Here is a 241,784-nt window from a genome sequence, read left to right as displayed (position 1 = left end):
AATAGGCTCAGAGACATTGCCATCCGGCTGAGGACATACCCGCTCATTTTCTTTCTGGGTTCTGACGAGAAGGTAAGCAGGTTTGGACTTTTACCTATTTCATGTGGTTTTAGAACTTGGTGACGACTTGGATAGCTTAGAAGGGTAAAGCTAGTAAGTAGGGGAAAAACTCGTATGTGTGATTAATCAAAATGAGAATCATTAAAGGTGATATAATACTTGATTGAGCCCGTGAAGCTACTATTACAAACTATATGGGCTCAGACTTTAGGTAAAACTAAAATATTATAAAGGCACAATGTAGTAATTTATTATATGCAATAAGTTTTCATTAGGAAGTAAAAACTTGTTTGAAATTCTGAAGGTCTTACGAAGTTAGTTTTTAGAATACCTATCTTAAATCAGAGCAGTTAACTATCAGGATACGATCAAGGAGGCAAACAGATCATGTAGAGTGTTTGGTGCTTGACTGGTAGTTGCTGCTAGCAGTTGTCAGACGTAGTGGAATTAAGTGTCGTGTTTTTTCCCAGGATAGTATGTGAGATACTCAGGAGAGGCCACATGAAAAATAACCCACCTTTATGACAGTAGAGATGTAGATTTCATTTAACAACACTTTAAATTATCCAGGAATTGAGTGTCACAGTTTGTAACACATTCAAAAGCTGGCCAAGGGTAGCTTCCAAATTTACATGTCTGATTTTACTATGTGTTTCTGTGGGGCATTCGATATTTGTGCGTTTTTTCTTAATAGGTGTTTTTGTATTCCAAATTACTTGCTCTTCCAGTATAATTCCTTTGCTTCAGGATAAATCACTATATTAATTGACAATCTTGTTGCTTATCTGTTGCATATGTGTTTATTTCAAGTAACTTATGCTTAGGGAAACTCTTTAGATGCTTTGTAATTTCCCAAATTGAGTTATTAGTTATAGATAAAGGTCTGCCTTTAAACGATTTCAGTGATTAAACAAAATGCCAGAAACTGTATCCCAGAATATTGTGTTAGAGTCAAACCCACAATATTTTTTATTTTTTCTTAACTTTGGTTAGATGGATCACATTACACATATTAAAAAGGAGGTGGGGAGATCCTTTAATTGGAAATTTTACACCTGAAATGACTTTTCATCTAATAGACCACATTAATATTTTTAGGTATTGAAAAGTGCTTAAAGACCAACTGTGCCCAGTACCCAGTGCCATCTTCTAAGTGCAGAACAGAGGTGACATCTTTCCCAGCAGTAGGCATTGTTTCCCTCTTCTCCAGTCTCCTGTGCCCTTTTTCTATTCGCTGCAGTACAGCTCAGTACAACGTACCTATACACTCTAGCACTGGCCTAGAGGTACATATCATAGCTACAATCAAACAGACTTTCTAAGCAAGTGGGAATATGATATGTAGCGAGAACACAGCTTTATAGCATTAACCAGAACACACACCTGTCAAGTGTCATCCCCAGGGAGGCGCCCCTCCCATCCCAGTCTTCCATTTCTAGGATCATTTTTAGGCAAAGCTCAAGAACTTCTATGTAACTGGCTTTCCTACGTTTAGGGCTTGAACTGAGTGTTACAGAAGCCAAGGAGTTCAAGTCTAATTAGCAGAGAAGTCAGTCTCATGCCTACAATACTGCAACTACTCAAGTCTACTCAACAAAGCTGTTTCAGACTGTGTCTTTGAATTATTTATATATGTATAGTTTCAGACTAAAGTAAGTGTGCTAGTTGACTATTTGGCTATGCTGTGTCAGTAGGACATTGAGACTCCAGCTTTTACCCTTTGAGAGAATATTGAGCAAAGCACCATAAGCCATTGCAAGAAATGGTCTGGGGGCTGTACTGTCAAGGGTAGCTCATGGCTTGGAGGCGATACTTCTTCTTCTCCGCCCAACATAAACTTGGTCACCTGGAAGTCAGAAGATGAGTAAGAAGTTAAAAAATATCTGGCAGTCAAGTTAAAGAACAACTTGGGTGATTACAGCAACTGTGACTACTTGCAAAACTGGTTTGAAAGATAAACTTTTGTAAGTCTTACCAATTTATTTACATTATTTACCCTGTTTTCATTACCAGATTGGTTCTCTTTTCCCCTCTGCATTGGCATGCTCCTTCCTTTCTCCCTAGCTGTCTGGTTGTCATGCAAATTACACTGTAGGCAGAGTTTTCCTTTAGTAGCTGGCAGTTGCCTTCATTTCCCAGGCTTGCTATGGAACGACTCTCCGCCTCCCATTACTCCCGAGACTGTGGCAGCTGAGGCTTACCTTTGTCTCCTTTCTCCCCTTTGTACCCTCGAGGGCCTGGTGGCCCAGGCCGGCCAGGTGGCCCCATGGGGCCCCTCTCACCTAGGAGGGAGAGACAGATGCTAGGAAAGCACGACCGTGGGGCCTGGAGGAGCGACAGAGCCATTGCAGCATTGGCAAGGGCTGCTTTTCAGCATGAGGTTGTCACACAGGATCCTGGTGGCTTTTCCCCACCACTACTTACCCTTGGGTCCTGAGATGCCCACCTCTCCCTTCTGCCCAGGGGGTCCTGGAATGGCTCCATAAGCTGCAGAGGGGAAGAACTGGCCTTAGACTAGCAGTCACCCTGAAGCTGGGGAAATAAAGTGACTGTTGCAAGTAACACAGGTACGTAATGGTAGGATTTGGGCTTGTAAGGGGAAAACAAAATTGAGCATTTGTCGATTTTTAGCATCTCAGGTGTTGAGGTTTTCAGGAAACGGGTTTCTGTGGAGGAGGCTCCAGGTGAAGCTGTACAGCAGGTACCTATTGGGAAAGCAGTCTGGGGAGGCCCTTACTTCGGAAGAAGTCTATGAGGTCCTCAGTCACATTGCTGTAGGCAGAGAAGACCTTGCTGATGCCAGGGGGCCCCTGGGGCCCAGGCCGGCCTGGTGGACCCTGGACAGTGTAGGCCATCTCTTGCAGCAGGCCCTGACCTATAAAATGTGAAAGTGGATACAGTCTTCACAGTGGAGCAAGTACAGCACTCTCAGACTATCTAACTTCCAACATAGTTAGACCAGGTTAAATGACGGAATCCCCCCTCCCCCGTCTGCCCCTGCGAGGAGCACTGGTCTCTGCCACAGTAGGCTTTCATCCAGGGCTCTCTGCCTACATAACGGTGCTGATAAACTACTGGGAGAAAAAGCTTCTTGGCTAACAACCTTCTCGCAGCCCCAGCAGAAACTGTCATCATCATAAAGACTTCTGAAACCCTTAAAAGTTAGTGAGAAAGCAAAGTACAAAGACCCTAACATTCTCTCTTCTTGTAACAGAGGTTCCAGTTCTGACTGCAGCTCCTTGAATCAAGTTAGCTGAGAATTAGGCTGGGGCCTCCTGTCTTCAGCCTCTGGCCATCTGATTCCAGAGTTGCTGCCTCATAGCCTGGGTGCTCCGGAGATGAGAGGGCGAGTTTCTGGAGCCCAGATGTAGAGATGCTCACGTGCCCTCTCCCTCCCTCCACAGTGCTGAGGGCTAAGTGTCCCCACTTACGCTGCATGCTCTCGGACACCCGCACAGCCAGCTCGTTGTAATCCAGGCCTCCAGCAAAGCCGGCCCCAAGCAATCCACCGTCACCACCATATAGGCCACCTTGTGCTGCTGCCCCATAGCCTCGGCTCAGGCCAACGTCGCCCATCGAGCCTTCGCTGGTTCCTCCTGTGCTCATGGAAGAGCTATAGGAGGAGCCTCTGCTGACCGACGAGCTGCTTCGCCGACTGTAGGAGCCATCCATGGACTCCAGGCGGCTGTCTCCAGGCGGTCCCTGCGGTCCAGGGGGGCCTGGGGGACCCACGATGAAGCTGCGCACATCAGGACCTGTGGGGAGGAAGCCACATTGAAGAGTGGGAGCCCAGGTCTGGGTGGAGAGAAAGTGGGAGTCAGGGTTTCCCTCCGTGTCTCAACACTCCTACGCAGGACGTGAACCTCGACACACTTGCGCAGCAGGACTGTGTTTGCTGGAAAGAAACTGGGCTTTCCCCAACTAGTGGCTCATGGATTTGACCCCCCGGGTCCCTTCTCCTTCTCCCCTTTCAGGGAGAAGCAAGATCTGGAAAGAGGTCAGTAAGGGACAGCAGTGGTTGCACCTACTTGTCAGGTAGCTGATCAGTTCACTCCGGAAGCTGTCCGTGTTTTCAGCTGCATAGGTTGCCAGGGCTCCTGAGACACCCGGAGGCCCTCGAGGACCTGGGGGACCCGGAGGGCCTGGAGGGCCTGGGATGGATGACAAGCCAGCAGCTGAGGAGGCGGGAGAAAGAGATAAGAGAGCGCCCTGCAGAGAACATTGAATTCCCACACTCAGGGCCCCTGTGGGCCCCTCCTGCAAAGGCGGGGATGAAGACCAGACCAAAAGCAGATTCCAGAGCACCCCCAAGAGGTATTGGCCCTCCCACTCCAGTTCTGAGCTGCATTCAACCCAGATTTTAGCCCCTCTCTCAGCCCTTCTGCTACTGAGAATTGGGACTCCCGCCTTGGCTCCTGATCACCCTGATAACTCACTGGCTGGTGAGTTTTCTGGGCGCTGCACCTGGGAGCACTGTCTCCCCACTTTGCCCACAGTGGGCTCAGGGACACCTGCCAGTGCTGAAAGCACCTGAAATCTCCAGGATCCCAGGGCCCAGCCCTGCACGTGCTGCAGGAGGACTTGGTAAATGGTAAATGGATTTAACTCTCCACAGCTGCCCTTACTAAAACCCATGCAGCCCTCAAGGCCGCTGCAGCCCTCTGCCCTCCTCACCCCTGCTCTCCGCAACTTACTGTGCAAGTAAGATGAGAGGTCCTCCACACTGATGCTGGACCATGCATTGCCTGGGATCCCTGGTGGCCCAGGGGGACCTGGAGGCCCAACAATGCTTCTGAATTCGGATCCTGAGACACCAAGGAAAAGCAAGGAGTTGGTCATGGCCTGCGCCAAGGAGCTCTGCCTTCCATCCCAGGCCACTTGGACGGAGGTCCCCTGCTCAGCCTTACCTTGGAGCAAGGAGAGGAGCTCCTCATAGGATGTTCCCGGCAAGCCAGGGGGCCCCGGGGGGCCGGGAAGCCCAATGTGGATTCCAGAACCTGAGGAACAAAATCCCAAGTTGTGATGGATTCAGGTCAGATGGGGAAGGCAGATGGAAACACCTTGTAAGAGAGGAAGCCAGACAGAAGCAATGTGAACAGAAATGGGGGCAAGAAAGGGGGAAAAGGGGCAGCGGGAAGGGACAAGCAGAAAGAGGAGCACAGATGGAATTCTGGGTAATGACGCCGAGGAGGAGGAGCCCTGGTCCCGGGAAGGGCTTAGGTCACAGAGGGTCCACATCCCTCATCCTGCTGGGCATGTGGGAGTGTTTGTGTATAGAGAGCCATGTCTGTGCCTGTGTGTATGAAGAAGTATGTACAGCAAAGTGTGTATAACAGAGAAGTGTGTGTGTCAGTTGTGTGTGTATAGGAAAGTGTCTGTGTAATAGAGAAGTATGCCTGAGTCATGTGCAAATTCCACACAAGACGGTGCCTGACACTCTCATTTTGGTTTCCCTCGCCAGGCTCCTTGACCAGCTCTGACTGGGGCCATGGGTTTGAACAGCACTGAATGCTGCTCACTTCCTCTGGGTCTGGGGCAGATTAGCAGGTCAGTGGGCCATTTCAGTGAAGCCTGCATGTCCTCATCCCCCTCCTGACCACCCTTGTCTGCAAAGGACAGATACTCACTTGACATGTAAGTGAGAATGTGATTGCTCAGCTCTGCATAGTCTAGAGATTGGAGGGACCAATCTCCTCCACTGGCTCCTGGTGGCCCCGGGGGACCCGGAGGGCCCATCAAGTACTGACGTAGATACTGACGCACTTCATCTCCTGAAAGAGAGGATGTGCTAGCGCGGGCCCACACAGGACCTGAGACAGCCACAGCCTGGTCTCTCCGTGTGGACTAGCCACAGAGTGAGACATGTGTGAGTCTGGTCCTTAGGCCCACTGGGGTGGGGGTGGCAGATCAGCAAGCTCAGGGATGCCTGCCCAGTTGCCTGGCCCCGGGAGCAGGGAGATGTGCTGTCCCCTTCCCAGTCAGTGGTTGGGAGCAGTGAGGGAGTGGCATCTTGTCCTGAAGGGCCGCCTCCCCTTCACAGCCCTCATAAGGCTCAGAGGCACAAGATGTGCCTGACAAGGGCGGTCAGGAGGAGGCAGAGGGGCCCACTGCAGGCGACTCACGCTGTAGGGCAGCCAGGACGTCCTCAGAAGTGATGGAAGCAGATGAGCTGATGCTGTACCCCGAAGCTGCCGGGAAGGAAACCTGGGGTTACCTGTGTGTCTGTACTGAAGCAGTACCCCCTTACTCCAGAGCCACAGAGACCTGGTCAACTGGCTGTTTCCATTTGGGGAGATGAACTAAGGGGAGGCATTATGAGGCTAGTTTTGAAGCATGAAAAGGTCAAAAGTTGTTTTTGTTTGGTAAGAAATGCAGTTTGTTTTCCAGATGCTTTAAGCCCTGTGAAATCCCACCAGCCCGAAGGGTCCCATCTCAGTGTTCAGGGCTCGTCCACCCGCCGCAGAAGGCTCACTAGACCTGGCCCTGTAGTGCTCCATCTGAGTGGCCCTTTTGAAGCTAGCTCCCGTGGCCTGATTACCATGAGTTCAGATTTGAATGTCATGTTCAGAAGGGCAAAGCCAACAACAAATAAAGGGAAGAGGTTCCAAGAACAGAAGTGGACCGTGGGGGACAGGGTCCTTTCAGGGGTGGGAGAGACTTACTCCGTAAGTAGCTCACGACGAGACTTGCCAGCTCTGAGTAGTCAAAAGTCTCACCCGCGATGGTAGTGACAGGCCCGGGGGGACCAGGTGGGCCTGGGGGACCCTGAACTCCAGATAGATAAGATCTAATGCTGTCACCTGCCATCAAAGAAATAAAGCAAATTCAAGCCTGTTCCCTGGTGGGCATGTCCTCCCATGGAGGTGACCTGAAACACTTGATGAAATGTCTAACCCATCCCACACATGGGCCCAAGGCAGGGCCAGCAGGAAGCCCAGATGTCTCTTGTTACAGATGGAGAAACTGAGACAGAGGTCTGTGTTGGGTCCGGGGGTACTCGAGGACGGCAGACCCTCTAGTCAGCCGCCTGTGATAAAACTCTGGTGCCCACATTTGTGGAAATCCCACAAGGCCATGGGGAGCACAGGGGTGGGGTCAGGGGAGTGCACACATATGAAAGTGTGAGTGTGTAGCTGGGTGCGCATGTGGACAAGCGTGTGAGTGTGCGAGCCTCTACTGAGGCGAGGCTGAGGGCATGTCTGTGGGCAGCCAGAAGGCAGCAGCACATGGACCTGCTGTTTTGGCTCCAGGCGTGGAAGAGCTGGACCTGGCATACAGACTGCTGACCTCCAAAACAGATATGCATGCACACGCACACACACTGCCTGACGCTGACCTCTGACCCCAGCACTCACTCTGCATGTAATCAGAGATGTACTGCTGAATCTCGCGGCCAGAACTGCTGATGAAGCCTGGAGGCCCAGGGGGTCCGGGTGGGCCTGGCGGGCCTGGCATGAACATGGTGCCGGATGATGATCCCCCTGGAGGAAAGAAAGCCGTCTGAGCTGGTTTCTCTGCCCCAGGGTCAGCAAAGGAGCCCTGGCCCTGCTCCCATCATCTGAGTAAGGAATGTCTTCCTCAGTAGAAGGAAGAAGAAAATGACAAAGAGAAGGATCCCCCCCAAAAGAGGGAAGGAGTGGCCACAGCAGCCACTGTCTGCATGAGCACAGAGAAGGAAGCTCTCCATGCCAAACCCCGTCCCTTTGGCAGCCTGCTCACCACCCCACAGTCTCCCTCATCTCTGAACACCCCCAGCTCCCAGGGCCTGTTCTGCCTCCATCTTTCGCCATTGGCATTGTCAGTCGTTTTTACACGGAGGGCTGCTTCTCTTCTGCCCCCACTAACATGTAACCTCTGTAAGGCAGCTCAGAGACCCTAGCACTGGAGAAAGTACTGAATCAACATGGAATCGTGGGTGAATGAATGAATGAATGAATGAAGCCATGTCCTCACTGGCATGATCAGCCTTGCTTGAAGAAGGGAAGAGGAACTTGGGTCACCTTTGGTTCTTACCTTGAGAGGGGCCACCAAGAATGCCAGGAGCCCCTGGGACTCCAGGATCACCTAGAATCCAAAACAAGAAGCCCTGTTTGCATCACCTCCTCCTGGAAGTCTCTGGTTAAGCCTACCCTACATCAGCATGTGGCTCAATTGTTTCGTATCTCTGTTTCTGCAGTGACACCACCAGCTCCCTTTGGGCAGAGACTGTGTGTGCCCCCATCCCCATCGCTTTCTCCCTCCAGCCTCTTTTCTTCACCCTCTTCTTCCTCCTAAGGCTTTAGCACCAATAAGTACATGCTGCTCACTGTTCAGGCTCTGGGAGCCAGCCTCACTCCTACTCCTCACTACCTTCTTGGCTGTTCCCTCACTGACCTTTGTCACCTTTGGGTCCCTGAGGGCCGGGTGGGCCTGGTGGTCCCTGCAGGTTGAGTCCGAGAGAACTGGAATCTGGAAGCGAATACCACACAGTGCAGTTAGCCAGGGCTGGGAGCGGCTTTAGCTAGAGGTAGCAGTGGGGGTGGGGCTCAGCACTTACCTGAGATTGAGTACCCTGGGAGGCCTTGCTCGCATGAGGAACACAGAGAAAGGGACAGTCAGCTGTGCTTTCTTCCCTCTCCCCAGGTTCCAGCCCAAGACACTGCCTCCCCTCTGAGGCTGCACAAGACTCATGGTAGCTGGGGCTGCGCTGCCCTTTAGGCAGTAGTACCCAGAGCTGCCACACACACCCACGCCCACTCACAAGTAAATTCTCACTCTCTGTCAGAGACACACTCCGATCTACTGTTGCTCAACCCTCTTGGGAGGTCAGCTTTTGCCACCCTCCCCATTCATCCCCCCCCCAGGTGTTTGGTGCATGCTCTACTGTACCTTGGTGTCCTCGGGGGCCTGGGGCACCTGAGGGAGAGGCGCAGAGAATTGTGAGACACATGTGAACTAGACATTGTGAATTCGAGGGGCTCAGGGGTGGGGAGGGTCTCCAGGGCTGGAACAGACGTGGCTTGGGGCTCCTCACGCCTCTCCTTCCATCAGGCTAATGCAGAGGCAGGGATTCCTGAAGAGCCACTGAACACCATGCCTCCCCCCACCCCATGCTCCTGAGCACGGAGCTCCTAATGGATATGGCTAGGGAAGGAAGAAATGCCCCAGGTCATCGGGCCTCATCCAAACTCTCCTGGCCACCTGTGGGGTGTGCTGGGGTACATACAGGCTTCTGCAGTCCCTGAGTCACTGTCCTCACCTTGGTCTCCTTTGGGGCCTGGGGGACCAGGTGGGCCCGGACGGCCAGAGAAGGTCTCTGCAGGGGGAAGAAGTAGTTTTTGAGTATGGATGCAGTGATGTGAGGAAGAAGCATCTAACACAGTGTTTGTCATACTGAAGATTCTCAATCAGTATTTATCAAATGGATGGATGGATGGATGGATAGATGGATGGGTGGGTGAGTGGATGGATGGATAGATAAATAGATGGGTGGATGGATGATTAGATGAATGAATGCTTGGATGGATGGATGGATGGATGGATGGATGGATGGATGGGCAGGTTGATTTTCTACTAGGGAGAAGTTCTGGGCTATTTTCTTTCAAGTTATTTCCATGTGTTTCCATATTGTGCTGTCAGCATTTATCTCTTTTCATGTCCATGTGTGCTGCCTCCTTAATCAGACCCGGGCTCCCAAGGACAGGAATCAGGTTTCCATCAGTCCAGATCTCCCAAGGGCCAAACTGGCTCCCTCTCCTCAGGCAGGGTACCAGGGGCTATCAGAGTGGCTGGGTCAGCATCATTTACCCTCTCTACATGGAATTTATGTGAACACACTGCTGGTGGAAAGTCAAGAGGAAGCATGGTGATAGGTCAGAAAGACCAGATGCCTGTGACCACAGAGTGTACTGGAGGTAGGACCGAGGTGAGAACAGGTATGACTTGTCTCCACAACATTACCCGAGCTGGTCAGGAGAGATCCTGGTGGGCCTGGCGGGCCTGGCAAGCCTTCCCCTAGATAAGAGAACCCTCAAGATTAATTAATGCCAATAAGTGAGCCAGGAACCCTTTGTGCAGGAGAAGAAGTGCCAAGAAGCTCTTTCCTAAAAGCCAGCCCATAAGAAGCCTGGCCTCTGGGTACCCTTGTCTTGCCCCTCCCACCCGGGAGCTCAGCTCTCCCCTGTTTGGCCTAAGGGTCCTGGTGGGCCTAGAACAGAAGGCCCTGCAGGAGGGTGTGCTTCAGAAGAGGCGACAGTGTTGTACAGAGCTGATTCTGCCCCTGGGATCAGGGTCTGGCTTCCTCACTAAGTACCCTGAGTCCCCTGGGCCCCATGATTCCCCACCTTCCAAAGATCTCTGAGATGCTCACCTGGTGGCCCAGGTGGTCCAGGTGGGCCTGGGGGACCACGTAGATCAAGACCCTCTGTAGAGAGAAGTAAAGAGAAATGAGCAAAGCTGACATGGGCTGCTTTCCACCAGCTTCTCCCCTCAAAGGATCATCAGTGCCAGGCACCTGGGCTATACTCACACCCCACACCGCAGACCCCACACAGCACACGACCCTCCAGTGCCCCCTCTGCCGGGGTGCCCTTGCTCAGAGGCAGGGCAGGGCTGTAGCCAAACTCCCTGAGAGCTGGTATGGGTGTATGGAGTGATGGTAAGAGCATGGCTTCCGTGTCAGAGAGCCTGATTTCAAATCCCTGCTCTACCACGTTTATCTGGTGGCTTTGGGCATGTTCTCAGCCTTTTTCAGCAACAGCTTCCTCCTCTGCAAGCCAGAGGCATCTGACCTATGTCACAGGGGCCTTATGCAGATGCCATGGCACAATGTCTGGCGTGTGCAACTGCAGGACCAGGGTTGGCTGTAGTCTTTGCTGTTCAGATGCTCAGGTGCTGAGATGGAGGCCCAGCAGCAGCCCCACCTGCGCTCTTTAAGGACTCTGGGGACGGGAGGACCCAGGAGTTCTCCCTCCCAGCTCAGGCCTGAGGCTAAGAACCCACAGCCCCTTATCATTGCTCCCAGTGAGCGGGGCGCCATACTTCTGCCAGCGACACCAAGAGTGTCTGGCTCACTGGGAGGCCCTGCGGGATCCCGGACCCCTGGAGTCTGAGGACCTCTGTGACAGCTGCGCCATGCCCAGTGAACCTACCTCCGCAGCAGACAAAGCCACTGCTGTCCCTTTCTGGCTGGCACTGCATTCCAGAGGAACTGGTCATCCTCACCCACATCTGGGGCTCTGGATGACTCACCGTGCAGCTGCCACAGCCCCAGCGTACCAACCTCTCTCCCACTCCTGTCCCCACATCGCCTGCCCTGGAGAACATGGGGGCACTCACGAGCAGAGAGGACCTCAGAGATGGAGCTGCTGCTGCTAGTGAACGATTCCCCAGCAAGTCCCGGCTCGCCTCGTGGGCCTGCAGGGAGACACAGAGTTAGGGTGGAGGCCACCGGCAGCAATCCTTCTGGAGACGGGCCGCAGCGGCCCAGGGGCCTGGGCGTGGTGGGCCAGAGAATGGACTTCAAACTTTCCTATCAGCTGAGAAAGACCCAGGAGGAACTGAATCAGCTTTCCCTAGGCCTCACTGGGTTTTGGTATTTAGAGAAATCTCTGGACGGTGGCACAATGATCAGGGTCTGGTCACAAGAAAGCCAAGGCCTGTGCACATCGCTGAGCTTGGCCCTGACCAGGTGTGTACAGAGCTTCAGTCCCCTGTCTGGTGGACACCTGCCTTCTCAGAGACATGGAAGGGGCGAGAGGAGGTATCTCCCTTTGCAGCTGAGGCTTCACGAGGCCCTTGGTGAAGAATCATGTCACCCCTCATTTCTCTGCCCCAAATGCATGTCTCTTGCTCCATGTCCAGCCTGGAGAGGAAGCCCTCCCGACTGACCGAGGCCACAGTCCTGTGTTCTTTCAGGCCTGACCTACCTTGCTGTCCTGGGAGACCAGCTGGGCCAACGGGGCCTGGAAATGGAGTTGGGGAAGAAAAGACTTTGTCATACCTCTACGGTGACAGTTCTAGAAAGAGCTGAAAAAAAGTCAGGTCCTGGGTAAACACATAGCTTCCTCACAGGGCATAGAACGTAGCCAAAGAGATCAGTTTGCTTACTGGAGAGCAATAAGCAATTATGCCAGACCTGTGGTCCATCCACGTGAGAATTCCTCTGCCAGGCCCTGCGCCCCGGGGATGGGCAGAACTGCCCTCTCGGACACTGTCCTTCAATGATGAGGGACTTCTAAATACCCCCCGTGTCCCCTCTCCCACTGGAGCCTAACAGGAGGGAAGGCTCGTCCACACTTGCAGTGGTCATGTTGAATCATATATTTCATTTACATGCAAATATTTAAAAATAATTAGCAAATAGATGCAGTTGACTCTTGGACAACACAGGGGTTAGAGGTTCTAACACAGTTGAAAATTTGCATATATAGCTTTTAACTTTCCAAAAACTGTAACTACTAATAGCCGACTATTGACTGGAAGCCTTACAGTCAATTAACACATATTTTGTGTTATATGCATTATATACTACATTCTTATAATAAAGTAAGCTAGAGGAAAGAAAATGTTATTACGAAAATCATAAGGTTTGTTTGCAAGTTTTTTCAAGTTGTCACAAATCTCCAAAAAAATTCCAATATATTTATTGAAAAATATTTATATGTATACAAGCGAACCTGCACAGTTCAAACTCAACTATATCACAAAATAACAGGCATTTTGGAAAAATAGAAAAAAGTATCACCCATAATTAACTTGTAACTTTTTATTTCTTTCCAGCATTTTTTTTGCATCTTGGAAAAATATTGTTGCAACCACTGAGCATACTTTATCTTCTGCTCTTTTAAATAACACTATTATTTCCTAACAACTTTCTTTATAATCTTCATATTTTTGTAGCGACTTCATTATTGTTTGTCAGTTTGGGGATATTTTTTTCAAACAGATTCCTAGCATTTTTGTTGCCCTTGATGCATGTTATCAAACTGTTTTCCAGTTGGAAATAATTTGAGGACCAAGTGCTCCATCTGATCCAACATTGGCTCTGGAGGCAGAAGGACCTGGGCCAGATCCTGACTCTGCTACGTCTCAGCTGAACGACCCTGGGCAAGTCATTTCCAAGCTGGAGCCCCCGTGGTGCTGCGGGGTCTGACGCAGCAGGGTCTGTGCAGGGCTGGAGTACATGCTCGGCTGGTGAGGCTGGCGGGATGGGGCTTGCTCAGCTCCCCTTACTCTCATGCCTGCTTCCTCACCTGGGTTTCAGGATTTGAGCTACCACTGGTACAGTCAAATGCAACCTAGGCCTGCTGCTGATTAGGGAGAAAACAAGAAAATGGACTGACCTGGGGTGCCTGGAGGTCCTGGGGGTCCCATGGGTCCAGGAGGTCCCGGGGCACCTGGGACAGTGAGAGTCGATGATCCGTCTGAAAACAGAAGACACGGGGAACACTGAGCCTCACTCTCTGGCTCAGAGGTGCTGGGACCCAGGCAGGGCTATGGGTCGGCTAGGCCAGCACCTCTGGCTCTCATTACTTCCCAACTCCTCCCACCACCTCGCCGCAGACCCAACAGCCCAGCATTGCATCCTGCCCAAAGAACCACGTCCACAGACTGGCACTGCTTGGCATGTGTTAAGGCAGGGCCAGGGCAGATGCCTGGTATACAAGAACGCACAGAACAGGGCCTGCCTACCTGCAGTCACAATCCTGCCTGGCGCTCCTGGCTCACCTGGGAGGGGAGGAAAAGGAGAGTGGTTTTCCCCAGGGTCAATTAGTGGCACAATCAATCATTTCCAAAGCTTCTGACTGCATTTGAGACCCACTCCTGGGCCTCTAACCTACAGGCTAACGGCCTTTTAATGAACTAAGGGGAACGTACAGGAGGTATTAAGCACCAGTCTCTGCACCGGAGACTCTGGAGGCTGGAGCATCGATCTTCTCAGCCCATGTTCGCTTTTGGAGGAAGCAGGGATTCCCTGAAGCTGGCTTCATGGGTGAATGTCAAAGAGTTTGCCTCTCAGTGAGGCCAGAATGAGGCTGACTTGAGAGTCATTCCCGCTACCACACTCCCTTCTCCTACAGTGGGTGTCTCAGGATCCTACTGGGAATGAGCTTGGGTGGGAGAGGTACCGAGAGGTCCAAGGACAGAGGCAGGAGCCTCCCTGACAGAGCCTGGTCCCAGGGTGCCCCTCAGGATGCTGGTTTTCAGGGACAGCAGGAGGGGCTGTGCAGGGTTAGAAGGCAGTGTTGTGTCTGCTAAGTTGGAAATGTTACACAAAGGTTAACAAATCTCTTCTCTGCCTGGGTCTCAGAGGGTTGAGAATGCACAGGTGCACGGGGGATGTCAGATTCAACTCTCCCAAACACATCTACCACCAGATGTCGTCTCAGAGAAGCCTCTCGGGATCGGAAATCCACGCGGACATTGGGGAACCAAGCAACTGAAGCAGAAAACAGAAAAGCCCTCAGCTGGGGGCTTTCAGGAGCCTCTTCTGTCAATTCCCATGGCCTGTGAGCAATTCAGTCACCGGCCCGTGAGGCTACTGTTGATGCCCTCTTAGAGGAAGTGGAAGGCTGGTCTCCGCCAGCCCCTTGGGTCAAGGCCAAGAGAGGAGAAAGTACTTGAGTTTGTTTCATTGGCGCACAGCCCAGAATTCAGTAAAATGTCCACTTTTTGTGCACATTGTCCAGGGAGGATCTGAAGTCCCCCGTGGATGGAATTTGAGGGCCCTGAAAGGGCAGGTGGCTGGTGTCCTCAGGAACCCTTAAACTGACACGTCCTACTGAAAAGGCGCCATCAATTCATGGACATACCTGTGGACACAAGAGCTGTCTGGGACGTGTGAACTCAGTTGTTACCACTGTGAATTATATTTGTTCATTCTAAAATAACTCCTAGGCCTAACAGATCATTGGAAATAATTTCTGGCAAGTAGTTACTTCATTCCTCAGGTCCTTACAAGGTGACAGTGATTGTTCATGACAAGTACAGCTGCACAGAACATCAGGGCTCAGGGATGTGAGGTCACAGGGACAGAAGGAGGGAGACCAACTCTGAGCACTATTCATCCCCGGACTGGCTCAGGGTTGGGGGTCCCGTGGTGCAGAGCTGAGCAAGCACAGAAGGAAGGAACAGACAAGAGTTCCGCTCTGTGCACAGGGGTCACACTCCGAGGATGACTTCCTCTCCAGCAGCATCTCAGATGCTCCTCCCTGCCCACATTAAAGCCCATGTGTGGCCGATAAAGCCACAGTGGTTCCTAACCCCAGGAGAGTCATGTTACAGGGGACCAAGCCTAAGTGAGGAGGACTGAGCACCAGTGGAGACATTTTAGAGGCAAGGAAGGGGATGGGCTAGTTCTGGGGGTTAGGAGCAGCAGCCTCCGGATCCTCCTCCAACGGCCTGGAGACATCAGGCCGCCTGTGGGGTAGGGGGTGTGCAGAGCGGCGGGGCTCAGAGGATCAGAACATCCCGGGCTCCCTGGCCTCACAGCCTTCCGCTGAAGCCACTAGATGCCACTCTCGATCCAGGCTCTGCCCAGAGAGGGGCTTCCCTCCTGCCAATCTCTCACAAACATGACTAGTGGATAAAAAGAAAATCTGATTTGGAGCATCACTTACCTTTAACTCCTGGCCGGCCCGGGGTGCCAGGAAGTCCTGATGTGATGGAAAACAAGTCAGTCAGGATGATAAAGGTCCAGTAATTCCAGACACCCTGGCAGGGACCCGTGCTCTGTCTCTCAGCGCAGCCACAGGCTCTGCCCACAGCCTGGAGACCCACCTGGCTGTACCTTCCACTCTAGCCTAGGCGGCCCCTCGGGGGGCCTCCTGCTCTGAGCCCTTTTTCCTCTCTGGGAAATGGGGTAACAGCTGGACTTGAGGGAGGCAGAGGTCCATGGACCCAGCTTTGGGGGATCCCAGTCCCCTGGAGCCTGCAAAGCAGCTGCTGTCCCCGCAGAGTCAGTCAGGAAGCAGGGGCTAGGCCTCCCAAAGCTGATGTAACACATCCTCCTGGCTTTTGTCTGCTGAACTCCCCCAGGGAGCAGCTGGAGGGTGTCCCTGTGTGCCCAACTTTTGGGGGGACCTGCTATTTGCTTTCATTTTACATCTTTAATTTCCTTTAGGAGTTGGGCTGGGTGTGGTGACAGTACACACAGGTCCAACTACAGGACAGACTTTGACACCCAGGCTGTCCCAGAGAAACTGGGTCCCTCTGTGTGAGGTGAGCTCCCACTCCCAACCACACCAGTGGGATCTGGGCCTCTGCGGGGCCAGTGCAACTCCTGGGCCCTGACCCGGAGGGGAAGGGGAACAGGGCCCAGGCAGGCAGAACTGACACATGAGCTAACTTCATTTCTACCAGAGTGGTTCGCTAGATTGTTCTGTGCATAATTTTCCTTCCTAAGGTGCTTCTCAAGACTCACAGTAAAAGGACCTGACCCCATTTTCACTGGGAGGGGAAGGGGAGGGGGAGAGGAAACTCCAGGCGATGGAGGAGAGGCGTCTGCCAAAGGCTGGAAGGCTGCAGTGGGAGGCTGGGTGGTGGTGCCTGGAGGTGGGAGTGACCATGACTCACCCTGAGGTCCTTGGGGTCCTGTGAGACCTACAGAAAAGAAGACACATGAGAGGAGAGTGTTAGGGTTGAGGAGCCACACACTTGGCTGCAGAAGCAGGTGGGACTGGTGTGTCAGGAGGACAAACCCCGAGCGTGGAGCAGCAGTCCAGGGTCCTCCCAGCACTGGGAGCAGTTCTTGGAGTTTGCAGTGAAGTGACCCACTCCTCCATCAGGCGGTGGTTCTTAGCCCATTTGGGGTCACAAACCCTCTGGATCTGAGAGCCATACACCTAGAAAACTCATTGACTCATTGAGCCCTAATGCTGCCCTAGGTTCCCTCCTGTGCTCCCCATCTGTGTGCCCAACAGGGCAGCCAGGGGCCCCTCCTCCTCCCAGCCTGCCGATGAATGCCTCCCTAACGGCTTTCTTAAAGTGTTTTGATTTGTTTCCTGCAGCCCTGACAATCTTGCTCCTGTTGGGCTTTCAGTGGCAATGCTAACAGTGGCATCTCTTGTCAGACTGGTGGGTATTATGAGAATCCAGAGGGAGGTGAACCGGAGGGAAAGGCTCAGAGGAGCAAGGTACTGAGGCGCTGTTAACTCTGCCGGTTTCAGAAGACTCCTCGCCCCTTTCTACAGTGCCTTGCTTTCAACCGCTCATCTCTCTCTTCCCAGTTGCCAGCCTTGGAGGCTCAGAGGTATCAGGAATAACAGCCACTGCCCAGCACAAGCCAGCAGCTGTGGCAGTTCACTGCTGGGCTGCTGGAGGAGAATGGGTGAGACACACATGCACGTGCACACACATGCACACACTCACACACAGAGCGAGGTCGGGCTCCCTCTTCCCACTGTTACCTGGCTTTCCTGGGTCCCCAGAAGGTCCTGGTGGGCCTCGGATTCCAGGCATCCCTGTGAGACCTTGTTCACCTGGAGAGAGTATGACCAACGTGCAAATGTTTTCCTTCTGGGAAAGCTGAACCGGCCAGCATGTCTGAGCTGACACTTTCTTGGGGTTTCACTGAGTAACTTGCAGGCAGGTGTGGAGGAGGCTAGTAAGACCTGGCTTTGCATGTTTCTACATGACACCTTCCCCTCTGGCATTACGATTAGGGGACGTGGGCAAGGCAGGGAGTGATAGGCAGGGGAGGCCGTGAGAGTGAGGACAGCCAGTCAGTGACTCACCTCTGGGGCCTTGGTGTCCGTCGGGGCCAGCGGGTCCTGGAAAAGCAGAACCACAGCTCGTCAGTGACTCTGGGAGCCACTGTGAGACTCCCTCTCCCTACTGCACATCAGGCTCACATCAAGTTGTCTCCCAGGTGGGGAACCCTTGGGCCCTTCTTGTGGCCATCAAATGCAAAAAAAAAAAAAAACTCAGTCCCTGTCACACTCTCTGGGTGCAGCTTTCTCCCTGCCTGCTTCATCTCAACCAGTGACTGTCTTTTCTCCTCTTAAGAACGTTCAGTGACCCCTTATGGCATCTCCGGTGCCTTGGCAGGACTTGGCACACACCAGATGCTCAGTAAGGGCTGCCCTCATTTCTTCCGGGTCCTGGAAGTCAAGGTCCTCCAAGTTCTTGTCCCCTCTCCTCCAACCTCTCCGAGGTCCTTCTGGGACCATGCCTTGCTCTCCCCCCCCCTTTCTGTACTTCCTTACTTATGTTGTTATTTCTGCATGAATATTCAAGTTAATCATGATCAAGATCTTCCTTACTTTTTAGGAAAGTCTGAAATGCCACCTCCTTCACCTTTCTGCATGGAAGAAATCTCCCTCTCTACTCTATCCTCCTAGTACTCTGTTCCTTTCATGGCACTTGTCACCTCATACAGGCTTTGTCCCCCCATGAGGGAGGTGAAGCATCTCTCTTGCCCAGCAAGTTTTCCTGCATAGAGTCAGTGCTTCCTAACAGTTTGTTAAATGCATGAGAAAGTGAACAAATCACATCCCCCTTGGTGGGGCTAAAACCTTCCTGGGACTTGGTGCTAAATGCCTGGCCTTCTGAGGGTCCTTGGCCAGCTCCCCTGTCCTGGCTGGCAGACCCCTGGTATGGGTCAGCAAAAGGTTGAACCCTGGATCTGGCTGTGAGTCCAGCCCTGGGATTTCAGGGCTCTGTTTGGAATACCATAGGTTCCAAAGGACACCAACACTGCCTGCCCTCCTCAGGGGCCCAGGTGGCTTGGGGGCAGGAACCAAAGTGGATGCCTGGCCTTGCCAAGGTCACCCCGCCCCCTCCACTGAGCAGTGAGAACCCGCAGAGATGGATGCTGCTCTCTGAGCCCTAGGAGAGATGTGCAGGCCTAGCAGCGACCTTTAAGTAGATCCTCTACCAGGGGTGGGCAGGTCACAGAACAGAAGAGGTAGCTCTAAGAGGATTTCAACTCTAGAGCCACAGCGACAGCCGGAAGGGGGCAGACCAGCTGCCTGCACCCCCAGGACACTCACCCATTGCTCCTTTAGCTCCAGGCTCACCCACAGCGCCAGGCAGGCCTCTCGAGCCTGGCTCGCCTGCAAAGGAAACGGGCAAGCTAGTTGGAGGCTTTCAAACTTTGCATCCTTGATAGTGGTAAAATGTTGCACCCGCCATGCCCACCCTCAAGCCCACCACCTCCCTAACCAGACAAGCATGGGGTGCCCACCAGGGCTTGGGGACACAATGTCTTCTTAGATACAGTCAGGGCCACCCGGGCAGCAGTCGTGGACTGGCCCAGGGCCCCGCCTGGTCTGAAGCTGCCTATGTATGAGTGTTTTATTTCTTTGGCAACAGAGAGCTGCCCCTTGTAACCAAACTATCATTGCTATTAATTTCTTTCTAATCATGTAAGTTGGCAGGAGGTAAGTGGATGAGGGGGGACAGTTGTACCAACTCTCTGCTACTTTGGAAAGAGCTTAATTTTCTTGACTGCATTCCCCGGAAGAATCAGTGGCAATTGTAACTCCATTTGTGCCCCAAACATTTGCTGCGGGACTGTACGCCCTGATGCTGGCTTTCACTCCAGTCAGGGCTCCTTCTGTCTCGTTTTGTGTTTTGTTAGATTGTAAGTTCCCGGAAGCAGACAGAGATTCTGACTCAAACTTCTGTATGTTTTTTTTCCATCTCCAGTGCCTGATAACATTTACAAAAAATCTTTAAATGATCGAAGAGGATTCCCATGTAGGACTGACCTGTGAGGCCTCGGGGTCCTTTCTCACCCTGGTCACCTAAAACAAGCATGGGGGTGCAGGGGGTATCAGTCAGCAGGGAGGAAAACACTCTCACCCAGCTAGAGGGACCCCGGGCTGCAGAATAGTGCTCATCGTACCCGGAAGCTATGTCCGCGGAATATTGGTGAGACCTCGTCATTTACGAAGCCAAAGAGGCACATTTGGTCCCACCCATAAACCGACTGGCCCCTGCTGTCATACGATGGCTATCGTGGGCACAGGAGGCCACACACAGAGGACATCAAGGTGCATCCTTGCCACCCGAGGTCCACCCAACCTCAGTGCTGCAATGTTGGTGCTTCGTGGCCCCTCTTTGTGCCTGGGTTTCCGTATCTGAGAGGCTGGACTACAATGAGCTCCCATGTCCCTCCCAGCCCTGGGCTTCCAAAGCCAGAGTCATCTGTGTTCTTGGGTGCTGGGGCCCAGGTCATATTTGGGTTCTCCAGAGTCAGACAGGCTCTGGCGATGCCGGAACAGCGGTAGAGCACTATACCTTTGGGTCCTGGTGTTCCCGTAGGTCCTCTGTCACCTGACAAAGTAATGGACAACTTGGTATAACAAACCTTGTGAGGAAGACCAAGTAGGGCAGTGTCTATGTCTGAAGACAGGCACCCCAACCCGCCCTTCCTGGCTTCCCCTTGTCACGTATCAGCCTGCACAGGCTGTGGGTCATGCCTACCAGACACTCCCTGTGCCCTCTTCCCCCAGACCTTCCTCTTGAGTGATAAGCACTGACAGGGTGACATCTCCCCCCAACCGCATCCCCACCCCCTACTCTTCCCCACCAGCTTACCTTTGACACCAGGGAGTCCCACTTCACCTCGGAGTCCTTGGAGACCTACAGGGCCTACAAGCAGAGGTAGCCATGCAGGTGGGTGAGTGCCCGCAGCTTTGGAAGGGACAGACAGACACACACACACACACACACACACAGAGACTCACACATGTATACAGATAGGCACATATGTGTACACACACATGCATATGTGTACCCCCCGCCCTGGAGTAAAGATTGAGGGCTGCTCTCCACAGATTCCTCCCCACATCCCCTCTACATCATTCTGGTCCAGAGTCTTTGCCTCTGTGACCACCAGGTCCTGGTCATAGGACACCTCAGGGGACCCTGGCAGAGACATTGGCCTGCATTCCAATGTGGGCTGTCACTTGAGGTTTCCAAGGCAGCAGGAGGAGCTCTGGCCATAGGGATGAGGCAGAGGGGGGCCCCTGCTCAGACGAGGGGGCCCTGCTCAGACGAGGGCAGGGCAGGAGCTGCCTGCTGCTGAGGCTGCCTGAGGCCTCAGGCCCCAACCAGGGCAGAATGGCTCTCAGAGGGGCAATGGCACCCGACCTCAGCCACAGGGGACACTGTGGATGTGAGTTTTGTATCTTCAGATTCTCTTTAATAATTGCTTCCTTTACTTAAAACAATGTTACTTTGCACGTTTAGCACCCTTTCTTTGCCCCAGAAATAGCATCTATTATAAGAAGCAGCGCACTGACCTGGGGGACCCTGTGGCCCAGGAGAACCACTGGAACCTGAGGAGGATGACAAAACAGTTAGGGTCAAGCACAGGCCAGGGACACCTGAGCCCACGGTGAAGGTCAGGTGGGGGTGGGGCCCACTTCCAGGCGAGGGCTCTGTGTATGTGTGCAGCCCACACAGTATGGGTTCTTGCAAAGACCCCAGAGCCAGTGGGTCCAAGACAACCCAAGTCCAGTGCAAGGTCCCCCTCAGGGAGGAAGCTGAGCTGGTGGGATGAAGAGAACCCTGCTCCTTCCTAGTCAGAGGAAAATATTTGGGTTGGGGCAGAGGAGGGAGGAGAGGTGACCAGATGGGCATCAAATTGAGAAGGCCCATTCTCCCGGGTTGTCCAGAACGTATGAGCTGGGCACCAGTTAGGTGAGGAAATTTTCTGATCCACCCACCCACTTAGAGGCCACTGAAAACAGATGGTAATGCGGCCCCAAATCCACCATGCAGCCAAAACTTAACCCAATCCTGACACCCAGTGACTCCTTTGTGGGGACACTCTCTGAGCCATAGCCCATCACAGCTCTGGGACAGGGGGTTGGGGCTGTCTGGGACTTCAGTACCTGAACGCCTGTGATCCATCCTAGACGCTTGACTTACCTTTGGGACCCACAGAGCCTGGGACACCAGGTGGGCCCTGAACACCCGGTTCACCGGAGAGCCCTGGGGAGAAGTGAGCGCTCTGAGACAGTCCCCTCAGCCTGGTTGCCCAGCCAGCCTGGTCTTGTACTTTGGGGATGGTTCCAAGCCTGCAGCAGCCTCTGACCCACATGGTACCTCCCTGAGGCCATGAATCAGCAAACCACCTTCAGTTCCCACCCCTAGAGCCTTTCTGCTCCAGGAAGCCCGGCACCTGAGCTACTCAATAAACATTTGTTACCTTCTTGAGCACTATTTTTAAGAGAAAGGGAAGCTAAAAATGAAGCTTTTTGCTCATAATTTGTTGACACCAAGAGGATTTCTTGTGTCTGTGCTTGTTTTTTCTTGATAAAAACAGATTCATGATTAAGAATCTAACTGCAAAGTCTTTCCAGGCCCCTCCTGGGTTGAGCCTGTGTCAGGCTTTCCATGCCTCCTTCCCTGACTAGTTCCAGCCAAGAGAGGCTCGTGGGCCTGAACCCCACTGCCCCTTCCTTCTTCAGGTCCTGCCATGTGCTCTTCACATCAGCCCCGCCTCCTCCGCACCCCATGTGGGAAGCCCATATCCCTGTGACCATGTTCCCCATGCATTCTAAGCACTGCAGGGTTCTGAGCTTGAGGTCTACACCTGCAACTTGGCCTATGCCCTCCTTAGACCACTGCCTCCACCAGGCCTGGCACTGACCCTGCTCAAGGTGCCCAGCAAATGCTAGTAAAAGGAGCGAGGGAGGGAGAAAGATGGGAGAAGGAAGCGTGGGTATATACATAGCTAACTCTCCTGGTAAAGGAATCGCCTCTTACCTCTGTCACCTTTCTCTCCGAACCCAGCTGGCCCTGGTTCACCACGAGGTCCCATGGGACCTTCACGCCCTCTCTGGCCCACAGGTCCTTCCATTCCCGGCTCTCCTACAAACAGAAATGGCCGTGTCGGGGTGAGGACCCGAGCCACAGCAGAGGGCTCCGCAGGCAGCATGTCTCTGGCAGGATGCCTGCCTGGAGTCTCTGCACTGGTCCCCTGAGCCTCCCCTTGACCCCTGTTGCCCAGGCTAAACCCAGAAGCCAGAGTGACCCTTTGAAAATGCAAGATCACCCCTGCCCCAAATCTGCAAGTGGCTTCTCACCTTATGGAGAGGAAGGAAACAACATCTTTACAAGGACCTCCAGGGCCCCACGTGGTCAGCCTTGCTCACTGCCCTCCCTCTGGACTCTCTACCTCCCCGCTGGGTTCCAGCTGAGGCCTCCACATCTCCTCCTTCTCCTCACTGCTCCTTGACCAATGGGCACACCTTTGCTCCACGGCCTGTGGCTGCTCCTTCTGCCTGGAATGTTTCCCCCAACATCTCCTCATGCCAGGCTCCCTCACCTCCTTCAAATCTTTGCTCAAATGGCACCTTCTTGGTGAGGCCTTTTCTGACAGCCCCCTCAGGACCCCCAGTGTCCTGTCTCTCCCATTTCTGAGCCACCTTCTGCCCTGTCATGCACTTCACTTCTTTATCATGTCTACTGTCTTTCTCCCCCACCCAAACGTAAGCAGGGGTTTATCTGTTTTGTTCACTGATGTCTCCCCAGCACCTAAAATAGTCTGGCACACAGAAGCCACTTAATAAATGTTTATGGAAGGAAGGAAGGAAGGACGGAAGGAAGGAAGGAAGGAATAAAGGAAGGAAGGAAGGAAGGAAGGAAGGGAGGGAGGGAGGGAGGGAGGGAGGGAGGAAGAAAAGAAGGGATGGGGAGAAGGGAGAAGGGAGGGAGGGAGGAAAGGAAGGAGGAAGGGATAAAGTGGTTCTTACCCATGCTGCCTTTTTGTCCCTTTGGTCCTTCTGAACCTGGGTGTCCCACGAGCCCAGGGATACCTGTGGATACATGAAAATACCTTAGTCCTATTGTTCTCCCAGAACCTGGGAGCCAGGACTGAGCAGCCTGCAACACTAGCCACACCATCAGAGATTCCATACCTGGAGTCCCAGGGAGCCCTCGATCTCCTGTGGGAATAAAGATAAGAGAGAGAAGTCAGCAAGAAGACTTGGGTCACCAGGTGGGATTCAGGCAGGATTGCCAAATGTAGCGAATAAAAGCACAGGTTGCTCTGTGAAGTCTGAATTGCAGATAAACATTGGATACATTTTTAGTATAAGTATGTTTTATGTAATAGTTGGGACATACTTATAGTGGAAAATTATTTGTTGTTTATCTTTAATTCGCATTTAATTGGGCATTCTGAATTTTATGTTAACTGCAGGCTCAGGGGTCCAGGACCATTAGCATGGTTGGGGGGAGGGGTGGAGTGTGTGGGCTGTCTAGTCCTGGAGAAGGGGTGCTGTGGATGTGACGCAGTGTGGGTGCATGGGGGCAGGAATCCTGAAAAGAAGAGGACCATCAAGTGGAGAAACCCCATTCCTACACAGGGATCTCTTGGGAAGAGAGGCAATCCTGTCACCTTTAACAGCAATTCTCAGAGTAAACTACAACTCTGGACTCAGAACCACCTGGGTGGTCAAAACTGCAGACGCCTGGCCCCACCCATCTATACCTGCTGAATCAGAGGCTCTGGAAGTGGGGCCCAGATCTTCTGTCAATTCTCATACACACTGAAGTTTGGGGACCCCACTCAGCCAGCTCAAGGGGTGCTGCTGTGATCCCTGAGACTGGGAACCTCTTCCTCCCACCATGGGCCTGTCCTACTGATTGCCAAACTACTTTTCTGAGGAAATATATCAATTTCTTACAGCACATAAATGTGTGCCACTCAAGTTAGCACGAGATTGTTCCCCAGTTAACTAATACTGTGGGCACCTGTCCCTGTGACTATGTCCTGCACGCCCCCTGAAGGCCGGTGGCATTGCTGCGACTGGATTTCTCTCCAGGAGCTCAGTTCACTACAGCTGGGTTCTATCCCAGCCTTCCTGGACTGAGACCCCTGAGAGCAGTGGCTAACCTGGGATGGTGGTTCCTGACCTGATTCATCAGAATAAAAACCTACTACGGCCTGTGGGCCGCATGCGGCCCCCTGAGGCCATTTATCCGGCCCCGCTGCACTTCTGGAAGGGGCACCTCTTTCATTGGTGGTCAGTGAGAGGAGCACTGTATGTGGCAGCCCTCTAACGGTCTGAGGGACAGTGAACTGGCCCACTGTGTAAAAGTTTGGGGATCCCTGCCCTAGAGCATCTCCTTCAGGAATATCTGATTCATAACAGGGCCTAGGAGTCTGTATTTTTAGAAATCTCCAAGGGTGTGGGGGGTTGTGTAGTAGCAGGACCTCAGACTGCCCTTTGGAGCTGGGGGAGCTGCAGGCCCTTGGCACAGGCTGCCTGGGAACCCCTGGAGTCCTGAGAAGAGGAAAAGGACGGTGATGTAGAATCCTGCTCTGTCGTAAGGCCCCTGCCCCACCAAAGCCCAAGGGTCTGCAGGCTGCTCTGCCATCCATGGTCCTACTGTGGAGGGAGATGGCCAGAGAGTGTGAGGGGGGTTCTCTGAAACTCACTGATTGCTTTAAACCATCATCCCTCATTAATATTTAAGGTAAAAATTACCTTTAGGGCCTGGACTTCCTATGTCACCTAAAATAAGAAAGATAAGAAAAGTATGAATGGGGTGGGAATGCAAGGGCCTTTCTCTTGAGTATTGAAGACTAGCAGACAGTAGGTGAACCACATTTCAAGGTGAGCAGGCATGGGGTGTGAGTTCCTCTCAGTTTCTGTCTGTGCCACTTAGCACATCACTGGGCCTCTCAACAGAGGCCTTAGGTCCTTTCTCATTCTGAGATATTCTGACTGTAAAGCTAATCCTCAATCCTCCTAACAGACACTGTAAGATTTTCCCACTGGTCATCATTCAATTTGGAAAAAAGGCCCTGGCCTGTAGTGTTGGTCTGGCTTGTGGAAGTCCTTGGTTCCATTCCTGGTCAGGGCACACAGGAGGAGTGACTATCTGCTTCTCCACCCTTCCCCCTCTCCTTTCTCTCTCTCTCTCTTCTCTTCCTGCAGCCATGGCTTGGTTAGAGCAAAGTTGGCCCAGGGTGCTGAGGATGGCTCCATGGCCTCACCTCAGGCGCTAAAATAGTTTGGATGCTGAGCAATGGAGCAATGGCCCCAGATGGGCAGAGCATCGCCCTCTAGGGGCCTTGCCAGGTGCATGCAGGAATCTGTCTCTCTACTTCCCAGCTTCTCACTTAATAAAAAAAGAAATTTGGAAAAACTTTTCTAACCCACCCAGAAATACGGCTCCAAGTTCAAGAAATGAGAGGGAAAGGGCTCCATCAACCACAATACCTTTAGGGCCGGGGCTTCCTAGGAGATTGCCTACAAGAGAAAGTGAACCCCGAGTTAATAACACAACTTCTGTGTGACAGGATCATTGGATTATGAGAAGAACCGGAGGCTAGGACTAGCAAACAGATTCTAAAATGTGCTAGTTGTATGATCTTGGGCAATGCTCTCCAGACATCAGTTTTCCCAACAGTAAAATGGGTTCACAATACTGGTCCTCCCTCTCTCCCTCCCAGGACCATGGAGAGCACTCAGGTGGAGGGAGGGTGAGAGTCCCCTGAGGAGCACCGCTCCGCACACAGGCAGGAGCAGTGAGGGGGAGCAGGCTGGCCCTCTGCCCCGCGGCGTGCTCACCATTCTCTTGCTCCGTCCTAAGCTTGTCCCTCACGAAGAACCAGAGCGCCTCCTGACCGTAGCCGTCCAGCCCCAACTTGCCCAGGCCTGTGCCTGTGCCGGGCAGCACGCCCTGCAGCCGCTCCTTGTTGCTCCTCTCGATCTGCTCCGTCAGCTGTACCCCGCTCCTGACACGCTCCAGCTCGTCCACGCGTGCCTTCAGCTTCCTCACCTCCTCAGCTGGACCGGGACAGGCAGTGTCAGCCAGGGGCTGAGCCAGTGTATCCCCAGCCACACCCACTCCCCACGGGGAGCCTCAACTAGGGGCTCTGGGGTTCCTGGCAGTGTCATCCTGCTGCCGTGCGGGAGACATTTTGTTAGAATGCTACCAGCCAGATTAGCGACTCAAAACTATCACCGAGCCTTAAAGGAAACTGGACCAGGGGTCAGTGTTCTCATCTGAGATGGTGATAGTGCTGGCTGTCATTCTCCCTGGGAGCTGCTGGGAGCCCAACAGAGCACGGAGGGCAGAACTGCTAGGAGAAGGCACAGCCTGACCACTCAGGGCAGCTGGTGATGATGGCTGCAGGGACAGAGGCCTGAGAACCTGGAGCTGCATTAGAATCCCGGCTCTGTCACTGAGGTGGCCTTGGGCCTTGGCCAGGTGCCTCCTGGAGCCTAAGTTTCCTCATCTGCAGTAACAAGGGGTCTGCACTGAAGACCTCTGGCCCCTTTGCCCAAACACATGGGTCACTGGCTGATTCCTGCCCTTTGAATGAGCAGAGGGACCTGCTGCCCTGCCACTGTTGCCACATACCCAGAGCAATGAGGCCGAAGAGCAGCCCCAGGAGCAGCAGCCAGGTGAGCAGCAGGCCCAGCAGCCACTTCCACCAGCTGCAGCAGGAGCCGCAGGGGCACCAGGCTGGCGCTGCCCCCCACGGGCCTCCAGCCATGCTGCCACCACCGCCGACTTTGCCGGCGCCGCCTTTAACGCCTCCAAAACCGTTATGTCGGTCATAGCTGTGGATCTCTATGGAAGGCAGAGAAGGTAAGGTGCTTGCAGGTGGCTCTTGCTTTCTTCCCTCTAAATCCTTCATTTTTGGTGACTTCCTGTGGGCCTGAGTGAACGTAAGTGGCTCTTTCATGTTCCTGCGTCTGATAAAGGAAGAGGCTGGATCTTGGACCCAAACAGGGCCCTGGCTGGTGAAAAACAGAAGTCTGAAAATCTGGGCTTGACTCTGAGATGGTCACTTAACATCTGTTTCCTTTTTATTTATTTATTTTAAAATAAAATGAGGTTAAAAGATTACTTACTTCATAGGATAGGTGTTGAATGAAATGAGAGGCATGAAAGGTAATTAGCAGAGGATGTAGCCCAGAGTGCTAGGTTTAAGTTTTGATTATGAACTTTGACCGGCCACCACCTGCATTTTAGTAGGCCCACACCAAAGGCATTCTTGTCTCCTCGTCTCAGTATTTACAACTCTTTCTTTGTAATCCCCAAGTGCCTAGAATTAAGCTTATTTTTTTTTTTTTAAATACTTTATTGATTTTACAGAGACAGGAGAGAAAGGGGAGCATGGAATGGGAAGTAACAACTCATAGTTGTTTCAGGCTAGTTCATTGCTTGCTTGCGGTATGTGCCTTGACCAGGGAAGCCCAGGGTTTTGAACCGGCAACCTTGGCATTCCAGGCCGAAGGTTTATCCACTGCGCCACCACAGGCCAGGCGTGCCTAGAATTACATTCAGCACTTATAGGGTACCGAGTAAATGTTTTTGTCTTTTTATAAAACTGTTTTTGGTTTTTGGTATCTAAAATGGGGTGCTCACCCTTGCTCTGCCTCTTTACAGGGCTAGACGAGAGTGTATAGGGCTAGATGTGTGTGGGTTACAGTCACCTCGGAGCCTGTGTCAGTGTGAGGGGGTGAGACAACAGCAACCCTGCTGTGCTGATCCTGCCACGTGGGGGGACCCTGGACCCGAGGGCAGACAGTGGGTGCCTAGAGGTGATGGGGGAGCTATGAGCAACAGTCCCTGAGCTAAGCTTCTTCTGCAGCCTGCTCTAGCCCTGGCCTGCCCCCTCCACCACCTCCACCCTGCTCTGCTCCAGCCTTCAGGGACACTCTTTCAAGTTGGGTGGCTCAGGTGGGCACTGGGTCCAGGCCAGGGAGCCTTATCTGCTCCATTCACCATAACCACCCCCACTGGCTTCTGTCACTGCAGGCCCCACCGTCCTTTCCTACCTGCAGAGGCTGCCTTGCCCTTTGTGGACACGGTCTTCACATCTCCTGAAAGACAAACACCAAGAACACAGGTTTTGACCTGAGCTTTTAAGTGTGAGGAGCCCACAAGACAGCCTGTGTGTAGATTTCAGGCAGTGCTTTAGGTAGATATGCACCTTGAGTAATTATATGGATACAGACATGGCTTGGCAAACAGTTAATGGTGGAAACAAGCAGCATCGTAACCCTCTTGTGACCTGAAATCTTTAAAGCCCTAGACATTTTCAGAGGACTATATTAGGGGTGGCCTTTGCTTTCAAACAATAAATGTGCTTGTGAGAAATGACTCTTGATATTTTTGGTTAAGGAACTTTGAATGCAAGTTCCTAACCTGGGGTGTAAGGAACCCGACAGCAATTACGGGCTTGAGGGAGGGCTGCTCATGAGTTCCTGATGCTACATGACCACTGCATGTTTGTGGGCTTGTGTGGAGTTTCTGGGAAAGTTGTTTACAGCTTTCATCAGGTTCTGAAAGGGTCTTTTGGCTCCAGTGCCCCACTTCCATCCCTAAAATGTAAGGAACTATGGATTGAGACGACTTAGGAGAAGGCATTGTCAGGACTGTAATTGATTTCATTTACATATATCTAAAAATGTTCTCAATGTACTTTTCCTGTTCTTTGTGATCCCCCCTGAAATTAGTAATTTGGAGAGATTTGTTTAGGACCCAAAGCAGTGTAGCAACGTGTTTATCTGGGAGATGATCCAGATATTTGGGAAGGAAAAAATAAAGCTAGCAAGTGCTTTGCAAAGCATTTTTTTTATTAGTTCTGAACGTTAAGGGAGGATGAGTAAGGTGAGGGAAAACAATACCACTGTTGACCTCACACATGTCATAGGAAAGCTTTTGTTTCAATACTGTGCACGCACAGTTTGAGAGGAAGTGTGTTAAAGCACAGCCTCTGACACAGCAGGCCTGGGTTGGGGCCTGGGACCCTGTGACATGCTCCCCGTTGCTGCCACTGCTGCAGGTCCAGGGACCACACTTTGAGCAGGGAGGGCCCAGGAGACAAATAAATAAGGGAAATGTGTATGAGCTAAAGGCAAGGCGGTGGTGATCAGATTGGGTCTTACCGTTAGTTTCCGAGATGAGGTTGGTGTTAGCGGTGCACGCAGCTTGCTTTTCCTTTTTCAGGGTGTCCTCTGAAAAAGAAGCTGCACATACAGCCCATGAGCGCCTGGGCCACCTCTCCCTGCTCCCCAGCCCCAAGCTGGTCCTGTCCCCCTGGGAGGCAGAGGGCAGCCCAGCAGGGAGGAAGGAGACCCAGCTCCCCTGGGGTTCATCCCTCCATCTGTGTTTGTGGTTGGCAGTCTTGCTGTTGTTGTCTGAAGACCCGTCTGGGAGCTCTTCCCTAGAATTTTCCTGGCTTGTCTGCATTCAAAGCAGACTCTGGGAACACCCTATTTAGGCAGGTGGTTTTTTCATTTGAGTGGATGACTATGCTTTCACTATTAAAACATCTCAAACCACCTTGCTAGAACATTCGGCCCCCTACTCTGCCTGCCTCTCTTCTGAAACCCGAGGCACCTGGGCTCCCACGTACTTGCAGCAATGCTGGCGGGGGAGGCTGTGAAGACCTTCCCACTGTCCTTGGTCATGATCAGCAGCTCCATCTCCTTCTTAGCAGGCACGTTGTCTTTCTCCAGGATCAGGAATTTACAGTCCTTGTGCAAGAGGTCATCATTCTGGACACTTGTGGTATAGGCTAGAAAGGGAAGAAGTGGGCGAGGAGGGAGGAAAAGGTGCCAGGGGAAGGCAAAAATGACCAGAAGAGGAAGGAGAAGGAAGGGAAGAGGGAGAAGAAAAGAGAGATTAGTGGGCGTGTCCAAGGGTCTCGGTCTATCTGAGAGTGCCTGCTTAGAAGCATCTTGGGGACCAAAGACAACCTCCCCTGCTTGGCTGGGCCTGGTGCTGAGGGTGGGTCCATGTCAGAAGTACCGAGCGACTGGCCTCTGGGCTGCCTCCCACCTGGATGCTACAGGGTCATTAGTGAATGGACAACAGTCCCGTCATCAGACAGGTTCTTTTTTAACTCAGTGGGTTCAAGTGGGGGGTTTTCCTGACCACCCCATCTAATATACACACATTCTCTTTTCTACCACCTCACCTATTTCTTTACTTATTATCTTATGTACTGCCAACCTGTTTATCTGCCTCCACTGCAACTGCCAGCCTGGGAGAGCAGGAACCTAGCCTGCTGTGTTCATGTCTGTGAACTAGGCACTTAGGATGTCTGGAAGGTTATACACTTGGATCAGAGCAATGGGCCAGAAGCCCAACTGATAGATTCTACAAAAAGTAGGGAGAGTGTGGCAGCTTTGACAGGCTCCTTGGTTCTTGTGATGGTGACACATAACAGGAGCAGATCAGGGGCTTCCAGACAAGAATGGGAGCTGGGGTATAAGTGTCTGACCCTAGGCAAGTGTGGAGGGTGGAGCTTCCTGGCCCCCTGGGACAGAAAGTTCAAAGTAAGATCAGGGAGATGCTCATCTCTGCTCAGTTCTGGAAAAAACTGAGAGGCCCATTTGCGGACCTTAGACCACCAATGGCTTATATTCCCTCCTCCCATATGCCACGTGTCACCACAGAGCAGTTCTCCCTGTACTGCAGCACTCACCAGTAGAGGTGGACATGCCAGTGCTCACAACAGCAGGGCTCTGGGGTACGTTTTTCTTCACACCATATGCTGCAAGAGAGGCACCACTGAGTGAGTGAGACCAGTGTGGGAGGGACCAGCTCTATGTCTCTATGTCCGCCAGCCTGGCCAGCCCTGGCAGACAGACAGCCTCCCCACGTGGCGGAAGACAATAATAATGACTGAATAATGAAATAAAGAATAATGGAATCAACTCTTGAGTCATGGGGGCAGCAATGAGAGTGTAGATGGGACTCTTTTTGGTATAATTCTCAACCTTCATCTAGGATAGTTCTAAAGGTCACCTCCTCCATGAAGTCTTCCTAGACCTTCCCACATCACCTTCCCTGCAACCACACTCCTACAACCCTAACACCTACTCTGTACAGTTTGAGTCATGCTGTCTTATAGAATCGCCCAAATTGTTTCATGCCTATTATACTTTCCACTACAACTAAACAACAAGCAAGCTGAGGACCAGGGCTAAGGCTCAGGCCTTTTGTGTCCACCTTCCCCCAGATTTGCACAGGGGTAAACCATAAAATCAGCCAGATGCTTGATTCGCAGTGACAGAGGGCTGTCAGGGAATGCAGTATGTCACGGAGATATACATGTACAGGTGACATCCCACAGCAGTGCTCCCCTGTGGTTTCACATGTCTGAACCAACAGATGATCAAGGTTGTCATCTTTAAGTTGGGCATGGGGGCTGTTTCTTTAGTTGGAAAGGTTGGATGATTTTTAGGGACAGCTTGGTCCTCTGATTCAGTTGTTGAAAAGGAATCTTGTGAGTTATAGCTGCAAAGAGGTGTTACTGCCCAACCTCTAAGCTCCAAACTTTAGCTACTGACTTGCGGAGGTGGTGGCCGTGCCATGGGACAGGGCGGATGAGCTGGGAGCCAGATTGTTCTGCATGCCAAACACTGTGGAAGGAATCGAAGAGAGGTGAGTGTAGGTGCAGAAGGGAGGGGCCTCAGCTCAAGGCAGCTCCCCACAGCATCCCCAATACACTTTCAGAATAAATACATTTGCATATGACAGAGATTCCCAAACTTTCTCAGTTCTTACATTCTAAGCGACAGCAATTTCTTTTGTACCCCACCTCCCCACTCCAGGCCACCAGTTACTAAGTTTATTTGTTGAGTAGTTAGGTTCAAGTGGTAGTTGGTACAGGGTCTGAAAGATTTCACTGTATTTAAAAAGACCCTTGAAATTTAAAAATATCTCAGGGTTCCCTGTTCCCTATAGCACCCTCGGGTGCCTTGGTGTACAGTGTGGGAACTGTGGGCATAGAATACAGACACAAGGGGTTCAAAGGGCATAGACTTGGCAGAGCTCTCATTTTCCCCTGAACTCTTCCTTCTGACTCAATAACATCAAGCTCCTCCCCCCCCCCCCCACCATTTTGATCTCTAACTCTCTAAGGGTGGTTGTTTGTAACAATGTGTAGAAGCTCACTGTTCCCCAGTCAATGGTGTCTCTTTTCCATCCTATCTAGTGTTTTGGGTACAAGATGGCGGACCCAATGTCCTCAGTCAAGACTTTGCAAAGGAGAATAGCGACAGCAGAAGAAATGAGGCGTGAACCAGGTGTCCTCTGGGTTTGATGGGATGCTAGTTTGGAAGTGTTGAAGGCCAGAATGATAAGTTTGCACATGGAGACATGCCAAACAAGTAAATAAGGAGGCCCACATTATATTCATTAGTCATAATATTGTAGGGAGAAGGCACATTCCTTTAAAAAAAAAGACGTAGCTGGTGTCTTACATATAAGCTGCTGCAGTGTATGTGGAAATTAGGTGAATAAATTTGAGCTGTCAATGAACTATTATATTTATTTTAAAAATTCAGAGTGAGAGCCTTCTAACTTGACAATGTTTTTTACCTGAAATGTCCTGAGCCATACCTCACTTAGCTTCTTTATTTCCACCTGTCTACCTCTCAGAGAAAACATGTAGGTGTGGTCTCTGGCCCCTCCCCCCTAGGCCTCTACCTTGGGGACTGAGCTGTCTCTCAGATTGAGGGCTGCCTCTGTTCTTTCTAATGTAGCCCCCTGGCCACTGCCTCTGTGATGATGGAAACGCAGAAATGTCCTTGTGCTTCTGGGCAGAAAGGACATTTTCTCTAGAAACCATTAGATTTTCCTCACCAGGAAGGAACATCCCTATTTTTTCTGTTTTTAGAGCAAACCCTCTGGAAAAGGTGACTGATGCTGGCAAGCACTGACCTGAAGAGCAGGTGCTGATTCCAGGGTGCAGGGTTGGGGAGCAGGATGCCATGTTGTTTGGAACTCCAAAGACTGCAGGGGAGGAGGAAGGCTGGTGAGAGTGATGTCCAGCCCAGAATAGAGGGTACCATAGGTGCTCCAGAAGAAACTCCAGGATTGCATTTTTATATTTTGTTAACTTTGTTTTTAGAAAAATCTTAGGCTCTTGCCTTGTAGCAGAGAACCAACCATACATTAGTCTTAGGTCATAGCTAAGGGGTGGTCACAGGTTGGTCAGGTCTTGAGTGGACATTGGCTCTGGCCAAAGCCCCACTTGTTAGTGACTATTTTACAGAAAATGAACCTGACACCCAGAGAAGTTAAAGAACTTGCTCAAGGTCACACAGTTAATCCACGAGAGGTGAAACTAGGCTCTGTGCATCTGTTTTTGTTCCCTCCCACTGCAATTTTTTTAAAGGTCTTTAGTTTATTTATTTATTTTTTTTACAGAGACAGAGAGAGAGTCAGAGAGAGGGAAAGATAGGGACAGACAGACAGGAACGGAGAGATGAGAAGCATCAATCATCAGTTTTTCTTTGTGACACCTTAGTTGTTCATTGATTGCTTTCTCACATGTGCCTTGACTGTGGGGCTACAGCAGACCAAGTAACCCCTTGCTCAAGCCAGCGACCTTGGGTCCAAGTTGGTGAGCTTTTGCTCAAACCAGATGAGCCCATGCTCAAGCTGGCGACCTCGGGGTCTCGAACCTGGGTCCCCCGCATCCCAGTCTGACGCTCTATCCACTGCGCCACCACGTGGTCAGGCTGCATTTTTTTTTGATGCATTGTATAATATAGTTCTTTTTATAGAGGACACACCAAAAGAAACTCTTTAGAGACTGAACTGAACTCAAGATCTAGTGGAAAACCCTTGGGGCGTTTGGCCACAGAAAGCCCCTCTAGGAAGCCTTGGGAATGGTGAATGCCAGCAGAGTCATTCAGCTTCAAGAAAAGGTGTGGAGGGCTCAGGGGCAGGAGGGGATGTACACTGCATGTCACATACCCGATCCTGCAGAATAGGCATTGGTGTTGAGGAGGGACGAGCTGTGGGCTGTCATGTTGTTGTGATAGGTACCCATGGAGGACCCTGCTGGCAAGGTGGAGGACCACATGTGGGAGGGAAGGTTGGCATCCAGCATGGTTGCATCATAGGTGCCGGACACTGGAAACAGACAGACAGACTCACATGCACACACGCTCCAATGAGACAAACCAGGACTCTGTGCTGGGGTGACCCAGTTGGCTCGGTTTACTGGGACTTTCCTGGTTTAGCCCTGAAGGTCTCACTATTCCAGAACCTCCTAGTCCAGGGTACACCAGGGCTATTGGCCATCCCACTTCTGTCTGAAACTTGGAGCCGATGCAAACTCAATCTCTTGGGTTAGAAATTCTTATGGGCCCTTGATGAAATCTGAAGTGGATAACTTTTACTCTGGGGTTGCCCATTTCTCCTTCTAAGTCACCCTCCCTACCTTCTGGTGTGCTGTCCCCACAAACGTTCTCACTCTCTATTTGTTCCTGTCTCTACCTTCAAAGACACCAGGGGGCTGTGAATGAGGCCCCACAGCAAATGGCAACAGTAGAGTGCCAGGACCACAGCAAGCACAGGGAGGGAGCCCTCACTTCTGAGGCCACACCTCCAGAGGGTAGCCTTCTCTGGTTAAACTCTCCTTGCCAATGAGACCCAGGTGCACTCTGCCCCCAAGGGAAAGTTTTGATGCTTCTCCAACTCGGAAGCCAATTCTCCTGTTCCTTATTTGAGAGGGAACCAGTCAACCAGTCACACAGGCCATAAAGTGCTCTGAGGTTTTGGCTTTGTATTAAAAAAAAAAAAGATCACAATCTCAAAGTCCCCTGCCTCACCCCAGTAGCAAAAGTCAGGAAAGCTTCACATCCTAGCAGAACGGGCTTCTTTGCTCATCTCTCTCAAAGGAACTTCTCATTTCTCGTTCTGCCTCCCAAAGAGCCCACCTCTCACTTGATAGGCATGTGATATGAGTGTTGAACAACGCTTGTCTGGCCTGACTTCGATCTTTTGGTTATCTGTTTGACTGCCCCTATGGCCTCCCCTCCATGAGGGCAGTGGTAGTATCTACTGTGTTCACGGCCTTGCCCATTGCTTGGCGTGGAGGAGGCATATAGTAAACACTCACTGAATGAATGAATGAAAACATGACAACTTTTCCCAATATTCTTCATTAGGGGAACCTGGGCAACACATTCCCAGGAGATGTCTGGAGCCTCCTGGATAGAATTTTGGGATGCACAGCCTGACTACAGCATGCACCTGGGATGGCTGACCGGACGGGCGTGAGAAAGGCAGAGCCCACGCAGTCACGTTGCCTAAAGGGCAGTGCTTTGCTACAGTCTGGAAGGCCTGCCAGGGTATAGTTGGATTCTTGGGCCAGGTCCAATATGCCACCTTGTACCCTTCCCTCCATGGCAGCCCCGGGCTTTGGGCTTACCTGAGTGGGAGCTTGCTGTCACAGTTTTGGTCTCCACAGTGCCTTTTTTGGGGATGGGGAGTGTGCTGGAGGAATTCCGGGTGGGGCTCACGCTGGCTGATCGGCTCCCCTTGAGCAAACGTTTAACTTCATCCAGTTCCGTCCCTGTGAAAGAATCCCCACATTTTCCACGAGGCCCAGGATTCTTTCCCGAGTTCAACTGCAGTGGGAGTTACATTCATAGCATTCTGAATACTAGGGAGGAGGGCATCTGCTTTGCATGCTGGGCCATTTTTGTTAGCCTTCTGATCTTTGCATTTTGTCAATTTATAACACTTATTAACCTGGCACTTTGTAATATTAATGGCCTTATAAATATAGTGCCTCTACAAGGAGAGGTCAAAGTCGTCGGTGGATATTTCCCAATTATACCTCATACCACAGGGATGAGTTTGTGGCTGGAAGACACTGTCATCTTAGATCAAGGAAAATTTGCACCCAGGGCAGTTAGAGAAACAGACCCCTTGAAACAAGTGGTTCAATAGTGATTTCAACCTCTGCACAGGAACCCTCAGGTGTCGAGTTCCTGACCTTGAATGCTCTGTAGTGTCAAAGGAAATTTGTGGCCACCAACTCCTAAACATTATGCTGCTTTCATTTGAGTTAATTTCAAGTCTGTCTGGCTGATATTATTTGTAGTGAGGTTACCCAGTGGAGAAGGCTCCCTGTGCAAACAGGAGAGAAGGCAGGAAAGAGGAATGTATAGTGCAAGGGCAATGCATAAGAGAAGACAGAGATTTGTAGACAACATGTGCTGGAGGACTGCCCAAACCCCCTCCCATGAGACCACCATCCTTGGGACTCAGCACCTCTAAGCCTGAAAGGGCTCAGGTGAGCAGCATTAGGCCTAGACTCAGACCCTCAACCCAGGCACTGAGCTATCTGGGTGAGTACCGGCCCTGATTTCTGGGCCACCCACCAGCTCTTTCTCTTCCTATTCTTGTATTCGGATCCCATCATGCTCATTTCAAAATGTCAAATAACCTCTAACAAGAACAACAAAAGTCAGACACAATCAGCAGATAGAGATGGGGAATTCCTGACATTTGAGATCAAGTTCAAACCCTCACACTCTGCTTCTGACCTTCTCTAATCTTAACTATCCTACCAGGTCCCCTCCTACTGCTTTTCCTTCAGCCACACTGAGCCTTTCTTCGCGTTTCATCATGTTCCTCCAATGTCTCTGCTGACTCATCCATGGAGCCTAACCATCCACCCTTTAGTCTTCCTTCAACTGACACTAACCCAGGAAGGCTTCCCAGGACCCCTGCTCCCCCTGCTCCCTGAGCTCTCATGGTTAGTTATTGACTATCTCCCCATTATGGCTTACTCTGCTCCTTGCCCCTAGCACCTAGCCCCAGGTCCCCAGGTCCCTCTCACAGAAGGCCTTTAGAGACATTTATTGATTGAGTGACTGCATGCACACACACACACACACACACACACACACACACACACACACACACACACACACACAGCCCTAAATTCCTGGATCCTTTCTTTTTAGCAGGACAGTGACCACTTACACACTTACATCGGGTAGATGGGGACGCACTCTGCAGTCGAACTCGGATTTCACTCTCTGTATGAGGGAAGAGATGGAGAAAGCTGTGAATGAAGGAACATGGGTTACAGTGCCTGACACTGAGCTCTGAGCAATGGATAAATCTGGGCTGCTCCGATATCTGCATTCTCATAACAGTATACCTAGGTATACCCAGGACAAGTGCTGCTCAAAAGGAGATGTCCCCTCCCTACATCCCAACCTGCCCACTGCACATCTCTAGCCACCTGGAGATGTTCTGATGAAGCCCCGAGCTAAACAGGGTGGCTCCATCTCAGCCATCAATGACCAACCCTGTCCCATACCAATCACCCATTTCCCAGCTGCCAGAACCAGCCCGCTCTCCTGCCTCCAGGTTCTCTCAGGCAGTAGTGAGAGAATTCGAAAACCGATAGAGCAGGGATTGGGAACCTTTTTGGCTGAGAGAGCCATGAACGCCACATATTTTAAAATGTAATTCCATGAGAGCCATACAATGACCCGTGTACATTACGCATTATCCAATAAAAATTTGGTGTTGTCCTGGAGGACAGCTGTGATTGGCTCCAGCAACCCGCAACCATGAACATGAGTGGTAGGAAATGATTTGTAATACATGAGAATGTTTTATATTTTTAACGTTATTATTATTTTTATTAAAGATTTGTCTGCGAGCCAGATGCAGCCATCAAAAGAGCCACACCTGGCTCTCAAGCCATAGGTTCCTGACCCCTGCGATAGAGTGTAGCTATTTTGGCCCCTTCAGAAATGCAAAGGGCAGAAAGTGGATAGTTTAACATTAGTTTCAGGTAGAAGATTGGCATCTTTCAACTATCAGCCTAAAGTTGTGGGTGGTTGGTATGTTCCTAACTTTTCAAGTCATTGGTACAATAATGCCCATGAAGTGTAGGCTGGTCATCGAGAACTCCTGACGCCTGTGAATTCAGCCTTCTGCATGGTCCTGCTACCTGGTCCTCACCAGGTTCATCAGGGGTCACTTTCCCTCCTAGAGCCTTGCCCATGGGCAGATGTGGGGAATGCAAAACTGTCACAGAACCTTTTGTCCCTGAAATAATTGAAAGACAAGGCTTTTGCTCAGGTTTGATGCATAAGGGCAATTCCAACCCATCTTGTTAAAGTGAACCAGGGGATCAGAAAGGAGACAAGACACGCTGCCAGCATCTTCGGACAATCCACAGCAGAACCAACTCCTGCCCCAGTGGTCACCTGGGTTTTCATCCCCACCTCCAAGTACTCGTTAGATCACTCTCAAATCTACCCTTCCTGTCCTGGTACAGCTGGCAAATGATTGCCAGGATGCTGTAGGCTCCTTGAGGGCAGAACTGTGCCTTATTTATTCCTCTGCACTCCTCCTGTTTCCTGGCTCAAGGCTGGACACACGGTAGATGCTCAGAAAATACTTGTTGAATGAACTGAATTGAACCCAGAGATAGAGCTTACCTCGTGTTTGGCTCCGCCCTCTGGTTGAAGAAGATGCTGGGAAACAAAGAAATGTTCTCTTAGGCACATATAAGAGGTAGCATGCTAACTATTTTTTATGTGGCGGTATATTTGGGTGTGGAGGAGAAGAAGTTGTTTTCACAGTATGTTTTTTTCCAGATAGGATTCCTTATGGATAGTGATGCTTAATAAATGGATGACCATGTAGCCAAAAGGCAAAGAACGTTTTACAAGGCCCCAGTGCATTTAGGGTGCTAAGGTAGCTAAATAAATGTGAAGTTAGCTCACTCTTGGAGTGTTAAGTTAGCTGAGCTAATCCATTTGGGAGCCTGATTTGGACTGGCTGGCTATATTCTGATTAAGTATATCAAAGGACTGTCAGATCTTCACTTTTTTTGTTAGAGATTGACTTGGTTTCGTCACTGAAAGCAAATAAAATTATAATGACTGTAGATAAATGACCATATCATCAATTCACATGCACAGCAAGAATCCGAGGGCATGAACGAAAGACTTAAGTGAAGATTCTTGGGTTCCACTTGGCCTAACGCGTGCCCGTTGAGGCCTGCTATGGTGCAAGTGCTGGCATGTTTGGCATTTGTGTGTTCTAACCCCCACTCCTCTTTGCCAGAGGTCTCTGTGGAAGAGAAAATCCTGCAATTGTTGCTTGGTCCCTGGGCTTATCTGTCCACACCTGAACCTTGTATGAATGGCTTGCTATTTCAGCGTCTCACCATCAAAGGCTATGACCGCAAGTTAATGTGGTTGACAGTTCCTTCAACATTTTAGAATAAAAAGCAAGGAAAAAACAGGTCAGCAGAGGTTAAACTCTTTCAGAAGAATCCATTGAATTCATGAGCGCCCTCCCCCACCTCCCAGACACTTTCCCAGGGCCTCATTTGACCATTTCTTCAGAAAATAAGGAAGAGACGTACCAAATTCCTTCCGAGGGTACTCCGGGGAAGAGTTGCCGCTGGAGCTCCCTGGAGAGGAGAAGACACTCAGTGCAGTGAGGACACTTCGCTTTAGTGCACCTCACAGTCGCTGCATTTTTACAAATGGAAGGCAAGACCCTCCACCCATGAATAGATTAGGACTTGCTTTATTGCAGTGGTCTGAAACCAAACCTGCATTTTCTTTGAGGCCTGCCTGTACCAATGATCACTTGAGCCCAAAAAGCTTCTGAGAGGGTGGTGCTGGGTCCCTCCTTTCTGAGCCTCACAACCCACGTGTTCAGGAGGGTGACGGGTGCTCTTCAACAGGTGCCTGATTTAAACCCATGTTGCCTGTTGGATGTGGTTGTGTCACCTCAATCTGGTCCCTGACCTACTTCAGTGGGGCAAGATTAGAACAAAGGAAGGCAGGAGGTTTTTCTTTTTTCTTTTTTTGTTTTCACTTCCTTAGCTGCTGCTTGTCCTACATCAGGTATGGGGTGGCCTGTTTCTGGTCTTTTTGGTGTATGCACACCATACACTTTTAGTAATGACTATGTTAATGATTCACTGGTTTTACTTCTGTTATTTCTGAACTTTGATACTCTCCTTTTTCCAACATTTAATCAATTTTCAAAACTCTCCATTCCTTCTCTGCAACACCTCTCACTCCAGCTAGCTCTGCCTCTCCTCCTGCACTGCCACCACCCTAGTCCCAGCCAGTTTCCCCTTTCCTGGACGATTGACCTCGGTCTAACTTGTCACGGCGTTCAACTGCTTCCCTTCCTGTTGGTGCCAGTGTGTTTTCCCTGCGTGTGGTTTCCAGAGTGCTAGTTTTGGACCTCAAATATGACTGACTCTTTTGCTCAAAAATCTCTTTGGCTTCTCACTATATGCAGAACACAGTCCAAACACTGAGTCCCTGAAGCACTCTTACCTAAGCAGCACTGCCGCTTGTTGCTCAGGCCCCGGCCCGCCTGCCTGTCTTTGCTGTGCTGCTGTGCCCCATCTCTCCACCTCTGGGGATCAAAACCTCACCTGTCATGAAGGCCTACCCAGATGCCACCTCCCTCCTAGACTTTCCTGGGACTCAGTTGGAAATGATAATCCCCTTGTACTTTGCATTATATTTTTATCTGTCATCTTAACATGTCTTTGAGACTATAGGCTCCTTGAAGGCCAGATCCATGTCTGATTCATTTAAGCATCCATGAAGGCCTTCTGCATAGTGTCAAATGCATGTACATTTTTGACAAAATACCACATGAGAAAATGACTAAATAAATGAATAAAGGGGTGAGTAGATCAACTAAGTCTCCAAGTAGTGTGAGTCCTTAAAACACATGAAGGAAGGGTGGAGAGAAAGGTGAAGGGGAGACACAGGTGAATACAGGTGCCAATACTTCAGTCTTTAAAGGATGAGTGAAATTACTGGGGAAGAGAGTGGTTTTCTTCTAAGTCTGTGGGACTGATACCTTCGTATACTCCATGGTGGGCGATGTGAGTTTTCCTTTCAAAGGTTGAGCCTGGTGAGTTGGGCAGAGTGGAAGCAGGTGAGTGAGCTCTCCTATAACTGGAGGTGGAGGCATTGCCTCGGGCGGTTCCACCTGCAAGCAGAATAGTGTCAGTCCTCATAGCACGTCACCAAACTGCATCCAGTTATACTAACCACGTGAATCGGCTACTCATAATGTAAGAGGGACCTGTAGAGGGGCCAGAGGACGTAGTGCTGTAAAGGTCCATGGGGTGGCATTATCGTTCCTGCCCTTCCTCCCCAAGCTGATTGCGGGAGGGCAGGGGGTCTTTGATGCCCATGGCTACAGTGTATAGAAATAGATTGTTCTTGAGGACTGGGCATTTAATCGGAGATCACTGTTGGAGGGACCAGAACATAATTCAATGCAGAAGGTTCCTCAATAGATGAGGGCAGGCACTTCTATTGGTCAACCTGACCATGTGTCTGTCTTCTTTTTAGTGTCACATCAAGATTTTTAAAAAATGGCATCATGGGTTTTGCGCATGCTTGTATTTCCCCCCTTGTTTTGTGTTGTTCTGTTTCAGTTTGAAAGCTGCCACGGAACAGTGTTTTGTGGGGAACAATGGGCCTGCATTGAATGCTCACCCAGTGGAAAGTCTCACAGTGTGGGATCAGGTTCCCTTTGCAGTGAGTGACCCCATCTTTCAGTTTCTTCAGTTGTTCCTGTTAATTCAAACTGTAAACCTTCAGATGTGTACGCCCTTCTTGAAAAAGGATGGCTGAGAGAGTGACTCAGTGGGAAAGTAGCCACCTCCCCATGAAGCCTCCTCAATTAATTATTGTCATTGATTTTAGGGAAATAATGAAAATTGATCCCATTTTAGGTGGGCATTAAATGCAGATAATTTGAAAGTCTCTTCTTTCCTGGGTCCTGTGTCATTTACATAGCTCTTTGGGTCATTTGGAAGGATGACAGTTTTGTCCCTCTCCTTGCAGTACCCTCTCTCTCCCTGTCTGCTCCTCCCCAAACCGCTCCCACCAGCAAGCACTTACTTGAGTTTATGTAGCCGCTGCTGCCATGGGTCAGGCTCTGTTTCTCCAGCCGGCTCCCTCCACCGAGAGAGACTGTCTTAGCATAACCATTGCTGGGGCCCCCTTCTGCAGAGACAAGGAGCAGGTGACAGTTTATGGGTAGAATCAGCCCAGATGGTACCCCTCCCCCCCCATCCCTTGTCCCTTGGAAGCCTTCCCTGCCTTCTCAACCATGACTCTCTTGGTTTGGTGTCCCTTTTCCATCAATGGTGCTCTCATTTCCTTTGTTTCTGACGTAAATGTCAAGAGCAAATATTCTACCTGATTCAAAAGGAATGTCTTTTGGGTGGAGCACAGCAACTTGTTTATTAAGAACATTTAAATATTAGAAAAGGTAGAGAGTGGTGAAGAGCTCTTGAGGCCAGGGCCTGGGTTGGGCTTGCTGTTTTCAAATGCCTGGTTGGTGCCCCCGGCATGACAACCCCTAGAAATGCTGGAGGGATGAGTAACAGCTCTGTGTTGCTGGTGTTCCACCTGGTAGCCTGTCATGCTGCAGCTTCCTGTCCTGATGGGTGGGATTTCCACACACCCCTCCTCCCTGAATCAGGCTTCCTAGGAGGGGTATGAGTAACTTTGGGGCTCAGATCTCCATTATAGAATCCACTAAACATAGGGACCTTCTGAGGAAAAGGTGAACTCACATAGAAGCCTGACTGGCGTTTCCCTGCTCCCACCCTGTGTTCAGGTTGGGTAAGAGTTTCAATACTTTAGTGTTCAGATTAGGCAAATCTATAGAGACCAAAAGTAGATTTGTGGTTCTCAGGGACTGGGGAGCGGGAGGGGAGAATGGGGAGGAACTAATGCCCATGAGGGTTTGTTTTTTTTTTGTGGCATGATGAAAATGTTTTAAAAGTAAATTGTTGCAATGGCTGCACAACTCTGTAAATATTCTCCCAACCATTGATTTATGCACTTCAAACTGGTGGATTTTATGGTATATAAATTTATGTCACTATAACTATAAGAAAAAAGATTTCAGATGTTTTGGATTAGCTCTACTGGAGCATGAGTGCCCCTGGGAAAGGTTACATGTCGAGTCCTTCACACATGAGTCAGAGAAGAGAAGAGTCTCTTCACTCTTGAGATAGTCACTTACTTGGTGGTAAGGATGTAAGTCTTGTAGTTAATGTTTCGGTGATAACTAGAAAAAGACAAAGAAAAGATGAGATCTATGTAATGCACTGAAATCCCTGTACTTTGGCAAGGTCAGTCTCATGTCCGTCAGAGGCCCGTTGAGTTAGGTGCAGCAGAGATATTTATGTGCTGCGCTGTAAGGTATGCGACCTGCCTCGCGGTGCGTGGATAGCTGTGCAGGAGCGATGGGGCTAGTGCACCTGGAAAATACATTTATACCTCTTCAGAACCAAAAGGAGGCAGTTACCCACTGAATGTGTGAACGGTGAATGGTCTGCTGATCCGAAAAGTGAACTGTCTTGGCATCAATGTCACTTGTTTAACAATTAGAGCCAGTCCAGGCCTGGGCTGACCTTTGAAGGAGAACCGGGACCTCAAGTCATTCTCAAGGGTCTCCAGTCACACTCTTTCTCTGCACTGACCCTTCCAAATGGTTATCCAGGCCAACTAAGGCCAGGTCATCATCCTGGCTGATTTCACTCTGAAGTGGATAATTACCTTGACTTTTTAAAAATGAATTTGGGGGTGTCTCAAGGACATCATAGTTCATTCTAAAATCTTCAGGGCATTCCTTGAGCGTGAGGAGGGGCAGGAAGGAAGGGGGCTGGCAAGTCACATTTGGTGTTTGCTGAGCTCAGGGCTAGATGAACATAAAAGACCAACTTGACACCTGAAATCTGTATAATTTTATTTAACCAATGTCACCCCAATGAATTCAATAAAAAATTAAAAACAAAAAGACAGACTTGAAGAACCAGTCCCTTTGCCTTCTAAACTTAAGTTTCTCTGGACTCCAAGTGATGGAGAGTCTATAGAGGTCATAAAAGCTTCTGGAGTTTTTTTTTTTAATACCAGTTAGAAGAAATATCTTGTGCCTTGCTGGGTCCCCATCTCCCCTGAGGCAGCATGGGGAGGTGGGTAGATTCTTCAAACCATAGTGGAGACAATGACCATGACCATCACCACTACCTCCCTCTGTATTGGATATGAAGAGTACCTATCTAGCTGAGGTCACTGGTCTTTAAATGCTGTGTGTGTGTGTGTGTGTGTGTGTGTGTGTGTGTGTGTGTGTGTGTACACGCGCGCACATGCCCAGGTATATGTGTATGTGCGGGTGCAAGTGCACATGCATGTGGTTATGGGGTGGGGTGAGTGGAGAAAAGGGTGGAAGAAGATGGTGCAGGATCATTCTGTGCCACCTGAGCTGTGCTACTCATAACTACTGACCCCACGCCAGTCTTACTAACCACTTCCCTTGCCCTTTCCTTCCTCACACTGCATTTTCCTAATGAGTTTACTTGTCCTAGGAACAGGGGTTAGGAACATAGCAGAAATAGCAGTCCACGCACAAAAGGTAACAGTTTTTCAGACTAAAATGGCAGCTTGATTTGAATCATAGTCCTGAGCTTTCACTAAACCTCTCCGTGTATGGACCTTTGGGATTGTTTGACACATAAAATAAATTATTTCTTTTTTTTCTCTTCTTTTAGAGAGAGGGATAGACAGGGACAGACAGACAGGAACGGAGAGATGAGAAGCATCAATCATTAGTTTTTCTTACACGCTGTTCATTGATTGCTTTCTCATATGTGCCTTGACTGCAGGCCTTCAGCAGACCGAGTAACCCCTTGCTCAAGCCAGCGACCTTGGGTCCAAGCTGGTGAGCTTTTGCTCAAACCAGATGAACCCGTGCTCAAGCTAGCGACCCCGGGGTCTCGAACCTGGGTCCTCAGCATTGTAGTCCAACGCTTTATCCACTGCGCCACCGCCTGGTCAGGCAATAAATTATTTCTTAACCTAATGTTCCAGGTCTGTGCAACAGACCAGAATTTTTTGTTGGAGGTATATGAAAGTCACAGGATTAGTGAAAGAGAGCTGCTAAGGGGACAGTTTCAATGCCTTTAAGTTATCATTCAGGTAGTTTCACAAAAGAACTGTGTCTGTTTCCAATTTTCAGTGTAGATTGCAACCATGGCACTAGTGTTATTCCAACTTTGTCCCTTCAATAATGGGGGTGTTATTCTTTTGGGTTTCTGTTGTGCTGCATCCCTAAAAAAGGAAATGGTTAAACACATGATAGCAAATTCATTCAACAGAATATTATGCAGCCATTAAAAATGCTGGTTATAAAAACTATACATCAAGTGGCAGTTTTCATCTTTTTTGAAGAAAAAGCAGAACACATTTTGATTACAAGTATGTTATGATAAAAATCAACACAAGGCATCTCTCAAGGGAAGAAATAAAGTCTTTTTTTCAGAATATCTTTAAAATGACAGTTTTTTTTAAAGCCAAATCAAACCCCCCTAAAAACAAAAACATTAAAAAGTAGAAAAAATGATACAGTGGAATTAGGGATAAATTATTTACTCTTTCCAAATTTTTATTACTTTGATCATGACATAAATATTATGCTCTTACTTCTCTCTGTGATTTCAGTGCCATCTTGCTTATGTTTCTTGGTCACATCCATACCATCGCCACCTGTGGGAAAAGCCAGAAACCATAAACAACCATGCTACTTACCATTACTTTTCATACTCATAGGTCCCTACTATTCAAGCTGGGAACCTAAAACTTGGTTCCCGGAATTCAAAGCATAATTCATTTATGTGCAAATTTTTAATGAGGCATCCTACTGCTTATATCATTTATAATGGAATAATTTAATAGTTCCAATTTAGATTCTCTTCCTTGCACTGAGATCTTATTTTTCAGAATCTGATTGAGCAGGTTGCCTGCCCCCTGCTGGGTATTAAAGGGTTTGATATAAGATGTGGTGCCTGGGACCTTTGACTATAAACCTGCATCCTTTGTCAAAGTAACAAACAGCTGAAGGATAGCTATCTGTCAAAGCACTTAGTGCTCTCCGCTAACTCATTCTGATGTAATCCCATAATGTTCAGTGCTCTATATGGAGCTCTACGAATATACAACATTTATGCTTTATTATTTAGAGTTTGGGTGTGAGAATGATGTTTGATGGATTGAAATCAGGATAAAAATCACTATAATGGTCATACTTGTATGGAACTTTACACTTTTAATAATACAAAACTTTCTCTTCATAACAAACGAGGCCTTAGTATGCTTTTTTTGCAGACATAAATAGAAAAAATATATGAATGAAATATGTGTAAAATCTATTGACATATGTAGGAAAATACATATTGGTACGTGTGAGGTATGTTCTCCATTCATGCTTACTCTGCTCCTGGAAAGGAAAGTCGCTGAGCTCCTGTCCATTGTGCCCTGGAGTGTGGATGGGATGAGGCAGGGCTGACATCAAGGGATGGGTTGGGGTGGGGTTCAGGCCTAAACACACAGGATTGTACAGCCCAACCGGGCCCTTTTGGATGTAGGTCCCAGTCTCAGATTCTGGAAAGACTTGAACTCTGCCTTTCCCTTCGGTCTTCTTTCCCCCACCCCTAACCTTTCTTTACTCCCAGGTGATTTTTGGATGAAGTTCAAACTGGATTCTGGAATTCTTGGGCAAGCCACTTCTGCCCAGAACACCCCTTTCTTGATCCCATCATACTTTTAGGTGCCCTCAAAAGTGTTTAATTTCAAAATCAGAAGGAAAAATGGGCACAATGCAACTTGGATTACCTTTTTCCAATGCAGTTATAATATAAGTACAATTTTTCAAAGTTGCTTTTTTTTCTGAAGGAAGGGGTCCCAAAGGCAAAGGCAAAGGCAAAGGTGTCTAGGGCCCATGAAAGTCATAATGTAGTCTTTAGTAACTTCCCTCCTTGAAAAGCAAGACCACATGAGACCAGCTGGTCAACTACCTAGTAGAATTAACCAAGCTCAGCATAGTTAGCTTCAGGGCCTGGTTGAATGTTCCAACTTCTTACTCCTTAAATTTTTAAAAATACAGCTCTAGGCAAAGAATGAGGCATCTCAGAAAAACTCCTAGGTAGATCTGAGAGCCACCGAAGGTCTTTTTGTAGGTATGTGTCCCAAAGTCAAGAAGAGGGGCTCCATAAGAAGTTTAACAAGGGAGTCCAGCCTCACTGGAAGGCCAAGCCTGGCCCATGACTCTGTCTGCATTTCAGCAATAACCTATATGGTTTGTCATATAAAGCTACATACAACCAGACACCCTCTCTGATATCCTTTGTTTAAGCATTAATTGTCTTGGCACCTCTGAAGCCACTCTCCACTTATTATTATTATTTTTTAATTGGCCATTAGTTGTGAACCAGGAGGCATTTTGGAGAGTAAACATTTAAATGCACCTGGCTGCCAGTGGGTGTACCTAGGATGACACCTGAATTGATACGAAACATTATCCTGAAAGGAATTGTTTTTAACAATCCATGGAATCTTTTACGTCCCACAAATTATTGCTTATTTTGATCCTTTAATGTAAGTTGCTGCCGGCAGCTATAAATTTGGGATTGGATGGGTTTATTCCACTTGTAGCCAACAAGGCAGGCTGATGACAGCTCTCTTTGGTAAGAGTTGAAATGTTCAAGCAGCAAACTGGCAAGTGTTTTCTTGTTCTTTCTATACCCAGAAAAATAACAGACATTTCTCAGCCCCTCTGTCTTTTTCCTTAAGTCCTAATTATGTAGCCTTGAGATGTACAGTAAAAAGCCAAGGGTTTCCCAACTTCCAGCGGGGATGGACAGACAGCTTGCTAAGAAATTAGATGTCCTCCTCCAGGGCCTGGAGGCTCCTCACTGGCTGGTATCCTGGGATAAAACGTGCCCTAGGTAGGTACAAGTAGTGAACCCTTGCCTTTCTCTCAGCCTGACGCCCCTCAAATGTGTATCCTGTGGCCAAACAGAATGATTTTTTGGGCCTGAAATGTATAGAACGGGGGCTCTATTGACTTTGTCCAAGTTCTCTCTCAGACTGATAGTCTGAAGGGGCAGGAATGTGTTGGGGGATGGATTCCTTTAAATCAAATGTGAGAGGAAACTTTCTATAAATGGGTTATCAAAATAATAGACAATGAGGGCTTGAGGCACAAACCTAGACTGGGATGATCCTGTGGGACTTACAGTATTTCCACAAAACTATCTTTTTTAAACATTTTAATTGCTAATAGTTTAAAAAAGATAGCTAACATTAGGGAAAGGAAATTACATGCCCAGGCACAAGCCCAATCCTGTCTTTCCAGCGGTGCTCACCAATACTCTCCTCCAAAAACACCACTTAATGGAAGCACAGTCAGAGTAATTTTAAATTTGGATGTTTGAAGGGGCATCTAGGCCCCTTCACTAGAACTGAGGATGAGCAGATCACTCAAGTTCTCAATTCCAAAAGTATGCTAATTTCCATCCATAGTTCTGAGGGGCTGCTTCGTGGTTATTTTATAGTCAATACTCTGTTGAAGATGTCGAAAATGATCCCGTCATTTTCTGATGCAAGAAAATGCTATTCAAAATCTTTTTTCTACCTTCATGAGTTCTGTTCTTTCCACTTCCTTTAAATGATGTCATATCCACCTAAAACTAGTCCAATGATGATGTGGTATATCACACACATAAGTTAAGATAGCAATAATAAACCATGACATAGATCTTATCGTATTTAAATGACTCATTCAACACCTGGTCTTTGATACAAAGAAGGGAATAGAGAAGCTGTTTTTCTCCTTATTTTCTGTCTTAAAAATAAATGCCCCTATATTCTGCTAAGGTATTGCAAGTATTTTTACAGTTCCTATTACTCCAATCTCTATACACTTTAAATTTTAAAACAAAACAAAAACAAACTGGCCAAAGTGCAGGAAGACCATCCACTAGCTATTGATCTATAAACACAGAAGGGTCAAGCAGTTTGATAGCAAAAAAACACAATGCTCTGGGGTTGATTGTCTCAGAAGCTTTTGTTTCTACCCCCGTAAGGGGTTTGCCCACTTGCAATATTTGGCATCCTTGATTTTCGTAACTTGGGAGTGGGGGAGCTTGGACACCAGCTTTGTGATTACGCCGCTTGTTTACCGCCCTGTTCTGTTAAACACTACTGCTGTTAACAAATGAGCCAGACCAGGCAGACACATTTCTTTTGGTCAGGCATCATCTAAGAACGTGGGCAGTTACTAGGTCAGATTAATTTCACTAAAACAAGGAGTTTCTATCTACACTTAAAGCAGAATTGGTCACTTTAGCTTTCCCTTGTAAATTCTGCTCAGATTTTTGCAGGTGTTTTGAAGAGGCTGAGAGTAAAACAGCCCCCTCTGATTCCCTGAAGGGACTGGACACCTGTTTTAGTTTAGCTCTGACTTAGCTCTGGGCCTTAGCTCCAGGTACAAGCATGCAGAGGTGGGAAGCAGCTTTTCAAACAGAACTTTTTATAAAATCTCACTACATTTTCTGGACATAACAAATCCAACTCTTAGACTACTGATTAACTGCTTCTCAAAAGAAGTGATGTAGCAGACACTTTGCCTGTACTTCAGAAAGTGAGGTGGTAATTTGTCAGTTAGTAGTTAATGTGGTCCAGTGAGACATCTCAGCGGGTAATTCTCACCCCCAAATAATTTTGGGGGGGCCCAAGTTGGCCAATTGAAGTGTAAACACACATAAAATATTTTTTTTCTTTTTTCTTTTCTACATTTGACTCCAGGAAATTCCTGGATTAATTATATTATTCCAGATATTTCACTTTACTTTAGATTAGGAAAGAAGTAATCTTAGAGTGTGATAAACAACAGTGTTCGCCCAGCCCCTTGAGCTTAATCAGAACCTGCTAGCATGGAGGCCTAGTGCTCGGGGCTGCTTCCAGAAGGGGCCCCTTATCTATACTTTACCTCTGCTGTCAAAGAGAGAGAGGGGGGAATAGAAGGAGTGGGGAGAATGAGAGAGAGAGAGAGAGAGAGAGAGAAAGAGAGAGAGAGAATGAGAAAGAAGAAATTATAAACTGTATAATCTAAATAAAACAACACAAGCCATTTTATAATACTGAAAATAATACAAAACAACAACAATAACAACAATAACTAGCCACTAGAGCCCAGTTTATCTTAACTGACCTTTTTCTTCTTTCCCACTGATGAATCTTTCTTGTTGTTCCCTTGAAAGGCCTATCCTAAGCACAATGGGTAAATCAAAGTAATTATTTACAATCAATTAACCACTTCAACCAGAATTCTTGAAATTCAACAACTGCATCTTATTTTCTCCAACATTTATGTTCTAAGTGGCAAACCTCAAATTCAAGTCTTAGGAAAAGAAAGGTCAAGTTCTTCCTGTTACTTACCTAGTTTGAGATTTTGAAGGAATGGAAAATAACTTTGAATAAATCCCCCCTCTTTCTTCCCCTGATGTTTTCTTCTAGATGTTTGCAGTTCCCACTTTTTTTATCCAGACCCATCCAAGGTGTGTTAAAGCTGAGTGATCTTTCAAAAATGTTCACTTCTTCTCTCCCCCTTGTTTCTTTCAGCTCTTTGCTTCCAGACAAGTCCTGACAAAGGTGTGTCGTGGTTTACAGCATTACTCCACCCTTCCAATTATCTGACACTTGCAGGATTAAAAAAAAAAATCTGCCTCCAGGAATCAAACTTTATAGGAGGCAGAAATTTTCTCCTACCTGTTTAGAAAGATAAACCATTTCTGTGCCCATGAGGAAAATGGAACAAAGGTCAGTATAAAGAAAATTCCATTTTATTACTTCTTACCTTCAATAGCCAGAGAACTGCCACAACTTGGTATTCCCCTTTCTCACTGACATTGAGTAGTCGAAATCCCAATGTGCAAGATTTGTGGTGTAGCTTAGGCATGTGGGGGCCGGTCGTCAAGTTGTCTGAGCCCTAAAAACACTGTGAAATTGGCTGTATTGGTGTTTGAGATCCTTGCCCTCTTTCCCCCATTCCAACCCAAGCCAGGTCTAGTCCACCTGGAAGAAATAGTAGGTGAACTAATTTGGAATAAGAGTTTACTAAAAATGTGGAGCAGTTGGTGGGACAGAAATTAATTTTTTAAATGAGATAACCTGGTGTAATAATGCTGACTTCAAAGAGTGACATGTTAGTGACAGGATTTTAGGCACACAGCCACCTAAATAATGGAGAGATACTGTTGGGGAGGGGCAAGGGTCTTCTTGCCTCTCAAATCAGCAACCAGTCTCTGTACACATGTGTGAACTCCCAAAGGCTCTGTAACTAATTTCACGGTGCATTTCACGGGGCTGTTAGACTTCCCCAGAGAATCAATTTGCACCAATCTAGAGATTTTTTTGTGTGTGTGAGTGTGTGTGGCAGAGACAGAGAGAGTCAGAGAGAGGGACAGATAGGGACAGACAGACAGGAAAGGAGAGAGATGAGAAACATCAATTCTTTGTTGCGGTTCCTTAGTTGTTCATAGAGAATTCTTATGAATACCTGGAGAGCTTCTGGCTTTCCAAGACCCCTAAAAACTAGCTTGAGATTCTTAGTGTAGGTAATATGGGAAGTCTGAACTTAGAACTTACTCAGTGGTTCCTTCGATTCATAGCATCTTCTTGGGATCCAGTGTCAGCTTTGGACTTCCAATTCTGAGGCATCATTCCAAGACCCTGGAGGGAATTCCTTTAGCAGAGCACCAATGCATGTCTGCACCCTGCTCTTCTGGGCACTCAAACAGCATGGAAAGGTTTGAGCATCACCTGTGGGGTTCTCACTCCAAAACTCCTAATGTTGAGCTTTAGAGTCACACATTTCAGAGGAGATCGGGTGTGTTAGGCATGTTCAGGGTGGCTGCTGTCTATGGAGTCACACATTTCAGAACCCATTCAATGTGACACTATTGACTTTTTGTTTTCTGGGATGTTTCTACCTTACCCAAATAAGCCTCAATATGTCTGCTGTCAATCTTATAGGAGAAGATTGAAAAATCTGGAAGAAAAACAGTATGAAATTGATACAACCCTGCAGCATTCATTCACTTATTCATTAATTCATAAATTAAACAAAAATATATTAGCTCCTGCTTGGAGCCAGACATTGAACTATATGCTGAGATTTCAGTGGTGAAATATAGACATCCTCTCTCTTTAGGGAGTTCACACAGACTTGTGGAGTAAGATAGGCCTTAAACAATGTAAGACTCTGCTAGGACTTCTGTAACAAAATTCTAGTAGCTTAAACAACAGAAACTACTTTTCTCACAGTTCTGGAGGCTGAAAGTCTAAGATCAAGGTGCCAGCAGGTTTGGTTTCTCTTGAGGCCTCTCTCCTTGGCATGCAGATGGCTTGGCTATCTTCTTGGTAGGTCCTCACATGGCCTTTTCTCTGAATGTGTACCTGTGCTGTCTCTATCTATATATCCTAATCTCCTCTTCTTATAAAGACAGCAGTCAGTTTGGATCAGGGCCCATCTTAACAGACTCATATTAATTTAATTGCTTCTTTAAGGGCCATGAAAATATCCTAATACTGTCACATTCTAAGGTACTGGGGGTTGGGCTTCAACATTTGATTTTGAGGCAGAGGAACAGTTTATAACAAATTATGTACACAGCAAATAATTTTGTACTGATATACAATTAAGAATATGAAGGAAGAATTCTGGGTACTGTGTGAGAGCAGACATAATCTTGAGGAGGCATGTAAGGAAAAGTCCTGCTAAAAAAGTGACATTTAAACAGATAGATGAAGATTGAATAGAGATTACATAGGTGAAAGGAAGGGTTGAGAGTGTTCTAGCATCTAGACAGGAAACACAGTATTTGAGAAGGTTCTAAGTGGAAGAAGCATGATGGGTTTGAGGAACAGTGATGCCAATGCATTTAAGTGCACCAAGTGAAGGGAGAGTGGCATAGGAAGAGAAGCTAGAGAGACAGGCAGGGCTAGATCACACAGGTCTCATAGGTCATGGCCGGGAGGTGGTTTCTGGTACTTGGCAAGTGTTCTTAAATTGACATACACACATCTGTATGGGCATTGTATGAATGTTTGGATAAAGAAAGAAGAGAGACTGGAACTAATATTATTTTAAGGTCTATTCTGTGTCAGATATTTTACATGAATTATCTTATTTAATCCATACAGCAACTCTAAGTAGTGTGTATTATCTTTATTTTATAGCTGGAGAAATAGAATTCAGAGAAATTGAGTAACAGCTCTTAAGTAGCTCCAGAGAAGGGAGAGGAACTGGAAAAGAAGTTAAATGACTAATCATACCTACATAATGAAGCCTTCATAAAAATTCCCAAAGTATGGGATTCAGAGAGCTCCCAGGTAGGTGAGTTCATCCACTGGGAGAGTGACACTCCCCCACCTCCAGGAAGATTGAGGCTCCTGTGCTCAGGACCCTCCCAGACCTCGCCCCATGTGTCTTTTCATCTGTATCCTTAATCACATCCTTTAATAAATTGGTAAATGTGAGTAAGTGTTTCCTTGAGTTCTGTGAACTGTTCTAGCAAATAATTGAATCCAAGGGGAAGAGTGTCATGAGAACCTCCAATTTGTAACCAGATTGAACAGAAGTTGTGGGTAACCTGGGGACCTAGCACTTGTGGTTGGCATTTAAAGTGGAGAGAGGGGGTAGTCTCATGGGACTGAGTGTTTAACCTGTGGGATCTGATGCTATCTCCAGGTAGATAGTGTCAGAATTAAGTTAACTTTTAGGACACCTAACTAATGTCACAGAGAATTGCTTGGTGTCACATTATGAAACTTCTCCCCACTCCCAATCTAGTATCAGAAGTGTTGTGTGTGTGGTAGTAGTGTGAGAGTAAAGGAAGACACAGGTGGAGGACCAGGAGATGTTTTCTAAACAGTACGGAGCCTATATTCCACTCGACTCTTGAACCCTTGATTCTCACTGCCTGTGTATTATTAAGATTTAAGTATGCCCATAGCTTGAACTGAAAGGAAATAGACAATATCAAAATAGAACAGGCTGAGGGCAAATGACAACTTAAACAAGAACTAAAACCATCTGAACAGTGAGGATATTTTCAGTCAACAGCATTATGATGTTGATATAATTAATGATTTTAGATAAAAATCTGTATTAGGAGATGGCAACCAGAGACTGATCAATTATTCAGCTTATATAATTACAACATAAAACCAAACATGCTAACCAACCATTGAAATCAGCATGGCTATTATTTTCCTCCAATTGCATTTTTGTCATAACTGATATTCTAGTATTTTTTTATATGTTGAGTATATGCTATATATATTGACTATATTCTCATTACTCAAGGTTTGTCATTTATTGTGCAGGGCAAAAATAATTTATAATAAGACTTATCTTGGTATAGGGAGTGAAAGAAACCTTTTGCTCATTCAATGTTCATATGTTAAGTTCCTACCATATCTTGGTACTAAGGGAATTGTCTTTTAAGTGTTTCAAGTTAGCCAGAAAGCAACAAAATTCTTGCTAGTATTAAGGAACAATCAGATTTAGGAGAGAACAGTGACTAAGACACTGGAAAGGTGTTTCTTGTTCCTTGATCCATTTGGAGCTGTGTTTAATGAATCACATTCTATCAATTTTTGATGGACTAGAAAGAAAATTTCCTTAGGAGGCAATCAGAAAAATATTCATTCTCCCAAAATTATCTACTGACTTTTAACAAAGTTGGGGAGAAAGGATGTCTATTTACATGTAGCCAGAGTGGCACCTGGTGACCAGACTCTTATTACTTGTAGAGCAATGTAAGTACAGGCCTACCCTATTTTCTATAGCTGATGAGTTTCTGAAAAATGATGTGTAAATCCAGTTTTTGGTGATTAGGGTGGCTGTTTTTGTCAAATGGGACTATTTACTACCTCATTAATCTTTGTGAACATAGATTTTTCTGTATTTGTTTGGTTTAAAGGAATGTACCCTGTGGATGGATTTCTGCCTATTCTGTAACCCTCCTGCCATAGCAGCATCACATGATAGTGATATGTTTTTGTCATACTTTCATCCAGGGATCCTAAAGCTTTGAGACACATTTGCCTTGCATTCCAAAGGGACAATAAGAAGTAAAGTTCACTGAAGGAGAAAATAATTTTATATTTAGTGAGATAATTCCACTATCTATAATAATTGATTCAACTTTCTTGCTGGACAATAAATCTACTTACTAATTGTTTAAAAATTAATTCTTATATATTAAAATAAAGATAATATGATTATTTGTTGCAGGTTGCTATTACTTTTTTATTTTTTATTTTTGAGAGAGGCAGGGCCAGAGAGAGACAAGAACATCAGGCTGCTCCTGTATGTTCCCTAACCAGGAAATCAAATCAGCAACTTCCGTACTCTGGGATAATGCTCCAGTCAATTGAGCTATCTGACCAGGGCTTAATTTTTATTGATTATTTAGAGAGACAGAGAGAAGAAGGAGAGAGAAGGGAGGATGAGGAAAGCATTTGTTGTTCCACTCAGTTGTGCATTTCTTGGTTGTTTCCTGTGTGTACTCTGACCAGGGATCGAACCCACAACCTTGTCATTTATGGATTACTCTCTCTCTCTCTGTTTTTTTTTTTTTTGAATTTTTCTGAAGTTGGAAATGGGGATACAGACTCCCGCATGCGCCCGACTGGGATCCACCTGGCATGCCCACCAGGGGGCGATGCTCTGCCCATCTGGGACGTCGCTCTGTTGCAACCAGAGCCATTCTAGCACCTGAGGCAGAGGCCACAGAGCCATCCCCAGCACCTGGGCCAACTCTGCTCCAATGGAGCCCTGGCTGCGGGAGGGGAAGAGAGAGACAGAGAGGAAGGAGAGGGGGAGGGGTGGAGAAGCAGATGGGCGCTTCTCCTATGTGCCCTGGCCGGGAATCGAACCCGGGACTCCTGCACGCCAGGCCGACACTCTACCACTGAGCCAACTGGCTAGGGCCTATGGATTACTTTCTTAACTGATTGAGCTAACTGGCCAGGGCTGCCACTACATTTCTAAGACTAAAAGACCATATTTCCGACTAGCTTTCTTTTTGATTAGCATGTACTCCTGGATAACAAGACTTTCCTATAAACAATTACAGCAACAGCATATGTCACAGCTTATGAAGCATTTGGTTTTTGAAAGGCTGCAACTGAGAAATAATACCAAATCCTGCCCTTCGTACATGGGCTTAAGGTCTTCATCAGCTTTTCTTTTCTATAATGGTTATTGAATTGTCCCTGCAGCTTTTATTATAATAACAAAGCATTCTGGTTTCCTTTCTTGCATTTCCAATTTTAAATCTATTAATTCATTTATCCATTCAAAACTCACATATTTGTTGAATGAGTAAACAAATACCTATTAAGTGTCTACCATGAACATGCACTGGGTGTATAGATACAATAGAAGATGAGATATAAAACCTGACTTCAAGGAATTAACAATGTAAAAAAAATATGGATATATTCAACATGTACAAATAATTACAATATAAAGAAAAATATAAACCATTAGAAATTTCGGAAGCATTTCAGCTGTGTGCATCAGCCAATAAAAAGAAATGTCGTTTGAGTTGGGCTTTAAAAGATGGTTGGTAGGCCCTGGCCGGTTGGCTCAGTGGTAGAGCGTCGGCCTGGCATGCAGGGGACCTGGGTTCGATTCCCGGCCAGGGCACATAGGAGAAGCGCCCATCTGCTTCTCCACCCCCCCCTCCTTCCTCTCTGTCTCTCTCTTCCCCTCCTGCAGCCAAGGCTCCATTGGAGCAAAGATGGCCCGGGCACTAGGGATAACTCCTTGGCCTCTGCCCCAGGTGCTAGAGTGGCTCTGGTCGCGGCAGAGTGACACCCCGGAGGGGCAGAGCATTGCCCCCTGGTGGGCAGAGTCTCCGCCCCTGGTGGGCATGCCGGGTGGATCCCGGTCGGGTGCATGCGGGAGTCTGTCTGACTGTCTCTCCCCGTTTCCAGCTTAAAAAAAAAAAGATTATAAAAAAAAAAAAAAAAAAAAGATGGTTGGTAGTAAGAAGCTGAAGATGAAGCTAGAGTATCAAGGAGTCCAGTGTGAAGGGTACAGGTACAGGAAAAAGTAAGGTACAGGTGGAGAATGGTAAAACAGTGAAAATAGAGTAGAAAAAAGTAGATGGGGAGAAGTTGGAAGTGTAGAGTGTGCCAATTGAATTGTGGGAAATAAGCAACAACAGCCTCAGGAGTGTCTGTGTCTTCTGTGGGTAAAGGGGAATTTATAGGAAATCAAAAAAATTAAATGATAAGAACTGGGCCTAACAAAGATTAATTTGGTGACACTGTAGAGCAGGGGTCAGGAACCTATGGCTTGTGAGCCAGATGTGGCTCTTTTGATGGCTGCATCTGGCTCGCAGACAAATCTTTAATTAAAAAAAAAAAAAGATTAAAAATATAAAACATTCTCATGTATTACAATCCATTCATTTCCTACCGCTCACGTTCATGGTTGCAGGTGGCTGGAGCCAATCACAGCTGTCCTCTGGGACAACACCAGATTTTTATTGGATAATGTGTAACGTACACAGGTCGTTTTATAGCTCTCACGGAATTACATTTTAAAATATGTGGCGTTCATGGCTCTCTCAGCCAAAAAGCTTCCCTACCCCTGCTGTAGAGAGTGAGCCAGAAAAGAAGAAATGAGATAGTGAGACTGATCAGGACACAATGACAACAGTTTTGGTAAAGATAATACAGGCTTGAAGTTCAGCAGGACAAGAATGAAAAAGAAAAGGAACCAAGGGGCAATAGCAGTGAGGCTGGGCAGAGACAAGGCTTTTAGTGATTGATGTTAGGATGAGAGAGAGGGAAGGGCCTAGCGTGATGCTGAAGTTTTCTGAGCCAACCACTGACAACTTCCCTCCTCTTCCCTGCCAAGTTACCTTCCTCAAAGGTCTACCTGTTACATTTTACATTTCAGTAGAATTAAAAACAAAAATTCCTTACCTGTAGTAGGGAGGTAGACAGGCATGAGCAGAGTAGGACAATAGATCAGGCATGAGATGTCACCAGAGAAGAAAGTCTCAGGTATCTAACAATGGGCAGAACCAGGAGAGCAAGTATTGAAAATAAGTATTGTAAGTTAGGACCTCACCCCAGAGGCATCCTTTCTTCTGCTAACTTGTCACTGATCATGTGGGTAAGACCCTCCTCTGACCTTTTCTCCCCTGGCATATAGCTAGTTAGTCATGTAGTAGACCACCTTAGAGAAGAAACAAGGGGCTGGAGAAAAGGACAGGAATCAGTGGGATAGGTCCCGATAGGTCAGTTTAAAGAAGGAAGTAGTTAATCTCCTTGAGGGGTTAAAAGGACCCCTTGCCAGCACCCTGGGGCAGCTTTTTGGGTCACCTGCTCAAATCTTTCAAGTGTATATTCACTTTGCTTGCTGAATAAACTTTCTCTTATAGTTTGAATCTTGGCTCTGAATTCTTTCTTAGCCAGACCCCAGTCCCGAGGTTGCTGAACCCAGGTCTGATCCGATGCCACTGGTCTAACACCTGATGCCATTTTGCCACCAACATTTCCCTCTCCCATACTGTCCTTTGTTCATTACCTAACATGTTACAAATGTGAGGTTAAAAAAATGGTTTATGTTTTGAAGACTTTAGGATGCGAAGAAAATAGGACAAATATTAGAATATATCAGATGTAGGTGATACATTTATTAGTTTAAAACCACTGTTTTTCTAACACATGCCCTACTAAATTATCTGTAACTTATTTTTAACAATTTAACATTTATAAATTTACTTTATCAAAAGATAGCAATGGCCTGACCTGTGGTGGCGCAGTGGATAAAGCGTCGACCTGGAAATGCTGAGGTCGCTGGTTCGAAACCCTGGGCTTACCTGGTCAAGGCACATATGGGAGTTGATGCTTCCAGCTCCTCCTCCCTTCTCTCTCTCTCTCTCTCTCTCTCTCTCTCTCTCTCTCTCTCCCTCTCTCTCTCCTCTCTAAAATGAATAAATAAATTAAAAAAAATTAAAAAACAAAACAAAACACTCAGCTCTCTGACTGCAGCTTTAAAAAAAAAAAAAAAAAGATAGCAATGAGCCAAAGATAAATGTGTGAAGTGTCAGTGTTACTAGTTGCTACTCTTTCATAATCAGAAAAAAAAAATCCCTTGGATTCCAAGATTCTCCATTCATGGAAGAAACAAAAATCCTTCTGTCTGGACAGGAAGTCATTTCAAGCCTTATATTTGGCAATGTTTACCTGCCCACCCTAGTAGTGTTAAGCCTCTCTAAGAACTGGGGCAGACCAAGTTATTTGCCCTGTATTTGCTCAGAAATAACATGGGAAGGATGTCAGAAGCATCAAGAAGATGACAACTTCAATACTGCTCACAGAAAAAGATGTGATCTCCAAAGTGAATCATTTAATATAAATAGGCCAGTTGTTTAAAATGTGTGTGAAGCTTGATCCCTACTAGGGAGCAAGGAAAAACAATTCAACAAAACATCAGGAAGCCACAGGACAGCTGGGTTTGTTACTGGATTCTAATGGCACTTAGCCCAAAGATCTGAAAAGCCTGTGTCAGGTGATGAACATTCTCTTGTACTGCAGGCCATGATTCAGAAGACAAGCTTGGTTCTCACAAAACATGTCCACACAAGGATTATCTTTATTAGGATGAAGACCGCACCCTATTATCTGTTTATGGTTACCATTATTTTCCTTGTGGGTATATCTCTAGTACATAGACTTACGCTGAAAATCAGGCCGTGTTGCCCGACATATTCATTGACTCAACATTCCACTTATATTTAATTCATTTAAGAATTTCTGAACTATTGCTATGCCAGTGATTCCCAACTTGTGTTTTGGAGACACTGGTGTTTTAGCCTTTTGCCAGAATTAATGTGAATCAGGTAACTGAAATTCAGTATAATTTGCCCTTTTTCGTGTCCTATGAGTTTTGACAAATGCATATGGTCAAGTCACCACCAGCATTTTCAAGATATAGACCAGCTCGAAGAAGACATAGGTTCTAAACTCATGGACCTTGGTTTTAAAGAGCATTTTATGAATTTGACTCCAAAGGCAAGAGAAGTGAAGGCAAAGATAAATGAATGGGACTAAATCAGACTAAAAAGTTTTTGCTCAGCAAGAGAAACTGACAACAAAATAAACAGACAGCCAACTAAATGGGAAATGATATTTTCAAATAACAGCTCAGATAAGGGCCTAATATCCAAAATATACAAAGAACTCATAAAACTCAACAACAAACAAACAAACAATCCAATAAAAAAATGGGAAGAGGACATGGACAGACACTTCTCCCAGGAAGAAATACAAATGGCCAACAGATATATGAAAAGATGCTCATCTTCTTGAGTTATTAGAGAAATGCAAATCAAAACTGCAATGAGATACCACCTCACACCTGTTAGATTAGCTATTATTAACAAGACAGGTAATAGCAAATGCTGGAGAGGCTGTGGAGAAAAAGGAACCCTCATTCACTGTTGGTGGGAATGTAAAGTAGTACAACCATTATGGAAGAAAGTATGGTGGTTCCTCAAAAAACTGAAAATAGAACTACCTTATGATCCAGCAATCCCTCTACTGGGTATATACCCCCAAAACTCAGAAACATTGATACGTAAAGACATATGCAGCCCCATGTTCATTGCAGCATTGTTCACAGTGGCCAAGACATGGAAACAACCAAAAAGCCCTTCAATAGATGACTGGATAAAGAAGATGTGGCACATATACATGATGGAATACTACTCAGCCGTAAGAAATGATGACATTGGATCATTTACAACAAGATAGTGGGATCCTGATAACATGATACGGAGTGAAATAAGTAAATCAGAAAAAAACAAGAACTGCATGATTCCATACGTAGGTGGGACATAAAAACGAGACTAAGAGACATGGACAAGAGTGTGGTGGTTGGGGGGGGGGAGGGGGAGGGAGATGGGCACAAAGAAAACTAGATAGAAGGTGACGGACAATCTGACTTTGGGTGATGGGTATGCAACATAATTGAATGACAAGATAACCTGGACATATTTTCTTTGAACATATGTACCCTGATTTATTGATGTCACCCCATTAAAATTAATAAGAATAAAAAAAAAAGATATAGACCAGCTTCATCACATCCCCAAATTCCCTTGTGCTCTATTGCAGTCCATCCACATCTCTAGCCCCTGGCAGCTACTTACCTGTTTTCTATCCCTACAGTTTTGCCTTTTCCTGAGTGTCATATAATGGAATCATAAGGTAAATATCTTTTGAATTTGGCTTCTTTGACTTTGTATTTGAGATTCATTCATGTCATTATGTGTATCATTAGTTTGTCTCTTTTTATTACTATATAACATTCCATTATTTGGATATACAATTTATATACATTCATATGTTGATGGACATTTGGATTGTGTCTAATTTTTGTCAATTATGAATAAAGTTGTTATAAACATCTTGTACAGATTTTGTATGAACATAAGTTTTTATTTCTCTTGGGTGAATACTTAGGAGTGAAATGCTGGCCTAGGTAACATACATTTAACTTGATAAAAAAAACCTGAGAAGTTATTTTTAAAAATATTTGTAACAAAAATGTTTGTATTCCCACTAGCAATGCATGAGAGTTCTTATTGTTCTACATTCTCGTCAGCTCTTGGCCTTGTTCATTTGTTTGATTTTAGCCATTCTAGTAGTGTGGAGTGGTATTACATTATGGTTTTAATTTGCATTTCTCTGGTGATTAATGAAGTAGATCATCTTTTCATGTGTTTGTTTGCCATTCACATATCTTCTCTGGTGAAGTGTCTGTTTAAATCTTTGCTCATTTTTAAGTTGTTTCTTATTATTGAATCTTCCTAATTATTTATATATTCTGGATACAAGTCTTTTATTAGATAGATGTTGTTTCAAATATTTCCTCTCAGTCTGAGGCTAGACTTGCTATTTTCTTACATAGTCTTTTGGAGAGAAAGTTCTCTTATATAGTGTCTTGGAGGGGAAGTCCAATTTATCGTTTCTTTTCTTACTATGGAACATATTAATGGAGCCATATCTAAGAAATCTTTGCTTAATTCAAGTTTACGAGGATTTTTATCATATATTTTTTTCTAGAAGTTTTATTATTTTCTGCTTTATGTTTATATCTATGAATCATTTTGAGTTAAATTTTGTTTAAGGTGAGAGGTATGGATTAAGATTCATTTTTTAGCATAAAGATGTTCAGTTGTTGAAAAGATCATTCTCTCTCCATTAAATTACCTTTGCAAATTTGTTAAAAATCAACTATTCATATAAGTATGTGTCCATTTCTGAGCTTTCTATTATGTTCCATTGGTCCATGAATCTGCATCTATTGATATGATCATGTGATTTTCCTTTTTTGGCCTATTGACGTCATGCATTACATTAACTGACTTTCAATATTGAACCAGCCTTGCATACCTGGGATAAATCACACTTGGTACAGTTCCTTTTGTTGAACATGGTTGAATTTGATTTGCTAGTATTTGTTAAGGATTTTTATATATATGTTCATGAGAGATATTGGTCTACTTTTCAGTTTTTGAGTATATTGACTGTTAGTCAAATAAGTTTGTAAATATGATATATATATATTATATTTGCTCGCTTATAGTTTGCATTGGCTGTGGGAGACAGGCTGTAGGCTGGCAAGGTCCTTATAGCCTAAGGCTTGGTTTTAAGACTAAGCCAGGGGTAGTCAACCTTTTTATACCTACTGCCCACTTTTATATCTCTGTTAGTAGTAAAATTTTCTTCTTTTTTTTAAAAAATATTTTATTTATTGATTTTTAGAGAGAGGGAAGAGAGAGAGAGAGAGAGAGAGAGAAGGAGGAGGAGCAGGAGGCATCAACTCCCATATGTGCCTTGACCAGGCAAGCCCAAGGTTTCGAACCGGCAACCTCAGTGTTCCAGGTTGATGCTTTATCCCACTGTGCCACCACAGGTCAGGCAGTAGTAAAATTTTCTAAACGCCCACCAGTTCCACAGTAATGGTGATTTATAAAGTAGGGAAGTAACTTTACTTTATAAAATTTATAAAGCAGAGTTACAGCAAGTTAAAGCATATAATAATAATTACTTACCAAGTACTTTATGTCAGATTTTTGCTGTTTGGCAGAATAAATCTTTTTTTTTTTTTTTTCATTTTTCTGAAGCTAGAAACAGGGAGAGACAGTCAGACAGACTCCCGCATGCGCCCGACCGGGATCCACCCGGCACGCCCACCAGGGGCGATGCTCTGCCCACCAGGGGGCGATGCTCTGCCCATCCTGGGCGTCGCCATGTTGCGACCAGAGCCACTCTAGCGCCTGAGGCAGAGGCCACAGAGCCATCCCCAGCGCCCGGGCCATCTTTGCTCCAATGGAGCCTTGGCTGCGGGAGGGGAAGAGAGAGACAGAGAGGAAAGCGCGGCGGAGGGGTGGAGAAGCAAATGAGCGCTTCTCCTGTGTGCCCTGGCCGGGAATCGAACCCGGGTCCTCCGCACGCTAGGCTGACGCTCTACCGCTGAGCCAACCGGCCAGGGCAGAATAAATCTTTATAAAACAACTTACTATAGTTAAATCTATCTTTTTATTTATACTTTGGTTGCTCCGCTACTGCCCACCATGAAAGCTGGAACTCCCACTATTGGGCGGTAAGGACCAGGTTGACTACCACTGGACTAAACTTTTCCTACCCTTTTAATACTAAGATCTTCTCAAAACTGAGCTTTTCCCCACACCCTTGACTATTGCATAATGTGGGGTGGTGCACTCTTATGAGGAATCCCACTTATGCCTCAGATGAGTAGCTTTGTATCAGAGACTTCCTTATTTCTATATTGGCTTAAAGGCTTTAATTTCTACACTATAAAGTGAGGCAGACCGGGGGCTCTCTCTAGCTCAGATCCTGCCATCAGCATTGCAGAGGAGAAGCAGTCAAGATGGCAGAGTGCTGAAGGAGAAGCCAGTTTGTGCAGAGAAGGAGATGGGGAACAGAGGTGAATAAGGCTGGTGGGGCCTTTGATTCTAGGAATACTCAGATGAGTCAGTGGCTTTGGGAGCCCTGAATGGAAAGGGAAGTGTTTTCCCACTGTGTGTATTTCTAGCCTGCCGAGTGCAAGCTAGGATTAAAGGTAATGGCCTACCAGTTCTTGGCTCTGTTGTTTCATTACCGTCTGTCCAAATCAAATACGAACCTTCATGGGCCAGGCAGCTGTGATAGTGGCTGTGGATACTGACCTTACATTAACATATCCTCTAACTCAGAGATTATTTCCTCAGTTGGGTCCAGTCTCCTAATAAGTCTGTCAAAGGCATTCTTCATTTCTGTTACAGTTTTTTTTCTTTTCTTTCTTTGGTTCTGATGCCTGTTTGATTATTCAAATTGTGTTTTTTGCCTTTTGGTATGCCTTGTAATTTTTTTCTTGATAGCAGGACATGATTTGCTGCCTAAAAAACTGCTGTAGAGAAAAAAAACCCTGCTGTCAATGGCCTTTAATAATGTGGTGTTAAGATGTGGGCAGAGGGAAGCCTTCTGTTGCCTTTTAGTGATTACATGTCAGTCTTTCAGTGAGGCTATGCCTCTGTACTGTGAGCTTTACAAATGCTTCTCAGTATTTTTCCCCCTCCTTAGGTGGGAAAGGAGAGCTAGAATTGGGCATCTCCTTTCCCACAGGTCAGTTAGGCTCATAATAATACTCTAGCAGGTTAGACTCTAGCCCATGAATTTTCCCTAAGGACAGGCCTTGTTAAGAACAAAGTGCTCTATTGTGTTTCAACAGGGCCCCTTTTCTCCTCTTCTTGCCAGAAGGGAAGATTTTTTTTCAATATTTTCTGTGGAAATGTGGTCAAACTCCCGGAGGTAAATCTCACAGTATCGAGGGCCCCTATGCCAGGGTCCCCCTGGAGTTTCTAAGTCTCAGAGTTGTTTCCCCTGAGCCTCCAGCAATTTATCAGGTACAGTTCAGTTTTTCTTTCCCAGTACTGGTTCTGAGGTGGTTTTCGTTGGTAAGTTTCTGTTTCATTAAGCCTCAGTTCCTGGTATTGGCCTCCAATCTTGGGGACAGTGGTTTGCCCTATGTTCCTCCATCTCTTAGGAATCCAAGAAGAGTTGTGCTTTTTCAGTCTGTTCATGTTTTTACTTGTTAATGTGGATGAAAAAGGGGCCACAAGCTGAACCTGAGAAGCTCAGGGAAAGCCTGCATGGTGGTCTTACAGACTCAGGGACCTAAAGTAAACACACAGGATGATCTGAAATGGAAAATTTTTAGCTAGGAGCGGTTTATGGTGGGTAGTCCTGTCCTGGGGAGTTATTCTCTATATGAAACAAAGGTCAATGCTTCCTTTGAAGCCTGTCTGTGTCTTTAGCATCTGCAATAATGTACCTGATAACATGCCTTTGAAATGTAGGGGTAATCTTTTTCTGCCCCTTCAGGGCAGGCATCCTGAGCAAGAACCAACAAACCCTTTCATTGTTATTATTATAATGTTAATTAATTTACCTATCTTGTGCCTCCCTATGTAAAAGAAGTTTCAGTATATACATTTTAACTTTTTATCCAATTCCAGAGATTTCCCCTCTTTGCTTTCTCCTGCCTCCCTAATCTATCACCACTTTCATGTAACCTCCTTACCTCTTTCTCCTTGATTTTTCTTCATATAAATATAATATTTTTGTGACAGAGACAGAGAAAGGAACAGATAGGGACAGACAGACAGGAAGGGAGAGAGACGATGTTGGGTGGATAAAATGTATTATGCTCACTTTGTTAAAGTTAACGCTGCCCATGTGAGGCCGTTGCCCAGGTGATATTAATGTGTGTTGAGAATCCTTGTAGCCTGGGGCTTGGTTTTGGGATTAAGCCTTTCCCACCCATTTTGATGTGGGGCGGTACAATCCAATCATGCCTCAGAAGTGTCTTTGTATTAGAGACCTCCCTATTATGTATATTGGATTAAGGGTTTGGATTTCTACACTATAAAATGGGGGCAAAACGAGAGCTTGCCGTTTGGTTCCTGACATTAGAGGAGAGAGCAGGTCCGGAGAGCAGAGAAAGGCCACGTGGAGGAGGCCAGGAGAAGCAGCCAAGATGGCAGAGTATTGAGTGAAAGGCCAGTTTGGGCAGAGTTTGTATCTGGGAGAAGGAAGGAGATGGGGAACAGAGGTGAACAAGTCTGGTGAGCTAGAAACCTTTGAGTCTAGGAAACTCAGATAAATCAGTAGCTTTGTGAGCACTCAATGTGATTGGGTTTTGGAGCCCAGTGTGTGTTTTTACTTGCCCGCCAGGTGCAAGCTAGAATTAAAGACCATGGCCCACCAGTTTGTGGCTCCGTTGTTTCTTTACCGACTGTCCGAATCCAATGCGAACCTGCATGGGCCTGGCTGCTCTGATGGTGGCCCTGGCCCTAACTCCTGGCTTTACAGACGAGAAGCATCAATTGTTCGTTATGGTATCTTAGTTGTTTGTTGATTGCTTTCTCATTTGTGCCATGACTGGGGGTGTGTTGGGCAAATGAGTTTGTCAAATTTGTGTTTTTTGAGTTTGTTCACTTTTATTGTTAAAAATGGAGCTGCCTGGGTGAATGGCTGTTGGGCAGATAAAATATATTATGCTCACTTTGTTAAAGTGGCGCTGCCCACGTGGAGGCCATTGCCCAGGTGATATTAATGTGTGTCTCTCTGGGCAGGCAGAATCCTTGTAGCCTGGGGCTTGGTTTTGGGATTAAGCCTTTCCCACCCATTTTGATGTGGGGTGGTACAATTCAATCATGCCTCAGAGAAGTGACTTTGTATTAGAGACTTCCCTATTTTGTATATTGGATTAAGGGTTTGGATTTCTACACTATAAAATGGGGACGGAGCGGGAGCTTGTGCTCTTGGTTCCTGAGATTATCATTAGAGGGGGGAGAGCAGAGCAGAGAGCAGAAGGCGGCCACGTGGAGTAGGCCAAGAAAAGCAGCCAAGATGGTGGAGTACTGAGTGAGATGCCAGTTTGTGTAGAGTTTGTATCTGGGATAAGGAAGGAGATGGGGAACTGAGGAGAATAAGGCTGGTGAGCTAGAAACCTTCGATTCTAGGAAACTCGGATAAGTCAGTAGCTTTGTGAGCACTGAATGTGAGTGGGTTTTGGAGCCCAGTGTGTGTTTTTTACTTGCCCGCCGGGTGCAAGCTAGAATTAAAGATGACAGCCCATCAGTTTTTGGCTCCGTTGTTTCTTTACCGACTGTCCAAATCCAATGCGAACCTGCATGGGCTGGGCTGCTGTGATAGTGGCAGCCGTGGCTGCTGGCTTTACAATGGCGCTGCCAGGTGAAACTGCTTATTACCTTTCTGCTTGGGGAGGGGCATTGTTATGCTAATATGTGCTGGAAGAGGGGTTTTTTGCCCAGAAAAGTTTAGGAAGAAGGAGAAGAAGAAGAAGACTCCACGATGGAAGGGAAGAAGAGAGAAGCCAGTTTTGCAGAGTAAGAAGCCATGTTGGCAGATGGGGAACCAGAGATGAATGAGACTGGTGGGGGCCTTTGATTCTAGGAAAACCTAGAAGAGTCAGTGGCTTTGGGAGCCCTGAATGGAAAGGGAAGTGTTTTCCCTCTGTGTGTGTCTTTACTCGCCGGCCAGTTGCGAGGCTAGAATAAAAGAATGGCCCACCATTTTTTGGCTCCACTCTTTCTTTGCTGTCTGCCCAAATCTAATGGGAACCTGCATGTGAATAGCCACAATGGCAGCAGCCTAGCAAAGTGGGTGGGTGAGGGTTTGGGGGGGGGGCTCCAGCTGAGCAAGTGACCTGTTGCTCAGGCCAGCGACCTTGGGGTCATGTCTACGATCCCATGGTTGATAGATACGTGAATTCCAAACTGTCCTCTTGCTGTTCCGCTTATCTGTCAGACCTCACCCTTACAGGACTATCGCCCCTGAGACAAAGGAATTCCAAAAAGTTGACAACCTGCCCCAAGGAGGGGCTCCGGACATACCAGGACTTTTGGTTCAACACCCACATGCTCGAAGCCCCCCAAGGAGGAGCATTCCTGACATACCAGGACTTTTGCCTCAGTATCCTCTCAGGCTCTCCCAAACACTATATAACTGGCCCCTAGTCTGTAACCAGTGCTCTTCTCCCCCAGGAGAAGTGCCCGGCAGGGTTCCTTTCTTCCTTTCAATAAAGCCTGTTACTCTGGTCTTTCGGACTCCCGTGGATTCCAACAATGGTCAAGCTAGCAACCCAACACTCAAGCTGGTAAACCTGTGCTCAAGCTGGTGACCTCAGGGTTTCGAATCTGGATCTTCTGCATCCTAGTCTGACACTTTATCCACTGTGTCACTGCCTGGTCAGGCTCCCTTTGATTCTAATGTATAAAATAAGTAATGAAACCTCTATTTTCTGGAGCACTTTCTTAATCTGTTGAGACTCTGCTTCCTGGCAATTGTAGACAGTTTGGCTCAAATAAACTCATAAAAATTCTTACAGGTTTGGAAGTTTTTTTTTCTTTTTTTTGTGTTGACATTAGGATAAAGTGGCAATTTACAAGCTTCTTACATGGTGTTGGGCAGATAAAATGTATTATGCTCACTTTGTTAAAGATGGTGCTGCCCACATGGAGGCCATTGCCCAGGTGATATTAATGTGTGTTGGGGGCAGTCTGTGGGCAGGCAGAATCCTTGTAGCCTGGGGCTTGGTTTTGGGATTAAGCCTTTCCTACCCGTTTTGATGTGGGGTGGTGCAATCCCATCATGCCCCAGATAAGTGACTTTATATTAGAGACTTCCCTATTTTGTACATTGGATTAAAGGTTATGAAGCTACACTATAAAATGGGGGCAGAACGGGAGCTTACGCTCTTGGTTCCTGAGATTAACTTTAGAGGAGAGAGCACAGCAGAGAGCAGAGAAAGGCCACATGGAGGAGGCCAGGAGAAGATGGCGAGTGTTGAGTGAGAAGCCAGTTTGTGCAGAGTTTGTGCAGGGAGAAGGAAGGAGATGGGGAACAGAGGTGAATAAGTCTGGTGAGCTAGAAACCTTTGATTCTAGGAAGGTCAGATAAGTCAGTAGCTTTGTGAGCTCTGAATGTGAGTGGGTTTTGGAGCCCAGTGTGTGTTTTTTACTTGCCCGCCGGGTGCAAGCTAGGATTAAAAATGATGGCCCACCAGTTTTTGGCTCCATTGTTTCTTTACCGACTGTCCAAATCCAATGAGAACCTGCATGGGCCGGGCTGTTGTGATGGTGGCCCTGGCTATTGGCTTTACACATGGGGAACTGGAAGCCAGAAGTTGCTGTTGTTTTTATGTTTTCAATTCATTGATTTCTGCTTTTAGCTTTATTATGTCCCTATTTTTGCTTGTTCCTAACTTGGTTTATTATTTCATAAGATGGAAAGTTAGATAATTGGCTTTAGATCTTTCTTTCTAACATCTGCTATAAATTTTTCCCTAAGCATTGGAAATTTTTCCTAAGCAAATTTTGATATGTTGTGTGTTAACTTTCATTTGATTTAAGATACCTTGTAATTCCCCTTGTGACTTCCTTTTTTTGGCACATAGGTATGTTACTTAATTTTAAAATATTTCAGGGAACTTCTCAAACATTGGATTTGTTATTAATTTCTAATCTAATTAAGTTATGGTTAGAGAACATACTTTGTGTGGTTTCAATTTCTTTAAATTTGTTGAGGTTTGTTTTATGTCTTAGAAGAGTCTTCCTTTTCCCTGGCCGGTTGGCTCAGCGGTAGAGCATTGGCCCAGCGTGTAGAAGTCCTGGGTTTGATTCCTGGCCAGGGCACACAGGAGAAGCGCCCATCTGCTTCTCTACCCTTCCCTCTCCCCTTCCTCTCTATCTCTCTCTTTCTCTCGAGCAGCCAAGGCTCCATTGGAGCAAGGTTGGCCCAGGCACTGAGGACAGCTGTATGGCCTCTGCCTCAGGCTAGAATGGCTCTGGCTGTAATGGAGCAATGCCCCAGATGGGCAGAGCATTGGCCCCTGGTAGGCATGGTGGGTGGATCCTGGTCGGGCGCATGCCGGAGTCTCTGTCTGACTGCCTCCTAGCTTCTAACTTCAGAAAAATCCAAAAAAAAAAAAAAAAAAGAAAAGTCTTCCTTTATAGATGTTTCATTCACTCTTGAAAGAAGACTTTTGAAACTGGTTAAAAATTTTACCTGACTTCTTCTTACCTACTTGTAAGGTGGCTGGGGTCTTTCCCTTGTGTCTTGCAACAGGTGACTAGTACTTACTTATACTCTGTGTTCTGAAAGACCTGTTTTCCCTTAACTTCAGGCTGCCTGACTGCCCTGCAATCTCAGCTCTCAAATGAGTTCAAGGGAATTTATAAATTTGTATTTAATCTGGATTTTTACTGTTGACAGTGTGGGAGCAATGCTCATTCTTGCTTTCTATATTCTAGGCCTATGTGAAACTCTTAATTTTTATTTTATTATTATTAAGTGAGAAGCGGGGAGGTAGAGAGACAGACTCCCACATGTGCCCTGACTAGGATCTACCCAGCAAGCCCCCTACTGGGTGATGGTCTGCCCATCTGAGGCCACTGTTCCAATGTTCAGCAACCAAGCTATTTTATTGACTGAGGCAAGGCTATGGAGTCATCTCAGCACCTGGGACCAACTTGCTCACACCATTCGAGCCATGGCTGTGGGAGAGGGAGAGAGACAGAGAGAAGGGGGAGAGGGAGGGGTGGAGAAGCATATGGTCACTTCTCCTGTATGTCCTGACCGGGAATCGAACCAGGGACTTATACACACCTGGCTGACACTCTACTCTCTGAGCCAACTGACTAGGGCCAATTTTTTTTTTTTAAGCATTAGGGTGGGGATTTTAGGACACCAAGAGGCTCAGAGGATCATAGGGTTATTCCATAATTAATTTATTTTCTTCCTAATACAATATTTAAAATTATTCAAAATTTTTCTCATATGTGTTTCATTCCTTTGCTAGTGAGATTTCTTTTCTCTTTCTTTCTTTCTTTTTTTTTTTTTTCTTTTCTTTTTTTTTTTTTTTGTATTTTTCTTAAGTGAGAAGAGGGGAGGCAGAGACAGACTCCTGCATGCACCTGACCAGGATCCACCTGGAAAGCCCACTAGGGGGTGATGCTCTGCCCATTGGGGGCTGTTGCTCTGTTGCAACTGTAGCCATGTTAGCACTTGAGGCGAGGCTATGGTGCCATCCTCAGCACCCAGGCCAAGTTTGCTCCAGTGGAGCCTTGGCTGTGGGAGGGGAAGAGAGAGCAAGAGAAAAGGGAGAGGGAGAAAGGTGGAGAAGCAGATGGTAGTTTCTCCTGTGTGTCCTGACTAGGAATTGAACTCAGGACATCCACATGCTGGGTCAATGCTCTACCACTGAGCCAACTGTTTTATTTGTTGCAATATTTGAGCTTTGTCCTCTAGGAAAGATGCACATATACAAATTAGGGTGATTTACTTCAGGACTATTTGCATTTTTCCCTGACAGAAAAATACAAGTCAATAATGTCATGGTGAGTGTTAATGATCTTATAGAGAGGAGTTGACCCAGGATTTTCAGAAGTGGGTGGTACATGTGGAGTTATTACCATGACTTGACACATAGCACCCTGTATAGACTGAGACTGTATTATGTGGTATAGTGGTCATGGTCATTGTATTTCTCTTTTTCTCCTAGTCTGTTCATCTTAACCCATTGCCCTTTTTAATGATGGATTTAGGAAGGAAATATAACCCATTTCTGGCCAATTACATGAATAAAGCCTTTCCAGGGACTTTTAGGAAAGGTTAATTCCTTCTAAGGAGACAAAGAAGAGGCAGCTCTTTCTTTTTCAGTACATTTTATGTCTGGATGTGATATTGGGCTGCTAAATCATTACAATCACAAGGGCAGAAAAAATCTCATTGAAGATATGAGAACTGAAAACATCTTTGTTCCTCAATGACAACACTGAGCCCCTAAATAAAACAGGGAGCCACTCTACCACTGGATTCCTTATATACGAGATCAGAAACTTGTTTGTTATTTAAGCTGATTTGAGTTGGTATTTTCAGTTCCTGGAGTTGAAAGCGTCCTCACTGGCACATAATAATAAGTAATAGTATTCTCCAAGTATATTCAGAGTTGTTGTAAATCATAAAATACAAATTCATTTTATTTTAAAAAATTATTATTATTATTATTATTATTATTTGTGTGTGAGACAGACAGGATGGGAGAGAGATGAGAAGCATCAACTCATAGTTGCATCGCTTTAGTTGTTCACTGATTGCTTCTTATACATGCTTTGACTGGAGGGCTCTAGTGAAGCCAGTGATCCCTTGCTCAAGTTAGTGACCTTGGATTCAAGCCAGCGATCTACAGATTACATCTATGATCCCACATGCAAGCCAGTTACCCCACACTCAAGCTGGTGAGCGCTCAAGCCGATAACCTTGGGGTTCTGAACCTGGGTCCTCAGTGTCCCAGGTCAATGCTCTATCCATTGCACCACCACTGGTCAGGCACAAATTCTCTTTCTTTCTCTTTCTTTCTTTTTTTCTTTCCTTCTTTGAGAATAGGGGAGATAGTGAGGTAGACTCCTACATGCACCCTGAATGGGATCAACCTGGCAACCCCTCTACAACCAATGCTTGAGTACCAAGTTATTTTTAGCACCTGAGGCTGTCATGCTCTTTGGGAGCTATCTTCAGTAACCATGGCCACACTCAAACCAATTGAACCACTGGCTGCAGGAGGGGTAGAGGAAGAAAAAGGGGAGAGGGAAGTGGGGAGAAGCAGATGGTCGCTTCTCCAGTGTGCCCTGACTGGGAATTGAACCCAGGATGTCCATATGCCAGGTGACACTTATCCACTGAGCCACCAGCCAGGGCCACAAACCCATTTTAAATGTTACTAGAGTCACAAAGGCCCCCGGTATTGCCTAATTTTTCAATGAATTGGCTCTAAAAGTACAAGTATCACATAGGACTGTCAAAAATATTTTGGCCTTGGCCCTGGCCAGTTGGCTCAGTGGTAAGAGCGTCGGCCTGGCGTGCGGAAGTCCTGGGTTCGATTTCAGGCCAGGGCACACAGGAGAAGTGCCCATCTGCTTCTCCACCCTTCCCCCTCTCCTTCCTCTCTGTCTCTCTCTACCAAACCCGCAGCCGAGGCTCCATTGGAGCAAAGATGGCCCAGGCGCTGGGGATGGCTCCTTGGCCTCTGCCCCAGGCGCTAGAGTGGCTTTGGTGGCAACAGAGCGACGCCCCCTGGTGGGCAGAGCGTCGCCCCCTGGTGGGCGTGCCGGGTGGATCCTGGTGGGGCGCATGTGGGAGTCTGACTCTCTCCCCGTTTCTAGCTTCAGAAAAATACAAAAAAAAAAATTTTTTTTTGGCCTTAAGATGAGGTATTTGTTGCCTGACCTGTGGTGGCACAGTGGATAAAGCATCAACCTGGAATGCTGAGGTCGCCGGTTCGAAACCTTGGTTTGCCTGGTCAAGGCACATATGAGAGTTGATGCTTCCTGCTCCGCCCCCCTTCTCTTTCTCTCTCTCTCTCTCTCTCTCTCTCTTTCTCTCTCTCTCTCTCCCCTCTCTAAAATGGATAAATAAAGTCTTAAAAATAAAGAAGAGGTATTTGCATTTACAAAGATTGAGAGTGATTCATTCAAATGTAAAGACTGTATCAGGAAGGGAATAAATATTCTCAGGAGATGCTAGAATTTTTTAGACTAATTTTAGTAAAAATGAGCATAATTCTGTTTTGGTATTTTGGGGTGACAGAGACAGAGAGAGAAGAGAGAGGGACAGACAGACAGGAAGGGAGAGAGATGAGAAGCATCAATTCTCATTGCGGCACCTTAGTTGTTCATTTATTGCTTTCTCATATGTGCCTTGACAGGGGGCTACAGCAAGCCGAGTGACCCCTTGCTCATGCCAAATCATTAAATGTTTTATTTGTTGCAATATCTGTTGAACCTTGGCTCAAGCTGGTGAGCCTTACTCAAACCAGCTCAAACCAGCAACCTCAGGGTTTCGAACCTGGGTCTTCTGCGTCCCAGTCTGATGCTTTATCCACTGCGCCACTGCCTGATCAGGCAGTTCTAATGTTAATATCATAAAACCTTGGAGCTCAAAGAGGTCTTTAGAGATCACTTAATGATGATGCAAATGAGAAAAATGAGAGCCAAATGAACTAAGCTAAATTGTTGAAGGTAATTAATGTCAGAACCGGACTAGGACATAGGTTTTTGTTTGCTCCATGGTTTTTGCTATGGCCTTTGGGAAAATTGTTCAAGATGTTTTTCTGGGCTCTTAGCTATCTTAAAGACTGAGGAGCTTGAAGAATTACCAAAAGCTTTACAGACCAAATCTATGCTACTAAAATTTTGTGCAAGTTTTAGCAATTTTCAATGAAACATGATAGTGATGGTGAACTTAAACAGAATAACTCTGCTCTTGATGATTTCTACCATCCAGTTATTTCTCTTGGAAGAAGTAGGCTCAGCCATTCTACATACATACAGGGTATTTGAGAGGGCAGGATAGTTAGTGTGGCATGATATCAAATATATTTTACCAGGTAATTTTTTGTCACATATCTTATGTTTATCAGATTATGCTCACTTAATATATACATATACATTAAATAAAATAGCCATAGCAGGATAAGTACCTGAAATGAGATACTAAAATTTAAGAGAAAGTGTTATCATTTCTGATTACAGTACTGCATCTCAAATCTTCCACCTCTTTGGCCTATAGCTAGAGACTTAATTAAATTTTTCAAGGGGAGAAACAATAGAGTCAATAAGCAGCCTTTCCCTTTTCCCAAAACTAACAAGAAACAGCTTTATCTTCAATGAATTTCATAATAATCTTGTATAACTTGCAAGGGTATCATAAGTTTCAAGAAGTGATTAATTAGCCTGACCAGGCGGTGGCACAGTAGGTAAAGCATCTGACTGGGATGCGGAAGACCCAGGTTTGAGACCCCGAGCTCGCCAGCTTGAGCGCGGGCTCATCTGGTTTGAGCAAAAGCTCACCAGCTTGAGCCCAAGGTTGCTGGCTCCAGCAAGGGGTTTCTCGGTCTGCTGAAGGCCTGCGGTCAAGGCACATATAAGAAAGCAATCAATGAACAACTAAGGTGTTGCAATGCGCAACAAAAAACTAATGATTGATGCTTCTCATCTCTCCATTCCTGTCTGTCTGTCCCTGTCTATCCCTCTCTGAGTCTCTCTCTCTGTCTCTGTAAAAGAAAAAAAACAAAACAAAAAAAAAAAAGAGAAGTGATTAATTAATAACATATTACCATGTTTTAAATAACATCTTAATAAGTAATTGTGGAAGGAAGTCAACAATCTGAATTGAAAACCCAAAAAAAGAAACCCAGACATCACTGAGAAGAAATATCCAAGTTGATGGCAGCCACACTGATTTATTGTATACAGAACCCCACACCAATGATCAACAAGGTTGACTGTTTTCTTAGCGATAACTTGTGGCTAGACAGCAATGTTCTTGGCACAGGAAAAGCATAAAAGGAGACTTTTCCTTTAAAGGGATAAAAATGTAGCAGGTATGTGACCTTTGGGTTTCCATTTTTGGTTTGTCTGATTTAACTTAAGCATTTGAGAAAGGACTGGGAGAGTTAACTTGTTTATATAAACCTTAACCTATTCAATCAGCCTATGAGGAGTTTTTAGGTTAGAAGAGATAGACACAAATGGGTGACTGATGAAAGAGTACAGAATTTTCTCTTTTGGTTAAACAAATGGGGTTATGGGTAAGGTAGGGTGGGAGGGAACTTCCATTAGTTCTAAGATCTGATAAATTGATTGTCAAAGGGGATTTCATCACAAAATCTGGGAAGGGTTTCTGAAATAGAAAGCTAATTTTGTCGTATCTCACTCAACAGAGAAGTTCCACAGCAATGATTTACTTGTGCTGCCAGGAAGTTCTTGCAGCCTATCAGAGTGGCAGTTTTATTGAAACCTGTGCACTCATCCCGGAATACTTAAGGCTTGTTCAAGGGCCCAGGAAATGTATGGGAGGAAATGTGAGAAATCACTGGTTATTTTGCAAATTCATTATAGTATTAAGCCTGACAATAAAGCTAAAAAATTCAGGCTTTTTGCAACAACTTGGGAAGGAGACCTTCCAAGTACCCATGGACTCCCCCCCCCCCCCCCCAATATAGAGATGGAGACTGTTCTGATGCTGGGAGATCAGTATCAGAGAAAGAAGAATGCAAATCAGAAAAGCTAACATCCTGTGAGTGAGACCACTGAAACAATTTGGTACCAATAGAGCCTCAAGGGCCAACCCCAAGTTCAATGCCTATGGAGACTACCCTGGCTTATCTCTTAATGAAACCGAGGGCTGACTTAACCCCATACCCCAACCTGGGGTACATCAGACCACTTGTTGTTTACATCTCCTCAGCACCTGCCCATTCTTTTACCTCTGCACTTCTAACACATATATACACTTGTTTGTTTTCTTAAAGTCCTTGGAGAAACACTGGGTTTTCTTTTCACCATATGCTCAACACCAGACACAGTGCCTGCAGTACAACAGGCATTCAGTAAGACTTCCTCTCTCTCAAGCTCCTGCTTAGTATTTCGACTACTGTTTACCTCCCCTGGCACTTCAAACTCAACATGTTAAAAACCAGACTTGCTGTTCTCCCCTCTATCCCCTCCCCTTGGCCATGCATCTGGTGTTGTGTCTGCAGGGCCTGGCTTGTATCAGGCTCACTTTAAGTATTTAGACAATATCATTCAAAGTGGAATGAGAAGAGAAGTGAGGCAAGAGAATGAAACACAAGTATGAGATAAAATAGTAAATGAAAGAAGGGAATTATGAAGGCAACAAAGAGAAAGAGGGAAGAGAGGAGGAGGGTGAAAAGGCTATTTTAAGTGGCTTTTTCCCAAATCAGGGGGCATAGGATACACCGATAGCCCTTGAAAGAAGAGCTAGAACTCTTTCCCGTTTTCTCCGCCTCCCTTTCCGTGTTTTCTTAACTGCTTCCAGTTTGGGTTAGACTCAATGTTTATGAGTTTGATGAGAGAAGGGACCTGAGGGCATGTCTCCACCTTCACAGCCATTCCTGTGCACACAGGTATCAGCTGCTAGGCTATTTCGCACCATGGAGCATGCTTTTATATAACAGTTGGCAAAAATGGCAAGTGTGGTTAGATTCCTCATTTTTAAACCTCATTGTTCTCGAGATGAGGCACTGAAATGGAGATCTGGGGTTGAAGTTCATTTGTTTCTCGCACTGGGAATGATTCCCTATTTTGCCTTAGGTAGGTAAAGGGACAAGATCTTGCTTGCTCTCCTGGTCCCAGAGTTTTTAGTCTTGTAATTTATTGTATGTTTTCTTTTCAGGTTCTTTTGCCAGATTATTTTAAGTCAGATGCTTTTAATCTCTTTGAGTGATGACATGTCATAACTGTAACCCCAAGACATCTTCAGGTAAAGACAAGATGCAGGCACTCCTTGATTTTATTTGTGGGAGTTGCTTTATAGCCCACAGGGAAATGTGTAAGGAATAGTCTGTCATTTTAAGGGACTTGGTAAAATCATGCTGACATCTGGTAGTTTTCAAGGGTGTTTAAGATCTATGAAAAGAGCATTTTCCAGAGAAATTATTTTTTTCAACACTTGTTCCAGAGGCTTAAAGGACTTCTTTGATTCTTTTTTTTCCTTTTTTTTAAAAATTATTATTTTTTATTTATTCATTTTAGAGGAGAGAGAAAGGGGGGGGGGAAGAGCAGGAAGCTTCAACTCCCATATGTGCCTTGACCGAGCAATCCCAGGGTTTTGAACTGGCGACCTCAGCATTCCAGGTTGATGCTTTATCCACTGCGCCACCACAGGTCAGGCTGTGATTCTTTTTTAACCAGTGAAAGCTGTCCTCACATACTAACTATAAATCTATGCACCCCAGATTCCTGGCATCCCTTGGAGAGGGTTTGCTATTGGAATGGAGTATTTTACTGAAATATAAATGGGGAAGAGTTTGGGGCTCAGTCAGCACATGAGGCAGGATGTGAAAGTAAAAAAATAGGAGGTCCCTTCCTGCTGAAACCGTTGGAGACTTGAAGCATATTCTTTTTTGAAATCTTAAAAAAAATTCAGTACAAATACTTATAGGAATGAATTATTTACATCATACAAACCCTATTAAGAGTTTTCTGTAGGCTTCTAATGTAAATGAATATTGAAAACACAAGACTGCTTGTTGTCTTCAGGCATAGTGCTCACAAAAAAGTTAGGCAGCAGTTAATTAGGGCTCAGTACAACCCCCATACAACTCAAATGATTATCCTAAAAATTTGGAGTTCATAAGCAAGAATAATTTTCATGTAAGAAGAACAACACATTCAGTCTTAAAAAAGCAAATGACATCTACCGCATAGCAAATGAAATGGGCACACAGCTCATTTTCAGATGAGTTCTGAACACTGTAGATGAACTCTGCATTCCACTGCCACTGTTTATATCTGTGCAGCTAAATTTATCTAAACACATTTGAGAACCTTGCACTTCAGAAAGCGGTTAATTTGTCAGAAGACAGACTTGGTCTCAGAATGGGGAAGCCTATTGGTATCTCAGAGACCTTTCCTGCCACACCTGAACCCATAAATCATGATATTTCATTGGCTATGAATATTATCAGAAAAAAAATGTCTATATATTTGCTTTTTTTTTTTTTTTTTTGACAGAGACAGAGAGAGATACAGATAGGGACAGACAGGAAGGAAGAGAGATGAGTAGCATCAATTCTTCGTTGCGGCACCTTAGTTGTTCATTGATTGCTTTCTCACATATGTGCCTTGACTGGGGAGATACAGCAGAGCAAGTGACCCCTTGCTCAAGCCAAATCATTAAATGTTTTATTTGTTGCAATATATTTTGAACCTTGGGCTCAAGCTGGTGAGCCTTACTCAAACCAGATGAGCCCACGCTCAAGCCAGTGACCTTGGGGTTTTAAACCTGGGTCCTCTGTGTCCCAGTCCAACGCTCTATCCACTGTACCACCGCCTGGTCAGGCAATTTGCTATTTCTTTTTCTTTTTTTTTTTTACAGGGACAGAGAGGGATAGACAGGGACAGACAGACAGGAACAGAGAGAGATGAGAAGCATCAATCATCAGTTTTTCGTTGTGAGACCTTAGTTGTTCATTGATTGCTTTCTCATATGTGCCTTGACCGTGGGCCTTCAGCAGACCGAGTAACCCCTTGCTTGAGCCAGTGACCTTGGGTCCAAGCTGGTGAGCTTTTGCTCAAACCAGGTGTACCTGCACTCAAGCTGGCAACCTCAGGGTCTTGAACCTGGGTCCTCGGCATCCCAGTCCATTGCTCTATCCACTGTGCCACCGCCTGGTCAGGCTATATTTGCTATTTTTAAACAATCTGGTGGATGAAAATCTCTAAACAACAAAGATGGGTGATAGAGAAAAAATATAATTTAGACCTCTCTGAGAATGCCCATGATCTTCATGTAAAGGAGTATAAGAATAGGAGAAAACCCGAATTAATGAATGTAAAGAGTTCACTTCTGACTTTGCTGTAACTCAAAGTTAGGTAATACACTACTTTGTTGTAGCTGTTGAAGGCACTATTTCATTGAATAGATAATTATCATTATGCTTATAGGTATATAAAGAGATATTAAAGTTTTAACAATGGTTTTATTTTCTTGGAGTTCTAAACAAATCTCCCAAATATTAATATTTTTCCATGAAGAAAAGGTTGATTAAGCCTAGGGACATTTGATGTCAATCTAATCCATCCCAATGTTTTGACATAGTAAATTAGTATTATAATGAGACTATGTTTGTGGTAACTTTGATATTATCTGACTTAACATATTGGTAAACCCATCCTGCCTCATGACAACTTTGAGCTGGTTTTGATGTTATTCTTGACTTTGGATTTCATTAGTTCTATTTATGGGTTGTGTTTATGTGACAAATTTTTTGGCCATTTCTGAACACATTTGATTATATCTGTTTTCTCTTCTTCCAATATATAATCAACACTCCCAGTATGTTCTTTCCAATGACTAAAAAGTGGATTTATCTTTAATCCAGTGCTCATAATAACAAATTCAATAAAGTTTTTACTCTAAGACTAAAATGCAGTTATTAGATTTTGCCTGTTAGTGCCGAGGACTTACTAGAAGCCACCACTAACTACCTGCTTCTTCTTTGTGAACTAAGGCTGGTGAGAACAGTTATCTTCCTATCCTGTCATAATTTTAGTCATTTCGGAGGTGCTGACCTGAAGAATGCAGAGGGAAGAGCAGAGAAGGAATCTGTTGTCCAGACCCTCTTCAGGTTGAGCATGGTCCATATTCAAATTTTTGGGTGTACTGAGCCTTTTGAGATGACTGTGCCAGGAGTAACAACTTGCACATCCTGTCCTGAGTCTTGTGTTGATTCAGAGCGTGACTCAGTGATCCTGGCTGTCTGGGCTGAGAGTAGAATGGCCTGTGGCAAATCCTCCCTGATATCATAGAGTCTTTTACCAGATTGTTGACACACCTGCTAACTACCAAAAACAAATGAAAAGTAGGCTAACCCTGAAATTTTAGGACTAGTAAGCCAATTCTTTTGCCCAAACACTTGGTCCTAAATCCTTAACTTGAGGATGCTTAACCTAAACCATTGGCTAATGGCACAAAAAGGAATTTACATCCTCTTTAGAAAATACCTATAATTATAAAGAAGACAAAATCAAACAGAAATAACAATAATATAATCTTTAGAAATAATAATTATAGAAACTGTATGAAGCTAAGAAACCAAATACCACCTTAAACTAAAAATAAATTTAAAAATCTATTCATCTGTAATGGTAGATTCATCTGTAATGGTCAGTATACATTTGCCAAAACCCATAGAATATTCATTACAAATAACAAATCCTAATGTAAACTATGGCCTTAATTAATAATAATGTATCAATGTTGGCTCACCAATTGTAACAAATGTACCACAGGAAATGATGCAAAATGCTAATAATAGAGGAAACTGGTTTGTGGGGAGAGGAGGTGAGATGGGAACTCTTTGTATTTTCTGCTCAATTTTTCTGTAAACCTAAATGTGCTCTAAAAAATGAAGACTATTAATAAAAAGATCTTTAAAAAATTAAATAATGTAGCTAATATGTAGAAATACTTGTTGTTGCCTCAGAACTTCTAAATTCAAAAATGGAGCAAAACTTGAAACATATACAGAAAGTTCTTGATTCAGAGGCTGCTTTTTTTTTTCCTTTTTAAGAAAACACACATGCAGAAAGGTACACAAATTATAACTATACAGCTTAGTAAAAATCACAAAGTGAACATGCCCATATAACCAACATGTAGGGCAAAAAATAGAACATCATCAGCACCTCAGAAACCCCACTTTTCAGGAATTTTAGTACTATACATTAATTTCATCCATATTTGAAATTAATAAAATGAAATTATAAAGCTTGTAATCTTTTGTGTCTGGCTTCTTGCTCAATATTAAGTTTATGAGAGTCATTCTTATTGTTGTGTGTAATTCATTTTTATTGCTATACAGTTTTCCACTGTGTGAATATATTATGTTATTCATATATTGTCTGTTTATGGCATTTCAATATTTTTAGACTTTAATTTTTATAAAAAATGCTGCTACAAACATTTTTGTATGTCTTTTGTTGAACACATGCACAAAATTCTTGTTGAAGCTATCCCTAAGAGTGTACTTTCTGGATAGCAGGTATGTACATACAGTATTTAACTTTAGTAACTAATGCCAGATATTCCACAGGAGTACCAATTAACATTCCCATTAACAGTGTATAAGAATTTTAATTACTCTATATCCACACTAACATTTGGTATGGTCAGTCTTTTTCATTTTTACCAATTTGGTGGATCTGTATTGCTACCTCAGTGAGGCTTTAATTTGAATCTTCCATATCTAATGAGGTTTCCCACCTTTTCATATCTTAATGGTCATTTGGATATACCCTTTTGTGAAGTATTTGTTCAAATTTCATGACCGTTTTTAAATTAGAATATTTATCTTTTTCTTTTTCATCTCCTTTGTTGTATATGTTGTAAATACCTTCTCTTAGTTTGTGGCACCCATTTCAACTATCTTAAATGTATTTTATAAACAGAACATTTAATCTTTTTCTAAATAGTCAGTTGGTTTTATGTCTTATCTAAGAAACCTTTCCATTTCCCAGTCATGCAAACACTCTCTCCTATAATTCTCTTAAATTGTTATTTTAAAAAAAACTTTCACATCTTTATCCTTTTCAAACTGATTTTTGTGGATGTTGTGAGCTAGGGATTGTTTCATTTTTTTCCCATTTGACTACCCAATTGACCTAGCACCATTTATTTAAAAAATAATTCTTTCCACCATTGCTCTGTAGTAATATCTTTATCATAAATCAAGCTTTTGCCACTGCATGGGTATGTTTTTGGACTCTGTATCAAGATACCTAGTAGAGAAAGTTGTTCGTTTTTATTCTTTTTCCAACACATCTTGGCTGTTCTTAGGCCTTTACATTTCTCGTTAAACTGCAGAATCAGCCTGTCAGCCCTGGCCAGGTAGCTCTATTGGCTACTAGACCATCATCCCAATATGTCAAGGTTGTGGGTTTGATCTCTATTTGGGGCACATACAGGAATCAATCAATGATTGCATAAATAAGTAGAACAATAAATCAATGTTTCTTTCTCTTCCTTCCTCTCTCTTTAAAATCAATAAATTTTTAAAAATTATTTAAAATAGAATCAGCCTGTTCCACACACACCCATAGCAAGAATTTTTTTGAAACCCAAATGGTACAAAATCCACATGCCAATTTGATGAAAATCAACACCATTAAAATGTAGCTTTCTATACCTTCATTTGGCAAACAGTCGCATGTCCACATTACAGTAGATACATATTCCGGATCTATAGTAACCTCTGTCAGAACAGGAGAGGCTGCTAAGCATGTTATAGCTCATTGTCTGTATGCATTGTTCTATTATTGGATTTCCTAAACTGGCTAAACTGAAAATGCTCCTGCATATGGAGCAAAAGCATTTACTGTATTTTGTCATGCTTATAATCTTTAAAGTTAAAGTATTATTAAAGTGTACTCAGCAAACATTTTAAGGTCAATTTAAAAAAAAAATTTTAAAGGGGGTAGTCATATCCTGGAACTCCTACGGGTCTACCATATCATGCTTTTTACTTAAAAAAAAAAATTACATTTCTTTTGAATGCTGATGAACAGGAGACACCAAATCTTTTTTGCCTGCAAACTACTACCTTCTTTATTAGATCCAGCTAATAACACTGTTTTGTCTTTTTCCAAATAGCTCTGGATATATGGAAAAGATTTATATAGGCGGATGGGGATCCTCAAACCCCTCAGCGAGATCTTCTGAGCATGGCTTTTAAGATACCTAGAGGCAGAAAAAGCCCAATAGAGATCAGGGGAACTACCAGCTTTTAGGATACACCCTTAAAGGCTCCAATGCCCCAAAGGGGTCTCATAGGATGCCATCTGGGTCCTGCTTCAATAGTGGAAAGGAAGATCATTGAGCTAAAGCCTGCCAGGCTTACATGCCTCTGCTGTGAGGAAACAGGGACACTGGAAGGTAGGCTTCCCCCTCGCTCCTCTAAGGGAGGGTTCAGTCTCTTCCAGCCCTGCTCCAGCCACCTATGACCTAACCTTGCCCAGAATGCTGGGGTTTGCCACTGAAGGCTGAATGTGCCCAGGGCCATCGGCCCCATCTATGACACTGTGGATGAGCCTAGGGTATTTCTTCCAAGAAGCAGGTAAACTGATCTCATTTGCACAAGGGCCACTTAACTATGTTTTGCCTGAATAGTCAGGTTTTTTATTCTTCCCTCAAAGATCTCTTGTTGTGGGTGTTGATAGTCCTATTTTCTGCTGCTTTGCTTAATATATAGTGTTTCCTTTATCCCTCCTACCTCAATGCCCCACTCATATTTCAGGCTGGGACCTACTCCTAATTTAGAGCTCTCTTTCCCCCTTTTGCCAACTTCTATTATGAATCTACCTTTGCCACCCAGCTTAGTGTATCCCAAGGTTCTCTTTACCATGCCACAGTCGCAGAGCTCCAGGGAAGAGCAACCTGGTCTCATCTCTCCAGGCAGAGGAAAACAGAAGTTCCATATCCACGCATGCTGCAGATGGCTTTTCCAGTCTACCTGAATCATTACCAGCTAGAAGCAGCGGTCACTGGGACTTGGACATGAGCTGCAAAGTATAGAATGGTGACAACAATTCCAGTGCCATGCGGACTTTTCCTGGATGTGGACTTTTCTGGACTCCTGCTCCCTGTGACAGCTCCTAACAGACTGAACTGTGGTTGGGTTGCATTTTTCAGGGATTTGGCATGGTGATGGGACCAACTTGGTCTTGGTGAACATCTTAAGGACACTACTCTTTTATGGATTCTTGCTGTATTGGCCAAGAGTTTGCTTAAAGGCTTTTAATCACTGTAAAAAAAATAGAAGACTGGATAAAGAAGATGGGGCACATATACACCATGGTATACTATTCAGCTAGAAGAAATGATGACATCGGATCACTTACAGCAGAATGGTGGAATCTTGATAACAGTATGTGGAGTGAAATAAGTGAATCAGAAAAAAACAAGAACTGCAGGATTCCATACATTGGTGGGACATAAAAACGAGACTAAGAGACATGGACAGGAGTGGGGTGGTTACAGGGGGTGGGGGTAGGGAAGGAGGGAGAGGGGGAGGGGGAGGGGTACAAAGAAAACTGGATAGAGGGTGATGGAGGACGATCTCACTTTGGGTGATGGGTATGCAACAGAACTAAATGACAAGATAACCTGGAAATGTTTTCTTTGAATATATGTACCCTGATTTATTGATGTCACCCCATTATAATAAAAATTTATTTATAAAAAAAAAATGTAACTTTCCAATTTGTGAGGCCTGACTATACCTCAATTTATTTAGGTCTGATTTTTTAGAATGTTTTATAGTTTTATATATTTTATGGTTAACATATTTTATAAACATATAGTTTTTATCATTTAAAGTTTTGCTTTTATGGTTTATAAACACAGTTTATATGTTCCAAATTTTTATAGTTTATATGTTTCATAGTTTTTTTTGTAGCGGTTTTAAGTCTCTCACAGGTATTTGATGTTTTTAATTCTATTGGAAATACTGTCTTTTTTTTTTTTTTTAAGAGACAGAGAGAGAGTCAGAGAGAGGGATAGATAGGGAAAGACAGACAGGAACAGAGAGAGATGAGAAGCATCAATCATTAGTTTTTCGTTGCAACACCTTAGTTGTTCATTGATTGCCTTTTTTTTTTTTTTTGTATTTTTCTGAAGCTGGAAATGGGGAGAGACAGTCAGACAGACTCCCGCATGCGCCCGACCGGGATCCACCCGGCACGCCCACCAGGGGGCGATGCTCTGCCCCTCTGGGGCATCGCTCTGTTGCGACCAGAGCCACTCTAGCGCCTGGGGCAGAGGCCAAGGAGCCATCCCCAGCGCCCGGGCCATCTTTGCTCCAATGGAGCCTCGGCTGCGGGAGGGGAAGAGAGAGACAGAGAGGAAGGAGAGGGGGAGGGGTGGAGAAGCAGATGGGCGCTTCTCTTGTGTGCCCTGGCCGGGAATCGAACCCGGGACTTCTGCACGCCAGGCCGACGCTCTACACTGAGCCAACCGGCCAGGGCCACTGAGCCCGGCCAGGGCTTTCTTATATGTGCCTTGACCATGGCCCGTCAGCAGACCGAGTAACCCCTTTTTGCTCAAGCCAGATGAGCCTGTGCTCAAACTGGAGACCCTGGGATCTCGAACCTGGGTCCTCTGCATCCCAGTCCGACACTCTACCCATTGTGCTACTGCCTGGTCAGGTTGGAAATACTGTCTTAAAATTTTATTTTCTATTGAAAGTTTAATAAATTATTTACCAATATAGACTTTATGTATAGTTATCTTGCTATATTCACATATTATTTTAAATAATATGTAGATTCTTTTGAATTTTCTTTTTTTTAAATTTATTTATTTTTAGAGAGAGAGGAAGGGAGAGAAAGAGAGGGAGAGAAACTTTGATTTGTTGTGCACTTACTTATGCATTCATTGGTTGATTCTTGTATGTGTCTTTACCAGGGATCAAACTGGCAACCTCAACATATGGGGATGATACTCTAACCAACTGAGCTACCCACCCAGGGATCTTTCGGATTTTCTGTATACTCAATCATATCATCTGAAAATAATGTTTACTTTTTCTTTCTAATCCTTACACATTTTCCTTTTTTCCCCTTATTACACTTTGTAATAAGAATTAGATCATTCAGTACAATATTGATTAGAAGTGATAATAGCAAACATTTATATTAAAGAAAAAGTTTTTGACATTTCACCATTGTATGTAACATAGTTTTAAAAATTAAATCAAAATACAAAAAAAATTAAAATTAAAATTAAATCATCTTTAAGTAAAGAAGCTTTTTAAAAGCATAAATTAATGTTGAACTTTATCAAATACTTTTAGCAACCATTTTTTAGATAGCCATATAATGGGTTTTTTTTCTGTTAACATGGTAAATTATATTAAATATCAGATGCTAAACCAGCTTTGTACTCTTGTAATAAACACAGTCTGGTCACTCATTTTATACATTTCATGATTTGATTTGTTTGTTTGTTTATGAATAAAAATATTAGGATTCAAATTCCTTAAGTTAAAAGCTGATAGAGTATAGAAAAGAGTTAATGGATATAAGGACTGTTTATGGTATATTTAGCAATACCAGGGCTTATATAGCTATAGTAAGTAAGAGTTTCCTAGGAAATTTTCCCAAGAGGGAAATTCTCCTGTTTTTTAAACTAAAGCTAACTATCAAGCTTTCCTCATAAGTCCAACTGTGGTCTGGATACAGAAACCTTAGGAAGAGAGAGCGCTTGTCCTGTTTTTTGTTAGCATGTCAGATTCACTTTATGGCAATAAAGCCAACACTTGAGATAAGCAATTAGCAATTAACAAAAATACAAATAATTAAATTTATGATTCTGATAGGACTTTGAATGTGAAACATTACTTGCAAAAATCAAACGACTCAGCCTGACCTGCAGTGGCGCAGTGGATAAAAGTGTCGACCTGGAACACTGAGGTCTCTGGTTCGAAACCCCGGGCTTCCCTGGTCAAGGCACATATGGGAGTTGATGCTTTCTGCTCCTCCCTCCCTTCTCTCTCTCTCTCTCTCTGTCTCCTCTCTCTAAAATGAATAAATAAAATCTTTAAAAAAAAAAAAATCAAACGACTCAAACAGAAATGTTCATTCAGCCTCAGCAGTCTGGGACTACCTAGCAAAGCTGAACTTGAGTCTTCAAATTCATGCCATGTTCTTTGAGCCTGTTTATTTGCATCTGGATAAAGAGATTTCCAGATCCTATCTTTATTTAGAGGCATTAATAAATATAGAAGACTTACTAGGATAAACATGGATGAAGTAACACTGAGCCACACCATGAGATGAGGGCTGCCTAAGGCTATTCAGGAAATTGGTTTCTTGTAGTCCTCAGGAATCCGTCATGCCAGTCAACATCTAGAAATGTGCTAGACTCACCTACTTATCAAGAACAAGCAATAGATAAGTTGCTCTGAGCCTCAGAGGATTTCTGAGAAGATAAATTAAGATTTGATCATGTGTTTTCCAAAATTTGAGCAGCTGCCTAGTTTAATACTTAGCTGTGAACAGTATGGTTCTTTCTTCCTGAGGGTGGCTGGTGTTGAGCATGGGCTAAAGCAGGACATATTTAGTCTACATTTTACATTTCTTCTGACTCCCACTCTTTGGGATATCCTCATATACAGTAACTGTATGAGGTATAAATGTAGGCATTTATTCAGAGTATATACCATTAATTAGAGCAACCAAGATTAAAAAAAATTCTGCATGTGTAAGGCAGCCATCCTCTAATGTAAAAGTGGATTAGGAGATGAATGGTTGGGCACTGTATGGATATTTTAGTAAAGTCTTAAGGGTGTCCTAATAACCAGGACTCTAAAGCTTCAGACAGTGGATGCTGGCAATAACAGAACATGTGCGCTGCAAGCGGTGGAGCATGGGTATGACCTGGTGCTTTTTGTGAAACAGCATGATATAAAGCCATATTTAATTTTGTCATATGAATTAAGAACAATAATACTAGCAAGAAAAGTGACCAAATTACATGTTTGCAAGTCTTTACCAAAAAAACCCTTAAATAGAACAAATTTTTGTTGAAAACTGAATAAGCATTTAAAATAAATCAGTTTATTGATGTTTCCTCTTAATATTCACTTGTTACCTATTCATTCTATTTGTCATCTATTAGCAGACACTAAACATTAAAGAGTATATAGGAAAAAATTATAATTAAAAGCATTCTACTTAGGGGGATGGTTTTTCCTGTTTAAATATGGTGTTCTCCGTCCCCAGGCTTCCATGTGGGAGGATGGATAGTCGCTGAGGATGTGGAGAGCCTCGCTCTCGAGCCCCCAGCGGAGGACTTTTGGCTGACTCCAGTGAGGAAGGACAGGAGAGTGGCCTTTTCAACATTTCTAGGTCCTTCTGTCTGTGACTGTTTTGTGGTGGAAGTGGACAGAGGGGCTGAGTGGACACCTGTGGTGGCACATTCTCAAAATACAGACTTGACTTTTCAACATATTGTCCCCTGAGGAAACAAGCAAGAGCCTGACCAGGACAGAATGGCTGCTTCTCAGTGAGAGGAGGTGAGGGTGAGACAATCCCGCATGCACTCGACAGGGATCCACCCAGCAGGACCACTAGGGGCGATGCTCTGCCATCTGGGGTCCTTACTTTGTTGCTCCTGGAGAAATTTTTTAGCACCTGAGGCGGAGACCATGCAGCCATCCTCAGTGCCTAGTGCCAACACACTCCAGTTGAGCCATGGCTGCAGGAGGCGAAGCAGTGCAACTGAGAGAGGGGGTGGGGTGGAGAGGCAGATGGGTGCTTCTCCTGTGTGCCCTGAGAGGGAATTGAACCCAGGACTTCCATAGGCTGGGTAGATGCTCTACCACTGAGACAACTGGCCAGGGTGTTGGGTGTCCTATATACAGGATCATATCGTCTGGAAAAATGATAGTTAATTCTTCTTTTCCGATATGAATGCCTTTTATTTCTTTTCCTTGCCTGATACTCTGGCTGAAACTTCCAGCACTATGTTGAATATTAGTGAAGACACTGGCAGCCTTGATATGTTCCTAATTTTAGTGTAAAAGCCTTCAGTTTTTCTTCATTTGGTATGATATTAGCTGATGATTTGTCATATATGGTAGTTATTATGTTGAGGTACTTCTACTCCAATTTTATTGAGTGTTTTAAAGATATAAAGGAATGTTGTATCTTACCAAGTGGCATTTCTGCATCTATTGATAGGATCGTATTTTTTTTTTCTCGTTTTTTTGATATGTGTTATGTTAAACGACGTACGTATATTGAACCATCTTTGTGCACCTGGAATGAATTCCACTCGATAATGATGTATTATTTCTTTCATGTGTTGTTGTATTCTAATTGCTAGTATTTTGTTTAGGATTTTTTCATCAGTATTCATTAGAGATACTGGTCCATTGTTTTCTGTTTATTTTTGTAGTAACCTTGCCAGGTTTTGGTAACATATTGTTGATCATATAAAATGTGTTAAGAAGTAAAAAAAAAAAGCATTCTACTTATTTAATGTTTTTCTATGAATTGAGAAAAAATCTTCTACTTTTAACTTTACCTATGAAACACCTTGGACCAGCTCACAGAACACCACTGATCTACTGGAGCAAAATTTGAGAAAATTTGACTAAATGAAAGATATGAGAAAAGTTCCCTCATCAAGCAGCTTTCTTATACAGTCCCTGCCACCTGCTCCATCCTTGGCTTTATGGGAATCACCACCAGCACAACCATCTTCCCTACCAACCATCTTCCCAGAGTGAAACTATCTGCCAAGTCAATAGTAATAAGCACTTTATCTGTGTCACCACATTTAATGGAGTAGAAATTATTGCCCCATTTTATATACGAGAAGACATTTTTAGTGAGATTATCATTAAGATAGCTTGGAAGGGCAGAGCTGAGCTTTAAATCCAAGTATATCTGACTCCACTGGCTATTCTCTTAACTTCTATCCTATATATCCTTCTTTATGACTCAATTTACAGCAACAAGAGTAGAGAATAACAACTCATTATATTTTGTAAGGCTTATTATATTAAATAAGCCCTTTAATCGGGTGTTTAAAAACTTCTCAGTCATAAATCTATCACTATACTACTCAAAGAGTACCTGTCTCCTGTAATCAGGTTTTTGTACTTATAGAATATAGTTTACAAAATTAAGTGCAAAGAAAAAAAGATGTTGATTTAAAAGCAAGATAGAAGACTCTATCAAGATTGTTGTAAAGACAAATATAGCTCAAATACCACTTCATTTCCTCCTAAAGTTTTCCTTCACTCAAACTTCTCAGAACTTCCTTGATACTTTCTTCCCTAGCATGCTATCTCTGATTGAACTGCCTGAAAATCTGCTAAGCCTTTTGTTCAGTTGCTGGGGATACAAAGATCAAAGACACAGTCTCTGCTTTCAAATAGCTCCTGGTGGTACCTACAGTATGCTGTGAAAAAGGACTAGAAGACCTAGGGAAGAAGAAAAAAGGAGCATGTGGGCCTCTGGGGTGAAGGAGTAGGGATTTTGACCCCTGATCCTAGTCTAAAGGCGGTGGTAGAAATTAGGCTGATGGAGAAGGTATGTATGTGTGTGAATGTGTGTCCAGGCACGTGTGTGTCTGTGTTTTCTAGACATAAGAAATGAGCAAGATGATAAGAAGGAGAGGAGCCTGGCCAGTCATAAGAACTGCAGGTACATAATTTGAGAAGGCTTGTGTGCAGGGTGTGGGCTGGGAAATGGCACAAGATGAAGATGGAAAGGTATGTATGAGTGATTTGGTGAAGACTTTGGATTTTATTCTGACAAGGATTGGATGTCACTGAAAAATCTCAAGATCTTTTAAAAGATCATCCTGGCAGCTATGTGACAAACAGATGGGTGTGGGAAATGAGATGGCATAGGGCTAGTGGTGTGCAAGCCTACAAGCCTGGAGACCAGTCAGGAGGCTCTTGCAGGCTGGTATTTAGGTCAGACCTGAGTTTAGGCAGCAGCAGTGATGTTGAAGAGGAGTGAGCAACAAGACACATTTAAGTAAATAAAATGAATAAATGGGGCAAAATAAAACACTAATCTGAGTTTTTCAGATAAATACAACTTACTTACCTTTTTATATTATTCCTGAAAAGATTCACATTTCTCTACCTTTTCCAGAGGTTGTACTACTGGTTTAGAGCACAATTAGCAGAATTAATAGAATTAATGTTCTTTGTATGAAGCCCACCATATATTTACTTCTTGATACCCCATCTGACTTATTTTCCTGAAACTAAAGTTACAGGTTGATTTCCATGAACATGCCATACTATTAATCCATTCCTGGCTACAGAGACACAAATTATGCTGTCTTTCACAAGAGGGTTGGATAAAGGGGCAGAAAAGATAAACCTGCTGAAACCCATTGCACTGTGAACAAAGCAACTCAAAAGGCACCACTTCCAAGAGAGCTGGTGACATCTTGGAAGCATTTATTTTTCTTTTTAATTGATTTTAAAGAGAGAGAGAGAGAGAGACAGGAAGGGAGAGAGATAAAGAGAAGAGAGAGAAGCATCAACTCGTTGCTTCACTTTAGTTGTTCATTGATTCTTGTACATGCATTGACAGTGGTGTGTGTGTGCTCAAGTAGAGCTTGTGACCCCTTTGCTCTAGCCAGTGACCTGTGGGCTCAAGCCAATGACCTTGAGATCATGTCAATGATCCCATGCTCAAGCCTGCAACCCTGCACTCAAGCCAATGAGCCTGAGCTCAAGCATGTGAGCTTGGGTTTTGATCTGGTGACCTCAGCATTCAAGTTGACACTGTATCCACTGTGCCACCACAGTCAGGCAGGAAGCACATCATTAGTGAATACTTCTGATTATTCCTTGGTCCAATGACAAAGCAACAATAAGGTAAGACATGCAGCTGAAAGATTTAGAAGTTTTCCCCTCAGAGAAGCTGTTCAGTATTGATATTAGTTATATCAAAGAATATCCTTTCCTTCCCTTCCTTTCCCTTCCCTTTCCTTCCCTTCCCTTTCCACCATTTAAAATGTACTGTTCTGTAGCATTAAGTACATTCACTCTGTTGTACAACCATCACCACATCACTAGCCAATTCCAGAACCTTTTTATCATCCCAAACTGAAACTCTGTATTCATTAAGAAAAAACTCTCTAGTCCCTTCTCCGCCCAGCTCCTGATAACTACTATAATATGATACATTCTGTTTCTATGAATTTAACTACTTTAGGTACCTCATATAAGTGGATTCAGACAATATTTGTCCTTTTGTGCCTAGTTTATTTCACCAACCATGGTGTTGCCAAGGTTCATCCATATTGTAAAATGTAACAGAGTTTATACATTTTAAGGTTGAACAACATTCCATTATTTGTATATTACTATATTTAGTTTATTCATTAATCTGTTGATAGGTATTTGGGTTGTTTCCACCTTTCGGTTCTTGTGAATAATGTTACTATGAACATTGGTGTAAAAATATGTTTTTGAATACCTGATTTCAATTCTTTTGGGTATATACTCAGAAGTGGAATTGCTAGATCATGTGTATTAGGAGAAAAATCCAGGTTTTTCCTCCTGTGTGTCTCTCCTTTAATTTCATATGACTTTTAACACTTCTGGTCACCAAATGTGTAGGTTTTTTTCCCCATACCAAGCAATTCTCTGTGACATCAGCTAGATGTCCTACAAATTAACTTAATTCTGACACTCTCTACCAAGATAGCATCAGATCCCAAGGTTAAGGGATCAGTCCGACTAGATTATTCCTACACTCTCACTTTAGATACCAATCACAAGTAGTAGACAACCAGATTATCCACTTCTGTCCAACTGGGCTACAGATTGGACGTTACTATGACACTTTTCCCCTCCGAATCCATTATTTGCTAGAGCAACTCACAGAACTCAGGGAAACATGTTTACCAATTTATCAAAGGATATGATAAAGGATACAGATAAACAGCCAGATGAAGGGATACAGAGGGCAAGGTCTGAGAGGGTCCTGTAAGAGTTTCTGTTTCCATGGAGTTGAGGTGAATCACTCTCCCAGTAAATACATGTGTTCACTAACCTGGGAGCTATCAATTCCCATACTATAGGGATTTTATAAAGTTTTCCTCAGGTAGGCATTATCAATTGTTGACTGTATTTTCAGCCCCTCTCCAGGGAAGTGGGGGTGGCAAGAGTGGGACTGAAAATTCCAGCTTCTAATCATGGCTTGGTCTTCCTCCTGACCAGCCCCCATCCAAGAGTCATCCTGGAACCCACCCAGAGTCACTTTGTTAGAAGGAAAGACACTTTATTTTTTTTAATTTTTTTTAATTCATTTTTTTTAGACAGGAGAGAGAGAGAGAGAGAGAGAGAGAGAGAGAGAGAGAGAGAGGAGAGGAGAGACAGGGGGGAGGAGCTGGAAGCATCAACTCCCATATGTGCCTTGACCAGGCAAGCCTAGGGTTTCGAACCGGCGACATCAGCATTTCCAGGTCGACGCTTTATCCACTGCGCCACCACAGGTCAGGCCAGGAAAGACACTTTAATCACCCAGAAAACTCCAAGGAATTGAGGAGCCCTGTGTCAGAAACTGGGGTCAAAGACCAAAATTTGAACTAAGGATGGTCCTAGTGCTCTGATTGGCTAGGAAGTTACAAGGGTTTCATGAGCACTGCGACAAGAACTGAGGAATGGGAGAGGGCAGAGACCACTATATTGTATATATATTGTCTATTATCTCACACAGTATGGTAATTGTATGTTTAATTTTTTGAAGAACCATCATACTATTTTCCACGGTGATGTCCTACCAGCAATGCAAGAGATTTTTTAAAATGGGATTTTGCCTGGAGGGGGTGGTGGTTACAACTGCTTTTCCCAAAACACTCTATATTCACAATGCCATTAAATTCACTAGCCTTTTTGCTTGTGTACTGACTATATTTAGTGTACATTTTATCACTTATTTTTATTTAAAATGGTTAAATTAGTAATTTATCAGTAATATAAAGGGTACAGTGAAAGTTCAACCTGCTGTTAATATTCCCCCTGTCCCTTCCTCTATTAAACTGCTACACTATCACTCTCTCTCCTTACTTCCTTTGGGATTCTCACTTTTTGAGTTACTGATTAAGTAACTAATCTATTCACCCACCTAGGTACATTCCACCCAATAGGTACATTTACCTATTCATAACACATTTATGGAGAACCTATGGGCCTGACCTGTGGTGGTACAGTGGGTAAAGCGTCGACCTGAAACATTGAGGTTGCTGGTTCCAAACCCTGGGTTTCAATGCACATACAGGAAGCAACTATGAACTGGTGCCCCCCCACACACACACACATTTTCTCTCTCTCTCTCTTTCTCTCTAAAATGAATAAATTAAAAAAGAGAGAGAACCTATGGTAAGCATCAAATGTTAATTAAGGTGAGGGCAGGGGTTTCCAGGATATGACAGTAAAAGTAACCAGAATAATGAGGAGCATTTCCTGCAATGTCAAGTGGTGGGTAATGGGAAAAGCTCTGGGCTTAGGAAACTGGGACTCAGAGAATGTGGGAAGGCTACTAAAAAGAGGGGAAAGGTCACTGAAGAAAAAAAGTCTCTATATAACAATTTTCCCCTACAGCTGGTGCTGATTGAATCTGTGATAAATAACAGTGTATCCAATTTGTCTTTATAAACTAAAAATATACTTTCTTCATCTTCAACATCTAACACATCTTCCATAGTATCACCACAATTGTTGTTTCTATAGGGAATTTTATCTGTAACTCTCTGAACTAAGTAATGGTAGAAACTGGTAATCTCATGGTACCAAAATGTACCAAAACTAAAATCGAAGAAACTCAGAGATGTAAAAGATCGCTTTTCTCTCAATTCATAGGTGAGAAAACTGAGACCATAGAACTTTATTGAATCTGCCCAGTCATGTAGCTAGTGAGCTGTTAGTGGCAGAGTCAGTAAAGAACTCAGCTTCTGGGATTCAGTCCTAACCTCTGCGGCAGCCATATTTCCATCAGAATGAATGAATCAGAGAAAAGGAGATGTAAACATCAATTGTGTCATTTGTATTCACTAAACTTGTATTCAAACGAAAATCCCAAATAACTTTAACCATTTCCCCCAATTTAAACTGACAACCCATGATTATGTCATGTTTGGTATGGATTTAAGTAACCTCACCTTCACAATTTGTGACCACAGCCCATTTCATCCCCAATTCACTGCATACGGCAACAAAAATCAACAAAGAAAATGTTTGGAATGCTAAAGAAAACGCAAGTAAATAAGGTTATGGCTTTACAGCATTACTCATTTAAAATTTCACCTACTGTAATATGTGGCTTATCTAATTTACAAGATATAATCTGGTTTAAACTGTTATATTTCATCAGTCCTATGAAAGTACATGTATATCTATAATGCATGTTTACATCTTTTTTAATCATAAAATCTTGCACTTCCATAATCCTTTTTATTCAATTGTATCAAAAGGCCTTGATAACATAAAGTATGCATATCTCATTAAGGAAGAAATTATTTTCTCAGAATTTGGCCCCAATTAAATGTGCCCAGGTTTTGTTGTGTTTGATCTACAATTTGAAAGTTAAAATACAGGTTAAATCTACAGAATAATTTATAGTATGAAGTAAGCAAGCTTAGTATAATACAACAGTTTTTGTTCTGGTTAAGGCAAGATATATGCTATAAAGATGTTTCATTTCCCTTCCCTTTCTTTCCCTTCCCGCTCCTCTCCTTTCCTTTTCTCCCCTTCTCTCTCTATTCCTCCCTTTTTCTTCACTCTTCTCTCTCCTCCCCTCCCTTTCCCCTTCTTTCCCTCTCCTCCAACAAATTTCTTGGCATTGAATTTTGAACTCTTTTTTTCCTTCTTCTTTTCCAAGTGAGAGGAGGGGACATTGAGAGACAGACTCCTGCACTTACCCTGACCAGGACATCATCTACACCCAGGGCCAGTGCGCTCAAACCAATTGAGCCATGGCTGCAGGAAGGGAAAAGAGAGAGAGAGAGAGAGAGAGAGAGAGAGAGAGAGAGAGAGAGAAGGGTGGAGAAGTAGATGGTAGGTTCTTCTGTGTGCCCTGACCTAGAATCAAACCGGGGACATCTACATGCAGGGTCCAATGCTCTACCAATGAGCAACTGGCCAGGGCTGAATTTTGAACTCTTGAGGGAAGCTTCAGTTATGAATGTAGTGGTCCAGGAAAGCTTCCTGTAGTCTTAGCTTAAGTAGTTATTGATTGGAAGGCAATGGGTTTGTAAAGCTTAACTGCTAATTAGTATTCAAGCATTCGATTTCAGCTTCTTAAGCACTTTCATTAGTCCACATAATTCTTACCTGAGGTCTTTCAAACCTGTGATAACATGCTATTTTCACTCCTCAAAATCAAGTCACTTCAAGTACTGACTGACTCATTGCATCTACTGTTTGATATCATGAATTTCTTTACTGAGATGAATTTTCTTCCTAGAGTTTATTTTGGTAACTTAATCCCATACTGAGCACAGAAGAATTCTATCTAGATTGAAGGGAGCTGTAAGTCTTATTCTTTCAAACTATAAAAATGAAAAGTATTCATAGCAGACAGGGTTGTATTGGTGGATTAAAGTGGTTGATTGGTTCATCCTGAAAACTAGTGACTGAAAATAAATCACTATGTCTGTACACAATTATTGGAATGAAACAAAGTCACCTTTGAATATCTTCCAAACTTGAGGAAAACACATCTGAGTCAAAACAATATGTACTAATGGAACTGCTTTTTTAAAAAGAGAAATGTCTTGCAAAAGATTCAAACTCATTCCATTTGGGGCAGCTCTATTGCTCAAGCTTTATGCTAATTATTGTTATATTAAAGATTTGGCAGCTTTACAAAAATCTTAAACTTGTACATGCAGGTTCAAAATACTCTATTTCAGTGGCTCAGAGTTAGGCTAGGAAAGCATTTCACATAATGCCAACCTTTAGTAATGCTGTTGTTTCTTTAAAAAACAAAACAAAACAAAACAAAAAAAACTTTGGGCAGCTTATAATTTATAGTTTCATAAGAATTTGCTTAACAAATGTAGTTGTGATTAGTTTACCTGCCCTCCAGAACCCAAACCTGTGTACTTTGGTATCATGGGACACTATCTGCTAAATGAGAGGCTTTCAAAAGTCTGAGGAGACCATTTTTGCTGATGAGTGTTATCCCTGAATTTGATATGAATTCCACTCAGAGCAGATTGTCAGCAACATAGAAGTTGAGTTTTCAATATCCAGCATTCATAGAAGGGAAAAGATTCACAAGCTGTAACACAGTGTAAGGAAGAGAGCAAACAGTTCAATGGAGATAGACTAAGTAATCATTCCCATATATGGAGTATTAAAAACCAAATAACCTCTTTTTTTTTTTTTTTTTTTTACAGAGACAGAGAGAGAGTCAGAGAGAGCGATAGACAGGGGCAGACAGACAGGAACAGAGAGAGATGAGAAGCATCAATCATTAGTTTTTCATTGCACACTGCGACACCTTAGTTGTTCATTGATTGCTTTCTCATATGTGCCTTGACCGTGGGCCTTCAGCAGACCGAGTAACCCCTTGCTCGAGCCAGCGACCTTGGGTCCAAGTTGGTGAGCTTTTGCTCAAACCAGATGAGCCCGCACTCAAGCTGGCAACCTCAGGGTCTCGAACCTGGGTCCTCGGCATCCCAGTCCGACGCTCTATCCACTGCACCACCACTTGGTCAGGTTAACCTTTTCTTTTTTAATTAAAAAAAATTTTTTTTTGGTGAGAGAGACAGAGAGAGGGACAGACAGACAGGAAGGTAGAGAGATGAGAAGCATCAATTCTTTGTTGCAGCACATTAGTTGTTAATTGATTGCTTTCTCATATGTGCCTTGACTGGGGGGCTCCAGCTGAGCCAGTGATCCCTTGCTCAAGCAAGTGACCTTGGGCTTTAAGCCCAAAGGTCATGTCTATATGATCCCACGCTCAAGCCAGCAACCCCACACTCAAGCTGGGTGAGCTCGCACTCAAGCAGGATGAGCCTGTGCTCAAGCCTGTGACCTTGGGGTTCCAAACTTGGGTTCTCAGCGTCTCAGGCCAATACTCTATCCACTGTGCCACCACCTGGTCAGGCAAAATAACCTTTTCTTGATTAAAAAATAATAAAAGATTTACAAGTGGCCGTAAGAAAAAGATAATTTGACTCAGAGCCACTTATATTAAGTGAAAAATAATTGAGATGGTATAGGTACATGATAGCTGCTATAATAATAATCTGAGTGGCACACAGGGGACATCTGGGGAGGTGGGAGGGTTGGGAAGAGTTTGAGTTAATGGTGTGCACTGTTGAAGAAAAAGTATTATTTGTCTTAATCTTAAGTTAACGAAGTCTAAATGGCTGAGTCAAGTCTTGGAGGACCACGTCAGGGTGTTTATTCTATGCTTTGTTCCCAAGAACCTATCTGTGGGAAAGATATGATTTCACTATAAAAATAGTTGATATCTTTTGCCAACTGAGGGTCACCAGCATCATTATTATACTTCACACATTATTTTTTGGTAGCCACAAAGGTGGAGAGGTGGGTAATGTTGATATCAGTGATGAGTTGTATGATTTAAATATGACATAGGGGACATGAGCACTAGCCACAATCTTGAAGGTGGAAGGGAGAAGATCAAGGAAGAGATGCCTTTGCTCAAGCCACCCACCCCTATCTTTGATAATGTCTCCCCAATGGAGACTCTCTGGTTATTCATCTGTTGGTCAGGGGCTCTGCATTCAGTGGGTTTGGTACTGCTCATATAGGTCTATGATGAAAATCTAAAACATTTTATGTTAACTTTGGGAATGGTAGAAAAAGGATTAAGTTTCAATCTAGCTCTCAGATCCTGAACTGGGCCAGAAAATTCATGGTTCTGGCTAATTCTCTGATTTTCTCTACTACTATTCTTTTTAAAAAAATTTTTTTTTTAATTTATTCATTTTAGAGAGGAGAGGGAGAGACAGAGAGAGAGAAGGGGGGGAGGAGCTGGAAGCATCAACTCCCATATGTGCCTTGACCAGGCAAGCCCAGGGTTTCGAACCGGCGACCTCAGCATTTCCAGGTTGAGGCTTTATCCACTGCGCCACCACAGGTCAGGCTCTACTACTATTCTTATCATCAAAGTTTGCTAAAGGGTGGAAGGGCAGAAGCAAAAAGATCAAAAGGGTCATAGAATATGGTAGAATGGTCTCTTAATTCCTTACATTCCTGGTACCATTGACACCCTTGCTCCCCATCTAAAAAACATCACTGAGAAGAAACATTTTATACTTTCAAGACTGAAACAAAAATGAGAGGTCAGCATAGAAAACTGAGTTGACTTCTCTGTTGGCATTTCAAACAGATTTCAATACTGTGGAATTACCTAGGGAGTTATCTCTCAAACTTCAGGTAATTAGAAATGATTATAAGATATATTCCTGTTGCTTAAGCATTTACTGACATCTAATGCCTTTTCTTTTCCAAATAAATGCAGTAGTGACATTGCTGAGTTAATAAAGGATCAGAGAAAGACATGGACCCAAGTAATACTTTTATTACCATTTCGTTTCCACACTCTAACTCCTCTGCCACGATCCACCCACCCACATATACGCTACCCCCTTCCTCACCATTATTAATCTAACCCAAATCACTCTATTCTTCTCCAAGAGAACACACCCCAGTGATCGCAGTGAATCATAGACACTCTGCTTCTTTGGTCTTCAAAGGTCTTGACAAAATGCCAGATTTGAGAGAATAAAAGAAAAGGTACTTTTTTTTTTTTTTGTATTTTTCTGAAGCTGGAAACGGGGAGAGACAGTCAGACAGACTCCCGCATGCGCCCGACCAGGATCCACCCAGCACGCCCACCAGGGGCGACGCTCTGCCCACCAGGGGGCGATGCTCTGCCCCTCCGGGGCCGCTCTGTTGCGACCAGAGCCACTCTAGCGCCTGGGGCAGAGGCCAAGGAGCCATCCCCAGCGCCCGGGCCATCTTTGCTCCAATGGAGCCTCAGCTGCGGGAGGGGAAGAGAGAGACAGAGAGGAAGGAGAGGGGGAGGGGTGGAGAAGCAGGTGGGCGCTTCTGTGTGCCCTGGCGGGGAATCTAACCCAGGACTTCCGCACGCCAGGCCGACGCTCTACCACTGAGCCAACCGGCCAGGGCAGAAAAGGTACTTTTGGTGAAAGGAGCTCTTTAGGTTCTTGTTCAATATCTAACTCTCAATATTAGTTACCAGATAAATTTTCTAGTTTCCTAGTTGTGGACAGGTTTTTATCATACTAATGCTATTGACCACCTCCGTATTTCCATGCTCTCAGTAGACATCCCACTCACTGAGGCAACCTCTCAGGCATGCCTATAGCTAAGTCAAGGACTCTTTTATTTTGAGGTTGAAAATAATATCTCTTCTTTCTTTACTTGGCTAAAGAATATTAAACAGTTTACCCACAAAGGTCACCCTTTGATAACAAAGTCTTCAACAGTCTCTACAAGTAAATCATTACACACTATGAAAATTCATATGAAGTCTTTAGGTAATAGAAACAAGAAATAGAAATAGCTCATCAATTATTCTCAAAAGGAAATTTATGAGATGACAGAGTACTAAATAAAAACACCTTAACCATGGATAGGTCTTATAAGGTGACACTTGCATTCATGGCAAGAGAAACCTAGAGAAGAATTTTTGAAGGCAATTTTCAAATTATATACAAATGTTATAAGAAATATTGAAAGCCAATGAAGAGAATTTAGTATATTTTCTTGTGAGTGTTATAAATCAATATTACATTTAGTTTGTTTAATTAGCCTTAATGGACATTATAAACAAGTTAATTGTGTGTATTCTGCATAATTCCTCACCTAAATGGATTTAAATCTGGTTTTAAAAGTATATATTTGGCCTGATCTGTGATGGCGCAGTGGATAAAGTGTCAACCTGGAAACACGGCGGTTGCCGGTTCAAAACCCTGGGATTGCCTGGTCAAGGCACATATGGGAGTTGATGCTTCCTGCTCCTCTCCCCCCTCTCTATAATGAATAAATAAAATCTTAAAAAAAAAATAAAAGTATATATTTATTGTTTAAAAACACCTACAGATACTAGCTATATCTACATAATACAATTTTTCTTTTTGTCAACACAAAAAAGTCAACAGAATAATTTAGGTCATCCTGACATTACTGTTAAGATTTTAAAAATAACGCTAAAGCCAAGAATTTAAAAAATAAATATATTTACTGGAATGAAATTTTGAATTGTGGCTTGAAAGTGTGTGTGTGTGTCTGTGTGTGTATGGAGAAAGAAGGGGGGAGAGGGTGACACAATTCACTATTCTCTTCTTGCTGTTAAAAAATAATTTAAAAAACCTCATAAAGATTTTTTAGGTCTATGTCATCCACCCACCAACAATAATCACAGAGAAAAAGGAAGACACATTTTACCACTCCCTGATGAATAACCAAGTGACTAACAGTAGCCTTGAGTATTGAAGAAATTTAAAAACACAATGAAAAAGCATGCCTTGGGTTGATATTAATTACTATTATCATTGAATTCCATTGCTCAAATTGTTGTCCATGGTAGGATAAGGTAGGTGTCTTGCCTTCCAGCTCTCTGAGGCAGTATTTTTCCCTTCTTGGAAAGTTTCATAGGAAACATACAATGTCTTATGTCAGAAATACCAAACTCTTTAAAGGTCAATAGATTTCTGGCTCCTGAAGACATGAAAATGTTTGCTAGGTTTTATCTAAAAGTACAATGAAAACGATAGAGGCTATATCCTACATCCCTTACTAAATGTAAGGTGGAATATATGTTTCCATTTTGGTACGATAGGAGTAAGTAAAATACAAACATACATGGGAAGATCATTCAATTCTAACAATACATGTAAGTCAGAGATGTAGGTCAACAAAGGCACATTTCTGAAAAACAGGTTTTTCTGAGTACTTATTCTGAAGTTCTTTAATAATCTGGCCAAAACAGTACCACTTTAATATACCAGTTAACATAATAAGCAAGTTAGAACATTTGTAAGGCAAGATGTTGTTTTACTTTATGCAGCCAGTAAAAACAATTCTAAGCCAAGGTTGTAATGATAAAAGGACTTGGGAGCAGATGATTTGAGGGAATCATTAAAATAACCCAACCTTATGCCTCAAGGTATAAAGAATATGCAGAGTCTGCATTGTGCTTCTAACGTCAGGACAAATCATTCTGCATTTTTCAGTGTAACTGATGCCAATGGATGAGACCTGTGGCTTGGTTAGGTGAGTAACACCCATATCACAAAATCATGAGTTCAGTTTTATTTCAAAAATTCCTTGAGGTTCATTTATAAAATTTTTGAAAAATTTAGGAGTGGGATACGTATTATTGTGGATACTCCAAGTTTCCTGCTATTTATGGCTTAAATTGTTAGAAACCTCACAGATCACAGCCCCATTAAAAAAAATCTGTGGTATTTTTTTTGAAAGATAAGTTAAGGGATGAAATAATTATGTGATGCATTCTTTTAAATTAATTAGGGAATGGTGAATATAGTTCCTATATAAAATAGCAACTATTGAGTGCTTCTGAGATACCTAGTGCTGTTCTCATTGCCTGTACTGAATTCTCATTAAATCCTCCAATCCCTAGGAGGTAGATATTATAATCTCATTTTACCCACTACAAAACCAAGGCACAGTGACATAACATTATAAAGCAGATAAATGTGCTGCAATCTGAATCGAGGCCATTTGACTCCCACGTTTATGTCTTTATGATTATTATTTTAACTTAGAAAAAGAGGGAAGAAAAGAGAGCAAAACACTGATTTGTTGTTCCACTTGTTTATGCACTCATTGGTAGATTCTTGTGTGTGTTTTGACCAGGGATCACTCAACTTGAGGAATTGGGCAATACTCTTACCTGGCCAGGTCTCCACTTTTATGACTTTAATCACTGCATTAGGCTGTCTTCAGGTTCTGTTTTTATATCCGATTGATTGCTTAGGACTCAGTTAAATCTTTTTGGGTCCTGCCTATTTCTAAGCCATGGTCAGAAAGATGTTAGTAAAGATGTGGTAGGCAGTTAGATAGACAGGAGCAGAGCAAGGACTACAGGCCAGGCACTGAAGGTTACCAGGGGGGAAAGCCCCAAGTGTCTAGCAAAGGGTAAAAACGGGGAAATCAAAGACCTTGCCCTCAGGGTAACCTTTCCTCCACTAGCATATTGCTGGTCATGCAGTTTGGACCATCCCCTAAACTCTCCTCCCCTGGCATGTTGCTAGTCATGGAGGTTAGACCCCCTTAGAGGGGGACAGAACAAAGGGGGGGGGGGAGAATAACCCGTAAGCTTTTTCCCTAGGAATAACAGCTAGGCCTCAGTTGTGTTTCAGCTTCCCATGCAGAAAAGCAGCAAAACTAGACAAGCAATGCCATGGCTGACCTCAGGACAAGCTGCATTGACAAATGAACTCTATGCCAACTAATCAGTAGGGGCCACAACCCTAAAAGGGCACATCTAAAAAGCTGATTAATATTCTATTGAAATCTTCCCCTGGGACAGCCCCTAAAATCTCCACCCTTAAAAGCCCTCAGGATGCCCCCCCTCGCCCCCCCCCCACCCCCCACCCAGCACACCCTAAGGCAGTGGTCCCCAACCCCTGGGCCGTGGACCATTTGGTACCGGTCTGCAGAAAAAGAATAAATAACTTACATTATTTCTGTTTTATTTATATTTAAGTCTGAACAATGTTTTATTTTTAAAAAATGACCAGATTACCCTCTGTTACATCCGTCTAAGACTCACTCTTGACGCTTATCTCGGTCACGTGATACATTTATCCGTCCTCCCCTAAAGGCCAGTCCGTGAAAATATTTTCTGACATTAAACCGGTCCGTGGCCCAAAAATGGTTGGGGACCACTGCCCTAAGGGACCCCGCAACACTTGCATCCAGGGGATCAGTGGGCAAGGCCAGCTCCGCTCCTCCTGGGAGTAGCCCCTGAACCTGTCTCCAAGGCCCGCTTTTTCTTGACTTCCTAGAGTTGGCTCATTTCTTTCCCGTAAGGTTCCTAGAGAGCCAAGGCAGCCCCACCTAGGCTCTCCTGTTTCCTCTATTCTAGGCCCTTTCTTGCTTCTCTGCTCCCAGCTTTATAAACTTCCTCTCAAAATCTCCTGGACTCCTGTTGTGAAATCTTGCCTGCAGGAAGTCGGGAGCCCCCCCACCCCTGTGGGCCCAGGCAGACCTGCCCCAGGCCAGGTCCCCTTTCTGGTAACGTTTAAAATGGCCACTATGAGTGAAAACACTGGCCCCTTATAATTCCCACCTTCCTGTGACTCAGAAATGACTCAGCTGACTTTGCCCAAACGCAGGGCGCCACCCAGTTCAGTTAACTTCGCGTTGCCCAGCAACAGAAGCACTCAGGAAACGACCGGGACATTTTAGACTAGGGATGTCGCTGCCTGGTATACAGTAAGGGCCACCTCTGCTTCTGTCAGACGTCTGCCTCCTAGAACCACCTAATCCTACTTAGGGATGGTTCTGCTTCCTGCATTGCGCCACAATTTCACTGTAGACATTTTAACTCAGATTTGAAGCCAAACTGAGGAAATTTAAATTTTGAGGCGGCACACCGCCGTGACTGGGCCGCCGCGTTTCCGGCAGCAAAGGCTAGAAATGAACTCAACTACCTCCTCCAGGACCTTCCCAGAGATTTCTAACATGCTGGATTCTCAAGAAGACATTTAGCCCAGTGCTGCTCTTTTGCGGTCTCCGCCTTCGGAGAGCTGACAAGCTGTAAATTTAACACACAGCTGTCCCCGCGGCTCTCGGTCCAGTCAAGTCTGAGGGAAGGCCTTTGTTGTGGTGAGCAAGGACACCGGACAACGGGGAGCCAGGAGAATGGGAAAGGCATTCTCAGACAAACTTCACTAACCTAAACACAAATAAGCAGGAAAAGAGGTTTTGCAAGGAGAAAAGAGGGAGAGGACGACGCGAGGAAAAGCGCAGCCCCTCAGAATCCGCCATTCTACAGCCAGCTCGGCCAGACTCGACCGGCCGCCAGCCAAGGCACGCGGCGGCGCGCGCGCGCGCGCAGTCCCGTCTCTCTAGCGCGCTGGGCGGAGCAGAGCCGGGCGCGTCAGACTACCTGGCCAATCACGCGTCTCTGCTGCCTCACACGTAACCGCGCCCCACCCTATTCCCTCGCGGAGGCTCGAGGCCGCGCGCACGCGCAGTCCCATTGCTCTCGGTGATTCTGAGTTGCGCGCGTCAGTCAGTCCAGCCAAACGCGCGCTCCTTCCGCCTCTCGCGAGGCCCTGCCCCAGGAAGCGGAGCGTTCAAAGGTTCCGGTTGGGCGGGTTTTCTGCGCTCTGGGGATGGCGAAGGGAGGTAGCGTCCCGGTTGGCGAGTGGTTGTGTAAGAGCTGACGTGCTGAGCAGCCACATAGCGCTCCCTTCCTGCGGTCAGGGGGCCTCTGGACTGCATCTAAGGCCTGGGGGCTCCAGGGCTTGTGTGGTTTTCTGTAATGGTGGGAGGGAAAGGAGGACTTCTCCCTTTGTCCCGCTCTCCCTCCCCCCAGTGTTGATACCTTTGTTACAGAAAACAAACTTAAATCAGCTCACTTCGGTCTTTTCTGCGGTTCTCTTCCTTATCCCTCTGGCCTGGAGGGTCATTGGTTCTTCTAGCGCCTGAGGCAGAGGCCACAGAGCCATCCTCAACGCCTGGGCAAACTTTGCTCCAATGGAGCCTTGGCTGCCGGAGGGGAAGAGAGAGACAGAGAAAAAGGAGGTGGGGGGGTGAAGCAGATGGGCGCCCCTCCTGTGTGCCCTGGCCGGGAATCGAACCCGGGACTCCTGCACGCCAGGCCGACGCTCTACCACTGAGCCAACTGGCCAGGGCCGGGGTCATTGGTTCTACTCGCACCACAGCCTTTAAGGTTTAGGGTGACAGCATGTTCTTTGAATCAAGATTTCAATTTTATTTCCTTTCGTTATGAAGTTGGCGGAACGAAATGAAAGGTTCTTAACTAGCTAACGTTCCTCACACCTGCACGCCAGGCTGATGTTCTACCACTGAGCCAACCGGCCAGGGCCAAGACTTTTTTTTAATCTTTTATTTTTGTGACAGAAACAGAGGGACAGACAGGGACAGATAGGAAGAGAGAGATAAGAATCATCAGTTCTCTGTTGCAGCACCTCAGTTGTTCATTGATTGCTTTCTCATATTGCCTTGACCCTGGGGCTACAGCAGAGAGAGTGAACCCTTGCTCAAGCCAGCAACCTTGGGTTCAAGCTGGTAAGCCTTGCTCAAACCAAATGAAGCCCGCCATCAAACCAGAGACCTCAGGGTTTCGAACCTGGGTCCTCCGCATCCCAGTCCGATGCTCTATCCACTGCGCCACCGCCTGGTCAGGGAAGACTCTTAAAATACTTAAAAGAGAAACAAGATTTGTAAATAGGGCCAGGGGTCTGGAAACTCCTTACCCCTTGCTGCCCTGCAGAAACTCTCCTGCCCCACTTTGAGCCAGGAGGTGAATGTAGGCCCTCAGACAAAGGAATCATGGGCTCCTTGCATGGACACTGTAAAATGTATCTAACTTTGGAGAGCTCATGCTTTGGTGCTACTAGCCCCATGTGCTCCACTGGCTACTAATTCTTCATGAAGTTGTCTGGGTAACTGTTATACTCAGTTTGAGTGCCATTTCTTTTTTTATTTTATTTATTTTTTACAGAGACAGAGAATGAGTCAGAAAGAGGGATAGACAGGGACAGACAGACAGGAATGGAGAGAGATGAGAAACATCAGTCATTAGTTTTTCATTGCGCGTTGCAACACCTTAGTTCATTGATTGCTTTCTCATATGTGCCTTGACCGCCAGCCTTCAGCAGACTGAGTAACCCCTTGCTGGAGCCAGCAACCTTGGGTTCACGCCGGTGGGCTTTTGCTCAAGCCAGATGAGCCTGCGCTCAAGCTGGTGACCTCGGGGTCTTGAACCTGGGTCTTCTGCATCCCAGTCCGATGCTCTATCCACTGCACCACCGCCTGGTCAGGCTGAGTGCCATTTCTTGCTACAATGAAACATTAACTAGTTAATTTATCAGGAAAAACCGAGCAGTCCCCACATGGACCAACACAGCCTTATTTAGGAGGGTAAATGGAAAACAACAGCTAAAAAGAGCAAGAATAAGTCACAGCTAAATGAACAAGGAAGCTGCTGGCTTACTTGCTATGTTACCTATAGGAAAAAATTTTTTTGATAAAAACTGGGAAATATACAGAGGTGTGGGTTAATTTGATTTCCATTTTGTGTTTTTGGTTTTTTTTAGAGGCAAACCCAGATTTCAGTTTCAAGATGGAAAGTCCTTCGGACTCCGCTGTGATTTTACCTAGCACTCCACAGGGCTGTGCCAGTCTACCATCTCCTCATTCAAGTAGTTCAAAAAAACAAGTATGAAAATCTTAGTTCTTTCAGTGGGTCAATTCTGTATTGCTAGGTATTGTGGCAGTCTACTGAAATTGTTAACATAATGTGTAGCATTAATAAGTGTATATTTCTTCTAAGATAATGTATTTGACTTTCCTCCTAAAATTTCATTTTTGAATCTATTTAGTTTCAGATCAGGTTATTACAGAATTACAAACTGAAGAACTTTGAATCCGCAGTATCATGAAGGTCTTTGGTGGTAGGATCTAGGTCTTTGCCAAACTTTGTAACTGAAGTACCTAGAGCAGTGCCAGGCATGTGCTAGGTTGTAGAACAAATGTTTGTGTTTACTGAGATAAGTGTCTCAGCACTGTTGTAGAAGAGTGTTGACTTTGCTAAAATAAAACTAATGCAGCATTCAGGAATTAAAGACATTTTGTGATGGTTACTTAAGGTATGGAGACAAAGCCATCTAGTGGTGTGTATTGTAGAAATGTAAGGTCTTTATTTCTAGTAGACTTATTTACATCAAGAATGTTTTTCTTGATTAACATTATTCATGTTTGTGCCTTTCACAGCCTACGAGTGCAACACTTAGAGAACGGTTAAGGAAAACTAGATCTTCATTTAGTTCCTGTTACAGTGTGGTAAAACGTCTTAAAGTAGAGAATGAAGAAAACGATCAGATCTTTCCCGAGAAACCAGCATCTTCAACAGAAGAAAATTGTTTGGCATTTCAAGATAATTTAAAACACATAGACAGTGAATTTGAAGAAAGTTCATATTTGAAAAATACCTTCAAGAATATCAATGCATGTGAATCTCAATCACTTGATACCGTGTCTTGCAGTGGTTTCCAGAATGACTTTGATGAGAATATTCCCCAAAAAGGACTAAACGAAGAAAAGGTGAAATTGGTGAAGCAGATTCAGGAGAAAGAAGACCTTCTTCGGAGACTAAAACTAGTCAAAATGTATAGGTCAAAGGTGAGAATAATTTCAGAATCATAGCATAATTATTTTTTAAATTGTTAAATTTTTTATTTCTAGATAAGTGATTAAGTAATTTCAAAAAGAATAAGATTTTTAGCTTAAGAAACAATAAGCCAAGAAACCTGGTTTTCCACAACTTAAAACTCCTACATGTCAGATTTAGAGTATAGAAGAGGTCTCTGAACACCAGTTTCAACTTTTTAAAAGTCCCAGCCCTTGTTTAATATGCATTTGCAGCTTTTTCAGCATGTAGCAGTATTAGTAGTATCAAATATTAGATGCAGGTACAATGGGAACAGAAATGACAGCTGACGGGATGATTTAAAAAGTTAAACATGGGCCACAGAGCATAATAAAAAGCATTTTTAGTAGTGACCTTTTGTTCCTTCAAATTAGTAAAGTTTTCAGGCATTTTATTTAAAAAAGCAACTCTATATAAGATTTTATTTTTTTTATTTATTTATTTTATTATTTTATTTTTTTTCTGAAACGGGGAGAGACAGCCAGACAGACTCCCACATGCGCCCGACCGGGATCCACCCAGCACGCCCACCAGGGGTGATGCTCTGCCCACCAGGGGGCGATGCTCTGCCCCTGGGGGGGGGGGGTCGCTCTGCCGGGACCAGAGCCACTCTAGCGCCTGGGGCAGAGGCCAAGGAGCCATTCCCAGCGCCCAGGCCATCTTTGCTCCATTGGAGCCTTGGCTGCGGGAGGGGAAGAGAGAGAGAGAGAGGAAGGAGGGAGTGGGGGGTGGAGAAGCAAATGGGCGCTTCTCCTGTGTGCCCTGGCCAGGAATCGAACCCGGGTCCCCCGCACGCCAGGCCGACGCTCTACCGCTGAGCCAACCGGCCAGGGCCTCTATATAAGATTTTAGATTTCAACTCAGACAGATTGAATTAAATAGAATTTTGGCACTTGGGAGAAGGTAATCTTTTTTTACCTGGATCATTCATGTATATATATGCAATTTCTCCTTCCCTAGCAAATGTGGAATAGATGATGGAATAGTATATCTTATTTACTCTCTTGAATTTTTAGGATTTTTCTAAATATAATGACTTGAGTTTTATGAGATAGTGAATACTGAAAAATATTTTTAATTTGAATATTCTCACTTTTAAAAGTATTGCTGTAATAGAGTGAATTAAAAAAAGAAAACAACCGATGTTGCGTCTCTACATAGTTTTGCCCTTGTTTCATGATTTGATTTTTCCAAACAAAACAGCCATAGAACTCAATTTAAATATCATTGTAAAAACCACCCTACTTTTTCTTAGGTAAAAGGCTCAGGACCAAATATGTTGGTACCTTTTATACCTACTTTTGACTGATTTAACAGCTTTCATTAAGTAGGTTAAAATAGGGTGCCTATCTGGTTATTGACATATATTTACCTGTTTTTTTTTCTTGTTTTAGAATGACCTGTCTCAGTTGAAGTTGTTAATAAAGAAGTGGAGAAGCTGTAGTCAGTTGTTACTTTATGAGTTGCAGTCAGCGATGTCTGAAGAGGACAAGAAACTCAGCCTTACTGAGTTGATAGACCACTATGGGTTAGATGATAAAGTGCTGTACTATAATAGAAATGAAGAAGAATTTATAGGTGTTTAATTCATAGTATTTTTTCTTCAGAATTTCTTTGAGAATGACACCTTAAAAAATCCCTGTACATTTTAAAGGGAAGATAGGAACCATTAAAGAATGTTATCTTGATGAACATCAATTTAGGGGACTCTGTTAGATAAATAAGTTTTAAAATGAAAATGAAGTATTATGGATAAATTTGCCAAAGAAGATTTGACATTTAAAGAAATATGAAAAAAAATTTAAATCATGTTTTAAAAAATAATTTGGGCAGTTTGGAAGTCAGTTAGTTGTAATACATTGCTTTTTTTATACAAAAATGATTTATTTTAAATGTTAAAAAATAATCTAATCTGGTTAATGTCTAAACCTAAACTGGTCTAAAAATGCCTGTTTGTCTCCTAAATTCATGAACCTTGTTTCCATCCCTTTATTTCCATCTGGATGGTCTATCAAGTAATTAAACTCATATGTCCAAAATTATGTCCCTCCTGTCTCTTCAAATTTGTTTCTTGTATTCCTTATCTCATTTAATAAAATGAGTATCTCTTACAAAACCACATATCCTCTCGCACTTCAGACATCATGGCTTATAAGGTCTTTCACATTCATCTACATCTGTGAAATATGTAGATTAGAGTCTCTACTTTGTTCAGTTACTTCTCAGCCAGAAGCCCACCTTTATAGGATTGTGTCTCTGGCTGCCCTGTTGTGCAATGTTATGTCATCCTGTCCATGTACCCCCAAATGACCCAAGTTGGCCTAGTTTCTGAGAATTTGGAATTCTGCTTAGGAAAAGAAAGCTCATCTCTTTTTTTGTGGCTGAAACTGTTGTATGTAAATTTGGAAGCAGAAAAGCTGATGTACTTCCAGTCTTTCCTGACAGCTTTCCAGATTTCTGCCTTTGAGTCCTTTTAAGGGCAAAAATAGCATTACTTACTTAAAAAAAAAAAAACTTAAAAAAATTACTTGCCTACTCTTAGGCCCCCTCCTCCAAGTGTACCCCACTTCAGTCCAATCATTCCCCATGATCTAACAAACTTAATATTTGGCATAGCAGGAGACCCAAGGACTCTCTGCTCTTGCATCCATTCCAATTGTTAGTGCCCATGGCGGTAAACTCTGTTATCCCCTCCTACCTACCCTCCACCCACCCACCAGCACACACAAAGTCTTGCCTTCTAGACATTGTCATTGGCTACTGTGAACCCAGGAGGAATGGCCCAGGCCTCTCATGGGCAACCCCTGGCCCTGGGATTCCTAGATGGGCGCCCCAGGGAAGCTGTGCTGGTTTGTGCCTAGCAGCCTTCATCAACCAACTGCTGCTCAGCCAGAGGGACTAAATATGGCAGGGGAAGTGGTTTGGCTGCTGATGGCCCTGGCATTTGGCTGCAGCTGCCCACTGCTGACTTAGCATGTCTCCTGCAGCCACCCTTACATGTTCACTTGGGGGAACTCCAGCATCAGTGGGAGTTTGGTTCTGGGAGAGCAGATGGGGGCACAGTAATGGGCATTTCCAAGGCATTTGTTGGGTTTTGAGGGCTCCAACAGCATAGTGGGTACTTGCTTCAGCAACAGAAAGTAGATCTTAGAATATGAGTCAGGCTTATTGGAGTGTTTGGGGAATAGGGATGCCCATGAAGTGATCCCTTTTTAAAAAATAATTTGTTGAATTTCACGTCCATTTAATGGAATACATTTAAAGACATACCACAGGCGTTGCAAACAGTTTAGTTCCAGACCACCACAATAATGTAAGTCACATGAATTTTGTTTCCCTGTGCAACCTGGCTAACTTTTGTGCAAAAGCCTAGTTTTTGGCCTATCTTGGCTTTCCACATATCTTCCTTACTAACCTTAATCATTTCTAGCTTTTGATTTAAAGTGAGAGATGTGTAACTTCACTTTACAGTTAGAGGTCATTGTAGGGCTATTAGTTGGCCTAATTTAAATATTGTTGTGTGTCAGGGAATAAAAAAGGCCAAAGGAAAGGAACAGATGGTTGAGCAGTTAGAACCGTGATGGGACCAGGTTGACCAGCACTGCAAAAGTGGGCAGTTTTTATATCACGGAGTTAAAACATACACATTTATCCATTAAGTTCACTGTCTTTTATGGGCATGGTTTGTGGTGCCCCCAAAACAATTACAACAGTAACATCAGAGATTACTGATCACAGATAACAAATATATAATAATAAAAAAGTTCGAAATGTGAAAATTACCAAAATGTGATAGACATGAAGTGAGTAAATGCTGTTGGAAATATGGAATCAATAGACTTGCTTGAAGCAGTGTTTCCACAAACCTTCAATTTGTAAAAAATAGTATGTGAAGCACAATGAAGCAAAGTGCAATAAAGCAAGGTATGTTGTATTAAAAACCGTTGAATAACATTTTTGAGAAAAATGAAAGCTACCAATTAGCGCTTGCTTTGTGTCAGTATAAAAAGTATGTTAATTCATTTGACTATTACAATTTTCAAATCCCAATATTCAAGATGAGGAAATTTAAAATAAAGTAGTTATTTAAAACAAGTGGCAGAGCCAGGATTTGAAACCAGGCAACCCAGCATCAGAGCCCTACTCTCAAGTCCAGTGCTTACAGCCATGTACTGTGTTTGATGTGGTTAATTATATTACTTTTAAATGATACAGATGACATTTTTTTTTTTTTTTTTTTGCATTTTTCTGAAGCTGGAAACAGGGAGAGACAGTCAGACAGACTCCCGCATGCGCCCGACCGGGATCCACCCGGCACGCCCACCAGGGGCGACGCTCTGCCCACCAGGGGGTGATGCTCTGCCCATCCTGGGCGTCGCCATGTTGCGACCAGAGCCACTCTAGAGCCTGAGGCAGAGGCCACAGAGCCATCCCCAGCGCCCGGGCCATCTTTTGCTCCAATGGAGCCTTGGCTGCGGGAGGGGAAGAGAGAGACAGAGAGGAAGGCGGGCGGAGGGGTGGAGAAGCAAATGGGCGCTTCTCACATGTGCCCTGGCCGGGAATTGAACCCGGGTCCTCCGCATGCTAGGCCGACGCTCTACCGCTGAGCCAACCGGCCAGGACCTGATACAGATGACATTTTAAAGGGCTATAAAATATGAATAAAATAAGAAGCTGAGCGGAATCAGTACCATGGACAGTATCAAAAGTAGGACGGGGTGCATAACCCATGTACCCTTCCACAGCCAAGCCCCAAACCAGAGGTAACGTCCTGTTGAAAAGTGCTAATATTAGAATATAGTCTCAGGGCCAGAGGTTGCTGCTAACCTTTGCTACATATACATGCCTCGAAGCTGTGGCATTCAAGCAAGTAACATTGCCAGAGTCACCTAGGTGGCTACTAAGACAGAAATCCTACAGGCTATTTGGTTTGTTAAGACCTGGGAATTCACAGAGCATTATTCAGTGAAATTTATGGCATTGACAATTAGCAAATGGAGCCTCCAGGCAGTTAAGTTAGGTGACACAGAATTTGTATCACCAGGGGAAAAAAAAGCCTAGTATATGCATGGTTAACTCTAAATGACAAGGCTAAGAACTGACAATCCTATCTTTTTTTTTTTCTTTTTTTTTTTTTTTTTGTATTTTTTGTATTTTTCTGAAGCTGGAAACGGGGAGAGACAGTCAAACAGACTCCCGCATGCGCCCGACCGGGATCCACCCGGCACGCCCACCAGGGGCGAAGCTCTGCCCGCCAGGGGGCGATGCTCTGCCCCTCCGGGGGTGGGGTGGGGTGGGGGGGGGTGGAGAAGCAAATGGGCGCTTCTCCTATGTGCCCTGGCCAGGAACCGAACCCGGGTCCCCCGCACGCCAGGCCGACACTCTACTGCTGAGCAAACCGGCCAGGGCCCTGACAATCCTATCTTATGTACAAAGTATCTGTACTCTCTATACATTTCTCCACCCTTACGTCCATCTTCCCATCCCATACAATCCCCTTGTCAGATCATTTTGAAGGACCTTAGATGCAGGAACTTACCATCAGGCACCTTGCTGAATCAGAAAAACTGACTATTTCAGGATGCATTCTAGTACTAAGGAAGAAAATCATAAAAAATGTTGGCCCTATTACTTCCCTTGTTCTCATCCAGCACTGATCAGTGTATGAGTGATCAATTATGGTACTATCCTGGCAATTTCTAAATTGGTTTTTAAACCTGAATATTTTTTTCTAAATAAAAGATTTTATAATAGCTCTCTTGCTTTACTATACCAGTGTACAGTGGACATGGTGTAGCAGAACAATGAGACGTTGACATTGTTTGAAGTTGTGGTCAGTAATCCCAATGATATCTTGGAATGCAGCAGTCCATAGGTTATGAAAGGGCAAAACAGTTTTCTGAGCAGTTAATCTCATTATTTAATTCTCATCTGCATGAATACAGCAATAAACTTTTCATGAAACTCAGAAAACACTTTTTTATGTATTTGCTAATCCCTACTGGGTAGGACATAAAATTGAGTTCTGTTACAATGAATATGAAATGTAGAAGATTATGTTTATGTTGAAGAATATACTGTAATTTACAAATGCTTTAGGTAAAAAAAGTAAACAATTTACCATGTATTCATTGCTAGAACAAGTAATAATTCTTACATATTCTGGCAATTCTTTTTCTGATTATAGAAGAAATGCTTATTAGCCCTGGTCGGTTGGCTCAATAGTAGAGCATGGGCCTGGCATGTGGATGTTCTGGGTTCGATTCCAGGTCAGGGCACACAGGAGAAATGACCATCTGCTTCTCCCACCCCCTTTCGCTCTGTCTCTGTCTCTCTCCCTCTCCCACAGTCATGGCTTAGTTAGTTTGAGCAAGTTGGCCCCAGGTGCTGAGGATGGCTCCATGGCCTAGCCTCAGACACTAAAATAGCTTGGTTGCTGAGCAATGGAGCAACCACCTCAGATGGGCAGAGCATCCACCCTCGACAGAGGTTGCCGGGTGGATCCTGGTCAGGGAACATGCAGGAGTCTGTCTCTCTGCCTCCTTGCCTCTCAAAAAAAAAAATGGAGAAGTGCTTATTGAAGAAAACTTAGGAAACATAGAAAAGTATAAAAATCATCCACAGTCTAATAATTTTAGGTAATTTATAAATTTAGAAATGTCACTCATCCCTAAATATAATGCTTTTTGTCTTTAAGACTTTCTATAACTGTAAAAATAGTTCTTTGATAAAATTAAATAAATAAAAATAGATCCTGAATACTTTTCAAGTTAAAGTTTTGTTCATTCTTTTTTATTTATTTTTTAATTTATTTTATTTTTGTATTTTTCTGAAGTTGGAAACGGGGAGGCAGTCAGACAGGATCCCGCATGCGCCCAACCGGGATCCACCCAGCATGCCCACCAGGGGGCGATGCTCTGCCCATCTGGGGCATCGCTCTGTTGCAACCAGAGCCATTCTAGCGCCTGAGGCAGAGGCCACAGAGCCATCCTCAGTGCCCGGGGCCATCTTTGCTCCAATGGAGCCTTGGCTGTGGGAGAGGAAGAGAGAAACAGAGAGGAAGGAGAGGGGTTGGGGTGGAGAAGCAGATGGGCGCTTCTCCTGTGTGCCCTGGCCGGGGATCGAACCTGGGACTCCTGCACGCCAGGCCGACACTCTACCACTGAGCCAACCGGCCAGGGCCTTTGTTCATTCTTGAAAACAACAATTCATGATGTTTTATACATTTATTTATGCAGGCCAAACATTTTTATAATTATTAAGGCTAAAATTAAGTAATTTGCTATTAAAAATATAAAACTAAGACGAGGATCTATTTAAGTTTCCTGATATGAAAGAACAAAAAACTCATTTCAATCAAATTATTTTTAAAATGATTGATTTGGTCTTGTTTCCCACCAGTGTTTTTATACTGGAAGAAGAGCAGGAAATGTTTTCATCCGTAATCTTTCAACTTCAGCCTGCAGTATTGAAATCTGGTTGGCTTGTTCTTTTGAAATATTTGTTAACTTTTGTTGTAGCATCAAGTTTTCATATCGTTCTTCAGCAATTTTTTCACAAGTCAATTTAGACCCTATCCCAAAAATGAAGAATAAAGGAATTAGTTGAATTATTTTCAATACTTTCAAATATAGAAATAGCACTCAGAATCAAACACGTGGAAGAAATTCTGGTAGCATTAGAACAACTATATAGATTCAAGGAATTTCTTCTAAAGAAACCTTCAGCTGAGTAAAGAAAAAAAAATGCTTACCCATGGCATTACAGATGTCTTTTCTCTCTGAGACAGCCACCAACTCTTCTCGTAAATTGCAGCTTAGAGTATAATTTGCTACATCTTTTTGATTGCTGAACTTTCCCAGTTTTTTTAGTAGTTTTTTGCAGTTTTCCACATTCTTTTTGTAGGTCTGAAATTTTTGTTCCCATGACACCCCACAAAAATAATTTTGAAAAATATATCTTATAAAAACATTATTCTTAAAATTTAAATTTATTATCATCATTAAAATACCATCTTATCACTATATTATCCCTAGGCCTAGCATAAACCCTGCACATAGAAGGAACCTAAATTATTTGTTGAAAGATGGAATGGTGTGATAATACCACATTTTAGAAAAAATCTTGTATACTCTTAAAAATGACTATAACACATAGCTGTGAGATTATTTTTTTTTTCATTTTATATATGCTACACAATCAATACTGAACATTTGTGAAGCAGTTATGAAAAAATCAAAGCCTTTACAATGTCAAGGAAAGACTATCAACATTTCTATTATACACCATAACCTAATGTAAAATAGAAATTTCACAGACACTCAGATATCTCCCAACAGGTCAATTCTAATAGTAAAAGAAGTGCTTCAGTCTGCCTGATTTGTTATGATTACAAAGACCCTATTCGGGGACCTCTAATTACATCCTGAATATCAATAAGGGACGTCAATTTTGTTAGGTTCTGTTTCAATTCATGATTTGGAACACCATTACTTTGTTAAAATGATCACAACTGTGGGCATTATAATGATCAATATCTTTGAGCCTGACCAGGTGGTGGCACAGTGGATAGAGCGTTGGACTGGACGTGGTGGACTCAAGTTCAAAACCACGAGGTCGCCAGCTTGAGCGCAAGCTCATCCAGCTTGAGCAGGGGCTCATCAGCTTGAGCGCGGGGTCGCTGGCTTGACCGTGGGGTCATAGACATGACCCCATAGTCACTGGCTTGAGCCCAAAGGTTGCTGGCTTGAAGCCCAAGGTCACTGGCTTGAGCCCAAGGTCACTGGCTTGAACAAGGGATCACTTGCTCTGCTGTTGCCCTCCGGTCAAGGCACATATGAGAAAGCAATCAATGAACAACTAAGGTGCCACAACAAAGAATTGATGCATCTCATCTCTCTCCCTTCCTGTCTGTCTATATCTGTCCCTCTTTCTGACTCTTTCTCTGTCTCTGTCAAAAAAAAAAAAAAATCTTTGAGACCTACCTTATCTAAAGCAGCAATGGTTTGCTCCATTATTCCAATCTGAATGGCAATCAGAGTCTCGTAGTTTGGTTCATTTAGGTACTTTGAGAGAAGAAAAAAAAAACTTACAATATATGTAGGCGCATTTTTCTCTATTTCGTTCAATAGATAACTTTATAAAGATTATCTTAGTTTTGAAAGTTACTCTTTTCATAAAAAACTATGCATCTAGGTTAAGATTCATTTGACTTTCGTTTTATAAAATTACCTGTATTTAGCCACCAAAACGCTCACCTATATGCTCATAATTACAGATGCCTAGAGTTTATTTTCTCATTTGTTCATTCATTCATTCATTCATTCAAGTCACCAAATATTTTTTGTCTCATTTGAGTCCCACGTTAACAGTGTTCCAGTTAAAGACACTGAGGGAAATACAAAGAAATAACATGGCCTACCTTCAAGAAAAAGAGAACACAAAAGGCTTTATGAAGGAGGTAGCATTTAAGCTAGACCTTGAAAAATAGATTAGTGATGTGAAAAAAAAATGAGGAAGAATATTTTAGGGAGAAGAACTGGAAATGAGCAAAGGCACAGAGATAGAATCCTAGATAACAGTAACCAGTTTGGTTTGAGAATACTGATGTATGAGAGGAACAGTGAGAATGAATTTGAAAAGCTAGGTTGACGGACACTGAACACCCACCTAAAGATTTCATAACTCATTTGCTAGGTAAGAAAGGAAGTTTAAAATGTTTGAGCCAAGTAGTAATGTTATTAAAGCTGAATATGAATATCAATCTGACAATAGTTTATAGTATAGATTTGATAAGAGAAAGAGCCAAAGTCAAGAGGCCAGTTAGGAGATTATTATAAAAGTCTAAATCATTGAAAATAAAGTCCTGAGCTAGGGTAAAGGCAGTGGGGATAGAGAATGAGGGAGTACATAGATAAACGAGGCAGGACATGGATGGCAAGGCAAAGAGGGTAATCAAAGATGACTACAACTTTAACCTGAGTGGCTGAAAACAACAACACAGAAATAAGCACATTAAGAAGAGTTGCTATTGGGAGGTGTGAAATATAGAAATAGAACTTGAGGGAGGTTGGGGCCAGAGAGCTTGGATTGGAATTGGAATTGAATTGGAATCCAGAAAGCTTTAATTAGTCTTTTAAAAGTGATCTTTGAAGTTAGAAAAATAGAGATAATCAGAAAAGAGATCATGGAAAGAAACACAAGCAGAGCGAAGGGCAGGGTCTTAAAAGATGGGTATAGTTAAGAGAAGCAGAAGAGAAAGCAGAGTGGTTGGACATGCTGGAAGAAAGGGAAAACAGTGATGATAAAAGCTAAAGGAATAAGCAATTGAGATGGTCATGTCTTTTTTTTTTTTTTTTTTTGTATTTTTCTGAAGCTGGAAACGGGGAGAGACAGTCAGACAGACTCCCGCATGCGCCCGACCGGGATCCACCCGGCACGCCCACCAGGGGGCGACGCTCTGCCCACCAGGGGGCGATGCTCTGCCCCTCTGGGGCGTCGCTCTGTTGCGACCAGAGCCACTCTAGCGCCTGGGGCAGAGGCCGAGGAGCCATCCCCAGCGCCCGGGCCATCTCTGCTCCAATGGAGCCTTGCTGCAGGAGGGGAAGAGAGAGACAGAGAGGAAGGGGAGGGGGAGGGGTGGAGAAGCAGATCGGCGCCTCTCCTGTGTGCCCTGGCCGGGAATCGAACCCGGGACCCCTTGCATGCCAGGCCGATGCTCTACCACTGAGCCAACCGGCCAGAGCCGGTCATGTCTTATAGAGAGTTAAAAGATGTAATGACTGGGAAAGTGACCACTGAATCTGACAATTGGGAAACCCTCTGTGAACCAAAAGATAGAACTATACAACTGAGCGAGTCACAATGAACCCAAGGCAGTAGATGTAAACTACTGGAAGAAAAAGGCAGAGTCCATAGACACACTATAACTTATTAAATACTGGTTGAAAGAATAAATGCATTAATGAATGAAGTTAAGGTTATATAGCAGGGAAGGGAGAACTTACCTTTTGACGCTCTCTCGAAAAAAACAGCATCTGAATATCCCAAGCCTTCTGATTTAGATCTTCCATTTCCATCTCCATTTTCTTATGTTCCCACTCAATCTGAAATATTCCTTTGTGGATATCTTTACTTACCATCATGCTAGCAACTTTCTTTTGTCCTTGAGTCTTAAAAAAAAAAAAAGGTACATTCTGACATTCATAGAATATGATTCTGCACAAAGAATAGAGCACATTTGAGGCTGTATTCTATAATTAGAAAACACTTGGGTCACAGAGATAATTATAGCTCCTTAAAAATATGTAAATATTAAAAAACTACTACTTGAGCAAAATCTGATCAGTGTAAAGCATGGAAGTTACTAAATAGAAGAAATTGAAAGATAAATTTGAATGGCATAGCCCATTTATATGCCAATGATTAGGCAGACCAATCACCAATCTTCCAATATGCATGCATTTGCAGCCCAGCTCTCTGCCCTGCTTCCTGTTGCTATAGATTAGCTGCTGAAAACCAAAGATAAAGGGAAGGTCTCAAAGGCAGACACATTACATTAAGGGAAACAGATATTTTAAAAATATAGCAGGCATCGGCCCTGGCCGGTTGGCTCAGCGGTAGAGCGTCGGCCTAGCGTGCGGAGGACCCGGGTTCGATTCCCGGCCAGGGCACATAGGAGAAGCGCCTATTTGCTTCTCCACCCCTCCGCCGCGCTTTCCTCTCTGTCTCTCTCTTCCCCTCCCGCAGCCAAGGCTCCATTGGAGCAAAGATGGCCCAGGCGCTGGGCATGGCTCTGTGGCCTCTGCCTCAGGCGCTAGAGTGGCTCTGGTCGCAATATGGCGACGCCCAGGATGGGCAGAGCATCGCCCCCTGGGGGTCAGAGCACCGCCCCTGGTGGGCGTGCCGGGTGGATCCCGGTCGGGCGCATGCGGGAGTCTGTCTGGCTGTCTCTCCCTGTTTCCAGCTTCAGAAAAATGAAAAAAAAAAAAAAAAAAAAAAAAAAATATAGCAGGCATCATGTCAGAAACTCTGTAAGCTAGAAGAAAATGAACACCTTTATCATGAAAATGGAATAATAAAAATATTTGATATAGCAGGTAATATGTTGTTTTTTTTCTCTTTCAAAATGGTGCTTACTCGAATCACAGAATTCAGGTCTTCAATTATATTCCTGTTGATGAGAATTGCATCAGAATACTCCGTCAATAACTGGAAATTCTCCAGTTCTACTTGTCCTTGTTTAAGGAGAATTTGTATTGTCAAATTCAACTGGAATTTCACTTTCTCTTCCTGTAGTCTAAATTGAAAAAGAGTTCAAAGTAAGTAGTTGTACAATATTTCTATTTTAAATTTCACCTATTATCTGAGAATAAAAATCCAAACTTAAACTTCCTTCAGCTGAAGGATAACATGCTGGAAGTTAATGCAGAAAGTATTTTCCTAATGAGTTTTCTAGAGGTCTCTATGAAATGTCTTCTTACTGAGACGGTATCACACTTGGGCTGCTCAAAGAATGGTAGGGACAGAAACGCATTCAGAAAGTTCCACTTAATGATTAAAAAATATTAATGTAATTGTGATCGTAAGTGGAAGAAAACAGAGATGCTACCAACTAACAAATCCATTGAGGTTCATTACAATGTATGACTTTTGATATTATATTAACAATGTTCAATCTATATGCTACTTACCAAGTCTATTTCTGGGAAATACATATTTATCCTTATAGCCTAGACCTGAAAATGATGTATAATGTTGAATTTGGGGACACCAGGGAAGTATTTATCAATGTGTCTACAAATATAGCCAAAAGTAAAGAAAGAACAAAACAGTGTCCCCATCACTCAGCAAACTACAACAAGCCTCCCTAAAGAAAAAGATATTAGCTGGTTAAGTGTCTAAATGGAAATTTCTTGGATATCTGCTTAATTTTTCACACAGTTGTTCATGTGGCTTAAGCCCAAAAGTAGTCATCAGCAGAAACAAGCAGATGAAAAAATACTAAGATTTTTCCAAAAGTACCTATTTGTTATAATAGCAATGGAACATGTGGGCAAATTTCATTCTGAAATAAGGTGTTATGTAAAAATATGAACTTTTCCAAAAAAATTCTAAAGCCCAAGGAGATAGATAAGTCTCTGCTAGCCAGCTGTAAGCCAGTGAGGGGGCATTCTTCCCCCGTGATAACACTAGCTAACTTAGCCTTTGAATAAATAAAAATGAGTGAAAGGTTCCATTTACATCATGAGTTCATTGGACACCCTTTCAATTTCCTGTTGCACTTTCTCATCCTCATCAACTCTCCGCCGGAGGAAAGCCGCCATTTCCATTAAGCCAGCTGCTTTCCGCTTAACCTGAAGAAACCAAACCACAAACATTTCAGAACACACAGAGCTTTAGAAATAAAAGCAAACTGATTTCTAGAGAACCTTTAAAAACATACATCTTTTAGTTTTGTTACAAAACCTTAACAACCCCACCTTTCTAAGAGATTAATAAAAATTTAAATCCCTGTCATTATGTAATAATACAAGCTATTTAAAACTCACGTGGTACATCACATGAATAATTTGAAAAGTATCAAATTTGCTTCTGGCTGAAAATTAAATACGCAAGCAACTAGAATTTTTGTTTTAAAATTTTTGTTCTCATCACCTTAGATAGAATTGTAAAATCACAGATACTTTATCAAAAATATGCCAACCTGATGTCTGTGGCACTGAATTGAGGGAATTTGGGGAAGGTAGGCAGGGGGTTGTCAAGAAGCAACAAGAGGAAGGATTCTCTTTCTAATTAAACACACCCTCAACTTGTTACTTGTTGCTACATTTAAAAAATATTCTAGCAAAACTAGAAAGCTGTTTCTTGTAAAATATAATTCTAATCTTTGCAAAAAGAGATGAGAACTATTCAAGACCAAGGCAGTGAAGAGAATGGAAGCTATGTCTACAACAGTGGTTGAAGGGAAATATAATGCAAGCAATAAATGTAAGCCACATACGGAATTTTAAATTTTGTAGTACCCACATTATAAAAAGTGCAATTAAACAGGTAAAATTAATTTTATTAATGTTTTATTTAACACAATATATCCCAAACATTATCATTTTAAACTGTACTAAATATTAAAATATTTCTATTATTTTTTAAAATTATTTTAAGTCTTCTAAATCTGTGTATTTGGTACTTACAGCAAGTCTCAATTAGGACTAACCATATTAATTTCAAGTAGACAATAACCACATGTAGCAAGTGACCACCATTTTGGATACTGTGGGTCTATGTAAGTACACCAGATTCATACTTAGCCCTCCGTAGCACTAAAGTTAGTATTTTATTTCATCATTATTCCTTTTTTTTTTTTTTTTTTTTTGTATTTTTCTGAAGCTGGAAACGGGGAGGCAGTCAGACAGACTCCCGCATGCGCCCGACTGGGATCCACCCGGCACGCCCACCAGGGGGTGATGCTCTGCCCATCCGGGGCATTGCTCCGTCGCGACCAGAGCCACTCTAGCGCCTGGGGCAGAGGCCAAGGAGCCATCCCCAGCACCCGGGCCATCTTTTGCTCCAATGGAGCCTTGGCTGCGGGAGGGGAAGAGAGAGACAGAGAGGAAGGAGAGGGGGAGGGGTGGAGAAGCAAATGGGCGCTTCTCCTGTGTGCCCTGGCCGGGAATCAAACCCGGGACTTCCGCACGCCAGGCCGACGCTCTACCACTGAGCCAACCGGCCAGGGGATCATTATTCTTATTAATATTACTAACTACTACCCTAGCAGGAAAACCCAAATAATTAGGTTTTCTGGAAGTATTGACCACTCTAAACTATATATTTTATATTAGTACAGTAAATGAAATAAAATAAAATAAAATGTTATTATATACTTTCTGTTCGTTTTCCACTTTCACTCGTCTGGTCATACAGAAATGATCCCAGATCAAGGGGTCCAAGCCTTCTGGCATGAAATTAATATTGTCCATCTCATCCATGGCCTTCATTAACTGGGCAAAGTTCTCTTGATTCAATTTCCCAGATCCTGGTCGCTCTCCAAAAGGCACATTACTGGTCATATCTGAGTGCGTTTTCAGTTTGGGAATCCTGGTATTGTGAATAAAAGCCCAGTTTCACATTCTCACACATATATATAAAAAAAAATCAATGTTAAATAATAATATCCTCAGCACAGGTATGACATTGCATGACACTTTTCTTTGGCACTTGAGGGAAGATGGGTGGAGTATTCCAAAGAGAAAAGCACCTACTTTGACCTGCTTCCATATTCTCTGAATCCCCAGACATGACCAAGGCTGGACTACAGATGTCCCTAACTGTTGTAAGCACTGGCAAATTTGCTAGATTAGAAAACGTCTCCCTTCTTGAAGAAGAGATAGAGTTTCCTGGACAAGCAAAAATCACAGGAGTTCATCACCATTTAACCAGCTTTACAACAGTTAAAGTGTCTTCTTTAAGCAGTAAAGGAAAGGCCATAACCAGAAATAAGAAAATATGAGAATTGAAATATACATCTTTCTGTGTATTTTAAGCTGGCAGGTAAATGCCCAAGAGAAGAATGGATGTTCCCTTGTTCTGTCCCACATCTTCTGCTGATATCCTTTCCGCAGGTGAGTAGCTTAAACTATGTTCAGATACATACACAACTTGAGAAGTGCCTCTTTTTATCTTCATTAATAGATTAGTTTTGTTTCCCTGGGCTGTGGCTGGGATGGGACTTCGTTATCAAATACTTTATAATATGCCAAGAAGTTACTATTGTTATCTTCTTTCTCTAGATGAGAAAAGTAAAGCTCTGAGAGAAGTTATTAGTCCAAGGTCATAGGTCTGATGGTGAAGTTAGGATTTAAAGTTAATTCTGTTTGACAATAAAAGTTATGCTTTTTCCACTGCTGCCTTCCAATATATGAGAGGTCTCGCTGCTTTCTTCACAAGGATTATTATAACTCATTACTTTACAAATAGAGAAATCAAGATACTATATAAGGCATGTTCTAAGTTGCATGTAACCTGTCAAAGGTGAGAGAATGAGTTTGTATCTCAGACACAAATGAGCCTATACCCCTGTGACAAACTCCTGATTTGTAGATTACATTTGAAAATTGTGGAAATATGAATTTATAAAAATTTGGAAATATGCAAGAATGTAATTCTAATGCTACTCTTGGTATAAAAACCAGATATTTCAGAACTCTTTTGATCATGGTTATTTTCAAGCATTTTTCTGGCATTTTTATTTCTTTCTCTTTTTTTAATTTCAAATTGTAAGAGAAAGTTTATTCAGAAACTTACAGAGGTAGTAGAAGTGAGCCAGCTAGGCTGAGTGGGCTCAGGAAACAAGTTACAGAATCAAAGAAGGGCCCTTGGAGCTTAGAAAAAGAAAGGCAAAGGTAACATACCTGTGGAAGGGGCGGGGGAGGGAAAGGTGTGGGCACACTCCTGAGAGGGAGAGTGCCTATACTGGCATTTTTCAAACTTTGTGTTGAACACAATCACATGAGATGCTCTGAGAAAAAGTTATTTGTGGTTAAATAACTTTGGAAAACACTGTTTACTCTACTTTTTGTACTTGGAGATCCATTGGCCAAAATAAAGTTTTGCGAAGTTCTTGTAGAGAAAACTTTAACTTTTTTTTTTTAAACCCAGCATTTTCCCAAACTTATTTTCTCCTGGAAGTAATTCCAATTCATATACCTTAGGGACTCATATTTTCTGGAACACATCTTAGGAAAGACTTTACAAATGTATACTATCTATGATTTAAGAGGAGCTACTTTCTTGTATAAAATAGCATTTATAATTGCACTATGCTTACCTACTTTTTTTTTTTTTCTGTGTGGGAATTTGGAGGCTGGTCAGTGGGAAGTTACATCCACGAGACAACACTACACCAGTACTATGATCCCCTTACTCTTTGGCTTATAATGTTTGTGTGGATAGCAGTCTGAATGCAGAACACATATAGACACTGCAATTAGACACAGATGAAAACTGCACACATTGCGTCAACCATCTTACCTACTTATTATTATTATTATTATTATTGTATTTTTCTGAAGTTGGAAACCGGGAGGCAGTCAGACAGACTCCCGCATGTGCCCAACCGGGATCCACCAGGCATGCCCACCAGGGGGCGATGCTCTGCCCATCTGGGGCATTGCTCTGTTGCAACCAGAGCCATTCTAGTGCCTGAGGCAGAGGCCATAAAGCCATCCTCAGCGCCCGGGCTAACTGTGCTCCAATGGAGCCTTGGCTGCGGGAGGGGAAGAGAGAGACAGAGAGGAAGGAGAGGGGGGGTGTGGATAAGCAGATGGGCGCTTCTCCTGTGTGCCCTGGCCGGGAATCGAACCCGGGACTTCTGCACGCTAGGCCAACGCTCTACCACTGAGCCAATCGGCCAGGGCCTTACCTACTTATTATTATTATTATTTTTTTCATTTTTCCGAAGCTGGAAACGGGGAGGCAGTTAGACAGACTCCCGCATGCGCCCGACCGGGATCCACCCGGCATGCCCACCAGGGGGCGATGTTCTGCCCATCTGGGGCATTGCTCTGTTGCACCCAGAGCCATTCTAGCGCCTGAGGCAGAGGCCACAGAGCCATCCTCAGCGCCGGGGCCATCTTTGCTCCAATGGAGCCTCGGCTGCAGGAGGGGAAGAGAGAGACAGAGAGGAAGGAGAGGGGGAGGGGTGGAGAAGCAGATGGGCGTTTCTCCTGTGTGTCCTGGCCGGGAATCGAACCCGGGACTCCTGCACGCCAGGCCGATGCTCTACCGCTGAGCCAACCGGCCAGGGCCCTACTGATTTTTAAATAATGAATTCAATGATTATTTTGTATTGCCCACCTTAAGATATAAGGTGTCATGTAGAAGATGTTAGACTAAATATTTCCATAATTGGGAGAAAAAACTGAAATGTCATAATATTCCTGTTCACTTACAAACTTTTCCTCAGAAAAGTGATTACAAAGGAGAAACAAACCTTGGTCGGCGCTTAAAGAGTTTGTAGAGTGCATCCACCTGATGACTGGGAAGTTCAGAAAATTCCTTTTTAAAGCTGCGATCTAGAACCTAAGCACAAACAGATCATTGCCAGTATTGCAATTTTTTCAAAAACATTTGTTGACAATACCCTTTAAAATGTAGGGTTGTATTATGGAATGGTACACCTAAAACCTATGTAATTTTATGAATCAATGTAATTCCAATTAACTCAATAAAATTAATAAGAGTAAAAAAATATAGGGTTGTATTACTTTGATTTTTAAAATCCATGAAAACTTGGTTTATAAAGTAGACTTGTTAGGGCAGGGGTCGGGAACCTTTTTGGCTGAGAGAGCCATGAATGCCACATATTTTAAAAAGTAATTCCGTGAGAGCCATACAATATGTTTAACACTAAATACAAGTAAATGTTTGCATTTTATGTAAGACCGACACTTTTAAAGTACAATAAGTCTCTGAATTCCTTTTAATAATGTTATTATGCTGTTGCTAACCAGTGATGAATAAAGTACTTCTTATCATTAATGCGACTTCTGGTGCTGCATGGTTTTGCTGATGGCTTTGTAGTCTGGTTGATACGTGGTGAGATTAAGCTTCATGCAGGCGTTGAGACTTCCATCCATTAATGCAGGGGTCCCCAAACTACGACCCATGGGCCGCATGTGGCCCCCTGACGCCATTTATCTGGCCCCCGCCGCACTTCCAGAAGGGGCACCTCTTTCATTGGTGGTCAGTGAGAGGAGCATAGTTCCCATTGAAATACTGGTCAGTTTGTTGATTTAAATTTACTTGTTCTTTATTTTAAATATTGTATTTGTTTCCGTTTTTTTTTTGTTGTTTGTTTTTGTTTTTTACTTTAAAATAAGATATGTGCAGTGTGCATAGGGATTTGTTCATAGTTTTTTTTATAGTCCGGCCCTCCAATGGTCTGAGGGACAGTGAACTGGCCCCCTGTGTAAAAAGTTTGGGGACTCCTGCGTTAATGTGATTGTAGGTTGGTCTTAACGTTCTTTAGATGTGAGAAAGACAGCTCAAATGCATACGTAGAGCCAAACATTGTCAGTACAGCAATACTCAGATGCTGCAGTGTGTGGTATGTGATGGGAAGCGCGTTCCAATTTTGACAATCAGCTGGTCCGCGGGTTGAAGTTTTTTCATTTCTCCCTACTTGTGTTTGCTCGCCAACTCTGCTTGCTGTTGTGCAAGTCTTTCCAAATCTTCATTCAGTGACTTGAACTTATTCATCCACATGTCTGAGGCCTTCAGGTCAGCAGCTTGTAGCTCAAAATCTCTGACAGAGACACCAGGGATGTAACTTAGGTCAGTGCTGTCCACTGCACACTTGTATGGATGGGTGATGAACTTAAAAAGATGAGTGCACTCATGAAATTCTCCAAAGCATGCTTTGAATGACTGCAGAAGATTAGATGTGAAGCCCACTAGCTGCTGGAGATCAAGATGTTGAGCAGGGTCACTTGCTGTGCATGCATCTTTAAACTCTCCCAGTTTTTCAAATTGTAGTAAATGACCCGTTTCAATGTCGGCTATGAAGAGTTCCAGCTTGTTTTCAAATGCAAACACTGCCTTGTTGAAGGGATAAGACTGTATTTCCAACGCCTTGCATTTTCACATTGAGCTAGTTTAGATGTTCAGTCATGTCCACGAGATAGTAGAACTTCAGGAGCCACTCAGTGTTAGCTAACTCAGGATGCTCGACATTTTTCATTTCAAGAAAAGTCCAGATTTCGCTGACAAGCTGTGAATGGCTGAGCACCAACCAACGCATATTGCTGTGCAGAAGAAGACCAGGATAATTATTCCCAACTTCATCCAGCAGTGTTTTATTTTTATTTTTTTTGTATTTTTCTGAAGTTGGAAATGGGGAGGCAGTCAGACAGACTCCCGCATGCACCCGACTGGGATCCACCCGGCATGCCCACCAGGGGGCGATGCTCTACCCATCTGGGGCATTGCTCTGTTGCAACCAGAGCTATTCTAGTGCCTGAGGCAGAGGCCATAAAGCCATCCTCAGCGCCCGGGCTAACTTTGCTCCAATGGAGCCTTGGCTGCAGGAGGGGAAGAGAGAAACATAGAGAGAAAGGAGAGGAGGAGGGGTGGAGAAGCAGATGGGCACTTCTCCTGTGTGTCCTGGCCGGGAATCGAACCCGGGACTCCTGCACACCAGGCCGATGCTCTACCGCTGAGCCAACCGGCCAGGGCCCCAGCAGTGTTTTAAAGTGGCGATCATTTAAAGCTCAGGCAACAATAAAGTTGACCACCCGAATGACCAGCAATATCACCTCACCAAGCTGCTCACCACATGTCTGAGCACAAAGAGCCTCCTGATGTAGGATGCAGTGAAAACTTAGGTTGGGTCTCTTTTCATGTTCATGAAGAAGCGCTACGAATCCTGTTTTTCCCCACCATGCATGGAGCACCATCAGTACATACCGAAATAAATTTATCCATCAGTAGATTTTTTTCTTTAGGGAACTCAGTGAAAGACTTTAATAAATCCTCCCCTCTTATTGTCTCTTTCATAGGCAAAACAGCAAGACTTTCCTCACACAGTGTGTCACCGACAGCATACCTTGCGATCACACTGAACTGGGATAAATGGCTTACGTCTGTTGACTCATCCAAAGCGAGAGAAAAGAATGGTGCTGCATTTATGTCCTTCATTCGTGTTGCCTCAATTTGATTTGCCATCATGATGGTACAATCGTGAACAGTTCTTGCCGAAAGAGGCATGTCTTTTATTCGTTTGATTATCTTGTCTTTATCTGACAAGTCATCAAAAAGTTCGTTGGCAACATCAAGCATGAATGTTTCGGCATACTCCCCATCTGTGGATGGCTTTTCGTTTCTCACAATTGCTAAAGCACCAGCAAAGATAGCCGAATTCTAGTCAACTTGTTGGGTCCAAACATGGAGTTGCTGCTGATTAGCTTGCATTCTGCACAGTAGCTCTTGAAATGCTTTCTTCCTGCTGGATATTTTGATGCAACTGTAGTATGGCGTGTGTCAAAGTGACACTTTATATTTGACCGTTTCATCAATGCAATTTTATCATTGCATATTAGATAGACTGCAGAACCTGCTCTCTCCACAAAGGCGAATTCCTCTGTCCATTCCTGCTGAAAAGTACGATACTCTTCATCTTTTTTTCCTTTCAGCCATCTTCTTCGTCAAAAGGGTTTCTGCAATTAGCTAGCTGACTATTTGATTAAAAGAAGGGAAGTTTACTTCCTGACCTCACAACGACCTGTGTACATTATGCATTATCCAATAAAAATCTGGTGTTGTCCCAGAGGACAGCTGTGATTGGCTCCAGCCACCCGCAATCATGAACATAAGCGGTAGGAAATGAATGGATTGTAATACATGAGAATGTTTTATATATATATATATATATATATATATATATATATATATATATATATATATATATATATTTATAATAGTGTTATTATTATTTTTTTAAATACTTTATTGATTTTACAGAGACAGGAGAGAAAGGGGAGCATGGAATGGGAAGTAACAATTCATAGTTGTTTCAGGCTAGTTGTTCTTTACTTGCGGTATGTGCCTTGACCAGGGAAGCCCAGGGTTTCAAACCGGCAACCTTGGCATTCCAGGCTGAAGGTTTATCCACTGCGCCACCACAGGCCAGGCAAATGTTTTATATTTTTGATGTTATTATTTTTTCATTAAAGATTTGTCTGCGAGCCAGATGCAGCCATCAAAAGAGCCACATCTGGCTCACGAGCCATAGGTTCCTGACCCCTGCATTAGGGAGTGACTGTTCACTGTGTAAGGATTTCTCAAAGATTTATTTTGAATAGGAAGCACATTAGTGAGTTAAAAATATTATTTCATATAAGAAGTCTTAGAAATCATTTCCAACCAAAGTTTTACAAAATAATAGAAGTTTCTCTATTCTATTCTATTCTGTTCTGTTCTAATCATTCCATTCCATTCCATTCCATTCCATTCCATTCAGTTCCATTCCATCTTCTTTATATACTTTTCTATGTTATTGTTTTCCATTATAAAACTGCTGATCATGGTCTACCAAAGTAATATCATGACCAATGAACGGGGCCTTCAACCTGATGTTTGAAAGGCCCCAAAGAAGTCTAGATGATCTCTCTCATTTTTGTGCAAGAGAAAGCCTAAACCAGAGGAGTTTACAAAAATTTATCTTACAAACTGATTTTCAGAAAAAACAATGGCATAGAATAAAGTTTACTCATAACTGAGCATTACAGTAGGAGAAAAATCTATGAAGAAATGAAATTATATTCATTTTAATCTCCCCTCAAATCCAGGCAACAGCAACTCGACTGTACTGGTGAGTGGGTAAGACTATGGCTCTCACTTTGTCTTGGGTAAGACTATGGCTCTCACCTTATCTTCTGCCAGTAAGTTGTCATAGTTTTCCTTGTATACATCAAGATCTTCTCTAGCTTTTCGGATGGCCTCTGAAGTCTGGTTCTATAATAACATTAGAAATAGCCAGTTGTAACTGGATATTTTTCAGAATAAACAAAAATAGTGGAGATACTAAAAAGAACAAGAAATTTCCTAGTACAAGATAAATGTGTCAGTGAGGTATCCATTGAAGATAACATTTATAGAAGTATACCAATGGGAGACTTTGAAAGAACAAACATCCGCCTGACCAGGCTGTGGCACAGTGAATAGAGCATGGGACTGGGACACGGAAGACCCAGGTTCGAAACCCTGAGGTTGCCGGCTTGAGCACGGGCTCAGGCTCACCAGCTTGAGCTCAAGGTCGCTGGCTTGAGCAAGGTTTACTCTGTCTGCTATAGCCCCCTGGTCAAGGCACATATGAGAAAGCAATCAATGAACAACTAAGGTGCAGCAACGAAGAACTGATGCTTCTCATCTCTCTCCTTTCCTGTCTGTCTGTCCCTATCTGTCCCTCTCTCTGTCTCTCTGTCTCTGTCACACACACACAAAAAGAGAAGAAACATCATCACCTGTTTCTGAGCATAGCTAGCTCTGTACTGAGTGTGGAAGTGACTGCAGGACATGCTGCATTCTTGGCATGGCAGTAGGGATGATAAAAATCCTTACAGGGGACGCCTGGACCTGGATTCTGAGAGACTGAATTTATAAAAGGGCAATGGCCAGTCCAAATAAAAAGAGAACTCTGACCCACAACCTCTGCAGCAATCAGCCCCAAACTGTCAAGACTTGAAAAATAACTTTTGGCTTTCTTAATTTTTGCCAGCATTTTCAACTTAAGACCAACCAGGGAAAGCCAATATACTCCCCAAATCAATCAATCACACAGGCTGCTGGATTTCCCCCCCTTTAAAAAATACTTATTCATTTTCCAGAAAAGAGAGAGAGAGAGAGAGAGAGAGAGAAAGGGGGAGGAGCAGCAAACATCAACTCCCATATATGCCTTGACCAGGCAAGCCCATGGTTTCGAATCGGAGACCTCGGGTTCCAAACTGACACTTTTATTCACTGCACCACCACAGGTCAGGCTAAGCTGCTGGATTTCTAATTAACTTGCTTCCAGCTTCCTCATGCCAACAACTTCAGATCAGAGGACACCTGAAAGCCTCTCTTGTTTCCATTATAAAGCTTTCCCATCCCCGTTCCTGCCTTGGAGCATCTGCCAAACACAAATGATGGTGGCTGATCCCTTTACTACTTCAAGCTCTGAATAAACAGTCTGACTATTCTCATTTGGATGGTCTTCATTTATGTCCACAGCTCCAGCTCCTACTGGTACCTTAGGGATGCTATCAGTCTTTTTTTTTTTTTTTTTTTTTTTTTTATTTTTCCAAAGCTGGAAACGGGGAGAGACAGTCAGACAGACTCCCGCATGCGCCCGACCGGGATCCACCCGGCACGCCCACCAGGGGGTGATGCTCTGCCCATCTGGGGCATTGCTCTGTTGCGACCAGAGCCACTCTAGCGCCTGGGTCAGAGGCCAAGGAGCCATCCCCAGCGCCCGGGCCATCTTTGCTCCAATGGAGCCTCGCTCCGGGAGGGGAAGAGAGAGACAGAGAGGAAGGAGAGGGGGAGGGGTGGAGAAGCAGATGGGCGCTTCTCCTGTGTGCCCTGGCCGGGAATCAAACCCCTGACCCCTTGCACGCCAGGCCTACTCTCTACCACTGAGCCAACCGGCCAGGGCTGATGCTATCAGTCTTGGTCTCCACATCTGTGAAGGAACTCCACACCCTGCACGGTTGTCATGAGTAGGGCTGTATTTAGAAGGTGCTTGGCATATGTTGCTTAAAAGACTCAGCAAAAAGTAAGTACATATGTTATATATGATACTTTAAATCATTCATTTATAAATGTCTTTTACTAATATTACCAATGAAAGCTGATATATTTTGAAAATTATGTGATGAACATTTTCTTTGTCTCTTTAGTGAAACATATTTATTCATGTGCTTATTTTTTATATAGAGTTTTTCAGAAAATATGACAGCTTTTTATTCTATATGCTAACCCATTGCTTACATGACTAGTAAAACTTAGGGTGCCAAATTGTCCAGAGAGAATATTGTTCCCTAGTGAAGAGCTTGCAAATAGCTTAAAAGGTTATATGTCGCCCTGGCCGGTTGGCTCAGTGGTAGAGTGTCAGCCTGGCGTGCAGGAGTCCCAGGTTCGATTCCAGGCCAGGGCAGGAGAAGCGCTCATCTGCTTCTCCACCCCTCTCCCTCTCCTTCCTCTCTGTCTCTCTCTTCCCCTCCTGCAGCCAAGGCTCCCTGCAAAGTTGGCCTGGGTGCTGAGGATGGCTCTGTGGCCTCTGCCTCAGGCGCTAGAATGGCTCTGGATGCAACAGAGCAACGCCCCAGATGGGCAGAGCATCGCCCCCTGGTGGGCACGCTGGGTGGATCCCAGTCGGGCACATGCAGGAGTCTGTCTGACTGCCTCCCCGTTTTCAACTTCAGAAAAATACAAAAAAAAAAAAAAAAAAAAAAAAAAAAGGTTATATGTCTTGCCCAAGTTCCTCCAGCCAGTCAGTGGTTAAAAGCATGTCTTTCCAACCATGAACCTATACGGTCTCATTTTATAAACCATATGTCATATGAAAGGTATATGGTTTTTTTAACCAAATGATTGCAGATGCAGAATCACCTAACTTTACTAACAAAGTGGAGTGGGTGCTGTCACCTGACCTTGGAGCGAAGTCCCAGACAGAAAGCCACAGAATGCACACTGTGGAGTAGCAATATGGAAGACAGGAAAGGTCTAGGTGTGTGCGCTCTTCTTAACAAGGAGCACATCTATCAGAATTGGCTGTACTTGGTTATCAGATACTAGACTTACTTTCTCTTCCTCCTTCCTTGCAAGATAGTTGTTTAGGAATGTTTCTCTGGAGCTCAATTCTTCATCCAACAGTAAAGAAAACACAAGGTTATTTATTTTCAGTTCCTCCTGTAGAAATATTTTAGAAGAGAGGAAATGGTTAATACTCCTACCTAAGAAAGGATTTTCTGTTGAAGGTCAGTGACTTGGCTCTCATCAATATGACATACAAGAAAGAGAAATCTTTTTTAAGAAAACAAGAATATAAACTGTTACAAATAACTACCAAGTTGTTTTACACTTTCCATCTGAAAGTTATCCTCTGAAAGTCAATAATTAGCATTTTTCTGTTAAAAATATCCCAAATTCATAAATTTAAACAAATTTGATGGGTTTCAGTTAATTGCAACTATTATCATTGTTGAATCCTAAATTGTTCCATTTAGGGGAGCTTCTAAAAAGTTGGCTCTTGAGTCCATTTGATATTACCTAGTAGTCTTCAATAATTTCCTCATTATCTTGTATGAAAGATGTTCTACATAATTGAACTTTAAGATAACCTGGACATGTTATCTTTGAATATATGTATCTTGATTTACTGATGTCACCCTATTAAAAAATAAATACAATAAAAAAAAAAAGAAAACTTATGAAAAAAAAAAAAAAAAGAAAGATGTTCTAAGCATTTTTTTTTTTGAGAGCGATAGGCAGGGAGAGAGAGAGAGAGAGAGAGGGAGAGAGAGACAGGAACATTGAGCTGTTCCTGTATGCATCCTGACCAGGGAATTGAACCGACAACCTTCATGCTCTTGAACAATGCTCCAACCGACTGAGCTATCTGGCCAGGGCTAAGATCTTTGTAAAATAACAGTTTCATTAAAATGTATTTTTCAATCAATACAATTCAGTTATTTAAAGTATGTAATCCAATGATTTTTAGTATATTCACAGAGTTGTACAACCATCACCACAATCAACTTTAGAATATTTCATCACTCTAAAAAGAAATCTTTTAGCAGTAATTTTCCATTTCTTTCCACCCCCTTCCCTAGAGGCCTCCCTGCCTCACCTTCAAGGCAACCACTAATTAACTTTCTGTCTCTATGAATTTTCTTATTTTGGACATTTCATACAAATGGAATTATTCAATATGTGGTCTTGGGTATCTGGCTTCTTTCCCACCTAACTACCATACATATACATATATATATATACATACATTCCCTTCCTGGTGGGCCAGTCGTTAAGGTTTATCTATGCCCGTGACTGCTGAGGAGCCACTCCTCTCCCCTGGCTCCAGGTCTTGCTGGGTCCTGGGAACAGCTACCCTTCCCTTGCCTCTTTAGCTCTAGGGATGATACTGGTTTCCCATTGTTTCTAGTCTCTGTGTAGTTTCACCATTCCTTGCTGTTTCCCTGCTTATACCTCAGTAAGGAGTACCTGCATTAAAATCTCTTAAATAAAACCCTTTCAGTATACCCTTCCTGTTGGGATGCTGAGAATACAAAGATCCTCCTGAAGGTTCCTTTAACTACCCTCATTTTTTTGGTTGGTCCCCTTGCTTTGGTGAGAATTATCTTCTAATAACTCACTGAGAATAGGTGCATATAAATTTTTGAGACCTTGCATTTCTTAAAATATTATTCTTTTGGCCCTGGCCGGTTGGCTCAGTGGTAGAGCATTGGCCTGGCGTGCGGAAGTCCCGGGTTCGATTCCCGGCCAGGGCACACAGGAGAAGCGCCCATCTGCTTCTCCACCCCTCCCCCTCTCCTTCCTCTCTGTCTCTCTTTCCCTCCCGCAGCCAAGGCTCCATTGGAGCAATGATGGCCCGGGCGCTGGGGATGGCTCCTTGGCCTCTGCCCCAGGCACTAGAGTGGCTCTGGTTGCAACAGAGCAACACCCTGGAGGGACAGAGCATCGCCCCCTGGTGGGCAGAGCGTCGCCCCCTGGTGGGCATGCCGGGTGGATCCCGGTCGGGCGCATGCGGGAGTCTGTCTGTTTCTCCCCATTTCCAGCTTTAAAATTAAAAAAAAGAGAAAAAAAAGAAAAAAAATATTATTCTTTTTCTCTTACACTCAGTTGATAGTTTAGCAAGGTATAGAATCCAATGTTAGGAATAATTTTCCCTCAGAATTTAAAGGCTTCACTCTTTGGTCTTCTTGCTTCTAGTTACTGCACACTTAATTTATTCTCTCTGCTGAATCAAATTAAGCCAGATTTTCCATCTGATCTTTTGGGCATGTGGATTATCCACTCATTTAACATACAGATGAGCCCAGCCCTTTGCTAGTTGCTGAAGATATAGGAGCTTATAGTCTTGGAAGCATTAAAAAAGCAGTCTCACATAAATTAAAATTCAATTATAATAAGTATTAGAAAGCTAAATAATAAAGTAGTATATAATAGGAAGATCTAACTTAGTTTGAGGAACTAACTTTTAAGCTGGGGCCTGATAGATGAATAGATATTGGCCAGGATGCAAAGAAGTTGGCAGAGAATATTACTAACAGAGTTGGAAGAAGAAAAAACTGGTGTGTTCAAGGCACAGAGTTGGGAGTGTGGCAAGTGAGGAGGAGGGTGGCACAGATGAGGCAAGAGCGGGAGCCAGGGTCAGAGCCTGCAGGACCTTGGTGCCAGAAAGGGGTTGGTTTTGATCCCAAGAACACTGTGAGGATCTGGAAGCTCCTTTGAAAAGTAAGTTATACAGTTAAACTTGTATTTACCTGGTTGACAACCATTTCTGCCTTCACTCTCCTTTCAAAGAGTTTTTTCAACTGTTCATCAAAATTCTGTGTGCTTTCTTGAATTGAGTTTTGAAGTTTCTTTAATTCTGCATCTAAAGACTGAAAGGAAGTCAACAAAGTTAACATTTAGGAATTTCCAATGCTCCTAGAAAGTGGTGTTCACATTTTGCTACAAGGGAGTGGCAGGTGGTAGGCAAGTCTTGTGAGGTGTTCGGGGCCTTCCGGCCTGCTTCAGAGATATCCCACCTGGATCTGTGAGTCTGAAATTTTTTGCTTAAAAAAGATAGCACTGAAAAAAAAAGTTAAAAATCACTATTACTAATGATGCAGATGGCAATAGTCCTAGTAAAACAAATCACAACAAATCTTTCCAGAAAATTCTGATTTTACATAGGATAGAAATTTCCAGGTATACAATCAGGCCTGGGAAAAATATTGAGATTTTGTAAAAGCCATGAATATATCTTCATGGAATTTTTTAGATTTTAAGGAAATAGGAAGAGAGGAGATATATATTATATAATATATATATTTTACACACACACACACACACACACACACACACACACACACACACATATATATAAAACACGGGGAAATGGAATAGATTCACTGAGCAGCTCTTAGAACCTAACAAAGATTAATATATATATTCTCTCTCTTTTTTGTTGTTGTTGTTTGTTTTGTGTGTTTTGTCCCTCTAAGCAGTTCTCCATCAGGGGAAAGAAATTCTATGCCCTTTAAAAAGATATTCCACCAGGACATATTACTAAATACACAGTATGTAAGTGAAAAACTATAAATTTTTATTTTTAAAGATTTAGAACAACATCTACAGATCAATTCTAGATATATTGTTACAATTTTTGTATTTAAAAATTTTGTAACTTTTAAGTTTTGGGGCCTTTAGCAAACCTAGTGACCCCTTGCTTGAGTCAGCGACCTTGGGTCCAAGCTGGTGAGCTTTGCTCAAACCAGATGAGCCCGCGCTCAAGCTGGCGACCTTGGGGTCTCAAACCTGGGTCCTCCGCATCCCAGTCTGATGCTCTATCCACTGTGCCACCGCCTGGTCAGGCATAACTTTTAAGTGTTGATATGACTTTAAATTTACAGAAAAGTTACAGGAATAGTACAAAAAATTCCCATATACTTTTAACTAATTAAGCAGTTGTTAATATTCTGCCCCATTTGCTTTATGACTTGCTCGATGTATGTCTCCCTCCCCTCAGTCCTCCCTGCTTTCCTCCTCCTCTCTCTCTCTCTCTTTTTTTTAAAGATTGAGAAGAGAAATTGGAGTGAGCATAGATTATTTTCTGCAGTTTTTTAAGGAGACACTGAGGGGTGGATTGAGAGGAAAGTGGGATCAAGAGAGTTGTTTTAACTCTTTATTTTGAAATAAATTAGGACTAACATAAAAGTAATAGGAATAGTCAAAAGAATTCCAGAATCCCTTTTCAAGGGAGTCTTCTTTCTTTTTCTTTTTCTTGTGTATAGGATGAGGGATGTGCACAGCGTAAAAGATTGTGCATGTGTTTATGTCAGTTGGAAAAACTGATGCTGCAGGAAAGGGGGCAAACTGCTGGAGTAGCAATGCTGAACGGGTGAGACGGGGTGGGTCTAGGGCACGAGTGGAGGACCAGGCCTGGGGGCAAACTGCTGGAGTAGCAATGCTGAACACGTGAGACGGGGTGGGTCTAGGGCACAAGTGGAGGACCAGGCCCGGGGGCAAACTGCTGGAGTAGCAATGCTGAACAAGTGAGACGGGGTGGGTCTAGGGCATGAGTGGAGGACCAGGCCTGGGGGATGCCCAGTCATTGCATTCATAGGAAACAGCGAGGCAGGAAGATTCTATGGAGTCAGTGCAGGAGGGTGAACGATGTAGAGGCAGAAGAGTAAGGAAAATCTATTTTAATCGCTTCTCTTCTCCAAAAGAAATGGAAAATAGGGTGATGGGGGTTAGGTGTTGGACGTTGGAGGATGGAGAACATGTGAAGTGGTCCCTTAGGACCTGGTTACTTAAAGTGTAGTTGATTTATTAGGAGCATCTGCACCACCTGGTTGCTTGTTAGAAATCTGAGGATGCTTCCATTTCCTCAGGTTGATGGAATTCAAATCTGCATTTTTTTTACAGGATCCCCAGGTTATGTGCAGTAAGTTTGCAGGGAAATGGAATAGCATACTGTGCAGCTCTCAGGACCTAACAAAGAGTAAGGCTGTTAGAATGAAACCAGTTAGTATTTTTTTCTTTACCCACTTCAGGTGCAGATGCAGAGAAGGCCAGGTACAGGGCTTAATCAAGGCTGGGTTTTCCCAGGTGAGTATAACCAAGGAGCAGGGAGGCAAGGGTGTGGGCAGTACACTATCTTACAGTGCAAGACCATGGAGTAAATACCGCCGCTAATTTATATTCCGACTCCTTGAAATCTTTGCTGCATTCAAAACTACTCACTTTTGGCTTTCAGGTAAGTACTATCTTGGGATAAAATACAAGGCATTGTTAGAAGACTGAAGTGAATAAACACAGGACAGGTTAATAAAAGGTTCAAAGAAATTGATTATGAGATACAGCCACTATAAAGCTGGCAAGATGTCCTGACTCAAATGACATTATGATTTTACTTTCTTCACAGAGGAATAAATATTACTTATTTAGTTGTATACCAACAGCTTTTATATCTCCATTATAACTATAAACAAATTTATTTATTTATTTTTTTTTTACAGAGAGAGTCCCGAGATAGGGACAGACAGACAAGAATGGAGAGATGAGAAGCATCAGTCATCAGTTTTTTGTTGCGCGTTGCGACACCTTAGTTGTTCATTGATTGCTTTCTCATATGTGCCTTGACCGTGGGCCTTCAGCAGACCGAGTAACCCCTTGCTTGAGCCAGCGACCTTGGGTCCAAGCTAGTGAGCTTTGCTCAAACCAGATGAGCCCGCGCTCAAGCTGGCGACCTCGGGGTCTTGAACCTGGGTCCTTCCGCATCCCAGTCCGACGCTCTATCCACTGCACCACCACCTGGTCAGGCTCTATAAACAATTTTAATGTGGAAATGATTTTGGTGATGGAAGTAGATAAAAGTAGGAGAATTGCTTTACAAAAATCTCAAGTTAGAACTGTAATGTGTGTGCTGCACTGAATGTGTCATTCTTCTCTCGACTCCTTTCCTTGAGATTGAGAACAAACCTAGCAACAATATTACTGAACTCAAATAGATGTAGATGATACAGAATAGTGTGCCTTGAACATACTATATTAGATGTTCATTAAACATTTGAAGAATGGATGGATGGAGAACCAAATAAATTGTAATGAATTAGAAAATGCTGAAGTCAATAATGACTAAAAAAACCCATTGAAACACATTCTTTTCATTTTAAATTGTTCTAACTCCACCCACCTCCCCAAATTCTCTGGAAAATTTCAGTTGAAACAATCCTTAAACTACTAAAGACAATAAGCAAATCAAGAACACTTAATTAAAAATATATTGAAACAAAACCCTGGAGATGGTAGGGTATAGTAATTCTTTGCTCTTCTGACCTTTCTATACTTATCCTTTTCTTCATTTAAGTCCTTGACTTTTTTCTCATAGTCTTTGAATTGTTTCCTTTCCTCTTCAGTCCACAGAGCATCAGGCTTTGCCATGAAAGCAGGTTGAGGAATCACCTGAAGAAATAAAGGAAAGTGTATACTGCAGCGTAGACCTACACATAATAGTGTAATAAAAGCTCAGAGTTACCATTTCAGTTAAAAACAAGAGCCCTTTAACTTGGTATAATTCTTCACACTGGCAAGACAATGACCTGACATTCTGACCAAAAGATAAGAAAAAAATGTTCCAACTGTTTTTCTGTAACTTAAGCAAGGCTGGGCAGTTTGGGATGTACCCAGTCTCTAAGGTGACAGGTTTGGAGGTGTGTGTTGATATCTCATAGCTAGATCTATGCCTGAGCTACAGGGACGCCTACATCAAGTATCAAAGAGAACGTTTCTCCAGCCTCAGAGACACACCCAGTAAAATGTTTGACCAACTCTCTGGGCACCTCGTAGCCCATCTAAGTTGACATATAAAATAAACCAGCACAAGGTTTTAGTTGACCAACCTCATTCTATTAAGCCAGTCCTATTCCAAATAAGATAAAATATGATTGGGTAGGCATCTAAAAAACGAAAAGAGAACGTTTCTCAGAAGAATAACAGGTGCAGCATTATCCCTGCTTTCAGTAGAGACCAAAATCACTGTGATTGTTTGGTTTTATTTTTTTGCTTTTTGTCCGATTGGAAGGCTAGTCTGCAGTTTCCAATATCTAATTTGCCTGACTGTGATATGTTTAAAAGGTACTGGAAGGTTGTGTATTTGTTGCTATAGAATTTCTCAAACTCAGGTTCATATAGACAAAGATGGTAAAATTTAAGTATTGATAGTTCTTTTCACCCCATTCCACCTTCCATAAGGATGTCTGGGAATCTCACCATTCTCAAAATGTCTTCCTTCCTGACTTCCAGAACTCCTCCCATCATGTCCATCAGGGCTCGGTTTCTGGTGTCAGAGGCCTAGGAAAGAGCCAGGGTCAGCAAGAGTAGCTGACCGAGAGATCAAACCCTCTGGTGGCAACATGGGTAGCTGATGTTAGAATGACTGCATTTCGGATTGGGGAGGTGAACAGTAGCATGGACGGGGAAAGGAAGGAGGCCAGTGAGGTTGTAGTGACCTCTAACTGTGACAAGTGTGTTGATGTATTTCTATAGTGTAGTTCAAGTACAAGACTATTAAAACAAATCAGGACTAGGTATCCCTAAAGGAAAGAGGGTCTTAGGTAGTGAGCAAAACTGCATACCTGTGATTGATGCCATTGCTCCATTTTATGGGTGTCAAGCAATTCTATTTTGGCTTTTTGCCATGGTTTAACATGTTTTTGAACAGAAATCTGAAAGAAAAGAAATATAGTTTCCTGCATTATTCTTACAAAATTCAACCAAACTTTCTATCCATACACCAGGAGGAGGGATCAAGGGGATAAAGGAACTATCCATATTTCACAACCAATTTCCTGTTTTGGAATAACGATGAGGTTTGAAATGAGCAGGTTGTAAAAATAGATTGTTATTTCTCTAGCTCTCTAAATCCATCTCTGTCACTAAAGAAATTATAACCGGGAACCTGATTTAGATTGGAGGTAAGGGGTCCAAAGAAGTGTCATCTAAGCCAAATCCTGCAGGATGGAGGTTTGATTGATCAAAGCTTCGGATATTCAAGGAATTGTGAGAATGCAAGTGTGGCCAGAACAGAACAAGGTGGGGAGAGCAGAAAGAGTGACGGGGTCGCCTGACCAGGCGGTGGCGCAGTGGATAGAGCGTCAGACTGGGATGCAAAGGACCCAGGTTCGAGACCCCAAGGTCGCCAGCATGAGTGTGGGCTCATCTGGCTTGAGCAAAAAGCTCACCAGCTTGGACCCAAGGTTGCTGGCTCAAGCAAGGGGTTACTTAGTCTGCTGAAGACCCGTGGTCAAGGCACATATGAGAAAGCAATCAATGAACAACTAAGGTGTTGCAACAAAAAACTGATGATTGATGCTTCTCATCTCTCTTAATTCCTGTTTGTCTACCCCTCTCTCTGACTCTCTGTCCCTGTAAAAAGCAAACAAACAAACAAACAAACAAAAAGAGTGACAGGGTCCACGGTGGGTAGTCAGAAAGGGTTTGTGGGTGTAATCTTGAGTGAAATGAGCAGCCACTGCAGGGGTTAAGCAGGAGAACAAAATGTCTGGTTTACAAGATCACTCTCCTAATTGTAGAGTAAGCAAGTTGGGGAGGAGGGAGTTAATTATGTACATACAAAGTGACTGCCCAGAGCAGGACCTTGGTGGAAGCAGCAGAGTGGGGTCCTTGAGTCTTAGGTCATGTGGCAAGGTCTGATTCTGAAAGAAATGACTTCTTAAACTGAGTACAATGGAGTGAAGAGGGTAAGAGGAAGTACTCTGAAGTACTGTATATTGATTGCTTTCAAATCCCCTCTGTTACTTACTAGCTTTGTAACTGTGGTCAAGCTACTTAACCTCTCTGGGCCTCAGTTTCCTCTTCTGTAAAATGCAGGTAATATTAGTACGTATTTTACAAGGTTTTACAATGATATATTAGACTCAATCTATCTAGGCTCTTAGGATGGTGTCAGCTTTCAACCAGGACTGTGTAAACGTCTGCTGTTTACTTCTAAGCAACATGCTACCTTTTGCCTCAAAGTGATATAGCTGGTTTCAAGTGAGCAATGCGTTTTCTTTGAGTAGTCTCTAGCATTTTATACTTTTTAGAAATGAAATATGGTTACATTTTAATTGTTTTCTTTTCTTTTTTTTTCAGAGAGAGAGGGATAGACAGGGACAGCAGACAGGAATGGAGAGAGATGAGAAGCATCAATCATTAGTTTTTCATTGCGTGTTGCGACACCTTAGTTGTTCATCGATTGCTTTCTCATATGTGCCTTGACCACGGGTCTTCAGCAGACCAAGTAACCCCTTGCTGGAGCCAGCGACCTTGGGTTCAAGCTGGTGGGCTTTTTTCTCAAACCAGATGAGCCCGTGCTCAATCTGGCGACCTCGGAGTCTCGAACCTGGGTCCTCTGCGTCCCAGTCCAACGCTCTATCCACTGCGCCACCGCCTGGTCAGGCTTGTTTTCTTTAAGCATTTACCTGTAACAGCCTTTGTGCCAAACACTTTTTAAGAAGGCTGTCCCCCAAGCTCCCTTTCTCTGGGGCCATGCTGCCCTAATGACCTCCATAATTACTAGAGCTCCATCAGCCTTCCTCCCATGATGTGACCCAGCCTCCCTGTGTGTGGGCACTGGACTCAAGCTGCAGCCAGGAGCCCCTCTCCGGGGAAATCTGGAGTTGGGACTGAGAGATTCTGCTTCAGACCAGCTGTTCTTCTGAGTGTAGGAGACATAAAAGAGAAGCTGCTAGAGGAAGCTGAAATGCAGAGAGAAGTGAGCTAAGAGATGAAGAAAGACTTCCAGACTCCTCACCAGGCTCCAGTTTGAGGCTCTTCTTGCTAGGCTTGGTGTTCAAGTCTTGCCTGAACTCCTTGGGACTCATAAAAGAAATCCTCACTCCCGCTGAGGCTCTGGCCAGTTTTTGTTACTTGTAACTGAGAATGCTACCTAGGACAGTCACTTCCATTGAGTGCAAACCAGATGACTAAATAAGAGCTTGGGAAAATGTCATGAGAAACCAGGGAGGGGGTAAGGAAGCTCGCCAGTACCTCATTGTTTTCCACAACGAGCGTTCTCTCTGGCTTCTCAGAGTCATCAAATTCCGGTTGCCAGATTGATTCTCCCAATTCCAGGTCTAAAATAATTTCTTGAATTCTCACATTTCTTTCCTTCACGCGTGCAATTTCAAACTCTTTTTGTTTGTATGCAGCATCAAACTCATTATTGAAAACAATTTTTACCTTATAAATGATATCCTGAAATAACAATATGTTACTGAAAACACATCACATATTATTACATAATCCCATAGTTTTACTTTTCCCCCCAAATCAAATTTCAGTAAATGACTTTTCTAAAATACTGTTTATATTAAATAATTTCTTGGTTCAGTAACCTATAGTGGCATCCTACTAGATCAAAGTAACAGCTGTTAAAGCACAACCTACTTCCCAAAATATAAGTTACAATGCAATATTCAAGTATGATGATAAATGCTGAAGTGGGTGATGAATACTTGGAAGCTCTTTTTGTGTATATTCTAAAAACATCAGAAAAATATTTAAAAAGCAATATGGAGTACTTAAATTGGGAAACGTCTTTTCTTTGGAGCTGTTTGGGGGAGATGTGGTGAGGAGGAGATGGCCTACAGAGGCTGCTTGGAGAATGCACCAGACAAGTACACCACATACAGTATTGTTCCTATATACCAGGGGTCCCCAAACTGCGGCCCCCTGAGGCCATGTATCTGGCCCCCGCCACACTTCCGGAAGGGGCACCTCTTTCATTGGTGGTCAGTGAGAGGAGCACAGGATACATCCTGTGGAGTACTGTATGTGGTGGTGCTGCAAAGCGCGGCGTCGCTCATGTACAGTACTACTGCCGGTGACGTGGGATGCATGCGTCATGGCTCCGGAAGCGCGTCATATCACTTCTTACGGCTAGCAGTGACAAATATGGAACTGGACATCGACCATCTCATTAGCCAAAAGCAGGCCCATAGTTCCCATTGAAATACTGGTCAGTTTGTTAATTTAAATTTACTTGTTCTTTATTTTAAATATTGTATTTGTTCCCGTTTTGTCTTTTTACTTTAAAATAATATATGTGCATAGGGATTTGTTCATAGTTTTTTTTATAGTCTGCCCTCCAACAGTCTGAGGGACAATGAGCTGGCCCCCTGTGTAAAAAGTTTGGGAATCCCTGCTATATACAGTCGGCTTCTTCTCAGGTAGGAAGGGGACACAAGCTGGTTAGTTGGATCAGCCAGTTACTAAGGTGGCATTGGGTCCAAATGGATTGTTCCCATCTCTGCTGCGGACAATGGATCAATTCAAAGTTGCTTTTATTTTACCGTCAGAATTCAGCCTATATATCTATCCTAGTGAAGATGGAACCACAAAAGCAGGGGTGAGGATTACCTATTTGTAGGAAAATGGCTTTAATAGAGCAGCAAGAAAGTGGGACTTTGAGGAAATAGGTTGGCAGAAACTGAGCAACAAAAGCCATAACTAAACAGTTCTTAGTATAAGAATTTCAGGGGTTGAAGGAGAAGAGGAGAAAAAGATTGGAAGAGAGAGCAGAGTAACATGGCAGGAGGCTAGAACTGAAATTGCAGACATGTCTGAAGGACTTCCAGGGTCGGGAATGGCTAACATTAAATTTAGTCCATTCGCATTGGTCCTAGTAACTGAATTTTCAAAAACCATCAGGAGGCATGTACTGTGCCGGCACTGACATGTGGGGTGGAAAGTAAGGAGTAGGAGCTTGGAGCCTGAGGGAGGCTGCACCTTCTCCCTGAGCCCCAGAAGTTCTAAGAATCTCAGAGAGGAAATGGCATTTCCCCAGGCTAAGGGGAGAGACAGCAATCACATCTTGATCATACAAAAACGAGGATGTCCTAACTAACCTCTGGGTTTCCTAGAAGATGGCATTCAAGGCTTTCTTTTGTCTTTGGGCTTACTGAAGATCTAAGTAGGATAGTTTATCAGCCAGTGTAGACTGTTTTCTTCTTCTTGTTGTTTTTTCTTTTTAGAAAACCTGTTATCCTAGAACCCAGTCTTTTTTATTTTTACTTTATTTTTATTAATTTTACTAAGGTGACATCAATACTAGAACCCAATCTAAATGGCTGAAACCAACTCTTGTAAACAAGCTCTGCTTAAGGAACACAGATGCTAGCATCTAGATATCTGTATACTACAAGGACATCATTTTGATTGGCATGAAATTTCAATTTGAGCCTTTGTAAGACAGACACCTCATGGGGATATTTAGAGATATTTAGGGATAAAGAAAAAAAATTCACTCACTTTCAGTAATATAATTTGGTTGATTTTCTCTTCTCTGGTATGTAATTCTAATTGGCTTGACAATAAAGAAGTTTTTACCCCAAAATCAGTACTCAGACTGCCAAACAGGTAATTAGGCAAGTTGCTATTTCTTAATGCTGTGTCTTCTTCCTCCTCTTCATCATCTTCTTCATGATGCTTTCTACCCAAGATGAATGCAGACTGAACCTCTATAATTTCCTTCCGTAGCTAAACATAGAAAAAGATGACATGGAAGTTATTCAATAATAAGAATTCTCTAAAGGGCAACTCTGTGACAACTTAATTATTTCAACAACCACTTTAAGATGTTAGACTGTCTTGTCAACAACTAAATTCAAAGTGATTGATCTTGAAACTGCTGCAGAAGAAATTAAAGCTTCAGGAACTGATAAACTGTGGGTAAATCAAAAGAGTAAAAATTGTCCCTGCTAATACGTAATGTTGTATTTTTCTGTCAGGATGACAGCTGTTTGTAGATATTTTGAGTCACTGTTGAAATTTAAGCATTAAAATACACACACCTTCTCTTCATATTCTGCAAAGGAATTTGTTCACATAACACTAGTGGGCATAGGTTAAGAAAACTTAAGTATTCTTTCATTTTATGTTTCAAAAAAAATAATGCATGCCATATAAAAATAGAAAGAAAGGAAGAAGGAAGGAAGGAAGGAAGGAAGGAAGGAAGGAAGGAAGGAAGGAAGGAAGGAAGGAAGGAGAGAAAGAAAGAAAGAAAGAAAAAGAAAGAAAGAAAGAAAAAGAGGAGAAGAGAAGAGAAAGAAAAAAAGGTAACAGGATGGATGCAAGGTTCTGGTCAACACCAAACTAGATCAGTGGGGCAGTGTAGTTTGATAGTGATAGCTGCTTTTTTTTTTTTTTTTTTTTTTTTGAGAGTCAGAGAGAGGGATAGACAGGGACAGACTGACAGGAACAGAGAGATGAGAAGCATCTATCATTAGTTTTTCGTTGCACATTGCGACACCTTAGTTGTTCATTGATTGCTTTCTCATATGTGCCTTGACCGCGAGCCTTCAGCAGACTGAGTAACCCCTTGCTTGAGCCAGCGACCTTGGATCCAAGCTGGTGAATTTTTGCTCAAACCAGATGAGCCCATGCTCAAGCTGGTGACCTTGGGGTCTCGAACCTGGGTCTTCTGCATCCCAGTCTGATGCTCTATCCACTGCGCCATCGCCTGATCAGGAGAGATAGCTGCTTTTTATTTTTATTTTTTATTTTTATTTTTTTTTCTGAAGCTGGAAACGGGGAGAGACAGTCAGACAGATTCCCGCATGCGCCCGACCGGGATCCACCCGGCACGCCCACTAGGGGCGATGCTCTGCCCACCAGGGGGCGATGCTCTGCCCCTCCGGGGCGTCGCTCTGCCGCAACCAGAGCCACTCTAGCGCCTGGGGCAGCGGCCAAGGAGCCATCCCCAATGCCCGGGCCATCTTTGCTCCAATGGAGCCTTGGCTGCGGGAGGGGAAGAGAGAGACAGAGAGGAAGGAGGGGGGGGTGGAGAAGCAAATGGGTGCTTCTCCTATGTGCCCTGGCCGGGAATCGAACCTGGGTCCCCCGCATGCCAGGCTGACGCTCTACCGCTGAGCCAACTGGCCAGGGCCAGATAGCTGCTTTTTAAAAAGCTGAAATTTGGCCTTGGCCAGTTGGTTCAGTGGTAGAGCATCGGCCCAGCGTGTGAAGTCCTGGGTTCAATTCCCAGTCAGGGCATACAGGAGAGGTGCCCATCTGCTTCTCCACCCCTCCCCCTTCTCTCTCTCTCTTTCTTTTTCTCTCTCTTTCCCCCCTCCCACAGCCATGGTTCATTTGAGTGAATTGGCCCTGGGCACTGGGGATGGCGCCATGGCCTCACCTTAGGCACTAAAATGGCTCAATTGCCTAGCAACAGAGCAGTGGCCCCAGATGGGCAGAGCATCGCCCCATAGGGGGCTTGCTGGGTGGATCCCAGTCAGGGATGCATGTGGGAACCTGTCTCTCTGCCTCCCCACCTCTCACTTAATTAAAAATAAATGCTGGAATTTCTTTAGGAAAACGCATAATTCCATCAAAACAGACACTACTTCATCTTTGGTCAATTATCTTAAAATTTAATCCATAGATTTAAGAGAAGATAATAAGAATATGGGTAGATGAAGATGACTTCTGAGTAGGACAAGAACAAAACTCTAAATCTTATTTTTTATTTTATTTTATTATTATTATTTTTTTGTATTTTTCTGAAGTGAGAAGTGGGGAGGCAGTCAGACTCCCACATGTGCCCAACTGGGATCCACCCGGCATGCCCATCAGGGGGCGATGCTCTGCCTATCTGGGCCATTGCTCCATTGCAACTGGAGCCATTCTAGCACCTGAGGCAGAAGCCATGGAGCCATCCTCAGCGCCTGGGCCAACTTTGCTCCAATGGAGCCTTGGCTGTGGGAGGGGAAGAGAGAGAGAGAAAGGAGAAGGGGGAAGGATAGAGGAGCAGATGGGTGCTTCTCCTGTGTGCTCTGGTCAGGAATCGAACTGGGACATCCACACGCTGGGCCAATGCTCTACTGCTGAGCCAACCGGCCAGGGCCAAATCTTATTTTTTAAAGTATATCCTCACATTTAAATGTTAACCATGTTTTTTAGGGTATAGGCTCCTTGATTGTGTAGATTTGGTTCCTACATTCATTAGAGTATGTTTTACAAATTAACAAGGAATGGAAAAAATAACTACAAACATATCTAAACTTATCCTAAATTGTATCCCAACTCAAATCTGTGAAGACCTTGAAATAAAACACATCACTTATATAAACACATATATTTTTAAAACTGTACTTTAAAACATTCTGTTTCAATCTTCCTTTGATGCAAAATTCGATTCACTTCTTTCAGCTCTTCATCTGTGCGTTCTTTCATTGGGAAGTTCTCAACCACATAGGGGATGTGAAAGCCCTTGTTGGAAAACACAAAAGAAAGTCATTTTTAGTATGTGTGTGTGTATCTGGAGTGGAGTGGGAGGTGTTTTCCCTGATTAAAGTTAATTCATAGGTTATCATGCATGAGTAAAATCGAAAGTGGAGACTTTCTTTAAAATAAAGCAATGTATTCCATTAGCACTGGTGTAAACTTTGGATTAAAATATTGAGCTTTTGTAAAGAATTTACTTCTAAAGCAAAAGTTCTCAAGTAGGGGTCATTTTGCTTGCCCTTCCTCCTCCTTCCGAGACCCTCAGGGACATTTGGCAATGCTGGAGACATTTTTGATTTTTCTAATGGGAGTTTTGAATGCTACTTGGGTCTAGAGGCCAGGGATGTTACAAAACATCTTATAATCCATAGGACAGCCCCCACAACAAAGAATTATCCAGCCTAAAACACACTACTCTTGAAAAGGTCTGTTTTTGAGCAACACATAAGCACATAAATCTAGTCTGACCATATACTTTATTAACCAAATGGAGAAGGGACATATTTAAAAGTGAAGAGGGTACTGTTAGAAGTTACTCTAGGAGCACTGTTTATACTTGCGGTCCTAGAGTAACTAGGGAAATAGTGTTGGAAGGAAGCTCAATGAAAAAGCATGGAAAATAGTCCTTTAGAAAATGTGAAGGCAGGCACAGGTAGAAATGTCAAGAATACGATGTCTAGTTTTCAGTTTGTGTGGATGAAGAGTGGCCTGTTAAAATAGATGTTAAGACCTGGATGCAGGTAGTGTCAGAGAGGAAAGAGGTGATAAGACAAATCTTAAGAGATGCTGGCTTGGGAGTACCTGGGGACTGAGCAGAGGGGAAGAACGAGACAAGAAAAAGTGACACATCTAGGTGGAATTCAGCACAGGAAGGGGCGAGTATGCTTTGAATGCCTTTTTATGTATAGGTTTTCCTGAAATTTGTATCTGGAGTTATGTCTGTTACCTTAAGAGCTCGGCCTTTCACAGCCATTGAATTCCAGCATTCTTCTTTAATAAGTTCAGCCAGATATCTCTTGGCTAGGTTATGCATCTCCACATCATTTCTGATCTTGAAGAACATAGATGAAGGAAAAAATAAAAATGAAAATGTGGCCTCTTAAAACAAAAATCTCACTAACCAGTCAAGGCTGCACCTTGAGTGAAGAAGTTTGATCGTCCTTCCCCAGCACACAGCGCCGCCCTGCAGGGGGATAGATGCACTCCGGCGGGAACACGTGCCTGTCTTTGAGAACCTTTCCTGAAGTTCAGTTTGGAGGCACGGGATTCCCTTCCTTGAGGACAAAGGGGTCAATGCAAACACCTCGAAGGGCAGGCAGGTCCTACACAGGAGCCAAGGTGGTTGTGGGAACAGCTATATAGCGTGGCGGGCTGGGTAGCTAACACACACAGTGTCACAGATCTGGCCTGTTGGTGCCGGGTGGGAACATAAACCCACTGTGCCAACTCTGTTTTATTAAAGAATTATGAAATTTGTAATTTTATGAAACTGTGCCAACTCTGTTTTATTAAAGAATTATGAAATTTGTAATTTTATGAAACTGTAGGATGTCTAAATGTTGGTTTAATTTTTATCAATACATATTTAAAGGGCTAGTTTGTAACCTCTGCCTTGGGGTCTTGACTGCACTTATGTGGGAGACTGCAAGCTGACAGGGTCCTTGTAGTTTAGATTTGCGGGGGACAGAGGTGTGGGGGATTGGCAGTAAGCTGACAGGGTCCTTGCTGCCCGTCCCCCACCTCACTTGCCTGATTAAGTTGCTAAGCTCTTCCCCACAACCTCTGACTGATTGTTTAAGTTGGTAAAGGTAATTTATATGCCCTTCCACACACCTCTGTGTTAGCCGTGATGCTAGATTGTTTTTTTTATCTTATTTTTAGTAATTTTAATGCAGTGACATTGATAAATCAGGGTACATATGTTCCGAGAAAACATCTCCAGATTATTTTGACCTTTGATTATGCTGCATACCCCTCACTCAAAGTCAAATCATCCTCCATCACCTTCTATCTGGTTTTCTTTGTGCCCCTACCCTCCCCCCACTCCCTTCCTCTCCTTCCTCGCCCCTTCCCCACCCCTCCACCCCACGCCCTGTTACCATCACATTCTTGTCCGGGTCTCCTAAGTTTCATTTTTATGTCCCATCTATGCATTGGTTCATATAGTTCTTAGTTTTTTTTCTAATTTACTTATTTGACTCCGTATAATGTTATCAAGGTCCATCCATGTTATTGTAAATGATCCAATGTCATCATTTCTTATGCCTGAGTAGTATTCCATAGTATATATGTAACAAAGCTTTTTAATCCACTCGTCCTCTGATGGACACTTGGGCTGTTTCCAGATCTTCGCTATTGTGAACAATGCTGCTATAAACATGGGGGTGCATTTCTCCTTCTGGAACCATTCTATGGTGTCCTTGGGGTATATTCCTAAAAGTGGGATGGCTGGGTCAAAAGACAGTTCGATTTTCAATTTTTTGAGGAATCTCCATATTGTTTTCCACAGAGGCTGCACCAGTCTGCATTCCCACCAGCAGTGCAGAAGAGTTCCCTTTTCTCCACATCCTCGCCAGCACTTATTCTGTGTTGTTTTGTTGATGAGCGCCATTCTAACCGGTGTGAGGTGATATCGCATTGTGGTTTTAATAAGGGTTAATAGCCAAAATTTATAAAGAACTTGTAAATCTCAACACCAGAAAGACAAACAATCCAATCAAAAAATGGGCAAAGGAAATGAATAGACACTTCTCCAAAGAGGACATACAGATGGCCAATAGGCATATGAAAAAAATGCTCAACATCATTAATCATTAGAGAAATGCAAATTAAAACCACGATGCTAGATTGTTTCTACTAGTCCCATCCCCCTTGTTAAAGTTTAAGAGACTGGAGGCAGTTTTCTTTTACCCCTTGTTTTGTGAAGTTAAGATGTTATGGTGGGGGTTTCTGCACTTGGGAGAATTCTTGGTGTGCCTGGAAAATGTGACTTTGTATTTGAGCTCTCTTTGATTTGCAAATGCCTGGTTTACACTATAAAAATAAAGCTTTTGGGAGTGTAGGCACTTTTGGTTGGCCATCAGCCACCAGAAGGCCTCCTGATTCCATTCTTTTTCTTTCTGTTTATTTTCTAATATTCCACCGCTGCCACCTGAGACCTGCAAAATTATTTGTCGCTCTGGTTCGTGACGCACGTAATTCTTTTATTTAACTCCACTGCTCTTGGAGATCACATACTTTACCTTTTCCTATTTAGAAACATATGTGTGACATTGATTAGTTTCATCTGCTTTAAGTAATCTAATTACTTAATATTTAAGTGAATAAGTATTCTTGTTTTAATCAAGTTTGCCAAAAGAGCTGGTATAAAAATGAGACCCAACAATCCTTAGTCTTTAGGATCCTCTCTGGAACCTTTTCTGCATCTTACTTTGTTGGCAGAATTATTAGCAAACTAGCTAAGAATAATACTTCCCCATCAGATTAGAAAATGTCTTATTTATCCATTCATTTTTCATTAATTTATGTCTATCTTATCCATTGTCTGAACAAATACTTAATATGCATTTTATTTCTTTTTTATTTTCTTCCATTGGTAATAGCTAATACAGTTTTAAATTATTTTAAATAATAACTTTTAAAGAAACAGCTGTTTTGGCATATCGATGGTCAGAACCTGTCTGGTTGCCAGACCTCCCTTCTCCACTGCGCCAGCTATTGATCAACCCCCCCAGACTCAGTCCCTAATGCCGAGCCCAGGGTGTCTACTAGGCTTTGGTCTTATCCTTATTGTGGAGATCCTGGCTGAGGATGGCTAGTGGCCTTGTCCTTTTAGGACTGGGATCCCTAACTAGTAGGTGCTGTTAACTCTTCCTGTGGACTAGTATTCTGCTCCCAAAGGTGCTAAAAGCCACTGGGTGTACGGTGTCCTCTGCTAACACTGTTCTGTGCACACTGTCTGGTTCTGTGCTCAGCTCCAGTCTGGGACTGGTATCTCTTCAAACGCCCAGAGCTTAGGAAAAATAAACAGCATGGGAAACAAGTGTGTAAGGAGCCGTTCTCTACACAAAGCCTGCTCAGAGGATCAGGATGCTTCTCGAGAGATATGCAAGAGTTCGGAAGTGGCAAGGGGAGGGGCCGGGGGATATGTGGCAGAGGCACAGGGAGGGAGGGAGGGGAGCAGGGTGGGTGCAGCAGTGGTCAGTAGGTCAGCTGGTCAGAGCAGCAGGTTCATGGGACCGAGTTGTCAGATATGTTTGGAGACAGAGCAACACTGGTGTGAGAACAGGCACAGGCACTTGACACAGACTCACTGCAGAGCGGTCCAGCTGAATGGGCTGGGAGAACCTGGTGCTAGGACAGGAAGGGGCGTGCCAGGCCTGAGCCAAGCCAGGGCCAAGGAGGCAGAGGCTGAAGCCTAGTGGGCAGACTGGTGCTTCCTGACTCAGATCCAAGTTGTAGGATCTTAGCCAAGTGACTAGCTCCAAAGCTTCAGTTACTGCAAGTGGGAAAACAAAACCTTCCTGTGTGGGTTGTTGCAATAACCAAATAGCATTCAAAAAGCCCGTAAGTTGGTGCTATTTGTTATAATAAAAATGGGGTCATTTCCAATAGTTTCCTATCATGCCAGGACTTGAGAGCTGGCCTCTGCCTACCTCTCATCATTTAATGAGGCTCTCTCCTATCTACCATGTTACAGCCTTTCTGGCCTTCCTCATCCTGGAATACTCCAAGCCACTTCTGCCTCAGGGCCTTTGCTCTTGCTTCCCCCATTGCCCAACGTCTCTTCCCCAGAACTTTGCATAGCCAGCTTCCTCTCTTCTTTTAGTTCCCAACTGAAATGTCACCCCTTTAAAATAATTTTCTTTCACCACAGAAGTAGATCTCTCACATCTTTCACAGTATCCACACTATGTTTTAATCATACCATGTACAAAGATTTGTTTATGGTCTGTCTTCTCCACCAGATTAGCCCCATGTAGGCAGGACCTGTCTGACCTATTCATTGTATTCCCAGCACCTACAATAGTGCCTGGCACATAACAGGTATTCAATAAATGTTGTGGAATAAACTAATGGGTAGATGAATGATCATTCAGGTAAATTTTATCTCCTTGAGTCAGTCTGTTGAGGTCCTTCTCATTCTGATTCTGTTATATAATTCCTCTTATTCTCAGCCTCGTGTCACCAATTTGACAAATCTGCCTCATTTCTGCATCTTCATCCCAGTCATTAATAAACATGTTTAACAAGACAGATGCCTATTATTGGAAACCTCTCTCCTAGGGACATTAGTCAGTCTTTTTTTGTGTAGTTATTTCATCAGCTATAATTCACTTAAATTTCCTTGAATCCAGCTATGTTTAATTCTCTGGTTCAGAGGGGGAAATGTGTTTATTTGTGCACACTCAAAAACTCAAATGTACTGTGCATGTTGAGAAAGAGGTAAGTTAAGAACATCCTGGGCCCTGTCTGGTTGGCTCAGTGGTAGAGCATCAGCCTGGTGTGTGGATGTCCTGGGTTCGATTCCAGGTCAGGGCACACAGGAGAAGTGACCATTTGCTTCTTTAACCCTCTCCTTTCTCTCTCTCTCTCTCTCTCTGTCTCTCTCTCCCCTTCCCACACCTATGGCGTGATTGCTGAGAATGGCTCTGTGGAGCCTCCATCTCAGGTATGAAAAATAGCTCGATTACCAGCATGGCCCCGGATGGGCAGAGCATCAGCCCCAAATGGGGGTTGCTGGGTAGATCCCAGTCAAGGCTCATGCAGGAGTCTGTCTATCGCCCCTCCTCTCACTTGGAAAAGAAGAAAAAGGAAGGAAAAAAAAAAAAGAACATCCTGTATAAAACGTAATTAGGGCTTTCACTTCAAATAAAATCAATATGAGTAAACAATGTGCTATAACTGCCACAAAAAGATGCAAAGTCTGAATTAATAGAAGTGTAATATCTAGTCATGCAGAGGTTTCAGTTTATGCTTTTCTATAAACTAGACAGATGATAATTGGATTTCTTTTGTGGATACCAGACTCAAATATAACAAAATCAGAGAAAAACTGTGTGATGATGAGGAAGCTATCAAAACGATATCATATGGTAGTTATAGGAGCTGGGTAGTTAGTTGAGACAAGAGAAGATGCACATGGTAATTGCTAATCTCTGACCATTTTCAGAGTGGCCCTAGAGTTGATGGTGCTCAAAGAATAGAAGAATCAGTAAGTATAGGGAGAAATATTTCAACTCTAGGGATTATTAAACCGCAGTGTCCAAAGTTGACATGAGGTGACTGAGGGGATTTCTAAAAGTGTTTGAACACATTGTGGGAGATGTCTGGCATGAACGTCACGAAGGAAAGACAAACATTAGATGTCTGGTTGGCCTGGCTGTTCTTCTTACCCTAACCCCCAAATTCAGCAATTTTATGACTCATTCCCTCATACACCCTGGGTTTGCTTTATTCACATTGTGCTGGAAAGGCCTTGGTTTTATTTACATAATTATGGAAAAGTTTCCCTTCCTATTTTCTCCTTACTTCCTTCATTATGGTGCCTACATCAGATTTTCCCATACCTTTGCCACTTCTTTCTCGCTTTCATTTTGACGCCTTTCCAGTTCCTCCAGATCCAGGCTGAATTCCTGGTCCTCTAATTTTGCAATATAATCTACTGTTTCATTTTCTTCCATCATAGTCAGAACCTGAATTTTAAAATAAGAAAGGATAATGACAAGTGAAGAATTAAACTTCAAAGACATGGTTTTCCAACTCTTAGATAGTAATGAATAAGAAACAGATGTTCTATTTATTTCAGTAAAACTATTGAATAAAGAATTAGGTTATGTGCTTATTGTGATTATTTAAGTTTTAAGGCTTAATCCTTGAAAACTCATTCATCTATAAACAACTACAAAATGTAAATTTATCACTTCATTGGATGGTATTAAGGAATTATTGATATTTAGGTGGGCTAATGGTATTGTGGCTATGTATTTTAGGAGTTCCTATCTTGCCCTGGCTGGTTGGCTCAGCAATAGAGTGTCGGCCCAGTGTGTGGAAGTCCTGGGTTCGATTCCGGCCAGGGCACACAGGAGAAGTGTCCATCTGCTTCTCCACCCCTCCCCCTCTCCTTCCTCTCTATCTCTCTCTTCCCCTCCCGCAGCCAAGGCTCCATTGGAGCAAAGTTGGCCCTGGTGCTAAGGTTGGCTCCATGGCCTCTGCCTCAGGTGCTAGAATGGCTCTGATTGCAGGGGTGCATTGCCCCAGATGGGCAGAGCATCGCCTCCTGGTGGGCGTGCCAGATGGATCCCGGTCGGGCACATGCGGGAGTCTGACTGCCTCCTCGCTGCTTCTCACTTCAGAAAAATACAAACAAAACAACAACAACAAAAAGAGTTCCTATCTTTTGGAGATACATACTTAAATAATTAAAGATAAAATTATATAATATCTATGATTTAATGAAAAATAATTAGGGAAGGGGATGGTGGGTAGGGGTATAGGTGAAATATTGGCAATGGAATTTATTATATTATTATTCTCTTGCCTTTTATATATATTAGAATATTTCTATAATAAAACAATCATCTTTAAAAGTTTATAACTTCAAAATATTCAGGGGCAAAGGACATACATGATAATCTTCAATATATAAAGAGCTCTTACAAAGGAATAAAAACAGCCCAGGCAATAGGAAAAATGAGGAGTTTAGTTTCCAAATGGTAGACTCAGAATAATAGTCTTTATAATTTTACTTTCCTGTCCTAATTCATAAAAAAAAAGAGAAAAGGAATGTATTACAAATAGATAAATTTATTACTGCAATTAAGAACAAAACAAAGGATATTTCAGCAGTATGGAAACTAGCACCTGAAAGATGAAAATCAGATGGACATGAATGGTGCATTATAGCCCCCAGTGCCTTGGGACAATACTTCACAAAAGGTAGAGGCCATACTACATATAGAAGTAAGGGGTAACCTAGAAGTAATTGGCAGAGAGATAAGCTGGGACTACTGCATTGGAAACAGGCAGTGTACATGTATCCCCACTTGGTAAAACTCTCTGGGACCCAGTGGTAGCATAGCAACAAGATGTTTGCCTCTAGGGAGAAAATTGGAATGAATATTTGGATGTGAGAGATAGGGAAATGACCAAGGTATCTGTCATTGGCTATAAGGACTTAGAGAATACTTGCCCATCCACATAAGATAGGTGACTAAAACAGTTTCTAACACCACACACCTCATTTATTTTCACTGAAAATAGATAGGAATACCTACAGAAGTCAGGTCTCCTACATGTTTTCCAAGCAGGTTGAACTGGTGAGGTGGAATTATAACAGGAAGTTGCAGTTACAATTATGATCACACAATAATAAAAATCATAATAGATCACTAAATACTTAGGGAATAATAAAACCATTGAAGAGAGACAATAAATTCAACAATAAAAGACTTGTTATGCAAAGGAAAAGAGTAAAACAAGAGCAGAATTTCACAGTAACTAGAAATGTAAAATATTATTCCTCATAAAAATAATTGAGATTATGAAACTTAAAAGTTTGATCTTTGAAACAAACAAATAACCCAACCAAACAAAATCCATGAAAGACAGACTGAATAGTAAAATGGACACAGTTGAAGATAGTTAGTGGTCTATAAAAGTCAGTTAAGAATTCTACCTGTGTGTAACAAAGAAGGGTAAAGAGATAGATAGATGTGCAAGAAAAGTTAAGACACTTCTACGACTTATCTAGAAGCACCTACAACTAATACAACTTTAGAAGAGAATAAAGAGAACAGGAACCACAATGTTAAAAGAAATCATAAAGGGATATTAAAAAAAAAACAACACACACAATAAAGCACTAATACTCAAGATTTAAAGGCCATAACAAATGTTCGGCATGCCCTGGTCTGGATACAGATGTAAAACTTAAGAACCAAATCCTAAACACTTCCAAGAGGAAATGAGTATGACAAAGATAAAAAAATTAGACCAATAAAAGACCTCATATAAGCAATACCTGAAGCAAAAATGAAATATATCAATAGCTTTGGATCAAAGTACTGAAGGAAAAACTTGTGAATCTCTAATTCTATAGTCATCAAACTGTCATTCAAGTGTGAGATCGAAATAAAGTCATTTACAGACATGCAGAGGTTCAATACCTATCCCTCTGAAAGGATTATTAAGGATATACTAAAGTCAGAGGAAGGTAAGTAGAAAGATTTATTAAATCTGAGTAAGATTTACATGTTTTTAAGACATTTTTAAAGTAATAATTTATAACTATAATTCAAAATGATATCATTGAGAGAATGTGAGGGAAGCAGGAGATGAAAAAGCAAAAAGTAACAACAAAAGCACATTGGGGTCCTTATCTGGGGGGTGGACCAGAGATTCTCCAACTTTAATGGCACTATGACTGTCCTGGGGGTCATTCTGATTCTGGACATCTGGGACAGAGTCAAGATCCCAGGTGATGTCAATGCTGCTGTGCACTGAACCATTGAATAGAAAGGCTCTAGATGATGTAAAAAATTAGAAGGTCAACCATGTGGGTGAGAATTTTAAAAACAGAAATGGAATTATAACTCCCAAAATAGTAAAGAAAAAATAGAATAATAATAACAAAAATACATAAGCAATCCAAGAAGATAGAAAAGAAAAAAAAGTTAAAAATCTGTTTTTAAAATTTTTTTTTAAATTTTTTAAAATTTATTTTTAGAGAGGAGAGAGAGACAGAGAGGGAGAGAGAGGAGAGAGAGAGACAGAGAGAGAAGAGGGGAGGAGCTGGAAGCATCAACTCCCATATATGCCTTGACCAGGCAAGCCCAGGGTTTCAAACCAGAAACCTCAGCATTTCCAGGTCGACGCTTTATCCACTGCGCCACCACAGGTCAGGTAAAAATATTTTTTAAGAAAAGATAAAATGGCAGGAATAAATGTAAACATATCAATTATAATAAATGTGGCTAAACTCATCTATTAGAAAGCTTAGATAGGATTTATAAAAAAACAATCCAGCTATATACTGATTAGAGGACATAGAAAGTTGAAACTAAAGGAACAGAAAAAGATACATGAGCAAGTACCAAAAAAAAAAGAGACAAAAGGTATTTCATAAGGATAAACGGAAGATATTTCATAAGGATATCAGGGAGGTATGTCATGCACATTTTTGCACCTAACATAAATATGATAGAAATACAAGGATAAATTGACAAATCATTAATTATATCCTAGGAAACAATGACTCAAATAGAAAAAATATAAATATAGATGTAGAGAATTTGACTTACACAATTAGATCGATTAATGGGAATTTAAAGAATATTGTACCTCCACCCCTTCCCCTTCAAGACAGAGAATAAAACATTCTTTACAAACTCACACATGGAACATTCACAAAAAGTGACCAGATACAGGCCACAAAGACAACCTCAACAAACTTAGTTACTGACCACAGTGAAATAAAATTCTAAGTTAACAACAAAAAGATATACAAAACAATGTATAAATAACATACAAAACAATCCAAAAATTAAGAACAGAAAATACATAAAGTCTTTTAAGAAATCCTTTGATTGATGTGTTCAAAATGGAATTACAAGCAATAATGAGGAAACTGCATGTCAAACTTAATGCAATGTAGTCAAAGTGGTACCCAGAGGAATATTTATGGTTTGACATGCATAATAGAAAACAATAATAAATAAACCAAGTTTCTAACTCAAAAAAGTAACAAAATAAAAACAAATAAACCTGAACAATATACAAAAAAAATGAATAAAATTCTAAATTGCTAAAATCTTAAATTAATTAAATGAATAGGTATAAAATTATATATAATGTTCTTATAATAATAGTGAAATCAATAAAAGCCAAATCATATTAATAAAATAGAAGTGCTGTTGGAGAATGTAATCAAGAAAAAAACAGTGGAGCCAAAAACCCAGAACAGGCAGAGTCCCACTACTGACCATGGGCACGCAGTCCCGCCTGGCCTGTGGAGCCAAAACTTGCCACGAGTGGGCTCCTCCTGCAAGGGTGGGGCAAAAGCCCGTAAACAGGCGAAGACCTACAGCTGAGCAAAGGTGCTCACCACTGCCCTCAGGGCCGAGCATAACGCCACCCACGGGGGCGGGGCGAAGGCCAAGGCCACCAAGGCTTGTACACCTGAGCACATGATTACAGCCACTCCCGTAAAGGAGAGGCGGAAACGACAGCAACAGCCTCAGTTGGCAGGCACCAGCAACACCCATACCCAAACGCCCTAGGCAGCAACAGCAGAGGGGGTGGTGGGCCTGCAGACAGACCATACCTAGGGAACAGAGGCCACACCCAGTGAACTCCAGTGGCCAAGACCTTCTTTTACACAGAGAAGATGAGAAGGCAGAGAAATGCAACACAAATGAATCAAAAGAAATCCCCAGAAAAGGACCTGAATGAATCAGATATAACCAAATTACCAGATGCAGAGTTTAAAATAACGATTGTTAGGATGCTCAAAGATATTAAAACAACAATAGATGGTCATTATGAACACCTAAATAAAAAGATAGCAAATATAAAAAAGGACATTGAAATAATAAAAAGAATCAGTCAGAAATGACAAATACAATATCAGAAATGAAGAACACAATGGAAGGAATTAAAAGCAGGATGGATGAAGCTGAGAATTGAATCAGCGAGTTAGAGGATACAATAAATAAAGGCACAGAAGCAGAGCAGAAAAAAGAAAAGAGACTCAAAAAGTCTGAGGAAACTCTAAGAGAGCTCTGTGACAACATGAAGAGAAATAACATCCGCATCATAGGGGTTCCTGAAGAAGAAGAGAAAGAACAAGGGATAGAGACTTTGTTCAAGCATATCATAGCTGAAAACTTCCCTCAATTAAGGCAGGAAAACATCTCACATGTTCAGGAAGACAGAGAACTCCATTAAAGAGAAACCCAAAGAAATCAACACCAAGACACATTATAATTAAGATACAAAAGCTAAGTGATAAAGAGAAAATATTAAAAGCTGCTAGAGAAAAAAAGACTATCACCTACAAAGGAGCTCCCATAAGGATAACTTCCAACTTCTCAACAGAAACACTTGAGGCCAGAAGGGAATGGTAAGAAATATTCAAAGTAATGCAGAACAAGAGCCTACAACCAAGACTACTTTATCCAGCAAGGCTATCATTTAAAATCGAAGGAGAAATAAAAAGCTTTCCAGACCAAAAAAACTTCAAGGAATTCACTACAACCAAACCAAGGCTGCAAGAAATGCTAAGGGGCCTGTTGTAAACAGATCAAAGGAGAAAAAGAATATAGCAAAAGAGGAATACAATTTTAAAGAATAAAATGGCAATAAACAATTACATATCAATAATAACCTTAAATGTAAATGGATTAAATGATGCAATCAAAAGACATAGGGTAGCTGCGTGGATAAGAAAACAGGACCCATATATATGCTGTCTACAAGAGACATACCTTAAAACAAAAGATGCACATAGACTGAAGATAAAAGATTGAAAAAAATATTTCACGCAAATGGAAATAAAAAAAAAAGCTGGGGTAGCAATACTTATATCAGACAAAATGGACTTTAAAACAAAGACTATAGTAAGAGATAAAGAAGGTCACTACATAATGATAAAGGGAGCAATCCTACAGGAAGATATAACTATTATAAATATCTATGCACCTAATATAGGAGCACCTAAATATATAAAGCAGACTTTGATGGATTTAAAGGGCAAGAGCAACAACAATACTATAATAGTAGGGGATTTCAATACCCCACTAACATCACTAGATAGATCCTCAAGAAAGAAAATTAACAAAGAAACAGCAGACTTAAAGGACATACTAGATCAACTTGATTTAATAGATATCTTCAGAATCTTCCACCCTTAAGCAGCAGAATATACATTCTTTTCAAGTGCTCATGGTACATTCTCTAGAATAGACCACATGTTAGGGCACAAAAGTGGTCTCAACAAATTTAAGAAGATTGAAATCATATCGAGCACTTTCTCTGATCACAATGATGAAACTAGAAATCAACCACAACAGAAAAACTGAAAAATACTCAAACACTTGGAAACTAAATAGCACGTTATTAAATAATGAATGGGTGAACAATGAGATCAAAGAAGAAATTTAAAAATTCCTAGAAATGAACGATAATGAGCATACATCAACTCAAAATTTATGGGACACAGCAAAAGCAGTCTTGAGAGGGAAGCTCATAGCATTACAGGCATATCTCAAGAAGCTAGAAAAAGCTCAAATAAACAACTTGACCCTACATCTAAAAGAACTAGAAAAAGAACAGCAAGTAAAGCCCAGAGCTAGTAAAAGGAAGGAAATAATAAAGATCAGAGCAGAAATAAATGACGTAGAGGCTAAAGAAACAATACAGAGGATCAATGAAACCAGGAGCTGGTTCTTTGAAAAGGTAAACAAGATCGATGAACCTTTAATCAGACTCACCAAGAAAAAAATAGAGAGGACCAAATAAATAAAATTAGAAACGAGAGTTTCTAATAACAACTGACACAACAGAAATACAAAATATTGTAAGAAAATACTATGAAGAACTGTATGCCAAAAAACTAGACAACCTAGATGAAATGGAAAAATTCCTTGAAACATATAATCTTCCAAAAATTAATCTGGAAGAATCAGAAAACCTAAACAGACCAATTACACCAAATGAGATTGAAACAGTTATCAAAAACTCCCAAAAAAGAAAAGTCCTGGGCCTGATGGCTTCACAAGTGAATTCTACCAAATATTCAAAGAAGAACTAACTCTTATCTTTCTCAAGCTATTTCAAAAAATTCAAGAGGAAGGAAGACTTCCAAGCTCCTTTTATGAGGTGAGCATAATTCTGATTCCAAAACCAGGCAAAGACAACACAAAGAAAGAAAATTATAGGCCAATATCCCTGATGAATTTAGATGCTAAAATCCTCAACAAAATATTAGCAAACCAGATCCAGCAATATATGAAAAAATCATACACCAGGATCAAGTGGGATTTATTCTTGGGAGGCAAGGCTGGTACAATATTGGCAAATCAATCAATGTGACTCATCACATAAACAAAAGGAAGGAGTAAAACCACATGATAATTTCAATAGATGCAGAAAAACATTTGATAAAATCCAGCACCCATTCATGATCAAAACTCTCAGCAAAGTGAGAATACAGGGAACATACCTCAACATGATAAAGGCCATCTGTGACAAACCCACAGCCAACATCAAACGCAATGGGCAAAAATTAAAAGCAAAATCCACAAAGATCAGGAACAAGGCAGGGTGCCCCCTTTCACCACTCTTATTCCACATGGTCCTGGATGTCCTAGCCACAGCAATCAGACAAGAAAAAGAAATAAAAGGCATCCAAATTGGAAAAGAAGAAGTAAAACTATCATTATTTGCAGATGATATGATATTGTATATAGAAAACCCTAAAGTCACAGTCAAAAAACTACTAGACCTGATATTTGAATTCAGCAAGGTGGCAGGATATAAAATTAATACTCAGAAATCAGAGGCATTTTTATACACTAACAATGAACTGTCAGAAAGAGAAATTAAGGAATCAATCCCCTTTACCATTGCAACCAAAAAAATAAAGTACCTAGGAATAAATTTAACCAGGGAGATTAAAGACTTGTACTTGGAAAATTATAAAACATTGATAAAAGAAATCAGGGAAGATAAAAACAAGTGGAAGCATATACCGTGCTCATGGTTAGGAAGAATAAACATCATTAAAATGTCTATATTACCCAAAGCAATTTATAAATTCAATGCAATACCGATTAAAATACCAATGACTTACTTCAAAGATATAGACCACATATTCCAAAAATTTATATGGAACCAAAAGAGAACACGAATAGCCTCAGCAATCTTGAAAAGGAAGAATAAAGTGGGAGGTATCACACTTCCTGATATCAAGTTATACTATAAGGTCATAGTACTCAAAACAGCCTGGTACTGGCATAAGAACAGGTATATAGATCAATGGAACAGAACTGAGAACCCAGAAATAAACCCACAGTTCTATGGACAACTGATATTTGACAAAATAGGTAAGAACATACATTGGAGTAAAGACAGCCTCTTCAACAAATGGTGTTGGGAAAATTGGACAGCTACCTGCAAAAAAAGGAAACTAGACCACCAACTTACACCATTCACAAAAATAAACTCAAAATGGATAAAAGACTTAAATATAAGTCGTGAAACCATAAGCATCTTAGAAGAAAACAGAGGCAGTAAGCTCTCTGACATTTCTCGCAGCAATATATTTGCCGATTTGTCTCCACAGGCAAGTGAAATAAAAGAGAGGATAAACAAATGGGACTATATCAAACTAAAAAGCTTCTGTACAGCTAAAGACAATAAGAACAGAATAAAAAAACAAACTACACAATGGGAGAATATATTTGACAATGCGTCTGATAAGGGGTTAATAACCAAAATTTATAAAGAACTTGTAAAACTTAATACCAGGAAGACAAACAAACAATCCAATCCAAAAATGGGCAAAAGAAATGAATAGACACTTCTCCAAAGAGGACATACAGATGGCCAATAGGCATATGAAAAAATGCTCAATATCACTAATCATTAGAGAAATGCAAATTAAAACCATAATGAGATATCACCTCACACCAGTCAGAATGGCGCTTATCAACAAAACAACACAGAATAAGTGCTGGTGAGGATGTGGAGAAAAGGGAACCCTCCTGCACTGCTGATGGGAATGCAGACTGGTGCAGCCTCTGTGGAAAACAGTATGGAGATTCCTCAAAAAATTAAAAATCAAACTGCCTTTTGACCCAGCTATCCCACTTTTAGGAATATACCCCAAGAACACCATAGCACTGTTTGAAAAGAAGAAATGCACCCCCATGTTTATAGCAGCATTGTTCACAATAGCAAAAATCTGGAAAAAGCCCAAGTGTCCGTCAGAGGACGAGTGGATTAAAAAGCTTTGGTACATATATACTATGGAATACTACTCAGCCATAAGAAATGATGACATCGGATCCTTTACAATAACATGGATGAACCTTGATAACATTATACTGAGTGAAATAAGTAAATAAAAAAAAAACTAAGAACTATATGATTCCATACATAGGTGGGACATAAAAATGAGACTCAGAGACATGGACAAGAATGTGGGGGTTACGGGGTGAGGGGGAGGAGAAGGAGGGGGTTGGGGAGGAGAGGGGCACAAAGAAAACCAGTTAGAAGGTGACAGAAGACAATTGGACTTTGGGTGATGGGAATGCAGCATAAGCAAATGTGAAAATAACCTAGAGCTGTTTTCTCTGAACATATGTACCCTGATTTATCAGTGTCACCCTATTAAAATTAATAAAAAAAAAAAGAAAGAATTTGTCTCAGGGCTAATTCAGGCAGTCAGAAGAATAGTATAAAGATGCTAAGTCTGCTTCTCAGGCCAAATCCTGCAAAAGGGGCCCCAAGAAAATTGGCGATTTGGCTCCTCTGATTTTGCCAATTGGATTTAAAAAAATAGGTCAGGAACACCCTGAAATGGAACTAACAATAAAAGGGCATACATTTAGAGGACTTTAGATACTGGAGCGGATGTATCTGTTATTGCTAAACTACATTGGCCTCCTTCCTGGCCCACTCATGCAGCAGCCACAGAATTACAAGGTATAGGGCAGAGTAAATCCCCTCAACAAAGTTCTTATTTTTTACATTGGGAAGTTTAAGGTCATTCTGGATTTTTTAAGCCTTATGTGCTCCCTGGATGGCCAGTTAATTTGTGGGGTAGAGATGGTTTGAAAAATATGGAGTGTTGCTTGTCAGTCCCAATGAAAGAAAGGAAAAAAAAAAAAAGAAAAAAGAAAAAAACATAAAAGGCATATACATATATATACAACATTAGGAATAAAGAAAGAGCTATAACTAAAAAATTAAAAGACTTTAACATCAGATTATATAATTTTGTATTATATATTAAAAATCTAGATGAAATAATTTTCTAAGAAAATATAATTTATTAAATCTACACTTAAAAAAAAAAAAAGAAAACCTAATAAGACTAATGACTACAGAAGAATTTGAAACAATAGGAAAATCAGCTCCTGTAACAGACATCAGGCCCAGATGGTTTAATATATGTGTGTGGGGAGAAGAGATTATTTGTTTGGTTTTTAACCAAATATTAAAGAAAAGGAGAATTCCCATTTTATACAAACTATAACCAGAGAACTGGAGGGGGGAGCAGGGAGTAGAAAACTACTGAAATCGGTTGATAAGGCTGGTATAACCCTTATACCATATTTAGACAAAGAAAGTACAAAAAAATTAGACCAATATTACTTATAGATAGAAATACAAAAATCCTAAATAAAATATTAGCAAATGGAATCTTGTATACTACTTAAAATGACCAATGTCTACCTGAGGAATACAATAAAATTCACAATAAAAACTCTAAGGTAACAAGGAACAGAAACTACAGCAAGCATTATACTTAAAAGTTAATAGCATTCCTATTAAGGTTAGGAAAAAGACAAGCATTCCATTATCATGACCACTAGTATATTAGAAGCCCTTGCTATATGACAGGAAAAATAAATGAAGTATAAAGATTGATAAGGAAGAACAAGTGATTTTGAGAAGATATGATAGTGTACCTAGATGATCCAAGAGAATCAATTAATAAAATAGTACTAAAAAGAGAATTCAGTAAGGTGATCAGATATAAAATCAGTTATATATATATAACTTTTGACCCAGCTATCCCACTGTTAGGAATATACCCCAAGAACACCATAGCACTGTTTGAAAAGAAGAAATGCACCCCCATGTTTATAGCAGCATTGTTCACAATAGCAAAGATCTGGAAACAGCCCAAATGTCCATCAGAGGACGAGTGGATTAAAAAGCTTTGGTACATATATACTATGGAATACTACTCAGCCATAAGAAATGGTTACTAATGATATATATATCAGTAGTAACCAATTAGGAAATGTAGTAGAAAAATATTCCACTTATAAAACCAAAACAAACTGTAATGCCTAAAATAACCTTAATAAGAAAGTTATAGCCACTTTTAGACTACAAAACTTCACTAAAGAATACTTTTAAAAAATTGAATAGATATGTTTATATATTATATTTATATAATGCATATTCTATATAAGATTTATATTATAAATGTATATATTATATATATAATTTTAGTTTTAAATAAATTCCTCCCCAAAGCATACTATAAGCAATATATTCTCAATCAGAATCAAATCAGAATTTTTCATGGAGCTTGAAAAACTGACTTTAAAATTTCAAATGAAAAAGTGTGCATAAAAAACCAACATTTTGTGTAAAAGAAGAGCAAAGGGAGAATTATTTTCAAGATATAAAAATATTTTATAAAGCTATAACAATCAAAATAGTTTGGAATTAGCTCAAGAAAAGATCAATACTCAATTTCAGAATAAAGAGTCCAGAAACAATCTTATATACATAGGACTCTGGGGATTGCTAGAGGAGGAGCTGCAAATCAGTGGTATATTCAATAAAAAGCACAGACAAAATGGGCTATTTATTTGAAAAAGTAAAGTTAGAATCATACCTCATACAATTCATATAAATAAAATATAGATGAATAAAGGAGTATTAGAAGAAAATACGTGAGACCTTGGAAGCCTTTTAAAATCAGGCACAAAAACAAAAGTTTTAAATAAAATGATTAATTACTTGGGTCATAATTTTTAAATCTGCATAAAAAATCTACATTATAAAACTTAAGACTGAAAAAATACTTGTAATATATTTGGCTGAACTATATAAACAGCAATTCCATGTGGTTCAATCAAATAATAAGGGCCACCTCTCGATTTGCCCATGCACACCTCCTGCTCTTTTCCTCTTGCAGTTGCTTGGGATGAGATCAAGCAAGACAACTTTAGAAGCCATGTGGGGAAGGTAGCAGAGTCTCCGCCAGCCTACGTCTCTGCATGACTGCATGGAAAGAGCAACTGCTGACTTGAACACCCACCAGGATTGTTTATTGAGAAAGAAAAAAACTTCTCATCTGTTTCTGCAATATTTTTTGGAGCTTAATTATTATCACAGCTTAGTTGACCCTAATTACCATAAATAAATATTAATAATAAAAATAAAGAATTTTTACAATAGCCTGACCAGGTGGTGGCGCAGTGGATAGAGCATTGGACTGAGATGTGGAGGACCCAGGTTTGAGACCCCGAGGTCTCCAGCTTGAGCACGAGCTCACTTGGTTTGAGCAAGGCTCACCAGCTTGGACCCAAGGTCGCTGGCTCGAGCAAGGAGTCCCTCGGTCTGCTGTAGCCCTCAGTCAATCAATGAACAACTAAGGAACCACAACGAAGAACTGATGTTTCTCATCTCTCTCCCTTCCTGTCTGTCTGTTCCTATCTGTCCCTCTCTCTGACTCTGTCTCTGCCACAAAAAAAAAAAAAAAGAATTCTTACAATAATAAAAAAAAGACCAACAATCCAATAGAAAAAAGTGGGCAAAGGATATGAACTGGGAATTCACAGAAGAAGAAATACAAATAATCTTTGAGTTATGAAAAGATGCTCAACCTCATTAACCACCAGGAAAATAAAGGAGAGGAAATTACCAAAGAAAAATATAAGAACACGCAGAACTGAGAGACAAAGCTTTCTTATTGAAAGTGCTCATGCTTAACCAGGCGGTGGCACAGTGGATAGTGCATCAGACTGGGATATGGAGGACCCAGGTTCTAGACCCCAAGGTCGCCAGCTTGAGCGAGGGCTCATCTGGTTTGAGCAAGGCTTACCAGCTTGAGCCCAAGGTCGCTGGCTCAAGCAAAGGGTCACTCGGTCTGCTGTATCCCCACAGTCAAGGCACATATGAGAAAGCAATCAATGAACAACTAAGGAGCCGCAATGAAGAATTGACGTTTCTCATCTCTCTCCCTTCCTGTCTGTCTGTCCTTCTCTCTGCCACAAAAAAAAAGGTGCTCACTGATGCCCTTCATATGAAAGAGGGGGAAGAACAAACTCAAACAAACATACACACTAGGGTCCTGGTATGAAACAGATGGTACACTCAAATGGCGTAGTTGGGGAGAGAAACTTTTTAAAAAAGATTTGGCAAGGTAAGGGAATCCAGCAAGCACAATGAAGCCTCTCAGGCTAGCAACCACAGGAAGCTGACACCACTCCCAGGTCTGAAGGGCAGGGTGGGAAGTGGTTACTGAAACCTGAAGAGGTGGGTAGCTGTAGGAGAGGGCTGGCAGTCACTGCCAATGCATAACACCACAGAGAGCACCCTTGAATAAAAACTCTGACCCTAGTCATCGTCGCCTCTCTGATCTGCTGACACCACTCAGGGGCTAAACTGAAATAGAAATCAGGGCAAGAGAGCCCGTCGATGCCACCCATAAAGGCCAGCCAGTTGGGGCTCAGAACAGGGTGGAAAAGGGTGGAGAGCATATCTGTCCCAGCAAACTAAGACTACCCATCAAATATCTCAAGGTACATAATGGTGGAATTTCCAAACAGCAGTGATGAAGAAAGGATCCCATAATTTCCAGAGAGAAGAATCTGCTTACCTACAAAGACCTGGGAATCAGAAAGGTATTAGGTTCTCTACAGCAAACACTGAAAGCTAGAAAACAATGAAGCGAGCCTTCAAAATTCTGAGGGGAAATCATTGCACACTGAGGCAAACTATCAAATGAGTGTGAGTGGGATAAGGACATTTTAAGAAAAACCAAGTCTCAAAAAATGTAGCTCCCGTGTACCCTTTCTCTAGAGGCAAAACCTTGTAAAGCTCTAGGGGTAAGTACCATTCACATTGTATTACATCTAAACGGTAAGCCAGAAGCACAGCCACATGATAAATGATGTTCCCAAGCATGGGACAACACAGCAGTCCTGTTTAGGAAGCTACTGGAAGGTGCACAACAAGAAAACAAGGAAAAATGAATGGGACCCCCCAAGTGGGGGTTCCAACTCAAGAGGCAGGTGAGAGGATTTCCCAGAAGGATGGACAAGAGAAGTCCCTACGAACAGCAAAACTGTGTGCTAGCTCTAGACAGCAAGGTGCTTAGGCTGGAGCTGGAAGATAGAAAGTTCTAGAAGGGAGGTCACAAAATAAAATTTTTTTAAAGTTCTGACAGCTTGATTTCCTCAGGTGATTGTATTGAGGGTTTTTTGTTTGTTTGATTTTTAGCATTTTCAGAGAGTTTGTATATCCAAAACAAAGGCAGTTATTAATTTCAGCCTGACCAGGCTGTGGCACAGTGGATAGAGCGTTGGACTGGGATGCAGAGGACCCAGGTTCGAGACCCCGAGGTTGCCAGCTTGAGCGCGGGCTCATCTGGTTTGAGCAAAGCTCACCAGCTTGGACCCAAGGTAGTTGGCTTGAGCAAGGGGTTGCTCAGTCTGCTGTAGCCCCATGGTCAAGGCACATATGAGAAAGCAATCAATGAACAACTAAGGTGTTGCAACGAAAAACTGATGATTGATGCTTCTCATCTCTCTTCGTTCCTGTCTGTCTGTCTCTATCTATCTCTCTCTGTCTCTGAAATAAATAAATAATAATTTCAGAAAAAATAAAGTTGTAAAAATGGCAATGTAATTATTATATACCAATGGCTCAGCTTTGAGGAATATTTTCACAACTATAATAGTGCACACACTGGCTGGATTTATGTGGATACTGTAGTGATGAGGGTGGAGGCTGTAAAAGAACCCAAGTACTCATCTTCTAGGCCGGGAAATCCATAGTTAATGTCAAAATAGAAATATACTGCTCACCAAAATTAGAGGATATTTCAAAATGAATATGAAGTGATCAAATATCCCCTAATTTTTATGAGCAGAATTAGGGGATATTTCAAAATAAATATGAAGCAATAAAATATCCCCTAGAGATAGCAGTATTAAGAAAACTATTTAGAAAGATGGAAGTAAATAGGCAAACAGAAAAGCTGAAAGAATTAAAAAGTTATGTCCAGAGTACAGGAATCATAGTGAAAAGAGTAGGGCAGTTCCTGCTTTAAAATATCATTTTTAATTATGTAACCCATTAGTTAATTTGTAAGATTGTAAACATATAACTTTGATTAAAATAATTATTTGAAAGATACTGTATTTGGAGAAAACACAGAGAAGAAAACCACTGTTTATGTGTAGTGTGTTATGGTAAAAATTCGACCCTGTGAAGTACCCAGAAAACTGAGCTTACATACAGGCAGAGAAAAAATAAAGTTCTAAAAGTAATTTAGACTGAGGGTCAAATGTATTAGTATATGAAATCATAACACTTACAGTTTTAGCAAGTGCTTTGATTCCTGTTTTTATCTCATTCCTTTTTTTTGAAAATAGTTTAATCTCCCTTGAGATGGCCTGAAACGAGACAAGTATATTACTTAAATGAGCAGGAGAAATGAGAGAGGGGTATATATATATTAGATACATACATACCTATATCCATATGTACACATATATACTTAAGTACACAGACATAAAACAGATTGCACTTCTCTAGAAACAAAAGTTGTTTTAAGACAAATACTATAAAGTATACATGAAATAACACCACTGCAGTATCTTGCTTAAGTCAACTGCTATTATGTTGACTGAAGCAATACATTAGTTTTAGTTCATTATAAGGCCAATGGAAAGAAAACAGGTAGTAAGAAATTCGAGAATAGTTGACAAAGGGAAAGCAGTCTGCTGTTTTATTGGGAACTTGAGTGAGGCTAGATAAGCAGGCTAAAGCCAGACAAGAGCCTCTACTATCTTTGTCACCTTCCTGCACATCTGAAACCAGGATGTCCCTCCTCCTGTTCCTTACATCAACTTTGCAGCTTCCCCAAAACTACCTCGAGCATGAGATATCATCACACTTCATTCTTTGCTTTGGCTTACCTGGACAGCTTTGCTGGGTTTTGTATTAGCTAAGTACAGTTCTTAAAGCTTATATAACTCAGTTCAAGGGACCAGAGGAAAAGAGGAAAGAGGGAAGGGGGATGATAGGATGTGATAAACCTGAAGGGAGGGGGGAGGGGGCAAGGGAGATGTTGAGGGGAATACGGAGGAGGGGGGATGCATTCGGGGCAACACTAGAATCTATGTAAACACAATAAATTTTTAAAAAGCTTATATAACTCAGTCTAAAAGATTGGGCTGTATTTAGGGTGTTTGTTTGCTTTCAGGAAAATTATACTTGTACAATGGAATGCTCTTCCAAGTAGTATCTCATTCTACTTTCTAACTTTTCAACAAGTTTTCACAGGAAACATCTCTTTGGTACACCCATAAAGCATTATTTCACACCTCTCCAATGTTTTATAAATACCTCTTGGCTTTTTTGTTGCATCCAGGGAATTTTCTTCGTATTATCATCTTGGACTAAATCCTCTTCTGATGTGTCAATGGATAAATTCTTATTCTCATTTATCTTAGAGAAAAACAGACATTTCTGAAATTTAAAGTTCAAGTTCTTCTCCTCCTACTCTACTTTATATAATTGCTTTGAATCCCTTTGCACTTGTTGCATTAAAAAAAAAATACCATTTTGCCTGCCCCAGATGCAATATCTTATTAGTTTAATTCCTACCAGTCAGTCCTTATATCAGCTACAGTTTTCACCAAGAAAGCAGAAATGATCAGACAGGTCACATGTTCACCAAATCACCCTCTGCCTTACAGGGGTCTCAAACTCGCGGCCTGCGGGCCGCATGTGGCCCGCCGAACAATTTTGTGCGGCCTGCAGACTAAACCACGAAGTTCAAAATATTTTGGATAAAATTAAGTAAGCCTAGGGGCCTACTTGTATTTTTCATTTCTCTAGCATCCTAGCTAGATATTAGCTTAGTTAACAGCAGTTGTGATGTGAACTACAGTTTCTGGCCGTTTTGTGACACTGAGTAAACTGCATGTGCGATTGTGCTTGTAGTACTGATTTTTTTTGTTTTCAACTGCAGTGAGAAAAGTGTTGCATAACAGTTGCCTTTTGTAGACCTAGTGCGGCCCGCCGAACGGCTGTGATCTTGCTCTGCGGCCCACATGCTGAGTTGAGTTTGAGACCCCTGCTGTAGACCAAATGCCCCTGCCTGTCAAGACCTGCTCTACCATTTATACTAGGATCTTAATCTTTTCCTCCTTCTCAACGCCTTTACACTTTAAATCCCATTGCTCTTCTGCATCATCCATTTCTCCCGTCCACTGAATCTTTCCCAAACATGTGCTGGTACCTCCTGTCCCGGGAAAGCCGTTCTCCACTGACCACCACATTCCTCTTCAGCTACCACCCCCTTTATATTCTTTCTTTGCACTAAAATGTCTTGAAAGAGTTTGGGATGTTATACTCTTGACCCTCCTGTAACCTCACTGGCTGCCCTTGTCAGTCTCCTTTGCCTCCCTAAATTCTTCTCCTGGATCTCTAGAAGATGCTCTGTCATGGTTCCCTCTGTTTGTTACCATTCATTCTTCCATGATAACTTCACCTGGTGCTATGGCTTTAAATTCCATCCATATGCCCTTGACTCTCAAATCAACACCTCCAGTCCTGGCCTCTCACTGGAACTCTAGGCTCATCTATCCAATGGCTTACTTGGAATCTCCACTTGGTTTCTCAAAGTTGCTATGATTTCAGATTCCCTTCTTCCTCCCCACAGTGGCTCCTTGCCCCACAGTCTCCCCCATCTTCATGAATAATATCATCTCCTGCGTAGTTGTTCAAGTAAAAAATCTAGAAGTCCTTCTTCCTCTAATCCACCAGTGAAATCTGTCCACTCTACCTGGAAAACCTACCTGGGATCTACCACTTCCTCTTCATAACACTTCACCTCCATCCTTGTTACCTAGATCTCTGCCATAGCCTCCTAATATCCCTTCTTCCACTTTTGGCCCCTACAGGAAACATTCTCCACACAGTAGGAAGCAATTATTTAAAAAAAATGGAAGTAAGATCTGGTAAATCCTTTCCTCAGAACGGTTTAATAGGTTCTCATTAAATTTAAAATTAAATCCAAACTCTACCTTGTTTACAAAGCTCTTTGTTACCTGGCCTCTTCCCTCCTTGAGGACCTCAAGTCCTTCCACTCTCTCTTGCTGCCTTTAACTGAACAGGCCTTTTTCAGGTCCTTGGCCATGTCAAGCTCTTTCCACCTCTGCCCTGAGTATTTCTGCCCCCTGCTGCATGTTGGTACCTGCTTATTTATTTATTTACTTACTTATTTTTAATTTATTAATTTTAATGGGGTGACATTAACAAATCAGGATACCCGCTTTTAATTCAGGTCTCAGCTTAAAAGTCTCCTTGGAGATGCTTTTCCAGCCAAATGCTATCACACCAAGCCATTTTTATTCACTGAATAGATCTTGTTACTATCTATTTTTCTTATTTATTTGCTTATTTAGCGCTCTCTCTGTTCATTCCCAACCCTCAGTTGGAATGTAAGCTTCATGAAAGCAGAAATGTTTTCTATCTTGTTCATGCCTCTACCCCCCACAGCCTAGCATTTTTGTAGGTGCTCCATAAACATTTGTTAAATGATTGAATGAATGAATGAATGTTGTTCTCTAACTAGACACTTCCTACCTAATGTATGTGACATAAAAGTAGAAAAGAGAGATCACTTTAACCAAGCACCAGAACTGGTAGTTAAGATTTTTTCCCCCAGGCAAGCCTGGCTCTTGTACTATGGTTTAAATAATATCTGAGGTATAATATTTGCCACTGCTCTGAGAAAGACTGACTGTTTTCTCTCAGATGTAGCTCATTCTCTTTTTGAGAATCATGGTATACCTAGAAAAAGAGGAAAATCACTAAATATCTGCTTAAAGAAAACAGCAAAGTGCAAACCGAAAGCTGAATTAAAAGGAAAGAAAGTGTAGATAAGACAAGGGTTCTGTGGAAAGTTACCTCACAGGGTGATCTGATCATGAATTCCTAACTGGGTAGGTCATGGTGGGTAGTCACCAGGAGCCAGGCATATACCCTTTTTAGTAAAAGGTTTGTCTTTGCCTTAAGCAAGCCCTGCCCGTTGTTTCTGTGCATCTGGGTTAACACACCTTTTTTTTTTAAATTTATTTATTAAATTTAATGCAGTGACATTGATAAATCAGGGTACATATGTTGAGAGAAAACATCTCTAGATTATTTTAACATTTGATTGTGCTGTATACCCCTCCCCCAAAGTTAAATTGTCTTCTGTCACCTTCTATCTGGTTTTCTTTGTGCCCCTCCCCTCCCCCAACCCCTCTCTCCTTCTTCACCCCATCCACCTTTGAAATAAGTGGAACCACCTTCAACAGAGCAGTCTGTTAACTACCCTGTGATCCGACCCCCACCTGCTTTCTATTTCTTCCTCAGTCCCGCCCTAATTTACAATGCATACAAGAAACTGTGAAGTGGAGCATTTGAGATTTGGCTTCCTGGCAATTGGCAGTTTGACTAGTATAAACTCATAAGAATTCTTTACCGGTTTGAACATTTCTTACGTCAACAGAAGGAGAAAAAAAAGCTATATTGAAACTCAACTGTGTGTGCAGATTGTGCTTTCGAATCCAAGGATTTACTTCGGCTTAAATAGCTATTCTCCTCCTCCATGGTGTTGCTCAAAAAAGTACAAAATTGTTGGTTATAATAAAAAATTTCACTGGCTAAGTGGCCTCCAAGACGCCTACATTGATAAAAAAGAATATACAGGCTATAAAATCACAATTTGAAGAAGTTGATTTAGCAGTATTATTTCCAGATACACAACCATTTCAACACAGAGAAAGAAGCAGACAGCCTGACCTGTGGTGGTGCAGTGCGTGAAGCGTTGACCTGGAACACTGAAGGCGCTGGCTCGGAGCCCTGGGCTTGCCCCGTCAAAGCACATATAGGAATTGATGCTTCCTGCTCCTCCCCCCTTCTCTTTCTCTCTCTCTCCTCTCTAAAATGAGTAAAGTCTTTTTTTTTTTTTTTTTGTATTTTTCTGAAGCTGAAGCTGGAAATGGGGAGAGACAGTCAGACAGACTCCCGCATGCGCCCGACCAGGATCCACCCGGCACACCCACCAGGGGGCGATGCTCTGCTCCTCCGGGGCATCGCTCTGCCGCGACCAGAGCCACTCTAGCGCCTGGGGCAGAGGCCAAGGAGCCATCCCCAGCGCCCGGGGCCATCTTTGCTTCAATGGAGCCTTGGCTGCGGGAGGGGAAGAGAGAGACAGAGAGGAAGGAGGGGGGGGGTGGAGAAGCAAATGGGCGCTTCTCCTATGTACCCTGGCCGGGAATCGAACCCGGGTCCCCCGCACGCCAGGCCGACGCTCTACCACTGAGCCAACAGGCCAGGGCCGAGTAAAGTCTTTTAAAAATTTTAAAAAAAGTAGACAATTCTCTATAGTGCTCTGTAGTTATTAGGACTCTATTTCTTAGAGGAAAGCCCGTTCATGGGCTCCAGGACACGACAAGCCTCTTGACATATTTGGGTGGCCTTGCCTCATGCTGACCCCATACCCTTACCCTAGGAGTCCTCTGTACCTGCCTTAGTCACAGTACAGAAGAGCCACTACTCTGGATGAACCCTTAGGACAGTGGTTCTCAAAGTGTGCGCCCTAGAAGATTTCCAGGTGCTCCCTATGGTATTACAGAGAAATATGTGCCTGTTGGGGACCAAAAAATCAACAGGGTTTTTGGAGTTTAGATTTTTGGGGGACAGAGGTGTGGGGAATTGGCTGTAAGCTGACAGTCTGCCCAACCCCCCACCTCACTTGCCTGATTAGGCTGCAAAAGGCTGTAAAGCTGTGGTGCTGAATTGTTTGCACTACCCTCCATGTTTCCTGGAAAGACTGGAGGCAAGTTTCTTCTATCCTTTGTTTGGTGTAAAGTTAAGATGATATGTATGGTGGGGGGTTTGGATTGATGATTAAACATAAGGAATTGTCTCTTGAAGTCTTTTGGATTTCTTTAAAAGAAGACTATGTGGCAATATCTAAAAAAGCTTTGAACATTTTACTACAATTTTCAACATATTTATGTGATTAGGATTTTCTACCCTCAACACGATTAAGAGTAAAAAGAGAGGAATTCTTCAATGTATTGACGAGGAAATGAGTTTGCCTTTCAAATATATGTCCAAACATTGGAGAAATCGCTAGGACACATCAGGCGCATGTTTCTCATAAACACTTAACACATTCATACTGGGACCTGCCAAATTTACTAAATCTTACTAACAATGTGTATATATGTGTGTGTGTGTGTGTGTGTGTGTGCGCGCGCATATATATATATATATATATATATATATATATATATATATATATAAAGATAACTGTTTTGTGGGGTTTTTTATTTTTTAACCCCTCTTTTTTACGAATTCTAAAAAGCATAACTCAAAAAATTTCACATAAAAGTGTTTTTTAATGTCAGAATAAATTTAATTTTGTTGTATTTATTTCATTTAATTATCATAAAAGCATGCTTGGACTTTATATTTTTTTCTTTAATATTTGACTTAATTATTATAATATATTTCTCAGAAATTTGTATATAGAGTGCTTACAATTATCTGTAGTATTTTAAATGTGCCCGATTTCAAAAAGTTTGAGAACCACTGCCTTGGAATGTACTAAATGCTACTGTACTGCTTCAGCTACATAATCACATTGTCACATTCACCCTTATAGTTCCCATCCCCACTGACGGAAGTATTACTTCCACTCAATACACCAGAACATCTCAAAACTTTGGGAACATCAGCATCACCTGCACGGTTTATTTTTTTATTTTTATTTTTTTCATTTTTCTGAAGCTGGAAACGGGGAGAGACAGTCAGACAGACTCCCGCATGCGCCCGACCGGGATCCACCCGGCATGCCCACCAGGGGCGGTGCTCTGCCCCCCAGGGGGCGATGCTCTGCCCATCCTGGGCGTCGCCATATTGCGACCAGAGCCACTCTAGCGCCTGAGGCAGAGGCCACAGAGCCATGCCCAGCGCCCGGGCCATCTTTGCTCCAATGGAGCCTTGGCTGCGGGAGGGGAAGAGAGAGACAGAGAGGAAAGCGCGGCGGAGGGGTGGAGAAGCAAATGGGCGCTTCTCCTGTGTGCCCTGGCCGGGAATCGAACCCGGGTCCTCCGCACGCTAGGCCGACGCTCTACCGCTGAGCCAACCGGCCAGGGCCTGCACGGTTTATTGAAACAAATTGCTGGACCTCACCCAAAGGTATTCTGATTCAGAAAGTTTGCGTGCGGCCAAGAATATGCATTTCTAACAAGCTCAGAGGCACTGCAGACCCCACCTCGAATAACATTGTTATAGGTAGTTTGGAAGGGTTATCATGGGCCTAAGGTTACAAGCTATTAAGTACAGTACTGGATTACAGTTTCAAACTCAACTTTGTTTTAAGTCAAAAGTCCACGTGATTAACTATGATAAGTAGAAATGTCTTTACTTCCATGTATAGGGTGCCAGCTCTTGCTCGCTGTTCCCTGAATTGCTATTTGTTCACTGAATACAAAGGATATGTTAGGACTTATATCTGAAATACAAGTTAATTAATAGTCCATGTATTAAATGGGCATGAGGGTGCAGTCTTCAAATAAGTCTTTGAACTAAGTAGCTACCAAAAGTGTTATGACATAAAATCTCCACAATATTTAACATTTTTGGCCCTGGCCGGTTGGCTCAGTGGTAGAGCATCAGCCTGGGTGCAGGAGTCCCGGGTTCGATTCCCAGCCAGGGCACACAGAAGTGCCCATCTGCTTCTCCACCCTTCCCCCTCTCCTTCCTCTCTGTCTCTCTCTTCCCCTCCTTTGGCGCAAAGTTGGCCTGGGTGCTGAGGATGGCTCCATGGCCTCTGCCTCAGGTGCTAGAATGGCTCTGGTTGCAACAGAGCGATGCCCCAGATGGGCAGAACATCGCCCCCTAGTGGGCATGCTGGGTGGATCCCGGTCGGGTGATGTGGGAGTCTGTCTGACTGCCACCCCGTTTCCAACTTCAGAAAAATACACACACACCAAAAAAATCAACATTTTCAAATGTCACTGAGAAAGGGCATGTTTTATTATTTTATATTGTTTTGACCACATGTGGCACTGTGAGATATTACTCTTGGTGAAATGAAACTGCACATCCACTAGTGACGTCCACTGGCAGGTCAAACAAGGCAACATTTAAAGTCTGGGCTGTAGTCTTGTGCTTTCTGCCCCCTGGTTGTTACCTGTATGCTCAGTAGTAAATTTATTTAGAATTTTAATTTTAGTCTAGTCAAAATCTAAATTAATTTAAAAAATCTAAATTAATTTTGTCTAAGCAAAGTCTAATTAGGAATGTCAATCTGTATAGGTGTACACATATATACATATCTATGTAAGAATTCTTAGGGATAAACAGGAGTTTTTAAAGTTATCTACTATTCAGAATTGTCCTCATTTCTTATATTCCTCCAAAAGGTGTTATGAAAGAGAGGACTAATCATCTCATATGTACTAACCATGTCTTTTCTTTCTTTTTCTTTTTTGGAATGATTTGACATCTGGGGCCATGCTGACCCAGGAAGGACTCCTCTCCCAGGGCTAGCCAAACCCCAAGCTCTCCTTCACTGGGCTTCCGTACTTAGGAACACCATTTCCCTGACCTAACAGCCTCAGGGACAAGTGCCAGACACCTAGGGGCAGCCCTTATGCCCCAGAACCCACGGACATTACCCAAACTAGCCAATCCTACATCTACCTGCTCCTTTCCATGGAAACCGTAATAAAGGCTCTTGCCCATGGTTCCCTGCTTCCTCAACCTGCTTACCCACTCTGGTACTTCCCCACGTGGCCCTCAATAGCACGGCATACCCCCTCCTCTTGGGATCTGTAAGTATAATCATCTTTTCAATGGCAGCTATCTTCTGTTATGTTGACCTTGCTATACCGAAATAATAATAATTAAAAAAAATCCTTATTTTAAAACACCATGCCAAGTGAGGTTGCTTACTGTTTACCGTACACACCTCCATCTTAAGCAAACCAGGGTGCCATCATCTCTCCCATTCACCAGAATGTTTTGTCCATCCATGGAAATTCTCACCGACTGAATTCCATGCCCCTGGTGAGAATGACTCCGACACCGAGCAAATGTTTCCTAAATAATTTTAGGAACAAAGTGAAAAAATTACAAACACAATTTTATCACATGATTTTTCTAAGGCAGTTACATGCACTTTGCTCATTGATAAGTCCTTTTTTATTTCTTCACCATGTTCTAGGTGGTGGGGGTGTAGCCTCTGGGTAACACAGAGCACTGAGAATCCCTACTTCAAATACGTTCACCAATACTGATCCTTTCTCCGTTTGTGGGAGTATGGAAGGAGAGGGATTAGTATCACCAATTTATAACAGGAAAATCAGACACAGAGAAGCGAATGAACTTGCTGATGGCTCTGAAGTTAAGGGAGGGCCTTGAGCAAGCAGAGGGGGCAAATTCAGATGCCTTCAAGAATCAGGCAGGTTTGCTCCTCTGCGAAGAGGCTGTGATGAGACAGGGTGACAGGCACTGTGAAGAAAAGACGGATCACCTGCTCCACACGGAGTTTAATTAGAACCCAAACAAAACACATCACTAATTTGGTACACAGGGCAACAGTTCAAGCCCATGACTAAAAACTAGGTCTCGGTGTCACACTGGTTCTCAACCTTGATACCTTTAATTTTTTTTTAACTGTTTGAATAGGTAACATATTTAAATGGTTTAAAATTCAAATACTATAAATGTGCATGCAGTGAGATCTTTCTGTCACCATTCCCATTGCCTCCCAAAGGCAATACCTTCGATATCCTTTCATATGTCTGTTATCCATATAAATAAATTTGTATACAAACAATTTTGAACATAAATTGTAGTATAACACCTATATTATGTACCTTGATTTTCCTTCTTAACAATGTCTTGGGTTTTTTTTTCATATTTTTATTTTTAAAAATGTTTCATTTATTGATTGGAGAGATAAGGGAGGGAGAGAGAGAGAGAAACATTGATTTGTTGTTCCACTTATTTAGGCATTCAGTGGTTGATTCTTGTATGTGTCCTGACTGGGGACGGAACCCGCAACCTTGGCCTGTTGGGATGACGCTCTAACCAACTGAGCTACCCAGCCAGGGTGGGATTCTTTCTATATTGTGCATACAGATTTCTTTATTCTATATTTCAGCTGTATAATATTCCACATTTTACTTAAGTATTGTTTATGTACCATTTTTATTTATTCAGTCTTCTGTTGAGAGCTGTTTGTTTTACAAACAGCACTGCCACAGATAACCTCGTATATTAGGTGATTTGCACAGAATAACCCCCCAAAATCTTTGATGTCTTGCTATATAATGTCACTATCAACTGTAGTGGTACATTGCAAATTATTTGAATAAGAGACAGTGTAATAGAGTTTGCCAATTGTTCACTTAAAAATACTATCTAAGGGATTTAAGCTTTTCCTTGTATACTAAATAACATCACTTTGCCCAGCTCTGTTCCAAATATGCTTTCTTGCACATGTGAGCAAGGAGGGCTGGATGGGCACAGCCAGCGCCCAGTTAGTCTGGACCCGCAGGCATGTGGTATGTGGGTCACTGCGATGCTTCAGGCGTGTGGAGTAGAACCCCGGGTAAAAATCACTGACTGCATCATATTACACTGTTGACCCCGTACAAGTTGGTTCCAGCATCGCACAAAGAGTGAGGTGGGGGAAGCAGCAACTAGCCCAGAGGCCCTTCAGGCCAAGCAGAGAGCAACGACAATGCCTAGGTTTCCACAGCGGTTCACTGTTTCCAAAGCAGTTTTGCACACACCCACTCACTGGCTTTGCCAGAATCCCACAGAGTGAGAGCAAACAAAGCTTCCCTAATATTACAGAAGGGCACCTGAAGCTCAGTGAGTTTCCAAGACACACAACTAAGTGTTGGAGCAGCTGGGCGGGAGCTCACGATGGCAGCCTTGCCCTGGGCTTTTTCACTTCAGATCTCAGACCCTAGTTGGTGTTTCCTCCCTCAGAGATGAAAATTTCAGCACATAAATACACCTAATGTTAAAGTCAATAATACTATCAGTGGTAAATAAGTTAGGACTCAATTTACCTAAGAAAGAATTCCAATTCCTTTCCTAAGGGCATTTGCTCCTTATATGAGATCAAGATATACATCCAAATCTGGGGTCCCCAAACTACTGCCTGCAGGCCGCATGCGGCCCCCTGAGTCCATTTATCCGGGCCCCGCTGCACTTCCGGAAGGGGCACCTCTTTCACTGGTGGTCAGTGAGAGGAGCACTACATGTGGCGGCCCTCCAACGGTCTGAGGGACAGTGAACTGGCCCCCTGTGTAAAAAGTCTGGGGACCCCTGGAGTTTACCAAAGTGTGAATGTCTCGGATACACAGAGTTCCACATTGAGCTCCTGTTATGAGCCATAATCCGTGTAGAGACAGAGAGATCACTCCTGGTCCATATTGTTTGTTCTGCACTTTTTGGTGTGGCGTAAGAATGCAAATACCACTGTGTTCCTGCCAATCAAAAAAATGACAGCATTATAGAAAAGATCAGGGGTGCAGCATTTTAGGGTTTGCAGTTGTGCATATACAGTCAGATTCAAATATGCAAACTCTGTCATTGGAAATAAACTGATACATGATAAAATGGGCACCTATATTTGCATCATAGTTTTCATCTTTGTTTGCAAAAAAATAAGTTCATTTTGGCCAACTAAGAAAAGTCTTTATATGTAAGAAAAGTCTTTATATGTTAGGTATTGTTAAATATCCCATTAAAGACTACATCGACAACCTTTCTTACTGATCACTTTCGTATATTCCCATGTTCCAGTCAAAATAAATTACTCAATATGCCCCCTATGTGTTTCATGTACTCATACCTCCAAGCCTCTGTACATGCTGTGACTTTTGTCTGGAATGCTTTTTCCCTCCCTCCCCATTCCCACCAATCCTGCTCCTTCCCTACCTCAGCAACCCCACTCCCCTCCCCACCAAAATGGTATGGTATACAATGTTTCTCCATGTTTTTTGTTTGTTTGTTTGTATTTTTCTGAAGTTAGAAGCTGGGAGGCAGTCAGACAAAATCCCACATGCGCCCGACTGGGATTCACCCAGTGTGCAAACTAGAGGGTGATGCTCTGCCCATTTGGCGTGTTGCTCTTTTGTGGCCGGAGCCATTCTAGCACCTGAGACAGAGACCATGGAGCCGGCCTTAGTACCTGGGCCAACTTTGCTCCAATGGAGCCTTGGCTGTGGGAGGGGAAGAGATAGATAGAGAGGAAGGAGAGAGGGAAGGGTAGAGAAGCAGATGGGCACTTCTCCTGTGTGCCCTGGCCAGGAATCGAACCCGGGACTTCCACACACTGGGCTGACACTCTACTGCTGAGCAAACAGGCTAGGGCTCTCCATGTTTTAATCTAGCGTATTCTTCAAAGTTCAGTTCAAATATTACTTTCTCCATGAAACTTTCCTTGAGTCTTCCTTACCACTAGCCCTTTCTTAATTCTCTGAATTTGTCTCATACCTTGCTGACATTGGCTACTCTGGGAGAGAAGGGCTTTGATTGAAGGGTTTAGGGAGAGAGGGAGACAGATAATCTGGGCCACTGTATGTAGCAGGAGGTGACATAATATGGGACAAGTACAAAGAGAGTATGATTAAAGGATACCAGGAACACAGTTTAACTATTTTGTGCAATTTTGCTTAGAGTTTAGCTGAAAATTTCCACTGAAAATCATCAACCCCGTAGCCTCTGACACCTGTGAGATAGATTTTCTTTTTTTTTTTTTTTTTTTTTTTTCTTTGCATTTTTCTGAAGCTGGAAACGGGGAGAGACAGTCAGACAGACTCCCGCATGCGCCCTGACCGGGATCCACCCGGCACGCCCACCAGTGGCAACGCTCCGCCCACCAGGGGGCGACGCCCTGCCCCTCCGGGGCATCGCACCGCTGCAACCAGAGCCACTCTAGTGCCTGGGGCAGAGGCCAAGGAGCCATCCCCAGCGCCTGGGCCATCCCCGCTCCAATGGAGCCTTGGCTGCGGGAGGGGAAGAGAGAGACAGAGAGGAAGGAGGGAGGGTGGAGAAGCAAATGGGCGCCTCTCTTATGTGCCCTGGCCGGGAATCGAACCCGGGTCCCCCGCACGCCAGGCCGACGCTCTACCGCTGAGCCAACCGGCCAGTGCCGAGATAGATTTTCTAATGTCAGATCTTTTTTTTTCAAGGAACTAAATTAATAGTGTGTCATCTGCATGTTTATTTGACAAGTATGACATATGTAAGCACAAGTGTGGGGTTGCTTAAACATACTTTGATGGATTACAAATCATGGTAATATATATCTAAATCAAGGAAATTATGTTACTAAAATAAAGTCACTTGTTAACTGGACTATAATGTTAAAGCATGAATCATGTCTAATTAAGATAATGTGTGGCCTGCCCAGGCGGTGGCGCAGTGGATAGAGCATCGGACTGGGACATGGAGGACACAGGTTTGAAATCCCGAGGCCACCGGCTTGAGCACGGGCTCATGCAGTTTGAGCGCAGGGTCACTGGCTTGAGTGTGAGATCATAGACATGACCCCATGGTCACTGGCTTGAGCCCAAAACTTGCTGGCTTGAGCAAGGGGTCACTCGCTCTGCTGTAACCCCTCGGTCAAGGCACATATGAGAAAGCAATCAATGAACAACTTAGGAGCCACAACGAAAAACTGATGCTTCTCATCTCTCTCCCTTTATGTCTGTCCTTAACTGTCCCTCTCTCTGACTCTGTCTCTGTCAAAAAAAAAAGATAATGTGTGAATTTATCTTGATTGCTAAGATAAATGATAGCCAGCGTAAGGTCCAGCATACCTTCTGGGGAAGTAGATAGCTGCAGATGTACGGCACTTCACTACACAAGCCGTAGATTCGGTTACTTTGGAAGTCCAATACTGCAGAGGACAGAGGGTGCTCCGTCTCGTACAGGAACTTGTGAATGAGTTCATCTTTCATCCTCCCTCTTTCATTAACAAAGCTTGCAGAAACTGTAAGATTTAGGGAAGAAGAGAAATCCTTTGCATCATATATTGATTTTATTTTTTAACTGTTATGGAAAACTATGAAAAGTGAAATAAAAAATGTCAATGCTCCATTAATAATGCAGAGGCTAGTAAGGGATAAAAATTATTTAAAAACCTGGCTCTGTTAGAAATACTTGAGTATTAAATAATTGATAGCGACTAAAATCTTTTATAAGGTCTCAGTTAATTTCATCAATTAAATAGAGACATATCCTTAAAAGAAACTCATGAGGGTCTTTAATTAAAATATGGTTAATTAAATATTAAAGTAATTTGAAGTTTTTGGCTCTCTTATACTCTATAATTATACATTTGCAAAATAGCTACTCAGATATTTGTTACCTAAAAGTGAAAGAGTGTCTATTTTGTCAGACCTCTAGCCAGAAAGCTTTCTTTAGAACAAGGATCGGAAACCTATGGCTCCCAAGCCAGATGTGGCTCTTTTGATGGCTGCATCTGGCTCGCAGACAAATATTTAATAAAAAAAATAATAATGTTAAAAATATAAAACATTCTCATGTATTACAATCCATTCATTTCCTACTGCTCATGTTCATGGGTGGGACAACACCAAGTTTTTATTGGATAATGCATAACGAACACGGGTCGTTGTATGGCTCTCACGGAATTACATTTTAAAATATGTGGCGTTCATGGTTCTCTCAGCCAAAAAGGTTCCCGACCCTTGCTTTAGAATTTTATCAGTGAAAGTAACTACACAGTAACCTATATAAATTTGACTATGTATATTTAAAACTACAAAAAAGAGACATCACCAAATGGCAAATGAAGTCGACAAAAGTGCTAGTTGATCCTGTTTCTTTTCTCTGGTAATTGGAAAGATCATATGAATGACAAGGCCTAGAAGAAAGTCTACATTTCACATTGCTTAGCAGCCTCCTAGGTTTCACTTTGTAAGATAAACAAAAGATGGCCATTTTACCTCTTCACATGTTAAGAGGAAAAGAATTCTATCACCAGAAAAACAAATAAATAAAAAAGCTATAGCGACTACTTGTCTGGGACCAGAACAGAACTGGTTGCTTGTTTTCTTTTTACCTTGTGGTAGGATTTTAGGCAGAACAAATATTTCCAGCCTGCTTCTTCCTGTTTCTGGGAGCGGGGAAAGCACCATCACTTCTACTATATCTATTTCCAAAGGAGACACTGTGGATATTTGTAAAATGCCTTTGCCCACCTCTGAAAGAACATGGAAATCAACACCACAAGTAGTCATTGATAAATTTAAAGAGTCTTTTATCTTACCAAGTAAGATATCACATTATAGAATTGCCTTCACTAAATCTTTAGACCAAATTTATTTACTAGATATTTAAAGTGACCTTTCAACATAAGTGACAGGGACATGTTTGATGAACAGATAAAGGAGTCCCCTGACAAGATGTCTGAGTTGGCTGCTTCAACCCAGCTTGATGGGCTCAGCTCCTTTCCCAGGCAGGGAGGTCTTCGGGAGTCCTCCACGCCTGCCCCACTCAGCAACACCTGCATGCTCTGGTCCCTTGAATGTCCACTCTAGCTGGTTTGCCCACTCCCAATACTGGACAAACTCAGCCTTTAGTGTTCTTTGCCTCTGCAGTCAGGATATTGACATGTAGTCAAGATATTGAGGACTTGAGTTTGTCCTCCAGAAACCTAGGTAATCTGACCTCTGCAAGGTTCGTGCATGGGGCCCACTGTGGGTTCTCTCCAGATTCACTACTCCAACTCTCCATGGGGACTGTTCTGCATGTGTCCGCTTTCTCAGGCCCCCAATATCAGCCCTTTTTCTCACATGTTCAGTGGATGACCTTTCCTCTCGTTTAGTGAGGAAGACAGAACATCTCACACAAACTTGACCTCAACTTTCTTATCCAAATTTCACATTGTTCCCGTCCTCTTCCTTCATTTCCTCATATTTTTGTAGGAACAAAATGTAACCCTTTTCCATCTGTGATTTTGAGCTCATTCCTCCAATGTTCTGTCAGAACATGTACTATCAATTACTTTTATTTTCTTTTGTCTTTTATGGTTTTTTTTCTATTCAGCCCTCTAAACTCCCCTATTTCGAATGAGAACCTTCCTTCCACCCTGCTTCCCCACCACAGTTACTATCCAAGTCTCTTTTCTCTACTGTAAACTTCTTAAAACAGGAGTTACCACTTACTGACTTTATTTTCCGCCCTAACTTCTTTATCTCTCTACTCCAAAGAAGAAATTCTCCCACGGGTCACTCATGATTGGCAAATACATGAGGGCTTCCTGCTAGTCCTCACCCTGTTCACATTTTTGCCACAGTATACACTGTCACCCAGCCTTCTTCCTTCAAGCTCCTTCTAGAGTGGGCGACTCCCAGTTCTCTTATTACTCTGACCTCTTCTCAGTTTTCTTTTCTGCTTCATCTTTCTCTGCCCACAGCTTCAATGGAAATAGTTTTCCCCATCCTATACTCTGACTGACCAGGTATGTTGAAAATGGAATATTTAGGCAGAACTTGCATCCATTCTGGTGTCAGCCTACCGCACTTTATGCCATCTAGTTTACATATTAAGGTTACCTGTTTGGTCACGGAAATGGCGCCGTGAGCAGCGCGTCCGACAGATCTCCCCAAAATCACAACAAATTTATCAACTAGAAACAGGAAAATTTATCTTCGGAGCAAACTGAAAGCAATAGGACTGTTACCACTCGAATCTGAAAGACGAGGGTGTGGAGGAAGCTACCCCAGGGACGTTCACTCAAGCCGCGAGAAAGTGCGCCTGGGGTAAGTCATCCCGCACTCGGAAGCCGCCGCCGCCGCCGCCGCCAGCCCGGGTCGGTTGCAGAACGAGCGGTGAGCAGCTGCTGGCGCGCTCCCGGTCTGGTTGCAGACCGAGCATTGCAGACCGAGCACCGCTATCGTTCCCAGCGGCCCGCGCACGGGGAGCGGGAGAGGCCCCAGGGCGGTATTCCCTACTTGGGAGATTCTCTCCGCGGGCGGGGCACCTCACCCAGCCATTCAAGCTAACAATCAAGCGTTGGGGGAGGGGCGCGCGCAGGCAGCCTGAAATACCTTCGGGAGCACAGCTGCGACCCAATTACTAAAATTAACTTAACCCGTGAAATCTGCGCACCCTCGGTTCTAATTGATAAGATCTCTCTCAGTTCACCGACCCAAGACAAGAGGCTTGATATTTTTTGGTGCCTCTCGCTAAAGGGGCGGGGGCAACTTCTGATTGATAGAGCCTCCATATTCAGGGATAAACGCTAACAAGAAGGACTTGGCAGATAATAAGATCTATAGCACACTAGTCGCAAGCAGAGGCTAGTGCCTCTTCTTACCGGCCAAAACAGGCTACAAAGTGTGGAAAGCCTGGGTTGAGAGGTCCAACGGAATGCTAGGCGCTGAACAATCACCTTGACAACAATTGACTCCCACCCCCGCCTGATTACACTGGAGGCCCTGACTGTCAGAGCTCTTCCCAGAGCCTTGCACTGAGTGGGGATAGAGTGGGGATTTCCCAGCTCTTTGAGCCTCTTACTCCCCAGACAGAAGCAGTGGCAGCCTTGTGGCTGGATCGCCAGGCTGCTGGTTCGGGAAGGGGGGACTGGGAGAGAGAATCCACGAAGGCAAACTCTCTCGTCGGTAGACCCTGCAGACGCCGGCAGGCCTTGACTACCAGCAAGACTAAAGCCAATTGTGTGACATTGCCGTAGAACCCCATCAATTGCAAGTCCCTGCCTGGGTGTGGTGCAGGGGCAGGGCCTGGGGTGCAGAGTCGCCGACCGGGAAGAGGGAGAGAGGAGAAGGAGGAAGAGGTTGACATCTCAAAATCAGGAAAAATCCACAGACTTTGCAGCTTGTTCCACTGTTTGTTTTTTTTTGTTTGTTTGTTTTTTGTTGTTGTTGTTTGCTCCTTCTATCTTATTGCCTTTATTTCCTCCACCTCAGTCCTTCTATTCTCTGCCCATCTTATGCTTCCCTTTTCTTGAACTACACTACCCATAAGTGTTACATTTTATTTCTCTTCTTCATCCTCACCCTCCTTTGGGGTTATACTCCAGGACACTTAATTCTCACTCTCTCCTCTTTTGTTTTTTTTTGCCTTATTTTGTTTTTTTCTCTTCCTTTTTTATTTCTTCCTTCGTTTTTCTCTTTTTCTTATTTTTTCCTTTCTATTCGTTTTTTCTTTTCTCGTTTTACTTTCCTCCCATTTAATCCTCAATCACGAACAAATTAGTTAATTTGGGACTCAAGGTTTTTTTTGGCTTTGTTTTTCTTTTTCGGTTTTGTTTTTGTTTTTTTCTGGTTGGTTTGTTTTTGTGGCATTTTGGGTCCTCCCAACCCAAGGTCTCCATTGTATTTGGTCTTTGCTCCACTTAATACAACGTATTTTTACTTATTATTTTTATTTTTTCTTCTTGATTATTCCTTTTTTTGTCCTTTTTTCTGGTTCCCTCTTGTCCCTCTCATTATATCTCTTGGTTGACCGTCACCCGCAGGCAGATCAACTTATGCTTGTCTAAGATTTTCTTCTTTTTTTTTTTTTTTTTTTTATTTATTTTTTTTATTTTTTGCCCCCTTGAACTCTACACCGCAAACCAGGCCCTCCATTATAGGCACGATATTTCCCTGAGGAGGGGAGAGGAGGGAAGGAGAACAAAGAAAAAAAAAAGGGGGAAATAATAAATTATTACTGCTTTTTTTTGTGGGGTGTTTTACCTTTTGTTTTTTGGGTTTTTTTTTGTTTTTGTTTTTGTTTTTTTTGTTTTTTTGTTTTTTACTTTTTACTCTTTATTAATTCTAATTAGTGCTATCAACAAGACCACCCTCAGATGCCAATAAGAAAGAGGAAATAGAATATTATGGATACAAAAGAAAGAGAGGTAACACAAATAGATGTGGAAAAATCTATGGAGAAAAGACTTAACATATTGGAAGCCTTGGAGCTAAATGACAGAGAATTTAAAATAGAAATCTTAAAAATACTCAGAGATATACAAGAAAACACGGAAAGGCAATATAGGGAGATCAGAAAACAACTCAATGAACACAAAGAATATATTACCAAGGAAATTGAAACTATAAAAACAAATCAAACAGAAATGAAAAACTCAATTCACGAGCTGAAAAACGAGGTAACAAGCTTAGCTAGCAGAACAACCCAGATTGAAGATAGGATTAGTGAAATAGAAGACAAACAACTTGAGGCACAACAGAGAGAAGAAGAAAGAGACTCAAAAATAATAAAAAACGAGAAAGCCCTACAGGAATTATCTGACTCCATCAGAAAGAATAACATAAGAATAATAGGTATATCAGAGGGAGAAGAGAAAGAAAATGGAATGGAGAATATACTCAAACAAATAATAGACGAGAACTTCCCAAGCCTGTGGAAAGAACTAAAGCCTCAAATTCAAGAAGCAAACAGAACACCGAGTTTTCTTAACCCCAACAAACCCACTCCAAGGCACATCATAATAAAGATGACACAAACCAATGACAAAGAAAAAATTCTCAAGGCAGCCAGGGAAAAGAAGACTACAACATATAAAGGAAGGCCTATTAGATTATCATCAGATTTCTCAGCAGAAACTCTACAAGCTAGAAGAGAGTGGACCCCAATATTTAAAGCCCTGAAAGAGAGAAACTTTCAGCCAAGAATACTATACCCATCAAAGCTATCCTTCAAGTATGAAGGAGATATAAAAACATTCACAAATACAGAAAAGATGAGAGAATTTATCACGAGAAAGCCCCCACTCCAGGAAATACTAAAGGGGGTTTTCCAACCAGATTCAAAGAACAAAAGAAAACAACACCACAAGTAACAGCTCCACCAAGAACACAATAAAACCAAACTTAAACTGTGACAACAAAGGAAAAAAAAGGGGGGAGAGAATGGAGATTAACAGTAGCAAAGGACGATGAAGTGCAGAAATACTTATAAGATAGGGTACTACAATGAATATGGTAGGTACCCTTTTCATTACTTAATGGTAACCACCCTAGAAAAAACCACCACAAAAACACATGACTTAAAAAAGGTAGCAACAGAGGAAAGAAGTATGGAACACAAACAAACAGAAACAAATGATAGAAAAACAAAAGAGAAGAATCAAACTAGATACAAAACTAACAGAAAGCAATTTATAAAATGGCAGTAGGGAACCCACAAGTGTCAATAATTACACTAAATGTAAATGGATTAAACTTACCAATAAAAAGACACAGAGTAGCAGAATGGATTAAAAAAGAAAATCCAACTATATGCTGCCTACAAGAAACACATCTAAGCAACAAGGATAAATACAAATTCAAAGTGAAAGGCTGGAAAACAATACTCCAAGCAAACAACACCCAAAAAAAAGCAGGTGTAGCAATACTCATATCTGATAATGCTGACTACAAGACAGAAAAAGTACTCAAAGACAAAAATGGTCACTTCATAATGATTAAGGGGACACTGAATCAAGAAGACATAACAATCCTTAATATATATGCACCAAACCAAGGAGCACCAAAATATATAAGACAGCTACTTATTGACCTTAAAACAAAAACTAACAAAAATACAATCATACTTGGAGACCTCAATACTCCGCTGACGGCTCTAGATCGGTCATCCAAACAGAGAATCAATAAAGATATAGTGGCCTTGAACGAAATACTAGAACACCTGGATATGATAGACATCTACAGGACACTTCATCCCAAAGCGACAGAGTATACATTTTTCTCTAGTGTACATGGAACATACTCAAGAATTGACCATATGTTGGGCCACAAAGACAATATCAGCAAATTTAGAAAAATTGAAATTGTACCAAGCATATTTTCTGATCATAAAGCCTTGAAACTAGAATTCAACTGTAAAAAAGAGGGGGAAAAACCCACAAAAATGTGGAAACTAAACAACATACTTCTAAAAAATGAATGGGTCAAAGAAGAAATAAGCGCAGAGATCAAAAGATACATACAGACAAATGAAAATGAAAATACGACATATCAGAATCTCTGGGATGCAGCAAAAGCAGTAATAAGAGGAAAGTTCATATCACTTCAGGCCTATATGAACAAACAAGAGAGAGCCGAAATAAACCACTTAACTTCACACCTTAAGGAACTAGAAAAAGAAGAACAAAGACAACCCAAAACCAGCCAAAGAAAGGAGATAATAAAAATCAGAGCAGAAATAAATGAAATAGAGAACAGAAAAACTATAGAAAAAATCAATAAAACAAGGAGCTGGTTCTTTGAAAAGATCAACAAAATTGACAAACCCTTAGCAAGACTCACCAAGGAAAAAAGGCACAGGACTCAAATAAATAAAATCCAAAATGAAAGAGGAGAGATCACCACAGACATCATAGATATACAAAGAATTATTGTAGAATACTATGAAAAATTATATGCCACCAAATACAACAATCTAGAAGAAATGGATAAATTCCTAGAACAATACAACCTTCCTAGACTGAGTCATGAAGAAGCAGAAAGCCTAAACAGACCAATCAGCAGGGAGGAAATAGAAAAAACTATTAAAAACCTCCCCAAAAATAAAAGTCCAGGCCCAGACGGTTATACTAGTGAATTCTATCAAACATTCAAAGAAGACTTGGTTCCTATTCTACTCAAAGTCTTCCAAAAAATTGAAGAAGAAGCAATACTTCCAAACACATTTTATGAGGCCAACATAACCCTCATACCAAAACCTGGCAAGGATGGCACAAAGAAAGAAAACTACAGACCAATATCTCTAATGAATACAGATGCTAAAATTCTAAACAAAATACTGGCAAACCGAATACAACAACATATTAAAAAAATAATACATCATGATCAAGTGGGATTCATCCCAGAATCTCAAGGATGGTTCAACATACGCAAAACGGTTAACGTAATACACCATATCAACAAAACAAAGAACAAAAACCACATGATCTTATCAATAGATGCAGAAAAGGCTTTTGATAAAATACAACACAATTTTATGTTTAAGACTCTCAACAAAATGGGTATAGAAGGAAAATATCTCAACATGATAAAGGCCATATATGATAAACCATCAGCCAACATCATTTTAAACGGCAAAAAACTGAGGACTTTCTACCTTAAATCAGGAACAAGACAGGGTTGTCCACTCTCTCCACTCTTATTTAACGTGGTGCTAGAAGTTCTGGCCAGAGCAATCAGACAAGACAAAGAAATAAAAGGCATCCATATTGGAAAAGAAGAAGTAAAGGTATCACTTTTTGCTGATGATATGATCCTATACATCGAAAACCCGAAGGACTCCACAAAAAGATTATTAGAAACAATAAACCAATACAGTTAAGGTCGCAGGATACAAAATTAACATACAGAAGTCCATAGCCTTTCTCTATGCCAACAATGAAATATTAGAAAACGAACTCAAAAAAATAATCCCCTTCACGATTGCAACAAAAAAAATAAAATACCTAGGAATAAACATAACAAAAAATGTAAAGGACCTATATAATGAAAATTACAAAGCATTGTTAAGGGAAATCGAAAAAGATACAATGAGATGGAAAAATATTCCTTGTTCTTGGATAGGAAGAATAAATATAATCAAAATGGCCATATTACCCAAAGCAATATACAAATTTAATGCAATTCCCATCAAAATCCCTATGAGATTTTTTAAAGAAATGGAACAAAAAATCATCAGATTTATATGGAACTATAAAAAACCCCGAATAGCCAAAACAATCCTAAGGAAAAAGAATGAAGCTGGGGGCATTACAATACCTGACTTTAAACTATATTATAGGGCCACAATAATCAAAACAGCATGGTATTGGCAGAAAAATAGACACTCAGACCAATGGAACAGAATAGAAAGCCCAGAAATAAAACCACATATATATGGTCAAATAATCTTTGATAAAGGGGCCAACAACACACAATGGAGAAAAGAAAGCCTCTTCAACAAATGGTGTTGGGAAAACTGGAAAGCCACATGCAAAAGAATGAAACTCGACTACAGCCTGTCCCCGTGTACTAAAATTAATTCAAAATGGATCAAAGACCTAAATATAAGACCTGAAACAATAAAGTACATAGAAGAAGACATAGGTACTAAACTCATGGACCTGGGTTTTAAAGAACATTTTATGAACTTGACTCCAATGGCAAGAGAAGTGAAGGCAAAGATAAATGAATGGGACTACATCAGAATAAAAAGTTTTTGCTCAGCAAGAGAAACTGATATCAAAATAAACAGACAGCCAACTAAATGGGAAATGATATTTTCAAACAACAGCTCAGATAAGGGCCTAATTTCCAAAATTTACAAAGAACTCATAAAACTCAACAACAAACAAACAAACAATCCAATAAAAAAATGGGAAGAAGACATGAATAGACACTTCTCCCAGGAAGAGATACAAATGGCCAACAGATATATGAAAAAATGCTCAGCTTCATTAGTTATTAGGGAAATGCAAATCAAAACTACAATGAGATACCACCTCACCCCTGTTAGATTAGCTATGATTAACAAGACGGGTAATAGCAAATGTTGGAGAGGCTGTGGAGAAAAAGGAACCCTCATTCACTGTTGGTGGGACTGTAAAGTAGTACAACCATTATGGAGGAAAGTATGGTGGTTCCTCAAAAAACTGCAAATAGAACTACCTTATGACCCAGCAATCCCTCTACTGGGTATATACCCCAAAACCTCAGAAACATTGATACGTGAAGACACATGTAGCCCCATGTTCATTGCAGCACTGTTCACAGTGGCCAAGACATGGAAACAACCAAAAAGCCCTTCAATAGAAGACTGGATAAAGAAGATGTGGCACATATACACTATGGAATACTACTCAGCCATAAGAAACGATGACATCAGATCATTTACAGCAAAATGGTGGGATCTTGATAACATTATAAGGAGTGAAATAAGTAAATCAGAAAAAAACAAGAACTACATGATTCCATACATTGGTGGAACATAAAAATGAGACTAAGAGACATGGACAAGAGTGTGGTGGTTACCAGGGGTGGGGGGAGGGGGGACGGGGGGAGGGTTGGGGGGAGGGGGAGGGGCACAGAGAACTAGATGGAGGGTGGCGAAGGACAATCTGACTTTGGGCGAGGGGTATGCAACATAGTTTAATGACAAGATAACCTGGACATGTTTTCTTTGAATATATGTACCCTGATTTATTAATGTCATCCCATTACCATTAATAAAAATTTATTTAAAAAAAAAAAAAAAAAAAAAAAAAAAGGTTACCTGTTTAACCTCATTAAGCAATTAGGTTTGCTTCTACTCTGTCTTAAGTCATCTCAACTATAAACTGTGAACTACAAATCTCCACCTCCAAACCTATGCAAAGATCCCCAAATGAAGAGCTTATTGGCTTCAAATCTACAGAGTTCCTCAGCTCACCCTATTCCTTAACCTCCATAATGACCTTTTTTCTTGTTTTTACGTACATTGAAGACATCACAAACTTCCACCATCCATGCTAGAAAGTCTACAGTCACTGCTGCTCTTTCCCTTTCACATATAATCAAATACCAAGTCCTATCACTTCCAACACTCAAGCTGTTCCATCCTGTTTCTCTGTAAGGGCTGCATGAGTGTGTGTGGTGGACAGGAGCAGGAGCCCTGAAGCGAGACTTGGTGAGTTTGCGTCCTGGTCCATGAGTTAATTCTGCCGGATGGGAGGAATTAACTATAAATAAAGCAGATATAAATAAAGCAGAAAGCGATTTTGGAGCGCACTCTGTTCTTGCCATCAGCAGTTGCAGAGCCCTCCCGAGCCCATCCTTTGACTTTAAGCATATTTTCTTAATTCTGTGCCATTCCCACTCAGGACCTGGAATTACTAGCTGCACTGGTTCGTAGCAAATGTTGACTATTGTCATGATTAATATCACTTCTTGCTTGGGCCACTAGAATAATTGCCTATCTTGTCTTTTTTATTCCATTCTCTTGCCTTTCTGTTTCATCCTTCACACTTGTACTAGAGCTGTCCTCTAGAAAACCAAGTCAAATCATATTAGTCCCATCTTGGAAACCTCCAATGATATTGCTTTAACCACAGAACAAAGTCCAGACTCCTTGGAATAACACTTAAGACCTTTGTCTTTTTCAGACTTCATCATCATAATTATCATCTAGTAAATTCCTCTGTTTACCATGTACACCAGACTCTTACTATTCCAAGGGCTTTTGCTCTAACTTTCATCTAGAGATGAAATACTAATATGGCCCATCCTCCCCTACTTTAAATCCTCAGAAAACTCTTCCCCATCCTCTGTACCCCTAGATTAGTGCCTCCCTTTACCTCCACTCATTTCCTCACATCCGGCAGAATTAACTGCCTCTTCCTCTGAGCCTACATAGCACTCTGCTTATTCCTCCTCCCCTAAATTGTCTCCTAGATCCTTCCGTGCCCCACAGGGCCTAGGTTCAGCTTTTTACACCTAATAGGTACTCAATAATTTTTAAAAATCAATAAATGGGTTTTAAAAATATATTTGGAGAATATTTATATTTGATTAGTACCTAAATCCAGAGAGAAATGTATTAGTTTTTACTATTAATCACATAAGTGCCATCTCACCTATCAGAAATGTGGTTTACCTGGGCATTTAAATAAACAATATTGAGAAAGCTGAATATCATTTAGTTTAAAAAGGAAACATTAAAATTCATGTCATAAAACTTTCTTTATTACATAGAGATTAAATATTATTTTAAAAAATATTTCAGGAATAAATAACCCAACTTCCTTTGGTAATAACATTATTTCTAATTATTTATTCATTAATAAATTCATTGATTGATTCAAGAAATATTTATTTAGTATCAACTATGTACCCAACAGATGTACTAGAAACCTCTAAATATGATATCTCTTAACAGTTATTTAAATGTTTCTCTTTTAGAAAATATGCCATAAATAATTATCTCACTACAGCCTCATTTTCACCACTTTAAATTCTTTGTAATAAAGTGCCCAATATTTTAAATTAATAAGCATTTTATGTAGTACCTACGAATCCAAGAACGTCAAATAAGCTTGAAGGGTTGGCATTGAGAACAAAGACATATCCTTCTGCTGTTCCAGCTAATAGATACATTCCTCGCTGGTCATAACTAGGAAAGAAGAAATGTGGTTTTACTTGTTTCATTAATAAGATGATAAGCATTTACTGAATGACAACACAGAGATCCATTCAAACCCATTCTTATAGTCTGTTTTTTTCAATATTACCTGACCTTATTTATAAATGCCAAGTGATTACATATAAATGTAACCATTGCATTCTAGGCTAATGCTATTTCCAGACTGCAACACAGTCAAGAAGATTCACTGAATGTGGGCAACTATTGCATTATAAGTAAATGAAATATGACAATAGAGCTTTCCAGACATTTCAAGTGGAAATAAGCAATTCTCACATCAGTATGATGAGTACCTTTTGGTACCTTCAGGACAAATAGCTGGCAGGAGGAGGAAGAATGTAGTGAAGTGTTTCTACACCTTCAGCAAATTAGGAAAAGTGGGAAAATGCAAATTAGGATATGAGAAAAGGATGTGAGAAAGAAGATACACAAAACATACGGTGCTGAAGAGTAGGGTGTAACTGAAGGGAGCGGACAGAACCCACCCCGCCCATTGGGGAGGCACTGGAGGGAGCGCACAGAACCCACCCCGCCCAGAGCGGAGGCACTGGAGGGAGTGCACAGAACCCACTCCGCCCAGGAGGGAGCGCTCAGAACCCTCCCCGCCCAGAGTGGAGGCACTGGAGGGAGCGGACAGAACCCACCCCGCCCATTGGGGAGGCACTGGAGGGAGCACACAGAACCCACCCTGCCCAGAGCGGAGGCACTGGAGGGAGCGGACAGAACCCACCCCGCCCATTGGGGAGGCACTGGAGGGAGCGCACAGAACCCACCCCGCCCAGGAGGGAGTGCACAGAACCCACCCCGCCCAGAGTGGAGGCACTGGAGGGAGCGGGCAGAACCCACCCCGCCCATTGGGGAGGCACTGGAGGGAGCACACAGAACCCACCCCGCCCAGAGCGGAGGTACTGGAGGGAGCGGACAGAGCCTCCCCTGGGCAGAGGCGGCAGAGCTGGCAGACCCAGCACAGGTGGTGGAAAGCCGGCTTCTCCAGGCACTGGCTGGGTAAGTTCCTGACAAATGTTCTCTTCACCGCTAGGAGCCTGAGGTCCCTCACTTGTGGAATAGGCACAAGCATAATACGTTCCTGACTGGGTGGGGTGAGGATCACGTTCAATAAGCTACACTGTGTGACAAGACACAAATGTCCGTTCTTATTAATACTCACTAATATGATAAATTAACAAAAGAAATAATAATAGCAACACATAACTCCAAGCCCAATTTCTCTACACTGTCTTCTTAAAAGTTTTGCTTCAAAAGATTTAAAATCATCTAAATGCAATGAAATATCATATAGCTGTGAAAATGAATGAGGAAAGTCTTTATGTGTAGAAAACATATCATACTATTAAGTGAGAAAAAAAAAAAAGAGGTGCAGAACATTATACATGGTTTGTTCTTTTTTAGAGCAAATGCATTGACTGTGGAGCCCAACTACCTGGGTTCAAATCCTGACATTTGCCCTTTACACCTGTGTGATACTAAGCAAGTTATTTAAACTCTTTGTGCCTCATCTTCCTCACCTGTAAAGTGGAGACAATACGAGTCTTTACCCAGAGGCGGATTTAATGGCTGGAGGACTGTAAGCAAGCCCTGAGCCCCGAGTTCTGAAGGGCCCCGCAAAACCCCAACTTTACACTTTTTTCTAATGACATCAAATTTGGTTTCACATGTGCAATTTTAATGTTAATAGTACATAATATTTTTTATTTATTTAAAAATATGGTTAACATGTGGTTTTATTTTCTCTGTCTCTCTCCTTTTTTTAAGGGGCCCAATATTTTCTGCACCTGGGGCCTCAACCGACCTTAATCCGCCTATGTCTCTACCTCATGAAGTTAATACAATGAAAGTGCCTGGCCCAGTCTAACTACTTGATAATTATTTGCATAAATAAAAGGAAGTACTTTTCTTTTTGCTTGTTTATGGATAAAGTTATCTCTGGAAGGAAGACAGAAGACCTTGGTAACAGGCTGCCTCCAGCAAGAAAAACTTGCTGTTCAGGGACAATGGCAGGCACCTTTCACTACACACCCCTAGGTACATTTTGAACACTGGGTCCAGTCAATATATTAATTTCCAAAACAAAACAAAACACATAAAACTCAAAATGTAAAGGAATTATAGGTTCAGTTGAATTCTCAACAAACAGGTCTGACAAAGTTGCTGTCAGAGCAGGCAGTACTTACAGGAGGTGCTGGACAGAGTATTCGGAGAGAAAGGCCTCGTGGATTGCCTCAGGGGATTCGACGTTCAGGATGTCCAAAAAGTGGACAGAGCCACCCACAGTCCCCACTGCCGCAGAGAGGGAGGAAGGAGAGCAGGCCAGAACTGTGGTCTGTTTAAAATAAACCTGGGATGTTTAACTTCACTGTGCCAATGCCCCCACTCCCACAAAACCCCACAAATAAATTTAATAAAACTGAAGCTGGCTCTCCTACATACCAGAATTCTACAGTTTATTTGAAAAGACTGCAGAATTCGAGAGAAATGCCTTGTGTTGTGTGGTATGACAAATTGTACACTCAACATTCTTGAGCTAATTGATTGCATAATAAGTCAGAGAAATCTGCATATCTTATTTTTTTATCCTAAAATTAGAATGATAGCCTGACCAGGCAGTGGCGCAGTGGATAGAGCATCGGACTGGGATGCGGAGGACCCAGGTTCGAGACCCCGAGGTCGCTAGCTTGAACGCAGGCTCATCTGGTTTGAGCAAAGCTCACCAGCTTGGATCCAAGGTCGCTGGCTCTAGCAAGGGGTTACTCGGTCTGCTGAAGGCCCACGGTCAAGGCACATATGAGAAAGCAATCAATGAACAACTAAAGTGTCACAACGAAAAACTGATGATTGATGCTTCTTATCTCTCTCTGTTCCTGTCTGTCTGTCCCTACCTATCCCTTTCTCTGACTCTGTAAATAAATAAATAAACAAATAAATAAATAAATAAAATTAGAATGATAAAAATATAAAGAAATTTCTTAAACTTTAAGCCATGGCTTCATTTTTATCCCTAAATGATGATAAAAATACACCAATCGGCCCTGGCCAGTTGGCTCAGCGGTAGAGTGTCGGCCTGGCGTGCGGGGGACCCGGGTTCGATTCCCGGCCAGGGCACATAGGAGAAGCGCCCATTTGCTTCTCCACCCCCCTCTCCTTCCTCTCTGTCTCTCTCTTCCCCTCCTGCAACCAAGGCTCCATTGGAGCAAAAGATGGCCTGGGCGCTGGGGATGGCTCCTTGGCCTCTGCCCCAGGCACTAGAGTGGCTGTGGTCGCAGCAGAGCGACCCCCGGAGGGGCAGAGCGTCGCCTCTGGTGGGCGTGCCGGGTGGATCCCGGTAGGGCGCATGCGGGAGTCTGTCTGACTGTCTCTCCCCGTTTCCAGCTTCAGAAAAAAAAAAAAATACAAAAAAAAAAATACACCAATCATCTTGAAAAATAAAATAAGAAATTTAAAGTAAATTCCTAACACATTTTGGACATCTTTATAGAATGTTAAAAGTTTTTAAATTATCATTCCTCTGCTGGGTAATGCCAGATCCTGAGGTGCTGATATGACTGAGGAAGACTTCAGAAAATGACCATTATCACTGGACTATGCATCAGTCACTAAAGAATGCATCACAGATTCCTGCTTTTCTCACAATCATTTACAGAACATAATGTCTAAGAGAACAAATTTGCTTTCATAACTCTTAAGAAATCAGATTTATTTCCCTATAAATTAAACTTTGTAAGTTGTTTTGAATAAAATCAATCTATTCTAGAAATAGAAAGGATCTTAGGAAATAGTCATTTTGCAGAATACAAAATAGAAGCTAAGAAAAAGGTAGCAATTTGCCCCAGGACCTCATAGTTGGTGACAAAGCTCAGATAAGGACTCAGGTGTCCTGCCTCACTAAAATACAGTTTCCCCATTGAGCAGGTGCTTGTTTTAGTTTTAAAAGTGAATTTTCCAAGGCTTCACCTGGTTTAGTCTTCAGTGGTATGTCAGTATGAAACTGAAAAAGAGAAAAAAACCTCACTATTTTGTTTCTTTTTCACTGTAAGGCTTTATGGGAGCTCTCAGTATGAGTGTGTGTGTGGTGTAAGTTCTCAAAATAATCAGCTGAAATTATCCTTCATTCCAGAACAATAGTGGGCTAGGCTAAAAATGTGCAGCAGTACTTGGAGGTAGTCTTATATACTCTCACAGGTGCCATCAAGGGAAGCTATTGGAAGTGTCCAGGTATCTTGATTTCATGGTGCTGGGCTGGGTTCTCGGAAGAATACTGCCTAATATATTCATGGGGAACACAGTCGTGGTCATAGGCAGGGAGATCTGGCCTCAGCATAACTGGGTCAGTCCATTTATTAGTTCCCCACAGGGCAGCAGTATTCTCCACTGAGGAAAAAATGAAGGCTGAACCACATGAGGAGTGTCCCATACTTGGTTTGAAGCTCAATGCAGATTTGTCAAATTCACTGTGAAAGTTGTCCAAATCTCTCCCCTCTGGTCAAGTGAAGGGAAGATGTGTAAAGCAGAAAGCAGGTATTCTGATGATGCCTGTTTCCCTCCTTAGCTAAGAACAAGGTAAGTCATGATTATACAAGCCCTTGGGTGGGTTCTTAAATTTGTATGTCACTCTTCTGTAAAAGGTGATGTGATCAGGTGAACTTGAAGATCTCTTCTAGTTCTAGTAACTCTAATAGAAACAAATACTTATCAGCCTTTATCGCAGATTACAGAATCTATTCATATTTCAATCATTTAGGTAAGAAGTTATTTCTTTACTTTTGGGGGTAAGTTTTATTTATCCAATTAAATCATGTACCTTTTTCATTTTTTAATCTTCTTATATGCAGTATGATGCTTCATCTTGTTTTATCATTGAGGTTTTAATTTTATTGTGGGAAAGATTATAGTTTCCTTACCTACCACCAAATCCTATCTCATCCAAAACTGTCTAATACAGCAAATGATGATAATTTAGGAAAAGACAAATACCATTGTTCCTTGATCCTTTTATATTTTTAAAATACTATTTTTTTTTTTTACAGAGACAGAGAGTGAGTCAGAGAAAGGGATAGACAGGGACAGACAAACAGGAACGGAGAGAGATGAGAAGCATCAATCATTAGTTTTTCGTTGCGATACCTTAGTTGTTCATTGATTGCTTTCTCATATGTGCCTTGACCGTGGGCCTTCAGCAGACCGAGTAACCCCTTGCTGGAGCCAGCGACCTTGGGTTCAAGCTGGTGGGTTTTTGCTCAAACCAGATGAGCCTGTGCTCAAGCTGTTGACCTCGGGGTCTCGAACCTGGGTCCTCTGCATCCCAGTCTGACGCTCTATCCACTGCGCCACCGCCTGGTCAGGCTTTTAAAATACTATTTTATGTAAAATGCACAATGAACTGTGAACATGGAAAATGGTATCACCTTATGGCAGGTGTAAGAAATTATGGTTTGCTACCCAGCGTTCACATAGCCTCCTTCCTTCCAAAAATTATTTTTAATTTAATTTTTCAATTAAAGTTTACAGTCAACATTATTTTGTATTAGTTTCAGGTGCATAGCATAGTTGTTAGACAACCATATGGTCCCCAATATTTCAAGTATATACCTGGCATCATACATAGTTATACAATATTATGAATATATTCCTTGTGTTATAATTTACCTCCCTGACACTACTAGAAATTTTCTTGAATATCCATGTAGAAACTATCTCTCTCCTATTTTCAGGGTTGAATGAAATAGATTGGATTCCCATTTTCAGGGCTGAGCTTAAGCCAATTTGCATTACTCATCTCCTTGTCCACAGTGATTACTAGTTCAGGGATGTTATTAAGACATTAGAAGATATCTACTAAGCCTTCTAAAAAGGATAAACTTCTTTTCTCTTCCTCCAGCTACTGTAGTAGGTTCTTTTTCCTGATAGTTTGATGTGAGCTTGGCACCTGTAGCATTAGGGTACCACTAATTGAAGCTTAAGATGAAATTAAACACATAGTACACAGGCAGAAAGACGAGATCCTTGGTAGTACCATTTAAGTTGCTGGATTGAGCCTCACCTGAGGTGAGACAAGTTCTATACTTTATAGGTGATTTGAACCAATAACCCCTTCTTTTAAATTTTTGGCTCAAGCTGCTTACAATGGCAATTTCTTTAGTTAGATGGGACCATTTAACTAGTCATGGCCAAGGGGATATTTTATTTCTGAGTAAAAGTACTTACTGGTACTTGCTAATTTAAGATCCGCTAGCATTCTCTTCCCATATCATGGCACAAAGGAGCTATTAGTTGGTAGAGCCTCCATCAGTGTCTCCCTGAGAGGCTATGTGGAGCAGAGACCCTGCCAATCTACAATGAAGTCATAGCATGAAATAAGAGATAAACTACTAGACTTTCAGAATAACTGCAACCACAGAAAAACTTGTCCTTTCCTACACACCAATGTAGTATCTTAAGTTCCATCCTCTGGGCTGTGTTATCCACTTTATACATAAGAATTACTCAAAAATATAAGGTAAAATGCAATAAGGCACCTGTAACAAGTCTTGTCACAGACTACTAACAGGTGAATATGCAAACATACAAGTGCAGATTGGGTTAGAATTTAGTATTTTTAAAAAGTCCATTTATAAGGCATACTTACTGGGGTATTCAGATAAATCCTGCTGACACAAACTCCATCCTCTAAGCACCAAACACAAATTTCCCCTGAATATGTGAGTGTCTGTAAAAGGAAGAAAAATAAATAAAACTCTAGATGGAAAACAAGACTTTGCTTTGGAAGCATGTTCTAAATCCCTTTCTAGTATGTTTATCACTCTGATTATTTAGTATTAAATTTTATTTTATTTACGTGGATTATAATTACTTCATAATCTCAACATCAATACTTTCAATTATAACAAATGTGAACTACTATTTTTAATATGACTTAGGTAACATAATAACTAAATTAGGATTAGAAAAGTGAAATAAAGTTTTTTTTCTGTGTAATATAAATATAATTGAGATAAAAATTACTTGAAAATTCAGTCCGTGGCCAGTTGGCTCAGCGGTAGAGTGTTGGCCTGGTATGTGGAAGTCCCGGGTTTGATTCCTGGTCAGGGCACACAGGAGAAACAACTATCTGCTTCTCCCTATGACTTCAATCTGATGGATCTAAAAAGAACTGATAATACTAAATTCATTCAGCTTTTCTCTTGTTGTGAGGCTGCTTACATGCTGGACTGAAAAGCTGAAGTTCATATTGTTCATTTTCACAAACAATTCTTACTCTTCCACAGGATCAGGACTGAAAGCAGCTTAAAGTAACTGCAATGTGGTACCGTTTAAGTTCTGTGTTTTGACTACTAGGGAGTGGGTAACATGAAAATGTGGATCAAGTTTCTAAATCCTAAATGTGAAAATCTTGAATGAAATTTTTAATTGAGTTGAAACAATCATAAGAATAGACATAATGCTTATCAGAAAACATCTGGAAGAAATATTATATAATCAGTATCCTTTTTTTTTTTTCCAGAGACAGAGAGAGGGGTAGACAGAAACAGACAGACAGGAACGGAGAGAGATGAGAAGCATCAATCATTAGTTTTTCGTTGCGCGTTGCAACACCTTAGTTGTTCATTGATTGCTTTCTCATATGTGCCTTGACCACGGGCCTTCAGCAGACCGAGTAACCCCTTGCTCAAGCCAACAACCTTGAGTCCAAGCTGGTGAGCTTTTGCTCAAACCAGATGAGCCTGCACTCAAGCTGGCGACCTCGGGGTCTTGAACCTGGGTCCTCCGCATCCCAGTCCGACGCTCTATCCACTGCGCAACCGCCTGGTCAGGCCATAATCAGAATCTTAAGACTAAAAGAAAACAAGTGTTAATTATTCTATAATCCATGTATTTTTTATTTGCTAAAACTCCCAAAAATCTTAAGGATTTGCTGATAAATCATGAAAAGTGAAATATGTTTCTTGAGATAAACATTGGTAAACAGTTAAACACCCAGAAAAAAAACTTCTTTTCTAAATGTAGAGGGTGGAGTTTTTTTCTAAGTAGAATGAATTCATGTTTTGTGCATGGTAACTATTTCATTTTCATCCTCAGCTGGGGCTGCATCACTCTGAAAGAGGTAAATACTAACAGCTTAATGAATGTTGATGACTCGTTAGCAATAAATGTGTTTAAAGGTCTGACTTGGAAAGTTTGTATGATGACTACAAACAGAATGGCTCCTAAAGTTTCAGTTGCTTTGGCCATTTGAAGAAAGTTAATATTATGGACTCCCAATATGATGATGTCTTTCTAACTGGGGAGTACATTTGATAATGAAAGTGATTGGCATTACCACCACCTCTTCAAGAATAACCTCTACCTCTTATTTTCTTTTTTTTTTTTTAATTTTATTTATTCACTTTTTATTAGAGAGAGAGGGGAGAGGAAGAGAGAGGGAGAGATAGAGAGAGAACAGGGGGAGGAGCAGGAAGCATCAACTCCCATATGTGCCTTGACCAGGCAAGCCCAGGGGTTTGAACCGGCGACCTTAGCGTTCCAGGTCGACGCTTTATCCACTGCGCCACCACAGGTCAGGCCTCTACCTCTTATTTTCAACAGGTTGCATGTGAACCTCCAAAATCTGTTGAAACCCTACTGTGACACACTAAAGTATTCCTTACCATGCAGTATTCATTTGTAGGTGCGATGAAGTCAACTGCCTGAAATTTCCCATCACAAGCCTCTAGGACTTTATCCAAGATTGGCTCCTCACCAAAAGTGTAAATATAAACAGATCCCTTTAAATACCAAAAGAAAAAAAGAAGGCAAATTAATGCAATTGTGTGAGCAGTTCAACAAATATATATTAAATGCCACTTATGAACAAGGCACTGTATGTAATTAGGTGATAGAATATTAGAGATCAACTCCTTAAGGCCCTAATTTTGAGGAGCTTAAAATCTAGATGCTTAGTATGTTTGTTTATTGACTCAGTCATCATCGGTAATAATCAATAAATGGGACTTTATTCTTTTCTCCAGTTCCAGGCATTTGTATTCTAAGTTATAAAACATATCCAAAAACTTCTCCTGGCCTTAAAAATAATATCTATTGATGTAGAAAATTTGAATGTAGAAAACCAGAAAAGTTCTTAAGATGAACTAAATCCTATCACGTACTAGATCATGATGAACACTAATGAAAACTTTTAATAAGGCTTGGTGGAAATTGTGAAGATGTGGCCAAAGCTGTCACTTTATGACTTGTTCATCATTCTCAGCTCCAAAATTTACCTCTCAAAAAAAATCTATCCTGTCAATTATGCATCTCTGCCAGTAAGTGTAGTATGGTCTGGTCACTTAACTAGCAACAAGAGAAATCTGCTTTCTACTAAGCACAAGTTTTTTAAGTTTGAGTTAAACATGAATATTTTTGTTCTTGTTTATATAAAAAAATACAACTTTGTAGTCTAAAATCTGGTAGCTATTTACTGATTTTATCTTTCGTTCATTAGCTCAGGGTTCGGGAACCTATGGCTCACGAGCCAGATGTGGCTCTTTTGATGGCTGCATCTGGCTCGCAGACAAATATTTAATAAAAAAAATAATAACGTTAAAAATATAAAACATTCTCATGTATTACAATCCATTCATTTCCTATCGCTCATGTTCATGGTTGTGGGTGGCTGGAGCCAATCACAGCTGTCCTCCGGGACAACACCAAATTTTTATTGGATAATGCATAATGTACACGGGTCATTGTATGGCTCTCAAGGAATTACATTTTAAAATACGTGGCATTCATGGCTCTCTCAACCAAAAAGGTTCCCGACCCCTGCATTAGTTCAACAAATACTAAGTGGAACTCCTTGCCCTTTCAATGACAAGCATAAAAACAAACAAAACTCCCTTTGTTAGTAAGCCTTTAAAATTATTTATTTTTTCATTTGCAACTTAAAAGAGCCCTGACTCAGAGAATATCATTATACAGCACACTCTTCCCTTCATTTCCATTGTGCAATGATGATAATAATATCTGAAAATTGTATACTAGGATATCACCATTTAGCATACCTTGTCTGTCTGAATCAGCAACATTTTGTAACTGGGAGAAAACATCAAATGTTCTACAGGCTCTTCAACCTGAAGAAAATCCTCTACTTTGTAATTTGAATCTTTAATAATAAAAGAATAAACAAAGCCATCCTAGAGACCAAAAACAATGAGATAAATGCAGAAAATCAATTTCAGTCAATGCACAGTATACTTCCCTTATCAGACAAACTAAGACTTATTGATTACCATCTACTGTTTATTTTTGGTATCTTTACCTATGCTTACATTATCTAGAATGCCCCGTCTTCTTACCCTTATATAGGCAACTTTTAACCATGTTTCTTGGTCAAGTTTCCATTTTATCTATTTTGTGACATATTTCCAATTACCTAAAATTTTACTGACTTCTCTTTTCTTTGAACTTTTCTAGCATCTATCTTATCATCTTCTTTATTATATAGGAGGTGGGGCAACTGAGTCAGAGTTTATTGTGTGGTTTATATATATAGCAGTTTCCTTACTTCAAAAGACACTAGTCTTAATGTATGTTTTCTAATCATTATGTGCAATTTCTTATCTCCCAAGATGATAGGGAGAGGTTGGGAGTGTGTTTTTGTTTCTTTATATTCTTCAAGTATTCAATAAAAATGAGTTAGTTGTTTGGTTGGTTAATTGGTTGACTATGAACGGTTGACTACTCTCAAGAGGATCTTGAGTCACTTCTGTAATAGTGAAGAGGTTTGGGGCAAATGCATCCATAATTTCTAGATTAAACCTCATTATAAATAAGAGTAAGCATTTATGAGATGGTTGGGTTCAGACATGAGAAACATGCCAGATGCTTTCATCATTCTTTTTTTTTTTTCTGAAGTTGGAAACGAGGAAGCAGTCAGACAGACTCCCGCATGCGCCCGACCGCGATCCACCTGGCATGCCCACCAGGGGGCGATGCTCTGCCCATCTGGGACATCGCTCTGTTGCAACCAGAGCCATTCTAGTGCCTGAGGCAGAGGCCACAGAGCCATCCTCAGCCCCGGGCCAACTTTGCTCCAATGGAGCCTTGGCTGTGGGAGGGGAAGAGAGAGGTAGAGAGGAAGGAGAGGGGGAGAGGTGGAGAAGCAGATGGGCGCTTCTCCTGTGTGCCCTGGCTGAGAATCGAACCTGGGACTCCTGCACGCCAGGCTGACGCTCTACCACTGAGCCAACCGGCCAGGGCCCAGATGCTTTCATCATTCTTATGATCATTCTCTATCCCTCAGAGCAGATGCTCCAATCCTTTATTTAAATTACTGTACTTTTAAGAAAACAGCAAGGCCACAATGCTGACTAAATGTAGGCGGTGGGGGTACCCATTGCAAGTTTGGGGGGGAGGGAATTATGAGCTGGATAGAAACAATCCAGACTGTCTCTCATTGGTGGAGCTACACCTTTCACCTTGACAACATTGACTGGCTGCCCTTGGGGTCCTGAAAAAGTGATCTGTGGCAACAGAGAGGCAAAGCTAATAGCAGTCTCAGGAAAGATACCAACAGACCTAAGATTTTAGTGTAGGTCAGCTCCAAACCTTAGACTGATCACCACAGCATGGAAAAGTAACATGGTCTGACTCTTTTTCTTTTTCATATGTACTGAGGCTGAGTGAACTTGGTAAGACTTGCTTCCTGCATCAATAGTTTCTACTTAATAGGGTCATCATGAGGAACAATAAGATAATACAAGCAAAGCATTTAGCATGATGCTTGGCACAAAATAAGCACCAAGTGAATGATAGCTATTAATACTAATTCTACCATGGATATTAACAATATGACACAGGTAAAATAAATGAGCACACACAAGAGGGTAAGCTGAAGCTTGGACAAAAGCTCCCATTTGTATCTAAAAACTTAATACATTAGGTGCACAAACGGAAATGGAATTGGGGGATGGATATTAGGTGTTTGGGGAGGAGGCATGGATTTTTAAATTTCTATTTTTGCCTATTTGCATTGAGATATATAGTATTTCATCATACCGTGATCGCTATTTTTATATATATTTGAAATTCTTCATAAAAAAAGTTTTATAATAGCATCCAAAAAGAAAACAATTTTAATTAATAATCTGACAGAACCTGACATCCCAAATTATGGCTCATAATAGTAAATGGCAGCAAATGGAAATGGTATATATTTTTGAAAACAATAATTTTTAAAGAAAAAAATACATTACAATTCCAGAAGCAAGCACACCTCCCTTCTGATATGCCATGGTGATGGGACTGATAAGAGTTCTTCCTTCTTTTGGAAAAAAAAAATAAGGTGAAACAGGGGACACAATTAAAAGTGCAACACAAAGTAATTCATCTTGTTTGATTTCCTAGGACCATTCATTTCATGGAACCTCTCCCCCCCCCCCCCCACAAGTCAACTTTTTATTAGAATATGTGCTATGATGTTTCCCAAACAATAAATAATAAAAGCTGCTTAGCAATAATTACTGATGTAAAGTCCATGAGTTTTTTAAAGGTAGGTATCATTAGATTATGTAACAAACATTGTAGAATTATTTAGCAAACATATTTTCTTTTTTTTACAGAGATACAGAGAGAATCAGAGAGAGGGACAGACAGACGGGAACGGAGAGAGATGAGAAGCATCAATCATCAGTTTTTCGTTGCAACACCTTAGTTGTTCATTGATTGCTTTCTCATATGTGCCTTGACCGTGGGCCTTCAGCAGATGGAGCAACCCCTTGCTTGAGCCAACGACCTTGGGTCCAAGCTGGTGAGCTTTGCTCAAACCAGATGAGCCTGTGCTCAAGCTGGCGACCTCGGGGTTTCGAACCTAGGTCCTCCGCATCCCAGTCCGACGCTCTATCCACTGCACAACCACCTGGTCAGTCCATATTTTCTTTTTTAGGAAAGCTTTGTCAGAGATTTTAAGAGGTCAGAAAAAAACTGTTATTATCATGAAGGTTTACACTTAAGGTCTGTACATTTTATGGTATGTAAATGTATACCTCAGTAAATAAAACACAGAGGATAAAAGAAAGTAAAAAATTCCATAAGAGCATTTGTTATTAATAAGATATTGTCCTTGGATGTCATATACCTGAGACCAATATAATATTACAAGTTAATTATACCTCAATAAAAAAATACACTGTCCTTGAGGGGAAATAACAAAAGCATATTACTTGTGATGTAGATAAACCACGAGAATTATGTTTATTGCATATCAGGTGCTTGGCATTTTGTCAGATGCTAAGAAGAATACTGTCCTTTCTTTCAATGACAACTTACCTCCCAGCCATCTCTTCTTTCCCAATCCAACTGCCACTAGAATCCAGATTCTTATGACTCCTCCCCTAGTCTACGTGCCTGCGGCTTATAGCCACCTGCTTCTAGGATCTTCCTTTCTTAGGCTAAATTAATCTCTCCAAGCACAATTTCAGTTGTGGTATATCCCTATTAAGGAATTTTTGATGTCTCTCCACTGTCAGTTGAATTTAGTATAAATGTCTTAGTCTACATTCAAGTTCAGATATGGTATAGATGACCCTTCCTTCCCCACTTGACACTCCAGACAAACTGGATCACTTCTTGTGTCTCCACCTACCCCATGTTTTTTGTCTACACAGATACCATTGCCCAAAAGTTTAGCTACCCTTATCTCTGCCTATGAACCCCTCCTTTAAGGGACATTTCAAATGCCACCTTCAAAATAACAGCCTTTTTCAATCCTCTGAATTCCCACAGCACTTTGTAAAGTTCTCCTTTACTGAAATTGTTCTAATACACCTGACTGTAACTGACTGCTTATCATACTCTCTTAAAAAAATAGAAACCACACAAAAGTAGAAATTATGAGATTATATTTGCCATTTATGTCAACTCTGAAGCACTTTGCTTAGTGTCTTACATATTGTAGAGGCTAGATAAATATCTACTTTAAAAGCAATATATTATACCATGAAAATTATTAGAAATAGTATATAATGTATGACTACAACTGAGTAAGTCCTAAATTGGGTATACGTAACATACTACAAGTGTGATGGGAGTCTGGAAATGAGAAACATTGCTTTATAATTCTTTTTATTTTTTATTTTTTTGAGGGAGAGAGGAAGGGGAAGAGGAGAGAGAGAGAGAGAGAGAAACAGAGAGAGAGAAGTATCAACTTGTTGTTCCATTTAGTTGTGTCATTGATTGCTTTTCATATGTGGCCTGATATGAGGCCACATAAGGCTCGAACCAGTGACCTTGGCACTCATAGAGGTGCTAATTTACTCTGTAGAAATATCTGATTAAATTTTGGAGCCAAAGGATGACAAAAACACAGCTCCTGACATCAAAGAGTTGCTGACTAGTGGGAAAGACAGATATGCACATGGGGCATTGTAAGAGCACAGGATGGGGCTCTAAGAAAGCAGTGAGTCTGAGGAACCCAGACAAGGAACACCTAATTGTGTTTGAAGGTTGGGGTGAGGGCAAGGACGGCTCCACAGAGAACAATTTCACCAGGTAAACAAGGAAGAGGAGGACATCCTAGAAAAAGGTAACTGCAAATAGCAGAAGGCAGAATTTGAGGAGAGCACAGGAATGATGAGAACATCTAAAAGTCTCAAGTGGGAGCAGGTGACTATAGACTAGAAAAGAAGTTTGCTTTTCAGAGAGCTGTGGGATGGCATTGTGGATGCGAGGTTAGAGAGTGAACCAAGCCCAGAGGGCACAGGTGAGAGTAGAGGGAAGAAAGAGGAGCTGGGGTAGGAAAGTCAACTGTAATGGGCTCAGTTTTATCAGGGATGTGTGAGTCAGGCAATTGAGAGGGACGCTGCAGTTGGGGGAAACTTGATGTAGGGGGTGGTGTTTGAGCTGAAAACTGTAGGGTTCAGACAGCAAAGTGGTGAGGGAATGAAGGAGGCATGTCTACAAAATGATGGGAAAAACTCACTGGCTAGACTGAGCAGCAGTAGTAGTATTTTCTAATACTAATGGAGCAGACAAAACCAGATTAGAGAGGGCTTGAAAGCAAGATGGAGCAATTCTTGAGTTATATGTTAAAATGGTCTTGAAGAAGAGCAGTTTGGCAAGGATGAACTGCCTGGTTTGAGTCAGTTGTTGATTAAGGCCAGTGAAGTCAGTCCTAAGATTTCTACAAAAATAGGTGTAAAATAATAAGAGCAACTGAAATGGAGAATGCAATGGACAGGTTTCTTCTCAAAGGGTCTACACCTGCCCCCTTCTGTGACCCAGGCTCGACTCTGGCCAGAGCCGATGGGACCGGGAATGGACAGCAGAGCTAAAGGGAACAGACCAGGTTATCTTAGAAATTCTAACCACTTGATATAAAGGTAGTTTTCAGGATGGCAGTTGGACTTAGAAGACCATTATGAGGAAAGGGGTTGAGATGGGTAGCAGGCAGGAAAGAACACATTAGCTTATTAGACAGAAGAGGCACATATATGGAAAAGGGTACATGGAGTAGCTGAGAACTTGGACTCTGAAGTCTTATAACCTGATTCAGGTTTCAGCTCCACAGCTTACTGGTTATGTGAATTCAGGCATGTTTGTTGACCTTTCAGTGACTCCATTTTCTCCTCTATATCATGGAGATGAAAATGTATCTCCTTGTAAAGCTGTTTTGAGGATTACATGAAATCACATGATAGCAGAATGCCTAGAGCATGTTATCATTTAAGAAATGGTAGCTACCTAGAAGGAATAGGATTTGGTAACTAACTACAGGATAAGAAGAAAAAGGAATCAAAGATGTCTCCAAGAAAGAGAAAAATAGGAAACAAAACGTTCATCTTCCAATGCAAAACCATCACCAACAGCTGCACTTCTGAAAATATAAAGCAAAGCACTGTCTCACCCATTCGTGGTCTGTCTTCTATCTTATTAAGCACACTCGCCTTCAGGTTTTCTCCACTAATCTCTAAAAGATGACCCTCTTCACAGCAAATATATATGTCATTTGTTGAAGTCCAGCAGTGCATAATCGGGTGAAGTGAAGGATATAGATCGTCTTTGGGCTTCAGGGAAAGATTACAAACCTTGTATTAAGACAATTATGGCCTAAGAGCCAGAGAAATACCCATCAAAACAATTTCCAAGAGGAAACAAATGAATATATACACACACACATTCATTGGCCCCACCATCTGCCAACAGCTAACTGAACTTCTTCCTCCCCTTCTCTCTATTTGACTTCTTCACTAGGAAAAATAAGGAATTCTTGCCAACATAATCAGAGTTCTAGTGTCACAAATTTTCATGAGTTTTGAGTAATAACTTTTACACTATTTCTTGGTGGATATTTGTTTGTTTTTTGTATCCTGAATCTAAGGAAGTACTTTTCTAGCGACAATCACCCTTTTTGAGGAAGACTTTTGTCAACATTTCTCCCTCCTGATTCTGCAGGGGACGTGGATGTGACTTTCCTGGAGTGGTTATGGGGAGGTCTGCCTGGATCTCATGGGGAATGAGAAGAGGACTCCTTGTCTGATTATGGTGGCCTCTCCAATTCGGTTCATGAAACATCCTACATACTTTGATTCCATGGAAAACTCAAAGAAACAAAATGTATGGGATGTATATCTAGGAAAACTTGTGGCTTTGGAGATTAGAAATATTATGAGCCAAAGATATAAGGCAAATTTTTCCTGTAAAACACTAAATAGTGAATAAATATTTTAGGCTTTGTGGACCACATAGCTTGATGTCATATACTGCCCACCCCCACCATTTTTTAACAATACTTAAAAGTATAAAAAACATTCTTAGTATATGGTCATACAAAAGCACATCATAGTCTGTCGATTGCTGCCTTAGATAGTAATAGGTACCTCAGTATTATGCCTCCCACAGCCCTTAAACGCTTGTTTCCTGCAGAGGAGAGGGTGCTCCCCCTTTCTGTAAGGAAGGAGCAGGTCTCCTTGTAAGCCTAAGACCACCTGCTCTCCTTCTTGGAGGTCAAGGTCATTGTAATAGCTATTTCTGGCATGTCCCTCCACCCCCATTCCCCCCAGTGATTAAGATTTGTAAATTTAGTGTATAATTGAATGGAACTCCTTCCTTTCTATTTAAACAAGTCAAACCTACTAAAGCTTACATTTGTTTGTTTAATCCATATTGAGAATATAACGTTTAGTACTATTATCTGAGCTTTTTGTTATGCTATACTATTATTTACAATTGCATTAGCTACAATATAGTATCTTTGTTTACTTTAGGCATCTTTATACCAGGAACAGAAAACATTTTTTTAATGAGCTGTTAGCCAAATTACCACAATTGTTAAATTTTTTTGAGACTTTCATGTTTGTGTCATTCATTTATTCATTCACCAAACAAATATTTATTAGATTCTTATTACATTCCAGGCATTATTCTGGGCACATCTCTATCCTCATACATCCTGGTGGGGGGAAATAGAGTAAAAATAAATGAAGAGGTTAAATATACAGAATGTTATGTGTTGCAAGTGCTGTGGAGGCCCTGGACAGTTGTCTCAGTGGTAGAGTGTTGGCCTGGCAGTGGATGCTCCAGGTTCAATTCCTGGTCAGGGCACACAGGAGAAACACCCATCTGCTTATCCACCCCTCCTCTTCTGGCTTCTCTCTCTCTTTCTCTTCCCTTCCTGCAGGCATGGCTCGATTGGAGCAAGTTGGCACCCAGCTCTGAGGAGGGCTCCAAGGCCTTCCCCTCAGGGGCTAAGACAAGGTCAGTTGCTGAGCAACAAAGCAGTGCCCCAGATGGGGAGAGTATTGCCCCCTAGTGGATCCTTGTCAGGGCACATGTGGGAGGCTCTCTCTCTGCCTCCTTTCTTCTCACTAAAAAAAAAAAAAAAAAAGAAAAGAAAAGGAAAAACAGAAAACATCACAGGTTATAGTAGAGGGGTGTGTTTATTATAGGCGCATCCATAAGAATGCAATTGGTTCTTCTTGATGGAGTCAAAGAAGTGCACAGAGGACCTAGAAATAACACAAACTGGAGGCAGACAACACCAAGCCTAGATTCAACCAATTCTACAAACAAAACACTGACAATGAGAAGACAAAAAAGTGCAATCCAAACAAAACCACAAGAGAATCCTTCAGGAGATGAACTGAGTGATATGGAAATAATCAAACTTCCAGATGCGGAGTTCAAAATAATGATTGTAAGGATGCTTGGGGATCTTAGAACAACAATGGATGGTCATTATGAACACCTAAATAAAGAAATAGCAAGTATAAAAAAGAATCAGTCAGAGATGACAAATACAATATCAGAAATAAAGACCACAATGGAAGGAATAAAAAACAGGATAGATAGAGCTGAGGATCGAATCAGAGAGTTGGAGGACAACTGGAATGAAGGCATGAAAGCAGAGAAGAAAAGAGAAAAGAGACTCAAAAAGTCAGAGGAAACTCTTAGAGAGCTCTGTGACAACATGAAGAGAAATAACATCCGCATCATAGGGGTTCCTGAAGAAGAAGAAAAAGAACAAGGGATAGAGACTTTGTTCAATCATATCATAGCTGAAAACTTCCCTAAATTAATGCAAGAGAAACTCTCACAAATCCAAGAAGCACAGAGGACTCCATTAAAGAGAAACCCAAAGAAACCTACACCAAGACACATCATAATTAAAGTACCAAAGCTAAGCGATTAAGAGAAAATATTAAAAGCTACAAGAGAAAAAAAAGTTATCACCTACAAAGGAGCCCCCATAAGGATGACATCTGACTTCTCAACAGAAACACTTGAGGCCAGAAGGGAATGACAAGAAATATTCAAAGTAATGCAGAACAAGAACCTACAACCAAGACTACTTTATCCAGCAAGGTTATCGTTTAAAATCGAAGGAGAAATAAAAAGCTTCCCAGACAAAAAACAACTCAAGGAATTCATTACAACCAAACCAATGCTGCAGGAAATGTTAAGGGGCCTGTTGTAAACATCAAAGTGGGAAAAGAATATAGCAAAAAAGGAATACACCTTTAAAGAAGAAAATGGCAATAAACAACTACATATCAATAATAACCTTAAATGTAAATGGATTAAATGATCCAATCAAAAGACATAGGGTAGCTGCGTGGATAAGAAAACAGGACCCATACATATGCTGTCTACAAGAGACACACCTTAGAACAAAAGATACACATAGATTGAAGATAAAAGGATGGAAAAAAACATTTCATGCAAATGGAAATGAAAAAAAAGCTGGGGTAGCAATACATACATCAGACAAAATGGACTTTAAAACAAAGGATATAGTAAGAGATAAAGAAGGCCACTACATAATGATAAAGGGAGTAATCCGACAGGAAGATATAACTATTATAAATATCTATGCACCTAATATAGGAGCACCCAAATATATAAAGCAGACTTTGATGGATTTAAAGGGCGAGATCAACAGCAATACTATAATAGTAGGGGATTTCAATACCCCACTAACATCACTAGATAGATCCTCAAGAAAGAAAATTAACAAAGAAACAGCAGACTTATTGGAAACACTAGATCAACTCGATTTAATAGATATCTTCAGAACCTTTCACCCTAAAGCAGCAGAATATACATTCTTTTCAAGTGCTCATGGTACATTCTCTAGAATAGACCACAGGTTAGGGCACAAAAGTGCTCTCAACAAATTTAAGAAGACTGAAATCATATCAAGCACTTTCTCCGATCACAACGGCATGAAACTAGAAATGAACCATAACAGAGAAGCTCAAAAATTCTCAAACACATGGAAACTAAATAGCAGGTTGTTAAATAATGAATGGATTAAGAATGAGATTAAAGAAGAAATAAAAAAATTCCTAGAAACGAATGACAATGAGCATACAACAACTCAAAATTTATGGGACACAGTGAAAGCAGTACTGAGAGGGAAGTTCATAGCACTACAGGCAAACTTTCAGAAGCTAGAAAAAGCTCAAATAAACAACTTAACCCTGCATCTAAAAGAATTAAAAAAAGAACAGCAAGTAAAGCCCAAATGTAGTAAAAGGAAGGAAATAATAAAGATCAGAGCAGAAATAAATGACATAGAGGATAAAGAAACAATACAAAGGATCAATGAAACTAGGAGCTGGTTCTTTGAAAAGGTAAACAAGATCGATGAACCTTTAACTAGACTCACCAAGAAAAAGAGAGGACTCAAATAAATAAAATTAGAAATGAGAGAGGAGAAATAACAACTGACACAACAGAAATACAAAATATTATAAGAAAATACTATGAAGACTGTATGCCAAAAAACTAGACAACCTAGATGAAATGGACAAATTCCTTGAAACATACAATCTTCCAAAAATCAATCTGGAAGAATCAGAAAACCTAAACAGACTGATTACACCAAATGAGATTGAAACAGTTATCAAAAAACTCCCAACAAAGAAAAGTCCTAGGCCCGATGGCTTCACAACGGAATTCTACCAAATATTCAAAGAACTAACTCCTATCCTTCTCAAACTATTTCAAAAAATTCAAGAGGAAGGAAGACTTCCAAGCTCCTTTTATGAGGTGAGCATAATTCTGATTCCAAAACCAGGCAAAGACAACACAAAGAAAGAAAATTATTGGCCACTATCTCTGATGAATATAGATGCTAAAATCCTCAACAAAATATTAGCAAACCGGATCCAACAATATATGGAAAAAATCATACACCATGATCAAGTGGGATTTATTCTGGGGAGGCAAGGCTGGTATAATATTCGTAAATCAATCAATGTGATTCATCACATAAACAAAAAGAAGGAGAAAAACCGTATGATAATTTCAATAGATGCAAAAAAAGCATTTGATAAAATCCAGCACCCATTCATGATCAAAACTCTCAGCAAAGTGGGAATACAGGTAACATACCTCAACATGATAAAAGCCATCTATGAGAAACCCACAGCCAACATCATACTCAATAGGCAAAGATTAAAAGCAATACCCTTAAGATCAGGAACATGGCAGGGGTGCCCCCTTTCACCACTCTTATTTAACATAGTCCTGGAAGTCCTAGCCACAGCAATCAGACAAGAAGAAGAAATAAAAGGCATTCAAGTTGGAAAAGAAGAAGTAAAACTATCATTATTTGCAGATGATATGATATTGTATATAGAAAACCCTAAAGTCTCAGTCAAAAAGCTACTGGACCTGACAAATGAATTCAGCAAAGTGGCAGGATATAAAATCAATACTCAGAAATCAGAGGCATTTATATACACCAACAATGAACAGTCAGAAAGAGAAATTAAGGAAACAATACCCTTCACAATTACAACCAAAAAAATAAAGTACCTAGGAGTAAACTTAACCAAGGAGACTAAAGACTTGTACTTGGAAAATTACAAAGCATTGATAAAAGAAATCAAGGAAGATACAAACAAGTGGAAGCATATACCGTGCTCATGGTTAGGAAGAATAAACATCATTAAAATGTCTATATTACCCAAAGCAATCTATAAATTCAATGCAATACCAATTAAAATACCAATGACATACTTCAAAGATATAGACCACATATTCCAAAAATTTATATGGAACCAAAAAAAAAAAACAAACACGAATAGCCTCAGCAATCTTAAAAAAGAAGAATAAAGTGGGAGGTATCACACTTCCTGATATCAAGTTATACTACAAGGCCATTGTACTCAAAACAGCCTGGTACTGGCATAAGAACAGGCATATAGATCAAAGGAACAGAACAGAGAACCCAGAAATAAACCCATAGTTCTATGGACAACTGATATTTGACAAAGGATGTAAGGAAATACAATGGAGTAAAGACAGCCTCTTTAACAAATGGTGTTGGGAAAATTGGACAGCTACCTGCAAAAAAATGAAACTAGATCACCAGCTTACACCACTCACAAAAATAAACTCAAAATGGATAAAAGACTTAAATGTAGGCCATGAAACCATAAGCATCTTAGAAGAAAATATAGGAAGTAAGCTCTCGGACATCTCTCAGAGCAATATATTTGCTGATTTATCTCCACGGGGAAGTGAAATAAAAGACAGGATAAACAAATGGGACTATATCAAACTAAAAAGCTTTTGCACAGCTAAAGACAACAAGAACAGAATAAAAAAACAAACTACACAATGGGAGAACATATTTGACAATACGTCTGATAAGGGGTTAATAACCAAAATTTATAAAGTACTTGTAAATCTCAGCACCAGGAAGACAAACAATCCAATCTAAAAATGGGCAAAAGAGATGAATAGACACTTCTCCAAAGAGGACATACAGATGACCAATAGGCATATGAAAAAATGCTCAACATCACTAATCATTAGAGAAATGCAAATTAAAACCACAATGAGATATCACCTCACACCAGCCAGAATGGCGCTCATCAACAAAACAACACAGAATAAGTGCTGGCGAGGATGTGGAGAAAAGGGAACCCTCCTGCACTGCTGGTGGGAATGCAGACTGGTGCAGCCACTGTGGAAAACAGTATGGAGATTCCTCAAAAAACTGAAAATTGAACTGCCTTTTGACCCAGCTATCCCACTTTTAGGAATATACCCCAAGGACACCATAGAACGGCTCCGAAAGGAGAAATGCACCCCCATGTTTGTGGCAGCATTGTTCACAATAGCGAAGATCTGGAAACAGCCCAAGTGTCCGTCAGAGGACGAGTGGATTAAAAAGCTTTGGTACATATATACTATGGAATACTACTCAGCCATAAGAAATGATGACATCAGATCATTTACAATAACATGGATGGACCTTGATAACATTATATGGAGTGAAATAAGTAAATCAGAAAAAAAACTAAGAACTATATGAAATCATACATAGAAGGGACATAAAAATGAGACTCAGAGACATGAACAAGAATGTGATGGCAACAGGGGTGGGGTTGGGGGGAGAGGGGATGGGGCAAAGAAGGAGAGAGGGGTTGGGGGAGGGGACGGGCACAAATAAAACCAGATAGAAGGTGACAGAAGACAATTTAACTTTGGGGAGGGGTATACAGCACAATCAAATGTTAAAATAATCTAGAGATGTTTTCTCTCAATATATGTGCCCTGATTTATCAATGTAACTGCATTAAATTTAATAAATAAATTTAAAAAAAAAGAAGTGCACAGAAAGAGAATTATCATTTAGGATGGACCTTGAAACATGACTAAGGCAGAAATCATATATAAGAACAATCATAATGATAAATTTTAAAAGGACAGATTGACTATGATTATGTAATTGGTCTATGTCATTCTCTCATACCCTTGGATTGTTAGAAAATAAAACTTGAATATCAATCTGGCTATCCAGTTGGCTAAATAAAGGGACAAATCCACTCAAATGGATTAAATTGCTACTAATTAATGACATTTTTGTGGTGTCTAAGATTTGACTCATAGAAAAGAATTACTCACTGAACACCATTATGTAATCACCATTGTTTAAAAGTTTTTTGGTTTGTCTTGATGACATATAACCTTGGCTATAAATCACAGAAAGACTCTTCCTAGTATTGTAATGGACTTTAAATCCCCAAAACACACGTTATCTAGTTCTCACAACACCAGAGAATCTGTGCATATCCAACAGAAGGTGAAAATTAAAACTTGGAATTTTCTGGCTTTGGTATGTTAAACTAGTATTATATGTGGCTTTTCTTACTTTAAGATAAACCTGGGCTTGTCTTCCTGTTCTTCCCTTTCATCATTTAAAAATAAATGTGGTATCATGTGGATTACACGAGTAGAAACAATCATCTTTAATTCTGAAAATTGCGAGAATTGTGAAAGAAAAGAGGCCGATAGTATTTAAAAAGATTTGTTGATAATATTACCTCCTTGATTAGTCCTCTGGAATCATGAATCAAACATTTTGACCAAACATGAAAAATTTGAGCCCAACTTACTGTTGCTTTAGAAAATGTAAGCAAGCACCTGAATATGTTTTGGAACACTTGAGTTTATAAAAGAGATTCCTATTTAGCAACTTCGCCTTTTTTTAAAAAAAAATAGATGAAAGAAGGAAATTGGACACTTGAGATTAAATTAATTATTTTGGATCCAATTTCTGGCCAGATAACATCTGCCTTTGATTTCCCCCATGCTACTGCTGGATACATTTCTAATGCCCTAAATAAGTTGTGTAATATGACATGGGCCTATTTAAGGGCCTACATTGTGCCTTTCTAATGTTAGCTATAAGAGATATAATGGGAATATTTAATGTTTGTAATTTTGTAAAAGTATACAGCTTGTCAATTTCTAAGACTCTTATATAGATCAAGACATTACTGATTTTTTTGCCATTGGTACTCAGGTCACAAGAAATGTCATTCAAAGAAAGGAATAGAATCAAGACATTTGAGATCTATTTTATGTTTTCACTCATTGTATAGATGTTAATGAATGTTTTTAGCCATTTTTCTCCCCTTCTTTATCTATAAAATAAAGAATTAAATACAGGGAAAGTTAATTTCTTATTTAAGTGAAAAGTATATGGCTGTATTACTATTCCCTGTATGACTTAGAGCTGTCAAACTTTAACATTAAATTTGTTTTCAGAAAAAGGTTAAAATGCACCGAGTACAAAAGTCCTAGGAAATACAGATGTCTGCTTATTTATGAGCATTTTGTAAAATGGTAACTCCACATTTAATTTTTTTTTTTTAAGTGAGAGGAAGAGGGATAGTGAGACAGACTCCCACATGTGCCCGGACTGGGATCCACCCAGCAAACCCATCTCAGGCCAATGCTCGAGTACTGAGCTATTTTTAGCATCTGAGGCTGATGTGCTTGATAACTGAGCTATCCTCAGCAACACTGGCCATGCTCAAACCAATCAAGCCACTGACTGTGGGAGGAGAAGAGGGAGAGAAGGGGGAGAGGGAAGGGGGTAAAAGCAGATGGTCGATTCTCCTGTGTGCCTTGACCGGGGATCCAACCCAGGATGTCCATACACTTGGCTGACGCTCCCATTCCCATCACATTTTTCAAATGACAAGGACAACTGCCTGAATTTTAAATGTTTTATGTAGGATTTATCATGTTGGTGCAAAATGTGAAAGAGAGGGCTCCTAAAAAAAAAAATTGAGCTAGTTGAATATTTGGAGTCCTAGGTATCAAATACTAAAAATAGAAACATTTTGTTGAAATTGTAAACCCTGATAGTGGATCTATTTGTGTTTACTTTGCTGCCCCACTGTGGCCAAGTGTGGTTGCATTTCTGAGGCTCAAATCTGTGCTATTAAATTAGTATTTTTCTGTAATTTAAAAAAGTGAATACTTGTCATTCTTTAGAAGAAACACAAAAAGTATATGTATAACTTTTTCTCTTGCTTCCCAGAGATTTTTTTAGAAATATACTACTACACTGAATTAGTTTCAACATCTATAGCTTAATTCTCTGCAGTGGTCAAAACATTTGGGAGCTTTTGTCTCTTTTATCCTTGGCCTGGAGCTTTAACGCAGGCATTAGCAGGCTGGGGAGACTTAAAATCAGTATCCTTACATTCATCTCAAAGGCCCTGCATGTGCTTCTCTGCTCCCTGCCTCCCGCTTGACCATTGCCTGTATGCTCCAGCTCTATGGGTCTTTTCTCAGCTCTTCTCACACACTGAATTCTTTTCTTCCCCTAGGACCTTTCTACATGTACAGCAATTCCCTGTTCCTAAACACTCTTTACCTTGCTTGTAGCATGAGTAACACCTCATAGGCCTTTAAGTCTCAGCTTAAGAGCCATCTCTCCAAAGATCTTCCTTGGCCAGCATATGTTAATTTTGTCCTCACTTCCATCCCCCATTTATCCTGTTAAAAAATTATCACATTTTGCAATAATTTAAAGCATCTCTTTAGATTTGGTATTGTTGCTGTCTCCTGATAGACTGTAAACTCCATGAGGCATGGATTATTATGCCTGGTTGGTCACCATGTGACCCCATTGCCTAAAGCAGTCCCTGCTACATGGGAGGAGCTTGATAAATTTGTTGAATAAATGAATAAATGAATGAATGAATGAATGAGTGTGCAACTGCGGACAAACTCCCTTTTGAAACTCTCTTCCACAGTTTTCCACAGTCTTGCACTTTCCTGGACTTGCTCCTATTCTGACTTCCTCCTCCCAACTCTTGGCAGTTTCCTCTCTGGCCCTCTTACCCGAGACCCGAGACTCCTTCTCTCCTTTTCCTCGCACCCCTCCCTCAGGGCTTCCACTAGCCTCTGTGGGAATGACTCTGACATCGTGAGTCTGCAGCCCTGACTTCCTCCTTACAGTAAATTACTTTGCCAACTTCCACCAGGCATCTCCACCTGGCTGTGTTCCCAGCACCCCAAATTCGGTATGTCCAAGACTAAAAGCCCATCTGAGTGCCCTGTTTTGGTAGCAGTGCCATTTTCCTCCAGTCACCCAAACTTGTGACTCCAAAGTCTTCATCTGCCATGGTCATCAAGCTAATCTGCATTGAAAACCAGGATGATTCTCTCTATCTTATACATCTCACGGGATGATTATGTGAAGGCAAACAGGAAGAACATGCCAGGTAGTTACCCTGAAAGTATCAGCCTCTTCACCTACTAGCCCAGCAATGGCTGTCAGTGGGAGGACAGGTCCATAGATAAGATCCTTGGGCAACGAGTCAGGGAAAATTACGTCTCTTTCATTAAAAACTGACCCATCTTCCATTGGTAGTTTTACTGACCTATAGAAAAAAAGAACATCAGATTAATCACATTAAAAGAAACTAGTCATTAAAATAACTGCTGTTTATTGGTGGTAAGCAAGGTGGGGAGGTGTTATAACATAAAAAAACAAAATAAAACAGATAAAAGCAAAAGATATTTAAATATATATAATATGTATATTATATATATATGCATCATAAAGGATAAGTAATTCACAGGTATAAATTAAATACATGGGGATTTTCAAAGATTTCCAAAATTCACATCTAAAGGAAGATTGTAAATTTGAATGTTGATGGGGCCAAGCAGGTTATGAGTGGCAAGCTGGTGACTGTGGCAAATGGCAAATTGATTTCCCTCATAAAGGTATCAGGTGCCACTCAATTGCAGCTAAGAGGGTCTGCTGACATGTGAGAATTCCAGTTCTAAAATTTCAAGAGAATATCATAATCTGGATACTTGTGAGAAATCTCTCAAATTTTAGATGTTGGCATCCAATCAAATAAAAAACATTGTTGGTCAAAATAAACATATAATAGATTCTACCAGCTACCTTTGTGACCTCTGGTGTCAAGAATTCATTTTCAAATTTACCATATGTCTACTTTTAACTTATAATGTGGCTATCAAGGTGATTTGGAGAATTCACAGCTTTATGCATTAAATTAAATATTCCTTGGTTATGTTTTATGAATAACAAACAATTTTGTAATATGTTCACATAAAAATAGTACCTATTACTCAAATGTGTTTTTAAATCCCGCTTGCTTTCTGAACCAGAAAATCCATTCATTTTGTCTCCCACTTTATTTGTTATTTGTTTGTAGAAAAAGCATAACTTAGCTTTCAGAACTAGAAGAGAATATTCAAGGGAAGCAAAAAGAGAGGAGAGTGTGATAAATTACTTGCCTACCCTGGCAAGGATCTGCTAGAGATATCACACACTTTATGAAAAGGTATAGTGTTGTCATCTCTGCCTGGAGACAGATTTGGCTATTCAGTGGGTTCTTGTAAAAATGAAATTGCAACATAAACAGTACTGAGCAGAAAGAACTGCCTCTCTTAGGGATATCCATTTAGAAAACTTTATTTACTAGATTTACATTTCTCCTAGGAAGGTAGTTTTCAAAAATTGCAATTTCAAGGATGTACATAGCCAACATCTCCTAACTCTTTGACTTGAGAGAGTATGGTCACCTCAGGGGCATCTTGAGTCTTTGAACTCTTTTCAATAAAGACACCATTATCATCAACTATCACCAGGACAGTGGTCACAGAATTTCTCTTTGACCCAGTTTTATTTAAATAGGCAACTCCCATGATCCACTATATGCAACTACCCTTTTGTTTATAGAAAATGTTGAAGTTATAACCTATACATAAAATTTATATATCTAAAGGTTCCTGATTTTTGAGATTTCAGTTGGGCATCAAAGTAATAGGAGCAAAAAGTCATAACCATCCCTTTTATATAATAGGTATGTTTTTAAATAGTAAGAGCAAATAAAATTTTAGAAAACCAAATAGAAGGTGATGGAAGACAATTGGACTTTGGGTGAGGGTTATACAGCATAATCAAATGTCAAAATAATCTGGAGATGTTTTCTCTCAATATATGTACTCTGATTTATCAATGTCACTGCATTAAATTTAATAATAATAAAAATAATTTTAGAAAATTAAACCATGTTGTAGGAGGACTTGGTATTTAAAAGAAACTCATTGGGAAATCAAGTCATAGAGAATCTTTTTGAAATGCAAACAACCACTCAAGGTCATTATATCTGAAGAACAATATTATAAGTTAACATATAAGTATAAAGCCATTTAATTCACCAAATTGATCCAATCACATTACATGAATGCAAACAAAGGCCACCACTACATTGCCCTGTAATGAAGTGTCTCACTTTGCTTTGAGGTAATGCTTCTGGTTACTTCTTTCGATGGTCCACACAGTCACTGAACTTGGACTTGACAAGCACAGCTGGTGCCAGTTCATGGGGTTAAAAGTCATCTGGCTCACATCCACACCAGGTTGTGACTTCTTGCACAAAATGACACCTGATTCCCAGTTCCTTAGAGAACAATTGCATTTGGTAAAAAAAATAATCCATTTGAATATCATATCTTCAGAACATTTATCAAAGTATTTGGAAACAATTTACATAAATGGAGGCTTAATTTATTATACAATTTATATAATCTATGACATCACCCTGAAAAGTGTCCCGATTTGGATGACAAACTATAGTCACTTATTATAAGGCTGCTCACGAGCTGCCCTCAGACTGTCCCTCCAGGTTTGCCTCTTATGGCAAATAAGTTGTTTTCATTATTATGGTCTCTTAATATCTTAATTAAACCCTCAAACCTGCCATATTTTGCTCTGACCTCAAGACCTTTGCACATGCCATTCCTCTGCTTGGAATCCTCTTCCTTCTCTCCTCACAAAGCTGTTCCCTACTCATTCTTTAACTTTTGCTATGAGTTGAACTGTGTCCCCTAAAATTCAGATGTTGGTGTCCTAACCTTCAGGTTTTCAGAGTATGACCTTATATGGAAATAGGATCTTTAATAAGTTAAATGAGATCATTTAGTGTGGCCCTACTCAACTCTGAGTAAGTACACTTATAAAAGGGGACATTTGGAGACAGATGCACATACAAGGAGAACATGTGAACATGAAAAGAGTTATTCACAAGCCAAGGAGGGAACAACGCTGCTGACACCCTGATCTCAGCCTCCAGCCTCCAGAACCACGAAACAATACATTTCTGCTGTTTAAGCAGCTAAGTTTGTAAAACTTGGTTAATGGTAGGCCTAGCAACGAATCCATCCGTCACTAGTATAAACAAACTGTTATACCCGTACCACAGAATAAAGAGAAATGAACTATTGATACACATAGCGTGGAGGAGTCTCAAAATGAGTAATTCAAATAATTATGTTGCATGGAAAATGCCAGACAAAATAAAGTATATAATGTATGGCTTTTTGTATATAAAATACTAGAAAACACAAGTTAATCTAGAGTGACAGAAAGCATATCAGTGGTGGACAGGGGACGGGGGCAGGGCAGCAATGGAGTAAGAGCGCGTGTGGCAAGGGTCAATAAGGAAGGATCTGAGAGGCACAGGGAAACTTTTGGGGGTGATGGATATATTTATTATCTTGATTATGGTGATGGTTTCATGAGTTTATTCACAAGTCAAAACTTACCAAAGTGGCCCTGGCCGGTTGGCTCAGTGGTAGAGCGTCAGCCTGGCGTGCAGAAGTCCTGGGTTCGATTCCCGGCCAGGGCACACAGGAGAAGCACCCATCTGCTTCTCCACCCCTCCCTCTCTCCTTCCTCTCTGTCTCTCTCTTCCTCTCCCACAGCAGAGGCTCCATTGGAGCAAAGATGGCCCGGGCGCTGGGGATGGCTCCTTGGCCTTTGCCCCAGGCGCTAGAGTGGCTCTGGTTGCAACAGAGCGACGCCCCGGAGGGGCAGAGCATCGCCCCCCTGGTGGGCAGAGCGTCGCCCCCTGGTGGGCGTGCCAGGTGGATTCCGTTCGGGCGCATGCGGGAGTCTGTCTGACTGTCTCTCCCTGTTTCCAGCTTCAGAAAAATACAAAAAAACAAAACAAAAAAAACTTACCAAATTGTGTGTGTGTGTGTATGTGTATGTGTGTGTATATATATATATATATACACACACACATATAAACAGTTTGTTATATGTAAATTATACCTCAATAAAGCTTTCTACAAAAACTCTGCATAAACTAAATGTGGCTCACCGAACCTAGATTATTACATTTTTGTATAAGAAATACTAATATATAAGGAGCATCCTTAGTCGTTCCTGGAACAATCTGCACTTTCCCTTAATAAGACTCCCCTGAAGGAGTTTATATTCAGGACAGAAGAGTGAGTGCCACTTTGAAGCTGGCCACATGGAACAACCCAGCAAAAAACAAAACAAAACAAAGAAACAGGTACATCTTATCCACAGGTATTTCCTGTACAGATGGCAGATATGTCTCTCTCTGAACATATAATTGTCCTCATGTCTCTGAAAACAATTACTTCAAACTGAGCTCTAATATAGAGACTATCTTAATTTCAACATTAGTGGAAAATATGCAAACAACTCATAGGCACTGTTTAAGAAAAAAGTTTATGTAGTCATAAATGTATTCTTTACCTGAAAAAGGAAATATTATAACACATTAATAAAAAGAGGAATATGATCATTAACTTAGCTCTCATATAGCTTTGCCTTACCAAATTTTATGCCTAAACATAGTTACATTAAACGTTATGACTAGGACTTTTACTTCTTCCATTTTTCCTTGTTTCAGATTTTTCATATATATGTCCTTTAATAAAATCCAGAAGCAAAAGTAAATTAATGTAAAGGAATTCTGTAAATTCCTTAAACAGGTCAAATGTAACCCAAATAAAAGGAATTCTGCAGGATGCTGGAACTTACCAGAGAGCCAATTCAAATTCTGGCAGAGAGGAGTAACTAGCCAGGTAGGTGCCACAATAACTGAACGAAAGTAAAGTATAGTCCAGAAGAACATCGCCTAAAATATAAAATCCATTACAAGGCCTTAATCCTTGATCCTGAGATCAACTATAGTATAGAATTTAATTTCCTATTCTAAGACATTTCATGTAATTCAAAAACATTTAACTATTGTAATAAGAGATCTCCTAGCTGATTTCTAACATATTGAACCCAAGATTAAGAGTAAAGATAAGATCTATTTTTGAAAGATATTTAAGTGAATTAAGATGATTAGTTCACTGTCTTTAGACTTCAATGCACAACTGTGCACACTGTACCATGTGTACCAGTGAGATTTGAAATGACCCAAGAACCATAAAATAGTTCATAAAATATGAAACATTATAATTAGAAAAGTTATTCAAACAACTTTAAATACCTTGGGGAGGTGTAATACTTCTAGCTTACTTCTATTATCTCCATACCTTGGGCCATATCTGGCCCTTAGCTTAATATTGTCCAGTTCTTGGAACAACTATAAAAAGTACTGTTCTCATTTCTACTTGTAGTGGAAGAAATGAAACATGATTTTAAGTCTTAGCAACAATATGTTAAAATGAGCGTCATAAGGATGACAAGGCAGTGCCTGGTTCTGCATATATATGAGGCTCTGGTTTTCCTGCTTTACCTGCTGTTCTCAGCGCGGTTTCACAGCTGCAAGCTTTGCCCTTTCCCAGGCCTGTCTTCTTCACATTCGTCTCCATTCTGTGTATTTTTATTGGCTGTTTCCTGCTTTCTAACCCTTCTCATTTTAACTGACTGTAATATAATGCTAAACTTTGTCATTTATTGAATTTATTTACCATAGTCTGATCAACAAAGAAGAGCTTGTATTTTTTAAACATTCAATGCAAAAATGAACAAAATTTTTCTGTGGCATTAGAGGCCTTAATAATTTTCTAGTCTCGCTAAACAGACATTTCCACCTATAACTGGAAATTATTAATTTTACATTTTTATATTTGCTTTAAATTTTAAAATAAGCATGGCTTTTGAAGAAAATATAAATATGCATGAAAAGAAAAATATATCCTTTGTAATCCTACCACCAAATTTGGTATTTTCTTGTGTTTACATGTAAAAAACACATATTTTTTTCTTTAAATAGAACATTGCTTTTTATAGCTATAATAATCATGGGTTAAATATTATACATAAAAATTCATTTTTTAAGTGAAACTTAGATCATACATAACGTTACTCCTATTGGTTTGTTATTTACCTTACATTAAGCATTTTATAATTAATAATTCTTGGAAAATGTGAATTTTAATGTTTACATAATATCCCTTTATGGGATGTTTTAACTTATTTAACCATATTCATGCTATTGGAGATACAGTTTGTTTCCAGTCTTGTGCAATGACAATGCTTTTAACACCTTTGCATACACATCGTTGACCATATTTCCGATTATTTCCTTAATAGCGAATTATAGTTCTTGAAGTAGGTCTAACTGAATCAGATAAATATTTACTTCCCAGAAAGAGTGTATCAATTTATACTCCCACCTGACCAGGCAGTGATGCAGTGGATAGAGTGTCGGACTGGGATGTGGAGGACCCAGGTTCAAGACCCCGAGGTCGCCAGCTTGAGCGCAGGCACATCTGGTTTGAGCAAAGTTCACCAGCTTGGACCCAAGGTCGCTGGCTGGAGCAAGGGGTTACTCAGTCTGCTGAAGGCCCGCGGTCAGGGCACATATGAGAAAGCAATCAATGAACAACTAAGGTGTCGCAACAAAAAACTGGTAATTGATGCTTCTCACCTCTCTCTGTTCCTGTCTGTCTGTCCCTATCTATCCCTCTCTCTGTCTCTGTAAAAAAAAAAAAAAAAAATCTACACTCCTACCTTCAGCAAAAAATGAGTGCTACTAATTTCACTGCACTTTGCCTAGCAGTTATCAGGTTTAAAAAATTTGTGCCCTTGGTAAGCAGAAAAATCTCATCAAGATCTAAATGACACTTTTTAAAATGAATATTGAGATAAAACATTTTTTGATGCTTTTGATCATTTGTAGTTTGTGGTGTGGGCAAATTCCTCTTCCATGTTCTAATGTAATATGTCTTTTTTCTTATTGTTTCCTATTATCCTGAAAACCATTTGATCATATTTGTTCCAAATATTAACCTGTTTATTTGCTTTTTGAGTTTCTATGGTATTTCTTATGTCCCTAAGTTTTAAATTTATATGTAATCAAATAGGCCAATCTTTCTAATTTTTTTCCTTTGTGTAAAAAGTTCTCCCTGCCTGACCAGGCGGTGGCGCAGTGGACAGAGCATCGGACTGGGATGCGAAGGACCCAGGTTTGAGACCCCGAGATCGCCAGCTTGAGCGCGGGCTCATCTGGTTTGAGCAAAGCTCATCAGCTTGGACTCAAGGTCGCTGGCTCAAGCAAGGTGTTACTCGGTCTGCTGTAGCCCCACAGTCAAGGCATATACGAGAAAGCAATCAATGAACAACTAAGGTGTCGTAACGAAAAACTGATGATTGATGCTTCTCATTTCTCTCCCTTCCTGTCTGTCTTTCCCTATCTATCCCTCTCTCTGACTGTCTCTGTAAAAAATAAATAAAAAGTTCTTTCTCATCCTGAAATCATTTCAATTTTCTACCATATTTTCTTCTACTTTTCAATCCTGTATTTTCTCTTACCATATTTTCTTCTACTTTTTACCATGTTTTCTCTGCTTTGTTTATATCAATCTCTTATTTTCATTTGTTATATGTGTTGATGTACAGTAGTATAAGATGAATATAACTTGATACTTCTGTTCAAATAGTTCCTTAACACCATTGTTGGTTAATCTATACCATCTATTTTTTGTGTATATGGGAGTGTCCATCATCATATACTTAGATTTCTTTTCTTTTCTTTTTTTGTTTTTTTTGTTTTTTTTGTATTTTTCTGAAGCTGGAAATGGGGAAGCAATCAGACAGACTCCCGCATGCTCCCGACCAATATCCACCCGGCACGCCCACCAGGGGGCGATGCTCTGCCCATCCGGGCGTTGCTCTGTCGACCAGAGCCACTCTAGCGCCTGGGGCAGAGGCCAAGGAGCCATCCCCAGTGCCCGGGCCATCTTTTGCTCCAATGGAGCCTGGGCTGCGGGAGGGGAAGAGAGACAGAGAGGAAGGAGAGGGGGAGGGGTGGAGAAGCAGATGGGTGCCTCTCCTGTGTGCCCTGGCTGGGAATCGAACCCGAGACTTCTGCACGCCAGGCCGACGCTCTACCACTGAGCCAACCGGCCAGGGCAATACTTAGATTTCTATATTCTAAAATCTGTCCCGACTTCAGCTCTTTCACTGATCTGGAGATCTATGCACCAATATCACACCCTTAATTTCTGTAGCACGTTAGAAGGGTTAAAAACATTGTGCCTTACCATCCCTCTCTCTCAAATTATTTCCATTCTATACTTTTTGTTCTTCCTGATGAACTTTGGAATCATTTCAATTAAGTACTCCTGCCTCTCTAAAACATATGACAAACTATGAATTACTTTCTATGAAGAATATCAGAAATACAAATACCAGGCTTCCCATTCAGGAAAGTCTCTGTGTATTTCAATAATTTTAAATCAGAGATTTTTATAGTTTTCTTCACTGAGGTCAATCATATTTCTTTGGATTATTTTAAAGCATTTAAATCTTCTAACTGCGTGAATATTTATTTTGAAGTCAGCATCTTATTGAGTACTCTTTTATTGGTCCTAGTTGACTATTGCATTACTCATCATCTGCTTTCCCATAGCTATACTTTTTCTTAGTTTCATATTTAGTTGCATTGGCTAGAACTTCCAGACTGACATTAAATAATAATGGTAACAACGGGTATCTTTGATGACTTATTTCTAATTTTATTGTGAATGCTTGGGAGTTTCATTATTCAGTATGAATGTTGGCCATTGGTTTGAATTAACTTCGAATTGCTTGGATATGGCTATAGCCAAATAACTCTGCTAAGAAAACTTCAAAGATGAAGGGTAGTTACAGTCCACAGAGACAGTTCCTAATGTATAAATGAGTTATGGTTTTAAACTGTGAGAATACAAATTTCCCCAGAAATAAGATGTTAAATTATAGTAAAGTTCACTGGCCTGATCCAAATATTTATTTGACCAAAAAGAACTCAAATCAGCCTTAAGCTCTCCTGCAATTTCTGTCCACGATGTATTTTTTTTTATTTTTTTTATTTATTTATTTTTTACAGAGACAGAGAGTGAGTCAGAGAGAGGGATAGACAGGGACAGACAGACAGGAACGAAGAGAGATGAGAAGCATCAAACATCAGTTTTTCATTGCGCACTGCAACACCGTAGTTGTTCATTAATAGCTTTCTCACATGTGCCTTGACCGCGGGCCTTCAGCAGACCAAGCAACCCCTTGCTGGAGCCAGCGACCTTGGGTCCAAGCTGGTGAGCCTTGCTCAAACCAGATGAGCCCGCACTCAAGCTGGTGACCTCGGGGTCTCGAACCTGGGTCCTTCCGCATCCCAGTCCGATGCTCTATCCACTGCGCCACCTCCTGGTCAGGCTGTCCATGATGTATTAAATGAGGGACTATTAGATGGGCTCCAGCAGATGGGCAGCAGCTTGGTATGGTCAGCTGTATCTAAGAATGAGTCAATAATAATTTAAATGGAGATGACATTGATTGGCACATGTCATATATAATGACGCATTATATAACATATATAATATATATACATAATTTCCTTTATTATCACCACAACCTTAACAGTGGATACTTCCATTATCCTCATTTCACAGAAAAGGAAATTGAAGCTCAGAGACTTATCTTTAGAAGTTTATAGCATCAATTCACTTGGATTTTTAATAAACTATTAGAGAGAAAAAATTGGGGGTTTCTTTCTTTCCTGAAAGGATTTTTTAAAATTTTATTGAATTTATTGAGGTGACATTGGTTAATAAATTTTTTTAAGTTTCAGGTGTACAATTCTATAATACATCATCTGTATATTGGATAGTGGATTCACCACCCCAAGTCAAATTTCCTTCCATCACAATTTATCCCCCATTTTTCCTCTTCTACCTTCCCTAACCCTTTGCCTCTGGTAACCCCCATACTGTTGTCTGTGTCTATGAGCAGTTTTTTTTTTTGCTTGATCCCTTCACCTTTTTAACCAACACCCTGACACCCATCCCCTCTGACAGCTGTCAGTCTGTTCTCCATATCAAGTGTAGCAAGGCTCTAGCCCAGTGGTAGTCAACCTGGTCCCTACTGCCCACTAGTGGGCGTTCCAGCTTTCATGGTGGGTGGTAGCGGAGCAACCAAAGTATAAGTAAAAAGATAGATTTAACTAAAGTAAGTTGTTTTATAAAGATTTATTCTGCCAAACCTAGCGAAAATCCAACATAAAGTACTTGGTAAATAGTTATTATTATATGCTTTAACTTGCTGTAACTCTGCTTTATAAATTTTATAAAGTAAAGTTACTTCCCTACTTTATAAATCACCATTACTGTGGAACCAGTGGGCAGTTAGAAAATTTTACTACTAACAGAGATACAAAAGTGGGCGGTAGGTATACAAAGGTTGACTATCCCTGAGTTATAAGAACTAGGTTTGGTTACATCGTATAACAAAATCCTTTAGTTTATGGCAGAGGAAAGATCTTGCAGGATACCTTTCAATTTGGCCTTTCTGGTCAATCCAGGAAAGCTATATATGTAGATGAGAGGTTTTAGCTTCCGATCAGAAAAAGCCACAACTTCACAGGGAGTGTTAGTTGCCATGACGCCCACAATTCCATTCATACACTGGAGTACAGTTTCTTTCTTGGTTTCAATATTAATAAAAACTATGAAATTGCCACTAGAGTAGCAAATGGTGTTGTTGTTGATGAAATGAACAGTCTGCTTAGGGAATCCTTGCACCCATCTTTAGGGAAAAGATAGATCACCATCAATATAATATACTCCAAATACTGTTTTTATAAGCAAGCAAAAGGTCATCAAAATCTTCAAAACATAGCTATTCTATTTTCACCTCTTTTCTGCCCCAAATAGTCTTTAAGATAAAAGAACATTTATGTTGGCTGTGAGGCCAGTTTGAGTCCAGTTACCATAGAAGTTTAAATGTAGCCTGACCAGGTAGTGGTGCAGTGATAGAGCGTCGGACTGGGATGTGGAGGACCCAGGTTCGAGACCCCGAGGTCGCCAGCTTGAGCGCGGGTTCATCTGGTTTGAGCAAGGCTCACCAGGTTGGACCCAAGATCGCTGGCTTGAGCAAGGGGTCTCGAACCTGGGTCTGCTGTAGCCCCACAATCAAGGCACATATGAGAAAGCAATCAATGAACAACTAAGGTGTTGCAATGAAACACTAATGTTTAATGCTTCTCTTCTCTCTCTGTTCCTGTCTGTTTGTCCCTATCTATCCCTCTCTGACTCTCTCTCTGTCTCTGTAAATAAATAAATAAATAAAATACTATAGGGCTCAAGAGCCTTCTTCAGAAAACTTTTTCAGTGAAGCAAATCCTCTGATTAAATCTGAGAAAATCTCAGAAGGATTTCTGGGTCTTGTATACTTGCAAAAGAAAAAGTGAAAACGACAGAGAGAGAGAGAGAGAGAGAGAGAGAGAGAAAGAGAAGCTTGATCCTAACATAAAACAGGGTGTATCCTGGGCCCTTCTTTTGGTATATGTGCTTCCAGAGCTAGCACGGGCCTTTCTTTTATAATTAGCTTTTATTTTAAAAAACGACTTTGACTAGATCTGCCTGCTTTGCAGTTGTGAGCGGAGGAGGAAAATTTCTTCTTTACAAAGATGAAGCATGTGCAGCCATATTTTAGATCTATAAATACAGATTAAATGTAGAAAATAAAAGGAATTAAGTCAACGTGAATGAAAGGTTAGAATACAAAAGAAATATACTTTTAAGTAGGGAGTGCGTGATGGGTATATGCTAGCAATAAGGAGAATATGAGATGAGGGAGATTCTAGTTTTACTTAAATATTAAGGATCTGCTAAAAGATTGTTGGTGGAGAAGGTTAGGGAAGGCCACTGGCTTGGTAACCTGAAGAGACTGGAAAGCCAGACCGGGGTAGTATGTTGCATGAACAGAATGCAGGTTAACACTCTGTGTTAGGAAAGAAAGACCACTTTTATCTGTGCAGCGCTTCGTGCTTTTCAAAGGCCGCTATAAATGCACATAAATCAAAGCTAGTGGTTAGGAGGTAGGAGGAAGAGATGGACGGCCCTACATTTGGGGGGAAATCACCAGACGACAAGAATGGGATGGTGGAGAGGAATAGCTATATAAAGTCCGGAGGAAAAAAATCGCATGAGGCTGGGTCAGGAAACGGAGGCAGAGAGGAAGAGGGGAGGAGAGCGACGCTGGGTAAAGGGGCGAGGGGCGGGGAAATGAAAAGAGTGGGGCAGGGAAAGACAGGTGGAGATGTGGTCACGGAATAAGGGGTGGGGAAAGGAGCTTCCACAGGGAGGGAGTCTGCTGGAAGGCGGTGGGGTTTGAAGGGAAGAGGTCAAAGTTTCTGGGAGAGCAGGTCTAAAGAATGGGAGGAAGAAGAACGTAGGAAAGGGATGTAAGTCAGAGGAAGTTTCCGCGAGCCCGAAGTCAGTCGCCGGGCGGCGCTGCCACACCTCACGGACAGGGACGCGCTGCCGGCGCCAGTGATGTTCTCCTCTCGCTCCCGGCCTTGCGCCATGGGCTGTGTTTCTCAAACCCGGGCCCCGGGCTGCAAACGCTGGATCCCGGGGGGGATCTGCAACCGTTACTCCGGAGCGCGTGGCCGTCCCCCTAGACTACCCACTGTTTGCACCGTAGCCATGATACTGTAACCCCTGCTCCTATTGGCTTTGCCCCTTCGGCCTGCTCCCTCTAGAGCCGAGCGGATTGGTGAAAGTGCTGCAGTGTATCAGCCAATGAGCGAGTGTCGAACAAAGCAAGGGGCGGGTCCCTCGGAGTGGGTGGAGTTGGCCTCATCTAGCCTGTGGCAAATAATCAGTCTTAGTAAATAGCGATAGCAGAGGTTAATATTGAGTGCTGGCCGAGCCAGACGTTCCAACCTTCATGCAGGCATTATTTCATTTAATCTTCAAATCCCCCTTCGTCCCCATTTTACAGATAAGGAAATTGAGGATAAGAAAAAGAACTTGCCTAAGGCTGCAAAACTGAGTGGGATTTAAAGGAATGTCTAGTGTAGTCTAAAGCTCGAGTTCCAAGCCTTTCATTACTCTATTACACTTTCAAAGGTACTCTCCGCTACTTAAAGGAGGCAGACAGCTTCTGAAAATAACCTTATCAAAAGATCAGCAGCTTGTCCTTGCTTCCTCCCTTTTTTTTCAGACCCTTCCTAGCCATCTCTCCAGTTCCTTCTCCTTCCCCTCCCTCTAGTCCTCTCTTTTTTCTGCCCTCCCTTTCCCTTCTTTATGTCCCTCCTTCCTGTTTTTACCACCCTCTTTCTTGCAGTTCATTTATAAATATTTACTGAGTAGCTCTCTTGCATCGCATGTCACTTGGAACAAAATAATGAAGCAAAACGTTAAATTTCTTCCTTCTTGGAACTTAGACTCTGTGTGTGTGTGTGTGTGTGTGTGTGTGTGTGTTTATGTAACATAGACATCCACTTCATTACACAAATACAGAATTATAGGTTGAATTAAGAAGACTAGGAACATGATATATGAGAGCTTATGCTGGGGTCCTCACCTAGTTGGATGGGAAGTGTCAGAGTGTGATAAGGTGCCAAGGAACTGTAAAACTTAGCATTAGCAATGCCATTTTAAAGAGGAAAAGTCAGGCCTCTTAGCCCCTCCTTTCTGTGGAGAAAGGAAAGAGAAGAATGCAGGAGCTTCCTGGCTTATAGGCAGCTGGATCACCTAGTCTTAGTTTAGCTGATTACTAGAATTCTCTGAAAGGGTGCCTGGGGCTACTTGCCACACAGAGCAAAGAAGATAGAACTTATCTGAAAACCTTAGAAAACAATGTTTATGTACCTTAATCAAGAATTCCTATACTCAGACTCACCCTAAAGCGGGGGTTGGGAACCTTTTTGGCTGAGAGAGCCATGATACCACATATTTTAAAATGTAATTCCGTGAAAGCCATACAAGGACCCAATTACGTTAGGCATTATCCAATAAAAATTTGGTGTTGTCCCGGAGGACAGCTGTGATTGGCTCCAGCCACCCACAACCATGAACATGAGCGGTAGGAAATTAATGGATTGTAATACATGAGAATGTTTTATATTTTTAACGTTATTTTTTTTTATTAAAGATTTGTCTGTGAGCCAGGTGCAGCCATCAAAAGAGCCACATCTGGCTCACGAGCCATAGGTTCCTGACCCCTGCCCTAAAGTCATGAGAGTAACATATATCTCTAGCCCAGTGATAGTCAACCTGATCCCTACCGCCCACTAGTGGGTGTTCCAGCTTTCATGGTGGGTGGTAGCAGAGCAACCAAAGTATAAGTAAAAAGATAGATTTAACTATAGTAAGTTGTTTTATAAAGATTTATTCTGCCAAACTTAGCAAAAATCTGACATAAAGTATTTGGTAAGTAGTTATTATTATATGCTTTAACTTGCTGTAACTCTGCTTTATAAATTTTTAAAATTTATAAAATTTAAAATTTTTTTAAATTTATAAAACTCCCTACTTTATAAATCACCATTACTGTGGAACTGGTGGGAGGTTAGAAAATTTTACTACTAACAGAGATACAAAAGTGGGCGGTAGGTATAAAGAGGTTGACTACCCCTGCTCTAGACAAAGGGATCACAAGCCCCTCCTTACCCACTCCAACCAGTACTTGGTTTTGTATAAAAGCAGGCTCAGAACTGTAATAGGCCTATGTGATTTGGGATTGTGCCCCAGGTAGCTAGCTGGCTAATTAATAAAACTCTTCCTAAAATTTCTTCTGTAACCTGCCTTGGTGTCTCTATGTAACCCTCAGATTAAAGTACATTACTTTATAACAAGAGATGGTTTCTGTGTTCATGTGTTGTTTTCACTGAAAGTCAAAGGATAAGGAGTGGTTGCTGGGCAGTGAAGGGAATGGGCAGAGGACAGTTTTAGCAAAGATATTAAGGCAGGACAACAGATTGGATGAACTGGGGAGAGCAGTGTGATTGGAGCAGAGGGAGGTGAATAGAAAATACTGAAGATATGGCTGGAGAAGGAGCCAAAGGCCACGTAAAAGTCAAGCTGAGAATTCTGGTCTTTTTTTTAAAGAGCCATGGAAAGACATTACATGGTTTTAAACAAGAGAACAACAATCAGATTTGTTTAGAAAAGATTATTCTGGCTACAGAAGGATTTTCAATTGGGTAGGAGAGTAGGGAGAATAGAAATAAGATCTTTAAGGAGTGAATTTCATGGTCCTAAGGTATGTTCTGCTGCACTCATCACTGTTGGCATTTTGAGCTGGATAGAGGTGCAGCACACAGACCTCACGTCCTTCAGACACTAGATGGTAGTCTTTTGTTTCAGGGACTTGGGGCAAAAGTGGACAAGCCTTTCTCTGGGGCGGGAAAGGGGATTAGTCACACTCGTAGATCTTTAGGGTTGCAGTCATGCTGGGGGAATGTTGAGCACTGTTCCCACATGACACAGGGGTGAGCATGAGGCACATGGAAGGGGCACACCTTGCAGCGTCTGGGGGTGGCACTGTCACCCACTAGTATATGTTTGACAAATTATGCACTGGTGAAAGATTAAATAATGTAGGAAGAAAACTTTGTAGGCGCTGATGAAAAGGAGAAATAGTAGAGTTTATAAGAAGTGCAAGAAAATTATTTTACAATGTAACAAAAAGTCAGGAAGTTATCTCTGCAGGGGGCACCAGGGGGGACATTGTGATGGACAGGGCAGGGCTTCTGAGGTTGCTTGGGGCCTTGGATCCCCAATTTTGCAGAACCCTAATATCAATGGACTCTACCATGGACTTCATTTAAAGAAATCTAAGCCCTGGCTTGATAGCTAAGTTGGTTAGAGCATCATCTGGAAGTGCAGAGGTTGCCGGTTCAATCGAGGTCAGGAGCAGATAGATGTTCTTGTCTCTTTCTCCCTCTCTCTCCCTCTCTCTCCCTCCACCCCCCATCTCTAAAATCAATACAATAAACATTAAAAAAAATCTAAGAGCCATTAATGGAGAAAAACAGAAATCAATTTGTATTGTGGCATATGTTGGGCAGATAAAATATATTATGCTCACTTTGTTAAAGACGGCGCTGCCCACGAGGAGGCCGTTGCCCAGGTGATATTAATGTGTGTCTCTGTGGGCAGGTAGAATCCTTGTAGCCTGGTGCTTGGTTTTGGGATTAAGCCTTTCCCACCCGTTTTGATGTGGGGTGGTACAATCCAATCATGCCTCAGAGAAGTGTCTTTGTATTAGAGACTTCCCTATTTTGTATATTGGATTAAAGGTTTGGAATCTACACTATAAAATGGGGGCAGAATGAGAGCTTGCGCTCTTGGTTCCTGGGATGATTAGCATGAGAGAGCATGAGGGAGCAGAGCAGAGAGCAGAAAGAGGCCATGTGGCCAGGAGAAGCAGCCAAGATGGCGGAGTATTGAGTGAGAGGCCAGTTTGTGCAGTTTGACGCTGGAGAAGGAAGGAGATGGGGAACAGAGGTGAATAAGTATGGTGAGCTAGAAACCTTTGATTCTAGGACACTCGGATAAGTCAGTAGCTTTGTGAGCACTGAATGTGAGTGGGTTTTGGAGCCCAGTGTGTGTTTTTTGCTTGCCTGCCGAGTGCAAGCTAGAATTAAAGACTATGGCCCATCAGCTTTTGGCTCCGTTGTTTCTTTACCGACTGCCCGAATCCAATGCGAACCTGCATGAGCCAGGCTGCTGTGATAGTGGCCCTGGCCTTGCCCACTGGCTTTACAGCATAATTATCACTTAAAACAGCACTTTAGGAGAGCATTAAGTTCAGCATTTTGAGGACTATGGTTTACCATTATTACATTCAAGATCTGAGTTTGAGGCTGACCAGGCGGTGGCACAGTGGACAGAACTTCGGACTAGGATGCAGAGAACCCAGGTTCGAGACCCCGAGGTCACCAGTTTGAGCGTGGGTTAATCTGGTTTGAGTAAAGCTCACCAGTTTGAGCCCAAGGTCGCTGGCTTGAGCAAGGGGTCACTCAGTCTGCTGTAGCCCCACGGTCAAGGCACATATGAGAAAGCAATCAATGAACAACTAAAGTGCTGCAACAAAAAATTGATGCTTCTCATCTCTCTCTCTTCCTGTCTGTTTCTATCTATCCCTCTCTCTGAGTCTCTGTCAAAAAATAAATAAAATAAAAGATGTGAGTTTGAATGATATCGTCCAGGCTTAATATCCTCTTCAAAAGCTTCAAGTCTCGACTGACTGGGCGGTGGCGAAGTGATTAGAGCGTCGGACTGGGATGCAGAA

The 241,784-nt window shown here is 42.2% G+C and overlaps 3 protein-coding genes and 1 non-coding gene across 15 annotated transcripts; 1 reads left to right on the top strand and 3 right to left on the bottom strand.

Moving 5' to 3' along the window:
- Positions 1 to 1,072: 1,072 nt before the first annotated feature.
- Positions 1,073 to 51,287, bottom strand: COL17A1 (collagen type XVII alpha 1 chain). Of its 3 annotated transcripts, XM_066354532.1 has the most exons (57): positions 51,099 to 51,287; positions 50,872 to 50,927; positions 46,305 to 46,367; positions 43,846 to 43,890; positions 42,711 to 42,815; positions 41,656 to 41,787; positions 40,184 to 40,231; positions 39,249 to 39,284; positions 37,779 to 37,826; positions 36,206 to 36,349; positions 34,745 to 34,902; positions 33,703 to 33,778; positions 32,328 to 32,399; positions 31,460 to 31,528; positions 30,386 to 30,547; positions 29,916 to 29,996; positions 28,803 to 28,847; positions 27,376 to 27,588; positions 26,580 to 26,798; positions 26,229 to 26,258; positions 25,491 to 25,517; positions 23,916 to 23,942; positions 23,751 to 23,813; positions 22,762 to 22,866; positions 21,922 to 21,984; positions 21,291 to 21,326; positions 20,584 to 20,637; positions 20,284 to 20,319; positions 19,752 to 19,787; positions 19,032 to 19,094; positions 17,775 to 17,810; positions 17,448 to 17,519; positions 16,615 to 16,641; positions 15,660 to 15,695; positions 13,732 to 13,767; positions 13,383 to 13,463; positions 11,967 to 12,002; positions 11,377 to 11,454; positions 10,409 to 10,462; positions 10,000 to 10,053; positions 9,299 to 9,355; positions 8,929 to 8,955; positions 8,597 to 8,620; positions 8,434 to 8,508; positions 8,074 to 8,124; positions 7,416 to 7,541; positions 6,723 to 6,860; positions 6,183 to 6,248; positions 5,688 to 5,831; positions 4,968 to 5,057; positions 4,755 to 4,865; positions 4,089 to 4,235; positions 3,492 to 3,815; positions 2,798 to 2,935; positions 2,485 to 2,547; positions 2,262 to 2,342; positions 1,073 to 1,906 (listed from the first exon to the last, which is right to left on the bottom strand). In XM_066354532.1, the coding sequence occupies exons 3-57, from the start codon at positions 46,354 to 46,356 to the stop codon at positions 1,854 to 1,856; spliced, it is 4,470 nt and encodes a 1,489-aa protein (XP_066210629.1). In that variant the 5' UTR covers positions 46,357 to 46,367; positions 50,872 to 50,927; positions 51,099 to 51,287; the 3' UTR covers positions 1,073 to 1,853. The 3 variants fall into 3 exon arrangements, with proteins under 3 accessions (XP_066210629.1, XP_066210631.1, XP_066210628.1); XM_066354534.1 differs by lacking the exon at positions 50,872 to 50,927 and having other exon boundaries at positions 33,703 to 33,774; positions 34,744 to 34,902; XM_066354531.1 differs by lacking the exon at positions 50,872 to 50,927.
- Positions 51,288 to 105,850: 54,563 nt separating this feature from the next.
- SFR1 (SWI5 dependent homologous recombination repair protein 1) lies at positions 105,851 to 111,390 on the top strand. Of its 6 annotated transcripts, none has more exons than XM_066355473.1 (4): positions 105,851 to 106,089; positions 108,237 to 108,358; positions 108,913 to 109,320; positions 110,743 to 111,390. In XM_066355473.1, exons 2-4 carry the CDS (start codon positions 108,263 to 108,265, stop codon positions 110,932 to 110,934), a joined length of 696 nt encoding a protein of 231 aa, XP_066211570.1. In that variant the 5' UTR covers positions 105,851 to 106,089; positions 108,237 to 108,262; the 3' UTR covers positions 110,935 to 111,390. The 6 variants fall into 6 exon arrangements, with proteins under 6 accessions (XP_066211570.1, XP_066211569.1, XP_066211567.1 ...); XM_066355472.1 differs by having other exon boundaries at positions 106,039 to 106,159; XM_066355470.1 differs by lacking the exon at positions 105,851 to 106,089 and adding an exon at positions 106,172 to 106,253.
- A 4,043-nt stretch (positions 111,391 to 115,433) lies between these two features.
- CFAP43 (cilia and flagella associated protein 43) lies at positions 115,434 to 237,153 on the bottom strand. Of its 5 annotated transcripts, XM_066355479.1 has the most exons (38): positions 237,002 to 237,153; positions 235,030 to 235,283; positions 229,305 to 229,401; positions 226,738 to 226,905; positions 224,694 to 224,844; positions 214,050 to 214,209; positions 210,403 to 210,470; positions 208,210 to 208,341; positions 206,818 to 206,934; positions 204,798 to 204,878; positions 200,350 to 200,498; positions 198,024 to 198,127; positions 187,068 to 187,208; positions 185,800 to 185,972; positions 183,310 to 183,459; positions 180,924 to 181,054; positions 176,477 to 176,618; positions 173,288 to 173,389; positions 172,255 to 172,332; positions 156,472 to 156,597; positions 150,849 to 150,953; positions 149,771 to 149,887; positions 146,930 to 147,157; positions 144,668 to 144,874; positions 142,252 to 142,341; positions 141,887 to 141,967; positions 140,954 to 141,079; positions 137,389 to 137,508; positions 134,687 to 134,794; positions 131,771 to 131,857; positions 127,338 to 127,426; positions 124,231 to 124,444; positions 122,591 to 122,703; positions 121,487 to 121,646; positions 120,355 to 120,519; positions 118,333 to 118,413; positions 117,102 to 117,255; positions 115,434 to 116,921 (listed from the first exon to the last, which is right to left on the bottom strand). In XM_066355479.1, exons 1-38 carry the CDS (start codon positions 237,064 to 237,066, stop codon positions 116,755 to 116,757), a joined length of 5,001 nt encoding a protein of 1,666 aa, XP_066211576.1. In that variant the 5' UTR covers positions 237,067 to 237,153; the 3' UTR covers positions 115,434 to 116,754. The 5 variants fall into 5 exon arrangements, with proteins under 5 accessions (XP_066211576.1, XP_066211577.1, XP_066211580.1 ...); XM_066355480.1 differs by lacking the exon at positions 183,310 to 183,459; XM_066355483.1 differs by lacking the exon at positions 235,030 to 235,283 and having other exon boundaries at positions 237,002 to 237,104.
- Positions 126,189 to 126,365, bottom strand: LOC136385169 (small nucleolar RNA SNORA23). Its single transcript, XR_010747772.1, has one exon. It is a non-coding gene; the product is annotated as a small nucleolar RNA SNORA23 (small nucleolar RNA).
- Positions 237,154 to 241,784: the final 4,631 nt, after the last annotated feature.

The sequence above is a fragment of the Saccopteryx leptura genome, chromosome 13 (genome assembly GCF_036850995.1).
Source record: "Saccopteryx leptura isolate mSacLep1 chromosome 13, mSacLep1_pri_phased_curated, whole genome shotgun sequence".
Taxonomy (NCBI): domain Eukaryota; kingdom Metazoa; phylum Chordata; class Mammalia; order Chiroptera; family Emballonuridae; genus Saccopteryx; species Saccopteryx leptura.
Note: the sequence above shows the minus strand (reverse complement) of the source record. Positions and strands in the feature narration are given on the sequence as shown.

Excerpts from the sequence above, each read along its gene's own strand:
- COL17A1 (XM_066354532.1), bottom strand. The coding sequence starts at position 46,356 with ATGGATGTGACCAAGAAACATAAGCAAGATGGCACTGAAATCACAGAG. Across the intron at positions 20,320-20,583 it reads GGGACTCCCTGGTGTCAAAG|GTGACAGAGGACCTACGGGA; the intron begins GTAAGCTGGTGG and ends TTACTTTGTCAG. Across the intron at positions 8,621-8,928 it reads AGGCCCCCGAGGACACCAAG|GCCTCCCAGGGTACTCAATC; the intron begins GTACAGTAGAGC and ends CATGCGAGCAAG.
- SFR1 (XM_066355468.1), top strand. Across the intron at positions 108,359-108,912 it reads CAAGTAGTTCAAAAAAACAA|CCTACGAGTGCAACACTTAG; the intron begins GTATGAAAATCT and ends TGCCTTTCACAG. Across the intron at positions 109,321-110,742 it reads TCAAAATGTATAGGTCAAAG|AATGACCTGTCTCAGTTGAA; the intron begins GTGAGAATAATT and ends TTCTTGTTTTAG.
- CFAP43 (XM_066355479.1), bottom strand. The coding sequence starts at position 237,066 with ATGGCGCAAGGCCGGGAGCGAGAGGAGAACATCACTGGCGCCGGCAGC. Across the intron at positions 181,055-183,309 it reads TCCGAGACATTCACACTTTG|GAAACATTTGCTCGGTGTCG; the intron begins GTAAACTCCAGG and ends AAAATTATTTAG. Across the intron at positions 120,520-121,486 it reads ACCTGAATTCTGTGATTCGA|ACTCAAGGACAAAAGAAAGT; the intron begins GTAAGCACCATT and ends TTTTTTTTTAAG.